This window comes from Carcharodon carcharias, chromosome 18, assembly GCF_017639515.1.
Source record: "Carcharodon carcharias isolate sCarCar2 chromosome 18, sCarCar2.pri, whole genome shotgun sequence".
NCBI classification, from domain to species: Eukaryota; Metazoa; Chordata; class Chondrichthyes; order Lamniformes; family Lamnidae; genus Carcharodon; species Carcharodon carcharias.
This window is the reverse complement of record NC_054484.1, coordinates 42,400,167-42,646,331: the sequence shown is the minus strand read 5'-3', so window position 1 is coordinate 42,646,331 and position 246,165 is coordinate 42,400,167. Positions and strand designations below refer to the sequence as shown.

The following is a 246,165-nucleotide window of genomic DNA, read 5'->3' as shown; positions in this document are numbered from 1 at the left end:
AAAACAGTAGAATGCCTAAAAGCACATTTTAATTGTTAGGCATTCCAGATATTGTGATGAACGACAATGAAGAATTCAGCTGCTTCATAAAGTATTGAGAAATTCAACACTATACATCTCCTCATTATCCCCAGTCGAATGGAGAAGCTGAGGCAACAGTGAAAATCACCAAAGGAATCATCAAGAAATTGAGCAAATATAGCACAGATGTATACAAGGCAGTGAAAAAATCAAGGTGAAATGTGTTATGACACAGCAGTTGGTAAAGCTGAGTTATTTAAAAATCCCAGACGGAAACTTTAAGTAACTGTCATAACTTATATTTTAAGTGGTATATTTGAGTTGCAGCTCTAAAGTTAGGAATCAGACCACCAGTTCTCGAGAGGTTTTTATAGCAAACTACATGAGACATTTATTAATTTACGCAAGTTAAATATATATACACATGGCTACAAGTTACTAATATCATAACTTTTAACAAATTCCCAAACTAATCTCCACTAAGGCAACAACACCATAGACTTTAAGCAGACACTAGGCAAAGCATTTTCACCTTACAAAGTCAAAATGAGGTTTCTTTCACTTTGGTTTCTTTGCAGACACAGTGGTAGGCTTACAAGCTTTGATGTTACCTGCCTTTGCTCTGCACATACGAAACTGCTATCAGTTATACACAGCACATCTCATTGATTGTAAATTCTCATTGTATCACCAGCTCCTTTGAATTCCACCTCTAGTAACAATAAAACCCCTTTCATAGTACCAATTTTATTAGTAATAACATTGCTTGGTCTCTGCTAGCTAGGTGCCAGATTTCGCTCCCCTTCTTGAATGCTCTATTCAACAAAATGCAAACGCTCCCTACCTCTCTTACATCTCAAAACTACTATACATCAGAGCACCCAGACTAGCTGGTTTTAATCCAATTAAGACACACCCACAGACTAACCCGCTATTTAAAAAAAACTAATTTCCAATAACATTATATACATTAATAGCTTCATGATAAATGGCAGAAAGCCAAATTTCATTTTGACAAGACTGCCAAACCATTGCCAGAGTTGAGTATTGGAGAGCCAGTCAAAGTGCAAACCTTCACTGCTCTCAACAGGAGTCAGCCCATGTGGAAACTTGGGACATGAGTGGAGAAGTTGTCCTCGATCATATGCAGTAGAAGTGAACAACCAAATATACCAGCACAACCTCAGGCATATACGAACAACTAGCGAAGCTGTTCCTTCATTGCAGTTGGCTGCTGAGAAAGATGGGATCTCACCAGCTACACTGAGTACAGAACTACAAGGAATCCCAGAGGTCCTGATGTCCCCAACAACTGCAATTGAACAACAACAGTTACCATGTCAACAAGTGCCACGGGAACGACACTCCCTAGATAAGAAACATCACCCAGACAAACAGCCAATGACAATGCACATGCGTACCATTAAGAGATCTGCATGGTTTAAAGACTACATATGCAATGCAGGTGCGGAGACTGACTAGTAGAACAAACAATTGCTAATGCATGAGAAAAGTGAGTGAATAGGGGATAACTTGGGTAACTCACAGTTACACGTGATCTTGCATGCAAATGTGTCTTCAGTTCATTAGGAAAACGGGGATGGTTGAATCTTTAGTTCATTATGAAAAGGAGGATGTTTGGTTTTTGAAATGCAAGATTACTACATGTCAAGCACTACAGTCTTTGAGCTCAAAAGAGCCTCACTATGTCTATTTCCAGGAACCCCAGTGGAATTAGAGGCCTATTAAGCAGTCTGCTGTCTGCAGTCAGGGTTCTCAAGCCTTAAAAGGTGAGCAGCCCACCTCCAAGAACTACTAACCAATCAGAGGGCTACCCGGTCTTCAGTCCCAGCAGCAGCAGGAGCGGTGGCCACAACTGGGTCAGCAGGAAGCTTGGTGCAGCAGCATTGATGGAGGCCCCAGAAGAGGTAGGTAGAGTTCGGGGGGGAGGTGGTGTTGGGTGCTCGTCTGGGCAAGTCAGGCAGGCCTGGCAAGGTGTGGAGGGGATTATTGTAGAAGACAGGGAGTGTGCTTTTATTGGGGGTGGTCTTTATTGCCAGGGTGACACTCAATGGGACAAAGGGTGCACTGGTAGAATACCATCCGCAGCAGGACGAGGCCCTTAATTGGTCTGGGCATCAAAGAACCCTAGCAAAACTGGAGTCAATGGGAATCAGGGGGAAAACTCTCCGCTGATTGGAGTAATACCTAGCACAAAGGAAGATGGTTACGGTTGTTGGAGGTCAGTCGACTCAGCTCCAGGACATCACTGCAGGAGTTCCTCAGGGTAGTGTCCTCGGCCCAACCATCTTCAGCTGCTTCATCAATGACCTTCCTTCCATCAAAAGGATAGAAATGGGGATGTTCGCTGATGTTTGCACAATGTTCAGCACTATTTATGACTCCTCAGATGCTGAAGCAGTTCATGTCCAAATACAGCAAGGCCTGGACAATAACCAGGCTTGCGCTGACAAGTGGCAAGTAACATTCACACCACACAAGTGCCAGGCAATGACCATCTCCAATAAGAGAGAATCTAACCATCGCCCCTTGACATTCAATGGCACTTCCATTGCTGAATCCCTATCAACATTCTGGGGGGGTACCATTGACCAGAAACTGAACTGGATTAGCTGGATTAGCCATATAAATACTATAGCTACAAGAGCAGGTCAGAGGCTAGGAATCCTGCAGCGAGTGACTCATGTCCTGATCATTGTTAAAATCCCAGTTAAACCTGATTGAACAAGGCTTAACTTTTTATGTTGTTGGTACTGTTGTCTGGCGCACTGACCTCTACCTCACGGACACTGAGCGTCAACTCGCAGACACTTCCTCCTACCTCTCCCTGGACCATGACCCCACCACTGAACATCAAGCCATTGTTTCCAGGACTGTCACTGACCTCATCTCCTCTGGGGATCTTCCTCCCACAGCTTCCAACCTGATAGTCGCCCAACCTCGGACGGCCCGCTTCTACCTCCTACCCAAAATCCACAAACAGAACTGTCCCGGTAGACCGATCGTGTCAGCTTGTTCCTGCCCCAGAGAACTCATTTCTCGTTATCCTGACTCCCTTCTCTCTCCCCTTGTCCAGTCCCTTCCCACCTATATCCCCTTGTCCAGTCCCTTCCCACCTACATCCATGATTCCTCTGACACCTTACGTCACATCAACAATTTCCAGTTATAAAAACAAAAAAACCCGCATGGGCCCCAGCTATGCCTGTCTCTTTATGGGGTATGTGGAACATTCCTTGTTGCAGTCCTACTCCGGCCCCCTTCCACAACTCTTTCTCCGGTACATCGATGATTACTTCGGTGCCGCTTCATGCTCTCGTCAGGACTTGGAAAAATTTATTAATTTTGCTTCCAATCTCCACCCCTCCATCATTTTCACGTGGCCCATCTCTGACACTTCCCTTCCCTTCCTTGACCTCTCTGTCTCAATCTCTGGTGATAGACTGTCCACCAATATCCATTACAAACCCACCGACTCCCACAGCTATCTCGACTACAGCTCCTCACACCCTGCTTCCTGTAAGGACTCCATCCCATTCTCTCAATTCCTTCGCCTCCGTTGCATCTGTTCCGATGATGCTACATTCAAAAACAGTTCCTCTGACATGTCCTCCTTCTTCCTTAACCGAGGTTTTCCACCCACGGTCATTGACAGGGCCCTCAACCATGTCCGGCCCATCTCCCGCGCATCCGCCCTCACGCCTTCTCCTCCCTCCCAGAAACATGATAGGGTCCCCCTTGTCCTCACTTATCACCCCACCAGCCTCCGCATTCAAAGGATCATCCTCCGCCATTTCCGCCAACTCCAGCATGATGCCACCACCAAACACATCTTCCCTTCACCCCCCTTATCGGCATTCCGTAGGGATCGCTCCCTCCGGGACACCCTGGTCCACTCCTCCATCACCCCCTACTCCTCAACCCCCTCCTATGGCACCACCCCATGCCCACGCAAAAAATGCAACACCTGCCCCTTCACTTCCTCTCTCCTCACCGTCCAAGGACCCAAACACTCCTTTCAAGTGAAGCAGCATTTCACTTGCATTTCCCCCAACTTAGTCTACTGCATCCGTTGCTCCCAATGTGGTCTCCTCTGCATTGGAGAGACCAAACGTAAACTGGGCGACCGCTTTGCAGAACACCTGCGGTCTGTCTGCAAGAATGACCCAAACCTCCCTGTCGCTTGCCATTTCAACACTCCACCCTGCTCTCTTGCCCACATGTCTGTCCTTGGCTTGCTGCATTGTTCCAGTGAAGCCCAACGCAAACTGGAGGAACAACACTTCATCTTCCGACTAGGGACTTTACAGCCTTCTGGACTGAATATTGAATTCAACAACTTTAGATCTTGAGCTCCCTCCCCCATCCCCACCCCCTTTCTGTTTCCCCCTTCCCTTTTTTTTCCAATAAATTATAAAGATTTTCCTTTTCCCACCTATTTCCATTATATATAAAAAAAAACCCACTAGAGCTATACCTTGAGTGCCCTACCATCCATTCTTAATTAGCACATTCGTTTAGATAATATCACCAACTTTAATTTTAACACCTATGTGTTCTATTGTACTATTGTCGTTGACATCTTTTGATGATCTGCTTCTATCACTGCTTGTTTGTCCCTACAACCACACACCCCCACCACCCCCCTCCACCTCTTTGTCTCTCTATCTCTCCGCCCCCCACACACACACCTTAAACCAGCTTATATTTCAACTCTTTCTTGGACTCGAACGCAAGTTCTGTCGAAGGGTCATGAGGACTCGAAACGTCAACTCTTTTCTTCTCCGCCGATGCTGCCAGACCTGCTGAGTTTTTCCAGGTAATTCTGTTTTTGTTAACAATTTCCAGTTCCCTGGCCCCAACCGCTTCCTCTTCACCATGGACGTCCAATCCCTCTACACCTCCATCCCCCACCAGGATGGTCTGAGGGCCCTTAGCTTCTTCCTCGAACAGAGACCCGAACAATCCCCATCCACTACTACTCCCCTCCATCTGGCTGAACTTGTTCTCACACTGAACAATTTCTCCTTCAACTCCTCTCACTTCCTCCAAATAAAAGGTGTGGCTATGGGTACCCGCATGGGCCCCAGCTATGCCTGTCTCTTTATGGGGTATGTGGAACATTCCTTGTTCCAGTCCTACTCCGGCCCCCTTCCACAACTCTTTCTCCGGTACATCGATGATTACTTCGGTGCTGCTTCGTGCTCTCGTCGGGACTTGGAAAAATGTATTAATTTTGCTTCCAATCTCCACCCCTCCATCATTTTCACGTGGTCCATCTCTGACACTTCCCTTCCCTTCCTTGACCTCGCTGTCTCAATCTCTGGTGATAGACTGTCCACCAATATCCATTACAAGCCTACCGACTCCCACAGCTACCTTGACTACAGCTCCTAACACCCCGCTTCCTGTAAGGACTCCATCCCATTCTCTCAGTTCCTTCGCCTCCGTCGCATCTGTTCCGATGATGCTACCTTCAAAAACAGTTCCTCTGACATGTCTTCCTTCTTCCTTAACCGAGGTTTTCCACCCACTGTCGTTGACAGGGCCCTCAACCGTGTCCGGCCCATCTCCCGCGCATCCGCCCTCACGCCTTCTCCTCCCTCCCAGAAACATGATAGGGTCCCCCTTGTCCTCACTTATCACCCCACCAGCCTCCGCATTCAAAGGATCATCCTCCGCCATTTCCGCCAACTCCAGCATGATGCCACTACCAAACACATCTTCCCTTCACCCCCACTGTCAGCATTCCGTAGGGATCGTTCCCTCCGGGACACCCTGGTCCACTCCTCCATCACCCCCTACTCCTCAACCCCCACTATGGCACCACCCCATGCCCACGCAAAAGATGTAACACCTGCCCCTTCACTTCCTCTCTCCTCACCGTCCAAGGGCCCAAACACTCCTTTCAAGTGAAGCAACATTTCACTTGCATTTCCCCCAACTTAGTCTACTGCATTCGTTGCTCCCAATGCGGTCTCCTCTACATTGGAGAGACCAAACGTAAACCGGGCGACCGCTTTGCAGAACACCTGCGGTCTGTCTGCAAGAATGACCCAAATCTCCCTGTCGCTTGCCATTTCAACACTCCACCCTGCTCTCTTGCCCACATGTCTGTCCTTGGCTTGCTGCATTGTTCCAGTGAAGCCCAACGCAAACTGGAGGAACAACACCTCATCTTCCGCTTAGGCACTTTACAGCCTTCCGAACTGAATATTGAATTCAACAACTTTAGGTCTTGACCTCCTTCTTCCATCCCTACCCCCTTTCTGTTTCTTCCCCCTTCCTTTTGTTTTTTCCCAATAAATTATATAGATTTTTCTTTTTCAAACCTATTTCCATTATTTTTAAATATTTTTAAATCTTTTATGCTCCCCCCACCCCCACTAGAGCTATACCTTGAGTGCCCTACCATCCATTCTTAATTAGCACATTTGTTTAGATAATATCACCAACTTCGACACCTATGTGTTCTTTTGTTCTGTTGTCTGTGACATCTTTTGATGATCTGCTTCTATCACTGCTTGTTTGTCCCTACAACCACACCACCCCCCTCCACTTCTCTCCCCCACCTAACCCCCCCCCCCCCATCTTAAACCAGCTTATATTTCACCCCTTCCTTGGATTCACCTAGTTCTGTCGAAGGGTCACGAGGACTCGAAACGTCAACTCTTTTCTTCTCCTCCGATGCTGCCAGACCTGCTGAGTTTTTCCAGGTAATTCTGTTTTTGTTTTTAACTTTTTATGGGAGTTTCTAACATCGATATGAGAGTGAAAAGGGGGAAGTTCTCATCAGATCAATTGATTTCTCTGTTTGCTGGATCTGGTCGGGTGGGTCCCACAGTGCAGCCTGTAGCTGAGCAATGAATGACACATCACAGCTTCAGATTTTCTGCATTAATCTGTGCTTGTGCTAAATTCTGAAGGTGCGGTCAGATTTAGAGGAGTAATGACAGCAAACATAGAGTTTACCATCAAAAACCTCAAATTCTGGGCCAGCTGTATCCCATGATAGCTGCTGAGCTGATAGCTGACCAGTGGCAAAGCTGCAATTAGGTTAGGGTCACCTGTAAAAGGAGGTACAAACTATACCTTAAAGATATCTATCATATATTCTAGTTTTACTATATGTAAAAATGTCATCTAGCAAATTTAGGAAGAAAGAGTTTAAATGGGAACATCACCACCTGCAAGTTCCCCTCCAAGCCACTCACCATCTAACTTGGAAATATATAAAACAAAAACAGAATTACCTGGAAAAACTCAGCAGGTCTGGCAGCATCGGCGGAGAAGAAAAGAGTTGACGTTTCGAGTCCTCATGACCCTTCGACAGAACTTGAGTTCGGAAATATATCACTGTTCCTTCACTGTCGCTGGGTCAAAATCCTGGAACTCCGTCCCTAACAGCACTGTGAGTGTACCTACACCACATGGACTGCAGCAGTTCAAGAAAGAGACTCACCACCACCTTCTCAAGGGCAATTAAGGGTGGGCAATAAATGCTGGCCTAGCCAGTGATGCCCAAATCCTGTGAAAGAATAAAAAAATTAGGTAGCATGCTTCATTACCTCAGTACACCCCAAAGCACTTTACAGCTTGGAGTACACTTGAGGTGCAGTTACTGTTGTAATGTAGGAAAAGCATTGGAAATTTGTCAGCAAGCTCACACAAACAGCAATGAGAATGTTCATAAAGGCAGGCTCCCTATTAATGGGTAACAGTTGGGATGAAAGCTGCTGGTCAATCAACTGGGAAGGCTGCAGGAAGCAAGATGGCACAGCACACAGGGAAGTGAGCTTCCATTGCAGACTCTGGTGACCAAGGATGAGACCAGGAGGGAGACTATGTTTCTCTGGTTGGATCAGGAACAATCAACCACACTTGAAGAGGGAGTGGGAGAATGTTGCCAGGGAGGCCAATGCCAGGAGTCTGGTACTAAGGACGCATCAGTAGTACAAGAAAAGGTACAATGGCATCACATGGTGGTCAAGGGGAGTGAATGCATCCTCACATTACATGTCATGCCCACTACTATACCACTAACCTTGTACACTATTCAATGCCTCACATCTCCATCACTTAGCCTACAGCAGGCCCTAGCACTCAGGGCTCCTAGCTAGAACCATAGAAAAATTATGGTACAGAAAAGGCCATTAAGCCCATCACGTTTGTGCCAGCCAAAAAGGAAGAAACTAGCCATTCATTTTAATCCCACTTTCCAGAACCTGATCTGTAGTCTTGCAGGTTACAGCACTTTAGATGCAGATCCAGGTACCTTTTAAATGATTTGAACATTTCAGCCTCAATCACCAACTTATACAGTGAATTCCAGATGCCCACCAGCCTCTGGGTGAAAAACATTTTCCTCATGTACCCTCTAATCCTTGTACCAATCACCTTAAATCTATGCCCCCTGGTAATTGACCCCTCAGCCAGTGTTAAGTATTTCTTGTCTACCCTATCTAGGCCCCTCAATTTTGTACATCTCAGTTAGGTTAACCCTTAGCCTCCTCTGTTCTAAGGAAAACAACTAGCATTCACATCCTGCACCTCACCCACACCCACCTCTCGCTGCCTCCACACACCTCCAGCTATTCAGCTATGGTAAACACACCACCACACAATCCCTGACACTCTGCCCTCTCTTGCAGAAGAAGGTTATGTACAGCACCAGGGAGACCCAGGAGATCAGATGAGAGCCTACAAGACTACATTCCAAGCCCCCTAGTGGAGACAATGTTTTGGATCATGGATCCAGAAGCAACACAGACCACAGCATCTGGCATCTTAAAGGCTGTCCAGGATGGTAAATGACTGCCTTAGGCTCTTTTTCAACTTTCTCTTCACTCACATCCTAAGATGTGGCTTCAAGAGGAAACTACAGGTGGGGTGAACAAGGAACACCTGCTTTCCTCTCTTCCAACCCTTTCCTCCAATCTTCTCCCTTTTTTAGCTTTCAGCTGGAGCAGAGCTGCCGCCTGGCCATCCTCAGCAGAGCTGGAAGAAAGAGAAACAGCAAACCAAGATAGCAACAAGGAGGATCAGTCACTTGATTTTACAATTCCGGCCAGCAGCTCTGATCCTGGTTTATTTGTGAACTTCAGACGCATTGGGATGAGTACATGCCGAGTCACAGCGCATGAGTGGGCTACAGCCAGGCCGGGGGAAAGGATACTTGTGTGCCAGCTCCCCAGAGCACGAGGTTGCACATGATTTCTGCTGCAGGGCACTCAGATGAGGACATTGGTGGGGCAATATACTTGAGAATGCAGATAATGATAACGTACACCAAGATGTTTGGGGCATGGCAGACCTGTCAGACAGTCTCCTGTCACTGGCGAGAGCTTGGGGAATCCAGCTCCAACGTGGTAGAGGGCTTTTATGCTTTGGATGCTGGATATCATTTAGGACTGAGATGAGGAGAAATTTCTTCACCCAGAGAGTGGTGAGCCTGTGGAATTTGTTACCACAAAAAGTAGTTGAGGCCAAAACATTGTATGTTTTCAAGAAAGAGTTAGATATAGCTCCTGGGGCAAAAGGGATCAAAGGATATGGGGAGAAAGCAGGAGCAGGCTATTGAGTTGGATGATCAGCCATGATCCCAATGAATGGTGGAGTAGGCTCAAAGGGCCAAATGGCCTACTCCTATTTTCTATGTTTCTATGTAAATCTGAAACAAAAACAGAAAGTGCTGGAAAAATTCAGTAGGTCTGGCAGCATCTGTGGAGAGAGAAATAGAGTTAATATCTCAAGTCCGTATGACTCATCCAGAGCTGAAGCAAAGTAGAAATGTGATGGAATTTATACTGTTTAAGGGGGTTGGAGCAAAGTAGAAGGTCAACGATAGTTGGGGGCTAAGGAGAGATTGACAAAGATGTCATCATGGACACAAGACAAAGGGAGTGTTAATGGTAGTGATAAAGGGTAAAGAAGATGCTGATAGTGACATAAAGGTAAGAGGGCAGAAAGTGTTAATGGCAGAACAAGCTCTGTGAAAGCACAACATAGAAACAAGTGACAAATGACCCTGTGGGGGTACTTGGGGAGGGGGATGGTGGTTGGGGAAAAATGATAAAATAAATAAATAAATGAATAAAAATAAATAAAAATAGATAAATAAATTAATTAATTAAAAAAAGAACAAAAAATAAATTTGAAGAAAGGATTAAAAAAGGGGGTCAAGATGGAGGAGACAGCTCATGATCTGAAGTTGTTGAACTCAATGTTAAGCCTGGAAGGCTGTAAAGTGCCTAACTGGAAGATGTGTTGCTGTTCCTCCAGTTTGTGTTCAGCTTCACTGGAACATTGCAGTTCCGTGGACATGTGAGCATAAGAGCATATCTGGCAAGCGACAGGAAGATCTGGGTCATGCTTGTGGGCTGAGCGAAGGTGTTCCGCAAAGTGGTCACCCAGTCTATGTTTGGTCTCCCCAATGTAGAGGAGTCTGCACTGGGAGCAGCAAATACAGTAGACTAAATTGAAGTGCAAGTGAAGTGCTGCTTCACCGGAAAGGACTGAGCGATGGAGGAGGTAAAGGGGCATGTGGTGCATCTTGTGATTGTATAGGAAGGTGCGCAGGGAGGGGATGAGGTGTTGGGATGATGGAGGAGTTGACCAGGGTGTCCCGGAGGGAACGGTCACTATGGAATTCTGATGGGGAGTGGTGAGGGGAAGATGTGTTTGGATTTTATGCAGAGCTTGGAGCCCTTTCCACTGTGGAAGTGGTGGTCAACTCCATGACAACACTACAGCTATAATGCAACATCTGGTGGCCACTGTCTCAGCTTCCACTGCATCGCAGGCAAAACTCTTCCAATGCCTCTGCTGAGTGGAAGCTTGATGGAGGTCATGAAATCCATGTCTGCTGGCCTGCAGGCTCAGACTGCTGCCATCATGGGTGCTGATTATGCTCAATGAGGCTTGCAGGTTTCTGTAGTAGTCCAGCAATCTGTGTTTGGAGTAAATTACTAGCATTGCTGAGGTATTGGTCTGTGGGAATGGGATAACTCTCAGCATGACAGCATTCATGTCTCACCACTATCACTCTGTCAGTGCACTTGCTGTTGCCTTTCTGCCAACCAAGGCTGCTGCCACCCACACCAAGATAATTATAGTCAGTTGCTGGACCTTCTAGCCCCAGAGCTGCTCAAGGACATCCTGTGAGACCATCTGCAGTTTGCTCCATTGAAAGTCAGCAACCTATTCCATGGTGTTCTGTAGTCACTGGGGTAGCATTGCGTGTTTATTAAAATTAATCTTTAGAATGATCGATCTAATGATCGGAGTTGGTGCATTTGGTGACCGCTTTCGTGCCTTCGGAGACAGCATGTATCGCCAGTTCCCCTGGCAGCATGAGGTAGATGGTGCTCTGGGTCTCCCTGGTCAAGATGGTGTGGCGCTTGTTGTAGTGAATGAGATGTGAAGCCTCATAGGCAATGCACTCAAATGTCAACAGCGAAGGAATTCATTATGCTCTTGGCCTTGGCTGAGATCCTGGTGGGAGTGTGGACCTGGGTCAGCACTCTGTACACGTAAATGGAATAGCTCTGCTTGCGAGATTTCCTCTGCTTCTAGGGTGGCTTCTTGGTGACTAAGGCCACCAGCTGCTTCGATGCCTTGTGGGACTCACTGCCCTTAGCTGTGGCTGCCACTTCAGGTATTCCATTCATACTGCATGGGAGCACTAGGCACTATGGGTGCCATATTAGGTGAAGAATGATATCTATGCCACTCCCAGACACTTCTGGCAGGGCGGACACAGCTCGCCATGCTGTTAAGGGTAATAGTTTGATGCAAGACCTGCCATTTTTCTACTCACTGCTGTAACACCCTCATTCACACTGGAACATGTGTTCAGCTGTATGAGTGACCCTCTGATTCCACCAACCCCGTCTAAAGGGATCCATCTAACTTGCAGATTAATTGATTATCATGTACTGGCTCTTGCAAAGTTTTTGGAAGTAATAGATCGTTGGAAGATTTAAGAAAAGTTGTTATAAGTTGGGAAGGCATTGGCTGTTACTACGAGGCCTCCTAGTACCCCACTTTCTCCCAGTTATCGGGGCTATAGTTATAGTTCCCCCTTGGTTAGCAGCAGAGAGATATTGAGCAGAGGCTGCAAAGAATACATGCTGCTCACAGAGGGAGGAGGGCTCTCAACAGGACGTCTTACTAGGGTCTTCTTACTCACTAGGAATAATGTGTGTGTTTGGCAGCAGTGCTTCACCAAGGAGTTGGTCACAGCACTGTGCTACCTCTTGGAACCAGACTTGTAGCCTCAGAGCAGGTTAAGGAGGCACTGCCAGTGGCCGTCAAGGTGATCATGGCCCTGAATTTGTTTTGCTAGGAAGAAAGGCTTACATTTATATATCGCCTTTCACCAGACATCCAAAAGCACTTTACAGCCAATTAGGTGTTGTTACTATTATAATATGAGAAACATGGCAGCCAATTTGCAAACAGCAAGCTCCCACAAACAGTAATGCAATAATGACTAGGTAATCATCTTCTATGATGTTGATTGGGAGATAAATATTGGCCAAGACACCAGGATAACTCCCCCGCTCTTCTTTGAAAGAATGCTGTGGGATCTTTTACAACCACCCAAGAGGGCAGACATGTTGCATGTGGAAGATGGCACCTCCGACAATGCAGCACTCCCTGGAGGGTCAAACTTGTATTTTTATGCTTAAGTTCTGGAGTGGAACTTGAACATCCAACCTACTGACACAGATGAAGAGCTACCAATTGAATCGCAGCCTTCAGATCCTTCTAGACTGGAACAGATGACATAGAAATACCTCACAATTTGCCATCCATCAGTGCATCTGTAAGGTCACAGAGGGTCTGTATACCAGCATGGACAATTTCTTTGTCTTCTCCAATCAGAGAGAAACAAAAGGAGTGGGCATGTGGCTTGTCAGGATAGCAGTCTTCTCTATGCTGCAAGGTGGCATTGACTGTGCGCACACACTTTTGCAGGTGCTGCATCTTAATGAAGGTTACAACTCACTCAACATGCAGATGTTCTGTGACCATGCTCAACCATCATGCTGGTAAATGCTTATTATCCGAGCAGCAGTCATGATGTCCTCATCCTGTAGCAGGCCGCCGTGCTAACAACCCTTCGACCACGACATTGGACCAGAGGGTGGCTGCTTGGCAACAAGGGCTATTCACTCTTCACCTGGCTGATGAATCATCTCCACCACCACACCACACCACACATGGTCAAGTCATTCAATGGGAGTTGTGCTTCAGCAAGGAACAGTATCAACCATTGGTGTGCTGAAGGAACAATTTCACTGTTGGATCTCTCGGGAAGAATCTGCCAGAACTCACCAGAGCAGATGTCCCAGCTCATGGTCCACTGTCCACCTGGGATATCATTCACTATGAAACAGCGTTCACTATAGAATACAGTCCATTAAAAAACTTTCCATGTTTGATATAGAATACAGCCTACTATAGGATAACAGTGGGTTTGTTAACCACAACAGGATGAGGAGGAGAAATGGGAACAATGGAGGAGGCAGCTAGCCCATCCACATACTGGACAGGATGTTGATGAGCACATCATTAGACTTGTCTCCCTGAATGAAATCCCAGGTCCCTCCTCTTCAATACTTGCCAATTTTACCATCCCTCTATGAAGGGCTATATAGCAGCATTCCCTTGGCCATAATCCTGAAATAAAACACCACAAACAACCATTCCACATCAACTTTATCCAACAACACCCAATACCATACTCATTTAATAACTTTGTGCTTTCCCTGAGTGTTGGGTTTGTGGTTGTCTTTGCTTGCCTTGGTGCTCCTACATAGTGCTACACCAGTGGTTGCAGCATAGCTGATGGAAGGCTGGGGAAGACTGCAGATTGCCTTTCAGGGTACCCTTGAGTAGCTCTGGGCCTTGATGTGCTGGCTTTGGAATGCAAAATCTCAGCTCTGGTGGCAGTAATCTGGGTTGACAGGCAGTAGCCAGGGCACTGACAGCAATGCGAGTATGAATGCTGTAACCCTGAGAGAGGGCAGCAACTTCATGCTCCATGGTGCCAATACCACTTGGTGGAGGCACCTTAGTGATCCAACTAAACTGCAGGGGCACAGATTGCTGGACTGCCGGAGAGCCTGCAAAACCTTTGAGCACTGGTAGCCACAGCATCACAGCAGCAATCTGAGCTTGAATGGCACCGAGCTTGGTTTGCAAAAGCAACACGCAGAGATTTCATCACCTCAGGCTGAGCTTCCAGTATAGCATTTAGACATTGAATGGCTTCTGCTTGTGCTGCAGTGGAAGCTGAGACATTAGCTCCCAGACACTGCATCATGGTCAACCCCACAAAAGTGTTATTATAGAGTTAGCTATCTGTTCCATTTTGGAAAAAATGGGCTCTAAGCTCTGTGCAAAGCCCTGTCTGATGTTGGAGCCAGGCTCCTCCATTCTTCTTGATAGTGACAATAAACCCTCTGGTAGGCCAATGCATCAAGCATTTCTGTGTAGATGGCCATTAACATTTTTCTGTATTTTGCCCCATCAAAGTCCTCATAAGTGGTCTGCTGCAGAACTAGTCTGCGATCATGCCCTCCAGGGTGCCTGTGTTATCCTTTCCCCTGCCTTGGCTGCAACTTACTTGTGCCTTGTCACTTACCACATGCTTCTGTACTACTTAAAGTATTAGAGCCTGTATCTCAGCTGGCAGCTGTGTCAGATCTGTTATGATGGGGCAGGTAATGTGTGCCAGGTGGATCAAATCCATGAGGGAAACTTGATCACATGGTCACAACTGCTTTGCAGTTTGTATTTTATTTTGAGATGCATACATAAGTCTACAAATTATTATAATAACTCCTAAAACCCCTAATTAATCTGGCTCCCAGTTACACCTCCATTAAGACAACAGTAAAAACAAATAGATTTAAACAGACCCAGGCAGAGTAACACAATACCCTGCACAGGAGAATTCAAAGTGAGTTTTCTCAGCTTCGGTTCCTGTAGACAGCAACTTGATGCACAGAGGCTGGCGGCTTTTCACACTTGTTAGATCTTAGAATACCTTCTCCTCTGACTTATGGGCTCATTACCTTTGTACATGTTTCTCCCTTTATAATGCAAACTCCATTGTTCCCATATGTTTTTGCAACTTTACTTTTCTTATAATATAAATCTTTTCATAGTACTAATTTTATCAGTAACCTTTTGGAAAAATAAATAAAGTTTGGCTAGGCTTCTTCTGGCTAGGTGTAACATCTTACCATCTCTTTGAAATTTAAACTAACCTAATTTATCTAAAAATGCTCATTTTCCTTACACCTCTCATTCTAAAACTTCAGCCATGTCTATGTATTTAGCATTTCAAGCCTAGCTACTTTTTGATAACTCAAAGCCTCCAGACCAGCTAGCTCCAATTCAATTATAACCACCCCCCCACCCCCACCCCTAACACACGTACACAGAGAAACTAATCCAAACCCCATTATTAACCAACCTTTACAATAAACCACAATAATATTATAAGAATTATTACATCAAATGATGGTGTTGCTTCCTCCTCAGTCGGCCTTCAGCCTCAGGCACCACTGGCTGACCAGGTGGCAGATATTGGGTATCACAAAAGCATTGGTGCATAGGGAGAGATTTGGATTGAGGGAATTTAGCAGGGGTGGAGGTGGGTACGCAGGGAAGCAAGTGATGCATGGTTACACCATCCACAACTTGTAACACAGTAGAGATTGTGTGAGGAGGGTGAAGTGGCACTTGAAAAGTGCACTAGGCAGGAACAGAGTCATTTTTGATGGCTTCAGTGATGCCACTAGCTGCAGCCCCACTCCAATTATCCCCAGCATGGTTTTCTCTATGAGGTTTTGGTGGGGGCGGGGGGGAGGGGGGCTGCGGGTCAACACGTGCAGCTGTGCCTGCACCCTGATGATTTAAACATTGAAAATAGGAGGAGTAGGCCATCTGGCCCTTCGAGCCTACTCTGCCATTCATTATGATCATGGCTAATCATCCAATTCAATAGCCTGCTCCTGCTTTCTCCCCATATCCTTTGATCCCTTTTGCCCCAAGTATCACAGTGCAGAAGAGGCCCTTCGGCCCTTTGAATCTGCACCGACACATGAGAAACACCTGACCTACCTACCTACCTAATCCCATTTACCAGCACTTGGCCCATAGCCTTGAATGTTATGCTGTGTCAAGTGCTCATCCAGGTACTTTTTAAAGGATGTGAGACAACCCACCTCCACCACCCTCCCAGGCATCGCATTCCAGAGCATAAAAAGGTTTTCCTCACATCCCTCCTAAGCCTCCTGCCCCTCACCTTGAACTTATGCCCCCTTGTGACTAACCCTTCAACTAAGGGGAACAGCTGCTCCCTATCCACCCTGTCCATGCCCCTCATAACCTTGTACACCTCGAACAGGTCGCCCCTCAGTCTTCTCTGCTTCCAACGAAAACAACCCAAGTCTATCCAACCTCTCTTCATAACTTAAATGTTTCATCCCAGGCAATCTCCTCTGCACCCCCTTCAATGCAATCACATCCTTCCTATAATGTCGCAACCAAAACTGCACACAGTACTCCAGCTGTGGCCTCACCAAGGTTCTATAGAACTCCAACATAACCTCCCTATTTTTGTAATCTATGCCCCGATTGATAAAGGCAAGTGTTCCATATGACTTTTTCACCACCCCACGAACATGCCCCTCTGCCTTCAGAGATCTATGGACACACACGCCAAGATCCCTTTGTTCCTCAGAACTTCCTAGTGCCATGCTGTTCATTGAATACTTCCTTGTCAAATTACTTCCTCACACTTTTCAGGGTTAAATTCCACCTGCCACTTATCTGCCCATTTGACCATCCCATCTATATCTTCCTGTAGCCCAAGACACTCACTCTCACTGTTAACCACCCAGCCAATCTTTGTGTCATCCGCAAACTTACTAATCCTACCCCCCACATAGTCAGCTATGTCATTTATATAAATAACAAATAATAGGGGACCCAGCACAGATCCCTGTGGTATGCCACTGGACACTGGCTTCCAGTCACTAAAGCATCCTCTATCATCACCCTCTACCTCCTACAACTAAGCCAATTTTGAATCCACCTTATCAAATTACCCTGTATCCCATGTGCATTTGCCTTCTTTATAAGTCTCCCATGTGGGACCTTGTCAAAGGTTTTGCTGAAATCCATATAAACTACATCAACTGCACTACCCTCATCTACACACCTGGTCACCTCCTTAAAAAATTCAATCAAATTTGTTAGGCATGACCTCCCTCTGACAAAGCCATGCTGACTATCCCTGATCAAACCTTGCCTCTCCAAGTGGAGATAGGTAATCTCCTTCAGAACTTTCTCCAATAGTTTCCCTACCACTGACGTGAGACTTACTGGTCTGTAGTTCCCTGGCTTATCTCTACAACCCTTCTTAAATAGCGGAACCACATTAGCTGTTCTCCAGTCCTCTGGCACCTCCCCCATGGACAGAGAGGACTTAAAAATTTGGGTCAGAGACCCTGCGATCTCCTCCCTTGCCTCCCTCAGCAGTCTGGGACACAAATCATCCGGACCTGAAGATTTGTCCACTTTTAAGACTGCCAACACCTCCAATACCTTGTCACTCCCTACATCAATTTTCTTAAGATCCTCACAGTCCCTCTCCCCGAGTTCCATACCTTCATCCTCATTCTCTTGGGTGAAGGTGGATGTGAAGTATTCATTCAACACTCTAGCGATGTCCTCTGGTTCCACCCATAGGTTGCCCCCTTGGTCCCTTATGGGCCCTACTCTTTCCCTGTTTATCCGCTTCCCATTGATATGCTTTTAGAATATCTTGGGATTTTCCCTACTTTTACCAGCCAGAGCTTTCTCATATCCCCTCTTTGCTCTCCTAATTGCTTTCTTAAGCTCCACCTTGCACTTTCTGTACTCCACTAATGCCTCTGCTGATTTGCTCCCCTTGTACTTGCTAAAAGCCTCTCTTTTCCTTCTCATCGTAACCTGAATATCTCTGGGCTTGTTAGTCCTTCCTATCACCCTAGAGGGAACATGTTGAGCCTGTACCCTCCCCATTTCCTTTTTGAACACCCCCCACTGTTCCTCTGTAGATTTCCCCACAAGTAACTGTTCCCAGTCTACCTTGGCCAGATCCTGTCTTATTTTACTAAAATCCACTCTCCCCCAATCCAAAACATTTTTTTGCAACTTGTCGATTTCTTTGTCCATAACAAACTTAAACTGTACTATGTTGTGATCGCTATCACTAAAATGCTCGCCCACCACCACCTCAGCCACCTGTCCGACTTCATTCCCTAGAAATAGGTCCAGTAATGTTGGAACCTCTATATATTGACCTAAAAAGTTCTCCTGTACACATTTCAAAAAATCCACTCCATCCAAGCCCTTAACGTTATGTCTGTCCCAATTAATGTTGGGAAAGTTGAAATCACCTAATATAATTACCCTATTATTGTTTTTACACACAAGAGCTATATCAAACTCCTTCTTGAAAACTTACAATGTTTTGGCCTCAACAACTTTGTGGTAGCGAATTCCACAGGCTCACCACACTGGGTGAAGAAATTTCTCTTCATCTGAGTCCTAAATGATCTACTCCGTATCCTCAGGCTGTGACTCCTGATTCTGGGTGCCCCCACCATCAGGAACATCCTTCCTACATCTACTCTGTCTAGTCCTGTTAAGAGTTTTATAGGTTCCTGAGATCCCCCCTCATTCTTCTGAACTCCAGCAAATATAATCCTAACTGACTCAATCTCTCCTCATAAATCAGTCCCGCCATCCCAGGCATCAGTCTGGTAAACCTTCGCTACACTCCCTCTATAGCAAGAGCATCCTTCCTCAGATAAGGAGACCAAAACTGCACGCAATATTCCAAGTGTGGTCTCACCAAGGCCTTGTATAATTGTAGCAAGACATCCCTGCTCCTGTACTCGAATCCTCTCGCTATGAAGGCCAACATACCATTTGCCTTCTTTACCACCTGCTGCACCTGCATGCTTACCTTCAGCGACTGGTGTACGAGGACACCCAGGTCTCATTGCACATTCCCCTCTCAATTTATAGCCATTCAGATAATAATGCCTTCCTGTTTTTGCTACCAAAGTGGATAACCTCACATCTATCCACATTATATTGCATCTGTCATGCATTTTCCCACTCACTCAGCTTGTCCAAATCACACTGAAGCATCTCTGCATCCTCCTCACAGCTCACCCTCCCACCCAGCTTTATGTCATCTGCAAATTTGGAGATATTACATTTAGCTCCCTCATCTAAATCATTCATATATATATATATATTGTGAATAGCTGGGGTCCCAACACTGATCACTGTGGTCGGCACCCACTAGTCACTGCCTGTCATTCAAAAAAAGACCAGTTTATTCCTACTCTTTGTTTTTATTGCTACTGCGCCCATTACAGGCTACCTGGTCCAGCAAAAGAGAGATGTGTGTCACTGAGTGTGATACAGTGTAATTGGATGATGTGACTTTAATAGCTGTTGATATTACAATCCCTGTAGAGGCTGATATTTTTTAAAAAAAAGAATGCCCACAATACCAATGGTAAGAAAACATTGAACATGATCTGTAACAAACCAACTAAAACAAACATAATTCAAACATTAATTAACAGGCGAAGGGTATTTCGAACAAAAGGTGAATTGCACTTTAAATAGTTGATACAACAAAGTAACAAGTATTTGCATTACTTCGTGCACAAATATGGGACCACATGCAATTTCAATCTTTCCAACTTGGCCTGTTCTGTAAAATTTCTCATTCTCATCCAATTGTTTTGGCTTTTGAGCCGCATTCACCAGCAACCATATTTCACCCTGTCCCCAGACACGGTTACCACTGACAAGGCGCACATCTATGAACTCCCTCGAATGTGGATCATGATAATCCTGAAGGCACAGAATCCCAGACTCCCTTTTCCAGCCCCTTTAAACTGTCTGGTGGGCTCTGACAACACCGACAGCATCAATGAGTTTTGTCCAATTCACAATCCCTGTCTTCTACTGTCTGCTCTTTTAAACTATAAAACACACACAACACAGTATATGCTCTTTCCTCGGAGGCCTGCTTCAAGACCAGGATCTGTTTGAAAACTGCCAAACAGAAAACTCTGTTCAGAGAGAACCTCGTTAGCTTCCTGTTTACACAGTTCAATGTTCTGAATCACCAAACAGAACACACTGCATGACCCAACCCCATGGTAATTACCTTGCCTTTGCTTCTTAACTGTTCAGCCCCATGGCAACCCACGTCACTTGGGCATTTCTTGGAACCAATTAACCCTCTTTCAGAATACTCCCCAGCCCACTTCGGTCTTAAAATGAAAATGCACAAAATGAAAATACATCTCCCAAAGGACATAGGTCATCAGACTTTGAGATTTGAGTGTTCAACTTCCAGTTGTGCTAAGTGTGAGAGGATGAATTGAATCAAGAGGTGAGTTTTGTGCAAATAGGTGAGTGAAGGGGTTTGGTGAATGGAGGATTGTGAGAAGCTAATGGTGCAGTTGGTAGGATATTAGCATACATTCACCTTGACTGCACACATGAGGTCATTAACTTCTTGTGACATTGAATCCTGGTCCTCAGGAATAGATTCGTCATTGACCTCCATGGGCACCTGCTCCCACTGCCCCCTGAGCACTTGTCTGAGGGGTTCCTGGTGCCCTAAGAGAGCATCTCTTCCAGACCACCTTCTGCATCAGTGATCCAAAAACCTGGGGGGACACTACCTCAATAGTTGTACCATTTCTGCTTCCTCCAGGTCTTCAAACCTTGTCCAGAGAGTTTTGGCCCCTTCTGCAGCCAGAATGCACCATTATGAGGAGCAATCTGGCTATAAATAGTGAAGTCTAATTTTTCTCACACAAACTTGGGCTCTTCACCGAGGTGTTTAGCTATTCAGCACTGAGCTGCATGCCACAATTATGGAAATGGGCAGACAGCATGAGGTTTCCATGCTGCCTGTATCACTTTGAATGAGCATCGTGATGCTGACTTTCAATTTTGACAGCTTTTTAGCCCCCCAGGTCTCTTTACTATGAAAAGGATAGAGACACATTGGAGAAGGTACAAAAAAGATTTGTAAGATTGATACCAAGGCTGAAAGATTGTAGCCAACATGAAAGATTGAACAGGCTGGGGCTCAGTTTTCTAGGAGGAAGAAGATTTGAGACAGTGACCTGAGAGAGGGCTTTAAGATTATGAAATAAATTGATAGGGTAGACATTGGGAACGTGTTTCCACTTGTGGGGCAGATCAGAATCAGGGGCCATGATAATCACTAATAAATTCTACAAGGAATTCAGGAAAACCCCAGAGAGTGATTAAGATGCAGAACTCACTACCACAAGTAATTGTGGTGACCAGCCTAGATTCATTTAAGAGGAAGTGTGAAGGGGGAAAAGAATAGAACAGTATGTTAGCGAGGTTAGATGTAGGATGGAAGGAGGCTCATGTGGAGCGTAAACACTGAGTGGCCTGTTTCTGTGCTGTAAATAATACACAACTATGTAATACTTGGAAGTCACTGTTTCTGGTTTAATATAAGGTCTTGGAAAGGATTATGCATCTAACAACACTAAGTTAAGCAAGCCTTATTTTCTTACCCCTGAAATTTGTCTTCTGAATAAGTCTTATTAACCTGCATAGATGTTGCCTCAAAGATCTTCATAATGAGATTAAATATGATCCATGAGTGCATGGTCAGGAAATTTAACTACACCAAGGGTATTGCCACCACATGGCGATTGATTACAGGAGAATAATGGGAAATTATGGTGAGTTTTCTCTTTATTTCAAGATATTCTGAGTATTCTATTACTTAGGAAAGTTCACAGCTATATCCAGATCTGGTCCATGCTGTGTGGGCTTTTGTCTAAAAAGTATTCCTATGACTCCAGGCCCAATGTTTTTTTCACATAACTGAAGTTAGTACCAAAAAAAATGGAGATCTGTTTTGAACTTGAGTACAAGGTTAAATAGTACCCTTCAGGGGTAGTTTTACTCTTCTCATAGTAAAATGTCTGATTTCACAATGTGGTGGGTGTGTATAGAATAGAAGCCATCACTACTGCAGCCTTGGTTTTCATGCTCTGCCTCTGCTGACTCAGTGAAATAAAAAAAAACTGAATCCAGTCCAAGTTAACTGCTATTACTTAACATTCAGCTGGGATTTAAAGCTGTATGGGGACTTTTACATAACTTCCTGCCTACCTTGGTTACTCAGTGGCTAGACATCCATGATTCACCTCAGAAACAAAATGGCTATTGCTCCCTTACTCTAAGTATGACTAAAATAAGGAAGACATGATTATATTTACCCTGAATTAAAATAACTTATTTGCACGGGAACCTAGTGCATCAGCTCGAGATATGTCACCTTCTTCTTGATCGTTTCCCCACTGATTGGGAGATACATCTTTAAGAAAAAGCCATGATAATCTGTATAACCCCACAAGAGAAATCTACAATTTTTCACATCATAGAGACTTCACCTATCATTTTATTAGAAAAAGCAAATGTACCACCACAAAATCGCAGCTTGCTGTGCTTAGGCTACTGAGATGGCAAGCCTAGCTTCCTCATGTTTATAGCATTTTACACATTTTCTACACAAAAGCAGTTGTACTATGATCTTGAGCACTGGCAGGTGAGACGGAGGAGATTAACCAGCTGTCATTAACTGTAAAAATCGGAGCTTCTCGAGTCTTAACACCCATAGCCAGAACGGAGGCTGCATTTCGTTCTGCGTAAAATTTCAGTTTCCATTTTAGGACTGAGGGTGTGCAGTTGTTGGGTAAAAAAGTCTAAATCTTAATTTTGTAAAAACCTAATTTAGTTTGTAGTTGGCATTAAACTGGAAGCTACAGTTTAAATTCTGTAGCTGCCAGCCTTAAGCAAGGTTTTTTCAAGGATTCCTTGAAAGAGTAGCTATATTAAGAACCAGCTGAAACTGGATTCTTTAAGTGACTCAGATAGGCCTTTTTTTTGTGTTAGGAGAATATATAAGTAGCCAACTTAGTGCAACTTAGCACTTGAGTGCGACTTACAATACAGTGCCGGGAGTTGAGCGCTTCAGGGAGTTAAGTGGAGGAAGGGAAAGAGGTGTTTGGTTGCTTTTGTCTAAACCTTTTCAGCCGCCAGGAATTGTATCTTGCTCTGCTACCGGAGAAACTTGTTAATTGGTAAGTATCTGGTAAGTGATTGAAGTTTATTTTATTCCTAAAGGGGTGAGCAGGAGAGGACAAAAAGCACAGATCAAGAGGCCCAACTGCAGTTAGGCCAGTGGTGGAGTGATGACACGAACCACAATGTGACACTAGTGCAGGGAAAGCAGCTGATTGATGAGTATTTCTGGTCTTTAAAGTAAAAGTAAGGTCTTTAGTTTGTGTTGAGATCTCTAATCTTTTTTTCTCTCCTTAAAAATAGATTAAATATAAGGTCGATGTTGGTGCAAAAAAAGTTAATTACAATAAAGTATAAAGAGCGGGGGATTCTTCAAGTGTAAAGAGCAGGGATACTAGAGCAATTAATTAAATAAAATAAAATAGTGATGGCAGGATGGGTGAAGTGTTGCTGCTACAGCAGCATGTGGGAACTGCTGGACACCAAGGTGATCCAGAGTGAACACATCTGTAGTAAGTGTTTGCAGATCGAGGAACTTCAGATCAGAGTTGAGGAGCTGGAGTCCGAGCTGTAGACACTGCACCACATCAGGGTGGGAGAAATTTACTTGGACGCTTTGCTCCAGGAGGCAGTCACATCCCTCAGATGAGGTAGTTCAGATTTGATCTGTGATGAGGGACAGGAGGGTGTGACTGCAGGTGAGGCAGATATGGGGATCTAGGGGGTAGCATTTGAGGAACCTCGGGCCCCGCAATTGTCCAACAGTTATGAGGTTCTTGCACACTGTGTGGATGAGAGTGGGGACTGCAGGGAGGATGAACAAACTGACCACAGCACCGTGGTACAGGGGGCCATTCAAGTGGGGGGAGGAAAAAGGAATGTAGTAATGGTAGTGGACAGTATAATCAGTGGGATAGATACTGTTCTCTGCAGCCGTGAGTGTTAGTCCCAAAGGCTGTATTGCCTGCCCGGCGCCAGGGTTAAGGACATCTCAGGGCTGGAGGGGAGCTTGGAGTGGGAGGGGAGGGATCCAGTTGTTGTCATCCACGTTTGTACCAACGACATTGTTAGGACTAGAAAGGAGGTTCTGCTGAAAGAATTTGAACAGTTAGGAGCTAAATTAAAAAGCAGAACCTCCAAGTTAATAATCTCAGGATTACTATCTGAGCCGGGGCAAACTGGCATAAGGTCAATAAAGTCAAAGAATTAAGTGCGTGGCTCAAAGATTGGTTTGTGAGGAATGGATTTCAGTTCATGGGGCACTGGCACCTGTACTGGGGCAGAAGGGAGCTGTTCTGGTGGGATGGGCTTCGCTTGAACCATGCTGGGACCAGTGTCCTAGCAAATTGAATAACTAGAGCTGCAGAGAGGGCTTTAAACTAAATGAGGGAGGGAGGGGGGGCATTCTGGAGAAGGGATACATAGGCTTACAAAGCAAAAGGATATGGCAGCCTTGCAGGGCAGCTATTTAGGTAATGACACCCAGTGACAGGAAGGGACAGTGTATACAAACGTTAAAAAAAGGCAGCAGCAAATTGTGTCAAAATGGGAAAAAATTGTAACAAGGCAAAATTAATGGCTCTTCACTTAAATGCACATAGTATTCAGAACAAAATAAATGAATGAATGGTACAAATAGAGGTTAATGGGTATGATCTTATAGCCGTTATGGAGGCATGGTTACCAAGAGATCAAAGCTGGGAACTAAATACTCAGGGGTATGTGACTTTTCTAAATTACAGGCAGGAAGGAAAGGGTGGTTGGGTAGCTTTGTTGGTACGAGATGGAATAAGTACGACAACAAGAAATGATCTTGGATCAGAAGATGTGGAATCCATGTGGGTGGAGGTAAGAAATAACAAAAGAAAGACGACACTGGTGGGAGTAGTCTATAAGCCCCCTAACAGTAGCTATACTGTAGGATAGAGACTAAATCATGAGATAATGAGGGCATTTAAAAAAAGGCAGTACATTAATCATGGGTGACTTTAATCTTCATGTAGATTGGGAAAATCAAATTGGCAGAGGTAGCCACGAGCAAGAATTCATAGAATTCAAGTATTCGGGATAGTTTTCCAGACAATATATGTTGTGGATTCAACCAGGGATCAGGCTAATTTGGATCTGGTAATGTGCAATGAGGCAGGTTTAATACATGATCTTAGAGTAAAAGATACCCCAGGAAACAGTGACTATAATGTGGTAGAATTTAACATTCAGCTTGAGAATGAGAAACTTGGGTCAGAAACAACTGTGCTAAACTTAAATAAGGGTAATTACAAAGGAAAGAGGGCAGAGTTGGCTGGTGTAGACTGGTATATGAGTTTAGCAGAAAAGACGGTTGATGAACAATGAAAAAAGTTCATGACTCACAACAAAGATTTATCCCAGGGAGCAAGAAGGATTCTAAGAAGGGGATAAACCAACCATGGTTAACCAAGAAAGTTAAGGATAGTATCAAATTGAAAAAAAATAAACACACAATGTGGCAAAGATTAGTGGTAAACCAGAAGATTGGGAAAGTTTTATATTATTTGCTAGTTTGCCCTCAGTTTATCTTCTCCCTCATTTTTTTTGAGTTTTCCAATCCTCTGGGACTTTTCCAGAAGCTAAGGGATTCTTGGGTGATTACTACCAGTGCATCTACTATCTCTGTAGCTACTTCCTTTAATATCCTAGGATGCAACCCATCAGGTCCAGAGGACTTATCGGCCTTTAGCCCCATTAGTTTCCCTAGTACTTTTTTTGCTAGTGATAGTTATTGTATTTATCCACCCCCCCAACCCCTCTCTTTTGTCCCTTGATTATTTACTGCTTTTGGAATGTTATTAGTGCCTTCTACCATGAAGACTGATGCAAAGTATTTACTCAACTCCTCTTATTTACAATATATATTAATTACTTGGAAGAGGGAAGTGAATGTACCAAGTTTGCAGATAACACAAAAGTAGGCAGGAAGGCAAGTGGTGAGGATGACAGTCTACAGAGGGACATAGACAGGTTAACTGAGTGGGCAAAAACTTGGCAGATGGAATATAATGGGGGAAAATGTAAGGTTATGCACTTTGGAAAGAAGAATAGAGGACCTGAATATTATTTAAATGGAGAAAGGCTGCAGGAAGGTGCAGCACAGAGGGATTTGGGGGGTTCTCGCACATGAATCACAAAAAGCTAGCATACAAGTTCTGCGGGTAATAGGGAAGGTGTTAGCCTTTATTTCACAGGGAATGGAGTATAAAAATAGGGAAGTCTTGCTAAAACTATACAAGGCACTAGTTACACCATACCTAGAATACTGTGAAGAGCTTTGGTCCCTTTATCTAAGTAAAAATATACTGGCATTGGAAGCAGCCCAGAGAAGGTTCACTAGGTTGATCCTGGGGATGGAGGGATTTTATGAGAGGTTGAGTCGGTTGGACCTTTACTCATTGGAATTTAGAAGAATGAGAGGTGACCATATTGAAACAAGTAAGATTTTTAGGGGGCTTGATAGGGTAGATGCTGAGAGGTTGTTTCCCCTTGTGGGACTCTAGGACCAGAGGGCATAATAACAGAGTAAGGTGTTGCCCATTTAAAATAGGGATGAGGAGGAATTTCTTCTCTCAGAGCATAGTGATTCTGAGGAATTCTTGACCGCATAGGGCTGTAGAGGCTGGGTTGTTAAATATATCTGAGGCTGAGATCAGTAAGGGAATCAAGGGTTATGGAGAAAAGGCAGGAAAGTGGAATTGAGGATTATCAGATCAGCAATGATCTAATTGAATGATGGAGAGGACTTGATGGGCTGAATGGCCTACTTTAGCTCCTACATCTTATGGTCTCAAATCCTCAAGATACTGGACTCAATAGAATGGTTACAGCATGAAAAGAGACCATTCAGCCTGTTATGTCTGTGCTGGCCTTCTGAAGGAGCAATTCACCTAATACCACTTCCTTCCCTTTTCACCATTGCCCTATGTTTTCCTTTTTTAGACAATGATCCAAATTTCTTTTGAAAGCCTTAATTGAATTTACCTCCACCACTCTCAGGCAGTGCATTCCCAATCCTAATCAGTCACTGCGTGGAAAAGTTTATCCTCACATCACAATTGCTTCTTTTGCCAATTACCTTAAATCTATGCCCTCTAGTTCTAAAACAGTTTTGCCCTATCTACTCTGTCCAGATCCCTCTTGATTTTGAGTATCTCTATCAAATCTCCTCTCCAAGGAGAGCAGTCCTAACTTATGAACGTACAAATTAGGATGAGTAGGGCCATTCAGCACCTTGAGCCTGCTGTCATTCAATAAGATCACGGCTGATCTGATAGTGGCCTCAACTCCACGTTCCAGCTAGTCCTGATAGCTTTTGACTTCTTTGTTAGTCAAGGATCTATCTACCTTGGCCTTAAAAATATTCAATGACCCTACCTCCCCTGCTCTCCGTGGAAGAATCCCAAAGATTCACGATCCTCAGAAAATATTTCTCCTCATCTCAGCCTTTAATGGGAGACCCCTTGTCCCTTAGTTCTAGTCTCTCCCACAAGGGGAAAACTCCTTTCAGCATCCACCCTGTCAAGACCTCTCAAGGTTTTATGTTTCAATAAGATCACCTCTTATTCTTCTAAACTTCAATGGATACAGGCCCAGCCCTGTCTAATCTTCCCTCGTTAGATAACTGGGATGAGGGGGCGGTGGGTTGTGTTATCAGCCAGGTGAGTGAACTTCTCCAATCTATGTAACCAAAGTTCCTCAACCCTGGAACCATTCTTGTGTATATTTCTGCATCCTTGCTACTACTTTCACAGCCTTCCTAAAATGTGATGCACAGAACTGGATGGGGATATTCCAGTTGAGGCCAAACCAGTGTTTTAGGTTTAGCATTACATCCTAGCTTTTGCACTCTATGCCCCAAGCCCAGGATGACATATGCTTTATTAACCACTCTCCTCCAGTCTGAAAAATAACCGTCCATCTGTATGCTGAGTGCCAGGAAACAAATTTCATATCCATGTTGCTATTCTCTTATAATTCAGGAGTTCTAACTTTGCTTAAGTCTATTGAGCAGCATTTTATCAACTGCCTTTTGGAAGTCCCTGCACATCACAACAATAGCATTATCCTCATCAACACTCATTACCTCATTTAAGAAACTCAAGCAAGTTAATTATACATGATTTTCCCTTAACAAATCTATGCTGGCTTTCCTTAATTAACCTACATTTGCCCAAATGACTACTAATTTTGACCTGAATTTCCCACCGAGGTTAAGCTGACTGTTGTTGCTGAGTTTATCTTTACACCCTCTTCTGAGCAAGAGTGTAACATTTGCAATTCTCCAGTTCTCTGGCACCACTGAGTCCAAGGAAGATTGGAAAATTATGGCCAGCACCTCTGCAATTTCCACTTTCACTTCCTTCCGTATCTTTGGATGCATGTCATTCTTTCCTGGTACTTTGTCAACTTTTAAGTACAGATAGCCCATCCAATACTAGCTCCTCTCAATTTTAAACCCACGTGTCTGAACTCTTCTATTACCATGACCTGGACATCACCATCTTCCTTAGTAAAGACAGATGCATTAAATGAATACTTTGCCTCAGCCTCCATGCATAAATCCTCTTTTTGATTGCTAACCTGCCACAGTGCTCCTCTCTGAACACCCTTTTACTATTTACATGCCTACAGGAGACTTTTGAATTCCCTTTTTCTTCTCATACTCTTGGTCTGGTTCTCAAATGTATTATCCACTTTACATGTCTTAAGCATGCTTCTTCATCTTAATCTCCATCTATTCTGTCGTCCATGGAGCTCTGGATTTTTTTGCCCCTCCTTTCCCCTTGAACACTCTCTTCCCTCAAGGCAGCCCATTTTTTAACCTTCTAATCTTTGATTCTGATTTATCTGGGCCAGATCCATTATAACCCCATTGAAGCTGGCTTTCCCCCAGTTAATAATTCTTACTCTGGATTGCTCCCCGTTCTTTTCCACAGCCAACATAAACCTTGTGATACAACAAATACTGTCCCCTAAAATGTTCCGCTACTGATAATTAATCTACTTGGCCCACCTCATTCCCAACAACTAAGACCAGCAGTGCCTACTAAGAATTTTGCCATGTCTTGTTTTTGCTTTTGGTTCACTTAATTTAAAGTCTTTCTCTATCCATGCAGAGGACATCATGGGTATTGCTCCAGACCAAAGGCCTCCCACCTCCCACTTCTCTTTTACAGGCACTGCTAAAATCACCTTTGTACCTTTCAGCCAAATCTTCCAGTTATTCTGGGTATATCCTGAAGGACACAGGACTCTAGCTTCTTTTTTCCATGGACAGCTTTTTCAAACTAGTGTCCCCCCACACTCTCCACCCTCCCCTTCCTTCCCTACACCTATCACTCTGGTTATCACCCACTCTTTCACCCAGCCTCTCCAAGTTCATCACTTTGATGAGACATATCTTTTGTTCCCTTGATCACCCATTCACTCAAATATTTTGTCCGGCTTCCTTTGCTCAGGTACTATCCCTCGCCTATATTAGAATCAATATGTCAAGGGAATCTTATCCAACTACTACCCGATCTCTTCAGTTGCCAACTTACTCATAGTATGGCCAAATGACTGACAAATTTTGTGACTACATTCATGGTATGTTATACTTTTCTGAAGTGAGAGAACACCACTCTCCACTTTCTCACTTCTGTTGCCCAGCTCCAGAGGGCTACCATTCTCTAGTTCCACTATGTACAACAGAGCGAAGACAAAAATAATTTATTTTCCTGCCCTTGTAGCCATCCCTGGAGTTCAATGATCTGTCCGTAGTTCCTTCTTCATATACACACTGCCTCTTAGTGCAAGAACAGGGTCAATTTCAATAGACAAGAACATTCATCCGATTACTCCATCACTTTCTGCGACCACCTCTCTTGACTGCCTGACCTTAAGCTGCAAATAACAGAAATTAGCCTCCCCTTTAATTATTTTTGAAATATGAACAACACTGGCAGTACAGTATTTATTGCTTATCCCTAGTTCACCTCAAAGGAGAGTTTGGGACTGGAGTCACATGTAGGCCAGGCCTGACCATGAAGGACATGATTGAACCAGCTGGATTTTATGACAATCTGCAAAAAAAAAAAATCATGGTAACTTTCTGGTGCTAACCCAATTCATAATTGAATTTCAAATTTGGAATGGTGAGATTTGGCCTCATTCTTCTTGATGTTTGGAAATTCATTTTATAGCTCCTGCAATAACTTTCACTTTTCCACCGCACCCCCACCCCCCCAAACTTCTGGCTGCAAGCTCTGGCTGAATCAGGCCATGCAAAAACTTCACATCCTGTTCAAAACAACACTGAGTTTCAAACCCCACATTTTATCCATAAGAGAACATATGCATAAAAGCAAATTACCGTGAATGCTGGAAATGTGAAATAATGGGAAAATGCTGGCAATATTTAGTAGGCCTGACTGTATCTGTGCAGAGAATTCGATGATCTTTTGTCAGAATTGGAAAAGATTTGAGATGTACCAGCTTTTAAGCAAGTACAGATTCAGGACAAGATGTAAATTCTGTGATAGGCAAGATTGATTAAATGGCAAAGAAGGATGATGTTACAAAGTAAAAAGGCTGGGGCCGGGGATGGTGGTGGAGGTAATGAGATAAGGTAAGAAACAAAAGATCGGTTCAGAGTTTTCATTGGTATCAGAAACATTACCAGCACCTGCTGTGGAAAAAAAAGGGCTTATGATCGGAAATTGTTAACCCCAATGTCGAGTCCAGAAAGTTGCAAAATATCGAATCGAAAGATTATTCCTTGAGCTTCATTGGAACAATGTGAGGTTGGGACACAGATCAGAGTGGGGGTGGGACAGAGAAATAAAATGAAAAGCGACGAAAAGCTCAGCGTCACACCTGCAGATATGCTATGCAAAGCAATCCCTCAATCTGCATTTGTTCTCCCCAATGTAAGAGACTGCACTGTGATCAGTGAACACAGTATATCAATTTGAAAGTAAAAGTAAATTGCTGTTTCACTAGGAAAGTGCTTTTGGGGCCTTGGGTGGAGGGAAAGGAGGTGGTGAAAGGGCAAGTGTTGCATCTCCTGTGCTTGCATGAAGTGTTGCAGATGATGGAAGAGTGGACCAGGATGTTGCATCAGATACAGTCCCTTCAGAATGTCAAAAGGAGAGAGGAAGATGTGATGGTATTATGCTAGTGAATGAAATGTTGCATATGGAGGCTGGTGGCCTGGAAGGAGAGGGCAACAGGACCTCGACCTCTGGAAGTAAGAGAAAAAGGTGAGTGCAGAAGTGCCAGAAATAGAGTGCGCATGGTTACATGGTGACATCTTCATATTGAAAGGTGGTATCATCGAACAAATGCGATAAAGAAACAGAATCAGAGAATGGAAGAGAGTGCTTATAGCAAGTGGGGTAGGAGGAAGTGTAATCAAAAACGTACAGCAGATAATGGTTGGCAGCCTAACTCCGGAAAAATTAAGAAATCAGCTATATAAAAGGCAAGCGAGGGGTGAAAATTAGAACGAGCTGAAGTTTTCCAATTTGGGATGAAAGCAGGGAGCAGCACCAATACAATCAACCTATTGGAAAAAGTAGTGAGGAAGGTGACCTGAGTAGCATTAGAACAAAGAATGCCCCATATATCCCATGAAAAGGATTCATATGTGTTTGCAGAGAGATACTTTTTATTTGGAGTAAAGGAGAAGTTATTCACTCTAAGAACAAGTTCAGCCAGGTGGAGGAGGACAGTGGTGGATGGGGACAGGCTGGGCTTTGTTCAAGAAATCAGAGGGCCTACATGCCATCCTTATGGGGAATGGAGATGTAAACCGGCTGGATGCCTCTGGTGAAAAGGAAATGGTTTAGGCCAGGATGCTGAAAACTCTCCTTCACAATGCCTATTTCACTCCACAGCACTCCCTTCCATGGCTTTGGCCACTTCCTGACTGCATTTTTCCTATTTCCATAAATGACAATGTATCCAAAACTAAGCCACCATTATCTTGTCCAGCCAGCCCATCACTTTCATCCATAATGATCTATACAGTTTCACATCACCTTACTGCAATCTACTATTACAAGCATTTGCAGCCTCAAGTCTTCTCCATCCCACCCCATCACCTCACCTAACCCCAAACATAAGGCCTCATTCTTGCCTTATGTGCATCACCCCTTGCTTTGGCTCACCAATGGTGGGAGAATCTTTAGCACCTCCAAACAATTTCTTCCACAAACTACTTCATCCTTCTCAACTTAAAACTTATATTTTCAATAAACCATGCAGTCATCTTCCCTTCCTAACTTCTACCACAGCTCAATATCTGCTTTATGTTTTCTTTCTGTAAAGCTTCTTGGGATGCTTGGTGCTTTTAAACTTTAAAATAAAATTATGTAAATGCAAGTTGTTGTGATGCCAGTGGTGGATTAACCCATTCTGGTTTACAGCCATGACTTGGCAACTTGGGAAGTGTAAACTAAACTTCACTCAAGGATGGGTTTTAACTTCCTCCAATGAACAAGGAGGACCCATCCTAGTGCTCGACCTCCATCTAGCTGTTTCTCAAATATTGAAGCTCCTTATGCAGAGAACTGTGGACATATAGATGCTTCTCATTGTTCTATGTGTACTGTTATAAGCATGCCATCACCTGAGATTGCAGCTAACAAGAAGGGTAACAGAGATAAGCAATTGTGAATGCTGTCTTGGATGCCAGTAACCCACATCTGCTCACATAGTTACCTACAGTACATACATTCTATAATATTGAGTAGAATAAGGAAGATGACATTCATTTTTAGGGAATGTTTTTGAAAATTAGCCTAATCTGGCAGTGTACAATATTAATGTATACAATTTGCTTTAACGGTTTTATATATCCTATATGACTATACATTTAAACATTTTAATACATTGGTTAGATAAACTTCAGACTACATTCCAGTTAAGTGCTATTTTCCTATAGTCCATGGAAGAAAGTCTTAATAATCTTTACAGTTTTAACACTGGACCTGCTGCTAAAATACAATTTATCAAAATAACATACAAATATATGAAGGGCATAAAACTATAAGATGATATAAAGGAAATACATGTAGGGTTTGATTAAAAAATCCTCCTAAAGGAAAATCTCTCACATTCTTTCCTTATAGTATTATCTAAACCACATGGAGCATATTTAAAGTTACCTTTTGCATAAACTGTTAAAAAGCACAGTTGGCCTACCCCTGAGTTTTGCTGTTAGCATAGAAATCTACTTCACACACTTTGCCTTTTTGGAAAAAAAAGGTCAAAATTTAAACAGATTTTACCAGATTCAACAGCATGGATTCCAAGTTTTTAGTACTGGTGCACAAAATACAAATGCATTTTACCATTTTTACACGACACTGGAACTGGTATTTTTCAGACCATTATTTCAATTTAGGTATAATTTTATTGTTTGAAGCCAAGTAACACTTTGAGGAAACAAGAACAGCAGCAATTTCTATTATTTTCTCTGGTAGCTCACTCGTGTATGTATTCATATACAACCATATATTTTGCAGTTCAGCTTCACATTGTTTAACCAGTCAGATGCAAGTAATCACAGCTCTGTGTGAATGCACAGTGTAAATAAAAATTGAGTAAAGTGTGATTAAATTCACAATGATTGCTTTGTAAATTGGTTCATCTTGAATACTTCTGAAGAAAATGCAACTGATGCCTTGGTATTTGCCTCGGTTGCTCTATAATATATTATTACTGATCACTTTTTAAGATGTATATTACTGCCAGCAAGCCGAATTTTATAACAAAATTTAGAAAATTAACTTGAGGCTTGAGAAATTTAAGTTTAATTTGTATTCAATATTAGGGCTACTAAGGTTGGTTCAGAACCTATTTTTATGGGGGCGGAGGTGTTGGAAAGAGCAAAGAAATACTTTATATTGGAACATTGAAGTGCCAGTGCCATTGAAGAGCAGTGAGCTCAGCAGTTCATAAATGCTGTAAATTGTGAAATCAGCAATGCACAGTTGGTTTTGCTGCCTTCTGATTCATTGACCAGTTATAGTGAGAATTTGGACTAATGACCAAACTGATCACTCAAATAGGATTCTACTTTAGCCTCTCTAAAGCTTACCATCACTCTTTGGAGGTTTAAGCCACTCAGCTGAGTGTTTTAATATCCATATTTATATTGAAATACGATATTTTGATAATTCTTCCTCACAGTAGTTCTTTACTAGTGATTAAACTATACTTTTGCACATGTATTTAAATCATAAAATGCTACAGTCCAGACATTTTATTAAATACACAAAAGGCAGACTATAATGCAAACCTACATTATAGGTTAAATCCTGCGAAAGAATTAACCATTTTCACTTGATCAAAATCAACTGCACATTAAAAAGGAAGACTTACAAAATTAGACAGGAAGGGACTATGAATTGTTTGTGGCCTATCCTACTGTTTATTTAATGCAAATTACAGTACCAGGTAATCTATTCGGAACCGAGTCACACAGAACGAATTGTATTTACAGGGATAAACATCAAGCATACTTCACAAAAATTTATATTAAAATGAAATAAAAATTCAGTCACAAACAGAAGCATTCAAGTAATAATGTTAAACAGGTCTTTTTTTTGTTTTTTTGTTTTTTTTTAAACCAAGACAGTTCACAAGTGATGCAATGGTTGTATATTATCCACAGTCCTTTTTGACAAGAGAGGTGGTCACGCTTTTGTATACAGGCTGTGTGAAGCATAGCAAAACATCTCTAATGCGGATTATACAGGCAAGCAGGTAGTCACACAAGTAAATTACCACGTTTAACCCTTTGTGTACCAATTGCAAATTGCAACATAAAAACAAGGATGTAGGCAATGACTTCAACATATCCCCTTTGACAGTTTCAAAGATTTGGTTGATCTTTGCAGCAAAATCTTAATCATTCATTTCAATTCTGGAGATCAAATTGGGCAGACAGCAATTGGAGACACCCTCCCTCCCCACCCCTCCCCGACACCATCCCCCACCACCCCCCTCCAAAAAAAAAGTTCAAACCAGGAGAAGTTTGGATCAAAGTTGTGCTACTTTCACTAAACCGTGTCACTGTGAGGCCACTTGCTACAGCTCATACCTACTTTGCACTCCTGGTATAATGACATTATTTGGACCTTCTCAGGGCCAGGGAACTGGAACAGGAATGGCACCAAATAGCACTTTCATTAAAAAACAAATCAAAGCACTGAACCTTCATTACAGCCACTGCAGTACAAATAGGCTGGGCTTGAATTCAATTCTAGCTGGCTAGCAACATGCTAGTGGATGGCTCTCATTGACTTACTGCTAAATCAACAGCTACATTTCAGAATCACAGTCTCCGTAAGCTGACTTAAGTATTGTAGCTGTTTGTCTTTTCCTCCGTTCCCTGAAGGAATATGGAGGGTACTGCAATTCAGTGTTTTGGATATTTATACAAATGGCGTATTAAAGACCATCCCAACCAAACTCAGTTCACATTGCTAATTAACTCATTCACTACCCGCTGCCACTATTATTACTGCAGCCCACATCTTGATTAATCCCTTTTAGAATATTCTCAAGATCAGGGAGCTGAAGTGACAACTTTGTAGTGAATAAGCCTTTCTTTTGTAACAACAAAACACAGAAAAATGAGGAATATTTATTGCGTATACTAAAAAAAAGCCTAAATTACATACTAACTGTTTGAATATTAATTTCCATATTGTAATAAAAATAGTTTTGTGATGCTCACTATTAAAGAATAGCTTACACCAAAAAAAAACTGTACAAACCAATTCTCGATGGTTCTCTTGCAACTTGGGAATTCCTTAAGTTGTCCATAGAGCTTGAAATTGCATGTGTATATCTGCCAGCCTAGGAGGTAACATCGATACCCAGGTCTGCTCAACATTTTTCTACTGAGGTACCCAGCAACATCTGCCAAGAATCAGCTTAACACTGCAAGTTCTGCTCATTTTGGACTAGCCTAATTTAACATATGTCAAAAATCTTTCCCCCACACAGATTCTATAGCTCAAATTGGTAGAATGTTTAACAGCAGGCCATGGCATGAAAATGTGCTGCCTACTGTATCAGGTTTTTTTCTTGAATACTATTCTAAGCCACCTCTTCCTGATTTTCCCTTATAGGGAACATTCATATTGAACTTAGAGGCTCAAAAAAATGTTCCCTTTGATTATACACAAACCCTCAAAAGCGAAAGGCAAGCACCGCACTCATCTAACCAAATTCTGAATAAATGTGTCATTTCATTAAAGAAATCATGACTAAGGCCAGTGGCTGGCTCAGAGCAGGAGCCTACATGCTGGTCAAAACGGTACTAAGCAGAAAAAGGTGAGGGAGAATCATTTGAAAGGTTTTCAAAACAAAACGTAAGATTTTGGATTTAGTTTCCAAATATTTCATTCTTCTATTGTTTTCAATGGGACTGTTTCACTCTAAACAAGTGGTGAAAATATAATTTTATATAGTTTATGGTAATGCAGGATTTCAAAAAATGAAGTGGACTAAAGTTCATCAGCCTGTGGTATTAAATTGCCAGGAAATACATGGACAACCTTTCAGCTGAGTTCTGATAAGGACAGGCTATAAAACTTCCAAAGATAAAAGAAAATGACAAAGTGATAGTGTATACTCCATTACAGGAATCAGACCATATTCACAGCCTGATTCAGCTTTACTTGGAAATTCACTCACTGCTGGTACACTGCAGATGCCAGTGCATATCTTGTTGCTTGTAATGAATATATACTGCAGCAGAGGTGCATTAAGGATGAGCAAACCATTCAGATTAAACTTGCCCTTTATTCCATTTCTGTCCAATGCCCACTTCCCCAATGCAATATTTAGTGGCATTTCCTCATTATATATCATTTTATAGATCTAGCTTATGTGGATGCAAAAAATGACAAAAATATCACGAGTGTGGTATTTTAGCAAAAATTGTGCTAAGTCTGTTACAAAGACAGAAAGCAATAAAGGCTAAAAGTTCAATGGTCAATATGAACTTGCTCCTTCAAAGGCACTAATCAAATCCTAACAGTTCTCTCATCCTTAGTACAAATTCACATGAAATTTTAGAAGCTGAAAATCAAAGCTGCACTTCAGATAGGAAGCCATGTAATGGGACACTCCAGTGTTAACTCGGTGCTCACAAGGTAAAAGCATTTGGTAAAACAAAAGCAATTAAAATCAAGATTTGCATTATAAAATGTCAAATAATTATATCATTTGTACATTAAAAATTTAAAGTCATCAGTTCATGCAGCACTAGTAGCAACTCTGCCAGGTTTACTTTCATTCCTAGTTTCATGTCCTACAGTAAATTTTGGAGAATAAAACAGAGTTGGCATAGCACATAAGTGTTCAAATAGTTGGTTATACATGTATATAACATACAAAATTTGTATTGTAGCTTCCTTTCAAATTAACTCTGCCAAAACAACTGGAAACAATTATTTTCTGTAGAACACTCCAGCCTCAAACCTCAAATTGCCATAACCTGCTGAGAGCCCAAACATTTTAAATAATGATATATGCAACTTTTGAAGTGTTCAACAATTCTGTACAACTGTTTTGTTCCAACTGCAGTGTGAATTTCATATATGCAATAAAAATAAAAATTCTCTATAGGACAGATGTCAACTTATAAAGGTACATAAAGGGTTAAATATGAAAGAAACAGCAAATATACTTCAGTGAGGGACATCAATTTAAAAAAAATTCAAACATTGGAAGCAAAGGCACTCCAAACTATATACTATACAGCGCTAATTCCTTATTGTTACATTGTAGCCGCACCTATAGTACAGAATTGAAACTATATGGCTTTAAAAGCTCTCCTACAATTAACGAAATTTGCCCTGAATGTTTGTTGCTCTCATCAGTTCCCAGGTCCACATACTTTATGTACAAAACAAAAATAATTAAAAACAGGGGTTCAGGGAGGGGTGGAAAAAAGACGGGAGAAAATAGAGGAAGTCTGAAACCATTTGGATCATTTTTACACTCCTTCAAGAACTCAAGATTGTATTTCAGTTGGTGTAGCTCAGAAATCTATAGGGACCTGTGATATATTATGTGTACATTTAACTTGGGTGTACATGCTACACTGCTTCTGCAATATCTTGCTTTAAATAAATGGGGCCAGTGCAGAGTTGCACTGGACCATAAAAAAATCTTTTAGCCCTGAAGAGTCAAATAATCAAGTGATGAAAAAAGTACTGAAAATATTAAACTTCACTTTGATGCAGGGGAAATTATGGTGACCGTGGAATCTCTGGTCTTTCTTGCAGTGGTTGTTTCAGTGGATCTGTACCCTTGTCCATATGTTGCTGGTACAGGTCCAGTATTGATAAAACTTAATACCTATAACTAATACTACTACCTTCTTAGTCAGATTCTTAAGAAAGGATCTGATGGCAATGCTTCATGCCAAATCTAAACCCTGCACTACACCAGAGTGAAACACACCTCAGCCTTTCATGTTTGGGATTGGGTGGGGAAAATTTGAACACTATGGCAGATTTCAATTGAAGATTGTCAAGGGAGGAGTTCAACATTACTCCACATTCCTTTTCAATCCCTCTTCAGTGAGTAAATGATTGGTTTGTATTTATTTTGTGTATGTTTTTGAAACAAGATTAAATAAAATGAACACTAATGACGATTTTCATAGTTGACCAGCATTTTTGCAGCTGACTGGAAATTTGAGCCAGGGCCATCCCATCCTCAGGTTGAGTTGGATGCAGAGGCTGAAGCCGCATTGGTAGACTGTCCACGGTCCACAGCAGCATTGGTATCTGGGAGAGAAAATAAAAAAAATATAAATTACATTCAAGAAAACAGAACACGTAAAATTCATTTTTGAAATGTTATCCAACTCTACCTTGATATAAAAACAACAGCAAGTGAAACATTGTAAATATCAGTACAGGAATTTGATATAATACTTTCACAGCTTTTGTCACCATTAAGCTCTGATCTAAAGAATTCTCATATTTTGGAAAAAAAACAAATTTGCCAACCAAATCAGTCTTCAGCCTCCCTCAGTGGCTATCTTAATTCTGAATACATAACTTGTTAAAATGCTATTGATCTAATAGCTACTAAATTTGACAATTCAAAAATTTAGATAGGTCAATTTTAAATAAATAGAGAAAATGCTGGACAAACTCAGCAAATCTGACAGCATCTGTAGAGAAAGAAACAAGAGTTAATGCTTTGAGTCCAGCATGAAACTCCAATGCTGCCAGGCCTGCTGAGTTTTTCTAACATTTTCTGTTTTTATTTCAGATTTCCAGTATCCAGAGTTTCTATTTCAACTCTAAATAAAATTGGGTAACTATCAGTATTTTGAAACATAAGCAAACAAGCGTCAGATGGCTAAAAATATGCACTGCTCAGATATGCTGAGCAGAGGAAAACAACTGCTAAGGTAATACAATACTGTAGTGTCAATAAGTTGGAGAGAAGCATTCTTTTTAAAAAAGCAAGAACTTAGATTCTCATTTTATTGGACACAACAGCATGTTTAGATAGTATTACATTAAGAGGCTAAGGCACTTCACACGAGTAATATAAGAGACAATTTGACAAACCATATAAGATGATATCAGGGCAGATGGCCAAAAAATTCATCGTAAGAGGCAGGTTTTAAGGAGTGTCTTAAAGGCGTAAAGAGAGGTAGAGAGGCAGTAGACTTAGGGAGGGAATTCCAGAGCTTGGGGCCTATGCAGCTGAAGGCACGGCCTCAATGGTGGAGGGATTAAAATTGGGACTTTCAAGAAGCCAGAATTAGAAGCATGCTGGGATTGGAGGATTGTATTGCTGCAAATTACAGAAATAGAGAGGGATGATACCACCAGCGGGATCAGAAAACAATGAGAATTTTAAAATTGAAGCATTGCTTAACCAAAAACCCATGGAGGTCAGCAGAACAAGGATGATTGTGGGAACATGACTTTGTGCGAGTTAAGATGTGGGCAGCTGAATTTTGGATGATCTCAAGTTTCGGAGGGTAGCAAGTAGAAACCAGCCAGAAGTGCCTTATAATAATCAAGTCTAAAAGTGACATAGGCATGGATAATGGTTTCAGCAGATGAGCTAAGATGGTCAAACAATATTACAGAGGTAGAAACAGGCGGTCTTAAGGGATGGTCTCGCTATACGTCTGGAAGCCCATCGCAGCATCTAATATGACAGCAAAGTTGAGAACAATACGGTTCAGCCTCAGACCATTTGCCAGGGAGAGGGATAGAGTCACTGGCTAGGAAATGAAGCTTGTAGTTGGAACTGAGATAACGGCTGGGTCTTGTTGATATTTAATTGGAGAAAATTTTGCTCATCCAGTACCGGATGTCAGACTGTTTGTTTAATTTAGAGAGAATGGAGTGCTCAGGTGAGTTGGTGGTGAAATGGGGCTGGGTATTGTCAGCATACACAAGGAAGCGATGCTGTGTTTTTGGATGATGTCGCTAATGGGTAACATGCAAATAAATAGGAGGAAGCTAAGGATAGACCCTTGGGGGACTGTCAGGAAAATATAATAATTTTCATAACGTTATTGGAATTTATTGTAGGGATAGGAATAGTGCGTGCCTGTGTGGGATTTAATTGGAGACAGCTGGTCTGAACGCTTTGATGTATCAGAAGACAGGCTAGATTTGAAATGTTAAATTGGTAAACAGGGTTGAAGTTGTAGAATGTGAGTGATGTGTAAAAGGAAAATTTGCATTCTTAAATAGACCCAAGTAGTGAATTTCAATGAGGTGGTAAGGTGTTACAACTAGCCAACAGAGGCTAAGCCAAACAGTGTGTTTATTTTTCCCAAAGCTTACTGATAAAATTGTTACTATGAAAGACTTTTATTATTAGAGAAGTAGAGTTTAAAAGAAATATTGTGACAATGGGATTTACATTGAAAAGGGAGAAATCTGGAGGTGAGGCTGTGTGTAGGGAAGAAGGAATTCTAGGATCTAACAAGTGTGGAAAGTCTCCAGCCTCTGTGCCCAAACTGCTGTCTGCAAGAACTGAAGTTAAGAAAACTCACTTTGAATTCAACTGTTCAGGGTATTGTGTTACTTTGCCTGGATCTTTTAAAATCAGTGTTTTTACTGTTGCCTTAACGGAGGTGTAACTGGGAGTTAGATTAATCAGGGAGTTAGATTAATCAGGGATTTAGAAATTATCATAGTAATTTATAGACACAAGTTTGTGCTTAAAATTATTTCTTCTATTAATAAAGGCTGTCTTTTTACAGAATTCAAAGCCCACAGCTCAAAATATACAAATTGCAAAAAATAGTTGTGACAGTTGTTTCAAGTTTCCCTTTAGGATTTGAGCAGCTTAGCACTGACCATCTGCTGTGCCATAACAGGGGTACCAGAGATAATGGTTCAGGAGCTGGAAGGGAAGCCATTTCAGGCGATTCTCTTGCTATGATTAAATAGATAAGAATGAAGCCTGTCAAGTGTAGTCCCATCCATCCAGACAACAGTGGAGAGGCATTGAAGGAGGATGATGTGATTAACTGTGTCAAAGGATTCAGACAGGTCGAGAAGGATGAGGTTTATATTTGTTACAATCACATAAGATGTTGATGTGAGCCATTTTGGTAATGTGGCAGACACTGAAACCTGGAGATAGCAGAAGGGCTTGCCATAATCAAGGTTAGGTTGGAAAAGCTGGGGTTGTTTTCCTTGAGGCAAAGGAGATTGAGGGAGGTGTATCAAATGACGACAGGTTTAGCTAAGGTTAACAAAGATGTTCCAGTAGTTGACAGTAGAAAGACTAGGGAACACAGATTCAAGGTTTTCAGCAAAAGAGGCAAGGAGGAATACGAGGAAGAACTTTTTTTACATAACAAGTGGTAAAGACCTGGAACTCGCTGCTTACAAGGGTGATGGAAGCAGAGATGATCGAGGAAAATAAACTTTCAGGGGCTATGGGGATAGACCAAGGGAATGGAACTGGCTAGGTTACTCTAAAGAGAGACTCGACAGGCTGAATGCTTTCCTTCTGCGTTGCAATGACTCTACAACTCTAAAGCAGCAAATGACTAATGTCAGGTCTTCATGGTGGAGATAGTTTAGGAACAAATCAAGCATATTCAAACAAGGAGGAAAGGTAAGTCATCCAAAGACAGAGCTCCCAGAATGACAAAGAAAATAGAGGTCAAAATAACAAAAGGAAAAAGGTTTATTACAAATGCCTAGTATAGAATACATCGCTGGATCAAAATACTGGAACACCATCCCTAATAGCACTGTGGGTGTACCTACAAGCACATGGACTGCAGCAGTTCAAGAAGGCAGCTCACCACCACCTTCTCATGGGCAATTAGGGACGGACAATAAAAGTGACGCCCACATCCAAAGAATGAATAAAAAAAATCAAGTTAAGCAGAAGTTTGTATGGCTGGTGCGGGGAATTGAAGGATACAAATATGGATAGAGAGAATATGAGATTGGCATGGAACAGAGCAGAAAATGGAGCATAGAAATCTTTTACAAACATATAAAGTAGAAGCATAGTTACGAAAGAATGGAGGGGCCAATTAAGGATAAAAAAGAGAAATAAGTTCGTGGAGGCAAATGACATGACTGAGGCACTAAGCGAGTACTTTGCATCTCTCTTTACAGAAAATTATGACGTTAATGTCACAGTGAGGTGGGGAGTAGAGGTATCAGATAAGGTTAAAATAGGAGGGAGGTGCTAAATACATCGGCATCAGTCAGTCACCCAGTCCAGATGGGAGGCATCTTTGGTTGCTGAGGGATGTCAAGGTGGAGAAGCAGAAGCTCTGACCACAATCTTTCAATCCTCCTTGGATACGAGAGTGGGGCCAGAGAACCAGTGATGGCAAACGTTACACTTCTATTCACAAAAGGCAAGATAAATCAGAGCCAGTCAGTATAATGCCAATGGTGGGAAAACTACTCTAGACCATTACCAGAGACAAAATTAATTCTTACTTGGAGGAGCAGTTGAGAAGGAAAAGCCAGCAGGAATTTGTTTAAAGGCAAGCAGTGTCTGACTAACCTGAGTGCTTTGAAGAAGTAACAGAGGACGAATGAAGGCGCTGTATGCTTTCAAAAGGCATTAGATAAAGTACTTCCAACAGGCTTATTTAGAAAATAGAAGCAGGTAGTATTAAAAAGACAGCAATGGTCAGGCACATGGCAGATCCAATTTAAGGCAGGTAAATGTGAAGCGATGCAGATCAGGGGAATATAAAATAAATATTTTGAAGGGGGTGCAGAGGGACTTGCTGGGGGTGAATATTCACAAATGTTTGAAGGTGTTAGGGCAAGCTAATATGGCAATCAAGAAATCGTATGGGATAGTTGGCTTTGTAAATAGGGGCAATGAATGCAAGGAGTTGTGCTAAACTTTTAGAAATCACTAGTTAGGCCTCAGCTGGAGCAGTGGGTGCAATTCTGGGCATCACAATGTATGAACAATATTAAGGCCAGAGGGAAAGTTTATCAAGGATGAGGGACTTCAGCTATGTGGAGCAATTAGAGAAGCTTGGATTGTTCTCCTTAGAGTGGAGAAGGTTAAGGAGGGAGGGGGGAACCTGCTAGAGGCATTCAAAATTATGAGCTCTTCTGATAGGTTCTCTTTACCTTGCTCTGCTTCCTCTGGCAAGCAGATCATAAATTTAAAATAATTGGCAGGAGAACTAGAGGGGGGATGAGATTTTTCTCACATAGAGCAATAGGATATAAAACATGCTACCTGAAAGTGTAGTGGAAGTAGATACCATAGAAAGCTTCAAAAGGAACTGGACATAAAGAGAACTAATTTCCAGGTTATCAAGAAGCTGCTGCAGCTGCAGACATTTAGAATATTCAATGATACTATCCTTTAAATATCTCATCTCTGGAATAAAAACCACACCCCTGGCAACATTATGAATCTACGCTGAAGCTTTTTCATTGGTTTTCTAATTCTTATAAGGGGGTGTGCAAAACAGTACATGATATTTCCAACAGTAGCCCAATGTTTTGTACAAGTTTAACAACCTTGTTTTCACTGTCTAAAACTGAAGAAATTAGAATTTCTACAAATCCAAGAATTCTGTTTGCTTTTTCTTTCAAAAAAATATTCTTCAACTTGCACTGCCACCATTTATCACTCTCACACCAACATTCCTCTTTTCTTTTAGAAATTTTGCTTGTATTTCCACAATGTATTCATTCAAATTATTCCACATTGAACTGCACCTGAAATTTGAAGGGGAAAATTATTCCCCAATTGGATGTGCCTTTATCCTTGCCATTAAGATTTAATATAGCAAATTATCAAGTGCTTTTTGAAAGTTCATATAAACCACACTTACTTTATCTATTCTATCATTTCCTCCTGGGATTATTTAATTCTTATACAAAGGTTTAAGTACAACCTGTCATTTAGAAATCTGTACTATCTGGCTCTCATCCATTCTCCACATAAGTAAAGTTTCAAGTGAACATACAATAAATGAAAACTTCATCTTTACTGTAAAATTCTTAATATTGTAGCGTATGAATGTACATCATAAGTTAGCTCCCCCCTCATTTCGCTGGATGGCTTGTGTGGTCTTTAGCAGGAAAAGGCAATATAGAATAAATGATACAATTCTAAAGGGAGTACAGGAGCAGAGACACCTGGGGGCTTTTGTGCATAAATCGTTGCAAGGTAAGTTCAGAATGTTAAAAAGGCATATGGGATCCTGGGCTTCCTAAATAGTAGCATAGAGCACTAAAACAAGAAAGGCATGAGAAAACTCTGATTCAGCCTCACTGAAGCATCATGTCCGATTCTGGGCACCACGCTTTAGGAAAGATGTGGTGGCTTTAGAAGGGATGTAGAAAAGATTCACGAGAATGGTTCCAGGGATGAGTGACTTCAGTTAAGGGAGTTAAGGATAGTATCAAGTTTTTAAAAAATACAATATTGCAAAGATTAGTGGTAGGTCAGAACAATGACTAAAAACAACGAAGAAGAAATTATGTATTAGAGAACAGATAGTAAGAGTTAATACAAGTATTTAAAAATGAAATGAGTAACTAAAGTGGGCATTGGTACCTTAGAGAGTGAGGCTAGGAAATTATTAATGGGAAACAAGGAAATGGAAGAAGCATTGAACAGGTTTTTTGTCTCTGTCTTCACTGTAAAAGAGTTACTGAAGATTTGTGAGAAAAAAGAACAAGAATACTTGAAAATCAAGAGGTAAATGGGAGCAAGGAACTTGAAACAATCACAATCACTAGGGAAAAGGCAATAGGAAAACTATTGAAACTAAAAGCTGACAAGTCCCCTGGACCTGATGGCTCTACATTTGTAAGTTCTTAGAAGAAGTGGCTGCAGAGGTACTGTATGCATTGATTGTAACCTACCAAAATTCCCTAAATTCGGAAAGGTCCCAGCTAATAGGAAAACCCCAAATGTAACACCTCTATCCAAGAAAGGAGACAAAAAGTAGAACCTACATGCTAGTCAGCTTAACAAATGTTATAGGGAAAATGCTCAAATCCACTATTAAGGACGTAATAGTAGGACATTTAGAAAGTCATAATGCAATCATGTAGAGTAAACATGGTTTTGTGAAAGGGAAATTGTGTTTGACTAATTTATTAGAATTACTTGAGGAAGCAGCAAGGCAAGGTGGATAAGGGGAACCTGTAGATGTGGTGTACTTGGATTTCCAAAAGGTATTCGATCAGGTGCCACATGAAATGAAATGTTACTACATAGGGTTCATGACGTAGGGAGTAACTTATTAGCACAGACAGAGGATTGATTAGCTAACAGGAAGCAGAGAGTAGGAACAAATGGGTCATTTTCAGGTTGGCAGGATGTAACTCCTGGAATGTCACAAGGATCTGTGTTGGGGCCTCAACTATTTACAATTTATATCAATGACTTGAAGAGATGAAATGCATGGTAGTTAATATTGCTGATGATATGAAGGTAGGTAGGAAAGTAAGTTGTCAAGAAGACAGAGCCTACAAAAGGGATTTAGATAGGTTAACTGAGTGGACAAAAATTTGACAGATGGAGTACAATGTGGAAAAATGTGAACTTGTCCAGTTTGGCAAGAGTAGAAAAGCAGAATATTTTTAAATACAGAGAGACTGCAGAACTCAAGTACAAAGGAATGTGGGTGACCTGGTACACGAATTACAAAAAATTAATATGCAGGTGCAGCAAGTGATTAGCAAGGCAAATGGAGTGTTGCGTTTATTGCAAGGGGAATAAAATATAAAAATAGGCAAGTGTTGTTACAGATGTACAGGGCCTTTGCCAGGACACATCTGGAGTACTGTGTAGAGTTTTGGTCTCCTTACTTAAGGAAAGGATATAATTGCATTAGCAGTTCAGAGAAGGTTCACTTAACTGACTTCAGGGGTGAAGGGATTATCGTATGAGGAAAGGTTGCGCAGGTTGGGCCTATACCTATTGGAGTTTAGAAGAATGAAAAGTCATCTCATTGAAACATGGGGGTTGCTGTCCCATGAAAAGGGAAGGTTGAGAGGAATTTTGATAGAGGTGTTCAACATCAAGGGACTGAGACAGAGTAGAGAGAGAGAAATTGTTTCCACTTGTGGAAGGAATGAAAACCAATTTAAGGTTATTGGCCAAAGAAAAAGCGGTGACATGAGGAAAAACATTTTTTTTTGCAGTGAGTGGTCAGGAACGAGAATGAATAGCTGAGTGTGGTGGATGCAGATTCAAAATGCAGCTTTCAAAGGGAAATTGGATAAGAACCTGAAGAGAAAAAAATTGCAGGGCTATGGGGGTTAGGGCAGGGCATTGGGAATAGCTGACTTGATCTTGCTGCGAACGTGAACATGATAGTATAAAAGTAGTGCGACTTCATAACTTTGGTATAAAAGCAAAATACTGCGGATGTTATCTGAAATAAAAACAAAGTGCTGGAAAAGCTCAGCAGATCTTCCCACATTGTGGAGATGGAAAGACATTTCAAGTCCAATATGATTCTTCCTTCCATCAGTTTGTTTTTATTTCCTAAATTTGACATCATGTAAGCAAAATAAATTTGTAGTACAGAGCTTGACAAATACAGAAAGAGCAGAATTGAAACTGATATATTGGGTGGAATTTTACAGCCCCTCAAACTGGCAGAATTTTCCAGTCCTGCCGAAGTCAATGGACTTTTGAATGGCTCTCCGCATTTTACGGCCCTGCCCCTGCCATGACGGGGCCGTAAAATTCCACCTATTGAGTTTTAAGTTCTTGACAGTTTCTGATGCTTGAATGCTTTTAAATAAATTTGACTTTGAATAGAAAGAATGTTCCATGAAGACTGGACACTCCAAAGGGCTTTACAGCCAATGAAGCGCTTTTTTGAAGTTTGGTCATTCTTGTAATGTAGAAATGCAACACATAGCAAGCTCCCACAAATAGCAACTTCATAGTGACCAGATAATCTGTTTTTGCAATATTGATTGAGGGATAAATATTAGCCAGGAAATTAGGGATAACATCCCCAATCTTCCTCAAAATTATGCCATGGGATCTTTTACATCCACTTGAGGGGCCAAACAGCACCTCAGATTCATGTCGCATCTGAATGACAGTACCTTTGACATCGCAGCATTCCCTCAGTACCGCACTGAAGTATTAGCCTAGATTTTGTGCTCAAATCTTTGGAGAGGGGTTTGAACCCATAACCTTCTGACTCAGGAGGTAAGAGCGCTACCAACTGTGCCACAACTGACACCAAATAAACTAACATTTACACAATTGTGGTCTTGTGTGGATGCAGTACTGTTACAGAAACATCAAAATTTCTAAGTGAAAAATGCAACTGCAGGAAAATTTGCTCACAATATGGTTTACTAATTTCAGCATTCAAATTGAGCAATCGTTTCTACGTCATCTTCATTTCAGATTACAGTTCTGTTTTCCTACATCATACAGGCTTCATTTTAACTCACTTATTTTCCTGCATGATGTGATAAAGATTACAATTCTAATATATCACATTGGGTTGCCTGAGGTTACATTCCTCAACTGCAAAGATGATGCGCGCTATGATGCTCACCTGACACCGCGGAAGCATTCGTTGGAGTTGATGCAGGAGCCTGATTCCGAATGTGAGGAGGGATAAGGATTGATGCCAGTGCTGGGTTGCTCGACAGTTCTGCAAAAACAAGTTAAAACGTTTATAGCATTTCACTCATCAGAATTCTACTGAGCACTGACAGAGCTTCAAACCGAAGACTAACGTTTTACAATATTCTTTGATCTGTCTAACTGCTGCAACATATTGAAAGTTAAGCAGAAAATATCCCAATAGTATTGGCATCAACTTATTTAACTTGCAAGGGTTTCAGAGTTCTAAGCTATGGAAAGTAAATCCATTAAGTCTTCCTGTTGAGATATGTCTCTTCACAGTGTCCTATATTCTATTTCCATTCTTTCTAACCAATCCTTAACTGAATTATCACAGCCAGCGACACCCAATGGATGCAGTATCACTCTCAAACTTCCAGGGAGCTTAGCTTTTCTGTCACAGACAACTAGTGATCAAACGTACTCTCTAGGTGAAAGAAAATGGCACCCAATACCAGTAAATACATCTGGCCCAGTATACTGAAGTTCCAGGCTAATTGCAGAGGTAGTCTCCAGTAGCCTACCCAAATTAACATTATCTCAGCTTTACTAATGAATAGCAGCAGACACCTCAATTGTGAGGAGCACATCTACACCTCTGCAAAAATCACTAAATTGTGATCACAGTTCATAGCCAATTATCCCTCCCTAACCCAAGGATGTTGAGACTGATTATTGTGTGCTCTATGGTCCATCTATCCCAAAAAACACACACTGCAGATAGAACCTAGAGCTTTTTGTGGCCTATAATCCTCAGCTACAGTGGATAAAATTGCTCAACCATCAGGGTACCCCAAGCCACCTTGTAAACTTCAAACTACAATGGCTTTTAGTAGTGCTCATTGTATACGCAAAGATGGTGGATAGCATGGAATAGGTGGGACGATTTGAAGGCCAAGAGGTAAAAAGCACAAAATTTAAAGAAATATTTGGAAGCAGGGAGTTCCAGAATGTGGGTTTAAAGATGCTGTCACTGATGGAGGAGATGAGCAAATGAGAATCTGGTACTACAGAAGATCAGAGGTAGGGAGGGGCAGGGTGGTGGATAGTTTTGAAGAAATGAGAATCTTAAACATCGACTCATGGGACACGAGAAGCCAGTGGAGCTTGGTGATTATGGGGATTTGGACCAGAATTTGGTTAAAGACACAGTGGTGACATTCTGTATGGCTAATATTACACGGATTATGAAAGCAAGGAGGCCAGCTAGGAGAGTATTGGCGAAGTCGAGCCATGAGGTGATCAAAACATGGAGAAAAAATTCCCACACCATGGGGAAAATGGGCAGAAATGGAGGCAGATAAAGCTGCAGAGGTGAAAAGAAAGCAATCTTGGGGTCAGTTGAGCTCATGGTCAAAGTAAGGTTCTGCACTTTTAGGCTTAGTCTTAAATGGCAGTAAAGAGGAAGGGGTGGAGGGTGGCTAACAGAGGCCAGAAGCCCGTAGGTGTTTTTGTTTTGCTGACATTTATCACGTTTTAAAGTTGTAAAAGAAGTCGGAAACAGTAACCCAATGATAGGTGAAGTAGCAGCTGGATCAATAGGTACCAACATTTGATTCTGTGGATGTCTCTAGTCCGTAGAATGGTTAGATACGGACTATAGCACAAGTCTATAGTTACTCCTGGGTATTCTGCAATATAAATCAGGGTGACTAATAGTGTGAAAAACCACTCAAATGGCACAACTCTATAGGAGGCAAGAGTGTACGATAAAATTGTTTTATTCCCGACTTGCAAGTGAATAACCAATGCTAGACACTGCATTGACTGAAGACAGTGCCATTTTAATAAGGCATGCTACTCATGTTTTCTAACAATTAATATAGATGAGAACTGTCTCAGGCAGTAACTAGATTTTGACGCATGAGCAGAAAATTGAATTTGCATAAGATGACTTAATTTTTAGATCTGATCGCCAATTATTGATATCGTCCTCTTTCTCACCTTGAGTAGTGAAATTGAACAGTAATGGTTTCTCACGTCCATTTGGTAACTTGACATTTGGGTCCCGTAGTTCATCGAAGAATGTATGTGCACATGCCTCTAAAGGCGTCAGACGGGCAGTTGGTGTATATTCAAGCAGCCGGCTACACAATGCAATGGCTTCCGGGGGAGTGCGGGGTCGGAAGACCTGCCAAAATAACAATAAAGTATTTAAATCATTTAAAAATTAGTAATTGGAAAAGTATGCATTTGGATGTCTGCCTTGGTTCAATGGTAGCACCACTGTCCGAACCTGACGTGCTCTGGTTCAAGCACAATGCTAAAGACTTGAATGCATAATCTAAGTCAACACTTTAGTGCAGAACTGAGCGAGTGTTGGTAACAATTCATCTAAAAGACCAACCATCCAAGGTCCCGTGTACCTTATCAGGTGGGTCTAAAATATCCCAGAAGAATAGGGGAATTTTATCAGTGGCCTGACCAACGGTTAGCCATCAACCAACACTACAAAAAGATGATCTAATAATTTATCTCAATATTATTTATGGCATTTGCCTACTTTCTAACAATGACAACATTTCAAAAGTACTTCATTGGTTGTGAAGAGCATATGGGCATCATGTTATAAAAGGTGCTTTACATCCTTAAGTAATTAAAAATCATGCCACAGGGTTAGCAAGGCCATAAAACACAAACCAAGCATTAGGCTTTACTTCAAGCGGGATAGAACTTTAAATTAGGGAAGTTCTGCTAAACCTGCATTGAACCTTCATTAGACCACACAGAGTACTGCATGCAATTCTGCTTGTTATATTATGAGAAGGATATAGAAGCATTGGAGAAGGTGTAGAGATTTACAAGAACGATACCAGAAATGTGTGGATATTTGTATCAGGAAAGGACTAACAGGCTGGGTCTCCTTCCTCTTGAGAAAAGGCTGATAACAGAGGTCCTTAAAATGATCAAAAGGTTTTGATCGAATGGATACAGAAAATGTTTCCTCTTGTGAGGAAGTCAGAACTAGAGACCATAAATATAAGATAGTCACCAAGGAATCCAACTGGGAAATCCGAAGAAACTTTTTTTTAAAACCAACAGTGTAATGAGAATGTGGAACTCATTGTCACAGGGAGTGTTTGAAGCTAATAGTATACATGCTTTTCAGGGGAAGCTAGACAAGCATATGAAGGGGAAGGAAATATAGAGGGTTACAATAATAAATTTGGATGAGGAAAGATGGGAGGAGGCTAAACACTGGCATGGATTGATTGGGCCAAAATGGCCTGTTTCAGTGCTTTATATCCTACATAATCCTATGTAAAGAAAAGAATGCTCAACCAAATACTAAATTCAAAAATCAAATATTAAAAATAATCCAACACCAATTGGATGATTTTCCATAACTTCATTTTTCTGACAAGAATGAATATTCTTACATCAAAATATTTACATCAAAAAATATAAATTTTGACAAAAAGGAATAATCTATACATTTTACCTCATCACTGGTTTAACATCAAAATTCAATACAGTTTATTAAATATTTGATAAACAAATTGCTTTTCCCAAAGTTTTACCTCATCCAAGTTTCTCTCCACCTCTGCTGATGGTGCGAACTCATGCACGAGCACAGTTCTACCAGTACCAGCCACTCTCCGGCAGTTATTTGAGTGTCAAGTAGCCTTGGGGCATCTCGCCTGACTTCTACATGCACACAATCCAGGAGTATGCACACAATCCAGGAGTTCATGGATGGCAATCAAGAGTGGGAAATCAACCAACTTTTCATTGCTAAGTTGGGGCACTAAGACCATGAGCAGGGTGTGATCAAGAGCACAAATAATATAATTAACATCTTAAAATTCACTAAGTATTCTGTCTATATTATACTAAGTGACACTTCAAAAGTATGTGCGAAATGTATTCGAGGATTAGTGTCAATACTCTCATGTTTACTTGTGATAAATGTCAGCTCGCCACATACATGCTAAAACTTTTCTCCACTATTCTTGTGGTGTAAATTCACAAAACCTGTTATCTCTTCACCACATCGCCACATTCTAAAATTTCATTTCATGATTTCATGGTTAGAGACCAATCATCTCAGCCCAAGGATATCAATGAAGGAGTTCCTCAGGATAATGTCCAAAATCCAAACATATTCAGCAGCTTCAATGATTTTCTCCCCGTAATGTAAGGTTAGAACTGAGATAGTCTCTGATGACTCCACGATGTTCAGTTCTATTTGTAACCTCTTAGATGAAGCAGTTCGTGCTTGCATGTAGCAAGACCTGGCAACATTTCAGGCCTGGACTGATGAATGGCAAGCAACAGAAATGCTAGGTTAATGATCATGTCCACCAAGAGAAAATTTATCCCAGCTCTGCTTGACATTCAAAGGCACTACCATTGATAAATCCCCTCCATTGTCAACATTCTGGTTGTTGGGGCTGGGGTATCACCATTGACCAGAAACCTAACTTGATTAGCCACATAAATAATATGGCTACAAGAACAGGTGAGAGGCTGGGAATTCTTCAGCAAGTAACCGGTCTCTCAACTCTCCAACCCAACCCAACGACATGCCAGAAATCAGGGCATGATGGAAAGCTCTCCACTTGCCAGAATGGGTGACGCTACAACAAAAAACTTAACACTATTCAGGACAAAGCGGTGTGTTAGACTGGCACCCCAACTGCCTTAAACATTTGCTCTCTTCATTATTGGCACAACATGGCTGTAATGTGGACATTCAACAGGATCCACGGCAGCACCTCACCAAGACTCCTTTGACAGCACCTTCCAAATCCATGACCTCTACTGTCTAGAAGGACAAAAGGAGCAGGCACACGAGAACGCCACCACCTGAAAGTTCTACTCCAAGTCGCACACCATCTTGGTTCAGGACAACATCATTATTCATCATCCCTGGGTCAAAATCCTGGAACTTCCTCCCTAATAGCACAGTGGGAGTACCTTCGCTGCTAACTGCAACATTTCAAGACAGCAGCTCATCAACACCTTCTCAAGGACATTTAGGATGGACAATAAATGCTGGAGGCCTGTATCCCAGATCAAATAAAAACCACAAAAATGTGCTAAATTGTCATTTGAGAATACTTCTTTTAGCTTCCATGTCCATACACTTGAGGGAAGTTGTTATAAAAGTTTGTAAACCTACTGTGACAAATTACTTTAAATTCCATATTTTTACCATGGATAGGTCAAGCATTCCACAAGAGGTGAAATATTAGATCACAGGTATGGCCTTCCTCATTTCTGGATTGCAGTCAACCTCCACATACAAATGAACAGTCATACAAGTGAGGCACAGACATTGGAATGACATTCCTGCCACATTTGGCATCAATATATAATCACACATGTAGTGGTACCTCTGATCACTTCCTTGCATCCCCCAACACTCAGATTCCCCCAACTTTTAACCTAATTTCCTTCTGCATTCACCTCGAAAAACACTTCAAGTCACTTGACAACTGCACTAACATGTAGCTTTTTATTCACCGTAACACTTCTAAGCTACCAATTCCTCAACTACATCCTTATCTCCAACAATGATGCACTTGTCCCTAGTTAAACTCAGTCTCACCAACTTGATAACTTCTTTAAATAAGGCCCTTATTGGCATTTCCTTTATGTCCAAAGAATGCAGATTTGAATGATTATAGAGCACAACTGGCCAAGCCATTCTTCGCCAGATCTAGCTGGACCACATCAAGCACTACCGAGCCTTGCTGTTATCTGCCAAAACTGTGCGCTTTGCAAGGAGCACCCTGGACTGTAAATATAGTGCCCAGTTGCTTTTCTCTACTAATAGACATCTTTTTAAATGGCTCTCCCTGCCCCTTCCACCCTCAAACTAAATGCAAGGACGTCATGAACTGCTTGGTCACTAACATGAAGTCCATGTGTTCAGCTGCCTCTGCCACAACTCTTCCTTCCAATTGCTTGCTAAGCCAAACTTCCTCCAAGGTTCCTCCTGCCCTTGCCCAGGACTCTTATCTTTCTCCCATCTCCCTTCATGCCCTCTCTGAGCTCATCTTGTCCATGAGACTGACCTCCACTCCTTTGGCCCTATTCCTACTAAACTGCTGACCACCCAACTTCCTTTCCTAACTCCCATGTTAGCACATATTGATAATTGTTCTCCCTCCTCAGAATCTGTCCTCTTCCTTTTAAATGTGCCATCAACAACCCACTTCAAAATACCCACCTTTGACCAGTCTGCCCTTGTAAACCATCACCCAATCTCAAATCTATTTCTTTGTTCTCCCAAAGTCCTTGAAAGAGTTGTCACCTCCCAAAATTTGTGACAAGCTTTCAACAATTCCATGTTTGAATCGTCAATTAGGTTTCTGCCCTCGCTACAATAAAGAAATGGTTCTCTCAAATGACTGTGATGCATTTTCCCTCTTCACCTTTCAACCCGTCTATAACCTTTGACACAGCTGATCAAACATTCACCTGTAATATCTTTCCTCCACTGTCCAGCAGGATGTACCTTTGCCTGGTCTATCCAGTCATAACAAGTGAATCTACAACAATAGTATTTCTTACTGCAATGCACTGTTACCTCTGGAGCTACCCAAGGATCTATCCTTGGACCAATCTATTTTTTATTTACATGCTGCCGCTCGGTGACAACATCCAAAAACAGTTTATAACTACACACATACACTGATGGCACCCAGTTCTAACTCTGACACCTGGTTCCTGACGTGAAATTTCCTTCAATTAAACACTGGGAAGACCAAAGCCATTGTTTTCAGTCCCTGCCACAAACTCTGCTCCCTGGCCACCAATTCCATGCCCCTTCCTGGTCAATGCTTCAGGCTGAAATTAAAACATTTGCAAGCTCAGCATCCTGTGACCCTGAGCTAAGTTTCTGACCACATACTCTCTTCATCACAAGGACAGCCTACTTCTACCTCCCTAGCTCTCCTGTTTCTGCCCCTGGATCAGGCCATCTGCTGCTGAAACTCTCATCTAAGCTTTCGTTACTTCTAGACTTGGCTATTCAAATGTTCTGCTAGCTGGCTCCCATGTTCCACCCTCCAAAAAACAAGCTGATTTAAAACTTTGCTGCCATATCTTAACTATCACCAAGTTCCATTCATCTACCACCATGTTGGCTCAGTCCAGCAAGGCTTCTATTTCAAAACCTTCATCCTCATGTTCAAGCCCTCCCTATTTCCAGGCCTACAACAACCCTCGAATTCTGGGCTCTTATGTATCCTCCACTTCTTTTGCCTCTTCTTTGGCAGATGTGCCTTCAGCTGTCTAGGCTCCAAGTTCTTTAATCCCTCCCTAAACTTCTCTGCCTGTCTATTCTCTTTTAGGGCATTCCCCAAATCCTACATCACCTGCCTTAATTCTTTCTCCTTTGGTTCAAGCTGTTGTTGTTGATACTGAGCTAAAACAAGTTCCTGTATTCAATTCTTGAATTAGTTGAACTCTGCTGAGGAAGTAGGTTTGAAGACAGGAGAGACTGTCTAATAGATGAAGATGAAAGCATCAGGGCACTCAGCACTCATGTGAAACTATGTGTGACCATTCAATGTTTACAGGATTGAGCTTGGCTGCAATGCTCCCAGTGAACAAATACTTCTTCTGCTACCCTTATAACTGGAACTCATTTTAGAAGTTTACCTCAGCTTTATGTGGCATGGTATCATGGAAACCAACTGAACAATGGCAGGATGTTAACTGTACAGAAAAATAGGAAGGCCAAAGATATAATTGGGTCATACAGAAAACTAAACGGCACGTGGAGGTTGAACTACATTCAAAGAATATGAAAAACCATACCCAAGACATCATAAATCCGCAAGCTGAAAAAGTTCCTATCATTTTATGCACAAACACTGGATTTATCCTCATGTTTAATTAAATGAGGTGACTCTACTAGAAAATGCAGTTTCCAAACTCTGCTGAAATAAATCCAAGTTCAGTAGCAGTCTTAAAAGAAAATTAAGGTCACAAGAAACAAATCAGTTCAAATAGATCTGATACAAGCTTGTGGTTTAACTTCTAGGCTTCTTTCATGTTCTTGAATATAAAACAATTGCTCCTGTCTATCCCCCATCTGTATTAGAGTTCAATAGCTTGGATAAAGGTAAACACTAAGACAAACTCCAGAATGTACTTGAAATGAAAGGACTTGATAGACCACATTATCCTTTCTCATTCTGTGTTTTGGGTTCTTAGTGAACTGGCAACAGCTCAGCAGAACATTGCATCACCAGGGGCTCTAGTTTTCTAGATTTTTTTTCCTAAATTATGAAGAGCTCCTGCTTTATCACATAATAAAAAATGTGTTATCCAGGAATAACCAGATTATCTGAAAGTCTTATGTAAGTGGTATTGATTTGATTACTCTATAGCTACAAGATGAGGAATTTGTCTGTATTATCACTAAATATTTAAACTTATCTTGAACAATTTTTGTCATGTTTTAGAACTTTTATCCAGGGGAGTGACAGAATATTACAGGTGGACAACTACAAGGCCTCAAATTCAGGTGTTCATGTTTTAGGTAGAACTCACTAAAAGCTGGAAGATTAGACCTGAAATTAGATTTCAGTCTCTGCATGTCAATACACAGTTACAGAGGACACTATGCAGAGGTTTGGTTCGAGTCCCCAATTAGACAAAAACATTAAATACAACCTACATAATCTGCTGTCAAATATGCACAGGTACAAACAAGAAAAGGAATGTTTACACTAGGTGACATATAATAGTTGGCAAAATGGTAAGAAATGAAAAACATGGGAGTAAATAACAACATGAATTAATTATAAAGATCGTGAAACACCAACACTATTTCAGTATAAGAGCCACAAAACAACTCCAAAACTAGTTTTTTGTAATTTAGCTGAAGCGAAGTCTTGTATGTTATCCTAGTCAGACAGTAGTTACCAATTTGTAAGAAATGAATTCCGTCTTCTCCTTCTCCCACCTCAGCTACAACATGTTAGGACGAGTGGGGTATTTGAGAAGGCAAGGCCAGAGGCCATAGCTTGCTGTAAGCTGTTGCATGTCTCCTGGTTCACGACTTTTATTATCAATCACTGACACACCACTTCATCTTCGCTCACCTTCTGATGCACACTCTAGTGTTCAATCAAACTTCCATCTGCTCACTCTAACTCACCCTCTCACATTCACCGCTTTATCTCATATACATTTATTGACTGTCTCACTTTCGCAATTTCTTCCCTTAAACTCAGTCCTTTACTTGCTCTTGTATGTACTGGCATCCTCACTTACTCAGTGACTCATCCCTTTACACACACTCATGCTGCCACATGCAATCATTTCCTTGTATTCACTCATAACTAGGTCCTTTTACCCGAGGGAGAAGGAACTATACATTCCAGAGATCCAGGGTAATGCTCTGGGGACCCAAGTTTGAATCCCACCACGGCAGATTCAATAAAAATTTGGAATTAAAACTTTTAATGATGACAACAAAACCGTTGCCGATGGTTGTGAAAATCCATCTGGTTCATTAAAGTCCCTTAAGGAAGGAAATCCTTACCTGTCTGGCCTACATGTGACTCCGGGCCCACAGCAATGTGGTTGACTCTCAAACGCCCTCTGGACAAGGGCAATAAACACTGGCATAGCCAGTGATGCCCACATCCCATGAGGGAATTTTAAAAAAATTTGAAAAGGCAAATCCTATCCTATATTCTAGAAGTTTGCATGACAGTGTTCTACTTCATAGTAGCTGTTAGCATGCTGTGCTTTAGAAAAGCTTCAGGAAAGAATACGTGAATTTAATGAAAGATTATTTCATGTCTATTCTGATGTCTTTGAATTTGGGTGGTTGTGAAGTTGATGGTAGTAAACCAAGTTTGAATCTAGTTTAGGTCATAGACAAATTTCTTCACCTCTTCACCTCCCTTCCAGTTAAGGCGGCCAAGTAAAATCAACTTGAGTAAGTTTAATTCAAGTTTGTATTGGACATGTATCCAAAACAAAGGGTCATATCAAAAGTGGGAAACTAAAATGTTACGCAAGTAATGTAGTATGTGTTATGATATTATTTAGATATATTGTTGAGACAGGATAGAAGGAGCTTTACTCTATGAGTTCTCAGCCCAGGAGCTCATAATTCAGCTGGGCCAGTCAAGAAAGCAAATACATTCCCTAGCACTGACCCAACAGGGAAACATTCAATTTGATGAGCATAAAATTTACCAATTGTTTTCAAAAAATTCCATGTGCAATGATTTATAATTGTGCAAGAGCCAAAATGTGCTTAAAGCTTAAGCTCTTAAAGTTTCACATGTGTTGCATTGGTTAATACCAGTCTGGTATTAATATAAATTTACTGTGATTAAAAAATCTGCTTAACAGCAAAACATTAAGGAATACAAAAGTAGGTCATTCCCAATTTACGACATAAGGGTTAATGGCTGTAACGCCAATTTACTTTTTCAGTATCTGAAAACAATTTTAATGACGATTTTATCTCCTCAATAGATCAGGCAGGAAAGAGAACTGGCAACTAAATATAGATCTATACTACCCAGAAATTTTATTTAAAATTTTATTTATTATGTCAAAAAAGCTTTTCATTGTAGCTTCTAGTGTCAGAACCCCAAACTCCAGTATTAAGCATTATTCCCTAGTAAAGTGGTTACCAGTTCTTGGCCTGCTAATAAATGAGGCTATGTGCTACTGCCAAAATAATTTTCTTTTGCTTACCTTAGTCCAAGGATGTGCCTTGATCTGTGGGAATTTGAACTCAGTGTAGTTGGGATTCATCTCTCTGATTTGCTCCCTTGTTGGCGTTCCCAGGACCTGGAAGCAAACATGTAATAAATCTCATGTATTGTATAATCTGATGAATTATTATACAAAAATACAATTCATTAGATGATACAATTAGCAACAAGTTGAACACTAATGTTCAACACGCCCTCAAGTCTTTTGCATCTAGTATATGAAGATTGGTCACTACGTTGTAATCATGTAGTTTTCAGTAAATGTCCATAAGGAAGTTAGATTACCAACCACAGGTATGGTCTCATTCTTTGAAACAAGTTCAACCATGTACAAACAGCAATATCAGAAGGCTGGGGTTATCTACTGTTTCACATTGCCATTTTGATCATAAGTAACTCACTCAAATGAATAAGAAGCTCAGTTCTCAACAGAAAGAGTTGCTTCCACATGGCACAATTGGATAGAAAATCATTTGGTTTAAACAACTTTCATGAAGTGCACATCCATGCATGTGAAGTAAATCACTGATTTTAAGGCATTGGAGAACTACCTCAAGGCTCCTAGTGTTAAGATAGGAAAAGCTGAATGAAGTGGTAGAAAATGTTTTTCACGGTGACGAGCGGTGAATTATTTTTATGCACCATCACTGTCAAACTGAATAATCAAACTTTTTGCAAACCAGGGCTGTATTAAGTTTAAAGCCATCCTTTCTTTGCTTGAAGCAACATAGTTGAGTAGGCTGTCGGAAAGAGAGAAAGCTTACAGAGAGGTAAAACGATCATAAAACAGGCTATTTAGAAATGAGTACACAAAAGGTTTAAGTACTTAGACAATTGGCATCCTACCTTAATAATTTCTACCAGCTGATCAACGCCACTGTCACCAGGGAAGATGGGCTGTCCTAGCAATAGCTCCGCTAACACACAACCAGCTGACCATACATCTACAAACATGAAACCAAGGTGCGCGGTTAATATTAAGAGCAGTGCAGTAGTATTATTTTTTTTCTTTTAAAAGTGATTTTAACTAGTATTAGGTTCACTTTGAAGCTATACCAGTGCTTAAACTGATTAATTGATATCACTTTATGTGGCTTCATAAATTTACTATTCCAGATTGTTTTAACAGTGGAAAACAGTTGAAGAATGATAAGCTAAGCTACTGTGGCCAAAATTTTAGTACAATAAAGACAAGGACTATAAGATCTAGGTGAAAAAAACTAAGTGATGCTGGTTAACTCATTTTTAAAGCCACAACAGAGCTCCACACTCAAAATCTCTCAATCTGAAAACGAGATCCAAAATAAATTACTGATCAAAAACTTTGTTCATTTACTGACCACGTAACATTTCAGATCTCTATCCTCCTCAGCCATGGTGTACAACTAATAGCAGGGGCTTCCCACTTTGCTGGAACCAGCTCTTCAAATCAGCTTGACACCTATCCAGAGCTGCCAAGCTGGTAAATGCTCTAGCTGTTAAAATTGCAGCAGTACCAGTTACCATGTTATTCTTGAAAAAAAAAAATGGATCAGCAGCACTGGGTTGAGATCCAGGCTTCTCTGACGTGCTTCTCCCATTGAATTGAATGGAGCCAGTCTGGCGCACAGCTGGCTCCTGTCTGTAGTTTGTAAATTTACAGTGCTAAATAACATTAAATGCTTGAAATTACTGGTTTGCCAGCCTTCTGGAGATTAAGGAAATTGTAGAATTTTAATTTCCAAAAAGTCTCAAACATTTATAAGAAGCAATACATCAGATCTTCAGAGGTGATATCTTGAGCTAAGACTGTAGATAAAAGCAAAATACTGCGGATGCTGGAAATCTGAAACAAAAGCTGCTGGAAAAACTCAGGTCTTACAGCATCTGTGGAGAGAAAGACAGAATTAATGTTTCGAGTCTGTATGACTCTTCTTCAGAATTAAAGAGAAGTAGCAATGTGGTGAAATATATACTGTTTAAGGGAGGTGGGACAGGTGAAGCTGGATAGAGGGCCAGTGATAGGTGGAGGCAAAAGGAGAGATTGCAAAAGATGTCATAAACAAAAGGTCAAAGGGGTGTTGATGGTGGTGATACTGGCTAATGTTCATGATCTGAAGTCGTTGAACACAATTTTAAGTCCGGAAGGCTGTAAAGTGCCGAATTGGAAGATGAGGTGCTGTTCTTCCAGTTTGTGTTGCGCTTCACTGGAACATTGCAGCAGGCCAAGGATGGACATGTGGGCATGAAAGCAGGGTGGTGTGTTGAAATGGCAAGTGGCAGGAAGGGCTGGGTCATGCTTGCGGGCAGACCAAAGTCTGCATTTGGTCTCTCCAATGTAGAGGAGACCGCATTGGGAGCAGCGAATGCAGTAGACCAAATTGAGGGAAGTGCAAGTGAAGTGCTGCTTCACTTGAAAGGAGCGTTTGGGCCCTTAGACGGTGAGGAGGGGGCAAGTAAAGGGGCAGGCGTTGCACCTTCTGCGGTTGCATGGGAAGGTGCCGTGGGAAGGGGTTGGAGATGGTAGAGGAGTGGACAGGTGTCCCGGAGGGAACTGTCCCTATGGAATGCCCAGTTCCAGTGAAGCTCAACGCAAACTGGAGGAACAGCACCTCATCTTCCAATTAGGCTCTTTACAGCCTTCTGGACTTACATTGAGTTCAACAACTTCAGATCATGAACTCTCTCCTCCATCCTCACCCCTTTTTTCAAATATTTATTTTTTAATTTATATATATATTTTCCTCCACCTATTTCTATTATTATTTTAAAAATTTATTTCCATTCATTGTTTTATCCCCACTGTTTAACCTATTTTGATCATTTCTCCCTCACTGTCCCCTCCCCCACCACACTAGGGCTATCTGTCACTTGCTCGTCCTGCTTTCTACTCTTAATGTCACCATTAGCACCTCCTTTAGCCAGTATCACCACCATCACCCCTTTGACCTTTTGTTTATGACATCTTTTGCAATCTCTCCTTTGCCTTCACCTATCACTGGCCTTCTATCCAGCTTCACCTGTCCCAGCCACCCCTTAAATTGTATATATTTTACCACATTTCTTCTATTCCTTAGTTCTAAGAAGAGTCATACGGACTCGAAACGTTAACTCTGTCTTTCTCTCCACAGATACTGTCAGACCTGCTGAGTTTTTCCAGCAATTTTTGTTTTTGTTTCAGTTAAACCTGTAGTTTGCTCCACTTTTGTGCCCAAAGAGTGACCTGGTATAAGGAAAATGCCTGGCTTGAAAGATAGCAGAACTTTGGCCATAATTGAGTCTCAAGTCTCCTTGATCTTCTACTTGCACCCATCATCAAACCCATCATCAGATTGAATTCCAACAATGCAACCAGATTTCCAGGCACAAAAGGAAAGGATCATTCTAATGATGCTTATTTGTAATTTTTTTTTTTAGCACTTCTTAAGTTTAGCTTCACTGAGTTCTGTTCTATATTTTGTGCTTCTTTGAATGAGTTTTATTGCATAATAAATCACATCCAAAATTGAAGTTAACCCAACTGCAGATTCATAAACAGGCAGCGCCCAATTAGGTGAGCTGAAAGTTAAAAATTTCCTACTTCAACAGGAAACATAATGGTCTGGATTCAGCACGTTCCTTGGGTTCAGATTGTTTACACTGATTTCCACCCATGTTAAGTTTGGGCATATCTTAACAAGATATGGGCATAACATGACTTTGGAAGAATGGGAAGACACTGGCATATTTTCAGATCCAGCTTCTAGGTTGTATCCAAAGGGACAGCTTTAGGCTTAAGTGTTCTTGGCAAGTCAGATTATATACTTTCACATAAAGCTTATTCTGTAGGTTTCAAAATGCTGCATATGATGAATATTCTTTGCCAAGTGGATATAACATCACAAGCTCTTCAGCATGTTACTACCCTCCATTTATTGCCTAAATTAGACCTGAACAAATAAAGATTCATGCCAGTGGCAAAACCGCAAAAGAGCGGAAAATTGGGTCAGAATCAAAGCTAAAGGTATTAAGGCCACATACTGAAATTAGCACCATTAATTCCCCAGCAAGAGCCTTGGATTCCCATAAATCAACTTCCGTCTTGGATCACAGCGGCCATTACTAAAGGAAAGTTGCTTTTTTAAAAAAATATAGTGAACAGGGCTCTTATGCAACTAAACTAGATTTTTAATGCCCATAACATTCAGGATTAAAAATATTAAGTGTCCTGACTGCTACCTTCCATAGTTGCTTGTTCAATGTTCATTGATGCAGTTACCCATTTAACTCCACCCTTGCTGTTTGCCAATAACTGGATGAATGGCTATCTAGTTACTACTGGTGTCTCATTCCACAGGCTCTTTGAACTGACACTCCCAAGAATGAATCAGTTTCAAAGGGTTGCAAAATGAGGTGTGAGTAACACAGGAAATACACAGCAATCATGCATAGGAAACTTTAAGATTACTTGTTGCAGAGGTTTGATTACACATTTAAGTCAACAAACACCCAAATACCGTAAAAACTAAAATAACAAAACTCACCTATACTGGAAGTATAATCCGTGGCACCAAAGATCAACTCCGGCGCCCTGTAGTACCGTGAGCAGATATAAGAAACATTTGGTTCACCACGCACCAATTGTTTTGCACTGAAATAAAAAGTAAAAATTATACACAAATGAATAAAATATTTTTTTTTAAAGTTGTCTAAAAACAAATTTAAAGTCTGATCTTAAGACATGAAAATCAAATTATTTATTACAGGAGCTATAAGTTAATGCATGGTGAATTCCACCATACACTTCTACAGCGTACATAAAAAACAAAAAAATAAAACCTTGAATGAGGTTTTGGGTCTCAATATTTCTGTAATGGCACCATTGTTCCAAACATGCAACTTTTAAGCTCTTATATTTTTTATATATCAGAGGTGGTAATGTGAACATTTTTGAACACCAGGTGGCATACTAAGTTGCAGGTGACTACCCATATAGGACAGAAAATGGCTATGTTTAAAGTGTTCAGACTGCAGCATGGTCCAACTCATTGTGGCAAATTATGGCTAACTTCTGCATCTGAATCAGAGAGAGGAATGTGTTTCACAGGCAGAAGCAATACAATGTAATGGTGTTTTCCGAAGTCTCATTGATTTGATATAAAACCTGGCCATCCGAATCTCAAAAAAAAAGCCCTTTATGAAAACTCTCTCAATTTAATCAAATTATTGCTACAAAAGGAATACAGGAAAAGATATATAAGAATCTCATTATGGGATTGATAAATAGCTTCCTTAGGGCTATCCTCTTGGACTCAGTAGGAGAGAGACGATGCTACGAGGAATCTATACCCAGGTAACAACTTCTGTCAAAGACGATATTAATTTTCTCATGCAGATTGTTCCTGCTCCTATTGAAGGTATGTGCAACTTTGTTTCTTGCTGGCTTATGTTTTGCTGACAATTGCACTGCACTTAGTCCATTGCAACCCATATCTATAGAGAATGAAGGCAAAAGTCAAAATACTGCAGATGCTGAAAATCTGATGCAGAAAATGCTAGGGATACCCAGCAGGCCAGGTTGAGAATCAAGGCACATGGCATTGAATTGAGTATCACCTAGGTTTGGGCATTGGATTAGAGTTGTCAGGTCCCATGTTCAGTCTTGCCACATCCAGTTGTGAATGGTGGCAATTAAACAAAAGGAAAAAGCTCCACAAACATCCCCATCGGTAATGATGATGAAGCCCAGCACATGAGCACAAGACGGGGCTGAAGTGTTTGCTATCATCTTCAGCCAGAAATGCTGAATGGATGATCCATCTTTACCTTCTTGAGATTTCCACAGCATCACAGATGCCACACTCCAGCCACTGAAATATCAAGAAACGGCTGTGCACACCTAATACAGCCAAGTTTATGGGTCCTGACAACAACAGCTGTAGCACTGAAGATTTGTGGTCTAGAACTAGCAGCACCCTTAGCCAAGATGTTCCAGTACAGCTTCTACCCGACAGTGGAAAATTTCCCAGCTATGCCCTGTCCATGCAAGATAGGACAAATCTGATAAGGCCGATTACTACCCCAGGTTAAAAGCAAAATACTGCAAGTGCTGGAAATCTGAAACAAAAACAGAAAATGTTGGAAAAACTCAGCAGGTCTAGCAGCATCTGTGGAGAGAAAGAGAGTTAAGATTGAGTCCATATGACCCTTCTTCAGTGGAAATGTGATGAAATTTATACTGCTTAAAGGGGGGGCAGTTGGCACTGGATAGAGGGCCAGTGATAGATGGGGTGAAACGAGGGATTGACAAAGATGCCATGAATGAAAGGACAAAGGGTATGTTAATGGTAGTAGCTAGTGCTAAAAAAGAGTGCTGATAGTGTCATCAAAGTAAGAAAACAGAATGTGATAATGTCAGAACAAGGGTAGCATTGTGTGAAAGAACAACATGGAACAAGTAACAGATGCCCTGTAGGGGATGAGGCGGAGGGGGGCAGTAGTGGGGAAAAAAAAGATAGAAGAAGTGAGAGAAGGGGGATAAAAAAAGGGGATAAAACTACAGATAAAATAAAAAAATAAATAAAAATAAGCGGATAAAAAATAAAAGTGAATGTAGAAAAAAGGGGATTGAAAAGAAAAAGGGGAGGAGGATGGAGGACAGAGTTCATGGTCTGAAGTTGTTGATCTCAACGTTAAGTCCAGGAGGCTGTAAAGTGCCTAATCGGAAAATGAGGTGCTGTTCCTCCAGTTTGCATTGGGCTTCACTGGAACACTGCAGCAGGCCAAGGGCGGACATGTGGGCATGAGAGCAGGATGGTGTGTTGAAATGGCAAGCGGGTCTGGGTCATACTTGCGGACAGACCGGAGGTGTTCCACAAAGCAGTCACACAGTCTGCTTTTGGTCTCCCAGATGTAGAGGAGGCCACATTGCAGTAGATGCAGTAGAATAATTGAAGGAGATGCAAGTGAAGCACTGCTTCACCTGAAAGGAGTGTTTGGATGGTGAGGAGGGAGAAGGTAAAGGGGGAGGTGTTGCAACTTCTGTAATTGCATGAGAAGGTGCTGTGGGAAGAGGATGAGGTGTTGGGGGTGAGAGGAGTGGACCGGGGGGGTCCCAGAGGGAATGGTCCCTATGGGATGCTGATAGGGGGGATGAGGGGGAGCTGTGTTTGGCGGTGGCATCATGCTGGAGTTGGCAGAAACAGCAGAGGATGATCCTTTGAATGGTGAGGCTGGTGGGGTGAAAAGTGAGGACAAGGGGGACACTATCATGGTTCTGTGAGGGAGGGAAGGCATGAGGGCAGAGGCAGGGGAGATGGGTCGGACACAACTAAGGGCCCTGACAACCACAGTGGGGGGAAACCTCAGTTAAGGGAGGAGGAAGACATGTCAGAAGCGCCGATTTGGAAAATAGCATCGTCAGAATAGGAATGACGGAGGCAAAGGAACTGAGAGAAAGGGATGGAGTCCTTACAGGAAGCAGGGTGTGAAGAGCTATAGCCGAGGTAGCTGTGGGAGTCAGTGGGCTTGTAATGAATATTTGTGGACAGTCTATCACCAGAAATGGAGGCAGAGAGGTCAAGAAAGGGAAGCTAAGTGTTGCAGATGGACCATGTGAAGGGATACAGGGGTGGACAATGGAAGCAAAATTGATCAATTTTTCCAGGTCCAGACGAGAACATGAAGCAGCACTGAAACAGTCATCGATGTGCTGAGAAAACGAGTTATGGGAGGGGGCCTGAGTAGAACTGCAACAAGGCATGTTCCACATACCCCATAAAGAGACAGGCATAACTGGGACCCATGTGGGTACCCATAACCACACCTTTTATTTGGATTACTACCCCATTGGTCTACTCTCAATCAACAACAAAATGATGGAAGCTGTTGTCATCATGTGGTACTTACACAGCAACAACCTGCTGACTGATGTTCACTTTGGCTTCTGCCAGGACAATACGACTCGAGACCTTGTTACAACTTTGGTTCAAATATGGAATAAAGAACAGTTCAAAAGGTGAGGTGAGAGTGCCTGCCCTTGAGCCCAAGGCAGTATTTGACTGGGTATCAAATTAAGGAGCTCTAGTAAAATAAATGTCAATGGGGGAAAGCTCTCCAGTAGCTGGAGTAATACCTAGCACAAAGGAAGATGGGTGTGGTTGTTGGAGGCCAATCATCTGAGCCCCAAAACATTGCTGCCGGAGTTCCTCTGGGCAGTGTTCGAGGCCCAACCATCTTCATTTGTTTGTGACATTCCTCCATTGTAAGGTCAGATATTCGCTGATGATAGTGGTGTTTAGTTCCATTCGCAACTCCTCAGATACTGAAGCAGCCTACGCCCGCATAAAGCAAGATCTGGACAACATTCGGCATGGGCTGGTAAGTGGCAAGTAACATCCGTGCCATGAGTGTCAGGAAGTAACCATCTCCAACAAGAGAGAATCTAACCACCTCCCAATGACATTTAACTCATTACCATTGCTGAATTCCCCTACCATCAAATTCATGGTTGCGGGTTTGCAGGGGTCACCATTGACTTAACTGGACCAACTATGTTAACCTAACCCAAAACTGTAAGTCAAGAGTTTTAAGAAGTACTCTCTATTTATCTGGATGAGTGCAGCTTCAATAACACTAGAAGCTCAACACCATCCAGGAGAGAGCAGCACTTTAAAAACGCCTGATTCACCAACTTAAACATTCACTTTCCCCACCATCAACGTATACCAACGAGATGCACAACAGCAACTCGCCAAGCTTCTTTTCAACAGCGCCTTCAAAGCTCATGGACCTCTACCACCCAGAAGAACAAGGGCAGCACATTCATGGGAATACCACTACCTGCAAGTTATCCTCCAAGTCACACACTATCCTGACTTGAAAATATATTACCATTTCTTCACTATCACTGGATCAAAATCCTGGAGTTCCCTCCTTCATAACACTGTGGGTATGCCTACACCACAGGGACTACCATAAGAATCACTACCATAAGAATATAAGAAATAGGAACAGGAGTAAACCATTTGGCCCCTGAAACCTCCAAGAGAGCAATAAATGTTGGCCTCGCCAGAGATGATCACATCCTAGAAACAAATTTACAAAAAAGAAACTGTGCACTATCAATGAAATATTTCGGAGCTAGACAAATTTCACTTAATTCAAGGCAGTTTATAATAACATGAGTTATGGAAACTATCACAACATCCTGTGCTACCTCTTAGCTGGGTTTCCTCTCTATCCAGAAAGTATTAACCACTAGCACCAATTCTGAAGATAGCAGCTGCAGCTATGCAAAGTCAAAACATTGATACTTTCCATTTACCACTGAAGAGCTCCAAAAGACCCTCTGTGATAAGACAATCTATAATGTTACTTAAGCAAGGCATTTTTCCTATCTAAATTAGGGGTTTTTAAAAAAACTTGCATTTATGCACCACCTTTCATGATCTCAGAGCATCCCAAAGCACTTTGTTTTTGAAGTGTAGTCATTGTTATAATGTTAGAAAACACAATGGCATATACGTGCACAAGGTCCCACAAGCAGTAATGAGATAATGACCAGATAATCCATTTATTAATGATGGTGGTTGAGGAATAAATACTGGCTAGTTCACCATGGAGAACTTCATGGGGAGATAAGAGAACACAGAGGGCAGAATGATTGTTTGGTTCAAAGTCTCATCAGAAAGATTGCACCCTCGACAGTGCAGCATCCTCTCAGTACTTCACTTGAGTGTCAGCCTAGATTATATGCTCAAATCACTGAAGTGTGACTTGAGCCCACAGAGTAAAAGCAAAATCGAGAATGCTGGAAATCTGAACAAAGAGAAAATATTGGAAAAACCCAGTTTTTTTTCTCTACATATGCTGCCTGACCTGGTAAATTGTTTCAGATCCATGACCTCTCATTAGAACTCTCAACATTCTGATTCAGAAACTAGAGTGCTACCACTGAACCAAGGCTGACGCCAAGCTTCAGCATATATTTCTTGGAAGAAGCATATGGCTGACACCTAATAAATTAGCAGAGCTAGGTTTGTGCATTCTTGTCAGAAAATGAAACACGCCTGTTGAGCTAGTACTTTGAAAATCTTATAGTATAGCAAAACAATGCAAGCAGTTATGAGTGTAGTCCTAGACTCAACTTAAACATTGGGAGTTCACGCACATTGGAAGCCAGAGGTATCAGCTAAAAATGTTCCACCAAATAGGCCTAGATTTATTCATACTGAAGCACAAAAAGCAAGCACCAACCAAGTCAACATTCTTATCCTAAATTTAAAATCAATGTTAGTTGATATTTTGACTTCTTGAAAATTTTGAAAAATGGAACAGAATCACTGAATGACCCTCCAAGTTCTATTATTTAGAGGTACAACAAATGTGAAAGATGGAAGTTGCAACTCTGCCTCTAAAGAGGGAAGTAACGTGGTTTACGTGTAGGCGGGATAACCAACAACGAACCACAGAATGCGGAGAAGGAAAGTTGCTAACCTGTTTTTAAGTGTTTCTATAATTAACTTGTGAATAATGATGTAATTCTCTATGCAAAGGGTCTAATCAGACACTAATAAATCAGGATCACAAATTGAAGACAATAATCATTCTGCAGATGAAACTCAACTGACATCAGGCTATGAGACCGTATGGGGGAGGCGGAGAGAGTCGAGGAAGAAATAAAATATCACTAGTTGCAAACCAACAGCATTGTAATTCAAAATGAAATTATGTAAAAATTGTAATTCCACCAGGCAACTTTGATATTTAGGTACAAATACTTTGGGATGTAATGTCAGTCATTGTGTCATCTTTGTATTTAAAACTGTCTAGGATTCTTGGTTTATAATTATTCACTAAAACTAAATGCAATAGCTCAAGCAAAATGTATGCAGTAAACCCACTTTAGCTTATACAGATGAATTTGAAAAGTTTGAGCTTAATTTAAGAAAGTCACCTTTTGATCACTGTTTAGGTGGTCAGATACATTATTACATGGAGAGGGAGGGAATTTTTGAGGGTTGGATTAAGATACTATTCAAGCACTGGAGAAAGCTTCACCGTGCATCTAGCCAAAGTTGTAACAAACCTGTTACCGCTTAATAAAAAAGTCTAAAGCAGCCCACTTGACATTGCCTATTAAGTTGAACAGAGAATTCATTTTGAAAAATAATTAAGTGCTTGTACAGTTCCAATCAATTTAAGTTTGGACTAAGTGGGGTTATTCTTGGTAAGCAGGAATAAGGAGGCTAAATATTTTCCAAGGAATAAGTGACACAAGTCCAAATGGAGCTGAGGGAGGGACAAAGTGACTTAGGTTACAGATCCACAAGCCATTAGAAGTAGCAACACAAGTTAACAAGACCATAAAAAATGTAAACAAAGCATTGATATTAATTTCTAGAGGAAGAAAATCAAATAAAAGCAAAAAGGTTGCATTTAACTTCGATAGAACCTTGGTTAGGCCATACTTAAAAAACTGTGCACAGTTCTGGTCTCCATACTACAAAAAGGATATAGAAGCATTGGAGATGGCACAAAAAGGATCGACAAAGATGATACCAGAAATATTGAACAGCTCTTATTATGAGAAAAGGGAAAGTTGCGGGGTGACCCAAAAGAGGTCTTTAAAGTTATGAGCAGCTTGAGGGAATAAAGGCAGAGATGTTTCCACTTGTTGGGAGCACAAAACTCGGAGTCATAAATATAAGATAGACATTAATCCAATTAGGAATTCAGAAGAAAGGGTTTGAACGTGGAACTTTGCAACCACATGGAGCAGTCGAGCTGAACAGCATAGATACACTTAAGGAAAGCTAGGCAAATACATAAGAGAAGGATAGTCATTTCGTATTACAGAACTCGAGTATTGTAATAAAAATAGAGACATGCCGTTGAAGCTTTTTATCTTGCGCTCATCATGACACTTGGCAAGAATACCAATAGTAAAAGGGAACAACAATTTATATTGCATGAGAAGAGAATGCTGATTGGTTGGCAAGTGGACTCTGATTGGTAGAGGTGTTGCCATGGAGAACGAACCAAGGGACAATTAATGGCCAAGCTTTTGTTCAAATTCAAACCAGGCAGGTTGACTCTGATTGGTCAAGGCAACACCATGGGGAATGAACCAGGGAAAGGCTGTCCTTCAAGTTTACACCTAGTTAAAAAGGTGCAATGCGTAGGCATGCTCCCTCTGTCTGCAAAGGACAGGGCCCTGTTTGTGACTATATGTAGCTTCTAACATGCGTAAAGTCAGTCACACTGCAAGCCCGACTAATAATCTTAAATTGGTTTTCAGTGCAATTCTTAGTCTAATCAGGATTGTGTAGCAAATGTTGTCCAATTGTGTAATCACATCTAACATTGGACATTATTCTTTGAGTTTTGCAAGCACGGGCTGGTTGGTTATGGTTTGTACTTTGCCTGTTGCGAACTGAAGGGATGCGCTATTTGATATGATTCGCCAATTGTTAGGGCGTACAGCCTACATATGTGGCATCACACTGACACGAAAATTCATTTAGCACATTAATCATTTGAGTGATAGGCAGAACGTTTTTTTGATTTGATGACAGCCAAGATTCTCATGCAGTGTAAAAAATGTTGTTCCCTTTGCTATGGGTATTCTCGCGAAGTGTCCTTACGAGTGCAGATGGAAAGCTTCGACAGCATGTGTCTTTTGTCAGTAATACTGAAGAGAAGGATTACGCTGATGGGGTTAGATGCAGAGTGGGAGGAGGCTTGTGCAGAGTATGAACACCAGCATATACCATTTGGGCTGAATGGCCTGTTCCTGTGCTGTGAATTTTATGTAATTCTTATGTAATCTTACACAAATCCAGCCAATCCAATTTTAAAGAAAAAACAGAATTTCACAGTAAAGTCACTGCTTATGTTCTTCAGGTTTTTTTTCCAATTGATAGAAATTTCTAATTTCTTTGGTCAAACAGCTTCAAACTTTGTATCTCAACTCCTGAATAGAACATTTTTCACCTCCATACACCTTCCCTTTTATTGTTCCCTATTCTGACCGTTGCTCCATACAGAATTCAGTTATACAGGTACCAGCGGGAATACATCACTTCACGCTGGTGTTTATTTTTATGTTTGAGCCTAGATATTGAATATCAACAGGTGAGTTGATTGTCTATGTTTGGGGTAGGAGAAAAAAGGTGGCACATGACATTACTGATCTTGCTGTCAGTAAAATCTACACATGTATATTTTCCAGAAAGAATCACTGGATAGCAAATCAGCTGGAAATCTGATCTAGTGGAAGAGAAGGGTTGGATCTGTAGAGATCTGCTCATCACATTAACTTGAAAGTGGGGCCCTCAAGATCTGTCTGCACCAATGACACACTAGCAGAGTAGCTGATGCATTTACTCATTAAGCACCAGGGAGGTAAAGCTAAATAAAGTCTAGGGCTTTGATTGCCATAAATCCCTTTTCTCATATAAGTAAAGTAGTACAACAAAGAGTGTTTCCATCACTCCAGACCTTATTACATAGACAGAGAACTGAATTTCAGAGGTGAAGTGAGGGTTGACAGCCCTTGACATCAAGGAAGCATTTGACAGTGTGACGAAGCAAAATTAAAATTGATGGGGGAAACTCTCCACTGGCTGGAGTCACACTTGGCACCAAAGGAAGATAGTTGTTGTTGTTAGATGCCAATTGTCTCAGCATAGCAAGAGTTCCTCAGGGTAGTGTCCTGGGCCCAACTATCTTCAATTGCTTCAATGGCCTTACTGCCATCATAAGGTCTGAAGTGGGGATGCTCATTGATGATTGCAGTGTTCAGTACCATTTGAGACTGCTCCAGTAGGCCGTGCCAGCATGCAGAAAGACTTGGACAACATTCAGACTTGGGCTTAAAAGTTGCAAGTAACATTCGTGCCATACAAGTTCAAGGCAATGACCATCTCCACTTAAAATTCAACAGCATTGCCACCACTGAATCCCCCCCATCAACAACATCTTGGGGAGGGTCGCCATTGACCAGAAACTGAACTGGAGCAACCATATAAATACTGTGGCTACAAGAGGTCAGGGGCTGGAAATCTGCAGAGAGTAACTCACTTCCTGACTCCCCAAAGCCTGTCCACCATCTACAAGGCACAAGACAGGAGGGTGATGGAATACTCTCCACTTGCCTAGATGAATACAGCTTCAACAACACTCAAGAAGCTCAACACAATCCAGGGCAAAAGCAGCCCACTTGATTGACGCCACATCCATTCACCATTAAACATTCACTCCTTCTACTACCAATGCACAGTGGTAGCAATGTGTACTATCTTCAAGACGCACTGCAGCAACTCACCAATCTTCCTTTGGCAGCACCTTCAAACCCACGACTTGTAGCATTTACAAGAGCAAGGGCAACAGAACACTATTACCTCCAAGTTCCCTTCCAAGCCACACAGCATCCTAACCTGGAACAATATCACTGGGTCAAAGCCTGGATCTCCATTCTTAACAGCACAGTGGGTGCACCTACATCTCATGGATTGCAATGGTTCAAGGCAGCAGCTCACCACCACATTCTCAGGGGCAATTAGGGGTGGACACTAAATGCTGGTCTTGCCAGCAACTTTCTTATCCAATGAAATGAAAAAAAACTCACCTTCCAAAGTCACAGAGTTTCAGGACAGCTGTTTCAGGATCAAGCAGCAGATTCTGTGGTTTGATATCCCGATGGCAAATTCCAAAGGAATGGATGTAAGCTAAACTCCGGAACAGCTGATACATATACAACTATTAAGAGAAGAATTTTCACCAATTATTTGAACAGAATTCTCTAGTTTTGATTAGACAAGTTAGAAAAACAAAGAATTGCATTTACATGGCATGTTATTTCCTCAGGACATCTCAAAATGCTTTGCAAACAAGTTATGAAGCCAATGTGGCATCCATTTTGTATAGGGCAATGTCCCACAAACAGTAAGTAACTGAACAGATTATCTGTTTTTGGTGGTGCTGGTTGAGGGAGGAATGCTGGCAGGGAAGCAACTTATGTTTTATTTCAACTTGCGAATATTTGATCACCTCAAACTGGCATCTCAAACTGTAATGAATAGCATTACCTGTCAAATTAAAGTACAGTTTTGCACACATTTGAACTAACCATTTTGGCCTAATTAGTACTTGCAACTCAGAGGTTTGTGGGTATGCCACTTCAAGGACTTGAGCAGTCATCACACTGCAGTGAGTGCTGCATTGTAACAAGTATTCTTGCAGTGAATATTTAAGAGGAGAGTCCCACCTGCCCATTCAGCTGAATCAGGTGGTCATTATAGGTCCCATTAATGCTAATAGAAAAAGGATAGGGAATTTTATCAGTGCCCTGGATAATATTCCTCCCTAAAAAACTACCGCAAATAAATTATTTGGTTATTCAACTCTTTGCTGTGTACAAATTTGCTGCTGAGCTTATCTACACAAGTATCACTGTACTTAAAAATAACTCACTATACATGAAGCATTTTGAGATGTGACAAGATGGAAACTTTATACAACTGGAAATGTATGAACAAGGCAATTGACACGTTTGTTTAGTGCCAAAGTGAATTTAGAAAAGTCGAAACTGCGCGCTTCTACACATGCTTATGTTGTGCAACGCTTTGCACGTCATACTGATGTCACCTTAAGCTAGGTAATAAATGTTTGACATGGGTCTGTTCCATTAATTGCCTGGCCTTGTTTTACAAATCTATTGTTACATGTTGAAGGCAGTGAACCGAATTACAGATCAAGTTCCAGGTTCAATTCTTGGTCTGTACTGAGTAGTTAGCTGAACTCAACACTATAGTTGATAAGAACATTATAAATCAGTCCATAAACAACCTGGATTAGAAAAGAGAGTATCACATCACTATCTAGTGCTGTAACTCCAACAGGAAGTGCAATACATAGGTTTTGGTAAAGGGCAGTATTAAATAGCCTGTCAATGCCCATTTAGTCATGTACAAAAAAACGGCCACTATGGCTAGTTGATAGTGGAGGCGCAGCTTCTAACCTCTGTTTACTCTCTAAAGACCTTAAAGACATCTAGAGACCTTCCAAACCAGTGGTTAACTTTCTTCACAACTCCAATCAGATTTCCACCTCTGCCGCAATGTCAACATGACACAGTTAACAAACCTTCGCTGTCTAGCTCAGTGGGGCTGCCTTCACTTGGTTCCACTCTTACCGATCAATCATCACAAGTAATGGCCACTGTACTATTACCCTGGCTTCCCCCAAACGTTTTTGCCCAGCCCCTCTTCTTCCTCGGCTACACCTAACCATATGGCTCTGCACCCACATGTATAATGCTGACATGCAGCTCTACCTCCACTACCTTTCGACCAGTCACTGTTTCTGTTGTGTTTGTCCAACATCCAATCGCCACAATTTCTCGCAGATGAAAACCGGGAAGACTGAGCCATTGTCCATGTCACAAACTCTGTACTCTTGCTATTGATTTCTAACAACCAGCCCCCTCCAACCTCCTTACCAATCTCTCAAAATGGTTACTTTTGAGACTTGAGGATGGCAGCAGTGTTAGGCTAGCAGATTGGGCAGTCAAGTGGCAGATGGAATATAATAGAGAAATGTGAGGTGATACAGTTTGGCAGAAGAGATATGGACAGGCAATAAATACTTAATAGCACATTTCTAAAGAGTGTGCAGGGACAGAGGGACTTGGGATTTATGCACATTGATTTTAAAGATGGCAGAACGTATTCAGAGTGTAGTCAGCAAAGCATATAGGATCGTACACCCTGAGCTTCATAAATACAGGTGTTGAGTACAAAGGCAGGGAAGTTATGCTTCAGTTTCATAAAGTTCTAGTTGTGCCTAGAGTATTAAATCCAGTTCACCATATTTTAAGAATGCGAGGGTCTTTCAGAGGGTGCAGAGAACATTTACTAGAATGGTTCCAGGGATGAGGGATGTTATAACAACTTACATTTATACAGCATTTTTATTGCAAGGGAATGCCCCAAGGTGCTTCATAGGAGCATTATAAAACAAAATAACACGCTGAGCTACATCAGAAGGTGTCAAGTCAAATAACCAAAAGCTCAGTCAATGAGGTAGGTTTTAGTGACAAGTTTACGGTTATACCTTCCAGTGCCTATTTATTTGGCTCAACATCCATTTATTATATTCATGAATCTATGAAAGCATCTTGCACATTTTTTATATTACAGGCACCATATAAATAAAAGTTACTGTTGTGTATTACAATTTAAGCCACTCACTCATACTTCCTTCTTTGACTAAAGAATCTGGTTTCGTAAGGAAACTTGTGCTTGCTATGTACCTCCTTGCCACTAAATATCTAGGATAGCAATGTTGCAGGACAAACAATTAACTCTTCTACTGTAGTGCACCTGAAATAACATGGACATATCCACCTTTCCCCCCACCCCCCCAAACATCTCTGAACAAATGGATTTAAGGGATGCATTTCTCAGGCTAAAAACAAACTCATATTACTAAGATGTAAAGATCTTGGTTGCCACCATTTCTTTTAAAACAGTTTTATCTGACTAAAATATCAAAAGAAGCTTGAAGGGTATTTTACGTAATTGCATAGTGTTGGACTCAGTCCTGCTTTACTGCAAGGACCTAGACATGCAAAGTGAATGAACATATGAACAAATGGATTAGAAGACGATCACTCAATCCCTTGAGCCTGCTCCGCCATTCAATAGGATCATGGCTGATCCGATTATGGCTTCAACTCCACAATCTACCTACCCCCAATAACCTTTGACTCCCTCATCAAGAATCTGTCTACCTCTGCCTTAAAAATATTCATTGACTCTGACTCCACCGCCCTTTGTGGAAGAGTTCCAAAGACTCACGACCCTCTAAAAGAAAAAAATTCTTCTCATCTCAGTCTTAAATGGGAGATTGCTTATTTTTAAACTGTGTACGCCAGTTCTGGTCTCTCTCAAAAGGGGAACGTCCTTCCAGCATCTACCCTGTCAAATCCTCTCAGGATCTTATAGATTTCAATAAGATCATCTCTCAATCTTCTAAACTCCAATAGATACAGGCCCAGACTGTCCAACCTTTCTTTGTAAGATAACACCCTCACCCGCCCCCCCAAACCAAAACTCTGCACTGTACTCTAGTGTAGTCTCACCAACACCCTGCACAACTGCAGCAAAACATCTCAACTTTTATATTCCATTCCCCTTGCAATAAACAACAACATTCCATTTACCTTCCTAAGCACTTGCTGTACCTGCATACTACCTTTCCCTGATTCATGTTATCAGGACACTCAGATACACTGTACCTCAAGGGTTCTGCAATCTTTCCCCATTTAAATAACATGCTGCTATTCTATTCTTCCTGCCAAAGTGGACAAGTTCACATTTTTCTACATTATTCTCCATCTGCCAAATATCTGCCCGCTCCAAAGGGACATAGGTTATGACCTCTTCACAACATATTTTTTTACCTATCTTTGTAACATCAGCAAATTTAGCAACCATACCTTCAGTCCCTTCATCCAAGTCTATGATGTAAATTGTAAATAGTTGAGGCGCCAGTACTGATCCTTGTGGCACTCCAATCATCACATCTTGCCAACCCAAAAAAGACCCATTTATCCTTACCTACTCTGTTTCATGTTAGCTAACTAATCCTGTATCCATGCTAATATGTTACCCCCTACACCAGGTGCTTTTATATTGCATAGTAACCTCTGATGTGGCACATTATCAAATGCCTTCTGGAAAGCTAATTACAGCATATCCATAGGCTTCCCTTTATCCATGTTGCTTGCTACAAAGAACTCCAATAAATTAGTCAAACATGATTTTCCCTTCACAAAACCATGTTGACTCTGCTACATTGCATTGAGATTTAAGCTCCCTGCTGTAACATCCTTAATAATAGATTCTAGCAAATTCCCACAACAGATATTAAACTAACTGGTCTTTAGTGTCCTTCCTTTCTTGAATAGAGTTGTCACGTTCGCTATTTACCAACTTGATAGGACTTCTCCTGGATCTAGGGAATTTTGGAAAATTAAAATTAATGCACCTACTCTCTCAGCCGCCACTTCTTACAAGATCCGAGGATGAAGGGGCTTGCAAGCTTTTAGTTCCAACAATTTTCTCAGGACCCTTAGCCTGGTGATTGTAATTGTTTTAAGTGCCTCCTTCCCTTTTGTCAGGAAGATATAATAATTCTCATAATGTTACGTGAACTTATTGTAGAGTAAAAGTGGGGTCTGTGTCTATGGATCAATGACTGTGCGTGTGTGCATGCTTGTGAGACTTAAATGAATTAAAGGCAGCTGGCCTGAAGGCTTTGACCTGTCAGAAGATAAACTAGTTTTGAAATGTTAAATAGGTAAACATGGGGGAATGTAAGAGGTAAAGGGAACATTTGCATTTTAAATAAACCAGACTAACTTGGGTTCAAAGAGAGGGAGTGAAATATTACACCTAACCAGGGGAAGTTAAGAAACAGTGTGTTTATTTTTCCCAAAGATTACTGGTGAACTTGATACTACGAGAGACTTTTATTATCAGAAAGGTAAAGTCCAAAAAGTAGTGAAACAATGGGAATTTGCATTCAAAGGGGAAAATACATATAAAGGAGTGAAGGTTGTGTAAGGGTAGACATTTTAAGATCTAACAAGTGTGAAATGCTTTCAGCATCTAAGCCTCAAGCTGCTGTGGACAAAGGACCAAAGTTAAGGAAACTCACTTTGAATTGGATTGTTCAGGGTATCCTGTTTCTTTGCCTGGGTCTTTTAAAATCTGCTTGTTTTACTGTTGCCTTAACGAAGGTCTAACTAGAAGTCAGGTTAATTAGGGGATTTGGAAGTTATTATAGTAATAATTTGTAGACATATGTACATGCTTAAAATCATTTCTCTTACTAGTAAGTGTTTAATCTAGTTTTGTAAAAAACCTGTAAGGCTCCTTGGTCTTATTAATACTGAATTCAAAGCCCACAACCCAAAACATACAAATTGCAAAAATAGTTGTGGCAGTTGTCTCAAGTTTCCCTCTGGGAATTGAACAACTCAACATTTACCATCTGCTGTGCCATAACATGGTTGGGGGATATATTTGAGATTCTTTGATTGGGTTGGAGTTGGTGAATCTTAAGGTTATGAGTACGAGAAGCACTTTGAATTCAGGATTTGGTGAGAATTTTTTTTTGAAGTGGTAAGACTGCAATAAGGCTTTGGCAGCTGAAATTATAACTTTGGCTAGTTTACAGAAGGTAACTAAAGTTAAGTAAATGGAATTGGCGGATAAATTACAATTGGGGTTACCCGCAGGGGCGAAGAAAGCAGACATAATTGAAGGCATAGCACAGCATTTAAAGTTGGAAGTGATGCCTGACACTAGTGAGTAACAGCTGGAGGTAGTGAGACTTCAGTTAGAGATAAAAAGGCTTGAATTTGAACAAGCAAAGGAACTGAGAAAACTTGCATTGGAGGCAAACAAAAAGGAAAAAGGATTGGAAATGAAAAGATTGGAACTAGGGGCAGCAGGAAAAGGGAAAAAGAGAGATTATTAAAAAAAAATGGAAATGCAAAAACTTGATCTCCAGAGGGAAAAGTTAGCAATGGAAGAGACAATGAAGGAAAGAGAAAGGGAGTAGTGGCTTATAAAGCTGGATTTTAAAAAGGACTCATCAGATGCTGAGGAAAGTTCAGATGATGAAAATATCTAAAACACAAGTGGGGAGATGTTTAAATTTGTACAAGCTCTTCCAAAGTTTGAGGAAAGAGATGTGGAAGCATTCTTTATTTCATTTAAGAAAATAGCTAAACAAATAAAATGGCTACAGGAAAACTGAGCATTGTTGTTACAATCTTGGTTGGTGGGTAGGGCGCAAGAGGTTTATGCTTCACTGTCAGAAGAAATGTTGGTGAACTATGATGTGGTAAACAAGGCTATTTTGAGTGCATTTAAGTTGGTTCCTGAGGCAGAGAGGCACAAGCAGAAGAGGAGTATGAGAAAACAGCCTGGACAAGCTTATATTGAGTTTGAAAGACTAAAACAAAGTCATTTTGACCAGTGGATATGGGCATTAAAGATGGGATCAACATATGGAGGCCTTGGAAAGGTAATTCTTTTGGAAGAATTTAAAGATTCAATTCCTTCAGTAGTGAGAACTCATATGGAGGAACGGGGTTAAAATGGTAAGACAAGCAGCAGAGATAGCTGAAGATAATGAGTTAGTTCATAGAGCTAACCCTTTTTTCATCACCCTTTTAAATCAGAGAAGGATAGAAAGTGGGAAAGTGAATGGGAGGTGGGTAGTCAGGGAAGAGTAGTAAGTGGAAATTCGCAGGAAGTTTCTCAGAATAAAAAGGAAGGTGCTAATGGTTGAAGTGACATTCAAAAATTGAGGTGTTTTCATTGTAATAAAGTTGGACATATGAACTCTGTGGAAATTGCAGAGAAAATCTGTTGGAATTATAGGGGTGCAGAAAAGTTCTGGAAGTAAAAGGACTGTGGGTTCGGAGGTTCAGGCACAGGAAAAAGGAATGGTTTGTGTACAAGTAAAATAGGGAGAATCAGTGATAGGTAAAGAAGTGGGAATGTGTTCACAATTAATCCAAGAGAATTCTGAGGAGCAGGCTGCAGAAATGCTTAAAGATTTTGTGTGTGAAGGGGAAGTATTTCCATGTGTACAGGGTGGTCTAGGTAAAGGTGTTAAAAGTTTAAGAGACACAGGGGCTAGTTAATTCTTAATGTTGTTGGATAGTGACATTTGTTGTTCAGAGGGAGTATTGCTGGAACAGGTGACAATAAGTGGGAGTCATAGAGATGCTACACCTATTCCATTGTGGAAGGTAAATTTAAAGAGTAAATGGAAAACAGGTGAGGTGATTGTTGGAGTAGTGGAAAAATTACCCATTGCAGGGGTTTAATTTATTCTGAGTAATGATATAGCTGGATCACAGATGTGGGTGATGCCTATGGTAGTTGAGCAGCCTTTAGAAGTGTTTTCAACAGAAATGTTGCAGAGAAAGCATCTTGGATTGTTTCCAGCTTGTGTGCTAATGAGATCTTGAAATAAGAACAGGAAGTTCAAAGGCAGGGAGAAGGCATGGAAATCCAATTAGCAGACACTGTTTGATAGGGTTGTTCAGGAAGAAAGACTGGAAGACAATTCAGCTGAAGTATTTAACTCAAGGAGGTTAATGGAGTTACAGATAAAGGATTTGCAAATAAAATATTTGTATCAGACAGCTTTTTCAAACAGAGGCAAATGTATTCCAGAATGTTATTACCTTAAGGATAATGTTTTAATGATAAAATGGAGGCCTAATCATGCTTCTGCAAATGAAAACTGGAGGGAGCTGCTTCAGATTGTAATAACCATTTGGATACAGAAATGAGATTCTGAGAATAGCTCATGAAATTCCAATTGGGGGGGGGAGAAGACATTTAGGAATTAGATAGACAGGTGCAGGTACAAAAACATTTTTTTGGGCCTGGATTGCATAATCAAATTCTGTAGAACGTGTCACATGTCAGGTGATTGGGAAACCACAAGCTATGATTAAGCAGGCACCTTTAATTCCAATTCCAGCATTTGAAGAACCTTTTACTAGGGTCATGACTGATTCTGTAGGACCGCTCCATAAGACTAAAATCAGTACTGGAAATCAGTACTTACTGACAATAATGGATGTGTCTACCAGGTTTCCTGAAGCAATATCTTTGAGAAATATTACAACAAAGAAAATTGTGGAAGAGTTAACTGTATTTTTTTTTTACAAGATATGGATTATCAAAAGAAATACAAATCAGATCAGGGTTCAAATTTCATGTCACAAACTGTTTAAAGAAGTATGAACAGTTTGGGAATAAAGCAGTTCAAATCAATAGCTTACCATCCTGAGTCACAAGAGGCTTTGGAAAGATGGCATCAAACTCTAAAACCTTTGACGAAGGCATATAGTTAGGATTATCCACAGGATTGGGATAAGGGAATTCCATTCTTGTTATTTACTATTAGGGGCACGCCTAATGTATCGACTGGTTTTAGTCCTTTTGAACTAGTTTATGGTCATGAGGCGAGAGGACTACTGAAATTGAATCATGAGTAATTGGTGGGTCAAAATTCAGAAACTACTCTCCTGGATTATGTACCAAATTTCAGAGATTGGACAAAGCATCTGAGTAAGCTAGGGAACATTTAAAGATATCACAGCAAGTGATGAAAATGAAAGCAGACAGGAAAACTACAGCTCGTAGTTTTGTTGCTGGGGAGAAAGTATTAGCTCTGTTACTAGTACTGGGTGACTCATTAAAGGCAAAGTTTAGTGGGCCTTACAGGATTGAAAAGAAGTTGAGTGAAGTGAAATATTTAATAAATATTCCAGTTGGAAGAAAGAAGCAGAGGGTGTGTCATGTAAATATGCTTAAAAAGTACTTTGACAGGGAAGAGGACCAAAAGGAGACGTTAGTGGTGGTAGATAATGAGAAAGAAGTAGTAATGCAGGATTCTGAAATTGATTTTCCTCTAATCAAATTGGATAATGAAGGGGTACTTGAAAATTTAAATGTGATATTGAGTTACCTTCCAGACAAGCGTCAACGTGTATTGGAGAAGCAATTGAGGTCACACAACTCTACTTGTGGAAATAAGTTGGGGAGGACAAATTTAGCTATACATGATGTGTCTGTAGAAGTTTCATCTTCACTAAGGCAACATCTTTATAGATTAAATCTGGCAAAGTTATAAGTACAGATAGAAATTGAATTCATGCTTCAAAATGATATCATGGAGTCTAGTTGCAGTAACTGGAGTAGCCCATTGTGCTGGTATTGAAACCAGATGGAACACAAAGACTGTGTGTGGACTACCAAAAGGTAAATGCGGTGACAAAAGCAGATTCATATTCTATTTCATGGCTGGAAGACTGTATTGAGGAAGTGGGACAATCAAAATTTACTAAAGATTGACTTGCTAAAAGGATATTGGCAAGTACCGTTATCGGAGAGAGCAAAGGAGATATCCGCTTTTGTGATGCCAGATGGACTATATCAGTTTAAAGTCATGCCGTTTGGTATGAAAAATGCACCTACAACATTTCATAGACAAAGTAATTGCAGGTCTGAGCAATTGTGCTGTTTATATTGACGACTTGATAGTTTTCAGTCAGATGTGGGAGGAGCATTTACAACATCTGGAAGAAGTACTTACTCGATTACAAGAAGCTAATTTGGTGGTGAACTTGGCTAAAAGTGAATTTGCAAAAGCGCAAGTTATGTATCTAGGTCATATTATTGGACATGGTATGATGGCTCCAAGAAATGTGAAAGTTAAGGCTATCATGGATTTCCCCGTGCCTACAACAAAACGAGAAGTTTTGATGTTCCTGGGCATGAGTGCATTTAATCGGAAATTTGCACTAAATTTTAGCACTGTGGTTGTTCTACTCATTGAACTATTAAAAGAGAACAAGAAGTTTCAATGGGCACAGGAGTGTCAGAAGGCATGTGACATTTTGAAAAACTGTATTAACCACCGTTTTGGCAGTACCCAATTACACCAAATAATTTCAGTTGGCCGTTGACGCAAGTGATATAGACATTGGGGTCGTACTGCTACAAGATGATGACATTGGAATTGAAAAACCAATAGGGTATTTTTCACAGAAGTTGAACGTACAACAGAAGATATTCAACAATCAAAAAGGAGACTTTGGGTTGGTGTTAGCATTGCAGCATTTTGAGATTTATGTTGCAAACAATTCATCAGAAACAATTGTTTATACAGGCCACAATCCTTTAAAGTTTCTAGACAAATTTCGATACAGAAGTGCAAGGCTATGTAGAGAGAGTTTATTACTGCAACCATTTAACCTACAGATTATACATGTAGCAGGATGAGAAAATCTGATTGCAGATGCGTCAAGAGTTTGAAGCTTGAAAGGAAAACTGGACATTTAAAAACCTGGACATTGGACTAGAATGATTTCTGTTGATACCAAGGATGTGTGTAAATATTGCGTTACTGCATGCATCTGGTAATGTAATAGCATAATAAGTATAACAGGTAATGTCAGAGGAGTTCAGAAAATGAAGCCGTCTGTTTAAATTATGGCGGTTCATTTTTTATAAGAAGGGGGATGTCAGGAATATAATTCTCAATGTTATTAGAATTTATTGTACAGTAGAGTAAAAGTGGGGTGTGTGTGGCTTAATTGAATTAAAGGCAGCTGGTCTGAAGGCTTTGATCTGTCAGAAGATAAGCTAGGTTTGAAGTGTTAAAGTAGGTAAACATGGGGGAAGTTGCAGAATGTAATAGGTAAAGGGCACATTTGCATTTTAAATAAACCAGACTAGCTTGGGTTCAAAGAGAGGGAGTGAAATATTACATCTAGCCAAGGGAAGTTAAGAAACAGTATGTTTATTTTTCCCAAAGATTACTGGTAAACTTGGTACTAGGAGAGATTTTTATTATTAGAAAGGTAAAGTCCAAAGAAGTAGTGAAACAATGGGAATTTGCATTCAAAGGGGAAAATGTGTAAAAAGGGGTGAAGGCTGTGTGTAAAGGTAGGTAGGCATTTTAAGCTCTTACAAGTGTGAAACATCTTCAGCATCTAAGCCTCAAGCTGCTGTGTACAAAGAACTGAAGTTAAGGAAACTCACTTTGAATTGGATTGTTCAGGGCATGTTTCTTTGCCTGGGTCTTTTAAAATCTATATGTTTTACCGTTGCTTTAACGGAGACGTAACTGGGAGTCAGATTAAATAGGGGATTTAGAAGTTATTATAGTAGCAATTTGTAGATAAATGTATGTGCTTAACGAACATTTCTCTTATTAATAAATGTTTAATTTAGTTTTGTAAAAACCTACAAGGCTCGGTGGTCTTATTACCACTGAATTCAAAGCCTGCTTCTCAAAACATACAAATTGCAAACATAGTTGTGACAGTTGTCTCAGGTTTCCCTCTAGGATTTGAGCAACTTAGCATTTACCATCGGCTGTGCCATAACACTTTCAACCTACATACGCAAACATACAGACATACGCATTTGAAGTAGTAGGCCACATGACCCCTCTAATCTGCTTCCCCATTCAATAAGATCATGGCTGATCTGATTGTAACCTCAACTCCACATTCCTACCTATCCCCGATAACCTTTCGCCCCCTTTCTTAACAAGGATCTATATAGTTCTGCCTTAAAAATATTCAAAGACTCTACATCCACTGCCTTTTGAGGAAGAGCTACAAAGGCTCACGACCCTCAGAAAAAAAAATTCTCCTCATCTGTCTTAAGTGAGCAACCCCTCATATTTAAACAGTGACCCCTAGTTTTAGGTTCTCCCAATAGAGGAAACATCCTCTCTACATCCACCCTATCAAGACCCCTCAGCAGCTTAAAGGTTTCAAAAGATTTCTTACTCCTATAAAGTCCGCCTAGCCTTTCCTCATAAGACAACCCACCCAATCTTGGTATTAGCCTAGTAAACCTTCTCTGAACTGCTTCCAATGCATTTACGTCTTTCCTTAAATAAGGAGACCAATACTATACTTCAGATGTGGTCTCACCAGTGTCATGTTCAACAGAAACATAACCTCCCTATTTTTGTATTCAATTCCCCTTGCAATGAATGATAACATTCTATTAGCTTTCCTAATTACTTTCACCTCCTGATGAGCAATTATTTCTGGGATGTTATTTGTATCCTCTACAGTGAAGACAGACACAAAAAATCTGTTCAATTCATCCGGCATATCTTTATTTTCCATTATTAATTCCCCATTCTCACTCTCTAGGGGACCAACATTCACTCTACTTACTTTTTTCCTTTTTAAATACCTGTAGAAGCCCTTCTATCTGTTTTTAGACATCTAGCTAGCTTTCTCTTGTGCTCTAATTTCTCCCTCCTTATTAACCTTTTAGACATTTTTTGCTGTTCTTTTATTCTGTCCAATCTTCTGACCTGCCACTCATCTTTGCAGAATTATTCCTTTTTCTTCCAGCTTGATACTATCTTTCTTTAGTTAGCCATGGATGGTGCATCCTTCCCCTAAGAGTCTCTCTCTCTCATAGAATGTATCTTATGAGTATTCTGAAATATCTCCTTAAATGTCTGCTGACCTATCTCTACTGACCTATCCCTTAACCTAATTCCCCAGCTCACATCAGCTTGCTGTCTTTATGCCCTCATAATTGCCCTTATTTAAATTCAAAACACTAGTCTTAGATTGACTCCTCTCTCCCTCAAACTGAATGTGAAATTCAATTACCTTATGATCACTGCTACCTAGGGGCACCTTCACTATAAGGTCATTAATTAATCCTGTCTCATTGTACATTATCAGATCTAATACAACTTGCTGTCTAGTTGGTGCTAAAATGTGCTGCTCCAAGAAACCATTCCAAAAACACTATGAACTCATCAGCCAGGCTACCTTTGCCATCTGATTTGTGCAATATGTAGATTAAAATCACCCATGATTATTGCTGTACCTTTTTCAGAAGTCCTCATTATTTCTTCCTCTATATCCTGTTCTATAGTGAGGACCTATAAACCACTCCACAAGTGACTTCTTACCTTACTATTTCTCATCTCTACCCAAACTGATTCTGCATCTTGATCTCCAGAACTAAGGTCATCTATCTTTCTCTTTATTGTAGCAATGTCATCTTTAATTAACACAGCTGCTTTTCCACCTTTTCCTAGCTTCCTGTCCTTCCTAAATATGTGCCTTGAATATTCAGGTCCCAGTCTTTGTCATCCTTAAACTACATCTCTGAAATGGCTAACATATCATACATTTCTATCTGTGCAATCAATTCATCTGTTATGTTACAAATACTACGTACATTCAGTTACAAAGCCTTTAGTTCTGCCTTTTTACTTTTATTGTAACTTTGAGCCTTATCTGCTGGTGCACTCTTAAGCTTTGTACACTGACCCTTCATCACTCATTCATGGGATGTGGGCATCGCTGGCTAAGCTAACATTCATTGCCCATCCCTAATTGCCCCTGAGAAGATGGTAGTGATTTATCTTCTTGAACTGCTGTAGTTCACGTGGTGTAGCTACACCCACAGTTCTGTTAGGGAGGGAGTTCAAGGATTTTGACTCAGCAACAGTGAAGGAACGGTGATATAGTTCCAAGTCAAGATGCTATGTGGCTTGGAGGGGATTTTCCAGGTGGTGCTGCTCATGTACCTGCTGCCTTCTAGATGGTAGTGGTTGTGGGTTTGGAAAGTGCTAAGAAGTCTTGATGAGTTCTTGCACTGCATCTTGTAGATAATACACACTGCTGCCTCTGCTTTGGTGGTGGAGGGAGTGAATGTTTGTGGATGGAGCGCCAATCAAGTGGGCCGTTTTTTCCTGGATGGTGTTGAGCTTCTTGAGTGTTGTTGGAGCTACACTCATCCAGGCAAGTGGAGAGTATTTCATCACACTCCTGACTTGTGCCTTGTAGATGGTGGACAGGCTTCGTGGAGTCAGTTGGTGAGTTACTCACTGCAGGATTCCTAGCCTCTGGCTTGCTCCTGCAGCCACAGTATTTATGTGGCTAGTCCAGTTCACTGGTCATTCTGGTCAATGGGGTAACCTTCTGGGTGTTGAGAGTGGGGGATTTAGTGATGGGGAGGTGATGGTGTAGTGGTATTGTCGCTGGACTCGTAATCCAGAAACCCAGGGTAACGTTCTAGGGACCAGGGTTCAAACACTGCCATGGCAGATGGTGGAATTTGAATTTAATAACAATCTGGAATTAAAAGTCTAATGACGACCATAAAACCATTGTCAACTGTTGTAAAAACCCAAGTCCTTTTGGGAAGGAAATCTGCTCTCCTTACCTGGTCTGGCCTAGATGTAACTCCAGGCCCACAGCAATGTGATTGACTCAAATGCCCTCTGAACTACAGCAACTAGGGATGGGTAATAAATGCTGGCCTGGCCAGTGATGCCCACATCCCATGACCAGAAAAAAAATTTAGTGATGGTAATGTCATCAAATATCAAGGGCAATGGTTAGATTCTCTCATTGGAGTTGGTCATTGTCTGTCACTTCTGCAGCGCAAATGCCACTTGACAGCCCAAACCTGGAAATTGTGCAGGCCTTGCTGCATTTTGACATGGACTGCTTCAGTATCCGAGGAATCGTGAATGGTGCTGAACACTGGCGTTTTGGCTGATGATTGCACAATCTGACCTTATGATGGAAGAAAGGTCATTGATGAAGCAGCCAAAGATGGTTAGGCCTAGGATACTATCCTGAGGAACTCCTGCAGTGATGTCCCACAACAGAGATGATAGACCGCCAACAGTCACAGTCATCTTCCTTTGTGCAAGGTATGACTCCAAACAGCAGTGTTTTCTCTCCCGATTCCCAATGACACCAGTTTTGCTAGGGCTCCTCAAGGCCATACTCAGTCAAATGCTGCCTTGATGTCAAAGGCAGTCACTCTCACCTCTGGAGTTCAATTCTTTTGTCCATTTTTTTGAACCAAGGCTGTTACGAGGTCAGGAGCTGAGAGATCCCATGGAACCCAAAACTGAGCATCAGTGAGGTTATTGCTAAGCACGTGCCGCTGGATAGCACTGTCGATGACCCCTTCCGTCGCTTTACTGATGATCGAGAGAAGACTGATGGAGACTGCTTTGTGCTTACAAGAAATACCTGGGCAATTTTCCACATTGCTGGGTAGGTCCCAGTGTTGTAGCTGTACTGGAACAGCTTGGCTAGGGGTGCTTCAAGTTCTGCAGCACAGGTCTTCAGTACAATGGCCAGATGGTTGCCAGGGCCCATAGCCTTTGCAGTATCCAGTGCCTTCAGCTTTTTCTTGGTATCATGTGGTGAGAATCGAATTGGCTGAAGACTGGCATCTGTGATGATGGGGGACATCGAGGGGAGGCAGAGATGGATCACCCACTTGGCACTTTTGGCTGAAGATAGTTGCAAATGCTTTTGCCTTATCTTTTGTACTGATGTGCTGGGCTCCTCCATCATCAAGGATGGGGATATTCATGGAAACTCCTCTTCCAGTGAATTGTTTGATTGTCCATCACTATACACAACTGGATGTGGCAGGACTACAGAGCTTCGATTTGATTCATTGATTGTGGGATTGCTTAGCTCTGTTTAATCACATGCTGCTTACACTGTTTAGCATGCAAGTAGTCCCGAGTCGTAGCTTCACCAGGTTGACACCTCATTTTTAGGTACACTTGGTGCTGCTCTTGGCATGCCCTCCTGCATTCCTCATTGAACCAGGGTTGATCCCCTGGCTTGGTAATGATACAGTGGGGGAGATGAGGTTAAAGATTATGGCTGAGTACAATTCTGCTGCTGCTGATGGCCCACGGCGCCTCACGGATGCCCAGTCAAGTTGCTAGATCTGTTCGAAATCTAAACCATTTAGCAGAGTGTTTGCGCCACAACATGATGGAGGGATCCTCTATGTGAAGATGGGACTTTGTCTCTACAAGGACTGTGCAGTGGTCACTCCTACCAATAAGATCACGGACTGAGGCATCCGCGGCAGGCAGGTTGGTGAGGATGAGGTCAAGTATGTTTTTCCCTCACCACCCGCCATGGACCTACTCTAGCAGCCTATGTCCTTTAGGAATTGGCCAGCTCGGTCAGTAATGGTACTAACGCTTCAGATGCTAATGATGGACATTGAAGTCCCCCACCCAGATTACATTCTGTGCCCTTGCAACCCTCACTGCTTCCTTCAGGTGGTGTTCAACATGGAGGAGTACTGATTCATCAGTGTGGGGTACATTGTAATAAGCAGGAGGTTTCTGTACCCACATTTGACCTGATACCATGAGACTTCATGGGGTCCACGGTCAAGGTTGAGTACTCCCAGGGCAACTCACTCCCGACTGTACATCACTGTGCTGCTGGATCTCTTCTGCTGGTGGGACTGACATGATTCCATAAGTTTGAGCAGTCTCTCCCAATTTTGGCACATACACACCGCCACCCTCCACATCCAAATGTTAGTAAGGACGACTTTGCAGCGGCATCAGGTTTGCCGTGTCGTTTCTGGTGCCTAGGCCGATGCAGTGGTCTATCTGGGTTCATTTCCAGTAGACTTGTAAGTTTGTAAGTGGTTTGCAAGGCTATTTCAGAGGGCATTTAGGAGTCAACCACATTGCTGTGGACCTGGAATCACATGTAGGCCAGACCAGGATGGCAGACTTCCTTCCCTAAAGGGGATTAGTGAACCAGGTAGGTTTTTACAACTAGAGTTTTAAGTCCATATTTTTACTGAATTCAAATTCCACTATCTGCCGTGGTGGGATTTGAACCTAGGTCCCCAGAGCTTTACTCTGGGTCTCTGGATTACTAGTCTAGTGACATTGCCATAACACTACCGTCTCCCCTTGTCATTTCCTTAATTATCTTTTGCATTGGCTTCTATATTTATTAAATTTTTCCAAACTTGATCCCTTGCCCCAAGTATATGGTTTAAAGCCCTCTCTACTGCTCTGGCTATATGACTCACCAGAACACTAGTCCCAGTATGTTCCAGGTAAATATCATCCCAATGGTACAGCCTCCCACTTTCCCTAGTACTGTTGCCAGTGCCCCATGAATCAAAACCTGTTTCTCCCACACCAATCTTTGAGCCACACATTTAACTCTCTAATCTGATTTATCTTGTGCCCATTTGCTCCTGGCTTAGGTAGTGATCCAGAGCCTATTACCTTTTAAAATTTTTAAATTTAGCCCCTAGCTGCTCATATTCTCAGTCGGCAGAACCTCTTTCCTGGTTCTACCTGCATCATTGGTACCTATGTGGACCATAACCACTGCATCTTCCTCCTCCCACTGCAAGTTCCTCTCCAACCCAGAACATGTTCCGAACCCTTGCATCAGGCAGGCAATACAGCCATCTGGATTCCAAGTTCTCGGCTGCAGAAAACTGTGTCTATTTCCCTGACTATACTGCTCCCAACTACCACTACATTCCTAGTAACTTCCCCCTGGTTGGGTGGCTTCCTGTTTCATGGTGCCATCTCATACTCATCCACCCTGCGGCCTCATCCATACAGGTTGCAAGAACGTCAAACCGGTTGACAATTGCAAAGGCTGAGGTCCCTCCACTTTTACATTCTAGGTCCCCATACTTGCCTCATTCGCAGTCACACCTTCCTGTCCCTGATTATGTCAGAAAACCCTGTCCTAAGAGATGTGACTGCCTCCTGATACAAAGTGTCCAGGTAACTTTCTCTCTCCCTGATGCATTGCAGTTTCTGCGCCTCAGCCTCCAGGTCAATGGCTCTGAGCTGAGGTTCCTCAGGCTGCAGGCGCGTTTGCCCTGGATTTGAAGAATTAGGCAAATCTTGCCATGCTAATCTCCGATTCAAAAACTTTCTGTTGTAGAGCTGTCAAATCAAGATAGAATCCAAATGTATAATTGCAATATCCAAGATATGACTGAAGTACTCTTATCGTCAGAGCAAAAGTGAAATATAGAAGGACCCCACCCTAGTTTAACATATTGGTTCATTTCCAAAGACTGCAGATAATATGAGATTGCAAGCCTGGGACAATTATGACATCAACAGACTAAAGCATAGGCAATTTAGAGCCTTTGGTAAAATATAACAACAATTTTAGACGGGGAGCTGGCAGAGTCCTAAATGACAGTTGCTAGACTGGGTCTGTGGAAGGTGGTGAGGGAACTAACTAGAGGGAAAAACATACTTGACCTCATCCTTACCAACCTGCCTGCTGCAGATGCATCTGTCCATGAGTGTCAGTAGGCGCGGCCACTGCACAGTTTTTGTGCAGACAAAGTCCCACCTTCACACTGAAGATATCCCCCATGGTGTTGTCTGGCACTATCAATGTGTTAAATGGGGTAGATATCGAACACATCTAGTAACTCAAGACTGAGCATCCATGAGATGCTGTGGGCCATCAACACTGTTCTCAAACATAATCTGTAACCTCATAGCTTGGCATATCCCCCACTTTACAATTACCATCAAGCCAGGGGATCAACCCTGGTTCCATGAAGAGTGCAGGAGGGAATGCCAGGCATACCTAAAAATGAGGTATCAACCTGGTGAAGCTATAACACAGGACTACTTGTTTGCCAAACAGCATAAGCAGCAAGTGGCGGACAGAGTAAGCGATTCCACAATCAATGGATCAGATCTAAGTTCTGCAGTCCTGCCACATCCAGTTGTGAATGGTAGTGGGCAATTAAACAACTCACTGGAGGAAGAGGCTCCACAAATATCCCTATCCGCAATGATGGAGGAGCCCAGCACATCAGTGCAACAGATAAGGTGGAAACATTTGCGACAATCTTCAGCCAAAAGTGCCGTGAGGATGATCCATTTCGGCCTCCTCTGGCATCACAGATGCCAGTCTTCGCCAATTTGATTCACTCCACATGATATCAAGATACGGCTGAAGGCACTGGTTACTGCAAAGGCTAAGGGCCCTGACAACATTCCAGCAATATAACTGATGACTTGCGCTCCAGAATTTGCCGCGCCCCTAGTCCAGCTGTTCCAGTATAGCTACAGCTCAGACATCTACTAGGCTATGTGGAAAATTGCCCAGGTATGTCTTGTACACAAAAAGCAGGACAAATTCAACTACTTCCACAAACATTGACTCCCTCCACCACCGACACACAGTAGCAGCAGTGTGTACCATCTACAAGATGCACTGCAAGAACTCACCAAGGTTCCTTAAACAGCACCTTCCAAACCCATCTAGAAGGATAAGGGCAGCAGATGGATGGGAACACCACCACCTGGAAATTTCCCTCCAAATCACTCACCATCCTGACTTGGAAATATAAAGTTGTTCCTTCACTGTCGCTGGGCCAAAATCCTGGAACTCTCTTCCTAACAGCACTGTGGGTGTACCTACACTACATGAACTTCAGCAGTTCAAGGTGGCAGCTCACCACCACCTTCTTAAGGGATGGGCAATAAATGCTGGCCCAGCCAGTGAAGCCACATCCCATGAACGAGTAAAAGCCTAACATTTGATGGCTAATAAAAACTGCTCGATTTTAAACAGCCTTATACATTTGATACTACAGATTAACCCATCTGCCATTCTATAAATCATTCATAATTTATCAGAGTCCAAAGGGTTTTTGGAGCAATTGGAAGGTTTCACAGCCTGAAACAAACTCCTAATGTAACAGCTCTCAGAAAAACAGCAACAAACCACTCACAGTTCACAGAAACTGATGACCATTATGACCTACTGTTAATCATGAGACATACTTCAACAATATTAAAGGGAGAAGAATCAGAATTTTAAAAAATAAAATTCAATTAATTTAATGCATGTATATTCATATGTTACACAGGTCCTTTAAAAAAAAACCGTAAAAGTAGTTTGCGGAGTATATAATGTGCCCTTCCTGAACATTGCTGTTCACTTATGAAACATAGAAAATAGGAGGTGGCAGCCATTCGGTCCTGAGAGCTTGCTCCGCCATTCATTATTATCATGACTGATCATCCAACTCAAAAGCCTGCTCCCACTTTCTCCCCATATCCTTTGATCCCTTTTGCCCCAAGAGCTTATATCTAACTCCTTCTTGAAAACATACAATGTTTTGGCCTCAACTACTTTCTGTGGCAGCGAATTCCACAGGTTCACCACTCTCTGGGTGAAAAAATTTCTCATCTCAGTTCTAAATGGTCCACCCAGTATCCTCAGACCATGACCCCTGGTTCTGTACTCCCCCACCATCAGGAACATCCTTCCTGCATCCACAGCCCTTTATTGCTGACATATCCTATTGTCAGTGTTGTGAAAATGTCTAGCTTCATGATTTGTTTGTTTTGGGAGTATAACTTTTAGTTTTGGGATTGCTTTATTAAATACAAAGTAAATGGGAAAAAGCCTGAGTTTAAGAAGTTGATAAACAGACCTAAAGAAATCATATTCAAAGGGTGGCCAATGTTTATTTAAGAAGGTCACATTTAGAAGTGGGAAAACAGTAAACAATGGATGGCCCCTTTCCGAGTTCCTTTGTGGTGATGAGATATCTACAGTTGTCTCCGTAACGTTTAAATTATTCATGTATTTCCCCAGATTAAAGAAAGGTTGGAAAGCAACTGATAAACAAGGGAAGGTCTTCAAGTATTCATATACTTTTCAGATCAAAGGACATGGTTTACATCTGGCGCTGGAATAGCTTGGAAACCAGTAGAGAGAGAAAGCTGCCAGCAGTGTAGAACACTAAGAAAGAAGGCAGTGAGTCCCATGCTTAAATTGGAGTGTCCACAATCATTAGGTGCTTGAGAGTTGGAAGGTCACCCAGCGAATGCTAGTGGAAGGACCCCAAGAAATCTCATACCTTGGAGAATAGCAGAGGCACTGAGGACAATCAAAGTGAATTCCTAAGAGCTGTGGCACACCTTGGTTTGGACCCAGGAGAAATGAAGGCACCTTCCAGATCCTGGAAAGCATTGGGGCATTCTTCGGTGGAAATAAAAATAGAACAGGGAGTCACCCATTGGAATTTTTGGGCTTAAAGGATAAGGGTTTATGAAATAGTGTTGTTAGTAGTACTTGCTTTGCTTAATTTGTGTAAAGTAAAAGTTCTGTTTGAAATGTGAAATCTTGTGGTTTAATTCTCTCAGTTAATAACTGGGGAGTTAGAATTTTCTTTTAAAAGTTAATGGTCTCCCTCGAGATCATAACATGAAGGACTGAGCTCACAAGTTCATTAGATAAGTAATTTTAAAAATACAGGTTTAAAATGGAAGTGTGTTGACAAATTGCAAAAAAATGCAACCATTTGCAAAGAATCTTAAAAGTTATCGTTTGTTTCAGAACTGCAATTTAGTGCATATCATTAAGAATAACAAAATACTATGAATACTGGAAAACTGAAACAACAGATAATGCTGGAAATACTTAGCAGTTCAGCCAGCATCTGAGGAGAGAGAAACAGAATTAACGTTTCCAATTGATGACCTTGCAAAACCTGCCCTATCTCCTCTCACTCCTTCCAGATGAAACAGCAATTTAGTTGATTTTTTTTCAATTTAGTACACTGCATTCACTGCTCATAATATAGACTGCTCTACATTGGGTGACCACTTTGTGGAACACTCCATTCATTCTGTAAGCATGACCCTAAGCTTCTGGTAGTCTGTCATTTTAAGCCATCAACGCTGATGGATTAAAATTGGATTAATACAATTGGAAATTTACTAACAATCTTATTCTTATAGACTAAGAACTCCAAAAAGAGGCACACTGTTCTGCCTACCCACAGTAACCATTAAAAAGCAACTAAAATTGGGATAAAAACAAAAAAACTGCGGATGCTGGAAATCCAAAACAAAAACAGAATTACCTGGAAAAACTCAGCAGGTCTGGCAGCATCAGCGGAGAAGAGTTGATGTTTCGAATCCTCATGACCCTTCGACAGAACTGTTCTGTCGAAGGGTCATGAGGACTCGAAACATCAACTCTTCTTCTCCGCTGATGCTGCCAGACCTGCTGAGTTTTTCCAACTAAAATTGGGAGTCTAATTTAAGTTAACAAGACATACCTTTGGATCCTCAAATCTACATGTCTCAGAATTTCAATTACAGCTTCAGCCATCAATAAAATTTACAGCTATCAAATGGGACATCAGTTCCTGTTGGTCATCCAGATGGATTGCTGTGTGACTGAATATGCTATCTTGCTGCCAAACCTGACAACTAAATTAATCCATCACCTCAGAAATGCACCTGTTTTCCAACATAATTAGGGACATACAAGTAGGTGTTAGACAAAGCATGGAGCAAAGCACAAATGAAACAATGAAGTAAAACATTAAAATAGGGGATTTGATGCAAAAAAGTACACATTAAATTCCTTACTTTTACATAAATCATCGGGAGTGTCTGCTTGGCTCGGCTGTAATGTCTGGCAACTCTGTACACAGTTTCCGGAACATAGTCTAGCACCAAGTTGAGGTACACTTCATCTTTCTAGGAGGAGAAAAAAGTTTGCAATTATTATATATAAATATATAACCACACAGACCCTTCTAATCTATTTGATATGTTTGTTTCAGGCACCCAGCATCTATAGCTAGCAGTCCCTGATCAGGCTACATAGGCCATGATTTGAGGCATTGTGAAGCACTGCTCCAAAAATGCACCAATCACAATTTCTGACTAGAGATGTTGTATGAGTATCAAATTACAGGAAGCAATTTAGATTTTATAGTTAAATGATTTATTATTTGAGATTGGGAGAAGAAACAATAACGTGGTATAAAAAATCCTCCATAAGATTCATGCCCTTATTCACTCTCCACAAATGCCATCTGGAAGAATATGCGTGAGTGGCAATGAGCACAAGTTTGTGCTCAGTTATGGCATACTGCATAGTTGGGTGTCCCACAGATACTCATTTAAAATCCTACACGTAAATAGTCTTCTGAACAAGGTCACTGCTTCCAAAACATAAGACTAATCAAGTCAACAAAAAATGTTATTTACAAAGAATGGTAAGAGACACTTCCTTGCAATAAACGAAAGATGAGGAAAAGAAACAGGGTTGTGTTTTGCCTGACACGAAACTGGAATGCAGTAGTCTACAAACTGAATTCCTTCCGAAAAACTTATTTGTTTCCAGGAAGATGTTGTAAATCCCAAAGCAAAGCTACAGTTTAAAACCAAATTGAAACCTAAGTGCCTTACAGCATAATACAAGTTGCATGGAGTTCAGTGCAGTGGAGTTGAAGCAAGGTGAGGCGGGAACCAGATTGTGTAAAACAAATACAGGTTAATACAATACTTGTTTTAAAGCTAAAAAAGTGATGTGCCAAATACTTTGCAACAGAATTAGTGGTTGAAAACTGTCAACTTTATGCTTAATTCTATAAATTAATTTCAAAATCAACTGGAATCTTTAACGCAGTAAAATGCTTATGCTACAGAGAACTATGTTAGTACAAACGACTAAACAATGGTCAAAGAGGTACGTTTTAAGCAGTATCTTAAAGCAAGAAAGTTAGATTGGTTGTGAAGTGGGGAGTAAGGGAGGGTGGGGGGTGATGGGGAATTCCAGAGCTTCAAGCCAAGATGGGAGCCAATCTCCAGATGAAGCAAGTGGGGAAGTATGAGGACAGGGTTGGATGAAGAGTTCTCAGGGGTTGCAGGAGGTTACAGAGATAGGGGGAGGGGAGGTCGTAAGGAATTTCAAAACAAGTGAGAATTTTAAAATTGAGGCATACCCAAATGAACCTCAGCCACTGAAAATGGGTGAATAGTACTTGGTACAAGGTAGGGTACAAACAGCAGAGTTTTGCATGAGCATAAGTCAATGGAGGCTGCAAGTTGAAAGGCTGATCAGTGGTGCACTGTTATCTTCAGAGTTGACTATTCCAAAGGCATGGATGAGCTGAAGCAAGGCTGATGTTAAAAACACATAAGGTATGGAGTTGGAAGCTTGGCTTCGGGTCAAATAAGATGCCTTGAATGTTATGATGTGCCAAGTGCTCATCCAGGTACTTTTTAAAAGGATGTGAGGCAACACAGCTCCACCACCCTCCCAGGCAGTGCATTCCAGACCATTACCACCCTCTGGGTATAAAAGGTTTTCCTCACATCCCCCCTAAACCTCCGCCTGGTTCAGCCCAAGAACTAGACAAGCTAAAGTTTTAAGAATGGTGAATGATTCATTTCCTCTCAAGTATTGAAACATCAAATTCCTGTTGGTGGTGCTATTGAGAACCAATAATGTTTAACAGTAAGAACCCAAGGTTCAAAATGAGGTGATAAATGTTAAAATGATATTAAGAGCTAAATGTAATTTTATGCCCAGAATATGTGGCAGAAATATGAATGACAGCAAGTCATTGTGTAACTTAAACCTTTAGGGTTTTCTTGAGAAAGAAATGAAAAGATTTAGTGCTTTTGAGCAGTTCTGGAATCTTACAAATTTCTTCATTCAAATGTTGCTTTTTACTGGATTGTTACACTTTTTGAATATGTGGACATTTAATTCTATGCATTAGGTTTAAAATTTACATTTTTACAGCTTATTAAGTTTGTTTAAGCATTCAATATAAGTTGAAATAGGTGATAACAGAATCACAGAGCAGAAGAGGCCCTTCGGCCCATCGAGTCTGAACTGACACATGAGAAACACTTGACCTACCTACCTAATCCCATTTACCAGCACTTGGCCCATAACCTTGAATGTTATGACGCGCCAAGTGCTCATCCAGGTACTTTTTAAAGAATGTGAGGCAACACAGCTCCACCACCCTCCCAGGCAGTGCATTCCAGACCGTCACCACCCTCTGGGTAAAAAAGTGTTTCCTCACATCCCCTCTAAACCTCCTGCCCCTCACCTTGAACTTATGCCCCCTTGTGACTGACCCTTCAACTAAGGGGAACAGCTACTCCCTATTCACCCTGTCCATGCCCCTCATAATCTTGTACACCTCGATCAGGTCGCCCCTCAGTCTTCGCTGCTCCAACGAAAACAACCCAAGTCTATCCAACCTCTCTTCATAACTTAAATGTTCCATCCCAGGCAACATCCTGGTAAATCTCCTCTGCACCCCTTCCAGTGCAATCACATCCTTCCTATAATGTGGCAACCAGAACTGCACACAGTACTCCAGCTTTGGCCTCACCAAGGTTCTATATAACTCTAACATGACCTCCCTACTTTTGTATTCTATGCCTCAATTGATAAAGGCAAGTGTCCCATATGCCTTATTCACCACCCCACTAACACGACCCTCTGCCTTCAGAGATCTATGGCCAAGGTCCCTTTGTTCCTCAGAACTTTCTAGTGTCATGCCGTTCATTGAATACTTCCTTGTCAAATTACTCCTTCCAAAGTGTATCACCTCACACTTTTCAGGGTTAAATTCCACCTGCCACTTATCTGCCCATTTGACCATCCCATCTATATCTTCCTTTGGCCCAAGACCTCACTGTTAACCACCCGGCCAATCTTTGTGTCATCTGCAAACTTACAAATCCTACCCCCCACATAGTCATCTATGTTGTTTATATAACATGGAGTGGGGGGAGAGAATATACCGGTCTTGGTTAGAATCCTTATCAAGTGAAACTTCAATAACCCACTGTAGACAGAGAACTGGCAACCAAGGTAAATGGCCAGTATATATATAGCACAGACACAACATTTTCTTCCGAACATATACGTTCAGTTCAGAGCTCTCCACCATCTGGGAAAGTCTACATGCAGATTGTTAAAATGACAAATATAATTTTGCTTTAGCTGCTACACAAACGTTAAGAAAACTGTGTTACCTCATGGGACAGGGAAGGAGGAGGATTTACTAAATTGAGTGGTGAATGAAAAAAAATGACCGGATTAAGTTGGATAATTTTATTTAAATATTTGTGCACACTTTTGACAATATAAACCATCATTTCCATTTATTTAAAAATTTTCCATCATTTTACAGTCAGAATTCGAAGCAATCTGTACATGTAAATGTGACAGATAAATAGCTGCAATGCAGTACAATTTTAAAACCACAGAAATATTAAATAGGGTAGGAAAATAAAAGAAGTCTCTGTAATGAACACTTCTCTTTCAGCTTATCGGAGAGAATAGTTACTCAATTAAATTTTGTATTACTGAAAATTTCCACTGTCAGAATTTCAAATATCCTGCATAATCAAAAATTGCCTGACTTTAAGGGTTTCATTCTTGTGTTGAAATCCCTCCATGGCCTCACTCTCCCTACCTCTGTAACCACCTAAAGATCTCAGAGGGTTGTGGGGTTCAATGTTAATCCAGTTCTGGCTTCGTGTGCATTCCTGATTTTCATCACTTCACCATTAGCAGCTGTGTCTTCAGCTGCCCATGCCCCAAGCTCTGGAATTCCCTCCCTGAATCTCCGTCACACTACCACTCTCACCATCTATAAATTTCTATCTTTACGTTGATGTGGCTCGTGTCAAATTCCATCCCAACATGCTCATGTGAGACACAGACATTTTAACCACATGAAAGGCACTGTATAAATGAAGTTGTCATTGTTGCATAGGCACATAACGAAAATGTTCAGAAGAGAATTCCAAAACTAAAAGATTTACAGAAAGTTAGGGTCCACCACAGTAATACTTCAGTTAGCAACAAATGAGATTTTAAGAAACCTTTAAGCTGGAGACAAAAAAATTCCCACATTTTCTACATCTTTTGTCTTTTATTCCCACCCAAACAATGTACACGTTCCTCAATTTCACCTTGACCCTTTCCCTCCTTTCTTCACCCCAGCCATCTCGTTTTGAGAAATGTAAACTATAATTTTAGATATATTATTCAAGAAAATTCAACTGTTTATACCAGGCTTGCCCAAGGTATGGGCTCCCAAGGCATGTTCATCCAGTCCAACATGTTCTTGGAGTCAACCGTCTAAGTCTCTAAAACTTCCTGGACAGAATTTTTAAGAATGCTCAAAGTGTGCTCATCCAATCACAGGCTGGTTTCTTCATGCATTGGCTACTGATTGGCTGTTGAAAGGCTCACCATTGAGCCTATGGAGGGTGAAACCAGCCTATGATTGGACGTGTCACATCATTGGGCAGCCTCAATTTCAATTTGGTCAGGGTACCTGAAACGCGTGCTTGGGGCAGGTGAGCTGGGGAATGGCTGCATTGGGTGCTCAGAGGTGGGCGGGGGTTGGCTGCTCAAGGCTGGTGGGGGATATTGGGTGTTTGGGGCTGGTGTGGGGATAAAAGACAAAGGATGTAGAAAATGTGTGCGTGTGTGAAGCTGTGGGCATTGGTGGATGTTTGGAGCCGGGGGAGACTGGTGGGTGCTCAGAGCTGGGTGGGGATGGCTGCTGCTGGCAGGTGCTCAGAGCTGGCAGGGGGAGCTCGACCTCAGCAGTCCCAGAGCTAAGGGGGCCTCAAGGAACCAAAGACCTGTATACTTTCCCCCTCCATGTCATCATCTATTTTGACTGGGTCAATGCTCAGGGCTTATGTGCCAGTGTGGGTGTGGTACGGACGCCCAGACCTCAGGAGGCCTCAATTTTTATTTTCATTGGAGGGGGTGCCCAGCAGCAGTGATGCCAGGAACAGGGGCTCAGACTTCCAGAGTGGAGCACGAGGCAGAAACAGGGCCCAAAAGCATCCGACTGGTGACTGGGGCAGGGGTAGGGCACACGCGAGAGAGAGAGAGAGGGGGCACCAGAGAGAGAGAGGGGGGGGGGCGGCGCCAGAGAGAGAGAGAGGGGGGGGGGCGCCAGAGAGAGACAGAGGGCGCGAGAGAGAGAGAGAGAGGGCGCGAGGAGAGAGAGAGAGCGCGCGCGCGGAGAGAGAGAGAGCGCGCGCGCGGAGAGAGAGAGAGCGCGCGCGCGGAGAGAGAGAGAGCGCGCGCGCGGAGAGAGAGAGAGAGCGCGCGCGCGGAGAGAGAGAGAGAGCGCGCGCGCGGAGAGAGAGAGAGCGCGCGCGCGGAGAGAGAGAGAGCGCGCGCGCGGAGAGAGAGAGAGCGCGCGCGAGAGAGAGCGCGCGCGCGCGAGAGAGAGAGAGAGCGCGCGCGCGCGAGAGAGAGAGAGAGAGAGAGCGCGCGCGCGCGAGAGAGAGAGAGCGCGCGCGAGAGAGAGAGCGCGCGCGAGAGAGAGAGCGCGCGCGAGAGAGAGAGCGCGCGCGAGAGAGAGAGCGCGCGCGAGAGAGAGAGAGAGAGAGCGCGCGCGAGAGAGAGAGCGAGAGAGAGAGGGCGAGAGAGAGAGAGGGCGAGAGAGAGAGAGGGCGAGAGAGAGAGAGGGCGAGAGAGAGAGAGGGGCGAGAGAGAGAGAGGGCGAGAGAGAGAGAGGGCGAGAGAGAGAGAGGGCGAGAGAGAGAGAGAGAGGGCGAGAGAGAGAGAGAGAGGGCGAGAGAGAGAGAGGGCGAGAGAGAGAGAGAGGGCGAGAGAGAGAGAGAGGGCGAGAGAGAGAGAGAGAGAGGGCGAGAGAGAGAGAGAGAGAGGGCGAGAGAGAGAGAGAGAGAGGGCGAGAGAGAGAGAGCGCGCGCGAGAGAGAGAGCGAGAGAGAGAGGGCGAGAGAGAGAGAGGGCGAGAGAGAGAGAGGGCGAGAGAGAGAGAGGGCGAGAGAGAGAGAGGGCGAGAGAGAGAGAGGGCGAGAGAGAGAGAGGGCGAGAGAGAGAGAGAGAGGGCGAGAGAGAGAGAGAGAGGGCGAGAGAGAGAGAGGGCGAGAGAGAGAGAGAGAGAGGGCGAGAGAGAGAGAGAGAGAGCGAGAGAGAGAGAGAGAGAGTGAGAGAGAGAGAGAGAGAGAGGGCGAGAGAGAGAGAGAGAGAGGGCGAGAGAGAGAGAGAGAGAGGGCGAGAGAGAGAGAGAGAGAGGGCGAGAGAGAGAGAGAGAGAGGGCGAGAGAGAGAGAGAGAGAGGGCGAGAGAGAGAGAGAGAGGGCGAGCGAGAGAGAGAGAGAGGGCGCGAGAGAGAGAGAGAGAGGGCGCGCGAGAGAGAGAGAGAGGGCGCGAGAGAGAGAGAGAGGGCGCGCGAGAGAGAGAGAGAGGGCGCGCGAGAGAGAGAGAGAGGGCGCGTGAGAGAGAGAGAGAGGGCGCGCGAGAGAGAGAGAGAGGGCGCGCGAGAGAGAGAGAGAGGGCGCGCGAGAGAGAGAGAGAGGGCGCGTGAGAGAGAGAGAGAGGGCGCGCGAGAGAGAGAGAGAGGGCGCGCGAGAGAGAGAGAGAGGGCGCGCGAGAGAGAGAGAGAGGGCGCGCGAGAGAGAGAGAGAGGGCGCGCGAGAGAGAGAGAGAGGGCGCGCGAGAGAGAGAGAGAGGGCGCGCGAGAGAGAGAGAGAGGGCGCGCGAGAGAGAGAGAGAGGGCGCGCGAGAGAGAGAGAGAGGGCGCGCGAGAGAGAGAGAGAGGGCGCGCGAGAGAGAGAGAGAGGGGCGCGCGAGAGAGAGAGAGAGGGCGCGCGAGAGAGAGAGAGAGGGCGCGCGAGAGAGAGAGAGAGGGCGCGCGCGAGAGAGAGAGAGGGCGCGCGCGAGAGAGAGAGAGGGCGCGCGCGAGAGAGAGAGAGGGCGCGCGCGAGAGAGAGAGAGGGCGCGCGCGAGAGAGAGAGAGGGCGCGCGCGAGAGAGAGAGAGGGCGCGCGCGAGAGAGAGAGAGGGCGCGCGCGAGAGAGAGAGAGGGCGCGCGCGAGAGAGAGAGAGGGCGCGCGCGAGAGAGAGAGAGGGCGCGCGCGAGAGAGAGAGAGGGCGCGCGCGAGAGAGAGAGAGGGCGCGCGCGAGAGAGAGAGAGGGCGCGCGCGAGAGAGAGAGAGGGGCGCGCGAGAGAGAGAGAGAGGGCGCGCGAGAGAGAGAGAGAGGGCGCGCGAGAGAGAGAGAGAGGGCGCGCGAGAGAGAGAGAGAGGGCGCGCGAGAGAGAGAGAGAGGGCGCGCGAGAGAGAGAGAGAGGGCGCGCGCGAGAGAGAGAGAGGGCGCGCGCGAGAGAGAGAGAGGGCGCGCGCGAGAGAGAGAGAGAGGGCGCGCGCGAGAGAGAGAGAGGGCGCGCGAGAGAGAGAGAGAGGGCGCGCGCGAGAGAGAGAGAGGGGCGCGCGCGAGAGAGAGAGAGGGCGCGCGCGAGAGAGAGAGAGGGCGCGCGCGAGAGAGAGAGAGGGCGCGCGCGAGAGAGAGAGAGGGCGCGCGCGAGAGAGAGAGAGGGCGCGCGCGAGACAGAGAGAGGGCGCGCGAGAGAGAGAGAGAGGGCGCGCGCGAGAGAGAGAGAGGGCGCGCGCGAGAGAGAGAGAGGGCGCGCGAGAGAGAGAGAGAGGGCGCGCGCGAGAGAGAGAGAGGGCGCGCGCGAGAGAGAGAGAGGGGCGCGCGCGAGAGAGAGAGAGGGCGCGCGCGAGAGAGAGAGAGGGCGCGCGCGAGAGAGAGAGAGGGCGCGCGCGAGAGAGAGAGAGGGCGCGCGCGAGAGAGAGAGAGGGCGCGCGCGAGAGAGAGAGAGGGCGCGCGCGAGAGAGAGAGAGGGCGCGCGCGAGAGAGAGAGAGAGGGCGCGCGCGAGAGAGAGAGAGGGCGCGCGCGAGAGAGAGAGAGGGGCGCGCGCGAGAGAGAGAGAGGGCGCGCGCGAGAGAGAGAGAGGGCGCGCGCGAGAGAGAGAGAGGGCGCGCGCGAGAGAGAGAGAGGGCGCGCGAGAGAGAGAGAGAGGGGCGCGCGAGAGAGAGAGAGAGGGCGCGCGCGAGAGAGAGAGAGGGCGCGCGCGAGAGAGAGAGAGGGCGCGCGAGAGAGAGAGAGAGGGGCGCGCGCGAGAGAGAGAGAGGGGCGCGCGCGAGAGAGAGAGAGGGCGCGCGCGAGAGAGAGAGAGAGGGCGCGCGCGAGAGAGAGAGAGGGCGCGCGCGAGAGAGAGAGAGGGCGCGCGCGAGAGAGAGAGAGGGCGCGCGCGAGAGAGAGAGAGGGCGCGCGCGAGAGAGAGAGAGGGCGCGCGCGAGAGAGAGAGAGGGCGCGCGCGAGAGAGAGAGAGGGCGCGCGCGAGAGAGAGAGAGGGCGCGCGCGAGAGAGAGAGAGGGCGCGCGCGAGAGAGAGAGAGAGGGCGCGCGCGAGAGAGAGAGAGGGCGCGCGCGAGAGAGAGAGAGAGGGGCGCGCGCGAGAGAGAGAGAGGGCGCGCGCGAGAGAGAGAGAGGGGCGCGCGCGAGAGAGAGAGAGGGGCGCGCGCGAGAGAGAGAGAGGGCGCGCGCGAGAGAGAGAGAGGGCGCGCGCGAGAGAGAGAGAGGGGCGCGCGCGAGAGAGAGAGAGGGGCGCGCGCGAGAGAGAGAGAGGGGCGCGCGCGAGAGAGAGAGAGGGCGCGCGCGAGAGAGAGAGAGGGCGCGCGCGAGAGAGAGAGAGGGCGCGCGCGAGAGAGAGAGAGGGCGCGCGCGAGAGAGAGAGAGGGGCGCGCGCGAGAGAGAGAGAGGGGCGCGCGCGAGAGAGAGAGAGGGCGCGCGCGAGAGAGAGAGAGGGCGCGCGCGAGAGAGAGAGAGGGCGCGCGCGAGAGAGAGAGAGGGGCGCGCGCGAGAGAGAGAGAGGGCGCGCGCGAGAGAGAGAGAGGGCGCGCGCGAGAGAGAGAGAGGGCGCGCGCGAGAGAGAGAGAGGGCGCGCGCGAGAGAGAGAGAGGGCGCGCGCGAGAGAGAGAGAGGGCGCGCGTGAGAGAGGGCGCGCGCGAGAGAGAGAGAGGGCGCGCGCGAGAGAGAGAGAGGGCGCGCGCGAGAGAGAGAGAGGGCGCGCGCGAGAGAGAGAGAGGGAGAGCGCGCGAGAGAGAGAGAGGGCGCGCGCGAGAGAGAGAGAGGGCGCGCGCGAGAGAGAGAGAGGGAGCGCGCGAGAGAGACAGAGGGCGCGCGAGAGAGAGAGAGGGAGCGAGCGAGAGTCAGAGGGCGCGCGAGAGAGAGAGAGGGAGCGCGCGAGAGAGAGACAGAGGGCGCGCGAGAGAGAGACAGAGGGCACGCGAGAGAGAGAGAGAGAGGGCGCGCGCGCGAGAGAGAGAGAGGGCGCGCGCGCGCGAGAGAGAGGGCGCGCGCGAGAGAGAGAGAGGGCGCGCGCGAGAGAGAGAGAGGGCGCGCGCGAGAGAGAGAGAGGGCGCGCGCGAGAGAGAGAGAGGGCGCGCGCGAGAGAGAGAGAGGGCGCGCGCGAGAGAGAGAGAGGGCGCGCGCGAGAGAGAGAGAGGGGCGCGCGAGAGAGAGAGAGGGCGCGCGCGAGAGAGAGAGAGGGCGCGCGCGAGAGAGAGAGAGGGCGCGCGAGAGAGAGAGAGGGCGCGCGCGAGAGAGAGAGAGGGCGCGCGCGAGAGAGAGAGAGGGCGCGCGAGAGAGAGAGAGAGGGCGCGCGAGAGAGAGAGAGAGGGCGCGCGAGAGAGAGAGAGAGGGCGCGCGAGAGAGAGAGAGAGGGCGCGCGAGAGAGAGAGAGAGGGCGCGCGAGAGAGAGAGAGAGGGCGCGCGAGAGAGAGAGAGAGGGCGCGCGAGAGAGAGAGAGAGGGCGCGCGAGAGAGAGAGAGGGCGCGCGAGAGAGAGAGAGAGGGCGCGCGAGAGAGAGAGAGAGGGCGCGCGAGAGAGAGAGAGAGGGCGCGCGAGAGAGAGAGAGAGGGCGCGCGAGAGAGAGAGAGAGGGCGCGCGAGAGAGAGAGAGAGGGCGCGCGAGAGAGAGAGAGAGGGCGCGCAAGAGAGAGAGAGAGGGCGCGCGAGAGAGAGACAGAGGGCGCGCGAGAGAGAGAGAGGGGCGCGCGAGAGAGAGACAGAGGGCGCGCGAGAGAGAGACAGAGGGCGCGCGAGAGAGAGAGAGGGAGTGTGCGAGAGTCAGAGGGCGCGCGAGAGAGAGAGAGGGAGCGCGCGAGAGAGAGACAGAGGGTGCGCGAGAGAGAGACAGAGGGCACGCGAGAGAGAGAGAGAGAGAGGGCGCGCGCGAGAGAGAGAGGGCGCGCGCGAGAGAGAGAGGGCGCGCGCGCGAGAGAGAGGGCGCGCGCGCGAGAGAGAGGGCGCGCGCGCGCGAGAGAGAGGGCGCGCGCGCGAGAGAGAGGGCGCGCGCGCGAGAGAGAGGGCGCGCCGCGGAGAGAGAGAGGGCGCGCGCGCGAGAGAGAGAGAGGGCGCGCGCGAGAGAGAGAGGGGCAGCGCGCGAGGAGAGAGAGGGCGCGCGCGAGAGAGAGAGGGGCGCGCGCGAGAGAGAGAGAGGGCGCGCGCGAGAGAGAGAGGGCGCGCGCGAGAGAGAGAGGGCGCGCGCGGAGAGAGAGAGGGCGCGCGCGAGAGAGAGAGGGCGCGCGCGCAGAGAGAGAGGCCGAGAGAGGCGGCGCGCGAGAGAGAGGAGGGCGCGCGCGAGAGAGAGAGGGCGCGCGCGCGAGAGAGAGGGCGCGCGCGCGAGAGAGAGGGCGCGCGCGCGAGAGAGAGGGCGCGCGCGCGAGAGAGAGAGGGCGCGCGCGAGAGAGAGAGGGCCGCCGAGAGAGAGAGAGGGCGCGCGAGAGAGGAGAGAGGCGAGAGAGAGAGAGAGGGGCGAGAGAGAGAGAGAGAGGGCGAGAGAGAGAGAGAGGGCGAGAGAGAGAGAGAGGGCGAGAGAGAGAGAGAGGGCGTGAGAGAGAGAGAGGGCGAGAGAGAGAGAGAGGGCGTGAGAGAGAGAGAGAGGGGCGAGAGAGAGAGAGGAGGGGCGAGAGAGAGAGAGAGAGGGCGAGAGAGAGAGAGAGGGCGTGCGAGAGAGAGGGCGTGCGAGAGAGAGGGCGTGCGAGAGAGAGGGCGTGCGAGAGAGAGGGCGAGAGAGAGAGAGGGCGAGAGAGAGAGAGGGCGAGCGAGAGAGAGAGAGAGGGCGAGCGAGAGAGAGAGAGAGGGCGAGCGAGAGAGAGAGAGGGCGCGCGAGAGAGAGAGAGGGCGCGCGAGAGAGAGAGAGAGGGCGCGCGAGAGAGAGAGAGGGCGCGCGAGAGAGAGAGAGGGCGCGCGAGAGAGAGAGAGGGCGCGCGAGAGAGAGAGAGGGCGCGCGAGAGAGAGAGAGAGGGCGCGCGAGAGAGAGAGAGGGCGCGCGAGAGAGAGAGAGGGCGCGCGAGAGAGAGAGAGGGCGCGCGCGAGAGAGAGAGAGGGCGCGCGCGAGAGAGAGAGAGGGCGCGCGCGAGAGAGAGAGAGGGCGCGCGCGAGAGAGAGAGGGCGCGCGCGAGAGAGAGAGGGGCGCGCGCGAGAGAGAGAGGGCGCGCGCGAGAGAGAGAGGGCGCGCGCGAGAGAGAGAGGGCGCGCGCGAGAGAGAGAGGGCGCGCGCGAGAGAGAGAGGGCGCGCGCGAGAGAGAGAGGGCGCGCGCGAGAGAGAGAGGGCGAGAGAGAGAGCGCGAGAGAGAGAGGGCGAGAGAGAGAGGGCGAGAGAGAGAGCGCGAGAGAGAGAGCGCGAGAGAGAGAGCGCGAGAGAGAGAGCGCGAGAGAGAGAGCGCGCGAGAGAGAGAGCGCGAGAGAGAGAGCGCGAGAGAGAGAGCGCGCGAGAGAGAGCGCGCGAGAGAGAGCGCGCGAGAGAGAGCGCGCGAGAGAGAGAGAGAGCGCGCGAGAGAGAGAGAGAGCGCGAGAGAGAGAGCGCGCGAGAGAGAGCGCGAGAGAGAGAGCGCGAGAGAGAGAGAGCGCGAGAGAGAGAGAGCGCGAGAGAGAGAGAGCGCGAGAGAGAGAGAGCGCGAGAGAGAGAGCGCGAGCGAGAGAGAGGGCGAGCGAGAGAGAGAGGGCGAGCGAGAGAGAGAGAGGGCGCGCGAGAGAGAGAGAGGGCGCGCGAGAGAGAGAGAGGGCGCGCGAGAGAGAGAGAGGGCGCGCGAGAGAGAGAGAGGGCGCGCGAGAGAGAGAGAGGGCGCGCGAGAGAGAGAGGGCGCGCGAGAGAGAGAGAGGGCGCGCGAGAGAGAGAGAGGGCGCGCGAGAGAGAGAGAGGGCGCGCGAGAGAGAGAGAGGGCGCGCGAGAGAGAGAGAGGGCGCGCGAGAGAGAGAGAGGGCGCGCGAGAGAGAGAGAGGGCGCGCGAGAGAGAGAGAGGGCGCGCGCGAGAGAGAGAGAGGGCGCGCGCGAGAGAGAGAGGGCGCGCGCGAGAGAGAGAGGGCGCGCGCGAGAGAGAGAGGGCGCGCGCGAGAGAGAGAGGGCGCGCGCGAGAGAGAGAGGGCGCGCGCGAGAGAGAGAGGGCGCGCGCGAGAGAGAGAGGGCGCGCGCGAGAGAGAGAGGGCGCGCGCGAGAGAGAGAGGGCGCGCGCGAGAGAGAGAGGGCGCGCGCGAGAGAGAGAGGGCGCGCGAGAGAGAGAGAGGGCGCGCGAGAGAGGGCGAGAGAGAGAGAGAGGGCGAGAGAGAGAGAGAGGGCGAGAGAGAGAGAGAGGGCGAGAGAGAGAGAGAGGGCGAGAGAGAGAGAGAGGGCGAGAGAGAGAGAGAGGGCGAGAGAGAGAGAGAGGGCGAGAGAGAGAGAGAGGGCGAGCGAGAGAGAGGGCGAGCGAGAGAGAGGGCGAGCGAGAGAGAGGGCGAGCGAGAGAGAGGGCGAGCGAGAGAGAGGGCGAGCGAGAGAGTGGGTGAGGGAGAGAGAGAGGGCGAGCGAGAGAGAGGTCGAACGAGAAAGAGGGCGAGCGAGAGAGAGGGCGAGCGAGAGAGAGGGCGAATGAGAGAGAGGGCGAGCGAGAGAGAGGGTGAATGAGAGAGAGGGCGAGCGAGAGAGAGGGCGAGCGAGAGAGAGGGCGAGCGAGAGAGAGGGCGAGCGAGAGAGAGGGCGAGCGAGAGAGAGGGCGAGCGAGAGAGAGGGCGAGCGAGAGAGAGGGCGAGCGAGAGAGAGGGCGAGCGAGAGAGAGGGCGAGCGAGAGAGAGAGAGAGGGCGAGCGAGAGAGAGAGACGAGGGCGAGCGAGAGAGAGAGAGAGGGCGAGCGAGAGAGAGAGAGAGGGCGAGCGAGAGAGAGAGAGAGGGCGAGCGAGAGAGAGAGAGAGGGCGAGCGAGAGAGAGAGAGAGGGCGAGCGAGAGAGAGAGAGAGGGCGAGCGAGAGAGAGAGAGAGGGCGAGCGAGAGAGAGAGAGAGGGCGAGCGAGAGAGAGAGAGAGGGCGAGCGAGAGAGAGAGAGAGGGCGAGCGAGAGAGAGAGAGAGGGCGAGCGAGAGAGAGAGAGAGGGCGAGCGAGAGAGAGAGAGAGGGCGCGCGAGAGAGAGAGAGGGCGCGCGAGAGAGAGAGAGGGCGCGCGAGAGAGAGAGAGGGCGCGCGAGAGAGAGAGAGGGCGCGCGAGAGAGAGAGAGGGCGCGCGAGAGAGAGAGAGGGCGCGCGCGAGAGAGAGAGGGCGCGCGCGAGAGAGAGAGGGCGCGCGCGAGAGAGAGAGGGCGCGCGCGAGAGAGAGAGGGCGCGCGCGAGAGAGAGAGGGCGCGCGCGAGAGAGAGAGGGCGCGCGCGAGAGAGAGAGGGCGCGCGCGAGAGAGAGAGGGCGCGCGCGAGAGAGAGAGGGCGCGCTAGAGAGAGAGAGGGCGCGCGAGAGAGAGAGGGCGCGCTAGAGAGAGAGCGCGCGAGAGAGAGAGAGCGCGCGAGAGAGAGAGAGCGCGCGAGAGAGAGAGAGCGCGCGAGAGAGAGAGAGCGCGCGAGAGAGAGAGAGCGCGAGAGAGAGAGCGCGAGAGAGAGAGCGCGAGAGAGAGAGCGCGAGAGAGAGAGCGCGAGAGAGAGAGCGCGAGAGAGAGAGCGCGAGAGAGAGAGCGCGAGAGAGAGAGCGCGAGAGAGAGAGCGCGAGAGAGAGAGCGCGAGAGAGAGAGCGCGAGAGAGAGAGCGCGAGAGAGAGAGCGCGAGAGAGAGAGCGCGAGAGAGAGAGCGCGAGAGAGAGAGCGCGAGAGAGAGAGCGCGAGAGAGAGAGAGAGCGCGAGAGAGAGAGAGAGCGCGAGAGAGAGAGAGAGAGCGCGAGAGAGAGAGAGAGAGCGCGAGAGAGAGAGAGAGAGCGCGAGAGAGAGAGAGAGAGCGCGAGAGAGAGAGAGAGAGCGCGAGAGAGAGAGAGAGAGCGCGAGAGAGAGAGAGAGAGAGCGCGAGAGGGAGAGAGAGAGCGCGAGAGGGAGAGCGCGCGAGAGGGAGAGCGCGCGAGAGGGAGAGCGCGCGAGAGGGAGAGCGCGCGAGAGGGAGAGCGCGCGAGAGGGAGAGAGCGCGAGAGGGAGAGAGCGCGAGAGGGAGAGAGCGCGAGAGGGAGAGCGCGCGAGAGGGAGAGCGCGCGAGAGGGAGAGCGCGCGAGAGGGAGAGCGCGCGAGAGGGAGAGCGCGCGAGAGGGAGAGCGCGCGAGAGGGAGAGCGCGCGAGAGGGAGAGCGCGCGAGAGGGAGAGCGCGCGAGAGGGAGAGCGCGCGAGAGGGAGAGCGCGCGAGAGGGAGAGCGCGCGAGAGGGAGAGCGCGCGAGAGGGAGAGCGCGCGAGAGGGAGAGCGCGCGAGAGGGAGAGCGCGCGAGAGGGAGAGCGCGCGAGAGGGAGAGCGCGCGAGAGGGAGAGCGCGCGAGAGGGAGAGCGCGCGAGAGGGAGAGCGCGCGAGAGGGAGAGCGCGCGCGAGGGAGAGCGCGCGCGAGGGAGAGCGAGCGCGAGAGAGAGCGAGCGCGAGAGAGAGCGAGCGCGAGAGAGAGCGAGCGCGAGAGAGAGCGAGCGCGAGAGAGAGCGAGCGCGAGAGAGAGCGAGCGCGAGAGAGAGCGAGCGCGAGAGAGAGCGAGCGCGAGAGAGAGCGAGCGCGAGAGAGAGCGAGCGCGAGAGAGAGCGAGCGCGAGAGAGAGCGAGCGCGAGAGAGAGCGAGCGCGAGAGAGAGAGAGCGCGAGAGAGAGAGAGCGCGAGAGAGAGCGCGAGAGAGAGAGAGCGCGAGAGAGAGAGAGCGCGAGAGAGAGAGCGCGAGAGAGAGAGAGCACAAGAGAGGATGGATGGCATGAGAGGGGGAGAGGATGGAGGGTGCAAGAGGAGAGTGCTTGTGGGGATAGAGGGAGGGAGGATGTGCGTGGGGGAGAGACAGAGGGGGAGCAGGGGCCCGGGGAAGAAAGGGAGAGAGAGCGCGGGAGGGAGGGGGAGAACGAGAGAGAGGGGGTCGTGGGGGCTGAGAGAGGGCGGACAGAGTGTGTCTAATCTGGTGCACTCCCAGGCTCAGGACTCTCTTTCACCCTCACCCACATCATCAAGCACTCCCATCCACTCTCACAGGGGATGGGGGTGTGTTAGTTAACACCCTGAGCACTGAGACTGGGCGTGAACCGGAGACGCACACATTCTCACCCTATTATACGTGTACACGTTGGTACCAATGACATTGATAGGGTTAGATTGATAGGGCTAGAAAAGGAGGTTCTGCTGAAAGAATTTGAACAATTAGGAGCTTAATTAAAAAGCAGAACTTCCAGGGTAATAATCTTGGGATTACCATCTGAGCCACAGGCAAACTGGCATAGGGTAAGCAAAGTCAAGGAATTAAATGCGTGGCTCAAAGGTTGTTGTGGGAGGAACGGGTTTCAGTTCATGGGGCACTGGCATCAGTACTGGGGTAGAAGGGAGCTGTTCCGGTGGGAAAGGCTTTACTTGAACTGTGCTAGGACCAGTGTCCTGAATAACTAAGGCTGTAGAGGGGGCTTTAAACTAAATAGATGAGGGTTGTGTGGCCTGGTGGGGGGGGGGGGGGGCTGATTCTGGAAATGGGATATGTAGGCTTACAAGGCAAAAGGATATGGCAGCCTTGCAGGGCAGCTATTTAGGTAATGATGCCCAAAGTGTGACAAGAAGTGAGAGTGTACAAATGTAAAAAAAAGGACAAATAGGGTCAAATGGTAAAATGGTAAAAAGATTAAAAGAAAAGACATACAAAGGGGCAAAGATTAGTGGTAAGCCAGAGGAATGGGAAAGTTTAAAAGCCAACAAAAGATGGCCAAAAAAAAAAAGAAAATAAACTTTGAGGGTAAACGAGCAAGTAATATAAAAATGGACAGTTAGAGCTTCTTTAAATACATAAAAAGGAAGAGAGAGACCAAAGCGAACATAGTCCCCTTACAGAATGAGGCTGGGGAAATAATAATGGGAAACCAGGAAACGGCAGAGGAGTTGGATAAATACTTTGCATCAGTCTTCATGGTAGAAGACACTAATAGCATTCCAATACTAAATAATCAAGGGCCAAAAGAGGGGGAGGAAATAAATACAATAACTATCACTAGAGAAAAAGTACCAGGGAAACTAATGGGTCTAAAGGCTGATAAGTCCCCTGGACCTGATGGGTTGCATCCTAGGATATTAATGGAAGTAGCTACAGAGATAGTGGATGCACTGGTAGTAATCTTCGAAGAATCCTTAGATCCTGAAAAAGCCCCAGAAGACTGGAAAATTGTCAAAGTAACACCCTTATTTAAAAAGGGAGGGAGGCAAAAAATGAGTTAACTACAGGCCAGTTAGCTTAACATCTGTCACTGGGAAAATGTTAGAGTCTATTGTAAAGGATGTAATAGCAGAGCATTTAAAATTAATCTAATCAAGCAGAGTCAGTATGGCTTCATGAAGAGGAAATTGTGCCTGACAAATTTGTCAGAATTCTTTGAGGAGGTAACTAACAGGATAGGTACAGGGGAACCAGTAGACGTCATATATTTGGATTTCCAAAAGGCATTCAATATGGTACCACACATAAGGCTACTTAAGATAAGAGCCCATGGTCTTGGAAGTAGTATATTAGCATGGATGGAGGATTGGCTAACTAATAGAAGACAGAGTTGGGATAAGGTGGGGGGGGGGGGGGGGGGATTTCCAGATGGCAACCTGTAACTAGTGGCCACAGGGTTTAGTGCTGGGCCCTCAATTATTTACAGTAAACATTAATGAATTGAATGAGGGAAGTGAATGTACTATCACCAAGTTTGCAGATCTCTCAAAAATAGATGGGAAGGCAAATAGTGAGGATGTCACAAAGATTCTACAGAGGGATAGACAGGTTAAGTGAGTGGGCGAAAATGTGGCAGCTGGAATATATGTGGGAAAATGTGAGGTTATGCACTTTGGCAGAGGGAATAGAGAAACTGAATATTATTTAAATGGAGAAAGACTGCAGGAGAGTGCAGCACAGATGGATTTGGGGATCCTCGTGCATGAATCACAAAAAGCTAGCAGTTCTGCAGGTAATAGGGAAGGCATCTGGGATGTTGGCCTTTATTTCAAAGGGAATGGAGTATGAAAATAGGGAAGTCTTGCTAAAACTAGACCACACCTAGAATACCGTGAACAGTTTTGGTCCCTTTATCTAGGGAAAGGTATACTGGCTTTGGAGGCAGTCCGGAGAAGGTTCACTAGGTTGATCCTGGGTTTGGAGGGATTTTCTTATGAGGAGAGGTTGGGCCTGTACTCATTGGGGTTTAGAAGAATGAGAAGCGATCTTATTGAAACATGAGATTCTTAGGGGGCTTGACAGGGTAGAAGCTGAGAGGTTGTTTCCCCTCGAAGGAGAGTCTAGGACCAGAGGGCATAATCTCAGAGTAAGGGGTTGCCCATTTAAGACCGAGATGAGGAGGAATTTCTTTTCTCAGAGGGTAGTTAATCTGTGGAATTCTTGACCACAGAGAGCTGTAGACGCTGGGTCATTAAGTATATTCAAGGCGGAGATAGATAGATTTTTAATCAGTAAGGGAATCAAGGGTTATGGGGAAAAGGCAAGAAAGTAGAGTTCAGTGTTATCAGATCTGCCATGATCTCATTGAATGGCAGGGCAGACTCAATGGGTCGAAAGGCCTGCTTCATCTACTACGTCTTTTGGTCTCATCTGTTTTTAAATTCATGTGCAATGTTGCACCGAACTTTATCTTTCCAAAATTTGCTCATTGACCCTTTGAGAAAAACGTGAAATCTGGCCCCCCAAGGCAAACAGGTTTAAACTGTTCAACTGTTTAAAGCAGCTCTACAATTCAATGGCAACTCTTGCAGCACCACTGGCAAAGTATCAAACTAGCCAAAGCTATTCAATACAATCACAAATCTGAAGTTAAAACTGTAGCTACTATTGTACAAGTTACAGTATTTGTTGCCTTAAGGTGGAAGAGTTGGAAGATTTTGATTGCATGACAGACAGGGGAAACTTGATCCAAAACTTTTTGATGGGATCCGATAGATTGAGGAGTTCAAAACTGTTCTGCTCAACAACACTGTAGCACTAAAGAGCTTGTTAAACAAATGCCTAATCCATAGTTGTGAACATATTAAGGAATTCTTGACATTTCCTTTCACTAAGACTATATAAACTGTAAAGCTTGAAATTACTCCTACTTATGTAAGGGTTGCAATGAATTCCATTGGAGATCAATCTTGGACAATGATCTTTTGAGGCCGTGTGCACCGATTCTCTCCACTCTACCTCAGACTCTGTTTAAGGCAGAACTACAATCTAATCCCCATAGTAAACCGGAAATCTGGCCGAGTAGCCTTCAGATTTTTTTTTATTTAACTCACTTATGTAGCTCTTAACTAAACAGGTAGCAACTTTCTATACTCAAAAATGAGGTCAACAAACCCAAATGAAGTCTGAACATGTAAGTATTCAATTTATTAGCAAGTTTTTTTTTTTATTATTTCATGCCTGACTAACCCAGTGTTGAATATATTCAATGAGCCAGTCTCCACTTTTTGGGGAAGGAAATTCCAAAGGCTAACAACCCTAAGAAAGTCCTCCTCATCTCCGTTTTAAATGGGAAGACACTATTTTTAAACTGTGCCCCCTAGTTCTAGATTCATCACCAAGGGAATCTTCCACTCAGCATCTACCTCACCAAACCACCTCAGAATCTTATATCATTCAATGAGATGACCTTTCGTTTTTCTAAATTCCAATGAGTACTGACCCATCCTTTCCTCAACAACCCCTTCATCTCAGGAATCAGCTGAGTGAACCTTTTCTGAACAGCTTCCAATGCAAGCATACTCTTCTCTAAATAAGACGACAAAATTGTATACAGTACTGCAGATGCAGCCTCATCAACGCCCTGTACAATTGTAGGAAGACTTCCCCACTTTTATACTCCAGCCACCTTGCAATAAAGAACAACATTCCATGTACCTTCCTAATTACTTGCTGTGCCTGTCCAGGTGTCCGGAAAGCACCTCCCCTGCCAGGCCCTCAAATCTCAAATGGCCAGCATTCCAGGGGAGCACAAAAGAAAACACTACGAAGACGCACTAGAGCTCTCCTTGAAGTGCAGCAGCATTGACAATGATTGGGAGGAGCTTGCCACCAATTATTCAAAATGGCAACTTGTCTATCAAGCTGCATCATGCTTTGAGTCCAAATGCCCTAATGATGAGGCAGAGAAGAAAAAGGAAGCAAACCCTGCAATCCAGGCTGCACTCTCATGGGATGCATTGCCCCAAGATCTGCAGGTCAAGAATTGGCCTGCAGTCACATGAAGATCAGTGGTAGAAACGCACAACCCCGAGCAGACATCAGCCTCAAATTGAGTGACAGCAGATGGCAAATTGCATGCTAACTTTGAGATTAATGTACAAGGACATCCAAATCCTCTGTAACACAGCATTATGCAGTCTCTCGCCATTTATTTTCTTCTCTATTGTTCCTGCAACTGTGGAGAACCTCATTTTCCCACATTTCCTCCCTAACAGCACTATGGGTGTACCTGCACCACATGTACTGCAGCAGTTCAAGGCGGCAGTCACGGCCACCTTCTCAAGGGTAATTAGGGTGGGCAATAAATACTGGCCTTGCCAGCAATGCCCACATCCCATAAATAAAAACTCCAAACTTTTGCCCTCTCATTTAACCTTTCCCTATCCCCATGCAGACTCTTTGTATCCTCCTCAAAACTTGCTTTCCTATGTTTGTAGCATTAGCAAATTTGGCTACAATACTGTTGGTCTTTTCATCCAAGTCATTATTATAGATTGTAAATAGATGAGGCCTAAGCTCTGATCCCTGTGGCACCCCACGAATTAACAATATGCCAGCCTGAAAATGACCCATTTGTCCTAACTCTCTTTCCTGTTAGCCAATACTATATCCATGCTAATATTTCACCAACATCACAAACTCTTATCTTGTGTAGTAACCTTTTATGTAACACCTTATTGAATGTTTTTTGGAAATCCAAATATATTAGGGCTACTGGTGGTTCTTGATCTACCCTGCTTGATACATCCTCAAAATAACTAATAAATTTGTCAAACATGATTTCCCTTTCACAGAATCATGCTAATGCTACCTGATTGTATTATGATTTGCCCTGCCACTACTTCCTTAATAATGGATTTTAACATTTTCCCAATGACACGTTAGGATAACTGGCCTATAGTTTTCTGCTTTCTGTCTCACTCTTTCTTGAATAGTGGTATTACATTTACTGCTTTCCAGTCCACTGGGTCCTTTCCAGGACTAAAGGGAATTTTGGATGATTGCAACCAATGCATCCACTAACACTGCAGCCACTTCTTTTAAGGCCCTAGGATACAGGCTATCAGGTCGAGGGGACCTGTCAGCCTTTGTCCCATTAGGTTTCGTAGTATTTTTTCTCTAGTGACAATGCTTGGTTTAAGTTCCTCAATCTCTTTTGCCCCTACTTTTCTACTCTTCTTGAAATGGTTTGTGTGACATCTACTGTGAAGACAGTTACAACGTACTCCTTCAAAGTCTCTGCCATTTTATTGTTTTCCATTGATTCCTCAGTTTCATCATCTAAGAGGTGAATGCATGAACGCTTACTTTAGCAATCTTCCATTTTATATACTAAAAGCTTTTATTGTTTGTTCTTATAATTCTTGTTAGTTTTCTCTCATATGCTTGCTTTTCCATCTTTACTATATTTTCGTCATCCTTTGTTGATTTCTAAAGTTCTCCTAACCTTCTGGTCTATCACTAATCTTTGCAGCATTGTACCCCTTTTCTTCCAAACTGATACCATCTTTAACTTCCTTAGTTATTGTGCAAGCTTCTCAGTTTCTCTTTCTCAATGCAATACATCTTTGTTGAAAGTTATGAAATATCTGCTTAAATATCTGCCAGTTTCTCTAAAGTCTTTTCTTTTAACCTCTTTTTCCAGTCCACTTTAGCCAACTCTGCCTTCATACCCTGAGTAATTGCCTTTATTTAGGACTTTAGTTTCAGATCCACATTTTTGACCCTCAAACTGAATGCAAAATTCTATCATGTTATGATCACTCTTGCCAAGTGGATCGTTCACTCTGAGGTAATTAATCAATCATGTCTCATTACATATTAATAGGTCCAAAATAGCCTACTCCCTGATTGTTTTAAGATGCTACCCCAATTACACGCAAGTTCCTTTTCCTGGCTATCTTTGCCAAATTGATTCATCCAATCTACAAGGTGATTAAAATCGCCTGTTATTGCAGTACCTTTCTTATATGTCCCCATAATTTCTTCATTTATACTCCATCCTAAATGGGTAGTTACTGTTAAGGGCCTAAGCGCCCTTCAGTAACTTCTTTCCTTTGCCATTTCTTATCTCCATCCAACTGATTCTACATCGCTATCTTCCAAGCCAAGATCATTTCTCACTACTGTACTAATCTTTATTCATTCATGGGACGTGGGCATCCCTGGCAAGGCCAGTATTTATTGCCCAACCCTAATTGCCCTTGAGAAGGTGGTGTCGAGCTACCTTCCTGAACCACTGCAATCCATGTGGTATAGATACACCCACAGTGCTGTTAGGGAGGGAGTTCCAGGGTTTTGACCATGCAGCAGTGAAGGAAGGGCAATATAGTTCCAAGTCAGTTTGGTGTGTGCTTGGAGGGGAGCTTCCAGGTGGTGGTGTTTCCATGCATCTGCTGCCCTTATCCTTCTAGACGGTAGGGGTCGTGGGTTTGGAAAATGATAAGGAGCCTTGGTTGAACTCCTGCAATGCATCTTGTAAATGGTGTGCACCACTGACAGTGTGTCAATGGTAGAGTGAGTGAATGTTTGTGGATAGGGTGCCAATCAAGAGGGCTGCTTTGTCCTGGATGGTGTTGAGCTTTGAGTGTTATTGGAGCTGCACACATCCAGGCAAGTGGAGAGTATTCCATCACACTCCTGACTTGTGCCTTGTAGATGCTCGACAGACTTTGGGGAGTCAGATGGTGAGTTACTCGCTGCAGAATTCCTAGCCTCTGACCTGGTCTTGTGGTCAAAGTATTTATGTGGCTAGTCCAGTTAAGTTTCTGATCAATGGTGACCCTCAGGATGTTGATAGTGGGGGAATTCAGTGATGGTAATGCCATTGAATGTCATGGGGAGATGGTTAAATTCTTTGTTGGAGGTGGCCATTGCCTGGCACTTGTGTGGCACCAACATTACTCGTTAGCTCAAGCTTGGATATTGTCCAGGTCTTGCTGTATCTGGACATAGACTGCTTAAGTATCTGATGAATCATGAATGGTGCTGAACATTGTGCAATCATCAGCAAACATCCCCACTTCTGACCTTATGATGGAAGTAAAGGTCATTGATGAAGCAGCCAAAGATGGTTAGGCCTAGGACATTATCCTGAGTAATTCCTGCAGTGATGTCTTGGAACTGAGATGACTGACAACCACAACCATCTTCCTTTGTGCCAGTTATGATTCCAACCAGCAGGGAGTTTTCCCCCGACTCCCAACGACTCCAGTTTTGCTAGGGCCCTGATGCCATACTCAGTCAAATGCTGCATTGATGTCCAAGCGCAGTCACTCTCATCTCACCCCTGGAGTCCAACACTTTTGTCTATGTTTGAACCAAGCTTGTAAAGGGGTCAGGAGCTGAGTGATCCTGATGGAACCCAAATTTAGTGTCAGTGAGCAGGTTGCGTCAGTGAGCAGGTTATTACTAAGCAAGGACTACTTGGCACTGTTGATGACCCCTTCCATCGCTTTACTGATGATTGAGAGTAGACTGATGGGGTGGTAATTGGCAGGTTGGATTTGTCCTGCTTTGTTCCACATTGCCGGGTAGATGTCAGTGTTGTAGCTGTACCGGAACAGCTTGGCTAGGGGCGCAGCAAGTTCTGGAGCACAAGTCTTCAGTACTTTTGCTGGAATATTGTTAGGGCCCACAACCTTTACAGTATCCAGTACCTTGTCCTTTATTGACAAAGCTATCCAACTTCCTTTTACTTATTTCTTGTTCTTCTGAAATGGCAAATACTCTGGAATATTCAAGTCCCAGCCTTTGGTCACTTTTCAACCAGGCTGCTTTAATTACTATGTCATCAAATTCATTCATTTTTATTTGCAGCATGAATTCATCCATCCAGTTATGAATGCTGTGTGCATTCAGATAAAGAGCCTTTAATTCTGTCTTTTTACCATATTTCCCTAATCTGACCTTATTTGTTGGTGCACTCTTATGTTTGGACAGTGTTCCTTCCCATCACACACAGCTCATCATGTCACAATAATGACAAAAATCATAAAAATAAAAGAAAAATAAACTTTCCTGCTATAATAAAATGCTATTGCGCTAACAATTTTATTTCTTTTAGTTCTTTAAAATGTTGTTCATCCATAATTTCTTCCAGTGCTGACATGGACTCCAATCCTAAAATGTTAACTTGTTTATACTACAGATGCTGTCTGGCCCAATTTAAATATGGTTGAGAAAATGTTACTTAAAACAGTCACTACCTAATAATGATTTTTCCAAAAAGTTATACAATAATTTCAAATGAACATCAATAAAAGTTTAAACCAGAGATTCAAATCAAAATACTTTGACATAACTAGAAACTGTACATTTAATGCCCCTTGTGACCCCGCTGTTGACAGTAACCAGCAGCAAAATGTTGTATGTGGACTTTTTTTGTTGCAGTGTCAATAAAACACCCACATAGCCTAGTAGGGCAACCAGTAGAATCTCTTTGGCTTGAAGAATAATGTGTACAAACAATATCAGTTAATGCAAGATGATTTTGGGCTTGAATTTCCAAAGTATAGGATTTCAATACCAATTGATTTCACTCAGTAGTAACCATATGAAATGTTACAACTTTAAACAATTCTTTATATCTTTGTTGTTGCTGATATGACAATTGTGTGCTGCAAGATCTGAAAATCAATTGTGTGTCAAAATAGCAACTTTAAATTAAAGACAGATTGTACAGGTGCCCTCAACTCTGCAGGACTTCAGCTCCTTTAATCAACAATGAACCACTGATGCAGTGCAATGTTGCTCTGTCAGATGTCTTTATGTACTGTTCTAACAAGCTCTAATCAATGTGCTTTTACTCCTAGTTGGATTGTGCTGAGCTGGTGCCCGTTGGAGCTTTACCTTACTGGGCAGGTTCTTTTTTCCCCTAGATGAAAAACAGTTACCTGATCATCTCACTGCAAGAGCTCTCCAAAAGCTGCACAGTGACTGTCAGCAAAAGGGTAAAACCTTGTTAAAAACACATCTGATCCAAGCAGCAAACTTCAATATACAGTACACACCAAATTAGAATGAACAAAAGCCAGAGATAGTTCGTAAAATTAGGGAATGGCAGTATATAGGGAGCCAGAGCTTTACTGAAAGCATAGCATGGGCAAGAGGGGGGAGTGCATGGGGATGGGTGGCAGAGGGAGAAGTTGAAAGAAAAAAATAACTGGGCAGAGACATATTTGGTGGTATTAAAAAGCTAATATTTATGTCCATTACAATGGTAGAAAAGTTCTTATTTTTAAAATCCAGAGATTCAACTGTTCATATCATGTTTTACAAAATGTATTTATTTGAATTTACAAAGCAGGGTAGTGCACAAACATACTAAGCACAAAGGTTTCAGTTACAGGTGTGCTGCAGTAGTATTTCAAAAAATTAAGTCCACCTAATAGGTCTTTGACCTCATGTCTAAAGGAAGTAGATGAGGAGGAAATACAAGTCATTCAGCTCAACCCAGCCTAATCACAGGAACAAGAATAGGTTTGTTAGCTCCTTGAGCCTGTTCTACCATTCAATTAGATCATGGCTAATCTGTACCTTAGCTATATTTATCTACTTTTGCTCCATATTCATCAATACCCTTATTTAAAAATCTAATTTTCTCAGAACTGGAAGTTTTAATTGGCTCAGCATCCACAGCCCTTTTGAGAGTGTGTTCTACTACACTTTTTGTGAAGCAATGTTTCATGATTTTACTCCTGAATGGCTTGGCTCCAATATTATTATACCCCCTTGTTCTAAATTTCTCTACCAGAGGAAATATTTTCTGTATCTACCTTAAAATACCTCGATTCTGTCAAATAGATCCAAGCCAGATGGTGAAGTATGAAACAAGACAATTCTTCTCATTGACAGCAAGTTTATTTATAGAATGCAGTCTTGCATATCTCAGTCTCCTAACCACAACCCCAGTGTCCCAACTGACTCCCTTTATATGCTCTTTTTGAAACCAATAAAACAAATAAACTAATGAAATTGACAGCACTTTAAGAGGGGCACTGTAACACAAAACAAAACTTTCAAAGGAAATTTACTGAATCAAATCAAAATGGTGTTTCCAGGGCTGATGATGCACTCCAGCCCCTGTGGTGCCCACTGGTCAAGGAAAACCTCAAGCATACCAGTGGACACCTTGTGCTCCCTCTCCAAGACACGCAGACGCGAACATAACCACAGAAGAGGAGCAGAGAGTCGGACCTAACAACCCCTTCCATGACCTGTTCACGGTCACCTTGGCCAGGCTCAGGAGCAGGCCTATGAGGGGTCCTCCACACGCTTGAGCTGCCTTGAATGCAGTTGCGGCCATGCACCACCATTTTGAGGCTGTGGATGGCTTTGGCCATGAGCTGGGCATCAACAGGTGCCTGATGCTTGGTTGCTGCGGAATCATCCAGCTCAATACTCCGCCATCCAACACGTCCCCAACTCTGGTTGCCCCAGCAGCCTGAGCTCTCACTTCCACATGAACCCGCAAAAGGGGAGGTGCAGATTCCTGAGCAGCGGCTCTCGAACAATAGCTGCTACTCCAGGCAGAAGAGAACTCTGTGAGGCAACCACGTTCTAGGCTTTGATCAGTTCCTGGTGAAAGACAGTCAATTTCCACAATGAAACGTGGAGACCTCCCGGGTCTATAAACAGGAGCTGCAGGTCATAATTGAGGCCGTGCACCTGGCTGAGGAGATATGTTGGCAGTGCACACCATCAGAGAGTGGGCTAGCCAAAGTGTGTCGCTGCAGCGTCTGAAAGCGGAAAGTTGCCCCGAGTGCACGCCAACGCCTAACCGCCCTCCCTAAGTGGGAGATTCAATATCTCAGCAGCGACTCAGTGCATCCTTTCATTCCAGAAGTCAATGAGCTACTTCTGTATCTTAGTAACAAACTCCAGGGAGGGATCAGAGTGACCAACAGATACCACAACATTGTGGCGATTGGTTGGCTTATGTTTAGTGCTTGACCCCCTGTAGGATAGCACTTGGAGCAGTCCAGCATCCTGAGTGATGGTGATTTTAACCTCCAACTCTTGCCAGCCTGAATCTCTCAGCAGGGCTAAGACAGACGACCAAATAAAGGGGATAGGTGGTGCTTAAGGCAAAAGGTCCAAGATCCTCCAGCAGAGAGTCTATCCATCAATGACCGGCCGGGGATCTGGAACATTTTCCCGTTGATCCTGGCAGAGGGCATCGCGGAGTGGATTCTGACTCCTTTTATACTCTTTTGATGAAACAAACAAATAAATATCAATAAATCAGACAGAGAAAACAGGCCCTGGTGGGCACTGTAACTAAAAAACATCAAATGAAATTTACAAAAGCAAATCAAAATATCACTTCCAGGGGTAATGATGCACACAGCCCCCGCAGCGCCCACAGTTTGCAGAAGGCCTCCAGCGTACCGGTGGACACCACATGCTCCCTTTTATGGGCCATCCAGCTGTGAACATAGCCGTGGAAGAGGGACAGTGTGCCCTGACAGTGGACGAAGGCAAGGAAGTGCAGGGCATGCAGCAGCAGGCTATACAGAAACCCGCCTGCACCAAATGAAAAGGCATAGAGGGAATATCTGCAAGACAGCTCAAATTAATCGGTTTGCAGCTCCTGAGGGAGGTGCTAGGATGCAGGACCAATGTGCAATTCCATCCAACCTGGGGATCAGTTTGGACAGAAGTCTACTGCACACTTGAGCTGCCTCATTGGGCCTGAGCACCACTGCTTTCAGGCGGTGGATGGCTTTGGACTTGAGCTGGACATCAACAGATACACACCTCCCAAGTTGTTGTTGCAGCATCATCCAGCCTGCTCCTCCACCATCCAGCACGACCCCCAACTCTGGTCACCCCAGCAGTCTGAGCCCTCTCTTCTGCCAGCCATCAAAATCCGTACTAATGGAAGTGCAGATTCTTGAGCAGCGACTCTGATGATAGCTGCTGCTCCTGACAGGTGAACATTCAGGCATGAGGCAACCATGTTCCAGACCTTGATCAGTCCCCTATAGAAGACAGGCAACTCCGCAAGGAGGCATGGAGACCTCCCAGGTCTATAAACAGGTCATACTTGAGGATGTGCACCTGATAGAATTATGTTGCCAGGGCACACCATCAGGGAGGGGGCTCAACATAGAGGAATTGTTGCAAGGTCTGGAGATTGAAAGTCACCAATTGGGTGCGAAGGCACACTAGCGATTGCCCGCCCTCCTTAAGCAGGAGCTACAGAATCTCAGCAGCGACCCAGTGCATCCTTTTGTCCCAGAAGTCATTGAGCGTCTTCTGCATTTTTGTGCCAAAGTGCAGGGGAGGGATCAAAGTGACAATCCAGTCCCACAGCATTGTGGCAATCAGCTAGTTTATGACCAACACTCTGCCCCTCTACGACAGCACTCGAGCAGTCCTGTCCAGCACTTTAGGCAAGTGGTGACTTTGCCAGCCAGGATCTCTCAACAGGGCTAAGAAAGACATTCAAATAAAGGAGATGGGTGGTGCTCCAGGTGAAAGGCCTGAGATCCTCCAGCAGTGAGTCTATCCGTCAATGACTGACCAGGAGTCCAGAACATTTTCCCCACTTGATCCTGGCAGAGGGCATCGCGAAGTGGATTTTGACTCCTTTTGCATTTGATCCCAGTCATTAAATCAAACAATAAGATAAAGGCAAAATAATGTGGATGATGGAAATCTGAAACAAAAACTAAAAATGCTGGAAAAACCTCAGCAGGTCTGACAGCATCTGTGGAGAGAAAGACAGAGTCAACATTTTGAGTCTGCATGACTTCTTCAGAGCTCTGAAGAGTCAAACGGACTCAAAACGTTGACTCTGTCTTTCTCTCCACAGATGCTGTCAGACCTGATTAAACAAACATTGCCAGTCACCCAATAACTTAAATCAACAATCCATTTACAGATTAACCTTTCTTCAAAGTAAAAAAACTTATATATTTAAACATACTTAACATACAAAGCAATCAAGAAATTGTTTTCAATAATTCTTATAACTCATCAAAACAAGTTGTCCCTCTTCTAGGAAAGCCAATAATTTCTTGGAAGCACACATTTCTCTTTGTAAAACAGTCTGATAATTGGCGACTTCCGCAACCCATTTTATTTTCAAAATCTTTTTGCCCCCAACATATGCTTTATACTAACAAACTTTTTTCAGTTGGATGTTTTACTGAATGAACATTATCCCAAAGAGAATGGTAACCACATAGGATGCAGTGGGAAAACTTTTCTCAGATTGCCTGCTGTATACGATATCCTTCAGAATGTCAGGTAAATACAAATCCATATCTATCCCTCTTACTAGTGTCTGTGTTTCTGCAGCTAGGGTACTTTTAACCATCTTTCATTTTCTTGGCTTCCCAGGTCAAGAGACAATACTTGTTCATTTTCCCCACCAAGAACATGATAAACCCAGCCATATTTGAATATCCACCTGGAAGATTAGCATGGGAAGCATCATTAGAAAAGACTAACTTCGTAACTTTCAGGTATCCCAAGGCTGGAAACTAGAGTGCGTATTTCTCAGAATTTACTTTAAAAGTTTTATTTGCCCTCAGAACCTTAACTGTAGCATGTTACATCATGGTACTCAGTTCCAAAATGTCAGAACTGACACCAGGTCTTGTCCAAGCGCACAGCCAGTTCAACTGCCCAAACAAACATAACTGGTATGTTTCTTCCTTGGACGCAAGATCTTCCTGCAAGTACCTGGCCCGGTTTATTGGGATATGATTAACATTTCCCAGATATGATTGTCGAGTCAAGGTTATTCTTAGTCTAGTCCGATTAATACATAGGGCTTCCAAAGTCTGACTTCCAATCTTAAATTCCCTTTTATTCTACCTATAATAAATTTCTCAAAATCCACAGAACCTCCCCTTAGAAAATCATCAAAGGGCATCATAAAGAAGCCTGGGAGTTTCTCTTTGAGATACTAGAACATTACTGGGTCAGCTTTCAGCTGATCACAAACTCCTTTCAGCAAGATAGGCCTAACTGAGAAATACCATACCCTCAACACATCATTTAATCATTTAATCCATAGCTTTTTCAATTTCGACAGTTTTTCTTCTACATCACCTGCTTCTTTTTGTGGTTTCAAAAACACTTCTCTTTGAAACTTTTCACCACACAAAAATGCAGCTTTTAGGTCATCAACTTACATTCCCAAGAATATGTGGCTACGAGAGCCAAGAAAATCTTCAACATAGTTTTAGTCCATTCGAACTTCTTGATTACCAAGACTCTCTTCAAAACCCCAAGCCACTAGTCCTGCTTTAGCCTTATAGGTGCTATTAGGAAGCAGTTTTTCTGTACATATCCACCTGTGTGATAAGGCCAGCTGTCCCCGATCAGAAACTTCAGAGTATACACCAAGTTCTTTCCAACTATTCAACTCTTCTTGTTTCGCATCTCTTATTATCTTCTAATTTTTTTCTAGCCATCAAAACTTCCTGATCATAGAGACTTCTGCTGCTCATGGCATTTCTAGTTTTATAGTCCTTGTTTGAGTCAAACTAAGGCCTTTACCTGCCCAATGTGTTCTGCACTACTACCACATGATTTCTCCCTCCCACGATCAGAGATTCTGTTGTCAGTATGTGATCTTTAACTAAGGTCAGAGTCATTTCCAGATCCACTTTGGGAACTTGTGCTGTGTTTTCTAATGTTACACATATACACCAAGTTTTGCCAGTCTATAAATCTTGTCCATTATCTTGAACAATTAGCCTATATTTGAATGTGCCAGTGGCTTTCCCTGCTCTCCCTACATGGTTGCATTCCTCCATTCATTGACCTCTTATGGAATGTATGCTACCCTAGTGCAGACTTTTTCTATCGTCATCCTGCCCCATATCTACCGTATTCTGCTCCTCAAACCTGTCAAACATATGAATGAGAGAAAAATCAAGGTGTCTTATCACCCAATTGCTCAGATTCTGCCGTTTAACCTAAACGAACGTACCCTAATCGTCTATCGTATTGGAGAATTACTGTCTTCCCATCACACCTTATCATTTACTGGGACTTTTCCCACTCTTTCTGACCTTCTCTTTTATAGTATACTAAATCCTCAGGGTTAATATTTATTTCTGACAGTCTTATGCAATGCTGTAAGGCTCACCAAATTTTCTGACTTCTGTCTTGATGAAGGCCCTTGTCCCTGCATGTAGGGCATTCAAGTAAGTTGTAAAGGTGGAAATTAATTGTAGTTCCTTCCAAGATTGGGGGACGTCACACATCACTGAAGATATTTTTAAGATTCAGACATTTGATCGAAAAGTGTATGTCCTTCTGAAACTCTAACTCCAGGTAAGATCAGGTACCTGTCCATGTGCAAAACTTCTGTACAATCCAACAATCTGAAAGCAAGCGCCTGAATTAGGAATTTCCAAATAGAATTTCTGCAATCTTATATATAGTGTTAAATTCCATGATATATTCTTCTATGGAGCAACCGCCAATCTTTCTAAATTTATCAAAGTCTGACAAAGCCTCATATGGATTTAATAATCTTTCAAATTTTGTCCATAAATTTTAATAGCATATCCAAACCTTCCTCAGTGTCCAACTGATGAGCATCTAGCTCTGAAAATACTTTGCACTGATCCTGCTTTTGGTAGGAAGCAACAGTGCCAAGACCATATCTTGGTTCTTCTTTGGTAAGGATGTAATCAGTGTCCACTTATTTACTTCATTTTTCCATTGATCCTAAGGTTCAGATTCAGAGAACATCCTTGGGAAATCATATCCTAACAATTTACACTTGGTTTCAGCCATTCTTCTCAAAGGTAACTCCAATTAAGTCTTCTGTAAAAAAAATCTTAGCTTCCAATCTTCACTGTAGGCAACCATCCTCTACTAACATGTCAAATGGATCCAAGCCATTTAGAGAAGTATGAAAGAGAATGCTTTTCCTGGAGTAGCTTTATTCACAGGTTGCAGCCTCACAGATCTCTCCCTCCTAACCACTTTCCCAGTATCCCAGTTGACTCACTTTATAGATTATCCCAATCCTTAATCAAATAATTCAAATCACCTGTGTATCTTTAACAACTTAATCAACAAGTCATTAACAGATTCAATCATCCTCACAACAACTTGTATTTACATAGCACTTGTAATGTAATAGAACATCTCCACCTCAACATCCTATAAACAAGGGAGTAGAAGACAGGCTTATGCAACCATTCTGTATTATTTAACCTATTAAACCCCAATTTCATTTTGGTGAATTAAATGATCAGTTTGTAAAATGATGTAAAATAGTTTTCAATTCTATATAATTGTTACTGGACCATAATATTTCTTTAAAGTCATACAGGTTTGTTTGCAAATATGAACCAGTTAAACCAGTTTCAAATGCCAATTTTACAACTATGAAATAGCACCAAGAACAAGATTGTTTTTAGTTGTTTCTGCAAATGAACATTGATATAAGAACCTAAAAAAAGAGTAGGCCATTCAGACCTTCAAGGCCACTCTGTCACCTTCTACTTCAACTCCATTATCCTGCACTATCCCCATATCCCTTGGTGTTTTTAATATGGAGAAATCTATCAATCTCAGTCTTGAACATACTTGACCGAGCCTCCACAGACCTCTCGGGCAGAGGATTCCAAAGGTTCACCATCCTCTGGCTGAAGAAATTCCTTCTCATCTCAGTCCTAAATGGCCTACACCTTATTCTGAGACCGTATCCCCTGGTTCTAGACCACTCCCGCACCTAGCCCCAGCCAAAGGAAACAATCTTCCTGCATCTACTCCATGAAGCCCTGTAAGAATTTTTTACGTTTGGATGAGATCTTATTCTTCTAAACTATAGAGAATAAAGGCCCAGTGTATTTCACCTTGCCTCATAGGACAACCCATTCACTCCAGGAATTAATTTGGTGAACCTTTGTTGCATTCCCTCTATGCAAGTATATTTTTCCTTAGATAAGAACAACAAAACTCTATACAATACTTCAGATGCAGTCTCACCAAGGCTCTATACAATTGTGATAAGACCTCTTCACTTGTACACTCAAATCCTCTTGCAATAAAGGCCAATATACTATTTGCCTTAATTGCTTGCAGTAGCCACATGTTGGGTGTCCTCCTGCATGAGTCACTGAAAGCCAAGTCTCTTTGAAGTTCAACAATTCCCAGCCCCTTACCATTTAAAATATACTGTATTTCTATTTTCCTACTGTTATGATCCCCACATGAGGTTGCCACTGGATGAGCCCGATCCTAGGGTGGAACCCAGCTTGATAATTCTTTAACAAAAACAAAAATAGCTGTAAAAACTCAGCAGGTCTGAAAGCATCTGCGGAGAGGAATAGAGTTAACATTTCGAGTCCGTATGACTCTTCATCAGAACCCTGAAGAGTCATACGGACTTGAAACATTAATTGTATTCCTCCCTACAGATGCTGTCAGACCTGCTGAGTTTTTCCAGCTATTTTTGTTTTTGTTTCAAATTTCCAGCATCCGCACTATTTCCTTTTATTTGATAATTATTTAATTTGTTTGTTTAGATACATGGAGAGGTGCTGCTGAACAGAGTCACAGAAGTCAGCTAATGAACTTCTAACAAAAGCATAAAACAATTATTAAACAAAAAAAGATGAACTATATTACAATACTCCTTCACTGACAACTGTAGCTTTACAGATATATACAGATTAGTAAGGATAACACAACTTACAAAAGCTCTCTGATACTCTGAACATTAGTGTAAGTACAGTCCATGTAAACCAAAAGGTAACCTGTGCTCAGGCACATACACTCTGACACCAAGGGCTGAATTTGGCCCGAATGGGAGTAAAATAGTGTGCGATGACGTCAGGCGAGTGTCCCAACGTTATTGCGCACTCTTGTAATATTTCATTAGGCAGGCGTGCACGCCAACAATTAAGCGGCCTTTTAAGGCCCTTAATTAATTAATTGATTTGAATTTTTCACTGCCCACCCAACTGTTCAGTTGGTGGCGGGCGAGAAAGCCAAGTGGCCTTTGCATTTTTGGTGAAACCTCATGCACCAGTGATTAAAAAAAACTTTTAAAACTTATATTTAACATGTCCCTGCTCATGTGGCAGAGTCACATGAAGGGACGTTTTTATTCTTTTTAGTATATCTTTATTTTTACAGTTCAAAACCTTCAGCTCCAAGGCAGCTCTGTGCCTCAGGAAGCTTTCATTAGGCGAACCTGTGCGCATGCGCGAACTTCAGCATTCGCGCCACTCCCGCTGCACTGTAGCATGCCTTTCACACTGGCTGTCCATTAATTGGCCAGCCAACATGAAATGTTGGGGGCCGTTCAAGGTCAGCAGTTGGCTTTGCAACTGCTCCCGGGCCCGCCCAACAAGGGCAAAATGCTGCCCCGAGTGACAGATGCCACCTCAGACAGATGCTATGGATCTCTCCTCAGCTCCCTCTAGACGCTTGTCACACCGTGAGCCAAGTGGTCTCACTGAAGTCCATCTTTCACACAAGGGTTTCCAATCTCCACTCTCCAAGAACTTGCTTTGGATCTTCTCCCAAACCAACGTTTTCTCTCAGATGACTTCCGCAAGGGTTCACCTCCAGTGTTTCGAGCTCTCCTTCTGATGTTCCTCTTCCCTGGGTCACCACATGCATTCAAGCTGTCTTCCATGCACTGTCTCACTGACTCAGCTGTCAACAATACACCACTGCTACACATGAAGAGTTACAGGCCTTCAGTTGTCTCTTTGGGTCTTCTGCCTTCGCAAGCCTTTATCTCTTTAAGCTTGAAGCTTTAAATTTGAAACTTGGAGCCTTTCTCTGCTCCTCACTCTTAGCTTCACTTAACAGGACCTTTTCCCAGGTTCCCATCATTCCTTTGACTAGAAGGACTTCTTGGGACACTCTCCTGTTCCACACCCCTGGATTTTCAGGTCTTTTTTTTAGTTTGGGACTATTTGTCCCCTTTGCACCAGTCTCTCCTGGCAGCTACTTTCAAAACTAACTGAACTCAAACAGCTTCCAAATCAAACTACTGTTTCTAGTTTGTGTTTGTGTCTGTGGGAGGGACCTGCCTTTCTGGACCTCTGTTGCTAGGCAACAGCCCAGTTTTTCTACTCGTTTGCTTAACTTAGCGGCAGTCGTAAAACTCTCATTAAAAATGCAGGCATCTTTTAAAGCAAAACTAAAACTTAATTTGACCTTTTTATAACACAAATCAAACTTAAATATTAAAGCTAAAACTCATTCCTAACACCCACAAATACAAATAAGTTAACTGTCTATTTCCTAACACTACCAAGTGGATAACTTCACATTTCTCTCCAAATTGTATTCCATCTGCCAAATTTTTTCTCACTCCCTTAGCCTCTCTAAATCCCCTTCCAGCGTCTTTGCATCCTCATCACAACTTCTACTTCCACCTAGTTTTATGTCATCTGCAAACTTGGAAATATTACATTTAATCCCCACATCCAAATCATTGATATAGATTGTGAATAGCTAAGGCCCAAGCACAGATCCTTGCAGTATTCCACAAGTCACAACTCTGGTTTTCTGTCTTTTAACCAGTTCTCAATCCATGCCAATATATTCCTCCCAATCCCATGTGGTCTAATTTTGTTTACTAACCTCTCGTGTGGGATCTTATCAAGAGCTTTCTGAAAAGCTAAATACACCACATCCACCAGTTCCCCCTTATTTACTCTGCGAGTTACATCCTCAAAAAACTCCAAGTTTGTCAAGCATGATTTCCCTTTCATAAATCCATGTTAATTCTGCCCAATCCTACCATTATTTTCTAAGTGTCCAGTTATCACATCCTTTATTACAGATTCTAGCATTTTCCCTACCAGTATGCCAGGCTAACAGGTCTGTAGTTCTGTTTCCTCTCTCCTTGCCTCCTTAAATAGCAGGGTTACATTTGCCACCTTCCAATCTATAGGAACCATTTCAGAGTCTACAGAACTTTGAAAAATGACCAATGCATCTATTATCTCTGCAGCCACCTCGTTCAACACTCTGGGGTGTAGATTATCAGGTCCAGCAGATTTACCAAATTTCAGTCCCATTAATTTCTCTAGTACTTTTAACACCTTCAGTTCCTCATTTATACTAGTCCCTTGATTCTCCATTATTTCTGGGAGGTTTTAGTGTTTTCCCCCATGAAGACAGACAGAAAATATCTGTTTAATTTCTTCTGTAATTTCCTAATTCTCTGGACTCTGCTTGTAATGACCCACATCTGTTTTTGCTAACCTTTTCCTTTTTATAAACTTAGAAACTTTTACAGTCCCCATTTTATGATTCTTGCCAGTTTACTCTCATATTCTATTTTCCCTTTCTTAAGCTCTCTCTTGGTCCTCCTTTGTAGAATTTTAAAATGTTCCCAATTCTCAGGCTTACCATTTTTTGGTCATTTTATACACCTCTTTTGACCTAATGCAGTCCTCTATTTCTCTCGTTAGTCACGGTTGGAATGTTTTCCTTGCTGGGTTTTTGTGCATTAAAGGGATATTTTTGTTGTAAACTGTGTGTTAGTTCTTTAAATGTTAGCCATTGCCTGTCTACCATCGTACCTTTTAATATAGTTTCCCAATATACCATAGCCAATTTGCCCTCATACCTTCATAGATTCCTTGGTTTAGATTTAAGACCCTAGTCTCTGATAGAATTTTACATTAAGCTTGAAAGTTCAATCATATTATGGTTACTCTTTCCTAACGAGTCCTTTACAACAAGATTAATTGACCCTTTTTCATTGCACATACTAGACCTAAAATAGCCCACTCCCTAATGTACTGCTCTGGAAAACCATCTTGCATACATTCCAAGAATTGGTCCCCCACAACATTACTACCCAGTTTACCCAGCCTGTATGTAGATAGAAATGCCCCAGGATTAGGATATTACCCTTGTTACATGCAGGCCTAATTTCGTGATTTATACTGTGATTTATATTACCACTGTTGTTTAATGGCCTATAAACAAATCCCACCAATGTTTTCTGCCTCTTGCTGTTTCTTAGTTCCACCCAAACTAATTTGACATTTTGATCTTTCTCTCACTATAGCACCAATGCCCTCTTCAATTAACAGAGCTACCCCACCACCTTTTCCCAGTTTCCTGTCCTTCCTGAATGTCTCATATCCTTGGATATTCAGGTCTCAGCTTTGGTTTCCTTGCAGCCACATTTCTGTAATGGCTTTCAAGTCATAAGAATTTCTATGCAAACTAACAATACATCCGTTTTATTGCGAATGCTGCAGACATTCGGATACAGAGCTCTCAATTCAGATTTTATTTTTAAAACTGTTTTTGTAAACTCTGGCCCTATCTGTCACACTCTTATGTTTGCAATCATTGTCCCTTCCTGCCATACTCTTATCATTAATGCTACCTTGATCTATTGCCTTGTCATTTCCTTTTAATCTACTCACTCCATCCCTACATGATCCCTTCCCCCTCTAATTAGTTTAAAGCCTTCTCTATCTCCCTAGTTGTATGACTGATTAGAACACTGGCCCCAGCACGGTTCAAGTGTAGACAGTCCCAAAGATAGAGCATCCACGTGGCACAGTACTGGTGCCAATGCCCCATAAATCAAAACCCATTTCTCCCACACCAATCTTTAAGCCATGCATTCACCTTTCTAATCTTATTTACCCTATGCCAATTTACACGTGACTCAGGTAATAATCCAGAAATCATTACCTTTGAGGTTTTGCTTTTTAATTTAGTGCCTAGCTCCTCATACTCTCTGTGCAGAACCTCTTTCCTAGTCTTACCTATTGCTATTATCTTTGGTATCTATATGGACCATGACCACTGAATCTTCCCACTCCAAGTTCCTCTCCAGTATTGAACAGATACACCAAAACCTGGCACCAGGCAGGCAACACAGCCCTCTAGACTGAAGCTCTCGATCGCAGAGAACAGTATTGATCACATTTATTTGATAAGTATTTACAAAATAGTAATATTTCATACTAGAAAAATGGTACAATATGAAGAGCAAAACCAGTCCATTGCTGGTCCAAGCAGAAATGCACTGCCGTAATTGCAAATGCAGGTGATTAATTTGCAGTGTCAAAATCAGCTAGTTTAGCCTGATTCTTTTTATTATTTGCAGTTGTGTGCGATTTTCACCCAATTATGAATCATAGTACACTATATATGCAAGCCTATTTAGATGCACCTCCTGCACCAAATCACAAGGTTGCATCCATTAGGATTATGAATGGGAATTCAGGCTTCATTCATGTATTTTATGCTTGAAGTGATGCGCAGGGTTGCAAGCTATTAGGATGACAACATTGTAATAGTAGAGTCTAAGATAGGGGCAGAAATGGGTGACACTAGAAGAGATGATCTTTGTGATGGAGAGCATATGAGGTCAGAATCTCAGCTCTAGGTCAAGTAAAATATAAGGTTTTGGACAGTATTGTTCAATCTGAAATGCTAGCCAGGGAGGATGATAGAATTTCTGGCTAGGGAGTGAGGTTTGTCGTGGGGACTAAAGGCAATGGCTTCAGTTTCCTAGTGTCTAATTAGAAGAAATTTCAATTAATCTAAGATAGTATGTTGGACAAGCAGTATAACTTGTGTAAGGAACCTATCATTTTATTTCTGTTGGACTGTAGACTAGAATTACAATGGCTGCAGTTTAAAGGACATGTCTACTGGAACAGGATGAGATATATATAATGTTGCAGTCCTGGAACAGAGTGTGTCATGAAAAACAGGATAGTGCCAGAAAGGAGCCCTGGACCATGGGAGCTGCCTGACAACAGCATTTTAATTGGCTCCTGACCAGGTGACCAGGGTTTTGTGTGACAATAACGCAGCAGAAACCTCCTGGCCTACAAAGAGAAAACATCTAAAATCTCTTTTCCTCGTATCTCTCCCCCTCTCTCTCTGTCTCTCTGAGGAAATCCTTGTAAAAAGGAAAAGGGGAAAACCACTGTTAGAGACATTGAAAAGCAAATTCTCAACCAGTGAACTAAATATTGAAAGTGCTGGAAGACCACCTCATGTCATCAACGAGAACCTAACGGAATTTGGATCAAAAGCAACTCATCGAATCCTGTACTCCAGATTGGTGCTATTGAACTGTTTTATCCCACCCTTAAAATCGATGCTTTGAGAGTCTTGTGTGTTGTCTGTGTGTGTCATGCGTGTGTATAGGGATTTAAGAAGGGGGTAGAGTTTAAGTTATAGTGTTAGAAGTTTGCAGTTCATATTTCTTTCTCTTGCTACTGGTTAACAACAGTCTGTTCAATGAACAGTTATTTACTTATTAACTTCACAAACCTGGTGCTCATATTCAGTTAACCTAAATTAAACAGTTAGGTAGAATTGGGGTAATCTGGTAAGTTTGGTCAAACTTTTCACATTTGTCATGGCTTAGGGAACAGTGGGGCTTGATATTACAGCATACTATCCCCAGTGAGATTTGGCACATCAGTTGTATCAATGGCAATGAAAATATCACAGCAGATTAATCCCTCCAATCCTTTCAAAGGCAGGCCAAGTTGAACACCAGGCAGGGTTTGCTTGGTTCAGTTTGTATGCATTTTCATTCCACAATAGGTCAAAATTAGAGAATATGGAGTTGTTTAACAAAGTAAGTTTATGATAAATACAAAAATAGGAATAAATTTATACTAACTCACTTCAATAATTTCTTTAATTAATGTAAAAATTCAAACTCCATCTGAACAGGAGAGAAGTTCCACATTTTCCACCCATTTTGCTGCCTCGAAAGATTTCTGGTGTCTGTGCTGATCCTTAAAATACCCCCCATCAAAAGACTCTAATCAATGTGTCAACACCAGAATGCTAAACATCTCCTGAATGACCAGACATTACTAACAGATCAGCGATTGTTTGGATTAGTGCCAAACAGCTGCCCATCCCACACTTCTCTTGTGTGTCTATGGAAGACTAACCCAGTAAGAGTTTGGTTGTGGAAACTACTTCAAGGGAAACACCTGCTCAAAATATGTCCAAATATCTTCCTGTGGAAATAATAGTAATCTCAAACTTTGACAACCTGCATTTCTGTTAATATATTACTGGCTACGCGCTTTCCATTGATTTTATATCACACTTATATTCTACTTTTGAAGATACAAAATGAAGCATCCCACTGTCAACTTCACCAATCTACATATCATGGTTCCTCTACTTCATTTGAAGTCTTACCACTTCGTGTTGGCTTCAAATCTTTATTCTGGATTCCAAAAAGAATCAACTCACATTTCTCTAGTGAACTGCATTTGCCACCCGCCAGCCCATCCAGCTAGCTTTTCAGTATCCCCGTGATCCTTCATAATCAAATGGTCTGTTAATTTGGTGTCACCAGCAAATTTATATATTGTTTCCTTATTTCTCAAGCCCAGATAATTTTTGTAATAAATGTAAAAGCAGCTCAAAAGCAGAATTTTAAATATCACTCACCATTTTTCCAGTCAAGTTCTCTTTGCCTCTATTGCTTTCTTTCCTTCAGCTATGCCTACATAGGCAGCCATATTTGTCTTAAGTCCATGCACCATAAATCTCTTACACAGTACCTTAGCAAATGCTTTTTGAAAATCCAAAAATCCCATCCACTGCATTTCCTTTATCTTTCATCTCTCATTTCAACACAGAATTCCATTCAATTGCTCAAGCATAACCTTTGCTTTAGAAATCAATGCTGAATAGCTATGATGAACAGTTTCTTCAAGTGGTTAGTAATTTAACTTCTGTATTTATAGACTCTAATAGTTTACCAAGAGTCCCATGGTTTTTTCACTTACCCTAGTCTTTTTTGAGAAGGGGCATCTCATATCCCACCCTCAAATCCTCTGGCATAATTTTCCTTTCATTACTTGAACTGTTCTCCTGTAAATTATTGCTATCATCCATCATTCTACATACACAGCAGTTTAAAACTTTTAACTACTGTTTGGACACATCTATTTATACATTAGAAAAAAGCCTTACATCAACACTGCAGAAAAAAAATGACGATCATACTTCAAGACATTTGCAAAGTGTTTGTGTTTGGTTCACATATGTTAAAATGGCCATTCTGATCCTCAAATAAACAAATCACAAACTTGCACAAAACCAAAAACCTTATTATTTCCAATTACCAAAACAGGAACAGTGAAAAGTGCTTTAAAAAAAAAGTTGATGACTCCAGTAGTATGGAATATTAGATTTTCTGAAATCCTTTGCTCATGGTCCAAGAGGCATAAAATTTTTGAATGTGAAACTGCTTGAATTTATACTTGAACGTGAAATCATTTACAAGAGCAACTGTTGAAAAGAATCCATAAATTAAGACAATTCAATAAAAAGTCACTAAGTGGAAGGGGGCATGTGGAGAATAAAAAATCCAGTAGATTTGATGGCCAAATGACTTGTTTCTATGCTGCTGCATTCTCTGATTCTTGCCAACAGGAATTTTTCTTTTCAAGTAAAATCTTTCCCTTGTTCAAATTCAATCATTATAGAATTGTCTTTTCATATTTATAATAGGCATCTCAACTTTACAGGAATGTAGTTGTCAATAGGTTTGGGCCCTCTCTCTACTGGCTGCACTTCAAAATATAAAACAGCAGAACTTGGGAGAAACTGCAGAGCTGACCCACAATAACGTCATCCACTTTTTCCTGTGGGTAATAATCCTGAGTTATCTGCACTCTGGATTTTAAACTGGAAAGCTCAGCGAACAGCAGAGACTAGCACCTAATACAGAAAGAGCCACACACATGCGGCAACATAAGGGCCGGACTTGTGTACACAGACTTCAAGTGCTGCCTGGTTGTCTGGCTTACAGGAAACATTGATCAGGTGGGCAGAAAAGCAGAAAATAGAATACAATCCAGAGAAATGTTAGGTAATACATTTGAGGATGACAAACAAGGCAAGGGAATACAGGATAAATGACAGGGTACAGAGAAGTGTGGAAAAAGAGGGACCTTGAAGTGCATACCCACAGATCTCTGAACACAGCAGGTAAGTAGATGAGGTTAATACAGCACATGGGATACTTTCCCTTATTAGCCGAGGCATCAAATGTAAGAGCAGGGAGGTTATGCTAAAACTGTTAAGCCACAGCTTGGGTATTTCATACTGTTCTGATTACTGCATTATAGAAAGTGTATAAAGGAGGTATATGAGGATGTTGCCAGGATTGGAGAATTTTAGCTATGAAGACTGGATAAGCTGAATTTGTTTTATTGGGAACAGGGGAAACAAAGGGGAGACTTAATTGAAGTGTATAAAATTAAGGAGCCTTAATGGGTAAGAAGGACACATTTATCTTAGCAGAGAGGGAACAACAGCCAGACAGCATAGATTTAATGTAATTAGAAGAGGATTAGAAGGGAGTTGAGAAGTTTTACCATCCAGAAATCATGTGGGGGTCTGGAACTCATTGCCCAAAAGGGTGGTAGAGGAAGAAACCATTGTATTTAAAAAAGAAATACTTGGAGATGCACCAGAAGCTTTGTACCTAGGAGGCTAAGAATCAAGAGCTGGAAAGTGAGATAGATTAAGCTGGATAGTACTTCACAGCCAACACAGGCATGACAGGCTGAATGGCCTCCTTCTGTGCTACAAATTTTCTATGTTTCAATGGGGGTTGAGACAGGGGCTTTAAAAAAGAATCAGAACACAGCTACCAAGAAGTCAAATTGCAGAAGGCTGCAGAACCATCATTGAGCAGTAGAACTGGATACAGAAAGATTGGGTTTTTAAGTGAAGTAGATAATTCACTTGAGTAGGCTAATGTTAGCATGCTTCTCCTTTTGTGACAATGCTCCAAACAGAAGTTGGATAGATACAATGTAATTCAATCTCATTGCATTTCACATTCTGTAAAGCAGCTGGCTGTTCAAGCAGACTGCCTCACCTAAGTGTTATAATAGCACTAAGATAAAAATAAAATACTGCAGATGCTGGAAATCTGAAACAGAAACACAAAATGCTGGAAAATCTCAGCAGGTCTAAGAGCATCTGTGGACAAAAAAAGTTAACATTTCAAGTCCTTATGACTTCTTCAGAGATAAAGAGAAATAAAATGTAATGACATTTATACTGTTTAAGATGGGGTGGAGCGGGTGAAGCTGGATAGAAGACCAGTGATAGATGGAGGCAAAGGAGAGATTGCCAAAGAGATCATGGTCAAAAGGACAAAGGGTTGTTAATGATAGTGATACTGGCTAAAGGAGGTGCTAGTGGTGGCTAGTGGTTTTTCCTCCAGCATTCGCATTTGCTTTTATCTTAGTGCTTAATTCACTGCCACTTCTCTTCCAGGAATGCCTAACTCGAAGAAGTACTGCTCTTCTCTCCGACAGAATTTCCATTTGTCTCTTCTGCCCTGTTCATCTTCATTGCTTTCCATTTCTCCTGGTGTTGGACAAGGTGTTTACCAAAACTCACTTTCACAGCCATATTTCCTTCCTCAGTGACTGTCTCCGCCTCCAACTCCCCCCACATGGATTCCAACTGAAGTTCCATCCCTCATGTTTCCAATCCACCCAGGATTACAGGTATCTCCGGGCCACACAATGCTTCTTGGACTGCTTTTCTCGTCACATCCTGAGATCCACACATATGAACACAATCGACTTCTCCCTCCAGCAGCACCGACTCACCCTACCTCAAAGATGTCCTTGCCCCCAGTTTCATTTTATTCTTCGCCTCATCCGACGCCTTAACAAGAAACTCTCTCTCCCTTTCAGGTGCTAAGGAATGCAAGCTCCAACAACTCATTGATACCAACACCCATCCAGGGCCATCCACTCCTTCCTGTCCCTATGACCCCACCCCATCTTCTAATCACAGCCCTTGCCCTGTATTCACCATACCCCCTGACTTTCCCCACTCTGATGCTAAACGATCAGTACTCAAAGGGCTCAGTTTCAAATCCTTACGCCCTCACTTCAATGAATTCTGGGCTCAGCACGATGCTGAACTCTTCTTCCGCCGTCTCCATTTCCGTGCTCACTTCTTTGGCCAGGAGTACCCCCCCCCGCCCCCCAGATCTACTGATCCTTTTACCTGCCTCCGGTATTCTCCCTCCACCTGGACCCCTCCCTCTGCATCTTTTCATTGAGAACTGTCACCGTGACATCAGCCATCTCAATTTCTCTGCTGCTCTCAACCACTCTAACTTGTCTCTTTCTGAACTTGTCGCACTCCGTTCTGTCAGGTTCAACCCTACCTTTGTCATCAAACCTGCCCACAAGGGTGGTGCTGTTGTCATCTGGCGCACTGACCTCTACCTCACAGAGGCTGAGCGCCAACTCGCAGACATGTCCTCCTACCTCTACCTGGACCATGACCCCACCACTGAACATCAAGCCATTGTTTCCAGGACTGTTACTAACCTTTTCTCTGCTGGAGATCTTCCCTCCACAGCTTCTAACCTCAGTCTCCCAGCCCTGGACAGCTTCTACCTCCTTCCCAAAATCCATAAACAGAACTGTCCTGGTAGACTGATCGTGCCTGCCTGTTCCTGCCCCACAGAACTCAATTCTTCCTAAAAACTCCATTCGCTCTCCCCTTATCCAGTCTCTTCCCAACGACATCAGTGATTCCTCTGATGCCCTAACGTCATATCAACAATTTCCAGTTCCTTGGTGGCAGCATGCTGGAGTTGGCAGAAATGGCAGAGGATGATCCTTTGAATGCGGAGGCTGGTGGGGTGAAAAGTGAGGACAAGGGGGACCCTATCATGATTCTGGGAGGGAGAGGAAGGTATGAGGGCAGAGGCATGGGAGATGGGTCGGACACGGTTGAGGGCCCCGTCAACCACAGTGGATGGGAAAGCTCGGTTAAGGAGGACATGTCAAAAGCACCATTTTGGAAAGTGGCATCATTGGAACAGAAGCAACGGAGGCAAAGCAACTGAAGCCCTAACCACCTCCTCTTCACCATGGATGTCCAATCCCTCTACACCTCCAACACTCACCAGGATGGTCTGAGAGCTCTTCGCTCCTTCCTTGAAGAGGCCCGAACAATCCCCATCCACCACCACTCTCATCCGCCTGGCTAAACTTGTTCTCTCACTGAACAATTTCTCCTTCAACTCCTCTCACTTTCTCCAAATAAAAGGTGCAACTATGGGAACCCGCATGGGCCCCAGTTACGCCTGTCTCTTCATGGGGTATAGTGAACAGTCCTTGTTCCAGTCTTACTCATGCCCCCTCCCACAACTCTTTTTTCGGTACATTGATGACTGTTTCGGTGCCACTTCATAATCCCATCTGGGCCTGGAAAAATTTATATATTTTGCTTCCAATTTCCACCCTTCCATCACCTTCAAATGGTTCATCTCTGAACTTCCCTTCCTCGACCTCTGTCTCAATTTCTGGTGATAGACTGTCCACCAATATTCACTACAAGCCCAACAACTCCCAAAGCTACCTCGACTACAGCTCCTCACACCCCGCTTCCTGTAAGGACTCCACCCCATTCTCTTAGTTCCTTCGCCTCCGTTGCACCTGTTCCGGTGATGCCACTTTCCAAAACAGTGCTGCTGACATCTCTTCCTTAACCGAAGTTTCCCATCCATTGTGGTTGACAGGACCTTCAACCATGTCTGAGCCGTCTCTCGGGCCTCTGCCCTCACACCTTCCTCTCCCTCCCAGAACCATGACAAAGTCCCCCCTGTCCTCACTTTTCACCCCACCAGCCTCCGCATTCAAAAGATCATCCTCCGCCATTTCCGCCAACTCCAGCATGATGCCACCACCAAGCACATCTTCCCTTCATCCCCGTCGGCATTCCGTAGGGACCGTTCCCTCCAGGACACCCTGGACCACTCCTCCATCACCCCAACACCTTGCCTCCCTCCCGCGGTACCTTCCCATGCAACTGTAGAAGGTGTAACACCTGTCCGTTCACCTCCTCCCTTCTCACCAGCCAAGGGCCCAAACATTCCTTTCAGGTGAAGCAGCGCTTCACTTGCACCTCTTTCAATTTAGTCTACTGCATTCGCTGCTCCCAATGTGGTCTCCTTTAAATTGGAGGCACCAAGCGCAGACTGGGTGACAGCTTCGGTCTGTCCGCAAGTATGACCCAGGCCTTCCTGTCACTTGCCATTTCAACACCCCATCCTGCTCTCATGCCCACATGTCCGTCCTTGGCCTGCTGCAATGTTCCAGTGAAGCCCAACACAAACTGGAGGAACAGTACCTCATCTTCCGATTAGGCAATTTACAGCCTTCTGGATTTAACATTGAGTTCAACAACTTTAGATTATGAACTCTCTCCTCCATCCTCACCCCCTTTATAACCCCTTTTTTCAATATTCATTCTCATTTCTTAATTTTTATTTAAATTCATTTTTATTCATGTTTTATCCTATTTTCAATATTTTTCCCACCACCATCCCCTCCCCCCTCCCATTAGGGTCATCTGTCACTTGTTCATGTTGTTCTTTCCAGAGTGCTTACCCTTGTCCTGCCATTATCACATTCTGCTCTCCGACCTTAATGCCACCAGTAACACCTTCTTTAGCTAGTATCACTATCATTAACACCCCATTGTTCTTTTGTCCATGACACCTCTCCTTTGCCTCCATCTATCACTGGCCTTCTATCCAGCTTCACCCATTCCACCTCCCCCCCCCCGCCCTTAAACAGTATAAATTTCATTACATTTTACTTCTCTTTAGCTCTGAAGAATTGTAAGGATTTGAAATATTAACTCTGTTTTTTCTCTCCACAGATGCTGTTAGATCTGCTGAGTTTTTGCAGCATTTTCTGTTTTTGTTTTAGTGTTCTAACAGTCTGCCTTAGGACAGGTCAAAGGAATGCACATGCCCAGGACAAGAAATTCTGCTCCAAATCATAAGCAGTTTCACTGTTCCACTCCTGGGTCCTGCCACCACATAATTTGATTCAAAGCAGCTTCCATAAAAAGTAGGCACTCAGACTACTGAGCAACTGAGACTACTGTACAGCACCTGTAACATTATCTAAGGAAATCAAAAATTTGTGACAATCAGGTGTAAAGATTTCATGTGCTTTTATATTGAAATTTATTGTATGTAAGCAAATGTAGTCTTCATTCTGAAGATGGCAAAATGCACAAACATTATCAATTAATCTATTTGGTTGATACATTTCAAGATGTTGTTCAGAGAAATGTGGGCCAGTGCACTTTAAGAACTTTCTACATAGTTCCATATATATTTCTATAGGAATAGTGTGATAGAATTATTAAGATTCACTGGTACAGGTGGATAAGGTCCCAACTCCCCATGTTCTCCGAAGAACAGCGCCTCCAATAATGCAACAGTATTTCATTATATTGGAATGGCAGCCTAGAATGCCAGTAACTAATTCAAGCTGACAATGGGTCCAAGATAGCTATTTCTGTTAAGTTCATTAAGTATACTGTAATATTGCCATGTTAAAATAAATACTGTTCCTCCTGTGTACCAAAGTATATTTGTCTTAACGTAACATTAGAAAAATGGATCAATATTATGTTAACCCCCAAATAAAAAGGTTTTCAAATCTTCGAATATTGAGGATTTGGGTAAGAGTTAAGCTTTGCTTGCACCTGTAAAAGTGAATAGCAAAGCTTGATTGAACTGTTAATTAGAGTGGTTGAAATGTTAGTGGTTAAGTTACTGGACTATTGCCAGTCACCCAGATCCCATGAATGAATAAAAGAAATATACACACAAAAGTACCTTTTCTCCACTGGAGTAAAAGAAGTATCGTAATCGAACGATATTACAATGATCCAGTTTTCGCATTATCTGCAGCTCACGATTCTGTGGGAAGAAAAGAAATCAGAAACTATTTATCTATATATCAAACAGCATCTAATCATGATTGACAGCTATACACCAGGGCAAGACTCCTGACAACAACTCTACTTAAAATATGGCCAGATTGAAGTCACAGAAGGTGTCCTCTCCTACTTAACTTGCTCCAAACAATTACTTATCACTGACAGGTTGCCTTTACATGGAAGCAGACACCATGCAGAAATAGGTGGCCAAAACCTAGGTCAAAAAGGTAAATTTAGTGGCTTTCAAAAGGAGTAGGAAGAAGCAGTCCACTTGCAAGGGATTTTGAGAAATTAAGGCCACAGGACTATAGGTTCTGGCACAACAAGAAAGAAATGCAGTGCTTGCACAATAGACTGGAGTCCAAGATTTCAAGACAGTTGTGGGGGAAGGGACTAAGTCTAGAGGAGGTTGCAGAGATAGGATGATGCAAGGCCATGGGCAGATTTGAAAATGACAAATTTAAATTTAATATGTTTTGGGAGCAGGTAGCCAGTGTAGGTTAGTCAATATAGGAGTGAAGTGTGACCAGGGCTCTATGCAGGACAAGATACAGGCAGCTGCATTTTGGAAAAATTGGAAGTTGGGAGGCTATGAAGGAGACCATTGGGGTAGAGTCCAGAGTTGACTATATCATGGGCAAGGTTTTCAGCAGGGATGGACTGAGACAGGTGGAAGCAAAACATTTAGACATTATATATTGCACTTGGATTCAGTGCCACAAGCAGTCTTCATGTCTGCCAAGCTCCAGAGTGCTTCTTTGCCTGCTCAATTTCTAAGTAAACTACAGTGTGGCCCAAGGATCAAACTGAACTTTCTTGGCATGGTACTTCAGAGTACTGTAATGCATCATGGACTACCATTCTCCTCTTAATGTGCTCTCATCAGACCAAAACTCAGACAATAAATCAATTGACAATTTGGTCAAAAGACAGATAGTGAATGGCAATCAGTGACATACAATGGGATTAATTTTCTCCCCACCTCCATTCTCCTCACAATTTCAAAATAATGCTTCCCTCAAGTTTCCTTTCAAATAGGAAAGAAGCTTTGAGATAATGGAAGAAAAAAACATTGTCGTAGAGTGGGTAATAGCTATCAAAAAATTAAATAAGAACACAAGGAAAAACAGTAAGGGTCAACATCCTGAAAATTGAAATCAGAATTTGATGGTATATATAGAAATGAACAAAACATTCAGAATGTTTTAAAGAGAATTATTAGAGAGATTGTTAGGATGAGAGAGATTATTAACTATAGCTGGATGTAATATAGTAACAACAATAGTGCCTTGCCTTACATGTTTAAATAGGGCTAAGAACTTAATATTTGCAGAAAAGACAGGTTGGGGTAAAAAAAAAAATGCGAGTTGACTTATTAGTCAAGGATTCTATATCACCATGCTAGAACACAATATGTTCTTCACTCTCTAAATTGTCACACTGCTTGCCCCGCATGCAATACAGGATGAGCAGAAATTTCCTCCAACTAAATACTGGGTCTGAAGCCAATATCTTCAGTCCCTGTCACAAACTCTGTTCCCTTGCCAGGAACTCTTTACCTCTCCTTGACAACCATCTGATACTGAACCATTTTTGTTCACAACCTTGGTGGCATATTTGATCCCAAGATGAGTTTCTGACCACATACCTGCACCATCGACAAGGCCTCCCTACTAACACCTGGGAGCATCATCACGCAAACCCACATCTGCCTCAGCTGACCATGACTGAAACTCTCATCCACACCTTGGCCACTTCTAGACTTGACTGTTGGCTAATCTCTCAATTTCCACCTTCTATAAATGTGTCATCCAAAACTTTGCTGCCCATGTGCTAACTCAAACCCAGTCCTGTTCACCCATCAGCCCTTTGCTCAACAATCTACTCCCAGCCCAGCAAGTTCTTCATTTTAAAATTTGCACTCTTGTTTTCCAATCCCACCATGGCCTCACCCCTCCCCATCTTTGTGACCTTCTCCAGCCTTACCAAGGCTCTAAAATCTCTGCACTCCCCGAACTCTGGCCTCTTGCACATCCCCTATTTGAAACCATTCCACCATTGGTTGTCATGTTTTCAGTTTGCCTAGGTCCCATGTTCTGTAATCCCCCACACGCCCCCCCATCCCACCCTTTGACTCTCCTCAGAATCCAACTTTTGACCAACATTTGGTTGTGGCCTAATATCACCTTGTGTAGCTCAGTGTCAAATTTTGATAACACTCCTCTGAAACGTCTTAGGATATTTTACTAAGTTAACAGCGCAGCATTAATGTACGTCTTCGTCATTGCCTTAGGAAGTTAAAAGACAGAATTCATATCCATACAATTTAGAGACAGGAAATGAAGTGTTACAATTCTTAGCAAGCATTACTGGCCATCATACAGTGGTGGTAAGATAGAGGTGAAGGCAGCTGAGAGAGCGGTGCAAAAACAGCAGGGGAGTAATATAGGATAACTTTAACTATCTCAAGATAACCGAATAAAGTTCATGCTTAGAGTCAAAGTGGAAAACATTTAGGCTGTTTTTGCTTCCTAGATCAGCATTCCTCTAATCCAACAAGGAAAACACTTGATTTGGTTCTGTGAAATGAAGTAGGGCAAACTTTGATGAGACTAAGTCAACAATTGGGAAATAGTGTCCACATTAAATATTCAGTGAAAGCACAGGAAAGGATATGAGTCAAAGATAAGTGTGATGGATTAGAAAAAGGCAAAGTTCAGTAGATAAGAAGGGATCTGTCCCAAATTAACTGGGGGAAAATAGCAAATAGGTTTATGGATCAGCGATGGGAAACCTTCAAAATTGGATCATGACCACAGCACAAAATATATTCCTATACAGGCAAAAACACAAAATATATTATATAGGCAGAAGGGAGGTTTACCAAAAGAACAGAGCTCTTGGGGTAAATAAAGAGCTTAAAAATAAAAGATTGTAATGGAGGCAAAAGATAAAAATCACAGAAAAGGAAACCATGAATCAAGTGTGGTAGGGAACGTGAAAAAGGCCAGCAGGTATTATATAATGGAAATATTAAGAATTTTTATAAGCATCTAAAAAGTAAAAGAATAGTCAAGAGGGCAGGACCACTGAGGGATAAAGGAGTTATCTAGTTACAAAGGACAAAGGTATGGTTCAGATCCTAAAATAAATACTGTGCAACAAATTTTATAAATGACAGTGTGAATGTAGTTTACTAAAAAAGTTAGAAAAGGAATAGGTTCTGACAACCTAACTCCATGCATTCTAGACTATTGCAAGAAGTCAGAGAATAGCAAAAGCTCTAACCATGATTTTTCATTTCTCTTTAAACATGCAAATCATGTTATGGGACTAGAACAAACAATGCAATACCTGTGCTCAAGAAGAGAATGCAGCCAATATAACCCATAGGGGTTTCCAGGTGGTGTTCAATAAGGTATCTAAAGTCCCACAGAAAAATTTGTATGAATGGTATAAAAGGAAATGCAGCAGTGTGAACAGAAACTTAGTTGATAAACAGAAACAAAGTTGGGATTAACAAGCGTTACTCAAATTGGAGAAAGATTGAAAGTGGCATACCTCCAGGGCTCAGGTATTGGGTCTATTTTCGTTTGCGACATAGAGGTGATAATTTAGTCTTGGGTATAGGCTGCACTCTTAAAATTTACTAATGAAACAGAAGAGGAACTTTTGGCAAACTGTAATAAATCTACTCTAGGGTGACAAAAAAAAACTCTAAAACGTGCCTGGGTGACAAATGCAATTTACTTTTGCTAAGTATACTTTGGAGGAAAACAAGCAGTGGGAGTATACACTCAATGGAAAGACACTAAGGGTGTGGGTGAAAAAGGCTGAGGAGTTCAAATACACAATTTATTTAACGTCGAGGGCAGGTAGATAAAGACGACAACTGCATGTGTGTTTTATAAAAGTAAAGAAATAATGATAATTATGTATAAAGTGTTGGTTAGGCACAGTAAAAAAGAAAGTGCCTTGCAAGTTTTGGGTGCCTCATTAAGCAAAGACATTGGTGGTAGAGGCTGCAGGGAAGGAAATGGTGCCTAAGTAAGCTTGGCGAGTTGTTGCCATGCATCCTAGTGTAGACTGCAACCACAGTGCATTGACAATGGAGGAACCGGCCGGAGGAACCGGCCGGAGGAACCGGCCGGAGGAACCGGCCGGAGGAACCGGCCGGAGGAACCGGCCGGAGGAACCGGCCGGAGGAACCGGCCGGAGGAACCGGCCGGAGGAACCGGCCGGAGGAACCGGCCGGAGGAACCGGCCGGAGGAACCGGCCGGAGGAACCGGCCGGAGGAACCGGCCGGAGGAACCGGCCGGAGGAACCGGCCGGAGGAACCGGCCGGAGGAACCGGCCGGAGGAACCGGCCGGAGGAACCGGCCGGAGGAACCGGCCGGAGGAACCGGCCGGAGGAACCGGCCGGAGGAACCGGCCGGAGGAACCGGCCGGAGGAACCGGCCGGAGGAACCGGCCGGAGGAACCGGCCGGAGGAACCGGCCGGAGGAACCGGCCGGAGGAACCGGCCGGAGGAACCGGCCGGAGGAACCGGCCGGAGGAACCGGCCGGAGGAACCGGCCGGAGGAACCGGCCGGAGGAACCGGCTGGAGGAACCGGCTGGAGGAACCGGCTGGAGGAACCGGCTGGAGGAGAGGCCGGTACCTCCTTCAAAGGGAAAATTTGATAAATATCTGGAGCAGAGGAAGATACATGGCTAAGGGGAGATTGTGAGGGAGAGAGGTGTGTTTTGGATCACTCCAGGAATGATGGGCTGAATAGCCTCTTTCTATGTTGTAAGATTCTATGGCTCAACTGACACCGAATCTTCAAAGTAGGTGTTCACTTAGGTGGGGAGTTGCAATCAGTCGGATTAACCTGTGCCTTTTATCACCTAAAAACCTTAGCTGGTCTCAGTCAGCCATTGTTAAACTCCCAATTGGAGGAATTAGGCCAGAGTTCTCAAAGTCTGTAACCAAACTACTGACCTTGAGCCCCCACCCTTTAAGAGAACTGAAATGCCACCAGTGAAAACCCTACAGCTTTCCCTTCTTTCCCCCTTCCAACTTTGGATCAGCGACAGAAGTCTTACCAGTTCAACACCCTTTTAGGGCAGAAGATCTAATCCTTAGACCTCTTAAGGCTGAGCCATTATTCTGAGTCAATTAGAATCTAAAACAGTATAGAACTTCCAACACTAAATTAACATTTGAAATTATCAAAGGAAAGTTACAGAATTTCAACCACTCATTTATACAATTAATTGCGACTATGTTTTGAAGTTCATGACTTGAGACAGGGTTTTGATGCAGCTGATCAATATAGTGAAAATTGGAGTAGTTAACAGGTAAACACCAAAAGTGAATTTTCAGTTATAAAAAGCTTTCCACATTTGCTTTTTTTTTTAATGGCAGTCTAAATAAATAATTTTTAGATGCTTGATCTTAAATTTATTTGTCCGGTTAATCAATTTCTTAGGAGAGGGCTGCCTACCATTACTCCCTCAATCACATGATGAGAAGGAAAGACTGCTGTGTAAAGCATTTAATTTTGTTTTGAAAGAATCCACTTATTGCAGAACCCATGTGCCTAAAAATAATTAGGGCAATATTTTACTATTCCTGTGCAAACAGTCTAAGGGAGTAAGTTCTGGCAGGAAGAGACATTTATATACATCTGTATGTGGTTCTTCCAGCAATTAGAATGATTTCAACTAAGTTTTGGAATGGTTTTAAAGAACTACTGCAATTAAAATCTATGCACTGCGCCCATTCACCATAGATGAGAATGCTACTGCACACAGCAGTTTCAACAGGTTGAGGAATATCAGCACCGACCTCAACTCAGGCTTAAGTACCAGTCTCCAGGAAACTTGGCAGAATAGGACTGAAAATTATACATCCAGTATCAAAAGTCTACTGCTCCTGTGCGAGTATTCAACTGATATACAGCAAGCAATATATATGCTTTAGTGAAACAACCAGTATATATGGCATCTTAAAAATACAAGTTTGCAAGATGCCTCTTTTAATGATAAGGCTCTCGGTGGCCAACAATTCCAATACATTTTACAAGTACATACCACATACTGTTACTGCTCAATGTAGGCATGTCAAAATTTATAAAATGAAAGGTTTTATTTAACAAAGTTTTAATTTTCTAAGTATTTAGTTTAGTGGGAAATCTAGTTGAGAGGAGGGATCAAATTTTGACACTTGCTATAACTTAGAGGACATGAGTTAAATGTGACAAGATACTATGAATGCAAATCATTAAAGTGTTTGAATTTGGTAACATTGCATGATGAAGGACTTCAACTTGATTTTAAGCCGAAATACTTTGGCAGATTAAAAAAATAACAAGTACAGATACGATGCACAGCTTAAGGTAATGAAAGCTACAATCTGAGCAGACAAAGGATAGTAGAAAAGAAAGTTAGTTATTTTGCATCAGCATTTACTCCTGTGTCCCATGTGGAGTTACAATTAAAAAGTATTTTGAAAGATGACATGATGTGTGGCAATATTTGAATATATAAAGTACCTTTAACGTAGTAAAGCATTCAGGGTGCTTCACTAGAAATAAATCAAGGGGGAAAACTTATTGGATTTAGTATGTTAAAAAAATGGTAATGGAGTAAATAATGGAACTTAAACTAAAGGAACTTAAAAATGAAGAAAATCTCTAGTGCCTGAAGGTTTCCATTTAAAGGTTTTAAAGGGTAAGGAAATTACAGATGTCATAATCTTCCAAAATTCTTACTTTTGAAATTATCATTGCAGTGGGAAATTGCATATAAGTAAATGAGAGAAACCAGGTAACTGCAGACCTGTCAGTCTAATACCAGTTGTGCGAAACTTACTACAATCTGGAATTATGTAGGGTGATGTCAGACGATGTGTGAAGAGCAAGCCATGTCTAACTAGTTTAATTTCTTGTGGGAATTCGTTAACATAATAGGTAAAGAAGTGACTATGGATGTTATCTATATGGACACCCAGAAGGCATTTGATTAGGCTTGTAACTAAAGAAGTGTATGGAATTGAAGACAACTTTGTAACATGGTCTGGAAATTGGATGGAAGAAAGGATAAAAGATGTGTACTGACAATTGGCACAATGTGATAAATTCTCAGAGATCTGTACGGGGGCCTTAGCTTTTCACCATGTATACTAATAGCTTGGATGAAGGACTGAAAAGTTGGGAGCCCAAGTTTACAGTTGACACTGCAGATGGGAGGAGGTAGTTACAAAGGGATACAGATTAAGTGGGGCAAATTATGTTCAATGTGGGGAAAAGTACAAGGTACAGCATTTAGATTGAAGATACAAAAATCAGTGTATTTTCTAAATAGACAGAAACTAGAAGTTTCAGGGAAACAAAAATTATTTCCAAGAGATGAGAATGAATTCCCTTATCAGGACAGAATTTGATAATATAGTATCAAGGAGCAAGAGTATTAAGTCAATAGTAATTTGGGGAAACTCTGGTGGGTTGGAGTAATTCCTAGCACAAAGGTCATCACTGCAGGAGTTTCACTGGACAGTGTCCTTGGCCCAACCATCGTCAGCTGTTTCTTCAATGACCTCTCCTCTGTCCTAAGGTCAGAAGTGGGAATGTTTGCTGATGATTGTAGCTCACCACCAGCTTCTCAAAAGCAATTAGGGATGGCCAATAAATGCAACATCTATATCCCATGAATGAATAAGTCAGTCCATATACACAATCACTCAAAGCTAGTAGCTGGATACAAAGATCAATTAGAAAGGTGAATAGAATATTAGCCTTTATCTTATGGGGAAGTTATGCCTACCCCATCTGAAGTGCAGTGTTCAGTTCTAGGCACCACATTCCAGTAAGGATACATTAACTTTGGAGGAGATACAACGCATATTCACCAGAATGATATGAGGGCTTCAAATTAGGAGAACAGGTTACATAAATTTGGCATTTATTCTGAGTATAGAAGATTGAGGGTATTACATAGTTATGTACAGAATAGAAAAAAGCCATTTGGCCCAAGTGGTCCACATGAGAACTCCCTCAGGGCAATTTATCAATATGTTTAAAATTATAAAAGGACTGAATAGGATAGACAGAGAAACTATTTCCCCTGTTGGGGAATCCAGATCAGTGGGCTAAACATAAAATTAGAGCCAAGCTAATTAAGAGCAAGGTCAGGAAGCAAGCACTTTTTTCCCACGCATAGGCAGCAGAAATTTCAAAATCTCTCCCCAAACAAATTGGAAACTTTTAAGGACAGAAACTGATTGATATTTCTTGGGGAAGGATATAAGGGATCTGGAGCTAAAGTAAATAAATAGCATTAGAATACTGTCAACCGTAATTTAACTAAACGGCAGAATAGGCTTCAGGGGCTGAATCTAGGCTGGTATCTGTCATGCTCCTAATTGGAACATTGCAGTCAGCACATAGGCTTTGAGGGGTCCAGAGGAGAGCTGCTTGTTGCAATGTGCCTAGTCTCTAACCTGCTCTAGTAGTAAAGGTGCTGATATGTTTTAGTTACATTTCTGGCAATGGAGTCAAACGGTTTGAGACATCCACCAAAAAAGGTTATTGAGCAAAGCACCATTTTATATTCTAACCTACATTATCTAGCCCCAACTGATTGCACTGGAGAGGACATTCCACATTCTCTACAGCAAAGGAACTAGAGTTATTTAGATTATATTTCATTTTATATCCTTCAGTTTAATTCTTAAGTTTTTATTTATCCACATTTCAGGAGTTGATACAGCACTTACTAATGGTGACGAGAGAATATTGCATACATGATAAAGAATTGCTTCTCTTATCTCCAATTTGCTTAAATCTACACATGGGCCTTGTTCTTGTTCTTTGCTCTTAATTTTTAAATACCATTGCCTTTCAAGATTAAAAAATACCTGAATCATGGCTCCTCCAAAATCTATGCAAGTCTAAACTGGCCGAGACATTACAATTCCTTCAATAAAATTCAATTGTATTCTAACTTGTTAGGGCAATGCAAGTCCTGGAAATTCTAAGCTGATGCAGCAATTAAATGTATGGCTACAGATTAAATACTACAGCCTATTTTAATGCATGGAAAGGGTTGTGCTTAAATAAATGCAAACTTATCATTAAAATAGCAAACCATAAATATGAATGTTTGTGCACACCTGCTGACGATACTTCAGCTCAGTTAATTTCAGTTTTGAAAACACATCCTGTGTTTTCCTTTCTCATCCTGCCGATGCTACGTACCATATATGATCATTCAAAACTGCTATCAGGGAAAAACAATAGTGCTAAATCACTCATTAAATAACTGATTTGGGGTCAACTCACTGAAATGCTACACAAAGAAAGACTTTTCACAAACTCCATGGGCAGGATTTTCTCTTTGTCAGATGGGTGTGGTGAGCAGGCCTGAAGCAGCTGCAAAACGGACCACCACCCGCGATCAGGCCCTGACCGCGATTTCATCTGGCTGGCCAATTAATGGCCAGCCAGTGTGAAAGGTACACTGAAAGGCTCAGCGCTACTGGGGTGGGGTTAGGAGAAGGGTGGGCACAGAAGTCTGCGCATGCAAGGGGGAGCGCACACTGACAGCTCCTGAGGGCACAGAGCTGCCACAGGGAGCTGAAGGTTTGGACAAAGGAAAAATAAAAATTTAATAAATGATTATAAATATGTCCCCACGTGACTCAGTCACACGAAGAGGGGCATGTTTGAAATGAAGTGGAAATTCTTTTTTGAATTTTTTTTTACCTACTTTGGAAACCTCATCCTGCCCGTGGATGATGTTTCGTAAAAAATGAAAATGGAATTGCAAAGTCCACCTGGCCTATTCGCCCGCCCTTCAACCGGTTGAGCAGGCAGCAATAATACAACTTAATTAATGCTTTAAGGGCCTTAATAGGCCTATTAATTGTCGGCAGGCACTACTGGCTCTCGCATGCGTCCACTGACTGAAAGATCGTGCGAAATTTTACGCCCAATCGGGTCAGGCGCGCACCTGCCCGATGGATGTAAAATCCTGCCCCCTGATTTGTTCTCTATCACCACCATTCTGTTGATTGCAATTTTTTTTTTCATTTAAGACTGGAGATTTTACATTTTATTTCTCTGTAAATACCTTTTCTTTATCCTTCAGTTGATATGATGGACCCATAAGCCTAGAAAAAGGTTTAGACCAGTGCTCAGCCACAGAATGACAACTACAAACCAGAGGCTAAAGTGAAATTGAACCTCAACATATTTGGCAATTCAGGAGTGCCTGTTAGGCTGCCAGCTTGCCAGTCTCTGCAGCCTTCATATGGGACAAGTTGGAAGTGGCAAGGAAGGAGAATGGAAATGGGCACCAGCATAGGCCATTAGCTGTTCACAGTTGCACTGCATATTCAGGTAAACTAAGAACAACAAAAAAGGACTTTGGTGGTGGCCTTTAAGACTTAGACTGCTCAATGTTAACTAATGTCCCCAAGGGTTCCTTGGATAGGTGTTAGACCACCATTAGCATATCAAAAGGAGTTGAAAGCATGTTTAAAGTGTCACAAGCTGAATGTCACCAGAGTAAATAGTGTCAGATGCATTTTAGGTACCCTTCCTACATTACAACAGTCACTACAATTCAAAAATATTTCAGCTGTAAAGTGCTCAGATGCCTGGTCGTTGCAAAAAGCGCTATACAAATGCAAGGCTTTTTTGAATGCTCTTGGGATGTGACACCTAGCCCCATGAAATTGCATTTTTTTGTCCACATTTCACATTAACACTTCTGATTTTTGAATCAAAACAATGAAGAAAATCCCAAGGAACTGAATCTCATCTTGGTTTGCTGGACTGAAACTGAATGTTATCTGGTCAGTGCAATGTTGGACCACTGATACCTAAAGGACTAACAATGGAAAATAGCTCAAGACAGCACTAATCAGTATCAAGGTGCCTAAAAGTGAGCACTTTTCCTATTTCATGCTATTTTGCTGCTTCAACTTTATCAAAATTATTTTTTCAGCTTTTAAACTCAAAACTAAGATTGCAGGAGATATTAAAAAAATACAGACTTGCCCCTTTTTCACAATCACCCAATGTCTCAATGTGCTTTACAGCCAATGAAGTATATTTCAAGTATAATCACTGCTGTAATGTTGCAAACATGGCAGCCAATTTGCACACTGCAAACTTCCTCAAACAGCAATGTCATAGTGGCCACATAATCTATTATTGTAATTTTGATTAAAGGATAAATATTGGCCAGGACACCAGGGTCAACTCCCTTGCTCCCCTTCAAAACAGTGCCACCCAAGGAGGCAGATGGGGGCCTCAAAACGTCTCATCCGAATGAAGTCACCTCTGACAATACAGCACTCAGTACTGCTTTGAGTGACAGCCTTGATTTGTGTGTTCAAGCCCTGGAGATATCGGAACGTTGGGACCCAGGGTGAGAGTTCTACCAACAGAGCCATGACTGAAACATATTGGAACGTATTCATCAATGGTGGAAGAGCTGAGATAAACTGATTTAGCAGAAACACGGTAAAATGCTACTGATCTTACATTCAATCTCAATTTCAAGTTATGCAAATAGTCTGTTAACAGAACTGATTGCTACAAATATAACTATTTCAGACTGCCAGACAAAACTATTTTGTGGATGTCTAAAATTCTACTGAAACACGATTCAAGATCTACTTCTTAAGAGTCCAACCACAAAATATTTCAATTCCATACAATCTGACACTTAGATGCCCTGAAACTGAATTAGAACATCCAAATCCCCAAAGCTATTAAGTTGAGAAATAGCTTGCATTAGCTCCTGTTACTTTAGCCATAAGTACTTCTTTTCCCACCCAATATTTCCCAAAGGGGGAAAAGATGTAACTTTTGTCAACTGCTTTCTGAAATTTCCAGTTAAAATGAATTATGTCCCTTACCTTAAATCTCTTGTCTTGCAAAACCTTTTTGATGGCCACCAGCTCCCCTGTATCACATAGTTTCGCCTGGTAAACGACTCCAAAAGAACCATTACCAATCACCTTGGTGTCACTGTAGCTGACCTCCTGCGGCCGGTCTGGGCCCTGTCCAGGTGTTGCCACCACTGTTGTCACCTTACCGCCATCTTTGTCTCCTAATCATAAAGAAAATCAGTTTATCAGGACCAGTGTTCAAACCAAAACACAATGACTTACAGGAGATACAGATCAGCAACCAATTGTTTACTAAAAATAAATCAAGTGATTCTGGGCACATAACACACTGCTGTTTTCCACTGCTATATGTTGGCCACAAAACAAGCAATTTTCCATAAACGAATATTCCTCAAATGTATTGCTATTTAAACACATGCAACTTTAGGTATTTGTATTCAGTGCATTTCAGTTTCTCCCAGTTCCTGGTTTACAATCCCGAATAAAAAATTAACTTTGCAATGCATATTGTTAAACAAATGTCAAAGATGGAGTTGAATAACTTCACAAAGATTTTTTTTAAGCGAAAACAGTATGGTATAATTTTATTATTCCATGACATTTCTTTTCATTTTGCAATCCTATGGCTTGTTACTGTACATCTGCACTGCAGGAACTCACCAAGGCTCCTTAGTCATCATCTTCCAAACCTACAACCACTATCTAGAAGGACAAGGGCAGCAGTCACACGGGAACACCACAACCTCCAAGTTCCCCTCCAAGCTACTCACCATCCTGACTTAGAACTATATTGCTATTTTTTCTCTGTTGTTGTGTCAAAATCCTGGAATTCCCTTCCTAAAAACTGTGGATGTACCTACACCATATGGGACTGTAGCAGTTCAAGGTGGCAACTCATCTTCTCAAGGGCAATTAGGAATAGGCAATAAATGCTGGCCTAGCCAGCGACGCCCACAGCCAGTGACTCTAAATTAACAAATTTTTTACAACTCCAATTGTGCTGCAGTTGGACCAGTGCACAAATGTACTCAGATTGTGCTCTACTCTACTGTCTGTACAGTCCAAGATCTTATTTACTTTCTTTACTACTGCTGCACACAGCGGTAATGGACGGAGTAACCTATCCGTCAATACTCTTGAATCTCTCTGTTCCACCTTTTAGAATAATATTCCTCAACTGATATTGTTATAGCATATTCCCTTTTCTCAGTCTCATGACTTGGCATTAAACGATATCTGCCACTTGTCCAGCTAGCTTCCGAATCTATCCAGTTCCTTCTATGTTTGATCAGTTCCTCATTGTTTGTGGTCTCTCCAAATTTAGTAAATATCATTTGCAACCTTGAGTAAATTTTGTTTCTATTTCCACTTTCAATCATTCTAAATTAAGATTGTGTCTGTATTCATGGAGGAAATCACAAAGCCTTTCTATTGTCGGGGTAGAATTGTTAGGGCAAATTGAGATTTATGAAAGATGGATGTAACTGAGAATTAATTGCTTCCATCCCAGTGAACCAATTTAAATCAATGTTCTATGCTCTCTCTTAGCAAGGGGCTTGAAAGAAGTTGCTAGTGAGATAGTGGATACAGAATCACAGGACATTTACATTGCAGGAGGCTATTTGGCCCATCAAGTCTGCACTGGCTCTCTGAAACAGCATTCTACCTAGTCCCATTCCCCTGCCTCATCCTTATAACCTTGCACATTCATTATTTTCAAATAGCAATCCAGTTCCTTTTAAATACCTCGATCGAAACAGCCTCCACCACCCTCTCAGGAAGTTCGTTCCAGACTCAAAACATCCTCTAGGTGAAAAAAATTTTCCTCTCATCACTTTTACTCCTTTTGCCAATTATGCCAGTTCTTGATGCCCTTGAGTGGGAACATTTTCTCACTAATTACCCAGTCCATGCCCCTCAGGATCTGGAATACCTCTTAACAAGGTTCCTCTCAGCCTTTTCTTCAAGGAAAGCAGTTCCAAACTCTTCAATCTATCCTCATAGCTACAGTTCTTTATCCCTGGAACCAATCTTGTGAATTGCCTCTGTACTCTCTCCAATGCCTTCACATCCTTTCTCAAGTATGGTGCCCAGAACTGCTCGCAGTAATGCAGATGAGGCCGAACTAATATGTCTTATATAAATTCAACATGACCTCCTTACTCTTGCACCTAATGCCCCTATTAATAAAGCCTAAGATACTATATACTGAATTAACTGCTCTCTTTCAACATGTTCTGCCATCTTCAATGACTTATGTACATATACACGAAGGTCCCACTGTTCCTGCAACCCTTTTAGAGCTTCTCCCTTTATTTTATACCATCTCTCCTTATTCTTCCTGCCAAAATGAATCATGCTGGTTTTAGTTTTCTAAAATTGCCTAGATTTGGGAAAAGTTCCAGTAGATTGGAAAATAGCAAATGTAAATTCTTTATTCAAAAAGTGAGAGACAAAGCAGGAAACTACATGCCAGTTAACTTAACACCTGTCATAAGGAAAATGTTAGAAGCTATTACTAAAGACTTTACAGCAGGGCACTTGGAAGAATTCAAGGTAATCAGGCAAAGTCAACGTGGTTTTCTGAAAAGGAAATCAGTTTTGATCAAGTTATTGGAGTTCTTTGAAGGGGCAACATGTGCTGTGGATAAAGGGGAACCAGTGGATGTGCTGTACTTAGATTTCCAGAAGGCATTTGATAAGATGCCACATCAAAGGTTTCTATGAAAAATAAAAGCTCATGGTGTAGGGGTTAACATATTGGCATGGATAGAAGATTGGCTAGCTAACAGGAAACAGAGGGTAAGCATAAACAAGTACGATAGCAAGAATTAATCTTAGCTTGGAAGATGTGGAATCCATATGGGTGGAGGTAAGAAATAACAAGGGGAAGACAACACTGGTGGGAGTAATCCATAGACCCCCTAACAGTAGCTATATTGTAGGGCAGAGAATAAATCAGGAGATAATGAGGGCATGTAAAAAAAGTAAGTATATTAATCATGGGTGAATTTAATCTTCATGCAGATTGGGAAAATCAAATTGGCAGATAGTCAAGAGCAACAATTCATAGTGTATTCGGAACAGTTGCCTAGGCAATATGTTGTGCATCCAACCAGGGATCAGGCTATTTTGGATCTGGTAAAATGTAATGAGACAGCTTTAATAAATGGTCTAAGAGTAAGAGATACCCTAGGAAACAGTGACCATAACATGGTGGAATTTAGCATTCTATTTGAGAGTGAGAAACTTAGTTCGGAAACAACTGAGCTAAACTTAAATAAGGGTAACTGAAAAGGAATGAAGGCAGAATTGGTTGGAGTGGACTGGGAAAGGAGTTTAGCAGAAAAAATGGTTGATGAACAATGGCAGATGTTTAAGAGAATAGGTTATCACTCACAACAAAGATATATCCCAGTGAGGAAAGAGGATTGTAGGAAGGGGATAAACCAACCATGGTTAACCAAGGAAGTTAAGGATAGCATCAAAGTGAAAGAAAAAACTTACAATATGGCAAAGATTAGTGGCAAGCCAGAGGATTGGGAAAGTTTAAAAAAACAAAAGATGACCAAAAAATATTAAAAGAGGGAGAAAATAAACTCTGAGGGTAAACTAGCAAATAATATAAAAACGGACAGTTAGAGCTTCTTTAAATATATAAAATGGAAGAGAGACACCAAAGCGAACATAGGCTCCTTATAGAATGAGGCTGGGGAAATAATAATGGGAAACCAGGAAATGGCAGAGGAGTTGAATAAATACTTTGCTTCAGTCTTCACTGTAGAAGACACTAATAGCATTCCAAAAATACTGAATAATCATAGGGCAAAGGCAGGGGAGAGGGGTAGGAAATAAGTACAATAACTATTACTAGAGCAAAAATGCTAGGGAAACTAATGGGGCTAAAGGCCAATAAGTCACCTGGACCTGATGGGTTGCATCCTAGGAAATTAAAGGAAATAGCTACAGAGATAGTGGGTGCACTGGTAGTAATCTTCCAAGAATCCTTAGATTCTGGAAAAGTCCCAGGGGATTGGAAAACTGCCAATGTAACACCTTTATTCAAAAAGGGAGGGAGACAAAACAAAGGTAACTGTAGGCCAGTTAGCTTAACATCTGGCATTGCGAAAATGTTAAAGTCTATTATAAAGGATGTAACAGCAGAGGACTTAGAAATGCATAATATAATCAAGCAGAGTCAGCATGACTTCATGAAGGGGAAATCATGCCTGACAAATTTATTAGAATTCTTTGAGGTGCTAACAAACAGGATAGATAAAGGGGAACCAGTAGACATAATATATTTGGATTGCCAAAAGGCTTTCGATAAGCTACCACACACTTAAGAGCCCATTGCATTGGGGATAGTACATTAGCATGGATAGAGGTCTGGCTAACTAATAGAAGACAGAGTTGGGATACGGAGTGCATATTCAGGGTGGCAACATATAACTGGTGAAGTGCCACAGGGATCAGTGCTGGGGCAACAATTATTTACAATATATATTAATGACTTGGATGAGGGAAATGAATGTACTATCACCAAGTTTGCGAATGACACAAAAATAGGTGGGAAGGCAAGTGGTGAGGATGACAGTGAGTCTACAGAGGGATATAGCCAGGTTAAGTGAGTGGGCAAAAACGTGGCAGATGGAATATTATATGGACTATATGGATTATAGACTTTGGCAGGAAGAACAGAGGAGCTGAATATTACTTAAATGGGAAAGACTGAAGAAAGCTGCAGCACAGGGGGATTTGGGGGCCCTCGTGCATGAATCCCAAAAAGCTAGCATACAAGTTCAGCAGGCAATAGGTAAGGCAAATGGAATGCTGGCCTTTATTTTAAAGGGAATCGAGTATAAAAATAGGGAAGTCTTGCTAAAACTATACAAGGCACTAGTTAGACCATACCTAGAATATAGTGAATAGTTTTGGTCCCCTAATCTAAGGAAAGATATACTGTGGCATTGAAGGCAGTCCAGAGAAAGTTCACCAGGTTGTTCCAGGGTATAGAGAGATTTTCTTACGAGGAGACCTTGAATAGGTTGGGCCTGTACTTATTGGCGTTTAGAAGAACAAGAGGCAACCTTATTCAAACATATAAGATTCTTGGGGGCTTAACAGGGTAGATGCTGAGAGGTTGTTTCCCCTTGTGGTTGAGTCTAGGACCAGACGGCATAATCTCAGGGGCTGCCCATTTAAGACAGAGATGAGGAGGAATTTCTTTTCTGAGGGTAGTTAATCTGTGGAATTCTTGACCACAGAGGGCTGTAGAGGCTGGTATGTTCAAGGCTAAGATAGGCAGACTTTTAATCAGTAATGGAATCAAGAATTATGGGGAACAGGCAGGAAATGGGTTGAGGGTTATCAGATCTGTCATGATCTCATTGAATGGCAGAGCAGACCCAATGATCCGATAGACTGCTTCTGTTCCTATGGCTTATGGCCTTAAATAAGGTGACCAATACTGTACACAGTACTCCAGATGTCATCTCACCAATGATCTGTGTGAGTGAAGCACAATCTCCCTAATCTTGTATTTAATTCCCCTTGCAATAAACATTACATTAACTTAGCTAATTATTTGCTGTATCTGCATACTAGTCTTTTGCGATTCATGCACTAGGACACCCAGACTCCTCTGCATCTCAGAGCTTTGCAATCTCTCTCCATTTAGATAATAAGCCTCCTTTTATTCGTCCTGCCAAAATGGACAACCTCACATTTGCCCACATTATACGGTGGTTGCCAGGTCTTTGCCAATTCACTTAACCTATCTATATCCTTTTGTGTCCTCTCCACAACTTACTTCCCTATCTATCTTTGCGTCATCATCAAATTTAGCAACCACACATACCATTGATCCCTTCATCCAAATCATTTATATTCTTTTTATTCATTCATAGATGTGGGTTTCGATGGCTGGGCCAGCATTTATTGCCCACCCCTAGTTGCCTTCGAGAAGGTGGTGGCGGTGAGCTGCGTTATTGAACCTCTGCAGTCGATGTGCTGTTAGGAAGGGAGTTCCAGAATTTTGACCCAGCAACAGTGAAGGAACGGCAATATATTTCCAAATCAGGATGGTGAGTGACTTGGAGGGGAACTTCCAGGTGATGGTGTCCCTACCTGTCTGCTGCCTGTCCTTCTGGATGGTAGTGGTCGTGGGTTTGGAAGGTGCTGTCTAAGGAGTCTTGGTGAATTCCTGCTGTGCATCATGTAGATGGTACACTCTGCTGCTACTGTGCATTGGTGGTGGAGAGAGCAAATATTTGTGGATGGAGTGCCAATCAAGCAGGCTGCTCTGTCCTGGACAGTGTCAAGCTTCCTGAGCATTGTGGGAGCTGCACTCATCCAGGCAAGTGGCGAGTATTCCCTCACACTCCTGACTTGTGCCTTGTAGACAGTGAACAGGCTTTGGGGTGTCAGGAGGTGGGTTACTCATCGCACGATTCCTAGCCTCTGGCCTGCTCTTGTAGCCACAGTATTTATATGGCTAGCCAGTTCAGTTTCTAATCAATGGTGACCCCCCCCAGGTTGTTGATAGTGGGGAAATCAGTGATGGTAATGCCACTGAACATCAATATAAATTGTAAAGTGTTGCGGCCCCAGCACTGATGCCTGTGGCACACCACTCGTCATATACTGCCAACCAGAAAATAAGCCATATATGCCTACTCTGATTCCTGGTAGCTATACAATCTTATATTCATGACAATATTTACCCCCTACACCATGAGCTTTTATTTTTCACAATAACCTTTGATGTGGCATCTTATCAAATGCGTTCTGAAAATCTAAGTACAGCACATTCACCCATTCCCCTTCATCCACAGCACCCGTTACTTCTCCAAAGAAAGCCAGTAAATTGATTAAACATGATTTCTTTTTCACAAAACCATGTTGACTCAAATTGATTACCTTGAATTTATCTAAGTGCCTTGATGTAACGTCTTTAATAATAGCTTCTAACATTTTCCCTATGACACGTTAACCGGCCTAGAGTTTCCTGCTTTTTGTCTCGCTCCCTTTTTGAATAAAGGAGTTACATTAGCTATTTTCCAAATTAATGGAACCTTCCCCAAATCTAGTGAATTTTAGGAAATTAAAACCAATACATCAACTATCTCACTAGCCACTTATTTTAAGACCCTTGGATGAAATCTATCAGGACCCGGGGTCTTGTCAACCCGCAGTTCCAACAATTTGCTAAATATCGCTTTCCTGGTGATTGTAATTCTCGAGTTCCTCCCTCCCAATTCCTGATTTACAGCTATTTCTGGGCTACATGCATCGTCCATCGTGAAGACCGATGCAAAAACCTATTCAATTCATCTGCCGTCTCCTTATTTCCCATTATTAATTCCCCAGACATACTTTCTATAGGATGAACATTCACTTTGCTAACTCTTTTAAGAGATTTTATAGATATTTACTGTCTTTTATATTTTTAGCTAGCTTTCTGTCCTTATTAATTTCTTAATCATTCTTGTTTTTTTTTATATTCTGTCCAATCTTCTGACCTGCCACCATCTTTGCTCAACTATGTACTTTTTCTTTAAGTTTGATAATATCTTTAATTTTTTTTAGTTAATCACAGATGGTAGAGAAAATCCAAGGGTCGGATCCTTGTTGGAATGTATCTATTCTACCTATGTATTCCAAAATATCCCCTTAAATGCCTGCCACTGCATCTCTATTGACCGATCCCTTAACCTAAATTGCCAGTTCACTTTGGTAGCTTTGCTTTCATGCCCTCGGAACTGCCCTTATTTATGTTTAAAATACTCATCTTACATCCAGTCTTCTCTCTCTCAAACTGAATGTAAAATTCAATCTTATTATAATCACTGCTACCTAGGGTGCCTTCATTATGAGGCAATTAATTAATCCTACCTCATTGCACAATACCAGGTCTGGTATAGCCTGCTCCCTGGTTGGCTCCAGAACGCGGCAATCTAAGAAATTATCCCAAAAATATTCAATGAATTCATCATCTAAGCTACCTTTGCCCATCTGGTTGTTCTAGTCGATATGTAGATTAAAATCCCCCATGATAATCGCCATACCTTTCTGACAAGCTCCCACTATTTCTTAAACAAAGACAGAATTACCTGGAAAAACTCAGCAGGTCTGGCAGCATCGGCGGAGAAGAAAAGAGTTGACGTTTCGAGTCCTCATGACCCTTCGACAGAACTATTTCTTCTTTGATATCCTGTCTTGTGTGATTACTGTTAGGAGACCTGTACACCACTCCCACAAGTGACTCCTTGCCTTTATCATTCCTCATCTCTATCTAAACAGCTTCTATATCCTGGTATCGTGAACTTAGGCCATCTCTCTCTATTGTATTAATGTCGCCTTTAATTAACTGAGCCATCCTCCACTTTTTCTATCTTCCTGTCCTTCCTAAAAGTCACAGGCCCTTCAATGTGCGGGTCCCAATCGATCCCATCCTGTAGCCATGTCTTTGTAATGGCTATTACATTGTACTTATTTATCTCTATTTGCACTATTAATTCATCTGTTTTGTTTCAAATGCATTCAGATACAGAGACTTGAGCTTTGTCCTTTTATTACTTTGGTAACCTCCAGCCTTATCTGCTGGTTTATTCTTAGACTTGTGTATCCTGTCTTTTCTCGTCTTGGTCTGTTTCTCATTTCTCGTGTTAATACCTTCCACTCTTACCTTCTCTCTACTCTTTTGATAAGAGAGGAAAGCTAATAGAATGCTGTCGGTTATTGCGAAAGGAATTGAATACAAAAGTAAGAAGGTTATGCTTCAGTTATACAGGGGATTGGAGAGACCACATCGGGAATACTGTGTACAGTATTAGTCTCCTTATTTAAAGGAAGGATCTAAATGCATTGAAAGCAGTTCAGAGAAGGTTTACAGACTATTACCTGGAATGGGAGGGTTGTCTTATGAAGAAAGGTTGGATAGGCTAGGCTTATATCTGAAGTTTAGAGCTAGAGTAAGAGGTGACTTAAATTAAACCTTTAAGATCCTCAAGGGTCTTGACAGAGGTCACTGTCTCAAAATAAGCGGTAGCTCATTTAAGACAGAGGTGAGGAGAATTTTTCCCTCCAAGGGTTGAATGTCTTTGGAACACTCCCTCAAAAGGTGGTGGAAGCAGAGTCTGAATATCTTAAGGCAGAGCTAGATAGATTCTTGATAAAGCAAGGTGAAAGGTTGAGGATAGATGGGAACGTGGAGTTGAGGTTACAATCAGGCCAGCTATGGTCTTACTGAATGGAGCAGGTTCGAAGGGCTGAGTTGCCTACTCCTGCTCTTAATTCGTATGCTCGTATGGTAACTGTGCACTTGAGGTCTCTGATACCATCTTCCCCCAATGTGCTAGAAATCTGAACCCTTCCCTCCAACATCGATCCCCAATCTATGCATTCCTGTACTTCATCTGCCTTGCAACACCTCATGTAGTAGGTGAAACTGGTAGCAATTCAGATAGGACTACCAACAAGATCTTGCTCCTTTATTTACTCCCTAGCCCTCAAAGACCACCTTGCAAAACCCTCAACTGGGTCCTAGGACATGGGTTCCAACATGATCTATAATCATCCCCTTCCAAGAGCATTTCTAACTGTCTCATAACTGCACCCTAGCACTTGGAAAGCAACATACCATAAAATTCTCCCAGTCACAAATACAGAAAGGTAATTTATCTTCTACCTATACTCTATACTTTATACCTTTCCTCCAGCAATCCCTTCCTGTGTGACAGCACTGAATAATTTCAGATCATCCTCTCAAGTCACAATCATTGCTCGCTTTTAAGCTATCAAGAATCATATCTCCATTAGCCAACTGGAGGCGCTTGGGGGTCTTCTCTTTTTAGCTCTCATCTCTCCTGACTTCCCACGTAAGCTGGTCACCAACGTACTTTGTCTCATTTCACTATCCATAAGTCTCTCAAACTGTGGGATAACCACCAATGGAAATGTACTTCCAAAATACTCTCCTTATCCTGAAATTTTATGTAGTGTTACGAACTATTCCCCAAGCTTGGCAGTGTTAAACTCAAAATTCACATATGTCTGATATTTCATTTGTGTGTATCTTGTCATCAGTGTAGGTTCTTTCATAGTGGGATCAAATTACTCTTTAATTACTCCAGGTAATGTTGCCCAGGCAGTTCAACAGCATTCTCAGTACCAAACTGCTATTCAATTTCTGTTCCATTTGCATGGATATGCTTTTAATGTAGTAAAATGCCCCAAGGGACACCACAGAAGCATAAGACAAAATTTGACACTGAGCCACAGAGATACTAGGACAGGTGACCAAAAAGCTTGGACAAAGAAATCAGTTTTAAGGAACAGTACAGGAGACAGTATGAGGCGCAGAAAGTTTAGCAAGGGAGCTCCAAAGCTTAGGGCCTAGGCAGCCGAGGGCATGGCCACCAAAAAAAGAAAATCTGAATGACTCAATCTCAGTGGAATCGCAGATTAACATTTCTTGTGCAATGTTATCTTTATCTATTGCTGTTTGTTCCTATGCACAAATTAGCTGCTGCATTTTCCTATTTATGTTACAGATTAATAAATTTCAAAATTACTTAATGACTGTGCAGTACTCGGAACATTCTGAAGTCACGTAAGTTCTATAACAAGTACATTCAACAGTGGAATTTAGCAAATTGTTTCCCTTGAAATCTTTCCCACCAGCATTCATGGTTGTTCAATCACCAATCAACATCTAGCTGTTTCTACTTGAACTAACATTAAATGATGGTCACTCCGTAACATCTGTAAAAGTCTTCGATTTTCTAAATTAACATTGTGATTTTGTTTATAAAAAACATAATATACGTGGCTTATACACACCACTGAACTCTCTTTAAAAACTAGAACTCTCTTTTAGGTCACACTGTCCATTGCCGAGTCCCTCAAGTTCCCTTTCATCAAAAATAAATGGAGCAACTTTTCAAAAAAAAGTGAATGAGATTTTAAAAAAAAATCAGTGTTCGAGCTTTATCCAAAGAAAAAGAAAGCATTACAGATTTCCATCCAGCATGGATAATTCCTCAGATTCAGTGGCATGGGTTGCTCCTGTAACAGTCTAAATGCCTTACTTTTATGGAGTTTGGATAAAAGGTCATCAACCTGAAACATTACCTCTGGTTACGTAGGATATACAGCACAGAAACAGGTTAATTAGCCCAACCAGTTCATGCTGGTGTTTATGCTCCCCCTCGAATCTTCTCCTACCTTTTATGATGTAAATCTACTATTGTAACCATCTATTCTGCTCTCAAATACTTTTCTAGTTTCCCCTAAATATGCACCTATACTATTTGCTTCAACTACCACCTGCGGTCGCAAGCTTCACATTATCACCATTCTTTGGGTGAACATCTTCTGAATTCCTTATTGGGTTTCTTAATGACTATCTTGTATTGAAAACCTCTAGTTATGCTCTTCCACACAGCAGGAGACATTCTTTCTGCATCCACTCTATTAAAACCTTTCATAATTTTAAAAACCTCTATTAGGTCACCTCGCAGCCTTTTTACACTCTCTATAGATGTTCCCTGACATTTTGAGTATGTCCAGCATTTTGTTTTTATTTCATTTTCTGGCAGTTGACTTGTAACATCCTATATCTATTTGTGCAATAGTGTAATCCAGGGGTGCAACAGTAGTATCCCGATATGATCTGTGCTGGGTATTCATGTCTTTTGCAAGTGTATTGCTTCCATCCCTCTGTAGGCAAACCAAACGAATACCCCTGAGACAAAATTTAACAAATACTTTATTGTGCAACAGGTAATTTAACAGAGTTATAATTGAAATTATAGAATCGCTCAGCACAGAAGGAAGCATTTCAGCCTTGCTGTTTGAAAGAACTAACCAATTAGTCCCAGACCCCTGCTCTTTCCCCAAAGCCCTGAAATTTTCTCTTTTCAAGTATTTGTCCAATTCTCTTTTGAATGATTCAGTTGGATTTACTTCACCTACCCTTACAGGCAGCGCATCCCAAAGCATAATAATTCGCCCTGTAAAACAAAATTCTCATTTCACCTCCAGCTCTTTTGCCAATTAACTTAAATCCATGTCCTACCAGAGAAAATAGTTTCCTCCTTATTCGCCATGAAAACCCTTCATGATTTAGAACACTAAGATAAAAACAGAATACTGCAGATGCTGGAAATCTGAAACAATGCAAAAATTGCTGGAAAAACTCAGGTCTGACAGCATCTGTGGATGGGAAGACAGAGTTAACATTTTGAGTTCGTATGACTTTTCATCAGAACTAAAGAGAAATAGAAATATGGTGAAATATAAGCTGTTTAAGGGGGGTGGGGCAGGTGGAGCTGGATAAAGGGTCAGTGATAGGTGGAGGCAAAGGAGAGATTGCAAAAGATGTCATAAACAAAAAGGTCAAAGGGGGTGCTGACGGTAGTGATATTAGCTAAAGGATGTGCTAATGGTGACATTAAGGGTAGAAAGCAGGATGAGTAAGTGACAGATGGCCCTAGTGGGGGTGGGGTGGGGATCAAAATAAGCTAAAAGGTGGAGATAGCACAATATGGAAATAAATTGTGTGTGTGTGTATATTATATATATTTTGGTCTCTCCAATGTAGAGGAAACCGCATTGGGAGCAGCGAATGCCAAAGACTAAACTGAGGGAAGTGCAAATGAAATGTTGCTTCACTTGAAAGGAGTGTTTGGGCCCTTGGATAGTGAGGAGGGGGGGGAAGGGGCAGGTGTTGTACCTTCTGCGGTTGCATAGGAAGGGGGTTGAGATGTAGGGGGTGATGGAGGAGTGGACCAGGGTGTCCCGGAGGGAATGGTCCCTACGGAATGCCGATGTGTGTGGTGGTGGTGGTGGTAGCATCACGCTGGAGTTGGCAGAACACCTCTACTACATATCTCCTTAACCTCTTCTGTTCTTGAGTAGAATACTCCCAGGTTCCTTGGCCTCTCCAAAATCTTGCATTTAAATTAACACATTTAGCATAGTAAAACATCCCAAGCCACTTCACAGGATCATCATCAGAACAAAATTTGACATTCATCCACATAAGGAGATATTAGGACAGTTTAACTGAAGTTCCTTGTCCCTGGTAACATTTTAGGAAATGTCCACAGCCTTTCCCTGGCCTGAACATTTTTTCTGAAGTGTAGGACCCATAGCTGAACACGATACTCCAACTGAAGCCTTACCAGCTTTTTACAAAAGTTTAGAGTAGCTTCCTTTCTTTTGCACGCTATGAGAAAAAGGTTATGCTGCATTACTGCACACTGGGCGATTTATTTATTCTATTTATAAAGCCAAGGATTCCATTTTTTTTTTCTTAAAAAGCTTTTTAAACCTGTCGCGTCTCCTTCAAAGATTTGTGTACATACACCCCAGATCTTCCTGTTCCTGCAGCCCTTCTAAATTCTACAATTTAGTTTATATTGCTTCTTTCCATTCCACGTTACAATAGTGCTTTTCAACTTGAAGTCTCTCAAATTTAGTTAACAATACTGTTTTCTATCCATGGTCTTCTAAGACAGTACACTCTACATTCTCTCAAGTCCTTGTGTAGATTTCCTAGAATCACTTTTAAACCACTTAGCTCAAATTGAAAGATAAACTTTTCTGGACAGTCCTGTTCTATAAATAACTTGTAAGTCCCTTCATTATTTCAAACATCTGATTTAAATCATCCCTTATCCTTCTGACCAGCAGGCAGTACAATTCAAACTTACCCAGACACTAAAGTTAACAAGCAAGAAAACTGTATTAGACAAAAACATCCCAAATAGGTTGTCAATGGCAATCCAAGGTTGAGAATACTGTTTCATAAGGAGCACTTTGCAGACTACATGACAAAACTAATGGTATAGCAGTGCTGTGTTGGGCAGCATAAATAGTATGATTATGCCTTAGGCTAAGTGCAGATAAATAAGTGGATGAAATGCTTATCCATCTCCAAAAGGAAACCTCTACTATTGGCAATTAAGCAACAGAAAATTAATTTATTGAAATATTGGCAAATTCTAGGAAATACCATGTAATACTGAAATCAATAAAACAGAATCCAAGGCTGAAATGCACATATTTATGGATCCTGTAAGAGAGCTGGATGACAGAGAATTTAATAAGGAACCGATGATTTCGAAATGCATGGAAACAAAACCAGGTGGTTTCCTATGTATATAAGCATTCTCTAAAGAAGAAGAGTCCGCTGATCAGGTAGTAGTGAAGAAAAAATGTTTCAGGAATAACCTTTTGTCAAAAAAAATGCTGCTTCTTTGACAAAGGGTTGTTACCTTTATTCTTTTCCCCTTAGATGCTGCTTGATGTACTGAGTGCTTGCAGCATTTTCTATTTCAATTTCAGATTTTCAGCATTGGTAAATCTAAGCTATTAATGCACTTACGGTAACACTAACTCGCTGAGTGTAAGTCATTGGTTTGGATGTATACAAAACAAAGCTATGGTGATTTGTGAAACAAGTACCGCAACTGACTACACTATAACATGAGATCAATGAACCACATACAGCAATGTCAACTGCTTCAGTGGGCACTGGATGGATGGCAGGCCAAACCGGATTGCATATGAAGGCTGAAAAAAATTATGACTCTCCAACATGGATAGAATGTTGCAATATGATTACATGATACACAGAGTAGTGTCCCAAAGACTAGGGAAATTAGGTATTGCTGTATTTAATTGTGGAAAATGAAGCATGGCAAATAGGTGAAGCAAGGATAAGAGGATAATTAGCAGGTACCAATGACATATACGTCAGATGCAAAAATTGAGAAGTAGAGGGAAACAGCCAAAAGATAAAAGTGCTGACTTGGAAAATAAGAAATTGGGAAGAAAATCTTGCACTTAAGACAGTGGACAAACAATAGAAAACTAATGAATGTTAGGGCTCAAACTAGACACCTTCCCACACAAGAAGTCAAAGAAGGTGCAACTGAAACTAGAGTTCCTTCGCGGAGAGAAAATAAAATGAGAGTTAGTGCCATGTATCAAATTTCGGGCTAAAAATAATCCAAGACAAACAAGCAGTTTAGGGTTGAAGAAAATTAGAAATATGAAGGATATTTAAAACACTTAACAGGGAATATAAAAAGGAAAAAAGTGAAGGACTGCATCTGCACATAAGGTGTAATAAAAAGTTTCCAGCAGAGAAAAGGGCTGGCTGCTTGAAATATTAAGGGAGTACTCTGCCCTCATTTTCACAGAAGCAAAAACAATAAGTTAAAAGTGAAGTAGTAATAAAACTGTTAGCTGAACTCAAAAAAGGAAAAGAATGGGCAAGGATCCTAGAATATACAAATACAGATCCACACACACATATACACAGATAAAAGCCCAACAAGTAAACAGTCTAAGCTCTTCTCGCATACTTGGATTTGTGTAAGAGTTTGTTCACATGCATCAACGGTACGTGTTACTGACTTAACAAATGTGAATGCTTGTTTCACCAAGTTAGCAAGCACACATCTATTCACAACTCTGCCCAATGTTGCACATCATTTTATCCACCTGAGCAATTAGTATAGTTGATATTAGCTTTCCCGCTTCCATACTATTATACTTTTAACTACTTCATTAAACTAAAGCCAACACTCCTCTGTAGCTCAAGTTAAATAAATATAACTTCCACAAGAAAATGGATGTATCTGTGGATTTTAAAAAAGACTTACAGTATAAAACAAAATTATATACAATGATCAGAATCTAAATTTTTGTGGCTCTCAATTGAGTAATTCAAGGATCAACCTTTGAGACAGTTGGCTCAGAAGTTATATCTCTAGAAACGGAAATATTTGATTAAAGATGTTAATTTAACCTTACTATTCGTTTTAGAAATATATCAATTATGAAGTGTTTTTAAGCCACTCTCAATGCACGAATTTCTTTCCTGATCCAACAGCAAGGATGCCCACAATTTTGAGGGCCTCGAGTTCCACTAACCCTTGCGGAGCTGTCTGACATCTTCCACCAGTTCTCCTGAAACAAATTCCCAGACTGAATGTGCTGACTGTTTAATTTCAGAGTGTGTTCTTAGCCATTCTGGAGAACGACTATGTGCATGAACAGGCAAGGCAACCAAAGGGATGAACCTGGCACTGCAAGATAGTCATTGCCTTGCCGTCTAAGAAAGTCGTTATCTGAAAAACTAGTGTGCATTCTCAGCACAGATTACAAAGTCTTGGCCAGGATAATGCCCACCTGTGTTAGAGCTGTGTTTCCCATGCAAAGCATCCTGATTGCTGCATATGATAGCTATCTGGTGTGGAATTTGATCCACCATTCAAAAAAGGCAGATCTGTGGAAAACTTTCTTCTCCCCAAACTAGGAGAAGACATTCAATCGGGTGGATAGCAAATATTGATTCCGAACTGCGTGGATTTGGAATGCATTTCGTCATAGGAATCCAGCTTCCATATGTTGCTGCAGACTCTCTGATTAAGGTTAAGCTTAACATACCTTAAATGCTTCCCCTTTGCTTTGAAAGAGCAGCAAGTCAAGGGGTGACGTATGTCCAACCTGTTATTCAATTTACATACAGCCTTTCTTGCATATCTTGCAAGAGGCTGTTGGGACTAATTCTGTGCAAGCCAGGTCTGGAGTTCATCCTTCCCCAGCTTATGCTGACAAAATGCTACTCACAGAGACACAAGGTATCTTCTGGGACAGAGAGTCATCGGATATTTGCTAAAAAGTTATGAGTCTTCCAATTGAGGAGCGTGATCAGTCACTAATGTGTGCTGCAGCCAGATTGTAACTTCCCACCTTCAGACACTGCAGAGATGTTTAAGGATTTTCAATGTTGTGAAGTGCCAACCTTGGTTCAGTGGTAGCACGCCTACCATTTAGTCAGAACTTTGTGGGTTCAAGTTTCACTCTTTAGACTTGAGCACAATCTAAGCTGACACTTCAGTCACATACTGAGGGAACACCATATTGTTGGAAGTACTGACTTGCAGATAAGGCACTGACAGAGGTCCCATACACATAAGACCATAAGACAAAGGAGCAGAAATTAGACAGTTCAGCCCATCGAGTCTGCTCCACTATTCAATCATGGCTGATAAGTTTCTCAACCCCATTCTCCCCGTAACCTTTGATCCCCTTACCAATCAAGAACCTATCTATCTCGGTCTTAAATACACTCAATGACCTGGCCTCCACAGCCTTCTGTGGCAATGAATTCCATAGATTCGCCACTCTGGCTAAAGAAGTTTCTCTTCATCTCTTTTCTAAAAGGTCTTCCCTTTACTCTGAGGCTGTGCCCTCGGGTCCTAGTCTCTCCTACTAACGGAAGCATCTTCCCCACATGCACTCTATCCAGGCCTTGCAGTATTCTGTAAGTTTCAATCAGATCCCCTCTCATCCTTCTAAACTCCATCGAGTATAGACCCAGAGTCCTCAAATGTTCCTCATATGTTAAGCCCTTCATTCCTGGGATCATTCTCGTGAACCTCCTCTGGACCCTCTCCAAGGCCAGCACATCCTTCCCAAGATACGGGGCCCAAAATTGCTCACAATATTCTAAATGTGGTCTGACCAGATCCTTATAAAGCCTCAGCAGCACATCCCTGCTTTTATATTCTAGTACTCTCTCACACTCAGGGAAACAAAGACCTCAAGGCACGATTCAAAGAAGGGCAAAGGATTTACATCAGTGTCTTGGTCAACATTTATCCATCAAACAACAAATAGGTTATTTGGTTCTGTTATCTTATTGCTTTTTGTGGGACCCTGCTGTAAGTAAATTGCCAGTCAGGGAATAGACTCAGGAGCTGAAAGGTCCACTCCTCTTCCTATGTTTCTGTGCTGGAACATCAGGAAAACTTTCTTGTTCTTCTTCGAATAGTGCTATGGGATCTTTTCTATTCGCTTAACAGGCAAACAAAATCTTGGTTAAACATCTCATTCTAAGACACTACCTCCAACAACACAGCACGCCTTCCACACTGCAGTGAACTGCCAGTTTACAAAATGTCAATGTCCTGCTGCAGGGCTTGAATTCTCAAATTCCAGGTTTAAAGACACAGCACAGGCATGATGGTTGTGACTTTCTTCTGTGCTGTCAAATTCAGACTTTGGGGCACTGGAGGAAATGTAAAAATTTGGCAGCACTTCTATTCAAATAGAATAATTGAAAGGAAGCCGGCAAGTGGAAAAACATCTTGAATATGTGATGGAAATTCCATCACAACATCTGACTTCCTTAAAAAAAAACACAACCCACTGCTATCAGTTTTACACAAAATATACAAGAAGTATTAATAAGGTTTCTGCATTTGTCAATTGCAGATCTACAGACTTTAAAATACATGCCCAAATTATGCATAGAATCCTAGTCATATCATTGTTTTTCCCTCTCTAAAGCTACAGAATACCTAATAGTGTATGGAGTCCGACATGGAGGTCTTAAGGTTCTAAGGCTCCTAATTGTGAACTTTGTATTTTCAAAGGCCTACAAATATTAATGACATGCTTCAAGCTTGCAATGGGGAAAAAAATAAAGAAAATAGGCAATCAATAGAAAATATGCTGCCCATATTCCCTCCAGAAAAGCAGCCTTTGCATATGTACTAACCAAATTAATCACCTAGGCTGGGGAACAAATCTGTTGTTTTGCATCCGAGAATACCACCACCTTTCGGAAAGAGGGGAAATTTGAGGGGGAAAAAATGGAGCTTGCTATTATATTGATCTAGCATATATTCCATGAGTTAGTTCCCGACCTCTAATCATGAACCACAGCACAGAATTAGAATGTTCAGCCCATCATACCCATGTTGGTGATAATTCTTGAACCATAGCTATTTATTCTAATCCCATTTCCTTACCCTTACCCCATATCTTTGAAAGGATACAGGCATTTCTGCTCAATAACCAATAGCGACAAGGATTCTATGTTTTAAAAACCTGTTTAAAAATTCTAAATTCCTCTCTGATAATCTTTGAGTCTACATCCATTTTATACCATTTGTTAACCAATGAAAACACTGGTTTGGATTTTGTTATACTAATAATGTCTGTTGGCGATCAACATTACAGGGTAAAAAACATCAACTTTTAGCATCCACACATGCACAATTAACCAGAGAAATTTGGAAGCTGGAAGTATGTGATGAACACTAACAGCCTGTGGAAGAGTAGTTTGTCAACTTTTTGGTATTCATTCAAGGGGTGTGGACGTCGCTGGCTGGACCAACATTTATTGCCCATCCTTAACTGCCCTCAAGAAGGTGGTGGTGAGCTGCCTTCTTGAACCACTGCAGCCCACGTGGTGTAGGTACATCCACAGCAATGTTAGGGAAGCAGTTCCAGGATTTTGATCCAGCGACAGTGTAGGTATGTCAATATAGTTCCAAGCCACACTCCTGATTTGTGCTTTGTAGATATAGTGGACAGGCTCTGGGGAGTCAGGTGGAGAGTTACTTGCCGCAGGATTCCAGAATCTCATCTGTTGTTGTAGCCACAGCATTTATATAGCTAGTCAAATTCAGTTTCTAGTCAATATCTTTGAAAGGGTATAGGCATTTCTGCTCAATAACAATAGCGACAAGGATTCCAAGTTTTAAAAACCTGTTTAAAAATTCTAAATTTTTCTATGATAATCTTTGAGTCTGCATCCATTTTATATCATTTGTTAACCAATGAAAACACTGGTTTGGATTTTATTATACTAATAGTCTGTTGGCGATCAACATTACAGGGTAGAGTGGGATTCAGTAATGGTAAGGCCACTGAATGTCAAAGGGCGATGGTCAGATTCTTTGTTGGAAATGGTCATTGCCTGGCACTTGTGTGGCATGAATGCTACTTGTCACTTGTCAGCCCAAGCCTGGATATTGTCCAGATCTTGCTGCATTTGTGCATGTACTGGCTCAGTATCCAAGGAGTCATGAATGGTGAATATTGTGCAGTCATCAGCAAACATCCTCACTTCTGACCTTATGATGGAAGGAAGATCGTTGATGAAGCAGCTGAAGATGGTTGGGCCAAGGACACTAACCTGAGGAACTCCTGCAGTGACTTTTGACCTCCAACAACCACAGCCATCTTACTTTGTGCTGGGTGTGACTCCAACCAGAGAGTTTTCCCCCCCACTTCCCAGTGACTCCAGTTTTTCTAGGGCTCCTTGATGTCATTCAGTCAAATGCTACCTTGGTGTCAAGGGCAGTTACTCTCACCTCTGGAGTTCAGCTCTTTTTGAACCAAGGCTGGAATGAGGGCAGGAGCTGAGTGGCCTTGGTGGAATCCAAACTGAACATCAGTGAGCAGATTATTGCTAAGTGCTGCTTGATAGCACTGTTGATGACCCCTTCCATCACTTTACTGATGATTGAGTGTAGACTGATGGGGCAGTAATTGACCAGGTTGGATCTGACCTGCTTTTTCTGTACAGGGCATACCTAGGCAATTTTCTACATTGCCAAGTAGATGCCAGTGCGATTGCTGTGCAAGAATAGCTTGCTAGGGACATGTCAAGTTCTGCGGTACAAGTCTTCGGTACTGTTGCTGGAATAGTGTCAGGGCCCATAGCCTTTGCACTATCCAGTGCCTTCAGCCATTTCCTGATATGTGAAGTGAACTGAATTGGCTGAAGACTGGCATTTGTGATGCTGGGGATCTCAGGAGGCCACGATGGGTCATCTACTTGCACTTCTGGTTGAAGATTGTTACAAATGCTTCAGCCTTATCTTTCGCACTAATGTGCTGGGCTCCCCCATCATTAAGGATGGGGGTATCTGTGGGGTCTCCTCTAGTGAGTTGTTTAATTGTCCACCACCATTCACACTGGATGTGGCAGGACTGCAGAGCTTAGGTATGATCCGTTGGTTGTGAAATCGCTTAGCTCTGCTATTGCTTGCTGCTTATGCTGTTTGGCACGCAAGTAGTCCTGTGTTGTAGCTTCACCAAGTTGACACTTCATTTTTAGGTATCCCGGTGCTGCTTCTGGCATGCCCTCCTGCACTCACTGAACCAGGATTGATCCCCTGGCTTGGTCATATTCAAAATCTATCCCAGTTAGTATGGTAGTAGTGGAACACAAAATTGAGGCAATCCTCAATGCAAAGCAGTATGTTGTTTCTTTGCCCACGTTTGACCTGATGCCATGAGAATTTATGGGGTCCAGAGTCAATCTTGAGGATGCCCAGGGCAACTTCCTCCCAACTGTATACCACTACGCCACCACCTCTGCTAGGTCTATCCTGCCAGCGGGACAGCAGTGATGGTAGCGTCGGAGACCTTATTTGTAAGGTATGATTCCGTGAGGATGACTATGTCGGGCTGTTGCATGACTAGTCTGAGAGACAACTCTCCCAATTTTGGCATTAGTCCCCAGGTATTAGTAAGGAGGACTTTGCAGGGTTGACAGGGCTGAGTTTGCCGTTGTCTATTCTGGTGCTTTGGTCAATGTTGGGTGGTCCATCCAGTTTTGTTCCTTTTTTTATGACTTTGCCGCAGTTTAATACAACTGAGTGGCTCGCTAGGTCATTTCAGAGGGCATTTAAGAGTCAACCACATGGAGTCACATGTATGCCAGACCAGGTAAGGGCAAATTTCCTTCCCTCGAAGACACTAGTGAACCAGATGGGTTTTTACAACAATCGACAGTGATTTCATGGTCATCATTAGACTTGTTATTCCAGATTTTCATTGAATTCAAATTTCATCATCTGGCGTGGTGGGATTCGTACCCTGGGTCTCTAGATTACTAGTCCAATAACAATACCACTATGCCACCGCCTCTGCATAAAGATCACTGCAAATAACACAATCTCTCTCACTACTGGTTATATAACTTGGGGTAATTGCCCACTATGCTCACTCTGAAGACAGATGAAAAGGTTAAGGCTTGTACAATCAGGAGTAACTGAGTTTTCTTTGAAGTTCGGCAAGTTAAAATTATTGAACAATCTCTGTGGCCCTGAAAAATTAATTTTATAAATGTGGAGTCTCATTCCCTCAAAAGCAAACCAATATCAGGGTTTAAAAGAAACTTTTTTGTTTTTCTTTTCATACTTCTCAATCCCATATGTATGTACAATCTTTATTCTGCACAATAACAAATGAAATAATCATTTTCTGCTTTACAATCTGCATGTCTGTTAAGATTTTCAATCTGATTGATTGAAGAGGCTTCCTGCTGCTTATCCTACATTCAGATCCCCTGCAGAGTACTGCATTGGGTCAGGTGCCCAAAAATGAGATCTCTCCACCGACAGGCCCACAAGTCGTCCCTAGGAAATTGTACATGATGTCAGAGTCACAGGATCCATTACAGCACAGAAGTTGGTAATTTGGCCCATAAAGTCCATGCCAGCTCTCTGCAATTGAGCCACTTCCATTCCCCAGCTCTATCCCCAAAGGCATGCCGTTTGGTTCCCTGAAGTGCCTATCTAATTTCCTACTGAAATAATTGGTCATCTCCACTTCTACCACCCAATGGGAGGCAGCTGGGGGTGGGGGGTGGTTTGCTTGCCTCCCCATTGCAAGAGTCAGCCACAGCTAATGCACCTGAAAAGATGCACACCCCGATCTGATAGGCTCTAGCACACTCAGCAGCACCAGAATTCAATAGTGGGTGCTGCTGGGATTGGAGGGGGGGGGGTGGTGGAGAGACAGGTTTTGGGGGCCATAAAAGGGCAAAACACATGGCTGGGGGGCTGCCCCCGATGCACTTAGGGCATGCAAAGGCTGTATCCTCCTTCCTTCTCACCTTTCAAGTAGTTTCAATAAAAAGCTGCCTGCCCACTCCCATTCTCCTGACTACACCAACTCTTTCATGGCATGGGCATCATATTATTCTAGTCAACTGGCTTGGTGACAAACTCAACTGACCATTAATTATTTTAAAATAGGAGGCAGCCTGCCAATTTCTGCGCCTGCCCACCTACCTACCATCTTATGGGGGACAGCTCGGGGTGGGGGGTGGGGGGGGGGGGTGCGCCAGATGGTGGGCTGTATACCCATTGTATTTTAGGTGCCCCCTGCCAAAAATACACCCACTTGGGAGGGGGGGGCATAAATGCCAAAAAGCATAAGTCCCAGCGCAGGTACCTGAATGAGACCATTACCCCTTTCCTACCAACCCAAATCATATCTAATCTGGGCCATGACCCCACCACTGAACATCAAGTCATTGTTTTCAGGACTGTTACTGCCCTCATCTCCTCTGGAGATCTTCCTTCCACAGCTTCCAACCTCAGTCGGCCCACTTCTACCGCCTATCCAAATTCCGCAAACAGGTCTGTCCTGGCAGACCAATCGTGTCAGTCTGTTCCTGCCCCACAGAACTCATTTCTTGCTATCTTGACTCCATTCTCTCCCCCCTTGTCCAGTCCTTTCCCGCCTACATCTGTGATTCCTCTGACATCCTACATCATATCAACAATTTCAAGTTCCCTGGACCCAACCGCCTCCTCTTCACCATGGATGTCCAATCCCTCTACACATCCATCCCCCACCGGGATGGTCTGATCGCTCTCCATTTCTTCTTCGAACAGAGGCCTGAACAATTCCCATCCACCACTACTCTCCTCCGCCTGGCTGAACTTGTTCTCACACTGAACAATTTCTCCTTAAACTCCTCTCACTTCGTCCAAACAAAAGGTGTGGCTATGGGTAACTGCATGGGCCCAAGTTATGCCTATCTCTTTATGGGGTACGTGGAACATTCCTTGTTCCAGTCCTACTCTGGCCCCCTCCCACAACTCTTTCTCCAGTACATCAATGATTGCTTCGGTGCTGCTTCATGCTCTCGTCTGGACCTGGAAAATTTTATTAATTTTGCTTCCAATTTCCACCCCTCCAACATTTTCACATGGTCCATCTCTGACACTTCCCTTCCCTTCCTTCAGCTCTCTATCTCAATTTCTGGTGATAGATTGTCCACCAATATTCATTACAAGCCTACCGACTCCCACAGCTACCTCGACTACAGCTCCTCACACCCTGCTTCCTGTAAGGACGCCATCCCATTTTCTCAGTTTCTCCGCCTCTGTCGCATCTGTTCTGATGATGCCACTTTCAAAAACAGTTCCTCTGACATGTCTTCCTTGACTGAGGTTTTCCACCAACGATGGTTGACAGGGCCCTCAACCGTGCCCAGTCCATCTCTCACGCATCCGCCCTCACACCTTCCTCTCCCTCCCAGAACCATGATAGGGTCCTCGTTGTCCTCACTTATCACCCCACCAGCCTCCGCATTCAAAGGATCATCCTCCGCCATCTCCGCCAACTCCAGCATGATGCCACCACCAAACACATTTTCCCTTCAGCCCCCTGGCTGCATTCCACAGGGATTGTTCCCTCCAGGACACCCTGGTCCACTCCTCCATCACCCCCTACTCCTCAACCTCCTCCCAAGGCACCTTCCCAAGCAACCGCAGAAGGTGCAACACCTGCCCCTTTACTTCCCCTCTCCCCACCGCCCTAGGGCCCAAACACTCCTTTCAAGTGAAGCAGCATTTCATTTGCACTTCCCTCAATTTAGTCTACTGCATTTGCTGCTCCCAATGCGGTTTCCTCTACACTGGGGAGACCAAATGCAGACTGGGTGTTCGCTTTGCGGAACACCTTCGGTCTGTCTGCAAGCATGACCCAGATCTCCCTGTTGCTTGCCATTTCAACACTCCACCCTGCTCTCATGCCCAAATGTCCGTCTTTGGCCTGCTGCATTGTCAAAGTGAAGCTCAATGCAAACTGGAGGAACAGCACCTCATCTTCCGACTAGGCACCTTAGAGCCTTCCGGACTGAATACTGAGTTCAACAATTTTAGATCATGAACTCTCTCCTTCATCCCCACCCTCTTTCCGATCCCCTTTTAGATTTTTCTTTTCCCACCTATTTCCATTATTTTTAAATGTATTTCCATCCATTGTTTTATCTCTGCCTTTTAGCCTATTTCGATCCCTTTCCCCCCACCCCACCCAGGCTATCTGTACCTTTATTATCACATTCCTTAGATAATATCACCAGCTTCAACAACTCTTTGTCCTTTTGTCTATGACATCTTTTGGTTATCTCCACCTATCACTGGCCCTCTATCCAGCTCTACCTGTCCCATCCCCATTTAAACCATCTTATATTTCACCTCTTTTCTATTTTTCCTTAGTTCTGTTGAAGAGTCATACGGACTCAAAAAGTTAACTGTGCTCCTCTCCGCAGATGCTGTCAGACCTACTGAGATTTTCCAGGTATTTTTGTTTTTGTTTTGGATTTCCAGCATACAGAGTTTTTTGCTTTTATCATACCTAATCTATCTCATCTCTGTTCTTTGGCCCAAAACCCATTTTTATTTTCATGCAACTATATTCTCTTCTGTACCACAGCCAGCACCTTCAACTCTGGTGAGAGAATCAGATTGGTTGTCCATTACCAACCTCACACTGACTGCATAACAGGCAACCGATTTGATACCAGTTTTATCCTTCCACTGAGTCTGAATATTCTGCTCGTTACAAAAATTAAGAAACAAGTCCCTTATATGGTAGTAAAACAAATAGGAGTATCAACAACAATACTGGAGATACAATTAGGCCATGACAGCATTCGAGACCGAATAACACTTTGCTAAATCATAAAGGAAAAGAAAAACAAATTTTTTTGAACAAAATCGAAGCTCCACACCAATGCGGCACTGAGTGAGTGCTAAGTTGCCAGAGTGATCTGATTCTTCAGATACCACATTAAACCAAGGGCTTGAATGCTTTAATCTGGCAGATGTTAAAGATCTCATAGTAATATGTCAAAAGAAGTAGGAAGATGCTCCAGTATCTGTGGCAACACTGATCTTTCAATTGCCAAAGACAGATCAAAAGATCGTTCATGTCAGTGCTGTTTGTGGGAACCTACTGTGCCCAAAATGAGTGCTACATCTGCCGACATAACAACCACTGTGCCTTGAAGTAATTAATAGTGCATGCAGCGCTTTGAGAGATACAAGGCACTAAGTACAAGCCTTTATGTTTCACCAATCTAAGCATTCTAAGGAGTCACAATAAAAATGTCTTTCCAACAGATTAACACAGACTTCACAACCAAAATTCTCATGAAACAACTACAGAAAATAGAAGTTGCGGCCATTAGGAACAAGGGAGAGAAGTTCTAAACCTCTCCTAGAAATCAACAGTTTCAGACCAATGTTGTGGTAAGATTTTGTCTAGTGTTGAGATCCTATCAATACCCCAAATTTAAAGAGTTAAGAAGGCCAACAGACACTAATATACTTAATTAAGACAAGTCCAAATGTTTTATTAAATTAGCTGAAGAAATAAGTTGAAGCTGAAGAAATAAGTTGAAGCTTAAATGCTGCTTCAAAGAAACACTTAAAATCAGAGCTACCTCCTTATGTTTGCTCAAGCGTCAGAGCAGCTTACAAGGAGGATACATGGATCTAAAGCAGCATTGAGGAATGGGCAAGAAAGAGGCAAAAAGGTGGCGTTGAAAGGAAGGTTTTCAAAGGCTTATAAGGCAGAGAGAGGTAACAAGGCAAAGCAGTTTGAGAAGAGCATTCCAGAGGAAAGGACCATTCTAGTTGAAAAATCAGCTTCCAGTGGCAGAAGACAAGCAGTAATCTTAAATTAGAGGAATGGAAGATGCAAACTGGAATAGATTGGAGACTATCCAAATAGTGTGGAATGAGTTTGTGGAAGCATCTGAAACCAATGATGAGAATCTTGGAGAACAGAGTCACCTTTATAGGTCAAGGAATGGCTAATTCATAGTTGGGTATCAACAGCAATTTAAGGACCAATGGAAGAAAAGGATGAACATAAACAGGAGGAGTGGGCCATTCGGCTCTTCAAGCTCACACAACCATTTAATGAGATCACCCATTTTCCTGCACTATCCTCATATCTTATCCCTTGATGATTTTAACACTTAGAAATATTTTGATGTGAGTCTTGAACATACTTATGACTGAGCCGCCACAGCCCTCTGGGGCACTGAATTCCAAATATTCACCACCCTCTGAACAAATTTCACCTTATCTCAGTCTTAAGTGGCCTGCCCTTTAATCTGAGAGTGTGTCCCCTGATTCTAGAAATCCCAGCCAGGGGAAAACATCCTTCCTAAATCTACCCTGTAAGAATTTTTTATTTTTTAATTAAATCTTCTCATTCTTCTAAACTTTAGAGAATAAAGGCCGAGTCTAGGGTGGAGAAAATATGTTGAGAAATTACAGGCTCTGGGTGGCGGCACCTGGTTTTGGGGCAGGGTTAGAAGGGTACATAGTAGTGGATGTAATTTTGCAAACTGAAGTCTGTGAGCTCCTCAAACCTAGAAACAACAGACAAGATGGAGGAAGGACACCTAAACAACTCCCTACCAGGGAGCAAAGTAATGCAGGTAATTAAAAAAAAATTCATTCATGGGATGTGGGCTTCATTGGCTGGGCCAGCATTTATTGCCCATCACTATTTGCCCTTGAGAAGGTGATGGTGAGCTGCCTTCTTGAACCCGCTGCAATCCATGTGCTATACCCAGGGTGCTGTCAGGAAAGGAGTTCCAGGATTTTGACCCAGCAACAGTGAAGGAACAGCGATATAGTTCCAAGTCACAGTGGTGAGTGACTTGGAGGGGAACTTCTAGGTGGTGGTGTTCCCATCTACCTGCTGCCCTTTTCCTTCTAGATGGTAGTGGTAGTGGGTTTGGAAGGTGCTGTTTAAAGGGCCTTGGTGAATTCCTGCAGTGCATCTTGTAGATGGTACACACTGCTACTACTGTGCATTAGAGGGAGTGAATGTTTGTAGATGTGATGCCAATCAAGTGGGCTGTTTTGTTCTAGGTGGACTTAATGAGGGATAAACTTGCATTGGAAGCAGTTCAGAGCAAGTTTCACTAGACTGACTTCTGGGATGAAATAACTGTCTTGAGAGGAAAGGTTGAACAGGTTAAGCCTATATTCATTGGAGTTTTGAAGATAGATGCAGAAAGGATGTTATCTCTCAGAGGCAATCTAGGACTGGGGACACTGTTTAAAGGTAAGGGGTCCCCCAATTTAGACAAAGATGAGGTGGAATTTCTTCTCTTAAGGGTCTTAATCTTTGGAATTCTCTTCCACAGAGAGCAGTGGAGGCTGAGTCACTGAATACATTTAAGGCTGAGTTAAACAGTTTTTGATTGACAAGGAATCAGGCAGGAAAGTGGAGTTAAGGCCACAATCCATTCAGCCAATGATTTTATTGAATGGCAGAGCAGGCTTGATGAGCCAAATGACCTACTCCTGCTCCTATTTCTTACAGCCATATGAAGTCTTTGGAAGTAATCAGTGGTGGCAAAGTTATTATTTTCCCTTCCAGAACTGGAGCAATGGATTTGGTTGCAGGGTTGGACAAAAAGCTCAACTAAAGATGCGCAAACTAGATAACAGAATATGGTTAAGTGTGTTCACCCACGTACTTGAGATCATGGGTAACAAGGAGTAGCGGGGTGGGAGTCTGCCAGGATCTGGTGGTGGGTAAAGGAATCAAAAGCAAAGGCAAATCTATTGTTGACTGATTGAGTATGCAGTTTGATGGGGTTGTCAATGTCAGTGCAAGCAGCTGACCAGTGGTATTGATACAGGGTGAGGGAGAAAAGAAAAAAAGTTGACCGCAAGCTGGTTGACACAAGAATTAGGAGCTGTCGGCCATTCAACTCCGAGGCTGCTGGGTCATTCGATAAGATCTGATGGGATTGTGGCCTCAACTTCACTTTCCCGCCTGCCTTATAACCCTTGACTCCCTTGTCGATCAAAAATCTACCTAACTCAACCTTGAATATATTCAATGACCCAGCCTCCATTGTTCTCTAAAACTAATAGACTATCGACACTCAAAAACAATTTTCCTCACCTGAGTCTTAAATAGGAAGCCTTTAATTTTTAAACTGCGTCCCCTAGTTCTAGTATCTCCTATAAGGGGGAAGCATCCTCTTAGCTTCCACCTGTCAAGTCTCCTTCGGATCTTGCGTGTTTAAATAAGATCACTTCTTATTCTTCTAAATTCTAATGGCTATAGGGTCAATGTGCTCAACCTTACCTCAAAACCTATCACCCTTCATTCCAGGAATTAGTCAAGAAAACCTTCTCCGAATTACTTCTAATGCAATTATATCCTCTCTTAAGGAAGGAGGCCAAAACTATACACAGTACTCCAGATGGGGTTTCACTAAGGTCCTGTACAGCTGTAACTTATATACTCCATTCCCCTTGCAATAAATGCCAACATTCCATTTGCCTTTCAAATCATTTGCTGTACCTTTTATGGTTCATATACCAGGACACCCAGATCCCTCTGTACTGTAGAGCCATGCAGTCTCTTCCAATTTAAATATGCTGCTCTTCTATTCTTCCTGCCAAAGTTCTAATATATATGGTTAAAATCAGCCATATGGATAGTTAAGTCCAGCAGAGTCTAAACTCAGATGGAGGAAGAAAAGAAGGAAGAAAGAGTAAGAGGAAGGCTAAGGAAGTTGACAGCTAAGGAGTTGAGTTAATGGAATAAACAATGGGGGAAGCAAATAAAAAAAAAAGCCCAGCAGCAGCTCAGGGAGAGTAAGCACCATGTACTACAGCGAGTACAATAAAGAACAACCAACTTAAAAGGCCATATTGTCTCCTATGAAGACATAGGTTTGGTCAATCAACAAGATTGATTAGTAGGGGGAGTGGCAATGGATACATTAGATTATTGGGGTAATAGGGTACACATATTATAGATATTTAGGTAGTAGGAGGGAGAAGAGAAGCACGAATGGAAAAGGCTGATGATGTGAGGGAAGAAAGCAAGATAGTGATAGAGAGAGAAGGACACATACAGTGGGGGAGTGAGGAGGTGGAGGGGGGAGAGAGTGAGGAAGAAAAAGGAAGAGAGAGAGGGAGGGAGGGAGGGAGAGAGGAAGGAAGGGAGGGAGGGAGGGAAGGGGGAAGAGGGGGATGCAGTAGCTCAGGTGTCGATCAGGAATCAGGACCTGCACTTGAGCTGATGAGGGATCATGATAGCAACAACATTAAAACAGGAGACAAAAATCAGAGTGGGGTTGAACTATCAGCTAAAAACTACACAAGAATTTGGGATGAAGTAAACTAAATTACAACATGCAGCATGCTGTCAGGCAGGGATCTCTCTAATTTCATAGGAGGTATTGGGTAGAATTTATAACAGAAATAAGTCACTCAGCCCAATGAGATTATGCTAGTGTTTGCAGTCTACACAAACCTCTTCACACTTTATATCATATATCATCCTGTTTTTAATTAAATATATTTGAAAAAGATAACATCAAATTTTCTTTCTAACTCAGGTAACTTGCCGTCAAATCTTTCAGCCATTGCAATTGGGATCTCAACTTCAAACTATTAGGAGCTACTTTGAAGCTGCCTTGTAAAGACCACTAGTGTTTGGATACTTCCGGGGATGATGAGGTTTTGATATTTTATTGCATCAAACATAATGATAAGCTGCTCATTGGCAAAATGTCCTACATTCTTCTGTCCAATTCAGTCTGTTGAGAAAAATTCTACCCAAATTATTATGAGCAATGTGGTTCATTGGTTATACTAACACACTCAAATCTCATTTAGAGAATCTATATTAAAACATCATCCTTTGTTAAAATGAATTATGATTTCAAGGGATGGACATCAATACATCAATGGCACAGTCCATTATACATTGTGAAGAATATTTTATTTCATGGAAAGGAAACTCTAAGAGGAGCTTTAATCCTAGTCTGGAGTATTATATATCAGCCAGGCCATCTGCAGCGCACTCAAATGTGTATTCTGATGGATCCAGAGGATAGGAATGAACAGTAATTATGCAAATGTTCATAGTGTGGAAGATGAAGATGGAAGCTGAAGGTAGGAGGTAATTAGACTTTAAAAAAAAACACTTCACTACAAGAAATAATTCCAAGATCATTAAATACCCCCTTCCATTTGGAAAAAAATATTCCATCCTCTAGCAAAGTCATCCTTCACTTGTAACCCAAAATGAGCCACTGACTTCATGGATAAGGTTTTAAAAACTGGAGGGCAGCAAACAGACATTTTGAGGAAAATCCTCTGAATTAATAAACATAATAGGAAGATTGTGCTTATGTTAAGAATGCTTAGATGATAACAACCTCCAACAAATGAGAGGAACTTGTGGGCTTCTAAGATTGGCACTATCCAATCAGCTGCTTCCCTTCCTACCCAGCCTTTGTATCTTCCTCTGGTTTCTCTTCCATATCCCTTCATGCCGTGTCTGAACTCACCTTTTCAATGAGATTCACCTTCTGTTTTCTCCACTGTTATTTCCACTAAACTGACCACTCAACTCTCCCTTTATGGCTTCCTGATTATCTGTTCCCTCTTTAGTAACACCCCCTTCCTCTTCAAATCTTCTGTCATCAACCCCTCAAAAAAATCTTTGACCTGTCTCCTTGCAATGACCCCATCTGCAATCTCACTTTTCTCTCCAAAGTCCTCGAATGTGCTGTTATTGCCCGAATTCACACCCATCGCCCCAAAATTCCATGTTTGAATCCCTCCAGCCAAGCTTCCACCCTCGTCACTTTTTACGATTTACATCAATGACTTAGATGAGGGGAGTGAAGACATGGTAGCTAAAATTGCTAGTGACACAAAGGTAGGTAAGAAAGTATGTTGCGAGGAGGGCATGAAGAGGTTGCAGATGGATATAGTAAGGTTCAGTGAGTGGGCAAAGATCTGGCAAATGGAGTTTATTGTGGGAAAATGTGAAGCTGCTCATTTTGGCAGGAAGAACAAAAAAGCAGAGTTTTACTTAAATGGAAAAGAGCTGCATAATTCTGAAGTGTAGAGGGATCTTGGTGTTCTAGTGCATAAGTCACAAAATGTTAGTATGTTGGTATAGCAAGAAATTAAGGAGGCTAATGGAATGCTATCCTATATTACGAGGGGGATTGAAGATAAAAGTAAGCATGTTAAGCTTCAGTTATACAGGGCATTGGTGATCACCGTGTGCAGTTTTGATCTAGTTATTTAAGGATGTAAATGCATTGGAGGCGGTGCAAAGGAAGTTTACTAGATTGACACCTGGAATGAGTGGATTGTCATGAGGAAAGGTTGGACAGACTGGGCTTGTTTCCACAGGAGTTTAAAAGAGTGAGGGATGATTTGATTGAAGTATACCATGTCCTGAATGGCCTTGAGAAGGTAGACATCGAAAGGATGTTTACTATGGTGGGTGAGTCCAGAACCAGGAGATACTGTTTTAAAATTAGGTGTCGCCCTTTTAAGGCAGAGATGAAGAGAAATTTTTTCTGAGGGTTGTGCGACTTTGCAACTCTTGGCCTCAGAAGGTGGTGGAGGCAGGGTCACTGAATATTTTTAAGGGGTCATTGAATATTTTTAAGACAGCGGTAGATAGATTCTTGTTAGGCAAGGAAATATAAGGTTATCGGGGTTAGATGGGAATGTGGAAATTGAAACATAAGATGCCATGATCTTATTGAATGGCGAAGCAGGCTCGAGGGGCCAAATGGTCTCCTCCTGTTCCTATTTCTCATGTTCTTATGCCACAGTACCAAAACAGATGCCATTTATGCGTTTGCAATATCCCTCCTCATCCTGCCTGTAACCTTTGACACTGTTGACGACACAAATTTCCTCCAATGTCTCTCCACTATTACCCAGATAGGTAGAGATGCACTCACCTGGTTCCATTCTTATCCATCTAGTCATAGCCAAAGAATTACCTGCAACAGATGCTCTTCCTAGTTCCACAACATTCCTTTTTATGACCTTAAAAGGATCTATGCTTGGTCTTTCCTATTTCTCATCTACATACAGCCCCTCGGCAACATCATGGCAACATCCAAAAACAGTGTCAGTTTCCCAGCTCTGACGACACTCAGCTCTACCTCATCGCCATCTCTCTACACTCCTACAATGGTGGAGTTTGTCAAACATACAGTAGATGATGAGAAATTTCCTCCAATTAAATATTGGAGAAGCTGAAGTCAGTGTCTTTGGTAACCACCACAAACTCTATCCTTCTTCCTGGCAACTGCCCAAAGCTGGACCAGACTGTTTGCAACCTGGGTGTCATATTTGACCCAGAGACATACTTCAGGCCAATTGCAGCATTACTAAGACAGTCTGTTTTCACCTCCATGATATTGCTAGTATGAATGAATAGTCCTTGCCTCAGCTCATCTGCTGCCGAAACCTTCAATCATTCTTTCACTACCTCTAGACTCCAATGCAAGCTTGGCTGGTTGCTTAGAACTCCGATGCTGTCCAATGCCTAAGTCCTAACTCACGCCACGTCCCATTCACCCATCATTCCGTGTACTCAATGGCTTACATTTGCTCCCAGTTAGGCAATGGTGTGATTTTAAAATTCGCATTGCTGTTTTCAAATCTTTTTCAAATGATTTTCAAATCAGGTCTTTCCTCTGCCTTTCTGTAGCTTCCTCCAGCCCTATATTTACACGTTATCCCAATTTCAATTGCTCCAAGACTGGCGGTTGTCCTTTCAGCTTCCTAAGTCCTAAACTCTGGAATTCCCTCCCCGAACCTTCAAGACACTCCTTAAAACCTACCTCTTTGACCAAGCTTTTGGTCATCTTCCCTGATATCTTTCATGGTTTGGTGTCAAATTTTTTTGATAAGGCTTCTATGGAGTGCCACAGGGCTTTATACTACATTAGTGGAGCTACATAAATATGTTGTTGCAAACAGGCCTGCTGGAATTATTTGGAATTCTGAACAATGCTTTGGACTTTGCATTGAGCTTAAATAATCTCAGTCATTACCATTCCGGACCAAGAGTTTTCTTAAACTGTATTATCCAACTGCGTTATCCAAATTACTGTTATTTAATTGTTCTGCATGACTATATTACCAATATTTGCCTAAAATTCTTTTGAAAAAAAAGGAACTTAGAATTGTGATGGGCACCTACACCACATGGATTGCAGCGGTTCAAAAAGGCACTGCCATGTTCTCAAAGGCAACTAGGGATTGGCAATAAAAATGCTGGCCCAGCCAGCGAAGCCCACATCCCATGCATGAAAAAAAAAAGACTTTATTAGCTTTCCTATCATAAAAACTTGCAAAACGAACAAGAGTCCACTAAAGACATATGATCATTCTGCATGATAGCTGCTGTCTGAGACTGGGAATATGAATACTGATCCCTGTAATAATGAGTGCCCTAAATCCTCATTGAAACAAACTTTTTTATATAACTGAATCAAATAAACTCAAATTTAGTCTTGGGTTGCAAAGTCAGGATGAAATTTTTATGATGGGAAGAGACTTTATTGGCTCTCGTATCATAATTCTAAGTTCCTTTCCTTTCAAAAGTTTCCAATTAACTCTTAAGCTGACCCACAGCATGTATGTCAATAAACCACCAACCCCCTGTTACTTATAACTAAACGGTTTTCTTTTCACTTGGTTTTCAAGATTAGTCTTTTGCATCAGCAACAGACACAACAATGATACAACTTCGATCAAGGTATCAAATAAACAAGTTGTCTTAGTCGACTTTAAATTTCTGTATGAAAGTTCTTCTGTAAATTGAAAACAGCTTCTTAGTAAACTTGATTACACTGAGATTTCTACTATATCTAAGATCATGCATTCCAAATTCACCTTTGTAGGCTTATGTTCAAGGATCTGTCGATCTTCATTGTAGATCAATAATTCCTTCTTGGAGCTCATTCTCAGCAGCTACTGTCAGTACTGCAATTTTGGTAAGGTGCTCACAGATAGGCAGGGGAGGTTGGTCAGGCAGGTCAGTTAGCTGACAACACTGGATAAATGATGTCAAGATAAAGGAGTGCTTCATTATACTCAAAAGGTTACAAAGAGGAATTCTTGCATGTTGGTTTAGAAATATGAGAAAACTTTGATTTACTGCAAAATTGCAAGAAACCCTCTCAATGCCTTCAGGATCACTTCCAAGACGGAGCCAAGAGAGTCGAGCCTACTGAATCCAATAATATACAACAAGCATTACTAAGAAAATAAGGCTTGCTATCAAAAACCAGGGGCTCCTGCAAATAAGAGATCTGCTCATTTTAGTTACTGAATAAAAACTCCTCCAGCACAGAAAATACTTTTTTGTGGGATAAATCAAACTCAAATTGATCAACAACCAACTTATTTTCCCAACATTTTTTCTTTAAAATGGGTATCATGAATAACAATAAAAAACATTCAAGACAGTAACAATTCACACATTTTTCCCTCCCAGTATGTGGAAACATAATTGCTATCTTGGGATACTTTTTAAAAATCTCACCCCTGCAAAATGAATCAAACATGGCATACTTCCTAAATTTGGTCATTAATACAACACACTGCTCACAGCTAAACAATCAGCATAAAATTTGGGACAATATATGCAGGTAGCAGGATATTGCTGCATATCCATTCATTAAAATTAGATAGCTGCAACATGGAAGACTTTAAATATGGATCACACGCACTTGTGCAATACCACACTGCACATCTGTAAGAAAAAACAAAAACATTATTCAGAAGGGGTGAATTGGGCTGCACTATACTACTGTATCACTTTTGGGTGCAAAGCTGATAGAACAACAATTATTTCGAACAATTGCAAAATCTACATGAAACCTTTTTTGATTGTTTTCACCTAGGTTTTCAGGCATGTTGTTGCTGCACAGTAGATGGAAGCAGGAAATTACTGTACCAAAAAATTAAAAATGGGTTCCTTTACTCTGCACTAACTCTGTTCATCTTGATGAACATAATTAAAATAAAAGCTTTAGGATAGAATTCATGATTCCTGGACTTTGTAGAGGAGGGATACATAAAACTAATAAAAATATATCATATTGGGGATATATTACACATATGCCTGCCTTTCTACACTGCAATGCTTTCCATGACTTGTTTTTATATAGCACCTTTAAATGTAACAAACATCCCAAGGCTTCACAGGAGCATTATAAATCAAAAATAGACACCAAGCCACAAAAGGCGGTATTAGGGCCGATGGCCAAAAGTTTGATGGAAGAGGTGGGTTTTAAGGAGCGTCTTAGAAGGAGGAGAGAAAGAGGGGTAAAGAGAATTTCAGACATTAGGGCCCATGCAGCTGAAGACAGTGTCACCAAATGATTCAGCAATTTACATTGGGTGGAGGGGAGGGTGCTCTAAAGGCAGAGGAGTGCAGATATCTGAGGTTTGTGGGATTGAAGGACTTGAATGCATGGAAGAGAATCTTGTAACTCAGTGAGAGTAAAGACACTGTTAGTAGCGTTTTAGGTGATTTCAGTTGAGGGTAGAATACAGGAGGCTGGTTAGGAGTGCATTGGACAAGCCCAGTATGGAGGAGAAGGGTCTCAGCAGCAGTAAGAAGAGGCAAAGGCATAGTAAGCCAATGTTACAATGATGAAAATAGGTGTTCACAGCAGATAAGTTGTCTGAAGTTCATGTGTGAAATATGACATCCAGGTTACGAACAGTCTGGTTCAGCTTCACAGTCGCCAGGAAAGGGATACAGCTTGCATTGGGAACTGAAGACCATGTCTTTGGTCTTCCCAATATTTAAAGTAGAAATTTTCGTTTGACATTCAGTACTGGATGAGAAGCAGTCTGATAAATTTAGCAACATTTGAGGAGTCAAGAGAGGCAGAACTGGATGTCATCAGTGTATACAAAACCAGTGCTGGGTTTTTAAATAATGTTGCTAAGTGACAGCATGTAGATAAGTAGTTAGATGGGGCCCCAGGATATATCCTTGACGGACACCAGAAATAACAATACAGAAATAAGAGAAGTCAATGCAAGTGATACACTGGCTACAATTAGACAGATAAGAGAAGCAGGCGAGTGAAATCCCACCCAGCTGGGTCACAATGGAGGGGCATTGGGGGATGATGTGATCAACTGTGTCAAAGCCTGCAAGCCAGGTCAAGTAGGATAAGGAGAGAAAGTTTAACTTTGTCACAGTCACATGGGATATAATTTATGACTTTTATAAGAACCATTTCATTACTTTGGCAGGAGCAAAAACCTGATTGGCGGAATTCAAATATGGAGTTCTAGGAAAAACGGACATAGATTTGGGAGCTGACAACACAATCAAGGGCTTTGGGGAGGAAAGGGAGGTTGGAGATGGAGCAGCAGGTTGAAGGAACAGCGGACTCAAGGGTTGGTTTTTTGAGATGGTGATGGTGGCAGTTTTAAAAAGGAGAGAGGGAGAGTACTTGAAGAGCGAGAATTGTTGACAATATCAGCTGACGTGATAACCAGGAAGGAAAATTGGGCGACCAACAGTTTGTGGGAATAGGGTGAAAGTGATAGTGTAGTGGTACTGTCGCTGGACTTGTAATCCAGAGACCTAAGGTAATACCCTTCGAATCCCGGATTTGAATTCAATAAAAATGTGGAATTAAAATTCTAATGATGACCATGAAACCACTTTTTTTTTTAAAACCCATCGGTTTCACGAATATCCTTTAGGGGAGAAAATCTGCCGTCGTTACCTGGTCTGGCCTACATGTGACTCCAGACCCACAGCAATGTGGTTGACTCCTAAATGCCCTCTGAAGGGCAAACAGGGATGCGCAATAAATGCCAGCCTAGCCAGCAACACCCACATCCAATGAATGAAAAAGAAAGGGAGCAGGAAGAAGTTGGTCTCATGGACAAGGTAAACTTGGAGAGGACATGAGGGGAGGTAGAAGAGAGATGAGAGAAAGAGTTCTGAGTTCAGGACTATGACAGGGGAAACCTTAGAGAAAGTTTGACTTGGTGGGCTAGAAGAGAGGGAAGTGACAGAGGCAGTTGGCTGGATAGTCTTCATGATAGAAACCCATGAGGTTCTCTCACTTACTGTTTCTCACACTTATTGCTGGAGGCGAGGATGGAGGTGACAGGGGAGAGAAGTGCATATGAAATAGCAGAAGTAGGCCATTCGGCTCCTCGAGCCTGCTCTGCCTTTCATTAAGATAACGGCCGATCTGTTTGCATTTTGAATTCTACATTCCCATCTACCTCCGATGACCTTTGATTCCCTTGCCTAACAAGGTGGTATCTACCTCCGCCTTAAAAATATTCAATGATCCCACCTCCACCACCTTCTGAGGCAGACAGTTCCAAAGTCGCAACTTCCTCAAAAAATTTCTTCTCATCTCTGCCATAAAAGGACAATCCCTAATTATACAACAGTGCCCCCTAGTTCTGGACTCACCCACCATAGGAAACATCCTTTCCACATCTACCTTGTCAATACCATCCAGGGTCTTATATACTTCAATCAAGTCAACCCTCACTCTTCTAAGCTCCAGTGGAAATGAGCCCAATCTGTCTAATCTTTCCTCATAAGACATACCTGGAATGAGCAGATTCAATCTAGTAAACTTCCTCTGAACCGACTCCAATGCATTTACATACTTAAATAAAGGAGACCAAAACTGCACACAATATTCAAGATGTGATCTCACCAATGCCCTCTTTAACTGAAGCATAACATTCTTATTTTTATGCTCAATTCCTCATGCAATAAAGGATAGCATTCCATTAGTCTTAATTACTTGCTGTACCTGCATTCTAACTCATTGTGACTCATGCACGAGAACACCTAGATTCCTCCATAGCTCGGATTGCAGCCGCTCTCTGTTTAAGTAAAACTCTGCTTTTTTATTCCTCTTACCAAAGTGAACAACTTCACATTTTCCCACATTATATTCCATCTGCCAGACTTTTGCCCACTCACTCAACCTATCTATATCCGTCTGCAACCCCGTTATGTCCTCTTCACAACATACTTTCCTACCCATCTTTGTCACCTGCAAACTTAGCTATCGTGTCTTCATTCCCCTCATCAAAGTCATTGATGTAAATTGTAAAAAGTTCATGTCTCAGCAGACTCCTGCAGGACTCTACTAGTCACATCCTGCCATCAGAAAAAGACCCATTTATGCATACTTGGTTTTCTGCCAGCCAGCCAATCGTCTATCCATTGTCATGGCTCACTGGGGTTAGTGCACTGTAGCATCAAGCCCCACTGCTCTCCGAGATATGACAAATGTGAGAAGTTTAATCAGACCACCAAATTGCCCCAGTTCTACTCAACTGTTTAATTTAGGTTAAAAGAATAAGAGCACTAGGTTTGTAAACTTAACAAGTAAATAACTGTTTAATAAACAAATTGTCTACAACCAGTGGCAAAAGAAATATGAACTGCTAACTTTTAACTCTAACTTAACTCTAGCCTTCTATACACAAACACACAAAACATGGACTTTTAAGAGTGAAATAAAACAGTTCAATAGTACCAATCTGGATTTCAGGATTAGATGGGTTGGCTTTGATTGCTTTCTTCCAAATTCCTAGCAGGTTGCTGTGGCTGACACGAAGTGGTCTCCCAGCACTTGCAGTCTGTGGTTCTCTGGTTAAAACTTGCTTTAAGTGTCTCCACTGGTGATTTTTCCCCTTTTCCTCCTGACAGGGGTTTCGCAAAGACAGCAGGATACAACGATGTGACAAATAGCCAGCCAGCTACTGTGACAGGATTACTGGAGTCTTATAAAACACAGGAGGGGGGTTTCAGGTCTTTCCTCTTTTCAGGCTAGGAGCTGATCTCTGCACTATCCTCACACAGAAACTGGCCACTTGGTCAGGAGTCAATCAAAACCTATTTGCTAGGCAGTTTCCTCTTAAACCAGGTCTCCTTTCCAGCACCATTCTGTCCAACCTGGCACACAATGTTCCAGGAGATAGCAACATTGCAGATTTTCTTCTTCCTGCTCCAGTGAACATCTCTTTTAAGAAGCAGCTCTGGTAGTTTTTAAAGCCACAGTCCAAAAAATATATAAAAATGTGTTCTTTACACCATGCTAACACATTATCCCCTACACCATGAGCTTTTATTTTTTGCAATAACCTTTGATGTGACACCTTATCAAATGCCTTCTGGAAATCCAAGTACAGGGTATCTGCAGGCTCCACTTTACCCACAGCGCATGTCACTCTAAGAACTCCAATAATTTGGTTAAACGTGATTTCCCTGTCACAAAATCATGCTGGCTCTGCCCGATTACCTTGAGTTCCTCTAAGTGCCCAACTATGACCTCCTTAATGATCAATTCAAACACCTTCCCCATAACAGATGCCAAGCTAACTGGCCCACAGTTTCCTGCCTCCCTCTCTTCTTGAATAGAGGGGTTATATTTGCTACTTTCTAGATTGATGGAGCCTTTCCAAAATGTAGGGAATTTTGAAAAATTAACACCAACGCATCTACTACCTCATTAGCCACCGCTTTTAAGACCCTAGGATGAAGTCCATCTGGGCCCAGAGATTTGTCAGCCCGCAGTTCCAACAGTTTGCTCAGTACCACTCGTCCTAGTGATTGTAATTTCACCATGTATCCTTGTCCCTTCCACCTCCTGATTTACAACTATTACTGTAATGTTTTTTGTATCCTCTACAATGAAGACAGAAGCAAAATATTTGTTTATTTCATCCGCCATTTTATTATCTATCAATCTCCATTGTTGGTCCTCTAGAGAGTGACACTCACTTTACTTACTTGTCCTTTTTAAATACTTGTAGAAACTCTTGTTTTTACATTTCTAGCTAGCTTCCTCTCATACTCTAATTTCTTATTCCTGATTAACCTTTTAGTCATTCTCTGCCATTCTTTATATTCGGATCAATCATCTATCCTGCCACTCATCTTTGCACAGTTATATGCTTATTTCTTAAGTTTGATGTTTTCCTTAACTTCTTTAGTTAACCACAGATGGTGGGTCCTCCCTTTAGAATTTTTCTTTATAGTGGGACTATAGTGGGAATATACTTATTTGGAGTATTCTGAAATATCCCTTTAAAAGTCTGCTACTGCTTCTCTATTAATCTATCCCCTTGCCTAGTATCCCAGTTCACTTCAGTTAGCTCAGCTTTCAAGCCCACATAGTTGCACTTATTTAAGTTTAAAATACAAGTCTTAGACCCACTCTTCTCCCTTTCAAACTGGATGCAAAATTCAATCATATTATGGTCGCCCATACCTAGGGTTGCTTTCACTGAGGTCATTACACAATACCAAGCTTAATATAACCTGCTCTCTGGTTGGTTCCTGAACGTGCTGCTCTAAAGAAACACTCTCAGAAGCATTCTATGAATTCCTCACCCAGGCTACACCTGCCAATCTGATTTTTCCAGTTTATACGTAGATTAAAATCACCCATGATTATTGCCGCTCTTTATCGCAAACATCCAATATTTCTTCTTGCATTTAGTCTTAAATTGTGGTTACTGTTAGGGGCCCTGTAGACCACTCCCACTAGTGACTTCAACAAGAGCAGGCCCCAAGTGATGTGCCGCACCCAGATCTTGCAATCAATGGCTAAACTAGTTGTCTGCCATAGCCTGTCAAGTCTGTATCCTTTGAACTTAAGGGAGCAGAGCTGAGGGCAGTACCAAGGGAAACAGCCAGGTTAAGAGTAATTGTTTTAATGGGGACTAGGGCAAAGGCAGAGATGAGGGTATAACTGGGAAAATGAGTATCTGCTGAAATATTATGGTAAACTGAGGGTCAAATGTTAAATAGTTCGGATTTGTGCAGTTGGAGAATTGGGGGCAGGTTGTCCCCCACCCCCCAACCTCAAAAATGGGTATAGAAGGTAGGGTTGGAGCATGGAAGGGAAGTTTACATGGAGGAACAGATTAAGGGAGGACAAAAGGGCAGTGAACCCACAAAAAAGTGCATGACGAATTAAGATGGAGGTTGGTGCAGAAGCTGAGGGAGAAACTCAGTGAGGATATCTCAGTAAGAAAACTTTTACTATACATGGGTGGACAGTAGAGAATGATGATTTTAAATGACAGGCAACAGTGATAAAGCGAGGCAAGATGCTCAAAGGAAGAGAGAGTGCCAGAGGAGGGGGGAGTTAGGACTAGGTGTGATGTGCTAATAAGAGCCAAACCACCACCACAACTGTCTTGGTTGAGCAAGTCGTGAAAGGTATACCCAGTCAGGGAGGCTTAATTTAGGGAGAAAGACATCGCCACCCATCAGCCAAGTTTATCTCAAGGCCATGAATTTGATGCAATCATCCACAATAATTGTCTGGATGGTAAAGGCCTTGTTCACAAGTGAATGGTCATTCTGGAGGGAGACATGTGTAAAGGCTGCAAGAGACTGTGCACTGGTGGAGTCCACAGGGTCAACAGTCAGGGTGGTGAGTTGGACAGGAAGGATATTGGAAAGATTAGTCCCAAGCAAGGTCTGGGCAGAAAGTTCAGCAAGAGGATAAGGCAACTGGGATTACTGCTTGTATTAAGCCAGTGCTGAGTGCTTCAATGAGCCATTTAGATGAAACCAAAGAGGCAAAGGGAAACTGCAGATTTATCTACAAAGGAGAAGAGTCAAGGAATACTGAAAGGTTAGGTCTGGGAAGGGCAGAATACCCAAGAGGGGAGAAGTGAAAGGAGCCATGGCCATTTTAGAAAGGTGTAAAGGGAAATTAAGTTTTTGAAAAGGAAGAAAAAGTGTAAAAAAAGTAACATGATTATCCCTCTGCCAATTTCCATGCACACCCACACACCTGTATCTGACAGATGAACATACATGCGAACAGGGAGCAGTAGGCCATTTGGCCCCTCGAGCCTGCTCTTCCATTTAATAAGATCATGGCTGATCTGATAGTAACCTCAAATTTGCATCCCGACTATCCCCGATAACCTATCACCCCTTTGCTTACCAAGAATCTATCTACCTCAGCCTTAAAAATATTCAAAGGCTCTGCTTCCACCACCTTTTCAGGAAGAGAGTTCCAAAGACTCACAACCCTCAGTGAAAAAAAAAATTCTCCTCATCTCTGCCTTAAATGGGCAACCTCTTATTTTTAAGCAGTGATCTCTAGTTCCAGATTCTCCCACAAGAAGAAACACCCTCTCCACATCCACCTGTCAAGGCCCCTCAGGATCTGAAACAAAAACAAAAATTGCTGGAAAAACTCAGCAGGTCTGACAGCATCTGTGGAAAGGAAGACAGAGTTAACGTTTCGAGTCCATATGACTCTTCATCAGAACTAAAGAGAAATAGAAATGTGGTGAAATATAAGCTGTTTAAGGGGGGTGGGACTGATGGAGCTGGATAGAGACCATAAGACATAGGAGCAGAAATTAGGCCAATCGGCCCACCGAGTCTGCTCCGCCATTCAATCATGGCTGATAAGTTTCTCAACCCCATTCTCCCACCTTCTTCCCATAACCTCTTATTTTTAAGCAGTGAGGGCCAGTGATAGGTGGAGGCAAAGGAGAGATTGCCAAAGACGTCATAAAAGGTCAAAGGGGTGGTGATATTAGCTAAAGGATGTGCTAATGGTGACATTAAGGGTAGAAAGCAGGAAGAGCAAGTGACAGATGGCCCTAGTGGGGGAAGGGATCAAAATAGGCTAAATGGTGGAGATAAAACAACGGATGGAAATAAATTTTAAAAATAATAATATAAATAGGTGGGATCCCCTTAGGATCTTATAGGTTTCAATCAAGTAACATTCCCCAAACAATATGTAGGGACTGAAACCCATTCAATGTAATGCCTTTGCATTCCATCTACACGTTTTTTAATAAATGGTGGGAGAATGCTGAGCTAAAGAGTTTGGATATCAATGCATATGTGCTACTTATGCTGAATTCATTACAACATGAAAATACAAATGGTCAAACAAAATATTAATGCTTTTACATACTTTCGATGAAGATCAAAATATTAACAGCATAACTTGCTTTCAAAAATATAAAGCTAATTATAACAGTATCATGGGACCTATCACCTTAATGGAAGCAGGTGCTTGTTTATAGCAAATTTGAATTTCAAGCATTTTACAGAACAGATGACCATTCAAATCATCAACCTGTCCTGTCCTTCACTCATACCCTTATAATTATTTAACTTTTCACATATTTATCTACTTCCCTTATAAAAGTTATATAGATTGTCATTCTACCAGTTTCTCATGGGTTATTCAATACTATACCTTAAAAAAAAGTTTAAAAAATAATTAATTTGCCTTTAATCACTGAGGCTAATCATTGAGTCTCTTACCTTCACGCTCTTTAAGCACCAACTCACTGACCTGTGGCATCAAAATCCTTCACAATTTTGAACAGATTTTTGAAATCCCCTGTTAAGCTTCTTTGATTTAATTAAAAGAGATCCAGTTTCTCTAGGTTCTCCTCATAAATAAAAGCTCTCATTCTTAGTATCACCTTCACGAAACATTTCTGCAGCTTCATGAATTTGACATCCTCCCAAGATACCCCCAAAAAATGGACACAACAGTCTAATTGCAACCTAACCAGTTTTATATAAATTTAGCATTTGTCCAGCATTATTATTCAAATCCCCTCATTAAAAAACCCAATTTCCCATCATTTTATCAACTTATAAAAATCTGTGTATTCAAACCTTTATGCTTCTGCTCCCCTACTCCTTTCTAAGTTTTAACATTTAGCCTCATTCTTCAAACCAAAACATCACCTCCATTTTGGAGGCCAAACAGATTGTTGAACACCTCCATTCAATCTGCAAGCTTGTCTGTGCTTCTAATCACTTACCATTTTAATTATTTGTCTCATTGATCTCTGCCCTGTGCCTCCTGCACTCTTCCAATAAAGCCCAATGGAAGCTCAAGGAACAGCACCTCAACTTTTGATTAGGCTTTTTTACAATCTCCCAGACTCAGAGTTGAACAATTTCAGGTCATAACCACTGCTCCCATTTCTCCAAGGACTAGCAGCAGTTCTGGTACTGCCATTTAGAACTCTTCTAGACTCAATTTTTGTTTCTTTATTTATCCCATTAAGGCCCAATTGTACCATAATCCCTTTATCACGTGAGCACTCCTGCATTTTACCCTGTGACAGGTCTTATGTTCTTTCCTCCTTACCTTTCGGTGCCTCTATACTTGCTTCCAAGCTGACTTCTGTAATGTCTTCCAATTCTGAGGAATGGTCATCAACCTGAAATATTAACTGTTTCTCTCTTCATAGATGGTAACAAATCTGCCAAGTGTTTCCAGCATTTTGTTTTCATTTCAGATATTCCAATTCTGCAGTATTATGCTTTTGTCTGGAGTCTGATCAACAAGGGAGTTGAGGGCTATGAGGGGCAGGCAGGAAAGTGGAGTTAAAGCAACAATCAGCCGTGATTTTATCAAATGGTGGAGCAGTGTCGAAGGCCCGAATGGCCTGCTCCTCCTCCTATTTCTTATGATTTTACAAGGATTGGTCAGCTAACAATACAGGTAATAGATAAGCATTAGTCTGGTAACATTTGTGAAGTGTCAGCAGTTGATGCAGCATAGGCAGCTTTGAATGCGGCATGTTAGAAACTAAAGTCATCTAATTAAACCATAAGTAGAGCCCAAATTTCAGTATCATATAGTGTCAGCAGACTGACAGCATAAAAGATTTAAAGCTTTAATCTGCAAGTAATCGTTCTACTGCAACAAAGGTACGGCTGATGGATGGGCATGACAAATGCAACAAGACCAATTCTTTAGTTCATTTCTACAGTAATGCCATCAAGAGTGGATGTTGCTACCAAAGCAGGTAAACTATTCTACAGTTGGTGTTATTTCAGCCAAGCACCTGATGAACATAAATTTTAAATGCTTGCATCCTAGAGTGCAATTAATCATCCCAATCTTGTTTATTTCTTTGGATGGAGGATGTGACTTTATTTTCACTAAAAGCAACCACTTAAGTAACACTATGGGATTAGTAAAGTTATCAAGTAATTTTCAGTCACTTAACCATTACAACTGCAAACCAAAGTCAGCCAGCAGAAGCAAGGCCTCAGTTGACAGAATCTAAGGCTTTTCAAGATTAACGAAAGAAAAATATGTTTGGACCCCATCACAAACCTGCCATGACTCCCATCCTTATTTCTGGCAACGTGTGAGGCAGAACCAGAGTGCTACTAACCTTTGTGTCATATTTGAGCCCGAAATAAGCTACTGACCACATATCGGTGCCATTAGCAAGATTGCCTCCAGCTCCCTAATATCACCTGATTCCACTCCTGTCTCTGCTCACCTGCTGCTGAAACACCCATCCATATGTTTGTTACCTTTAGACAATCAATCCAATGCACTTCTGACCAGGCTCCCATGTTCTACCCTCTGTAATCTTGATCATCCAAAATGCTACTGTGCCCTTACACACACCAGGTCTCATTCACCCCTGTGCTCATTGACCTACACTGGCTCCCAGTTAAGCAAGGTCTTAATTTTAAAATCTCATCCTTGCTTTCAAATCCCTCCATGATCTCACCTTCATCTTTGTAATCTGCTCCAGCATTACAACCCTCCGGGATACCTACACTCCTCCAATTTTAGCCTCTTGAGCATTCCCCAATTTAATTGCTCTGCTTTTGGCAGCCATGCCTATGCTGCAAAGACCCTGAGCTCTGGAATTCCTCTCCCTAAACTTCATCACCTCTCTTTCCTCTTTTGAGTTCCTTAAAACATACTTCTTGGACCAAGGTTATTGTCCCAATATCTCATGTGTCAAATTTTGTTTGACAATGCTCCCATGAAGCACTTTGAGACATTTTGCTACATTAAAGGGCACAAAATGGGGGAGGTGGTGGCATAGTGGTATCGTCACTAGATTAGTAATCCAGAGACCCCAGGGTAATACTCTGGGGACCCAGGTTCAAATCCCACCAAGGCAGGTGATGAAATCTGAATTAAAAGTCTGATGTTGACCACAAAACCATTGCTGATTGTCATTAAAACCCATCTGCTTCACTAATGTCCTTTAGGGAAGGAAATCTGCTGTCCTTACCTGGTCTGCCCTACGGGTGACTCCAGGCCCACAGCAATGTGGCTGACTCTGAAATGCCCTCTGAACAAGTTCAATTAGGGATGGGCAATAAATGCTGGCTTAGCTAGCGATGACCACATTCCATGAACAAATTTAAAAAAATACAAATTACTATTGTAGTAAAATAGTCTAATGGAGCTCCCTGATTCTTGGTTGTGGTTGGATTACTAAAGACATTTTGATCGCAGAAGCAACTTCATGAAGCCAAACTGCTATTGCAAACTGTAAACAGAAGACCTGTACGTTTCTAATCAGGAGATGAAGACTATGTTGAGGATTAACTGTAGTCAAGTTCTATGATACATAGAACAAAATCAAAGCAACTGCCTTTCTACTTCCAAATAATTATTGGCACCAAAGTGTTATTGTTATAATTGGCAGCAATGTAGAAGTTCCTCCAACTCTCACACTGAATTAAAAGGGAGAATTATTAGGAGCCACTTATAATGACAACATTGGCATTACTCAAACACTTAATGACCACTGCAGCATGGCACACTGAAAAAAAATATAATCTACAGTCAACTAAACCAATTAAATAACACCCTAAACACCATGGGCCAGATTTTGCTGTAGTACAGCATTTAACAGCATCTTCCATTAGTCAAACAAGCCCCACATCCTTCAGCTCAAAATAGTTATGCCCACTATGATGCTAAAAATGTGAATTAATATTGATGCAGTGAAGTAAACAGGGCAACTTGGACCCAGGTAAACAGGGTAACCAATAGGTTGAGATTTTTTAAATCTTCCAAAAAAATTCACAACCTGAAGAAATGAAATTGCACATTTATAACCATTAATTTTCAGTGCCAGAGAAGTGAATTGGCACTTACGTCATTAAAAAGAGCCCATACACTTGTAATTACCAGCCCTATACACTTTAATTACCAGCCCTAAATACCTGTGCTGGGTTTAGTACCTATCAACAGCACAAATACCGCAACTTCATGGCATTCAATGATTAGTCAGAGATCAAAATAACTTTTTGCAAAGCTCATGGAAGGGTGGATGCAGCAACTTCTAGACACTCACATCTGCCCCTCACCTGCAGCCTTACCACTATTTTGACGGCAAAATCTGGCCCCATAAATTGGCGGGAAATAGTTTTCAGACAATGTCTTCTCACTTTTGGTTCAAATGATACCAACACACACTAAATTTCCCCGTGATTTACACTGGCATTCAGGATTACTTATAGTCACTCCTTCCTATGAAATGAGATAGGTCTTCTGGAATAGCTGCCCAGTGTGCTCATTCTCAAGCAATGCTGAAGTGACCATTGAATAGGAGAATCTAATATCTTTCTGCGTAAATGACATTTAGCGGATAGCGCAAATAAATTTCCAGCATGCTTATTTTTTTGAAAGGGATCCAGTTTGATGAAGGGATGCCAATTAGGTTAATAACAATATAATTGTTAAATTTTCAAAATCAACAAAACATAAAACCCACTATTAGTGTTACGCTGAGAACTTAAAGTAGACTCACAGTAGAGATGTTATGATTCAAAATTTGTCAAAATATCAGCCACTTTCAGAAAAAAATTGCTGAAAGAACAAATTAAAGTATAATTGCAGCTCTGTTACTGCTTAGTGTATCGTAATAGTACACTGAGGTCATCAACAGTGCTATCAAGCTGCACTTGCTCAGCAATAGCCTGCTCACTGACGCTCAGCTTGGGTTCTGCCAGGGCCACTCAGCTCCTGACCTCATCACAGCCTTGGTTCAAACATGGGCCAAAGAGCTGAACTCCAGAGGGGAGGTAACAGCGAATGACCTTGACATCAAGGCAGCATTCGACAGAGTGCAGCATCAAGGCATCCCAGCAAAACTGGAGTCAAAGGGAATCAAGGGAAAACGCTCCGCTGGTTGGAATCATAACTAGCACAAAGGAAGATGGTTCTGGTTATTGGAGGTCAATCATCTCAGTTCCAGGACATCATTGCAAAAATTCCTCAGGGTAGTGTCCTAGGCCCAATCATCTACAGCTGATTCATCAATGACCTTCCTTCCATCATAAGGTCAGAAGTGGGGATATTCGCCGATGACTGCACAATGTTCAGCACTATTCACGACTCCTCAGATACTGAAGCAGTCCATGTCCAAATGCCGCAAGACCTGGACAATATCCAGGCTTGGGCTGACAAGTGGCAAGTAACATGTGCGCCACATAAGTGCCAGGCAATGACCATTCCCAACGAGAGAATCTACCAATTCCCCCCTTGAAATTCAATGGCATTACCATTGCTGAAACACCCTCTATCAACATCCTGGGGGTTACCACTGACCAGAAACTGAACTGGCCTAGCCATATAAATACTGTGGCTACAACAGCAGGCCAGAGGCTAGGAATCCTGTGGCAAGCAACTCGCCTTCCGACTCCCCAAAGCCTGTCCACCATCTACAAGGCTGACGTTATGAGTGTGATGAAATACTCTCTACTTGCCTGAATGAGTGCAGCTCCTACAACACTCAAAAAAGCTTGACACCATCCAAGACAAAGCAGCTCACTTGATTGTTTGTGGACGGGGTGCCATTCACTCCCTCCACTGCCAACAGAGAGTTGCAGGAGTGTGTGCCATCTACAAGATGCACTGTAGGAGCTCACCAAGCCTCCTTAGGCAGCACCTTCCAACCCACAACCATCTCAATGAACAAGGGCAGCAGACACATGGGAACACCACTACCTGGAAGTTCCCCTCGAAGCCACTCACCATCCTGACCTGGAAATATATCACCATGTCTTCACTGTCATTGGGTCAAAACCATAGAGCTCCCTGCCCAACAGCACTGTGGGTGCACCTACGCCACATGAACTGCAGCGGCCTACCACCACCTTCTCAAGAGCAATAAGGGATGGGCAATAAATGCTTGCCTAGCCAGTGATATCCACATCCCATGAATGGATAAAAAAAACATGAATCTAAAGAAGTTAAGCACTCGAAGTACCCAAGGACATTTTTGTATATTCAAGTTGTGATATAAATGCAGGCTAATGATCGATCAAGGTTTTCAGTGCAAAGCAGGGAATTTTACTTTCTAGAAATTTTTCTTTCCCTGGAGTGGAACTTGAAGCCACTAACTTTTGACTAAGAAATAAGTGTGCTACCCAACTGACTCACTGTTGATACAAAGTACCCATGATGGCCATCAGCCAGCTTAAAATCGACACCAGTGGTTCTGTTACAATAGCTCTAGAAATTCTACAGCTATCTTCAATTATATAAAACACCTGGGATCATCTGTATGCCATTAGAGCACCCCTCTCCCAATAACTAATTCCTGTTAACTCTGATTCACCCTCTTCCCCACCGTGCCCATTAAATTCTAATAAGAATTTAAAATTAAAAATACATAGGAGGAGCCAACCTTGGAAGAACAACACAGTGGGCCACTCAGCCCTCAAGCCTGTTCTGCCATTCAATGAGATCATGGCTGATCTGTATCTTCGTCTACCAAGCTTCACCACACTTTTATTTTATATCCTTGTCCAACAAAAATCTATTAATGCCAGACTTGAAATTAATTGATTTAATGCCTATGCCTTCTGTGGGAGAAAATTCTACACTTCTAACATCCCTTGCATCAATGGCCTGGCTCTGATTTTAAGGTTATGTCACCTTGTTCTAAATGTCCCCATCAGTGAAAATGTTTCTACCTAACCCTTTTGAAATCCTAAAAAACTCAATCAAATCTCCCATTAGCCTTCAATGTTCCAGAGAATACAGCCTATTTGTGTAATCTCTCATTACCATCTAACCCGAGGAGCCTTGGTGACATTCTGGTGAATCTTCAGTGCACTACTTCCAAGACAAATATATCCTGTAGTGCAGTACCAACCTCCAACTTAAATACAGGTTGATTTCTCAGATGAAGATCTTCTGACAGAAACCAATCACCTTTTAAATGTAGGTGCGAAAGACATGACCTTATTTAAAAAAACAATTTAACAATTCCTATCTAATTAAATAGTATAGATACAAAATTGGAATAATGTCTAAGGAATAGTGTGCATGCTGTAGCTATTCAAGAATGGCTGATCTTCATGGGATGAGAAATACAATCAAATGCTTAAATGGCAGACTTAGCCCACATAATCCCGTGTTCAAAATCACCCAGCCTATTCAATCGCCTACATTTTGATTGTCACCAGTCTAACACTATTATCTTACCCAGTAAGCTAATCCAAAAAAAAAATCACTGAGTGAGGAATTATTTGCAATATCTGTTTCAGATTCACTTTACGTTCTACTCTGAAGTAACATTCCAGGTTTGCTCTGCATGTAACTTTTAAAATTTTATATGCTTCACTGAGGCTGCCTTTAACCATCTTTCCAAACTTGGGCTGGTCAAATTTCCTCATAGCTAGGGCAAATAATTTGGCACATTTCAACATCCAACTAACTTCTACTTACTGCGTGCAGTGGAATTTGTTGCCTGAGCAGCCGGAGTGAAAATGTTTGCCATCGTTACAAGTCACCTGCATTACACTTTTTGTTGTTCTATGCACCCAATGTATCCATTTGTCTTTGAAGTGTGGCAGCCAAAGTGTACATAGTAGTGTAAGCCTGGTCTGACCTGTAAATTCCAAAGCACTTGGCAATTCTCTAGATTTGTTCTACTATCAATTTGCTCTTATAATTATTTCTCCATATTTCCTGAACTGAGAAAGTGACAAGCTTACATTTATTCCCATTTGGATTCCTTTGGTTTTGAATCTACATCCAATCAAAATTCCAAACTAATCTTTTGTACATCACGAAGGGTGTCAAGTCTTTCTCTGACGGAATAGATGGAACGCTGATTCATCAGTGGCAATCAGCTATGGGGTTAGTCCAAAATGGGGTTCTTTTAAAGGATTAAGAGACTATTTCCATGATATTCAAGCACCAGCAGCCACCTTTATGGTTTCTAGGTATTTTTTCGCAATGAATAACGAAATAGAAGGCATCATGCTTTTCTGTCTGGAGACTATGGCTAAGAAAGCTGTGGATCAAAGCATATGTCAAACAGTCTTGGATTAAAGCATAGCCAAGTTCAAAGTAATTTGGCCCTCTTTTGGGATTACTGGAGATAGTGGGGCATGAAGCCAAGATTCCTATTCTTGCAGCAAGGATCTGACATGTGGAGCGCTGTGCACTTTTCACAGGGGTGGGATAAGTCAGGGTGGAAGACAGAAGAGGTATGTGGTCACTGTGCAACCTCAGCATTTTTTCTGGAGACAAAAGTACATTTAACATGCATTGGCCAGATCCTCAATTAGAAATGATTGTAAGAAACCATTTTACGCTGAGCATTTGTTCATTGAGAAACAGGGTAGGAAACTGCACCAACTGCCCCACCATAAGGCTACCATATTATCCTGTGCCTTGCTCCCATCATTTTACATTTTCTACCTGAACACTTCTGACGCTTCACATCTTATGTTTCTGCAAGTCCCTTCTTAGCCATTTCTTTAACCAAGTCTTCTATTTGACCCCTGCCTTCCATGTAATATCTTTTGTTCAGTATCTGTTCACATTGTTGCAGAGGGACTGGAGGCTACACAAATGCAAGTTGATGGCTAAAGGGCTAATGTTTACAAAGTTTGGCACAACTACAAAGAAACTTGTTCTTCCAAACTCTGTTTAAAAGAATTATTGAAACCTTCCTCTAATCTTTTGGTTCAATGAGATTTTACTGTACTGCTTAGTATTATGGCAGGAACTCTGAAGACCATGAATAGGGGTGCCTCCTTTCAATTACAACAGTAAAGGTGCTACCTGGGTTGACAGTATGCTAAGAGCAAGGACACACAAAACTGGTCATTGAAGACTTACAACCATTAGAATACATCAATGCTTTCTCTTCTGTGTTTAATGAAAAGGGATCCAAAGAAAACAGAATGCAAAAACAAGGCAACGTATTACTTGAATCAACCGGAGAATGGAATAGATATTTTGTCACATTGTAAAAGGGTGTCCACAATGCAATGAGCAACTTAATTCCTTGCCTTGGAGGACTAGCAAAAGGTGATGGATACAACATTATTTTAACAGTTAGTTATGTTTGGCACTACAATGATCTTCTCAGAATCAATCAGCACATTTCAGAAACACTAGCTTACTACTGACCCATCAGTTCCTCAAGCATGTTCCACCATTCAATTACATCCTAGTTCATATGTATTTCATCTTCACCCATCTTGGTTCCATATCCCTTAATACTTCACTCTAATAAAATTCTACAACTCTGGTTTTGAAATTTTCAATTGAGCTAGCCTCTACAGTGTTTTTGGGGAGGGGGGTACCTTTTCTGTAAAGAAATGCTTCCTGATTCACCCCCAGATGGTCTAGCAATAAATAATTTTAAGGTTATTATACTCTTTTTGTTCCAGACTCCAACAGGGAAAACAGTTCCTTGCTTTCTACATCTTTAAATCATTTAAAATTCCTCAATTAGATTATTCCGTAATCTTCCATACTTAAGGGAATGAACAAACTTAGTCTGATCCTTTTAGTCCCAGCATCATTCTGACAAGTCTGGGCCAATATATCTTTTGAAGGTGCAGTGCCCAGAACTGAACACTGTACTGCACTCCAGATGCAGTCTGACCAGAGCTTTATACAATTGCTTTCACCTCTTTGCATTTCAGCCCCCTTGAAATAAAGGCTAACATCCCACTGTTATTTTCTTTGTACCTGCTCACTAGCTGTCAGCAATTTCTGTACATGGACCACTAAATCTCTCTGCTCCTCACCGTTTAGAAAATATTCCAATCTATCTTAAATTCAAAATGGATGACCGCACATTTTAAATTTAAAGACAACATGTAGTTGATACTTAATAGGTAGTTAAAGGAATACCACATCAAAAATCATAGGATCAGAGGGAAATTATTTGCACTGATCAATACCTATGAATATATAAAAATGCATAAAGCTACAACATAGAAACAGAACATTTGACACAAGATGGCATTTTACCCAATGCACGGACGAATAGTGTTATGATCTCAGTTGGGCCCAGTAACTTATTTTAAAAAAAAAAATCCAAAATCCCAGATATTTACTGAAAGAATGAACCCACAAGATTCAAGGTTTAAATAATAAGAATGTTTTACCATACAAGTGTCAAACAAAGCAAACACCAAATACTATCTTAGGTGACCACCTATACTCTAAAACCCAGAATCAACATGAGTTGAACATGAACAAACAGGCAAATTATGGTCAATTATAAACAAATACAACCAAGACAGGTCTAACAAATTGGCTCAGTAGTCCAATCAACACATGTTCTTCAAAACTCTGTCTTTCACATGAAGAATTTCACCTCCTCTTCTAGGATTTAGCCTGATCCCCAGCCAACAGCAGTGCATGACCAACCACTGTGTCATGGACACTGCCTTCACCAAAAATGGCAAACATCTGTAGAACCTCTTCAACTATGATTATGATGGTCTGGATGGCATAGATCCATCAATGTTATCTTCAAGTAATGGAAACAGTTGCAGCAACCGTATATTTGCCTATTCTCAGCTGCTGGATCTAGCCTACATCTTCTTCAGCCTGCCTGAACTGCACCACTGAGATCATCATCTGAGCTCTGATGGGGATGTGTCCTTTTATATGGTTTCAACCAGGCTCAGTCTCCCCAGAAGCTTTGATTTCCAATCTCAGTTTCAGTCTTACGTTTCCTTAAAAACTGGAAGGGTCAGTTTCCTTTCTCAGGTTTCCCTTTTCAATTTGGGTCTGTCTCAAAAAAATACAAGGTTTGAAATTACAGATTCCATCACAATAGTTCTAATCATATTTACCTAAACAGTCCCATATCCCATCAATGTATTTTCCTGCATTCACCTATCCAATCCAATCTCGTGTGCTGACAACGTTTCTGGACTACAGTCTTGTAATCATTCCGAAGTATCTCCATACAGGTTTAGCTAAACTAGATAGTAGAGTCTATTTTTGTGCAGCAATGGCCATAATGGACAGGATTCACAAAAGATCAATGAAAATACAAGAAATGTTCAGTTAACCTTCAGTTGAGCAGTAAATTGTAAAGGATTCAATTTCTTACCTCTTATTGAAACTTTGCTTAAATTTTTGCAATGCTTCAACAAATGACAACTGTTTATTATTTATAGCATTTAATAATAATGAAAATTTATAATTATAAATGAACTGACAAAAACTGGTTAAATCATTTTGTCAGCACCGATCTGAATGCTACACGGCATCCAATAGGTTGTAGGGTTGCTCAAATCTTCGTATTTTTCTCTTCTCAAATCTACTACTGTCTAAATACCATTAGTATAAGATAACAATTTAAATTATTGTTGAAGTATTTTATCTTTCAGCCCCATTCACCTTTCCATTCACTTCCTATGTTCAGTTTACATCCAACTGTACAAATCACCATTACAAATGGTCACAAGAACAGTCCAAGTTCCATAGGCCAGGCTTGTATTTCCCTTGAGAATAGAAGATTAAGGGATGATATAATTGAGGTGTTTATGATTACAGGAGTTCATAGAGAAAAACTACCTACCTACCCTACTTCCTCTGGTGTGTAAGTCCAGAACAATGGAGCTTAACCTTAAAATTTGAGGTAAGCTATTCAGGGGGACGTCAGGAATCATTTGTTCATCCAATGGGGTACTGCAAATCTGGAGCACTCTCCCAAAGATTGTTGAGGCTAGGTCGACTGAAAACTTCAAAACCAGAATTGATAGATTTTTGTTAGGCAACAGTATTAAAGGTATGAAGAAAGAAAAACTTGGATTTATATAGCACTACCGGGCATCTCAAAGTGCTTTACAGCCAATGAAATACTTTTGACATGTAATCACTGTTGTAATGTAGGGTACACAGTGGTCAAATTGTATGTAGCAAACTCCCACAAACAGCAATGTGAAATAATCTGCTTTTGTGATGCCTAGGGATAAATATTAACCAGAGCACAAATGGAGTTATGATACAAATGAGCCACGATCTAACTGAACAGTGGAGGAGGCTAAATGGCCTACATGCTTGATTTTCAAATCTCATTGTTGCATGTAGGTAAAATGACCATCAACTCACCAATCAAGTTGCAGCAAAAACCATATCCTTTCACTTATTAGTAAATCAACACAAGACATCTCTGTGATTCCACTATCAGGGCATATTTAAAATTTTAAGACCTGTGGCTCACAATTCTGCAATTTTTACAATTCCAATGTTTTGTGTTGTAGGCTCACTGCTAAATGTCAGTAATAGGGAAGTATTCATGTGTCAAGTTAACAATTACTTTCCACATCCAACCAATGTACAACTGAAGTGAAGAGTTTGCCATAGTGGTTAGCACACTGCCAATATTGAAAAGAGTCATACTGGACTTGAAACATTTACTCTCTTTCTCTCTCCATGGATGTTGCCAGATCTGCTGAGCTTTTCCAGCACTTCGTTTTTATTATAACTGAAATGCACTGAAAATGTTGGTAACCTTTTTATTGCTAAGTACAAATATACCCCCCAACATGTGTACAGGGGGCTTGAATTTCACTGCCCATTTTTAAGCAGTCATGGAGCTAAAAAGCAAAAAGGCCCCACAGCAAATTACCAATATCAGGGAAGTCCTAGGTAGAAACTAAATATTACTAGAGTGAAGTGAAAACAACTTCACATAAATATAACAAAATTAAAACATGTTTGAATAGCCCCAATACACATTTTACATCTTACTTCTGCATTAACTAATTAAAACTGAGTTCTGAATATACATAGAGAGAGAATGTCATTTACACGACTTCATTTTTGAAACTAAATTCACTAATTAAATTGAACAACGTCAGTATTATAGAATAGAACATTTTTCGTTTTATTAAGCAGTCATAGGCTATTTAAAACCGGATAGATGCACGGTGAAATTGTCTTTCCAGTACTCCAACCAACAGTCAAGAAAAGTTTCTTCCCACTCCATGCAATGACATATCCAACAGTAAGAGAAGGGTGACTTCATAAAATTAAGTTCATATTTTTCATTTTAAATCCATTTAGTGTATATCCATTACTTGAACTATTGCACTTAATTTTGGTGAATGATTTTAAACAAAAGAAAACCTTGAGGTTTTAAATACAAAGATGACACATGATATAGTTGATTCACAAGTGCCTAAATGTCAAAAATTGTTTTAAAATACTGAACATAAGCCAAAGGATTCAGATCAGACTCATATATAAGCAGCATTCTGATTTCAATCAGTTTTCTGCTCTTGATGAAATATGAAATGCACAAAATTTCTTTAAAAAATCAGTTCATTGTATGCTTTGCTTCTGCAACAAGTTTTATTTTAAAATAAAAATGTGCACATTATCTGCATAATGTTAAGCCACACACAGCCTGTCATTTGAATGGGGTGAAAATTTATTCTAGTCAGGCCTCCTTTCATTGCTCCTCCCAATTAAGCTGGCATTCCATATATAAAAAATATGAAAAGCTTTAGCAAAGTGTACTTTCCCTTTGATATCACTTTAATGCGATTGTACATGTGGGACTAAACAATTATTTTTGGAGTTGTACCAGTAAGGTTTTTTCCCATTTCTCTCTTTACTTGAAAATGAAAATATTGAGTTATGCTAAGGTTCCATGGTGCCAGCAATCTTTCACCATATCATCCAAGTGTCTAGGCAATAATGAACACCAGCGAACTATTTAACCATAGAGGACATCACTTGATCTTCTCACCCAACATCCATGTACATGCAACTTTTAATAAGAGCCACACAAGTCAGGCTTTCAACATCTGTCTATTTTTTTCTGTTCCCGAGACCAGAAGCACTGAGGCCAACTGGAATGCCCAATCACTGCCCCAGCATAATGGTATTAACTTTTATTTAATAGAGTGAATGGTAATTTAAGTTTCAGCTGAAACTGGTTAGCAATAACCCCCAATGACAATAACCAATTAACTGGCTATTGTTGGACAATTAAAGTATAATTTAGAAACATTAGAAATGATATGTGGTTATCTCTTTTAAGTATCAATCATTTCTACACTCCCTATTCTCCACCCCACACCCCACTTCCATGACCCACAGTCAACTTTCTCCTCTTCTGTTGCTAGGGTAGCAGCAGCCATTTAAAAATCAAACGCTGGTAGACTTTTCAACCACTGAGGCAGCAAAGCTGAGCCCAATTCACTCTTTACATGCACGTCCATGCAGTGATTAGGATCTCTGGACAATGATTAAGAGCTAGAATCCGGGTCAATTTCCCCTTCCCTAACTTAGGAGTATCGAGGGCAATTGCAATGTCCAAATTGCTGTGCCAACTGAGAACAGCTAACTCAGAACAAATCAACAAACAACCTTAGGACCCTCGTAATGCTATTGGATATCATAACTTGATTAACTTTAGAAGAACTGTCCTTACAAAGGTTTACCTATTCTGACATTCTAATATGCATCATATAATTCAATTATATTTTAACCTAATGATAATTCAATGTTCATTTGGTAGACAACATAAGAGATGAGCCAAGAAAGCTCATCCAACTGAGTTTTTTTTTAGCACTCGGAGGGATTAATCATGGGCACTGCAACAATGCACATGTACAAAATGCATTAAATGAGTTAAGTTGTGCCTCCTATACAATTTAAACTTTAAAAAAAATCTTAGCAGGACTACTGCATTCTCACTTAAGTTCCACTCAAGGGTAGAGGCCACATATTACTAAATTGTTTGGCTATATAAAACTTTGTTAATTCTTTTTGCCAACCTCCACTTGCTTGTAACTTGGTTATTAATATTAAAACTTCAAGCCTCATCTGAAAAATTAAAATTGAGAAATACAAGAATGGGCACTAAAACTCCTAGATTACTCTTCCATGCTATCTAAAAGTAAGGTAACAAAACATTTGCATTATTTATGGCTACTTAACTAATAGCAAGGCAAGAGAATTGAGTAGTAGCTTAGTATTTTAGTAAACACACTGTCACTAAAGACACAAAAAAAACAAGTGAGAAGCCACCTGCACATCCAGCTCAGTAGATAGCACCACAAGTGGTCCAGCATTGCAGCATTTTTGCCATCAACACATAATACTATAGCAAGCTGCATTTAGGGCCATACATTCCACCTGGGCAATTCTTAATCTCTGCTGAGTTATTAGGCAGGCAGAGCACTCAACCAATGGAAAACAAAAGAGAAAAAGTGGAGAAAAGAGGGCAAAATCACCTTGTCAATCTTGCAACATACTCACAAGAGGAAAATGGTCATTTGCCAACAGTCATACGGCAACAGTCTTTTAAAAAAAATTCTTGATTCAAATGTTAAGATTCGATGACAGAATTTGGTAATCATTGATATCAGATTTGTTACGTGAGTTTCAGTGGTGACAAATGACCATAGAATAAACTTAGCAAGGTCTATAATGCCATCTTCACTCAGCATACAAGCACTAACAACTGAGGTAGGAAAGCTATCAATGGCAGAAAGCCTGGCCAATTTCCCCCTCCAACTTGACCACACTGAAGCCAACAGTAGCACAGCAACTACTGCCTCAGTCAAGGTTAATTAACTAGTAGAGACTATGGATCAAACTTTCAATATCCTTGGCTAATTTAGCTCAACTAAATGCCATGTGGCAACTTTACCTAATAAACCATGCAATTACCTTTTTCCAAGCATAAAAAGGCAGACGAGATGTAGTCTTAGCAGGGCTCTCTGTGCTGAAAACATCAAACAGTATTGTCTTTCCACTACTGGCCCCCTTTCCCTCTCCCTAATAAGTATAAGAAATAATGCCTTCTGTTCACAGAGGTCCAAAAAACAATCTGATTAAATATGAATTTACACAGTGATTTTTTTCCCCGACAAAATAGCCTTACAAAAGTAAAGTTACAGTATGCCAATTTACCCAATATGTTTTTGGAAGTTTAGACAGTTTCTCAGGAGTTATTGTCTAAGTTTCTGAAAAAGTTTGAAAATAGTTAATTAAAATTATGCAAAAATTGATTATAATATCCATTTCTAGATATATGAATGGAAATTAGACTTCAGGCCTTTCATAAAGAGGTAAATATTGCAAAACAGTACAGAATGTGAAAAATTCTAAATTTCCAACTTTAAAGTTAGTTTCATCAAAATTCTTTCAAGCCCCATCTCCCAAAAAGTTCTCAATGTTCACATTCATTATTGATGGTGACTAGTTTAGGGGTAGCATGTCTCCAGCAGAGATGTCATAGTACCACTATTCATTCATCACTTCTGTTTTTCAACATTCTTAGCTCCACTTTTACTCAATTGTTTAAAGAGTGAAATACTTGTGAATTGCAGAAAATCGTTGTACTTTTTGAAGTAAGCTAGATCCTGCTTGTATGCTGCCACACAGATCTACTTACATTTTTAAAACTATATACAACACACTGTAATTTCGGAACCAAGAAATCCAGAATACCCCCATAATGAATAGATAAGTTTTACATCATTAAAAACGTAACTCATCTATTTGCTAGAACCACCATTCATCAAGAATGGTAAATGTTACTACAGCTTAAAAAGTATATAATGCTTGAATAAGCCAAAATCAAATAATAGACATGTTAAAAACCCAAATGACACACCATTACAACATGCCGAATTCCTAACAACACCACACCTCTAATCAACCTGGTGGACACGCAGACACAAGGAAGGCTAGAGATGGGACATCATAAAGAATGAAGTCAATATTCACTGGCTGTACAATAAACTTATTCTAATATCTGCACCCTTCAGGAATTGAAAAATCCCATGCCAACTTAGGAGAATTAGAAATATGAATGCGATGTTAATAAGTAATCACTAAGTTAAAAGAAACAGAGTCAAACACTATTAGTTTAAATACATTTCTAAGCAGATTAAAGTTTTCCGTCTTTTTTCGATTTTAAGTGGTGGTTTGTGAACAGGAATCCTTACGGCCATAAGCAGACGATCAGACGAATCATTTCAGTCTGGTCTATATTTTTCATATTAACACAGGATGTTAATTAACGAACACTATAGATCATGAAATCGATTATTCGCTCGATTAATAATGTTTTCGGGTGGGAGAAGATTCTAAATAAAGAAAAATGATTTGGGTAAAATGTACTTACTGCTGACTTTCATGCTCCCAAAAGCAGACGGCTGCTGCACAGGTTTGCAGCTCTCAGCAAAAGACGTTGTCCTGGGTCGACCACTCATGATTACTTTAAAGCGACATCTAATTTTTCAAACATATATTTTTTTTAAAAAGACACTTTTATATTCCTTTATTTTCTTTCCCCTCTTTCTTAATTTTAATCCTGTCCACCTGGTTTCATCGCGTAAATTTCTCCCAAATTAGTTGTGTTTTTAAAAAAAAAAATTCTTTTTATAATAATCGCCAGAAATAAATCTGAAATGATTTCGGAGCTCTACATTGATCTTGACTGAGCTCAATGCAGGATGGTGGTGGTGATGATGATGGTGGTGGTGGTGGTGGTTCCTGCCATGGCGGCTCCTTCAGTTCAATTCAATCCTGAGGTATTTTTTTTTCTTTTTAATTTCTCGACTTATTTTTTTCAGACCTTAGAAGCCCATTCACATCTCTTTTCACAGACGATAAAAAATTAAGACGATATCTGAGGGAAAACCCGTGTTTTTACCCCAATTAAAACGGTTAAAACCCCTCCCTAATTCACTCGGCTGTCTTTGTACTATTTTTTTTTGCCTATCTCTTTCTCCCTCTTACTGCAGCTGTAACCTCTTGGTCAATCTAACTTGATGCCGGGGCGCTTTGATTGACGTGAGAAAGGAACCATTCACACAACGCGTCGAAGACGTCAGCGTCGCATGGAGCGGTACGTAACCAATCGGAGAGGGGGTGTTGCTTAAGGTGCTTATCAAGTTAGGTTGACTGACAGCGACAGGGAAACTGGCCGACAGCCTCGGACTGCCCTTCCCCCTCTTCGTTTGTCTTCGCCAACCAATGAAACCGCGTCATCAGTCGTAAGGAGTCGCGACGGAAAGGCACGAGCTCCGCGAAGTGCAGTGACGTTAACCAATCGGAATCCGAGAAAAGACAAATCCGCCCTGACGACGAGCTTTGCCTATGATTGGAGGTCTTCGAATGTTGTGTTGGGTAACGGACAGCGGCCTCTAGGCTTGGAGGAGCTGGGTGGTGCGGCTTTATGGACAGGTGCAACCTACATCACTTACAAGATCATTTATTTATATTGGGAGCGTATCAATAACGAAAACTAGAACGGCAAGAAAGGAGAAGAGAGTAGAAGCAGGTAAGATATAGAAAATCCAATATTGTGTTCGTGTTAATATATGAATATATATGTAAAAGAGCTACTGAACTCTGCAATCATGATAAACCTGTGACACACCAGAAAACTATTATTGCACACACCATTTTTTAAAAAGTCTGATAATGAATGTCGGTCAGTGATTGGGATGGACCTTGTCCTCTGTTGAAGTTAACCAGAAATGCCTGGTGATTACTGAGCTATTCCACCAGTCATAAATTAAAAGGAACTGACTTGTTGGACAAGATGTACTTGGCCCTAAAGCTGATTACTATTGATTTCCAAGTAACTTATTAGCTGAAGAACTGATTGTGATGTAACTGTAGAATTGGCTTTGCTGCAAACTAGTTACAAAAGTACTTTCAAATTTGTAACATTTATTATTTCATATTAAGTCTTACATTTATTAAACTTTGGGCATCAATGCAACATATATCTTCAGTAACATTCCTATCACCTATCATTAGGTTATTAGATAGGAAAATGGTGAACACTATTTGAAAGAGGAGTTAGAATAGGTTACCAAAAGCCTGGTTGATTTTCTGAGATTGAGGCATGGCAAAGGCAGTTGATGTTACAAAAATAGCAAGTCTTGTCAATAGATTAGATATGGGGTTTGAATTTCGGCTCAGGGTCAAACACACCACCAGGTTCAATTTGAATCAACGGCTCAATAAACCACTTGTGTTCTTGGTAGAGGGGGGTGAAACAGCATTAGCAACTGAAGTTTCTGGCTGGAGCTAAACAAGGTGCTTAAGATCTTTTTGATATTGAACTGAAGACAATTGTGGTTTATATAGAACTTGGTTCGGATAGTTGTGAATTTGAGACTGGTGATAAAATTATACAGTTGGGTGTCATCAGTGTACATATAGCCGGTTTATGGTTTATATGATTTGTGTGCAGCATGTAGATGAAGAACAGAAAGGGGCCAACAATAGATCCTTGGAGTATATTGAAATTATAATTTGGAGACCAATTTCAAAGCTGTTATAGGAACATAGGAGAGATATAGGCAATTTAGCATCTCAAGCCTATTCCTATTGCAGGAGATAGACTGATGAGTTGGTATAGATAGGAATGGGACCAGGAAAGATTGAAACTGTAGAGGTATATAATAGAAGAGACAAGTGAAATGGTTGGCTGTGCCAAAGGCTGGCTGCATAGCAGATTAATCACCACCTGAGAGAGAAAGGTTAATCTATATCTTAAGATATTTGGTTAAAAACTGTTAAGCGAGTATGAGAAAATAAGAGCTGGTGCATAAGGAAGGCTTAAAAGGAGCATGAGGGATTTAAAAGAAATTAAAATTGTCAAACAAAATAGTCAGGTACTTTACAAATATATCAGTAAAGAAAATGATTAAAAGTAAGGTAGGATCCCTAAGAGGAGAGGATTTTAAGAGGATGATTAAAAATGTCAGAGGTATTTAAGAAATATTTTGCACCTGACTTAACTAAAAAGAAAAGGACATTGAAGAGGAGGTGAATCCTGAAGTGATCGAGAGCAAGATGAATAATACTATGTAGGATTATAGAAAATTTTAGATAAATTAGTTAAGCTAAAGGAGATAAAGACATGCCTTCAAGAACAAGCTGTGTCCTTTGACTCTATGAGACAAGGTGAAGTTGCTTACAAAGAATTTACTGCATAGTAACAGGCCAGTCGGCCCAACAGATTATTTCTGTTAGTGTTTTTGTTCCACGTGAGCCCCCACCCACCCTAATATACTTCTCTAGCTTCTCTTTAAATGCTTCTGTACTATTTGTCTTAGACACTCCATATGATTGTTTCACATTCACACTACGCTCTGAGTAAAGGAGTTTCTCCTGAATTCCTTAATGGACTTATTAATAACTGTCTTGTATTTATAGCCCTTAGTTTTAGATTTGCCCACAATGGAAATATCTGCTCTACACCTATCCTATTGTACCCCTTCATTATTCTAAAGACGTATATCAGGTTCAACTTTCAGTCTTCTATTTTCTTTCTTGAATACCTAAGGTTTAAAAAAAAATCGAGATACTGCAGGCTGATAAAGAGCCTCATGTTTCAAGCAACGAAGAACTGATTTGGTGTATTCCACAAACCATTCCAAACAATGGTGCAAATATATCCCTAGTCTGGATTTTGTGCCTGGATAAAATAAAGCATGAAACCTAAGATCAGCTAGATTAATTTTAAAACTCAAGTACTGTACACAAACCACAAAACAGATAGTTACTTCACTATAACATTTTACATCTGCTATAAAAATATTCAACTGTATTCAGAAAGCAGCAGAGACTGGACAGTGATTCTTTTCTTCCGCTCCCCAGCTAAGGGGCCCTTAAGCAGGTTGTGCAGCAATTATTGAGTCCAACTCAGCACCCCATCCCATCCTCTGCCTCCCCACTCAGAGCACCTAACTTGGCACAGACCAGAGATAGAACCTGTATTAGTTTTGTTTAAAAAAAATGAATTGACAGATCTACAAGAGGAGGAATTGGGTGGTACAATGGGCTGGAAGACTGTTATTTCACCTCTATGGGCAGAAGAGCTTTGAAAAGTTCAAGTTTTTGGAGGGTTGAAGGTAGATGGGCAGTATTGGGATAGTTGTATCTGAACACCAGGTACTGTCAGGTACTGCCTCTTTGTGTCATTAAATCACTTTCAGAAATCTAGTCAAGTCCTGCATCTAATCTATTCAGTATCCAAAAAACAGCAATCATTATCCTCTCTCAACGTTCTCTTTTCCAGAGAACATGCCCAATTTACACACTTGTTCCTCATAATCCAATGCTTTCCATCCCCTCTCATTCAGGTTAATTTCTTCTGTATTCTTTCAATAGCTGCAATATTCTTTTTATACTGTGGCAAACAGAATGGTGCACAGCATTCTAAGTACAATCATACCAATGATTTATAGTGTAGCAGGATTACCTCACTATTTTACCTCTATATTGACCCTTTAATATACCACAAATCAGATTTCCTTCACTCACTGCTACCCAGCATTGTTGCAATAGCTTCAATTTACTGTCATTCAGGCCCCTCAAATCTTTTTCAACTGTTACAACTGGGATGAAAGGAGTGCACAGTTGATCTAGCCCCACTACCTCCACAGGTCATACCATTAGTTTAAAAGTTTAATTTACTCACCAATGTGGCCACTTGTTTACCTTCACTACCGGTACCCAGAATAAAAGAAGCTTCTTTCAATAAACAAACTTATTAGTTTATTTTAAAACCAGTTTTGTCAAATAGAAAGGCAAAGCTTATCAACGTACAGTATGGAATATGAAATTATACTAATTACTCTTTCGAGATACCCTAAGGCCAGGATTTTACGGCCCCTCCCGCCTGGCTGAACTGAATGCAGATTTAAATGGCTTCCCGCATCCACTGGGAAGGTTAGGGGGGTGGGGAGACGCTATGGCGAGGCTGTAAAATTCTGGCCAAAGTCTCACATACACATGCACGAAAAACAATGAAAATGAAATATATATGGTGGAATTCGGCTAACGGTTAAAGTCAGTGGTTCAAAGGCAAATGATAGATGGTGGAGTTCTTGAAATGGCATCTTGGTCATGCAGTTGGTCTCTCAGTACTGATCCATGAAACAATCAATGACTCTTGTGCTGCATTTCAGACGGACTCTTGGAATACTCGAGGGTACTCTATTCCAGCATGTAGAGCATCTCAGGAGTAGCTTACATTCACTTCCAGCTGTGGAGTGGCTCTGAACTGCAAAAGGTTGCTGTCTTCCTTCTCAATCAGTTGGTCCTTCTCTTCCCACTTTTAAAACAATCTTCCAGGCATGGTCTTTTTTTCAGAGCCATAAAACCCATGTGACCCACTTTGTAAATAGTTCACCCAGGTCAAGAGGTTGACGGTTTTTTTCCAACTGCTTAATTGGCCTTTCTTGTAAAAGGTTGCTTTTCCATGAATAGCAAGCAGAGTCCTTCATTAATCCTTTAGAGACAGTGTTTAAAAAAAAAGTTCTACAGAATGTCCTAAGTCCTTGAAGGTGAACCATTTTCTGTGATTAAAGTGTACATGAGACAACAACAACTTTTATTGATAAGTTCCTTTAACATAAAACATCTTGAGCCACTTCACTGGAGGATTATAAAGCAAATTTAACACAGAGACACGTAAGATAGATGGGAAAAAACCTTGGTCAAACAGAGAAGTTTTAAGAAGCATGTTAAAGGGGAAAAGTGAGGTGGAGAGGCTTTGGAAGGGATTTCCAGATCTTAGGGCTTGGGTAACTGAGCATAACCATTGGTTATATTTGAGACGCCAGAATTAGAGGAGTGCAGAAATTTGAGGTTTGTGGGGATGGAAGAGATTACAGACATGGGAAAGGGTGACGCCCTGGAGCAATTTGAAAACAAGGATGAGAAGTTTAAAAGCGATGCATTGCTTAACCAGGAGCCATATTTCAACGGCACCTACACACACATTCACTCACTGCAGGTCAGGTGTAGGCTGAACGATTACACGAGCATGACACCCAAATAAACAAAATGCTGCACTCCATTGTTCAATGAGGCCTCCCTGGAGAATCTCTTCCAGGCTATCCAGGAAAGGTGGGAGATCCTCTTTCTTCGGGATAGGAGCAAGAGGTCCACCAACTTAACCATGTTGGCATGGGAGGAGGTCGCAAGGGATGTCAGTGCCTGTGGGCAACAAAAAAGGACCGCCCTGCAGTACCAAAAAAAGATGAATGATCGGATCTGGTCCACCAGGGTAACTAAACCTTCTCCTCACTCCAAACCCATACTGTCTTGGGTGCATCAGGCAGTCTAAGAGTTAGTGTACACAGGGATGTCACACACTCTCAGCACTGATTGTCTGCCAGCCACTTTAAGATCTCCATCTCATGTAAGATCCTACACAAACGGCATCTTCATCACTTATTGTGGAGGGCTCGGCACACAGCAAGTATGTGAGCTTCTGAACTGCTCTTTCATCAATAGTGCTCACTGTCAACCCATCTGTCTTTATCCAGAACAAGATTTCCTACAACAAAAGGGAGAGAGCTAAGACCGGAGGGGGACCCTGAGTTGAAGACACTCTCCCTATATGAGGAGCACACCACAGAGCTGGCTGGAAAGGATAGAGGTTGTTCCTGCATGGAAGGCGAGATTGGCTTCCCCCCAACATGCTAGTTAGGTCCAACCAGTATACTTCGGCCACACGCAGACAATGAATGTGATTGACCTATAGTGTAGGAACCCTCCTTGCAAATGATCTCTTTTGTCTATTCCAGCCACGAGCAAGAAAAGGAGGACTACTCAGCCCCAGCCCCCAGGCCATCTCGGATTAGGAAGCAGGCATCCCATCTGATGAAGAACCATCACTGCATTCACCTACACCCACCTCCAGCAAAGATATACATGCCTCGTTGGGACCTAGTTCTAGAGTAGGCTTGGGTTCATAATCTGGTAATCACCTCACAGATTTAGGTCCACAGCCGGTAGAGGCAGTGGCAGCTGAGGTCTCTGACACTCAGAGGACTGCTTGAGACCAGGTCCCTGTAGAATCTAAGTCTAATGATGAATCTCTGCAATTGGCCCTAAGAGAAATGGAGATGCAAAGAGAAGGAGGGGAACACCCGGCAGGGTTGTCACAGGCTATCAACAGACTGAAATGAAGGATGGACGAGTCTGTCCACATGCGAGCACATCGAGTCTCCATGGTAAGGGTGATGGCCACCTTGGACTCAGGTCCAGCAGCACACACAGTTTCTGCCGGATTTGTGCTTGGACCTGAACTCCATCACTCTAGCCATGTGTGCATTCCAGCAGTGGCTAGGCAAGACAGGGACAGGGCTCTTCGACCTCCCTCCAGGTGCCCCTTCTCCTCAAGGAGTCAGGGCGGTGCCCTTGGGCCCCAAGGGAGTAAGGTCAGCCAGACACCCTGCGGCATCCACCCAGGAGTGTCCAAGGGTGTCCTGCTGCTCAAAGTCCCCTCTGCCTGTGACCCCTTCAACTCCAGATAGTCAGGCCAACGAGGGTGCACCTGCCTCTGAGCAGGGGACCTTAGCAAGCCAGGGTCCTCCAGGCTTCAGGCCTCCAGAGGTTGCCCGCCAAAGTCATCTCAGACAACAGGACATAGGAGTCAGCAGGCTGCCTCCACCTCTGCTATGGATGTTGGGGCTGCACCTAGATGTAGCGGTAGAGAAGGAAAATTAAGAAGTCCTGTATGCACAATGGTGGCACGGGTGCTCAATCACTGTATATAGCTTTCACTTTTGTAAATATATTTTGCTTTGATGTGATGCAATATCCCACATTCATTCAAGGGTACCAAATGCACACCCCCCCCACCATTATCTTCCATCTTGTCCCTCAATTCCATGATGACTCACTCAATCTCATCATAGTCACTCACCATCAGTTCCACATCAGCGACATGAACAAAGGCACTTCCTATTAAACTAACGGTTTACATCAGCGACATATAAACTAAGGAACTCCCTATTTGAAAATTATGGTTGCGCAATGCACATGTAAGCCTTGCTTCTGAGACTTGCTTATGTGACCTCATGAGAACTGTTCATGGAAGATCTGTGATTATCCTGATGCTGCCGCACTGAGGTCTGTTCTTTATGGATGTTGTAAGTGTTTATCGCACCCCACGTTGGAGTTTTTTCACCCAAGTGCACTTTGCAGTGGCCTCTATTTTATGACTATGAGTTTTTGGTAAAAGTATTGTTCATCTTTGAGCACCATTGCCTTTTATGCCTCCCTGCAGCATTATTCTGTCTCCACTTTTAACGCTGAACGTTATTCCTTTATCAGTTTCCACTCTCCCCATGCATGAGTGATGGAAGTTGGTTCCACCCAGTGGTATCCTGGGGCTCAGTATCAAGATGCAGCCTCTGCATTAGACATGCATAAGAGCTGGAGTTTGGAAAGATGGTGCTGCCCAGTTGTAGCTCCATCTTCAGACAGTCAGTTGATAACCATTGACTGATATTTTTCCTCTTAGAGCTGCCTTGCTAAGCTCCTGTCTCACTGTCATGAGTGCATAGATGTGTGCAATAGCATTTCTGCTTCTTGAAGGCTGCCATGGCTACTGAAATGTTCATGCCATGGTTGAAAGGACTGTATGATGTGCAGTTGCTTAAGGATGAGCTCTAGTGGAATGCTTATCCCATTACACAATGGCCACATGCTCCCTAGGCTACTCCGCCTTCCAAGCATATCCCCATCGTTAGGGCTGAAGGTGACTTATGCTTCCTCCGTTATCATTTTGAGATAGATTGATCTTTCATGAGATTTGAAGATGACAATGAAAATCATGTTGTCTCCCCTGCAATTGAAGCATGAGGATAACTGACAGCTCTTGTATCAGCTTGTTCCTCTGGGGTGGGGGGGCAGCCATTAAGACCAACTGGATCCCCTCCCAGTCTGTGTGGCATGAGATCCTCATGGAGAATGTGACAAAAAGAGCTACCACTTCCCTAGACAAGCAAAGGCGGGTGCAGCACTGTCTTTCGCTCATCCCCATATATGAGCTGTGTGTTCTGTAGACCCTTGGATTGCCAAATGTCTTTGTGGGTTTGCTCCTGCCTCGTTAACATCTGGGTCTTCCTGGCTGGCTCCTGATCCTCAGGGCAACAATCTTCTGAGCTGTGTCAAACAGCAACAGGGCCTTCTCCTCATTCGCATCAAGAAGGCAGCATTGTCTGCAGCCTGCATTCTCAATGCCTCCTTGTTTCTGTGAACTGATACAATTGAGCAATCAATGTTAGATCCTGTTGATTTGCGTTTCTCCATATTCAAGGCACCTTTGCATTCACCAGCTCTTGATTTTCCCTTGGTCTGCACATCGCATGCCAAGGCTACCCCTTGCAGGATGACATTATCCTGGAGGATGACAGGTGGCTGATCTTTCCCTTCAGATGTGAATGTGCATTCACAACAAGGGTATTCATGAGGATCAAAAGACCCAAGTCCTAGGAGCCACAATCAGCTTTGTGCTGGCTGCCCTCCTGGGGTCTTTACAAGAACTAGGGATACCCAGTCCTTGCACTTCTGTCCTAACTGCAACCATGGTGCTTTCAATGCCATGCCCAGTGCACTGGGAAATTGGAGGCTTGTAAGGCCCATGCTGCCTCTGCGCAGCAGATGTGGCCATTGATTCTTGGAGCTTGCATCCATTTTGACATGCCTCTGTGAGGATCAGATGCCATTTAAGATCATATACAGCGCAGCACCTAAAATTAATGGATTGTTACCTGAATGCACACCATTAGAAAAGGAGCCAAGCTCACTTACTGTGCATGAGACCCCTGAGTCCAGCACTCAGCAGAGCCATGCTCTCCATGGTTTGAGCAAGACAGATATAGGGTGCCCCTTCAATCGGCCCAAAATAGTGGTGCACAACTCCTCCCACACACATTCAGACCCCTCACGCATCATTTTTTTTTTTCAAGATTGTTTTTCCAACCGCTTCATTGGTTACTGAAAGTGGACATGGTGCTGATTATGTTTGTGAATGCGACCAGCTTCCAACCTCTTTCTATTACCCACTAAGTCCATCCTCCTCCACGATCACTTCCTCCCAATTCCCATTCCTCCTGTTACTATCCACCCTCCCACTGTTACCCTTGACCCTATAATTTTTCATGTAGATATTCCTGCCCTCCTCCCTGAACCCTTTAATGTTGATGCCCCCATGCCCTTTGTCAACCTGGCCCCTCTCCTTCTTGAGGCCACATGCAGCCAGACTTTTCGGGGACTCCCCACCATCCCATGAGACCATACATTGCCGTCCACCCCAGGACTTTTCAACTACTGACATACAGGATGTAGATGCCCCCCTGACCATGACTGTGCCATTTGCCTCACAGTACCATGCCTCTAACCCCAAGAATCCAATCCTTAGATGACTGACCATGTCCTGCACACAATGCTGTGCAGAACAGTCACTGCCCAGAGAGGCCTTCCCCTGCACAAGACCGGGACCAAGACATGAATGGAATGCAGAGCCCCCTAACATGGCCTGCGCAGCCCCAGGATAGTATGCTCCGAATGCAGGGCCTCAGCCCCAGGACAATCTGTTCAATATGCCCCTGATAGTTTGGCCTAAGCCCCAGGGCAGTCTCTGACTCCTCCTTGGACAGTCTTATAACTCTTTCCCCAAGACAGTCTTTCACTACCCCTCTCTTTTTCTTGACCACCCCCCAACCCCTAGTCCTGCCCCTGCCTTTCCCCTTCCCTCCCGTGCTCCACCACCCTCCTGTCCACATTCCGGCATCCACTTCCCCCCCTGCCCTGTTGGTATTGCCTCCCGTGCCCAGCCTTGGCGCAGCTTGTGATACAGGCACCCAAAATCTCAAATCAACACTCTTAAAGGTGGGCAAAAGCAGCATCTATGTATCTTGAAGTCATTGATGAAGTGAAGCTCACCAGGTGCATGCCAATTATATACATTCAGGAAACAGACCTTTCTAATTATCCACTGGCGGGGTGCTTAATATTGGGGGGGGCATGTAATTACGGTGAATTGGCCTTTTAATGGGCATTCATGAAATGCAAATTAATGCAAGTGTGGTTCCTGACATGGATCAGCGGGAAACTCAACTGTCTTTAACTCACCATCAAATTCAGGAAAACAAAATTCAAACTAATTTCCTGCTGGTAGGAAGCTGACTTTTTCCATCACACCAAATTTAGTGCCCCTGCCCAACATGATTCCTGCCACTAGTGAGGCTGGAAATTTCCACCCAATGTCTTTGGTCTTCCCAATATTCAATTGGAAGAAATTTATGCTCATCCAGTCTGATAATTTAGTGATAGTGGAAGAGTCAAGGGAGATATCGACAGTGTGAAAACTGATGCTGTGTTTTTGTATGTCACTGAGGGGCAGCATGTACATCAGAAACAGGAGGTGGCCAAGAGTAGATCCTTGAGAGACACCAGGGATAACAATGTGGGAATGGGAAGAAAAGCCATTGCAGGTGATTCTCTGGCTACAATTAGATAGAACAGAACCAGGCTCACTCAGCTAGACAACAGTGGAGAGGCATTGGAGGAGGATGGTGTGGACAACTGTGTCAAAGGCTGCAGACAGGTTGAGAAGGACTTGTTACAATCACAATCACATAGGACGTCGAATGTGACTATGATAAGAGCTATTTCAGTTCTGTGGCAGGTGCGGAAACCTGATCTGAGGGATTCAAACAGAATTCTGGGAAAGGTGGGAATAGATTTAGGAGACAACAGCATGTTCCAGGACTTTGGAGAGAAAAGGGTGGTTGGAGATGGGACAGTAGTTTGCAAAGACTTTCATTTTCGTTTTCATTCCCACTATTTTCTTTCTATTTAAATAATACACCCTTCCTAGAATTTTTGTCCCTGTGTGAAGCTGCTTGCATTTCTATACATTAAGTTTCATCTGCCACCCGACTGTCCAATTTCCAAGTATATTCAAATCTTTGATGTTTATCCTGTTCCTATTTGGAATTGAGCACTATCATTAGCTTTGGATCACATGCAAACTTAACCACTGTATTTGTGACTCCTAGGGGAAAATTTTACACCAGCGGGATTTTACGGTCCAGCCATAGACAATGGCCAGGATTTTTCAGTCAGCGTGCAGGGGCGGGCCCGCCATGCCGGCATGTAAAATGACACGCTATGACGTCAGGCATGCATCCCGACGACATCGCGATGTTTCGTTCAGCGGGTGCGCACCAGAGTTGGCTGCATGCCCGCCGATAATTAAAAGGCCTTTAAGGCCATTAAGGAACTAATTAACTTCAAATTTACGCTGCCCATCCAACCTTACGGTTGGCAGGCAGGCAAAAAAGCCAAACGGCCTTTACATTTTTTTTAGAAATTCTCATCAAGTGGAATAAGGTTTTCTAAAGCGTTTACGAATTAAATTTTTTAAATTTCTGAAAAATAAAAACATGTCCCATCTCATGTGACATAGTCACATGAGGGGACATATTTCATTAAATTTTTATTCCATTTCTTAATTTTTTTAAAAGCGCTTCAATCTCCCTGAGACCGCTTCGAGTGGACCCGACTCTCCCTCTTCCCCCACCCGCGCCGGTAGCGCTCAGCACTACCGCTCGAGTATTATGCTGGGATGGCCTTAAATGGCCCGCCTGCGTAAAATGGCAGTGCAGAGCCGATCAAGGGTGGTGGTCAGCTCCGCTACCGCTGAGTCCGCCCAACACAGGAAAAATTCAGGCCAATGGAATTTGGAATGACTCGCCGCATTTTATGCGGACAGGGCTAAAAAATTCCGTCCCTAGGTATATATCTTTAAATATATTAAATAAAAGAGGAGCAAAAACAGACCTCTTTGGAACGTTCTCCCAGGCTGACGCTAGTCACGATACCAAAGCTGTGCCTGTGCCAATCCCTGCAACAACTGGTTCTTTCAGTCAGCCAATTATTAATCAATTTTAATGTACTTCTACTGATTCCCGCTTTCCTTATTTTTAGTACTAGCCTTTTTAGAGGAAATGTATCAAAGGAGTCACTGAAGTTCATGTACATCATATCCATTGCCTTACCCCTATCAAGCTTTTTTGCTCTCACAGAAAGCTACTAAGTTAGTTCAGCAAAAGCTCCCTTCATAAACCTATAATACTTTTATAGCCGGATCTGAAATGATAAAGATCGACTGAGTTCTGTGGTCTATTCTTGGAAGCATATCTTGCTATATTTTAAAGAAAGGAGGAGTAGGCAAATGTTCCATGAGGCTTTCCTGTTTATTTTGTTCACAATGCCATAAGAAAGGTGATGGTGCTGAGCCTGTATATAGCCTAGGAAGCAGGAAGAAATTGGGAAGGTGAAAGGTCACACAGGAGTTTGATCCTGCAGTATTATTTTGCCTGGGAGGCATTTCCACTACTTTGAAGCTGCTGTGTCTGAACATTTAAAGGAATTTTGTGAAACTGACCGAGAATTTAAGGGGGCCTCTAGAGATTCCATTGTTCCTCTGCTTTCAGAGCAAGATGAGATGGAATTGGAAAGAATGGAAGCTAGGAGAATGCAATATCATGTCCAGGGGCAAAACCTGAATCACAGGATCTCCACACTACTGAGGATCTGAATTTTTAGTACAGGCAATATCTGAATAGGCTGCAGTTTCCCTCTGACCCAATGACAAAAGTCTGCCAGCTATTGTAACCTGACTTTCAGTTTCTTTGTGGCTATGAAGGTGATAGCTACACTTAATATTTGTGTATCCAGTTGCTTCCAGACGCCTCTGGCAACAGTCAGATCAGTCAGTCAGCAGTTCATTGTTGCATTAGGGAAATTGAAGATGTCCTTTCAGGCAAGCCTGAGCTCATTTAATTCCACATGGATCCAGCATCAGAAAGAGAACACCTTCATCTTATTCCAAAATGCTGGATGCTGCAATTGGTACTCACATGACCGTCATAAAAGTCTTGCCTGACAATCCCAACAACTTCTTGAACAAGAACAGATTTCTTTCCCCTAACATGCAAAGATGCTCCTCACTTAATTTTGCAGGGTAATATCCATTTTTTGAAAAATTCTCAACCAATCCCGAGTACCTGCATTGCTGAGCTTACAGCCGAAAGGACATGATCAACAAGTGAGGATCACCTGATTAAACCATGGCTGATGACCATTTTGCTAAAAGCAGGTTTGGCCTAGGGAGTTAAAAGAATCATTGTGGAGCAGGCCTTTGGAATTCTCAAGTCTTTTTCTGGTTAGAATCATAGAATAGAATCAGATGCGCTGCCTTACATTGCAGCAATGGTTTCCAGAATTTTGCAGCTTGATGCATCCTCCATAATTTAGTCATTGCTATGAGATTAGACCTTTCAAATAAAAAAGGTGAAGAGAAAGAATTTGCTAAAAACTGCTAGCAAAGGATTATCATCAACTTTTTAGTGTATTTTTATGAAATTCCATGAGGATCCATTGTCTTGCTCTCATTACACAATTTAGGAAATTTGTAATACTGCTAATATCCTCTCTAGAAGAGAACATCAATCATATGAGAGAAATAATAGGTGCCCCTGGAAAACAACAACATGCTAAATGGCCAGAAATGTATATGTTTACTGCCATCACATCCCTTCATTATGTCCTATTATTACTATTGTAACTAAAAAACGTTTCACTTGTGACCCAAACTACTTCCTTGTGATGCTACCTCAGCTTTGGAGAATTGTGAAGGTTTTGACTGAAACGGTATCCGTGGTACCCTCAAACACTTGGGTGGCACTTGCTTTAGTGGTGCCAAAGGACTTGCTTCTGATGTCATGTCACTCGCATGTCCAATGATCTGAAACTTCAACTTGTCCAGGCTTTGGAGGGATCTATATTGATGCAGGAAGTATGTCACAGCCATGAGAAGCCACGACATATGTGACTACTTGTGCTAGGCCATTGTGAGGAACATAAAGGCTATTAATTTTAGAAGGTAGATTTAGACTTGTGAATCAGAAGATCTGACTGACCAGTTACAGGAGACTTTTCAAATCATCAGAATGTCTTCAGACTGCAGCAAGTAACAGTTCTATAAGTGTTCCATTCCATTAGTAGTCTGAACCTGACAGCTCTCCTCTAATTTTTTCATCTCCTACTGACTGGCCAAAAGTTGCAGAGCTTCCTCATGTCTACTGAGAATGCTGATGTTTGCAATTCGTCCATCCATGACAATCCCATTGCCCCTGGTTGTGTGTTTATTCTCTTTTTGTGTAAGTAACAGACAAATTTACATAAGAATTTAAGAAATAGGATTAGGCAGTTGGCTCCTCAAGCCTGCTCCACCATTCAATAAGATCATGAATGGGGTCTTATCTCCACTCTTCTGCCTGTCCCCTCATAATCCTAGACTCCATTGTAGATCAAAAATCTGTCCAACTCTGCCTTCAATGGCCCAGCCTCCACTGCTTTCCGGGGTAGAGAATTCCAATAATTAATGACTCTTTGAGTGAAGAAATTCCTCCTCATCTTCATCTTAAATGGGAGACCACTTATTTTGAAATTGTACCCCCTAGTTCTAGATTGCCCCAAAAGGGTAAATATCCTCTCAGCATCTACCCTGTCAAGCCCCCTCAGAATCTCTTAAGTTTCAGTAAGATTACCTCTCATTCTCTGAATCTCCAAAACATACAAAAATATTTCAACAGCTTTGAATTACAAGGGAAACTCTTACAAAATGAGAAAAAAATTGCTAATCATTATGGCAAATTCAGGCATTTTTCAAATCCGTTTTGTATAGGCCCAACCTGCTCAACCTTTCCTCATAAAATAATCCCTTCATCCCAGGAAACAACCTAGAGACTCTTCTCTGAACTGCCTCCAATGCAAGTATCCTCCTCAAATAAGGAGACCAAAACTGTATGTAGTACTCTAGGTGTGGTCTCACCAATGCACAATAACCAATTTAGACACGCTACAGATGACACACTGAAGCAAATCCTGGGCCATTGTCTTTTCATTTCCTTGTGAAAATGTTATCAGGTGAAGGCAATGCAGCAGTCTCTTCACTTCTCATGCAAAACATTGTAGAGAATGCAATATGGAGTAGTGGAATGATAGAAAAAGATGTGTACCCAGAAAAGGGATGGTATAGATCCCTGTTGCTAATCAAGGGTCTCATTAATTTCATTTTTTGCACTATGTGGGCCTGAATGGTGTGGATGTGCATAATACAGCTGTATTTCAACATCTGTAAGTAGATGACCATAAGTAGTGGATTAATTTGCCTTTTGTAATATTTACTGTCAATCAGGAACTTGATTGAATAAAATAGAACAATGTTTATGGTAATCTACTTACTTATAAGCTAGCACATACACACACAGGAGCTTTAATGATTAATTTTACTATCAAGCATTATGAATGTATAGTATTAACACTTATATACGTTTAGTCATTGTTTAAAAAAGGTCATGGAAACATAGAAAATAGGAGCAGGAGTAGGCCATTCAGCCCTTCGAGCCTGCTCCGCCATTCATTATGATCATAGCTGATCATCCAACTCAATAGCCTGCTCCTGCTTTCTCCCCATATCCTTTGATCCCTTTTGCCCCAAGAGCTATACCTAACTCCTTCTTGAAAACATACAATGTTTTGGCCTCAACTACTGTCTGTGGTAGCGAATTCCACAGGCTCACCACTCTCTGAGTGAAGTAATTTCTCCTCATCTCAGTCCTAAATGGTCTACCCTGTATCCTCAGGCTGTGACCTCTGGTTCTGGACTCCCCCACCATCGGGAACATCCTTCTTGCATCTACCCTGTCTACTCCTGTTAGAACTTTATCGTTTCTATGAGATCCCTACTCATTCTTCTGAACTCCAGCGAATATAATCCTAACCGACTCAATCTCCCCTCATATGTCAGTCCCGCCATCCCAGGAATCAGTCTGGTAAACCTTCACTGCATTCCCTCTATAGCAAGAACATCCTTCCTCAGATAAGGAGGCCAAAACTGCACACAATATCCCAGGTATGGCCTTGTTTATTTGCAGCAAGACATCCCTGCTCCTGTACTCTAATCCTCTCGCTGTGAAGGCCAACATACCATTTGCCTTCTTTACCACCTGCTGCACCTGCATGCTTACCTTCAGCAACTGGTGTACGAGGGCACCCAGTAGTACATTCCCCTCTCTCAATTTCTAGCCATTCAGATAATCTGCCTTCCTGTTTTTGCCACCAAAGTGGATAACCTCACATTTATCCACATTATACTGCAGCTGCCATGTATTTGCCCACTCAGCTTGTCCAAATCACACTGAAGTATCTCTGCATCCTCCTCACAGCTCACCCTCCCATCCAGCTTTTTGTCATCTGCAGATTTGGAGATATTACATTTAGTTCCCTCATCTAAATCATGAATATATATTGTGAATAGCTGGGATCCCAGCACTGATCCCTGCGATACCCCATTAGTCACTGCCTGCCATTCGGAAAAAGACCTGTTTATTCCTACTCTTTGTTTCCTGTCTGCAAACCAGTTTTCTTTCCATCTCAATACACTACCCCCAATCCCATGCGCTTTAATTTTACATCTGAAAGTCAAAATAAACCACATCCTCTGGCTCCCCCTCATCAACTCTGCTAGTTACATCCTCGAAAAATTCCAGATTTGTCGAGCATGATTTCCCTTTTGTAAATTCACGCTGACTCTGTCTAATTCTGCCACTGTTTTCAAAGTGCTCAGCTATTAAATCTTTGATAATGGACTCTAGAATTTCCCCCACTACTGATGTCAGGCTAACTGGTCTATAATTCCCTGTTTTCTCTCTACCTCCCTTTTTAAATAGCGGGGTTACATTAGCTACGCTCCAATCTGTAGGAACTGTTCCAGAGTCTCTAGAATCTCGGAAGATGACCACCAATGCATCCACTATTTCTAGGGCCACTTCCTTAAGTACTCCGGAATGTAGATTATCAGGCCCTGGGGATTTATCGGCCTTCAATCCCATCAATTTCTCCAATACCATTTCCCTAATAATACTAATTTCTTTCAGTTCCTTCCTCTCACTAAACCCTGTGTTCCCCAACATTTCTGGTATGTTATTTGTGTCCTCCTATGTGAAGACAGAACCAAAGTATGTATTTAGTTGGTCAGCCATTTCTTTGTTACCCATTATAAATTCCTCTGTTTCAGACTGTAAGGGACCTACATTTGTCTTCTCCAATCTTTTTCTCTTCACATACCTATAGAAACTTTTACAGTCAGTTTTTATGTTCCCCGCAAGCTTACTCTCAAATTCTATTTTCCCCTTCTTAAACAATAACTTGGTCTTCCTTTGCTGAATTCTAAAGTGCTCCCACTCCTCAGGTCTGTTGTTTTTTCTAGCCAATTTGTATGCCTCTTCCTTGGATCGATTGCTATATCTAATTTCCCTTGTAAGCTATGGTTTGGCCACCTCTCCTATTTTACTTTTGCGCCAGACAGGAATAAACAATTGTTGCCATTCATCCACGCGCTCTTTGAACGTTTGCCATTACCTATCCACCTTTAAGTAATATTTCCCAGTCCGTCATTGCCAACTCACACCTCATACTATCGCAGTTACCTTTATTAAGATTCAGGACCCTAGTCTCAGAATCAACTACGTCACTCTCCATCTTGATGAAGAATTCTATCATGTTATGGTTGCTCACCCCCAAGGGGCCTCACAACTAGATTGCCAATTATTCCTTTCTCATTACACAATACCCAATCTAGGATGGCATATTCTCTAGTTGGTTCCTCAACATATTGGTCCAGAAAACCATCCTGTATACACTCCAGGAATTCATCCTCAATGGTATTGTTACTAATTTGATTTGTCCAATCTATATGCAGATTAAAGTCACCCATAATTACAGATGTTCCTTTATTGTATGTGTGTCTAATTTTCTGTTTAATGCCATTCCCAACATCACCACTACAGTTTGGGGGTCTATATACAATCCCCACTAAAGTTTTTTGCCCCTTAGTGTTTCTCAGCTCTGCCCATACAGATTCCACATTGTCGGAGCTAATATCTTTCCTCACTATTGCGTTAATTTCCTCTTTAACCAGCAATGCAACTCCACCGCCTTTTCCATTTTGTCTGTCCTTCCTAAACACTGAATACCCCTGGATGTTCAGTTCCCATCCCTGGTCACCCTGCAGCCATGTCTCCGTAATCCCGACTATATTGTTTACATCTACTTGCGCGGTTAATTCATCCACTTTATTGCGAATGCTCCTCGCGTTAAGGCACAAAGCCTTAAGGCTTGTCTCTTTAACATTACTTGTCCCATTCCCACTATTTGTCACTGAGGCCCTGTTTGATTCTTGCTCTTGATTTCTCTGCCTATCACTTTTCTTATTCCCCTTTCTTTCTTTTGTTCTTGTCCTTGATTCCCCTCACTCCTCTGACTCCTTGTATGGTTCCCATCCCCCTGCCATTTTAGTTTGAACCCTCCCGAACCACTCTAGCAAATATTTCCCCTAGGACATTGGTCCCGGTCCTGCCCAGGTGTAACCCATCCAGTTTGTACTGGTCCCACCTCCCACAGAACCGGAACCAATGACCCAGAATCTGAAACACTCCCCCTACACCATCTCTTCAACCACGTATTCATCTGATATATCCTGCTATTTCTACTCTGACTATCATGTGGCACTGGTAGTAATCCTGAGATCACTACCTTTTGAGGTCCTACTTTTCAACTTACTTCCTAACTCCTTATATTCTACTTTTGGGACCTCATCCCTTTTTTTACCTATGTTGTTTGTACCAATGTGTACCACGACCACTGGCTGTTCACCCTCCCCCTTCAGAATGTCCTGTGGCCACTCTGAGATATCCTTGACCCTAGCACCAGGGAGGCAACATACCACCCTGGAGTCTCGTTTGCAGCCACAGAAATGCCTATCTATTCCCCTTATAATTGAATCCCCTATAACTATTGTATTCCCACACTTTATACTCACACCCTGTGCAGCAGAGCCAATCGTGGTGCAACAAATTTTGCTGTTGCTGCTTTCCCTTGAGAGGCCATTCTCCCCCAATAGTATCCAAAGTGGTATATCTGTTTTGTGGGGAATAGCCACAGGAGATTCCTGCACTGCTTGCCTGGTCCTCTTGCTTTGCCTGGTGGTCACCCATTCCCTTCCTGCCTGTGGACTCTTAGCCTGCGGTGTGACCACCTCTCTATACATGCTATCCACAATACTCTCCACCTCGCAGATGCTCCACAGTGTCTCCAGTCGCTACTCCAGCTACCAAAGCCCGGGCTTCCTGGACGTGCAGCTGGAGACACTTCCTGAACACATGCTGGCCATGGGAACTGGAAATGTTCCTGGCTTCCCACATAGAGCAGGAGGAGCGCACCACGGTCTTGAGCTCTCCTGCCATGACTTACCCCTTTATATTAAATCTTTTGGAAGATACTTAATATCAAATAATATCAATTAATATAAATTACTCTAGGGCCCTTCTTCCCTGCTCCTCGTTGTTACAGAACATAGCCCTTACAAACGATGAACCACATAAAAAATCTTAAAAACTATAAGTGATAAAAGTAGTAAATACTTACCTGACCATGCTCACGGTACTCAAAGGATCACCTTGTTCTCTCCTCACCTCTTTCCTCAGTCACCAGACTCCAACTTAAGCACTCTACTGAAGACCAAAGCACACCCCAGTGCGGACAAAGCCAGCACTATAAGGTGGCCTGTTTTTATACTCTCTGAATCTAGTCTCTGAAAACCTGTTTAAGCCAGTTATCTAATTAACTAGTTGTAGCTGCAAGCAGAGCCTGTCTTAACCCTGTTTTAAAGCTGGCCTAAAACTTACCTTCCAATCCAAACAGCAACTTATAGTTAATTAAACTAAAGAAAGACTAGATTTTAGATAGAAATTAACCCTTAAATTCCCTCAGTCACCAAACTCCAACATAAGTACTCTACTGCAGCCCAAAGCAGCACTCCAGTGCAAGCAAAGTCAATAAGGCAATGTTATTGACACTAGTGCATTAGCGTTTGATCTCAAGTACCCTTGCAGATGTTGCATTCTGTTTTACAGAAGACTTAATTCTGGACCAACTAAGCTCCTGCATCATGTTGTTCTGAAAATTTCCACCATTGTTACATTCAAAATTAACATATCATAATGTTAAAGCATGTTTTATTTGTCTGTGGCTTCTTTTCTGATGCTAAGCTTGTATAATAATTTGCTAGACTAATTTTTTTAGAGAAGATTTCTCCCATACCCTCTCTCTTCTGAAAGCTTTTTTTTAAACCAGTGCACAATTTTATGGGTACCAGACATCCTCTTGAGTACCTCACCCAAGTGAGCTCAGACAATGAATGTTGCCAAGCTATTCTACAATGGAGTATTTCAGCAAAACCTAAACTGTCCTCACCTCACTGACTGTCCACACACTTGACATTCCAATAGGAGCAAGAGTTGATTTTCTGTTGTCTAATCCAGGGGCAACTGGATCAAACGTAGCTGCTCTGGATGAGATAAAGAAACTCGGCACAAGTTGTGGATCTATATGATTCAACTGATCCACCAGGATTCTGAGTAACAAGTTCTTCACTTTAAGGTTTCACTAATTTTCTCCAATAAATTATCTAAAAGTATTCCAGATAAGATTTTTTAAATCAGTTTTACCTAATAATAAAAGTATATTTAACCAGTAAATGAGATTTCCTAAAATCACAATGTTTGGTTCTGTGTACCTCTTTCTGCATTATATAGAAAAAGAATATTGAAATGTCTACAATTTTTTCTTCTCTGTTCTCCAGTGTGATTATAGCTAGGTTTACATTTATACCTATCTCTTTTGCTGCCTGTGTGATGAACAGCTGCCAGATTTCTCCCTGGAATTTCCATTCAATCCACACAATCTCCTCAGTTTCTCCCTGTAGCTTATGATTTTTTTTGTCTTTTTTCTTTCCTTCTTCACTGTCTCCTAAACTCTTTATACCTCAGTTGCTCTAATCTCAATGTTGTATCCACACACTGTCTAGCATTAGCTCCATCTAATTAAAAGCTAAAGCTCATGAGACTGGGTTAAATTCCTTTACCATTAGGGGAGCCTTAAATAAGTAAGCAGCAGTGACAGCTCAGATTATATAGTGTGATTGTGATCATGGTGAACTCTCTCCTTGTTCCCCCAACATTTTTGTGCTATACAGTACAGTTGCCCTGACATCCTCCTCCAGCATCGGAGGAAGTCATTTGGGGTTATCCTTGCCTTCCAGTTGATTCTGGAGTACCTGACTTTTTTGGCACAATTATGCTTTGGTCAAACCAGAAGTGATGAGTGACAAAATAACCTGTTCATTTTAAGTAAAATAATTTTGACTTTTTTTGTTTTAAAGTCAAATATAAGGGCTGAGCTAGTACTCATCTGCAGCAATGTCAGTGGAAATTCCATGTAAATGGCAGTTACACACTTTTCCAGTAATGTTATAGGAAGTTTTTGGGAGAACCTCCATTGGAGTGTATGTAACAGGCTATATAATTAGACAAAATAATTAACTGATTAAGTGTGCTGAAAAATTTGCTAAGTATTTTGTCCCTTCCTCTCCCACAATCCAGTTTCTACACACATTTATTTTTTAAATGAGTGAAAAATAGCTGGAAGAGTTAAGATGGGGAGAAATCGCACGTGTTGAAATGGGGAGGTGATGGCGTAGTAGTATTGTCGCTGGACTAGACCCAGGGTAATGCCCTGGGGACCTGAGTTCAAATCCCGCCACAGCAAATGGTGGAATTTGAATTCAATAAAATTCTGGAATTAAAAGTCTAATGATGACCAATGATTGTCAATTGTTGTAAAAACTCATTTGGTTCACTAATGTTCTTTAGGGAAGGAAATCGGCTGTCCTTACTTGGTCTGGCCTACATGTGACTCCAGACCCACGGCAATGTGGTTGACTCTTAAATACCCCCCGAACTAGGACAGCAAGGAATGGGTCATAAATGCTGGCCAGTGACACCCACAACCCATGAACAAATATAAAAAATAACATATTTTCATACCTACAACTGAGCCAGCCTATGGTTAAGTACTGTCTTATGCAAAGGGAGCAAAGATTATATGTCAAAGCAAACCAGGCTACTTTCAGACATTGAGCGAGCAAGTTATAGGAACCTTGGTATATATCACCTGCCCGAGAACTAGGGTTGGAAACTATTTAGCTTGGAGATAGATCCTTAAAAAGAGTAAATTAACCCTGAAGAAGAGTGGAAACAAAAGCATGTTTTAACATAGAATTTGAAGCAAGAGTTTCAGATAGTTCTTGACAACATCGGGTGTGAATACATCTAAATTGGCTCTTTTACGGTGTTACTGTGCTTGTAAAAAAAATATTGGAAATCCTTGTCATCCTGATAAGATTTATATAATGCACATGTTCAAACCATCTCATACTTATGAATCTATGTTTTAATTGTTTTCAAATATATATTCATTTGGAACTAAAACTGCAGATATCCTTCCTGTATTTTAGGTGGGGTAGAAGGAAAGTCATGTCTGGCTATAATTCCTCCTGCAGCTAAATTTTGCAGACACTGATGCATCAGAATAATACTCCACACCCATCATGAAAATAGTTTTCCAAGCAGTCCCGTCAATACATATTTAATATTGTACGTAATTGATGCTTTCACCATAGATGTGAAAGCCTGAACAATCCACTCCACCCTTGTGTGTAAAAAGGGGATTTCCCAGTGGATATAGAGGGTCAATCAGGAGTGTTTAATTCTGTTTTCTGCTGCAGCCATTGCCTTTGATATAATCCATAGTAAAATCAAACAATCCTTTACAATGTCAGTTTATTTTGTTACTTGTATTTTTCCTGCATTAATAAGTGAAAATATCAATTTTAGTGGAAGATTGCTATTAAACTGAATTCAAAAATGAAAGTATTATGAAAGATTCAGTGCAGAGGGGAAGAGGTGCTCTTTGTATTTTTTCTTTGCTATCCAACTTCTTAAATCTTCAGAGAGTGGTCTTGCCCTGCTGCAGCAGTAAAGGCTACAAGGGAGAGGAATGACTGGTAAGTAGTGGGTAAGGTCGGGTAAGTATTTACTACTTTTATCATTTATAGTTTAAATATTCTGTAGTAACGAGGATCAGGAAAGAAGGGCCCTAGAGTAATTGATTTAAAAGGTTTACTTTAAAGGGATAAGTCATGGCAGGGGAGCTCAAAGCCGTCATGTGCTCCTCATGCTCCATGTGGGAAGCCGGGAATACTTCCAGTGCCTGGGACCAGCATGTGTGCAGGAAGTGTGTCCAGCCGCAGCTCCTGAAAGCTCGGGTTTCAGAGCTGGAACGGCAGCTGGGGACACTGTGGAGCATCTGCGAGTCTGAGAACATCGTGGATAGTACATTTAATGAGGTGGTCACACCGCAGCTGAAGAAACTTGAGGAAGGAAGGGAATGGGTGACCATCAGCAATCCAAGAGAAACAGACAGGGAGTTCAGGAGTCCCCTGGGGTCCCACTCGCAGATCATTATTCCATTTTGGAGGCTGATGAGGGTGCTGGTTCCTCCAGGGAGTGCAGACAGAGCCAAGCTTCTGGCACCACAAGCAGCTTGTCTGTACAGGAAGGGAGGAAGAGAGGAAGAGCAATATTAATAGGGGATTCTATTGTCAGGGGAACAGATAGGCGCTACTGTGGCCGTCAACGCGACTCCAGGATGGTGTGTTGCCTCCCTGGTGCCAGGCTCCAGGATGTCACTGAATGGCTGCAGGGCATCCTGAAGGGGGAGGGTGATAAGGTAGAGGTCATGGTACATGTTGGTACCAATGTCATAGGTAGGAAGAGGGATGAGGTCTTGCATCAAGGATTCAAGGCGTTAGGCAATAGACTAAAAAGCAGGACCAATTGGGTTGTAATCTCTGGATTACACCCAGTGCCACGTGCTAGCAAGCACAGAAATAGGAGAATAGCACAGATGAATACGTGGCTTAAGAGTTGGTGCAGGAGGGAGGGTTTTAGATCCCTGGTTCACTGGGACTGTTTCTGGGGAAGGTGGAACCTGTACAAGTGGGACGGTCTACATCTGAACCAGAGCGGGACTAACATCCTTGCGGGCGGGTTTGCTAGTGCAGTTGGGAGGAGTTTAAACTAATTCGGCGGGGGGGGGGGACACGGAACGTTAGCAGAATAGGGTCACATCATAATACAGCAAAACAATCAAGTTAGAGGGAGTACAGCTGCATTAAGTTTCAAGGGAGTAAGGCAAGTCTGGATGGCCTCTACTTTAATGCCAGGAGTATAACAGGTAAAATGGATGAGTTAAGGGTGAGGATTGACATGTGGAATTGTGATATAATAGCCATCACAGATATGTGGTTGAGGGAGGGGCAGGATTGACAGCTCAACATTCTGGGATATAGAAACTTCAGACGAGACAGGGGAGGGAGGTAAAAGAGGAAGAGGCTTTGCATTATTAGTTAAAGAGTCAGTTACTGCGGTAAGGAGAAATGATATCTTGGAGGGGGCATCAAATGAGCTTTGTGATTGGAGCTTAGGAATAAAAAAGGGGCAGCCACACTGTTAGGTGTTTATTATAGACCCCCAGATAGACAGTGGGAAATTGAGCAAATATGTGCACAATTTGTGGGGGTGCGTAAAAACAATAACAATGGGGTAATTATTTTAGGTGATTTCAACTTTCCCAACATTAGTTGGGATAGACGTAGTGTTAAGGGCTTGGATGGAGTGGATTTCTTGAAATGTGTACAGGAGAACTTTTTAGGTCAATATGTAGAGGGTCCAACCAGGGACAGCGCACGCTGGGCCTAATTCTGGGGAATGAAGCCGGACAGGTGGCTGAGGTGGTGGTAGGAGAGCATTTTAGTGATCGCAGCCACAACATGATACAATTTAAGCTTGTTATGGACAAAGAAATAGACAAGTTGCAAAATAACATTTCGGACTGGAGGAGAGCAGATTTTAGTAAAATAAGGCAGGATCTGGCCAAGGTAGACAGGGAACAGTTACTTGTCGGGAAATCTACAGAGGAGCATTGGGAGGCATTCAAAAAGGAAATGGGAAAGGTACAGGCTCAACATGTTCCTTCTAGGGTGATGGGAAGGAGTAACAAGCCCAGAGAACCATGGATGACCAGAGATATTCAGGATACGATGAGAAGGAAAAGAGAGGCTTTTAGCAGGTACAAGGGGAGCAAATCAGCAGAGGCATTGTGGAGTACAGAAAGTGCAGGCTGGAGCTTAATAAAAGAATTAGGAGAGCAAAGAGGAGATGTGAGAAAGCTGTGGCTGGTAAAAGTGGGGAAAATCCCAAGATATTCTCTAAGTATATCGTTAGGAAGAGGATAACCAGGGAAAGAGTAGGGCCCATTAGGGACCAAGGGGGTAATCTATGGGTGGAGCCAGAGGACATCTGTAGAGTGTTGAACGAACACTTCACATCTGTCTTCACCCAGGAGAATGAGGATGAAGGAATGGAACTTGGGTAGAGAGACTGCGAGGTTCTTGAGCAAATTGATGTAGGGAGTGACAAGGTATTGGAGGTGTTGGCAGGCTTAAACGTGGACAAATCTCCAGGTCTTTTTGATTTGTGTCCCAGACTGCTGACGGAGGCAAGGGAGGAGATCGCAGGGGCTCTGATCCAAATTTTTAATTCCTCTTTGGTCACAGGGGAGGTGCCAGAGCACTGGAGAACAGCTAATGTGGTTCCGCTATTTAAGAAAGCTTGTAGAGATAAGCCAGGGAACTACAGACCAGTGAGTCTCACATCAGTGGTAGGGAAACTATTGGAAAACATTCTGAAGGAGAGAATCTACCTCCACTTGGAGAGGCAAGGTTTGATCAGGGATAGTCAGCATGGCTTTGTCAGAGGGAGGTTATGCCTAACAAATTTGATTGAATTTTTTGAGGAGGTGACCAGGTGTGTACGTGAGGGTAGTGCAGTTGATGTAGTTTATATAGATTTCAGCAAAGCCTTTGACAAGGTCCCACATGGTAGACTTTTAAAGAAGACAAATGCACATGGGATACAGGGTAATTTGATAAGGTGGATACAAAATTGGCTTAGTTGTAGGAGACAGAGGGTGATAACAGAAGGCTGCTTTAGTGACTGGAAGCCAGTATCTAGTGGCGTACCACAGGGATCTGTGCTAGGTCCCCTATTAGTCATCTATGTCATTTATATAAATGATGAATAATAGGGGGGTAGGATTAGTAAGTTTGTGGATGACACAAAGATTGGCTAGGTGATTAACAGTGAGGTTGAGTGTTTTGGGCTACAGGAAGATATAGACGGGATGGTCAAATGGGCAGATAAGTGGCCGGTGGAATTTAACCCTAAAAAGTGTGAGATGATACACTTTGGAAGGAATAATTTGACAAGGAAGTATTCAATGAATGGCATGACACTAGGAAGTTCTGAGGAACAAAGGGACTTTGGCCTGTGTGTCCATAGATCTCTGAAGGCGGAGGTGCATGTTAATGGGGTGGTGAAAAAGTCATATGGGACACTTGCCTTTATCAATCGAGGCATAGATTACAAAAGTAGGGAGGTCATGTTGGAGTTGTATAGAACCTTGGTGAGGCCAAAGCTGGAATACTGTGTGTAGTTCTGGTTGCCACATTTTAGGAAGGATGTGATTGCACTGGAGGGGGTTCAGAGGAGATTCACCAGGATGTTGCCTGGGATGAAACATTTAAGTTATGAAGAGAGGTTGGATAGACTTGGGTTGTTTTCGTTGGAAGCAGAGAAGACTGAGGGGCAACCTGATCGAGGTGTACAAGATTATGAGGGGCATGGACAGGGTGGATAGGGAGCAGCTGTTCCCCTTAGTTGAAGGGTCAGCCTTGAGGGGACACAAGTTCAAGGTGAGGGGCAGGAGGTTTAGAGGGGATGTGAGGAAAAACTTATTTACGCTGAGGGTGGTGACGGTCTGGAATGCGCTGCCTGTGAGGGCGGTGGAGCTGTGTTGCCTCACATCCTTTAAAAAGTACTGGATGAGCACTTGGCACGTCATAACATTCAAGGCTATGGGCCAAGTGCTGGTAAATGGGATTAGGTAAGTAGGTCAGGTGTTTCTCATGTGTTGGTGCAGACTTGATGGGCCTCTTCTGCACTGGTGTGATTCTGTGAAGATAAATGTGGAAAATTAGTGAATTAAGACAAAAGGTTCAGAGTTGGGTTTAGATTTACAGAGAAACCCTAGTTTCTGCTGAATAAGGTGAAGCATGTGCTGAATAACTCATTACACAATACTTGGTTAATGTTTAATTCCCCCTGACGTGGCCTAACAAGCTACTCAGTTGTCAGGGCATGTAGTGATGGCCAATATAGTCTTTTCAGTGGCATCCAAATCCATGAGAACAAGTTAATGGAAGAAGTAACAAAATCATAGGAACCTGCTGCTTTGCAATGCTGATTTCTGGTCTATTAGATTTTATTAGTGATTGGTTGATTATGAAGAAAAATTTTCAACACAAGCATAATTTTAGCTCCTCTTAAATCACCTGCCACCAAATGTTTCCTGAAGGTGCTTCCCAATGGCCTGTTCATTTTAAGGTACAATTGAATGGTTATCAATTTGGTAATTAACTTAATCAACATTTTATTCTGTTCAGTATACTGAACATTATGTCCTATTTCTGACCAACAGAATGCAGAATGAACATAAAGCAGACACTGGAAATCTAAAAGAAAACATAAGTTTTCAGAAACTGCCAGCAGTTTAGTAAGTATCTGTAGAGAGAAGAAATAAGTTAACTTTTCAGGTGTGGCCCCTTCATTAGTACTGGGAGCAGATCCATGAGCTATTCCTAGATCTCTGCCTGGCCTGTGATGATGCTGCAAACTTTTTCCCCCTTCAATAAGCTCATTAATAACATGCATGGCCCGAAGTAAAATACTTCTAAATTTGACTGTACAGTTGTAGAATACGGAATAATTTCCCATTAATAACCTCAGCAAACAAAACTTGACTTTTGTTTTATTAACTATTGTTTCTGTTCACTAATTCATTTTTGAAGGGCAGTCAGCTTTTTACCCTACATTCCAGCACTTTTTATTTCTGTTTTTTTGTTAAAGTGAATGGAGGAAGGAATGTTGGCTTTTAAAATGATAAATGTGGATGCTGTTATCAACCTGTTGGTAATGGTGCATCTTCTGCATAATCTTAGGGATTTGACTGCAGCTTCAGACCACAGCATCTAATTGCTGCTAAGAAAAGACTGGCAGTAACTAAAAAGAATGCAGAAACCACGACACCAAAGGCTGTTGGTTAATACCTTATTTTGCTGCCAACCAATCAATAAATTATTTGCCTAATACAGATTCAGCAAGGATTAATGAGCAATGGGTGCTACTAGAGTAATGGGCACATATCATGATGATATTCCTGGCACTAGATTATATCCCTGCATTCATTGAATAGAAAATATTCCTCTTAATGTAAACATGCACATCCTTGGCAACTCATAGATGGTTGTTTGGTATGGCCAGTGACACTATATGTAATAGCAATAGTAAAAAATGTTGCTGTGGCTGTGGACACACAGGGAAGCTGATTTAATAAGATGTCCACTAAGACAAAGTAGTAGTGACATGAGAAGTTATTTTAGACATTGTTGACCACCAGGAGCTCACAGAGTTCTATTGGGAATTTTAAGTCTAGCAGGTGAGTGCAGTGGTTACCTTAGCGACAGGCCTTAATTAGCATATACCTGACAAATTGTACAATGACACACTATTTGCATATTAAATCTAAATCTTAAAAACCTGGAATGTCATGCTAATTAATATAACCAATGCAACATCTCTAAATTTTAATGACTATCCGTTTTTCCTGAAATGCTACCATACATGTAATTTCGCTAGCTGTCACCGATTTTGAAATTTTCAAAATGCAATATCAGCAGCCATTTTATACTCTGTGTTGTCATCAACGTAATTGTAGAAATTTAGAACAAGAAATTTGTGAATTTAAAACCAGTTTCTTTTCAAAGAACAGCAATCTGTATCAAAATGTCTCATTTACACTGGGGGTTGGGAGGATAGATTTTAACCCCTGACAATGGGTGGGTTTGGTTCAGGTGAGATTTAAATATTAAACATCTGAAACAGGAACCCAGCTGGCCTCAAACCATCTACCTA

General features: G+C 42.4%; 1 protein-coding gene across 1 annotated transcript; it reads right to left on the bottom strand.

The window, feature by feature from the left end:
* Positions 1 to 35,876: 35,876 nt before the first annotated feature.
* gsk3ba (glycogen synthase kinase 3 beta, genome duplicate a) lies at positions 35,877 to 217,044 on the bottom strand. Its single transcript, XM_041211303.1, has 11 exons — positions 216,399 to 217,044; positions 155,452 to 155,645; positions 143,435 to 143,518; positions 95,894 to 96,004; positions 73,674 to 73,804; positions 63,586 to 63,692; positions 59,930 to 60,027; positions 59,064 to 59,159; positions 50,325 to 50,511; positions 48,310 to 48,408; positions 35,877 to 39,055 (listed from the first exon to the last, which is right to left on the bottom strand). Exons 1-11 carry the CDS (start codon positions 216,484 to 216,486, stop codon positions 38,985 to 38,987), a joined length of 1,266 nt encoding a protein of 421 aa, XP_041067237.1. The 5' UTR covers positions 216,487 to 217,044; the 3' UTR covers positions 35,877 to 38,984.
* Between the last annotated feature and the right edge of the window lie 29,121 nt (positions 217,045 to 246,165).

Excerpts from the sequence above, each read along its gene's own strand:
- gsk3ba (XM_041211303.1), bottom strand. The coding sequence starts at position 216,486 with ATGAGTGGTCGACCCAGGACAACGTCTTTTGCTGAGAGCTGCAAACCT. Across the intron at positions 63,693-73,673 it reads AAACTCTGTGACTTTGGAAG|TGCAAAACAATTGGTGCGTG; the intron begins GTGAGTTTTTTT and ends TTTTTATTTCAG. Across the intron at positions 50,512-59,063 it reads AGGCACATCCTTGGACTAAG|GTCTTCCGACCCCGCACTCC; the intron begins GTAAGCAAAAGA and ends TTATTTTGGCAG.